Source organism: Mixophyes fleayi, chromosome 8, assembly GCF_038048845.1.
Source record: "Mixophyes fleayi isolate aMixFle1 chromosome 8, aMixFle1.hap1, whole genome shotgun sequence".
NCBI classification, from domain to species: domain Eukaryota; kingdom Metazoa; phylum Chordata; class Amphibia; order Anura; family Limnodynastidae; genus Mixophyes; species Mixophyes fleayi.
The window spans coordinates 69979189-70267546 of NC_134409.1; the positions used below are offsets into that span (position 1 = coordinate 69979189).

Consider the following 288358-nt stretch of genomic DNA (forward strand, 5'->3'; position numbering starts at 1 on the left):
ACCTTAGGCTCACTGATAGCGCAGAGAGAGGCTGTGTGTTCCTTATCATCCGCTGGTGTCGGGGAGGAGCAGGAGAACAGGACCGGAAGTGGGAGTGTCCCGGTGAGTATCATGCTTGATTACCCCTTTTGGTTAGGCCCTCACCGGGAGGTGTGCGAGGTACTTGAGGCGGGACTGTTCCTAGTCTCAAGTGCCTGTAGTCCCCCGCGCCTTGGCAAGAGCAAAGCGAGGAGGCGGCAAGTGAGCTTTGACTAAGAGTGTCTTTGCTCATTGCCGTGGTCTCAGACAGCCCTTTCCTGGTAGGCACGGCCGTAATCTCTGTCTCTTTCTTAGAGGGATGTGGTTGGAGGTGACAAGGGTTGCGGGTGCTGATCTGCTGGGATCGGACAGTGGCTGGGCATCAGAAGCGGACAGGAGGTGACCATCGTTTATAAAGTAAGTTCTTCTATGTGTGTCTGTCCTGTTCCCCGCAGGCTTTTACAGTAGACTTAAAGAAAAACATGTAGGATCAACGGTATTGGTAGCAAATACTGACTAAGAGGCAGGATCCACTGCTGTGACAGTTTGATCTGCTAGAGGGAGAGAGAAAGAACAAGAAGCATTCAGTATTTCTGAGAGTACCATGACTTCTCTTTATCCGTGTAACTTATCTTCTACTGGCTATTTTATCTTGTTTGAAAACATTTATCTTAAACCAATGTTGCAGCGTGTTCTACAGCTATGTGTAAGTATCAGTAGGAGGTGCCCAGTAGGTATTGCTTTAAATAATCTAAGATTACATTTGGGGGTGAAAACTATTTAATTTGCAACCATATTAATCCACTTCTGCATCTCTCTTCAAAAACGCATTCGTTTGACCTTCTGCAAACACAGAAAACAGTTAGTTGGGGTCTATTTATGAAGCCCTAAGCCATGCAGAAACTGATTTTCCCACATGGTTTAAGCATTTGTAAGTAAAATATTACAAACAAATTGAAAGCCTAATGCAGGAGATATCAGAGATATCTCCTGCATTAGACAAATTAGTGCATTAACTGTAGTCCCCATAGTAGTCAATGGGAACTGAGTTCTAGGTAATGAAACATGGCTTACACAATCAGACACTGCCTCCCCTGCAGCCCTTTCCCTTGGTGGCCTCCATTTCTCCCACACCTCGAGACCTGGATGCAGACAATAGGAAATAAACAAGTTAGCGCTCTCTATATTGAAAATAAATGCAGCTCCTATGGTAAAAGATAAAATCAACAAGGACAGGGAGCGCAATTGACCAAAACGGACAAACAAAAAAACATAAAAAGTTTAGACTCTTTTGCAGTGTTAAATGCCAGCATACATTTCCAAAGTAGCTTTCCTCACTTTCCCTATGTCTTACCCTACTCCTTGGTAGTCTCGTGGGTTCGGAGGTAAAGGAAACCAGATGAATCCTCCCGAGATGCTGTCCACACACGTCCCCTGTGTATTCCGGTGGACGCTGTGTAAGCTCCCTCTGACGTTGGTTCCTGTCACTACAGTGAGCTGGATGGGTCAAAAAGCAGACTGATCAACGCGTTTCGTCCAATGTGGACTTTCTCAAGATACTGCTGCACTGTACTGCATGGCTATTTATTAGTATGTCTTGGATTGCTTTATTAATAAAAATGTTTATTGATACTTGATAAATACTGGGAATGTTTCCACAGGCACATATGATATGTGTCCTTCTATATTTTCTCATTCTCCCCTTTGGATATACATACTTATATTTTGTACATCCAGGATAAAGAGAGATGTAAACAAAATTATAAGAACGAAAGATTATAAAAATGTTATAAGGATGTAAAAAAAGGATTTATATATATATATATATATATATATATATATATATATATATATATACATATATATATATATGTGTATCTGTACATAATATATCTGTATATAATACCTCATCCCCATTTCCCCCCTCTCCTCTCCCCCTTTCTTCTGTGCCCTCTGGAATGCCAGATCCGTCCGCAACAAGCTGACTGCTATCCACGACCTCTTTCTATCCAACTCCTTTAACCTTCTTGCCGTTACTGAAACCTGGCTCTCTGATTCTGATACTACTTCCCCCGCTGCCCTCTCCTATGGTGGTGTCACGGGCACTAGGAGTCTTTACCCAGGGATCACCAGGTGATAGGCTTACCAGAGCAGTATAGGTGGTAATATGGTACTCTGGTAGCAGGGTGATCACGGAACAGGAAATAGCAGATGATGAGATGCTCAGGAAAGTCTATGACTAGCAGCACTGGCAATATGGAGGTAGTAATACACGAGGAACTGTATGGACAAAGGACACGTGAAGGTAGTCAGTGGTCTGCGGTAGCAAGTTGTACCACTGCTATAGTGAGGAGGAATGTCCAACAGAAACGAGGGGGTGATGAGAGTCAGCGGTCTGCGGATAGCAAGTTGTACCGCTGTCTGAGTGAAGGAATAGAATCCAAGTGGAGGTATCCGGGGAGTCAGTGGTCTGCGTTAGCAAGTTGTACCACTGCTATGTGAGAGGATACTGGAACAGGTGAAACTGGAAACAGGGGTCAGTGGTCTGCCATTAGCAAGTTGTACCACTGAATATATATGTGAGGAGGTGCACGAGGAGAGACTGCAACACAAGATATACACGGGCACCTTGACTTTGATCCACAGTAATATGCACAATATAAATGTATATATGACTGAACAACACTGCCAATATAGAAAGTCTCTAGAAGTAATCCAGCACGAGATCACACAGTCAATGATGGCAATAGACTCAGCGGATAGCACACTCCAGAGGAGAACCAACACAGTCCAGCAAGGTATGCAATACACAGCACAGTCAATGGGAAGTATGCATACCGTGGTTCAGGAGAAGGCAGTCAGACAGGAGTGCAGAGATACCTGAACGGCAGGAGGCCGGCAGGATGCAAAGTCCCTGGATGGGTGAAGCGGTGGTCTAGCAGGTGCAGCGCACAGGTAGGTAGACCAGCAGGGAACACAGGAAGGCGTGGAGAGCGGATCAGCAGTAGATGGATGAGTAGCGCTGAGGAGTAACAGCAGCGGGTCTCTGCGGGAACACGGAGGTAGCCAATAGCAACCAGCAGGTGCAGTAACGATGGGACACGGGAGCAGAGTTGAACTGGAACTGTTGATCACGGAGAGTAGCGGGTAGCAGTAGTGGCAGCAGACTCAAGGAAACACGGGAGAGTTGACAAGGACTGAAGACTGAAGCGCACAGAGGCAGCGGATAGGAATCAGCCAAACAGTCACGATGAAACACAGACGGGTTGCAGGTTGAAGACTGTAGTGCACGGAGGCAGCGGATAGGAATCAGCTAGCAGTCACGATGATGAAACACAGACGAGTTGCAGGTTGAAGACTGGAGTGCACGGAGGCAGCGGATAGGAATCAGCTAGCAGTCACGATGATGAAACACAGACGAGTTGCAGGTTGAAGCCTGTAGTGCACGGAGGCAGCGGATAGGAATCAGCTGGCAGTCACAATCATGAACAGGTGAGTGGATGTGAATGAAAGACTGTAGTGCACGGAGGCAGCGGATAGGCATCAGCTAACAGTCCCAATGATACATGGTAGAGTTGAAGTGGTTAGAAGACTGTAGTGCACGGAGGCAGCGGATAGGAATCAGCTCACAGTCACGATGATACAGTAGATGGTAGAAGTGGTATGGGAACCACAGTAGTAGAAGTGGTTTGGAAACCACAGAAGTAGAAGTGGTTTGGAAACCACAGGAATCAGCTGGGCTGAATAAACGAGAAAACACAGGAACACCTTCAGAGACTCATGGGGAATGAGACTCCAAGATCAGGCAACGTGGTGTTGACCACAGGTGCTTAATATAGGGAGGTTGCCTGATCTGCCAATTAAGTTAAAGGAACATACACTGAAGGATAGAAAAGGGCTGCGCATGCGCAGACCCTCAGGATGGAGGACGGCCACGGTTCCTAAATGTCCGGGAAGAGGCACTCACGGTCCGGTGAGTGACAGTACCCCCCCTTTTAAAGGTGGGCACAGAACGCCTGGAACCGGGCTTGTCCGGATTTTTGGAATAAAACTTCTTCAAAAGGGCAGGAGCATTAAGATCTTCAGCTTTGATCCAAGAGCGCTCCTCAGGACCAAAGCCCTTCCAATGAACGAGGAAACGGAGGACTCCTCGCGAAATTTTTGCATCCAATACCTCAGTAATCTCGAAATCCTCCTCCTGATGAACTTGAACTGGCTGCGGTGCTGAGGGAGGAGCCGAGAAACGGTTGATAATGAGAGGTTTGAGCAAGGACACATGGAAGGCATTGGAAATCCGAAGATTCTTAGGAAGAAGAAGTTTAACACATACTGGATTGATAACTTGAATGATCCTATATGGACCAATAAAACGAGGGGCGAATTTCATAGATGGAACCTTCAAACGAATATTTTTGGTAGATAACCAGACACGATCTCCAATTTTTAGTGGTGGAATAGCCCGCCTCTTCTTATCTGCGAAAGACTTATATTTGTTAGATGTCTTCTTTAAACAGGTTTTGACCTGAGACCAGATATTTTTGAAGGTCTGACAAGCAGTCTCCACAGCAGGAACTTGGGTGGGCGGGAGGGCAGGAAATTCCGGAAAAGACGGATGGTGACCGTAGACCACAAAGAATGGAGTTTTGGATGATGACTTATGGTACATGTTGTTATGGGCGAATTCAGCCCAAGGGAGCAATTCTACCCAGTTGTCTTGGTTGGCTGAAGAGAACATCCTAATAAAAGTCTCAAGATCTTGATTGACTCGTTCCGTTTGTCCGTTAGATTGCGGATGGTAAGACGATGAGAGTGCTAATCGTATGCCCAAGGTTTTACAAAGGGCCCGCCAGAATCTGGAAACGAATTGTACTCCTCTATCTGACACAATCTCAGACGGACATCCATGGATGCGGAAGATTTCTTTAATGAAATGTTCAGCCAGAGTAGACGAGGAAGGTAAACCGGACAGAGGGACGAAATGAGCCATCTTCGAAAATCTGTCTACCACTACCCAAATAGTATTGTGATTCTTACTTGGTGGCAAATCAGTAACGAAATCCATACTAATATGGGTCCAAGGCTTGGACGGAATGGGTAGTGGTCGCAGCAACCCTGCTGGAGTTCTGCGGGAGGATTTGAACTGAGAACATAAATCACAGGAAGCAATAAACTCTTTGACGTCTCTCCTCATTGAAGGCCACCAGTAACTACGAGAGAGAATCTCAAAGGTCTTGTGTTCACCGGCGTGTCCAGAAAAACGAGAGGCATGGAACCACGAAAGGATTTTCCTCCTCAGAGTAGGAGGCACGAGGGTCTTCCCAAATGGTAGCATTTTGGTGGATGCAGCAGCCAGAGAAATACATTTGGGGTCTAGAATAGCATGGTTGGGAACCTCTTCTACATCAGAGGACGTCACAAAAGCTCGAGATAGAGCGTCAGCTTTCTTGTTCTTAGCGGCTGGTTTGAAGGTTATAATTAATTCAAAACGGGAAAAGAAAAGAGACCATCTTGCTTGACGAGGGTTCAAGCATTGAGCAGATTGCAAATATGACAAGTTCTTATGATCCGTGAAGATCGTCACCGGATGGCGAGCTCCTTCCAACAAGTATCTCCATTCCTCTAATGCAGCTTTGATGGCCAGCAACTCCTTGTCCCCGATAGTATAATTTTTCTCTGCGGGCAGAAGACCCCGAGAGTAGAAGGCACAAGGATGTAATTTTTGTTGCTCCGAGCGTTGGGAGAGAATAGCTCCTAAGCCCACATTAGAGGCATCTACTTCTAGGAAGAAGGGGAGTGTCACATCAGGCTGTCGCAGAATGGGAGCAGACGAGAAGGACTCTTTGAGGATTTGAAAGGCTTGGAGAGCCTCAGATGACCATTGCTTAGTATGAGCCCCTTTCCGAGTTAGGGCCACAATAGGAGATGCAATGGATGAAAAGTCTTGAATGAAGCGTCTATAGTAATTGGCAAAACCTAAAAAACGCTGGATGGCACGAAGAGTAGTTGGCTGAGGCCAATGTAGTACAGCATTTACTTTGTCTGGATCCATCTTCAGGCCAACTCCGGAAACTATATACCCCAAGAATGGAATCTGGGGTAACTCGAATGAACATTTTTCCAATTTACAGAACAATGAGTTTTTCCGTAGTCTGGAGAGGACCTCTGCCACATGTTGGTGATGAGAAGGCAGGTCCTGTGAGAAGATCAATATGTCGTCCAGGTAGACAACGACACATACATATAATAAGTCCCGAAAGATCTCATTGATGAAACCCTGGAAAACAGCGGGGGCATTACACAGCCCGAAGGGCATTACTAAATATTCGTAATGCCCATCTCTGGTGTTAAACGCGGTCTTCCATTCGTCACCGGAACGGATTCTAATTAAATTGTAGGCACCACGAAGATCCAACTTAGTAAATATCCGAGCTCCCTTGATGCGATCAAATAGCTCAGTGATCAGCGGAATGGGATACCGATTCTTGATAGTAATGGCGTTGAGTCCACGAAAATCTATACAAGGGCGTAATGATCCATCCTTCTTTTTGACGAAGAAGAACCCAGCTCCAGCGGGAGAGGTGGAAGGTCGAATGAACCCACGCTGGAGATTCTCCTGTATGTACTCAGATGTGGCTTGAGTTTCGGGTAACGAGAGAGGATAGACCCGACCCCTGGGAGGAGTCTTGCCAGGTAGAAGGTCGATCGGACAATCCCAAGAACGATGAGGAGGAAGACGTTCAGACTGAGCTTTATCAAACACATCGGCAAATGAAGCATACTGAGGAGGGAGTCCCGGGGAGGAAGATGAGATGGAAGATTGCTGTACTTTAAGAGGAATAACTTGAGAGAGACAACGATGGTGACATTCAGACCCCCAAGACATAACTTGAGGGGTGCGCCAGTCAATCTGGGGAGAGTGACACTGAAGCCATGGAAGGCCTAAGACAATCGGACTTGTCGTAACTGGAAGAATTAAAAACGAAATTTCTTCATGGTGTAGTACACCAATCTGAAGGGTTACTGGAGACGTACTCTGGGTGATGAGACCATTGATGAGGCGTGATCCATCTATAGCCGTCACAGTAATGGGTGTTTTTAAAGTGATCACTGGTAGGGACCATTGATTCACTAGTGATTTAGAAATGAAATTTCCTGCTGCTCCGGAATCAATCAATGCCTGTGACTCAAAGGATTTGGTAGCAAAGGAAATCGTAACATCAAAAGCGCAGACTTTAGATTTCATAGACAATGGAGAGGACTCCAGGGACCCTAACTTCACCTCTCCAGAACTAGTTAGGGCCTGGCATTTCCCGATTTCTTAGGGCAAGAGCTGAGCATATGGGTGGAATCAGCACAATAGATGCAGAGTCTATTCTTTACTCTTCGTTTCCTCTCCTCTGAAGATAATTTGGAACGTCCTATCTCCATGGGAATCACAGAGGAGGGAGCTGGACGAAATTGAGGATTTAAACGAAGAGGTGCTTTGACAGCCGTTGTTTTCTCAGACTCTCTTTCACGAAATCTCATATCTACACGATGGCAAAGAGAGATCAAATCTTCTAGTGACGAAGGAAGCTCTTGGGTAGTCAGTGCATCTTTAATTTTATCGGAGAGCCCCTGCCAGAAGGCGGCAACTAATGCTTCAGTGTTCCACTGAAGTTCAGAGGCTAAGATCCTAAATTGAATGACATACTGTCCTACTGTATGGGAGCCTTGTCGCAAACGAAGGATGCTGGAAGCAGCGGAGGTCACACGACCTGGTTCATCGAACACACTTCGGAACGTGGAAATGAATTTGGCACTATCTTGTAGAATTGGATCGTTTCTTTCCCACAGAGGGGAGGCCCAAGCCAGGGCTTGTCCAGAAAACAATGAGATAAGATAGGCCACTCTGGAACGATGGGTAGAAAAATTTTGAGGTTGGAGTTCAAAATGGACTGAACATTGGTTAAGGAAACCTCTACAAGTTTTGGGATCCCCGTCGTATTTTGACGGAGTAGGCAGGTGAAGCGTAGGAACTGTAGACACCTGGGATGGCACTGGGGAAACGGAGGAAAGCACAGGAGCTTCAATATTAGCTGTAACAGTCTGTCCAGATGTTCCTTGGGAGGTTAACGATTGGAAACATTGAAGTAACAGCTGTTGGCGAGCATCCTGTTGCTCCACACGGCTGACCAGATGCTGCAGCATCTCTTTAGCGGTAGGTTCCGTATCTGGGTCTGTCATGGCCTGATCTTACTGTCACGGGCACTAGGAGTCTTTACCCAGGGATCACCAGGTGATAGGCTTACCAGAGCAGTATAGGTGGTAATATGGTACTCTGGTAGCAGGGTGATCACGGAACAGGAAATAGCAGATGATGAGATGCTCAGGAAAGTCTATGACTAGCAGCACTGGCAATATGGAGGTAGTAATACACGAGGAACTGTATGGACAAAGGACACGTGAAGGTAGTCAGTGGTCTGCGGTAGCAAGTTGTACCACTGCTATAGTGAGGAGGAATGTCCAACAGAAACGAGGGGGTGATGAGAGTCAGCGGTCTGCGGATAGCAAGTTGTACCGCTGTCTGAGTGAAGGAATAGAATCCAAGTGGAGGTATCCGGGGAGTCAGTGGTCTGCGTTAGCAAGTTGTACCACTGCTATGTGAGAGGATACTGGAACAGGTGAAACTGGAAACAGGGGTCAGTGGTCTGCCATTAGCAAGTTGTACCACTGAATATATATGTGAGGAGGTGCACGAGGAGAGACTGCAACACAAGATATACACGGGCACCTTGACTTTGATCCACAGTAATATGCACAATATAAATGTATATATGACTGAACAACACTGCCAATATAGAAAGTCTCTAGAAGTAATCCAGCACGAGATCACACAGTCAATGATGGCAATAGACTCAGCGGATAGCACACTCCAGAGGAGAACCAACACAGTCCAGCAAGGTATGCAATACACAGCACAGTCAATGGGAAGTATGCATACCGTGGTTCAGGAGAAGGCAGTCAGACAGGAGTGCAGAGATACCTGAACGGCAGGAGGCCGGCAGGATGCAAAGTCCCTGGATGGGTGAAGCGGTGGTCTAGCAGGTGCAGCGCACAGGTGGGTAGACCAGCAGGGAACACAGGAAGGCGTGGAGAGCGGATCAGCAGTAGATGGATGAGTAGCGCTGAGGAGTAACAGCAGCGGGTCTCTGCGGGAACACGGAGGTAGCCAATAGCAACCAGCAGGTGCAGTAACGATGGGACACGGGAGCAGAGTTGAACTGGAACTGTTGATCACGGAGAGTAGCGGGTAGCAGTAGTGGCAGCAGACTCAAGGAAACACGGGAGAGTTGACAAGGACTGAAGACTGAAGCGCACAGAGGCAGCGGATAGGAATCAGCCAAACAGTCACGATGAAACACAGACGGGTTGCAGGTTGAAGACTGTAGTGCACGGAGGCAGCGGATAGGAATCAGCTAGCAGTCACGATGATGAAACACAGACGAGTTGCAGGTTGAAGACTGGAGTGCACGGAGGCAGCGGATAGGAATCAGCTAGCAGTCACGATGATGAAACACAGACGAGTTGCAGGTTGAAGCCTGTAGTGCACGGAGGCAGCGGATAGGAATCAGCTGGCAGTCACAATCATGAACAGGTGAGTGGATGTGAATGAAAGACTGTAGTGCATGGAGGCAGCGGATAGGCATCAGCTAACAGTCCCAATGATACATGGTAGAGTTGAAGTGGTTAGAAGACTGTAGTGCACGGAGGCAGCGGATAGGAATCAGCTCACAGTCACGATGATACAGTAGATGGTAGAAGTGGTATGGGAACCACAGTAGTAGAAGTGGTTTGGAAACCACAGAAGTAGAAGTGGTTTGGAAACCACAGGAATCAGCTGGGCTGAATAAACGAGAAAACACAGGAACACCTTCAGAGACTCATGGGGAATGAGACTCCAAGATCAGGCAACGTGGTGTTGACCACAGGTGCTTAATATAGGGAGGTTGCCTGATCTGCCAATTAAGTTAAAGGAACATACACTGAAGGATAGAAAAGGGCTGCGCATGCGCAGACCCTCAGGATGGAGGACGGCCACGGTTCCTAAATGTCCGGGAAGAGGCACTCACGGTCCGGTGAGTGACAGGTGGCCTCTCCTTCACCCACTCCGCCAGGCCTGGTGCCCGCCCTGGCGGTGGAGTTGGCCTCCTCCTCTCCTCCACCTGTACTTTTCGTGTCATTCCCCCTGAACCATCCCTCTCCTTCTCCTCTTTTGAAGCTCACTCCATCCGCCTCTTCTACCCCATCCATCTCCGCGTCACTGTCATCTACCGCCCCCCTGGCCCCACCTCCCTCTTCCTTGACAACTTTGCTAGCTGGCTTCCTCACTACCTCTCCTCCGATCTCCCCTCGATCATTCTCGGTGACTTTAATATCCCCATCGACAACCCCACCTACCCTGCTTCCAGCAAACTGCTCACCATCTCTTCCTCCCTTGGTCTCACCCAATGGACCTCCTCCTCTACCCACTGCCTTGGTCACTCCCTTGATCTTGTCTTCTCCTACCTATGTAATCTCTCCGACTTCTCCATCTCTCCCTTTCCTCTATCCGACCACCATCTTCTCTCCTTCTCTCTCTCCTCTTCTCCTGCTCCCCTCCCCCTGCCCAAACCTACTCTGTCCATACGCAACCTCGATGCTCTTGACCCTGCCTCTCTGTCCTCCTCTCTCGATACCCTCCTTTCTCCCCTTTCCTCCCAGGCCTGCCCCAACCAGGCGGTCTCCCTCTACAATCACACCCTCACCTCCGCTCTGGACGCGGTCGCCCCTGCCCACTCCGTCCACCCCCGCTGCTCCAAACCCCAACCCTGGCACTCCAAATTTACCTGCTTCCTCCAAAAATGCTCCCGTTGCGCCGAACGTCACTGGAGAAAATCCCGCTCCCTGGCTGACTTCCTCCACTTTAAATTCATCCTTTCATCCTACAGCTCTGCCCTCTCACTCGCTAAACAATATTTCTTTAAATCCCTCATCTCTTCCCAGTCCTCTAACCCCTGTCGCCTCTTTGCCACCTTCAGCACTCTCTTGGCCCCCTCCCCTCCCCCCACCCCCTCCTCCCTGACTGCCTCTGATTTCGCCTCCTTCTTCTCCTCTAAAATCGAGGCCATCCGACTTGAAATCTCCTCCTCCACTCTCTCTTCCACCCCTCCCACTCTTCTGTCCTCCCCCCCCAACCACCTTCCCCTCCACTCCTTCCGTCCCACCACCGGCGAGGAAGTCCACTCTCTCATTTTATCCTCCCCCCCCACTACCTGCCCCCTGGATCCCATCCCCTCCCACCTTCTTCGCTCCCTTTCCCCCACCACCTGCTCCCACCTCGCTAACCTCTTTAATCTCTCCCTCTCCACTGGCATCTTCCCCTCCTCCTTCAAACATGCTCTCGTATCCCCCATTCTTAAGAAACCTAATCTCGACCCCACTTCTCTCTCGAACTATCGCCCCATATCTCTTCTACCTTTTGCCTCCAAAATTCTCGAGAGGCTCGTCTACAGCCGTCTCACCTCCTACCTTTCTGAATACTCCCTCCTTGATCCTCTCCAGTCTGGTTTCCGCCCCCTCCACTCCACTGAAACTGCCCTGGCTAAAGTCACCAATGACCTCCTCTCTGCAAAAGCCAGGGGCCACTTCTCCCTTCTCATCCTCCTTGACCTCTCTGCAGCCTTTGACACCGTTAACCACCCCCTCCTCCTTCACACCCTCCAGTCTTTCGGCCTCTCCGGCCCAGTCCTGTCCTGGTTCACCTCTTACCTTACTCACCGTTCCTTCTCTGTCACCACCTCTGGGTCTCTCTCCCCCCCATCCACCCTTCCAGTCGGGGTCCCTCAGGGCTCTGTTCTGGGACCCTTTCTCTTCTCTCTATACACCTCCTCCCTGGGTGAACTCATCAGCTCCTTCGGCTTCAGCTACCACCTTTACGCTGACGACACTCAACTATACCTCTCCTCTCCTGATCTCTCTCCCTCCCTCCTCTCTAGGGTGTCCGCCTGCCTCTCTGCCATCTCCTCCTGGATGTCCTCTCGATTCCTCAAACTTAACCTTGCCAAAACTGAGCTCATAGTTTTTCCTCCCTCTCATACCCTATCCCCTTCTGACCTATCCATCACTGTCGACAACACCTCTATCTCCCCTGTCCCCCAACTTCGCTGCCTTGGTGTCATCCTCGACTCCTCTCTCTCCTTTGGCCCCCACATCCTCTCTCTTGCTAAATCCTGCCGCTTCCAGCTGCGCAACATCGCTCGCATCCGGCCCTTCCTCTCCCAAGATGCCACCAAATGCCTTATCCACTCTCTGATCATCTCCCGCCTGGACTACTGCAACCTCCTCCTCACTGGCCTCCCCCACTCTCATCTCGATCCCCTTCGATCCGTCCTTAACGCTGCAGCTAGGCTTATTTTCCTCTCTCGCCGCTCCTCTTTTGTCTCCCCCCTCTACCTAGCCCTTCACTGGCTCCCATTCCCCTTCAGAATCCTCTTTAAGCTCCTCACACTCACCTACAAGGCCCTCGCCAACTCCACTGCGCCCTACATCTCCACCCTCCTCTCTATTCATGCTCCATCCCGCCCTCTCCGTTCTGCCTCTGACCGTCGCCTCTCTTCCCCCCTTATAACCTCCTCCCACGCGCGTATCCAAAACTTCGCCCGCGCTGCCCCCCTCCACTGGAACAAGCTCCCTCCCTCCATCAGAACTTCCCCTAATCTGTCCAGCTTCAAACGGGCCCTAAAAACCCACCTTTTTCTTAAAGCCTTTCTGTCTCCCACTTAACTTCCTACCTTATCTTCTGCCTCTGTCCCCCTACTCTCCCTCTCTCCCCTGTGTCTCTCTGTCTGTCCACCCCTCCCCTTAGATTGTACGCTCCTCTGAGCAGGGCCATCTCTCCTCCTGTTTCCACCACTTCTAACTCTGCTCTCCAGCTACTTAGCCCTCCTCCTCGAGGGTCCTCCACCCCACGTCCACTCTCGCTCCCTCCTCCCCCTGGGGGTCTCCCTGTCTTCCGCGCCCTCCTTCTTGGGCCCCGTCGTTTGCGGATCCTCCCTCCCCCTTCCCCGCCCTCTCTAGCTGTGCATTGAGCGTACTGAGTTGCTGTGTTTACTGTACTGTGCTGTCTCCCATTGTATTGTGTATTGTGATTTTGTTTGTCTCTGTACGGCGCTTAAATATTAATAATAATAATAATAATATAAGTAAAATTAGTAAATTAGAAAAATAAAGTAATAATAAAAATAAATATAAAAATAAAAATAAATATAAAAATAAAAATAAAAATGAACTGAGGATAAAATTAAAAGTCACTACTTTCTGTAATAAATTCCTGCTCCAAAAAATGAATATCATAAAAATTGACTCATAAAAATTGACTCAACTCAAAGTCCAAATTCAGGCCATACGGGGCACGTGTTTTCATATGGAAAATCCATCTGGATTCGGACCTGGCAATTTTTTGCACGTGGTCTCCCCCTTTCCAATCTGGTCTTATATGTTCTATTCCTAAAAATTTAAGGCCCTTGGGGTCTTGATGGTGCACTCTAAAAAAATGATCCGAAACACTGTGGGTTTTAAGTCCCCTTTTGATATTGTAAATATGTTCTGATATCCTTTGCTTCAGCTTTCTTTTTGTCATTCCTATGTACTGGAGGCCACAGGGGCACTCAAGCACGTATATGACTCCTTCGGTGTTATATGATATGTGGGTCTTGATGGAAAAACATTGTGAGTTACTGGTGGACTTAACTTCTTTTATGCTTCTTGTGGTGTTAATATCAAGTTGCTTGCATACATTACAGCCTAAACAAAAGAAGAATCCTTTCGAAGTGTTATTACCACTGCTTCCCATTTGTGGTGGAATGCAACTTGCCGTGAGAATGGATTTGAGATTGTTTGCTTTCTTGTATATTATATTCGGTCTTACTGAAATGATTTTGCTGCACTCTTCGTCCATTTTCAATATGTGCCAATGTTTTTGAATGATGGATCTAAAGACACCTATATTGCTGTTATATTGGGAGATAAATCTAACTTCTTCAACATCCGAGGGAATTTTCTCTTTATATTCCAGTAGACTATATCTGTCAATAGCTTTTACTTCATCTAAACCTCTGTTGACTTTGTTGACATCATAGTTCTGTTCAAGAAATTTCATCTTGAGTGTCTCACTTTGTTCATTAAATATGTCCACGTCTGAACAATTCCGTTTTATACGTCTAAATTGACTGCCTGGAATATTATAGATCCATCTTCCTAGATGGTTACTTGATGGAGGTACAAATTGATCACAATCTACTTCCTTGTGAAAAGTTTTGGTTTTAATTTCTTCATTTTCTATATATATATGGTCAGGTCTAAAAAGCATACTTGTTGTCTACTAGTTTCTACCGTGAACTCCATGTTCAATTGGTTTCTATTCATATATTGAATGAATTCTTCCAGAAGGGATAAATCACCCTCCCAAATGAAGAACAAGTCATCTATGTATCTTTTCCAAATAATAAGATGTTCCTGGTATGGATTGTTCTCCCAGATACAATCATCTTCCCACTTGGATACGAATAGGTTGGCGTAACTGGGCGCAAAATGTGTACCCATAGCGGTGCCAGTTATTTGGTTAAAATAGGATCCATCGTACCAGAAATAGTTGTGCTCTAATATGAATTCTATCCCACTCATAATAAAATTGACCTGGGATGTTTCTAAGTCTGATTGGGAGCATAGGTAATGATGGGTGTGTTCACATCCTTCAGCATGCCTTATACAAGTGTATAGCGATTTTACATCGCATGTTACTAAATAGTAAGAATTCTTCCATTTAATCTTATCTAAACTTTTCAAGATTGCTGTTGTATCTCTAAGATAGCTCCGTTGGGTTTTAACCAGATCTTGTAAATAGTAATCAATATAGCCCGATAGGTTGGCAGTAATACTATTGATGCCAGATACTATCGGGCGGCCAGGGGGGTTATTCTTATCTTTGTGCATTTTCGGTAAGATGCAGACAAGGTGGTGGGGTTGGACTACTTCTCCCCCCACATTGCACATTCACAGACCTACCAAATGTCCCATCACTTAAATTCACATCTTTTGAAGTAGATGCTATCCAGATTTTAAATCCATTCTCTATGCATGTTGCTGTGATCTATCACTCCCCTAGAGCGCACCAACAATTTCTTGAGGATTTCTCTGCATGGCTCCCTCAATTCTTCTCTTCTGATATCCCCACCATCATCATGGGTGATTTCAACATTCCCATTGCTAATCCACCTTTCAATGCTGCTTCCAAACTACTCTCTTTAACCTCCTCACTTGACCTCTCCCAGTGGGTTGAATCCTCTACTCATCAGGATGACCATTGCCTTGATCTTGTTTTCTCTAGACAATGCTCAGTTTCTGATTTCCTTGACATGCCTTTCCCCCTCTTGGATCATCACCTTATCGGCTACATGATCACTCCCAGTACTTTAACTTCTCTGCTGTCAAACTCTACCAAGCCTTGTCATACCTGCAGAAATCTTAACTTTATTAACCTTCAACAGTTTTCCATCTCTCTCCAAAATCTTCTCTCCACAATCTCTACTTTCTCCTCTGCTAATAGGCAGTACCTCATTTTCATCAAAGCATAGCAACAGTCTTTGATCAAGTGGCTCCAGCGAATATTCATACTTCACGTCGACTATGATCTCTAACGTGGCATACTAAAGTAACACAAAACCTTCAATAAATTTCCGGTAAAGCAGAACGTCACTGGCGTAAATCTCGAACCTCTTAGAATTTCCTCACATATACTTCTATCTACCACTGCTATCAAATGCTCTGGACATTGCAAAACAAATATACTACCGATTTCTCATCTATGCTCAGGTGTCCAAATGCCTGTTTAACACATTTAAATCTCTTCTCAACCCTCCCACCTTAAACCCTTCGAGTGCTATTAGTTCCCAGGATCTTGCTTCCTACTTCAAGATTGATAAGATCTGGCTAGAAATGGTACCATATTTCTTGACAAGCAATCAGATCAATTTCTTTCCAGCACCCTCTGACACCCTCTCTTCATTTGATCTCACAAATGAGGATGAAGTTTCTACTCTCTTCTTACTTTACGTCCTGTCCTCTTGTTCCTATACCCTCACAAATTGGTAGATCTCGGTCTCCTTTCCTCATTCAATAACTAAAATCTGTAATCTATCTCTCTCTACTGGTATCTTCCCATCATTATACAAGCATGCAGTGATTACTCCTATTCTGAAAAAATAAAATTCTAACCCAAACTCTCTCAAATTGCTATCCCATCTCTAGGCTCCCATGCCCTTCCAAGCTCACTTCACACACTTCTTTTCCGCAAACTACCTGATTTTGCCAATACCAGCCTAGGCTGGCAGCACTGGGGTTGGTTTGACTTTTTTGGGTGTCAGTTCACCTTTTTTATTTAATTTTTATATATTACAGCCCTTAGTGTGTCATATGCTTTTAACAAGTTTTAAATGTATTTTACTGAAATGTGCATACCATGCAGAAATGCATGTATCTTAATAAACATATCAAGTATATTACATCTTTTAAACGGATGCAATTTACGATTACAGTTAAAGTATAAATTTCGCCCAACTCTATATAAGGCCCTTTATGATTTGTTCAAACAAAAACGCAAATTTGCAAGACAGTGGTTGAATGAGCTGTATAATACATCTCTGGGTCCCAAAAATTATTCAATATCACATCTTAATTCAATATCTTCCACATTATAATATATTTTGAATGCCGCAGTAATTCATTAGATACTAGAGATGGTCACTGACCCCCGTGTTTTGGTTTTGGATTCGGTTTTGGATCTGGATTACCGTTGTGTTTTGGTTTTGGTTTTGCAAAACCGCCATTGCGTGTTTTGGTTTTGGTTTTGTTTGGTTTTGTTTTGCAATTTGTTAAAAAAATTACATTTATTGGTGCTAAAATAACATAATTTAGGTATTATTTTGTAGCTACATTATTATTAACCTCAGTAACACTAATTTCCAGTCATTTTTTATTCAATTTTGAACACCTCATATGTCACAATATGATTTTCATACACTTGAAAAGAAAAATTGTTGCAGTTCTTGCCAGTGATAACAAAAAGGCCATTGTCATGCCTGGGCATAAAACCAAAAATCCACCTCTTAAGTGTGGAATTATTTTTACACGAATCCTGGCAAGACTCGTCTATCCATTTGTAGCATTTTTAAAGCCACACTCAGTAGAGGTAGGGACCTTAACCATCTGGGATCCTCATCCATGTTTCGTCATTTTTCAGCGAGTTATTGGAAAACTGTTGGGAAAATCAGAAACTTCGGTTAAAAAAAATAACAACAAGCATTCAAGCATAATCTACCTCCCTTCTCTCATTTACATCCCAGCACCTGCAATCTTCCCCCCCAACAATTGGCAGTTAAACAATCCTCTGCAAGAGGAAGCAAGAATGAAACCTGTCACCCAGTCGCAAAGCGGATCACAGACGCCCTGGGTACTATGCTAGTGTGTCCAATGTCCACTATTAGTACAGTTGGTTTAAGACATTTAATTGAGGTGTTATGTCCCTGTTAGCAAATGTCATCACTATACCATTTTACTAGAAAAGCTAATTCTCTCCTGTACCGGAAAGTTCCTAAAAATTTCATTATTGGGTGACAAAATGGTATTCTACCCACTCTATACTTAACCACAGATATTTGTACAAGCTTAACTGGGCAAACAAAAGATTATATGACTGTGAAAGCCCACTGGGTTGGTAATTCGCCTTCCCCAGCATGGACAGCAGCAGCATGTACCCAGGTACATCACATTTTTGAGAAGTAGGCTACTCTGTGTATCAGCAGCTTCACTAAGAGGCATACAACTGACAAACTGTTCCAAAAACTAAGGGATGTCATTGAAAGATGGCTAATCCTGCTTGGAGTCTCCTGAGGATATGTCATTTCTGATTACGACCCCAATATTGGTCAAGCATTACAGCGGGGTTGAATTCCATCACATTTCCTGTTTTGCACACACTATCAACTTGGTGTTACAGAACTTTTGAAAAATGACATGCAGGAGATGCTGTTTGTGTCCATAAACATTTAGGGTCAATTTCTGGTTTCTGCAACAGCATGTAGGAGAATGCAGCAGCTGCAAGAAGACTAGCATTTGAGGGGAATATACTTTAGTCCAGAGAAGTAGTTACCTGTGAAGAAAGTGCAGACACGGTTAGCTTGAGTCAAGTGATTGCCTTAATAATAGATTTTGAAAAGGTGCTACATAAAATTATAGTGTGCCATAAAACAAAGTAAATGTGCTAACTATATTTTAATTGTAGATTAAATACTTAATTTTCTTTGCAAGGATCCCAGACTTATCAACATCTTGTTGGGACGTCTTCTCCTTCAGTTTCTCTGGCAACTGCTTGTTGTAAAAGAAATTGCTTTCCCAAGACACCCAGTGGTGATGCAGATTAGTCCGCTAAACATTTTGATATTTGCTGTGCTGTAAAAGAATTGCCCAAAAATCGTGACATCTCTGCCCTAAAATCAACTAGTCATTCCCTTTGGAAGGCCATTATCAGCAATTACATCATACTACACAGACTTCTATGATATTGGGATGAATTAGTATTGTTTGAGGAAGATTATCACTAAACCCTGCCACCTCTCCAGTTTCGCAGTGAGCTATGGTACAATAAAATGTAACTGCAGATTTAGACCAAGACTGTCAGCCCTATTATTTCTATTTCAGCAATTACAATTAGCAATGGAGCAATGGAGCTCTTCTCTTTGGATGTTACCTATATAACACAGCAGAATGTGCCTGCAAATTCTACAGACAAGCCTGCTTGTCTTCCTCTCCATCAATGACTCTTAGCAATTGAGCACTCGTCTTTGGGTGTATATTACACCCAAACATTATTAGTGACAATTATAAAAAATACAGTTTAATCCCTGTTAGGCCCTCCACCATCCTTTGCATGTTAATAGTAGGATTGGTTGCAATTATGGTCAAGGTCACACATTTTTTTGACAAATCCTTCAAACCAGCCCAGATGTCAAACTGTTGTGGTCTGCCACCTGCGTCATCCCTGCTTGTGTTTGGAAAGTGCATATTGGTGCCAGAACCTCACATGCCAGAACTGCTCCCACTGGTGCCACACTGCTGCAGGACTTACACAATCAACCTCATCCTCAACGTCGTATACCAAAATCTCCCCCTCATCCTCTTCTAAAGACAAAGTGTCATCCTCACTTGGTGTATCACCGGCTACACTCGGGCTGTTCAGGCACACATCAGCAGAACTGCTGAAAGGGCCCTTCTTTATGGGTACACTAACAGAATGGTCACGATTAGACATCCCACTGTTGGATGGACTCTCCACAGGGATTAGTGTCATTTCTGATTCAGTGCAAACATTATCCTCTAATGCCTTACTGTTATCTTGCAGCTCGGCTTTGACGCGTAACAGTAGTTGTGCACCAATTTTAGGCTGGGTAACTTTTTGGGATCTGCCACTAATAGCCAAAGGTGAAGGCCTCATTCTCTCTTTGCCACTGCGTGTGTAGAATAACATGCTTGCAATTTTTTTTTTATCGTCACTTAACTTTTGCTCAGTTACACTTCTTTTTCGCTTCAATACAGTAAAAAAAAAATTGTTTTTGTTTTTTGCACTTATTTGGAAACACTCTGTTGTTTGACATCGCTTTGGCCAGATGACGTACTGGGAACACTAACATCAGGACTGGTGACAGAACCTGGTTGCTCATTCTGATCATATGTGGACTGCTTTGAATCCATTCTGAGCGCAAAGCACTGGGGAGTGCTAAAAATTATTTGGTAGATACTGCTGACAGATATGACTTTTGACAGCCAGAAATATTTATGCACAATTAGGGAGGACACCCCAAAAGCACTGAAGAGTGCTAACAATTATTTGGTAGATACTGCTGACAGATATGACTTTTGACAGCCAGAAATATTTATGCACAATTATGGGGGACACCCCAAAAGCACTGAGGAGTGCTAACAATTAGTTGGTAGATACTGCTGACAGATATGACTTTTGACAGCCAGAAATATTTATGCACAATTAGGGAGGACACCCCAAACGCACTGAGGAGTGATAACAATTATTTGGTACATACTGCTGACAGATATGACTTTTGACAGTCAGAAATATTTATGCACAATTAGGGATGACACCCCAAAAGCACTGGGGAGTGCTAAAAATGAATTGGTAGATACTGCTGACAGATATGACTTTTGACAGCCAGAAATATTTATGCACAATTAGGGAGGACACCCCAAAAGCACTGGGGAGTGCTAAAAATTAATTGGTAGATACTGCTGACGAATATGACTTTTGACAGCCAGAATTATTTATGCACAGTTATGGGGGACACCCCAAAAGCACTGGGGAGTGCCAAATATTACATAAATAAAATAAACCTCTATCCTCCTCTCTTCTCTAGCGATTTTTGTTACAGCAATTGGAATAAGAATATTGTATTCTCTGTCCCTGCTCTAATCAGCCTGTGACTACACACTGTTCTCTCCCTCTGTCAAATGGCGATGGATTGCTGTGGAGGCGTGTATTTATAATGTTGAAGTATCGCGAGAACCGAGCCACGAGATCCGACGACGTCACGATGACGTTCGGCTTCGATTTGGATTCGGAACGGACGGGAGAGTACCGAGCTGCTCAGCTCGGTACTCAGATACCCAAAGTTCGGGTGGGTTCGGTTCTCGGGGAACCGGACCCACCCATCTCTATTAGATACACATTAGAAACACTAAGCTACAACAGACTGATACGTCCAAGTAATGATTACAGTAACGGTAAAATGAGACTAGAGTGAAAAAGGATGCCTAAAATGTGTGTGTGACTGAGAACAATTAGACTTCATTCTCTTTAATCATTGTTTAGCTGGTTACCCTGGAAATAGCTGGCCATCATTTCCCAGAATTGATCAACAGAACTGTTCAAACATGTCCAGCACAGACCAGAAAGTTCACTTGTAAAGGTAGCCCTGCATGCAATGCTTCACTACTCTTACAAGTAAACTTTGTATTTGTCTATGAGGAAATGCCATGTGACTACAGGGTAATTAACAAACTACTGCTGTAGCCTCTGAAGATTTGTATTTTGCTTTACATTTTTCTTTAATCAAGTCACTGTGTTTTTGAGTACATTTTGGTTTTTTTTAGTCATTTGTTTTCTCACTTTTATACTGTATGTCTGCTTCTGTAAATACATTTGTTTATTGAGCTATAGTATCTGTGGCATCTCATAAATAAATAATAATAATTTTATTTTATATATTTTTTGGTTACTTTTTAGAGGATAGGAGGGGTCCAGCGCACAGGGCTAAAATAACACCCAACTCCTGATCCCAACATCAGGAGTTGGCTGTCATTTTAGCACCATGGGGTAAATGTATCAAGCTAAAAGTTTTCCGGCGAGTTTGAAAAGTGGAGAATGTACTAATCAGCAACCAATCAGATTCTAGCTGTCATTTTGTAGAATGTACTAAACAAATGATAGCTAGAATCTGATTGGTTTCTCAAACCCGCCGGAAAACTCTCAGCTTGATACATTTACCCCCATGTGTTCAATACCTCATCTGCTTCAGTTAATTTTGTATGAACTCCCTGAAAATGGAAAATGACTTTCATGCACATATATTTTTCATGTTAGACAATATTCTGCACTATGTTGTTTCCAAGGCTTCATTCATTCATTCATTCTTTCATTCATCCATTCATTCATTTATTCTGCTTTGCAAGTTATAGTGAGGCAAGAGAGCTCTCGTACAGGTTGGAAACTGCCTAGAAGAGGGCACAATGCAGTATGCGGCCCAACTAAAGCTGAGCCAGGGCATTTGCATACAACGTACGCTGTTTTCTCTCCAAGTTGAAGTGGGCATAGAGGAGGTTTGTTTTTCTACTAAAATACTGCTCTAGCTAGTCTCATTTATGGCTTAAATTAATAATGGAAAGGAAGGGACATTGAGACTGTCTTTATTACATTCGGTAAGGTTTTTATAGAAATTAGCATCTCTGCTGAAACGTACAATATGCATCCCATTAAAAGTATATCAAGACCCAATCTCCACCTGAACAAAGTATTTTTGTGGAGTGAATTTAGTTGCATGCTCTTTCGCGCAGCAAGGAATGCCAGTGTAAATGTGTCCCCTCCACCCTATTATCTCGTTTGTATAATCTTACTCTACTGCTCCACAGAACAATGTGCCTTCTCTGTACTTAGCAAGGGAAGCCCTCGATGGCCCCCAAATCCTATTATCGGCTGTTTGCTCCTCCGCAAATGCTGCCATCATTATCATTGTTTATTTATAAGTAGTCACAAAAGTCAGTGCTGGATAGTCAATGTAACAAAAAATCATCCAAAAAATAAATCAAATTAAGAAACAGAAAAGGGATGAACAAGGTTGACAGAGAAGGTGCAGACATGAGACAGAGAGAGTCCTGCTAGTGAGAGATTACAATCTACAGGCTTTCTTGCTCCCCTTGTGGTTTGGCAGAAATCTAGGCATACCTGTGCAGTAAATGAGGTATTTATACATACAACACAAAATCCCATTCCTCCACATACATATATGGATGTATATTAAGAGAGAGTATTGATTGTGGCATCATTTTACACATAGTATACAGGTAACAAACAAAACATTGTGAAATTTTCACTGACTATTTGCACATCTTTGTTTCCAGTATGGTAACTATAGAATCTCCAATCAACTAACACCCTCCCTGCATTAACACAGAGAACTGAAAGCAACATTTATTGCGTGGGGTGTTGCTAACTCTGTCAGTAACCAATTGCATTTGGAATGATTAGCATTGAAAACAACTGCCTATCTCCATTTCCATGCACATCTTCCTATTATTCAGCCATTTCACTCTGAAGAGGAGCCTAAGCAAACCAGGAGAATGCTGATTAAGTCTGTATAAATGGAATCCTAGTTTATACAGTAGTATGCAATAAAAATTGAGGTTGTGGATTCTCGTGTTGACAATTTTGAAGAAAGGACGCTATTATTCAAGGAACTCCTCTTGCGGTAAGAACCATTTTCTTTTTAAATTTTACAGATTATGCTCTTTCTGTGAAGAAGTATGTCACTTACTTATACATTTGATATTTCTTGATAGCCAGATTGAAGTAGATGTCACCTACTTCTAAAACCACACTTCACTGTCAAAAAAAAAGATCAGATACAGATTTGTATAGCTAGCACCCTTATTTGCAAATAAAATCAGCACCAGAGCTAATTAAACATATGAAAACATAACATTTCTGAAACAAAGAAAAATTTGGAATGTCTATATCAATGAAAGATGTTACTGGTCAATTATATATATATATATATATATATATATATATATATATATATATATATATATATATTTTATATATATATATATATATATATATATATATATATATATATATATATATATATGTGTGTGTGTGTGTGTGTATATGTGTGTACATGTTATTTTTTTTTTTGATAGAGATCTCAAGTTTACAGCTTAGTATATATGGCTTTATACTGTACTGCCACATTATTGCACTCACCCACTTTATAAGTACAGATTATATAAAAAGTCACTCCTCTGAGATGCTTGCAATTATAAATATGGTTTAATTGTCCATAGCCATGTGTGGCAATGAGTCCATCAAAATATAAAACAAACATTATATTATGCAGGATCCTTGAAATATCCTGGAACTAGGGATCAATACCCTAGACTCAAGCAAAATGCACTGGATGAAATTGTTTTTTTTATTTTTTCATTGATTTATGGCAATCTACTTTTTATATTTTTGGTGGTCACAACTACCTACTTCCTTAGCTAAGGAGGTAGGAGGAAAGTGTTACTGGCAACACTTGCAGCCTGGCTGATCTATCAGCTTCTACTGCAGACAACATTGATTGTTGAAATGGTATAACCAACTGACAAGTCCAGTTTTCAATTTTGTCTGGATTAACATTTATTGCATACTTGCCAACTCTCCCGGAATGTCCGGGAGACTCCCGCATTTTGCGAGAGTCTCCCGGACTCCCGGGCGAGTGTGGCAATATCCCGGATCTGTCCACTTCACTAGGAAGTGCCCACTTCCTAGTGAAGTGGGCAGAATTAGCTACCAAATGCCGCGATTCCTGGTGAATTGTGGCGTTTGGCCCTGCCACCCGCTGTCAAATGACGCATTTGCATCATTACGTCACGGGGGGTGGGTCCAAAAGGACGAGCATTTTGGGGGCCCACCCCCATCACGCCCACCTCTCCTGGAAACCAACTTTGTCAAGTTTGTAAGTATGATTTATTCATCTTGTGCTGAATCATAGCAATTGTATCATGATGTGTGTGTGTTCATGTTTATTGACATGTATTTATAATAGTGTCATATGGAACTATCAGAAAGTTATGTTTCCAGGTCATACTAGGGGGTGCACTACAATACTTTCGACTAGAATGTACCATAGTTAACATTTGAAAATGCACATGGCTTGAAAACCAAAATGTTCATATGAACAAGTATTTTGAGTTTGGCAATTGTGACAATTGAAATGTAGTATTATAAAACAGTTGTGCTTGCTTAGATGTTTTTCAAGAGTTCATTGTCTAAAACTGCTGATTTTTTGCAACACAGGCTGTCGATTTTGATTTTGGAATCAACAACAGTGGACAAAAGTTCAAAAAGAAAATGTAATTATCAGTTTGTTGCACATTATCAGTCTGGCCTGTGAAATATTAAATGTAATTAAACATTTTCTCAAATTTCTCAGAAGAAATACTCTACTTATTAAGTTCATTTATATGTTGATTGATTTTGATCCATTGTGTTTTTATAATTCTTTTAAGTTTTTATTAGTTTTTTACACCCATTAAAATATATTTTTCCAACTTTAAATCCAGCTATATTTTGCTTCTTTTTCTTTCAAACTATTTTTTTCTATTAGTTGCTATACTTTTTTGTAATTACGTATGCCTAGTAATTGCTATTCATGACCTCCTCATCGTCAACTCTCTTAACCTTCTTGCTATCACTGAAACCTGGCTCTTGTCTACTGACACTGTTTCCCCCGTCGTTTTCTCTGATGGAGGCTTCTCCTTCACCCACTCCACCAGACCGGATGACCTTCAATAAGGTGGTGTGAGCCCTCTTTCCCCTAACTGTACTTTTCGGGTCATTCCCACTGTGCCTTTCCTCTTTTTTTTTCTCTTTCAAAGTTTACTCTATCCGTATCTTTCCCCCATCCACCTCCGTATAGCCGTCATTTACCGCCCCCCGGCCTCACTTCCCTTTTCTTGATAACTTTTCAGCCTGTCTTCCCCATTTCCTGTCCTCCGACCTACCTTCCATCAATTTTGTTAAATTTAACATCCCTATTGACAACCCCACTGACCCCGCCTCCATTAAACTTCTTGCCCTTTCCTTCTCCTTTAGTCTCGTTCAGTGGACCTCATCCCCCACCCACTGTCTTGGTCACTCCCTCGACCTTGTTTTCTCTCATCTTTGTCCTCTCTCTGACTTCTCTAATTCCCTCTTTCCTCTCTCTGACAACCACTTCCTCTTCTTTACTCTGTCGTCCTCCCCTGAACCCCCCTACCTAATTCTACCCTCACCAATCCAACCTTGATGCTTTGGACCTAACCTCTTTTTCCTCTTCTCTTGACACTCTTCTCTACCCTCTTCCTACCCTGGTCTGCCCTGACCAGACAAACTCTCTCTACAACCTCTCCCTCACCACTGCTCTGGATGCCCTTGCCCCTGCCTCTTCTGTTAACCGCCTGCATCGGCTGCCCCATCCCTGACACACTAAATTTACCCACTTCCTTCAGATGTGCACTCGCAATGCTGAATGCCTCTGGAGGAAATCTTGCTCCCTGGCTGATTTTCTTCACTTTAAGTTTATCCTCTCCTTCTTCAGTTACGCCCTCTCCCTTGCAAAACAATCCTTCTTTAAGTCTCTTATCTCTTCTCAGTCTTCCAATACCCGTCGCCTCTTTACCACATTTATCTCTCTCCCCAACACACCCATCCCGCTCTCCCTTTCTGCCACTGAATTCGCCTCCTTTTTCTCCTCTAAAACTGAGGCTATCAGACTGGACATCTCCTCGTCTCTCACTCCGGCAACTGCCATTGCTCCAATAACAAACTCTAGTGCTCCTTCCGCCCCATATTGGGTGATGAAGTCTACTCTCTCATTCTCTCTTCTCCCCCATCTACCTGCTAACTGGATCCCATCCCCTCCCACCTCCTTCGCTCACTCTCCCCCACTGCCTGTTCCCACCTTAGATAACTCTTCAATCTGTCTCTCTCTACTGGCATTGTCACCTCCTCCTTCAAACACGCCCCTATCTCCCCTATTCTTAAAAAACCTAATCTGGACACCACCTCTCTAGCTAACTACTGCCCCATATCACTACTCCCCTTTTGCCTCCAAACTACTCGAGCAGATTGTCTGCAACCGCCTCTTCAGTGCCACCTCTGCTAACTCCCTCCTTGACCCCCTCCGATCTGGCTTCTGCCCCCTCCACTCCACTGAAACTGCCCTGGGCAAACTTTCAAATGACCTACTCTTGGCCAAATCCAGGAGTGATATCTCCCTGCTCATTCTCTTGGACCTCTCTGTGGCCTTTGACACCGTGGACCACCTCCTCCTTCTACAGACTCTTCTCTCTCTCTGTCTCTCTGGCACTGTCCTTACTTGGTTCATCTCTTATCTTACCAACCGCCCCTTCTCTGTGTCCACTCCTGACTCATCCTCACCCCCTTCCACCCTCCACATTGGAGTCCCTCAGGGCTCTGTTCTTGGCCCTCTTCTTTTCTCACTGTACACTACCTCCCTGGGCGATCTCATTTCTTCCTTTGGCCTCCAGCACCATCTTTACACCGATGACATTCAACTTTACATCTCTGCCCCCCCTTCTCTCTATTGTTTACGACTGCCTCTCTGCCATCTCCTACTGGATGTCTTCACATTTTCTCCAAATCAACATTGTGAAAACTGAACTCATTGTTTTCCCTCCTTCTAAATCTTCACCCCACTGTAAACTATCCATCATCGTTAAGAACACCACCATCTCTGCTGTATCCCAACTCCGCTGCCTGGGTGTCACCCTCGACTTCTCCCTCTCCTTTGCCCCACACATTTAATCTCTTTCCCAATTCTGTTGCTTCCAACTACAGAATATGTCCCGCATCTGGTCCTTCCTCTCTCAGTATGCTGCCAAAATCATTATCCATGTTCTCATCATTTCCCGTCTCCATTACTGTAACCTTCTCCTCACTGGCCTCCCCCATTCCCATCTCACCCCTCTTCGCTCTATTCGTAATGCGGCTGCTAGACTTATCTTTCTTTCTTTCACACAGATCTTCCTCTGCCTCCCCTCTCTACCTTACCTTGTACTGACTCCCTTTCCCCTACAGAATACTCTTTAGACTCCTCACGGTCACTTACAAGGCCCACACTCCCGCACGTTACCTGCATTCGGCCAAGGACTGTCGCCTTTCCTCTGCACTGATCACCTCATCCCATGCCAGAATTCAAAATTTCTCCCATGGTGCCCCCCCCACTGGAACAACCTCCCTCCCTCCATCTCCTTCAAACAGTCTCTCAAAACCCATCTGTTTCTCAAGGTCTACCAGCTATCCGCTTAATCTTTGCCCTTCTTTTCTCCTCACCGCCCAGCTCCCTGTTTCCTCCTTTGCTTGATCCCCTCTGCTGATTCCTCTTGTACCTGCTGTCTGTTTCCCCTCTCTTTAGTATGTAAGCTCTTATGAGCAAGGCCCTCTTCCCTTCTGTATAAATTCCATTTCTTCTCCTCCTACACCACTGTACTTGCTATGCCTGGAGATATTGAAGTCTTGGTTATACTCGTTTTACTCTGTACTGTTGTACCCTGGTATACTAATTGTATTGTACTTTTGTATTTTGTACGGCGCTGCGGATACCTTGTGGCTCCTAATAAATAATAATAATGATTGATCTTACTATTGCCCTGGCCAATTGCTTTCTATATAAATTGTATATTATTTAGATAGTACAGCATTTGTAAAAGGAAAACTTCTATTCATTGTGTGCCATTGTAAGTATATAACATAATATTGGTTAAGTTAAATATTGATGAAAATTTGCATATTACTTCTTTGGGGAAAAAGGCTATTGTGAGGTAACTAATTAGCTACGAACAAAAATAGAGCTACCATTGGTTATTCATTTGTTTTTTTAATCAAAAACCAAAAGAAAAAAGTACACTGGACTTTTTGTGCCAAATTCTACCAAATACTGACAAGAGATATGATTAGTTAATTTTTCATTATCACTTCATTAATATCTAGATTCACTATTATGGGGCAGATAGTTGGCACACCAATAGTAGTGTAAGATAGGATTCTACAGACCTAGTGGTATGGTAGAGAGACAAAGGTACTCCCAGTAGTGTTGGAATGACACTACTGGGGCACAGTGCTAAAACTGCAGAAACTCGTTGCTTTATTCTCTTTGCTTGTGGTGTAAGATTTTACCATAGTGGCAGATAACTAGTAGTAGTATAGGGAAGTAATACTACAAGACCTTTTATACAAATTGATGCAATATAGACAAACTCTAGTGACAAATGATACTCTCTATGGGCCTGATTCATTAAGGAAAGTAAAGCAAAAAAAATGAGTAACTTTGCATACTGCAATGGGAGGTAAACTTAAAATGTGGGGACAGATTTAGAGTTGGGGAAGGGCATGTATTAGATCATCTTTAATTTTCAGTGTACAAATAAAGCTATCAAGTATTTGTGTGCTACATAGATAAACAGACAGTATTTAACTTATGTACAAAATAATAACTAATTTGCACCCCATGCATTGTAAAATGGTTTTGTCCAGGAGAAAACTTACTCCTTATTTTGCCTTACTTTCCTTAATTAATCAGGCCCTATGTCCCTAGCACTCTGAGTCAGTTTGCAGATAAACTTTGAATACAACAGATAACCTCTCAATAGCAATGTTACAGTTCCAGTCAGAAGTTTTAATAACACAGCTTGATGTCTCACTTGTTTCACTTTAATAACTTGGAACACAGCAAAGCAAACTAAACCATAAACGTATCTGTCTTCATATGAGTCCTGCTGACATCTGATGGGCAGTGGCAAGCTGGGTCTTTTCCTTTACTCCAAAGGTGCTTCCTTCTGGGCTGGCTTTTAACTCTGGAACTTTAGTTGCAAACATCCCTCAAGCAATAGTTCAGCAAAAGCACTCAATAACTCCTTGTGGGTAGATCCTTCATTATCCCAGGCAGCATTAACAGCACAATTCATAGCAACCAACAACCATCCGCTAGCCTTCAGCAGTGCATTTTTGGCCCATCCCCTTTTGCACAAAAATCTCCTGGAGCCTACTAGTACATTCTGGCGCCAAAATGCCCATTTTTCATTGCCTTTTTGTATCTCATTTGAAGACATATCAGACCTTATGCCCCAGCTGTCAGGTGGAGCACAAAGGAGGTGTGGCAAGGATCATTTCATGGAGGAAGATCAACACATGTAGGAGTTGCCTTTTGCAGTGTAACGCCCCCTGCGGGGAAAGACAGGGACAGACGCAACAGAAAAGAACTCACCTTGTAAACGATGGTCACCTCCAGTCCGCTTCCGATTTCCCAGCTGCGATCTAATCCCAGCAGATCCGCAGCCGCAGTCACCTCCAATCACGTCCCTCTAAGATAGAGACAGAGATTACGGCCGTGCCTACCAGGTAAGGGCTGTCCGAGACTACGGCAAAGGACAAGGACACGGTCGGTCCAAGCTCCTTGCCGCCTCCTCAGTTTGTTCTTGCCAAGACGCGGGGGACTACAGGCACTGAAGGCCAAGACTAATCCGAGGACTAATCCCGCCTCAAGTGCCTCACACACCTGCCGGTGAGGGCCTAACCGAAAGGGGGAATCGAGCGTGATACTCACCGGGACACTCCCACTTCCGATCCGGTTCTCCTGCACCTTCCCGACTCCTGCGGATGACAAGAACACACAGCCTCCCTCTACGCTCTCCGTGAAACTAAGATGGCACCCACAAAACTGGACTAACTACAACGGCGACCCGACCCTAACAACGTTCTAATGGTCGGCAACGCAACTAAGTCAACCACTATGACTAACTAAGTGTGGTGCACTAACGGAACTACTCAGTTACACGCTACGGGGAACACCAGCCGGTGTTCACAGCCTAAACCGGAGGGCGGTTCCTAACCCCCTCACCCAGGTCGTACCAAGAAGCTGCCTTCTTGCTATGGAGTCACACACAGGCCCTAAGTACGGGTTCTTTAAGCCCGGCTGAGGCTCAGTAGAACAGCACACTAACCCGCGGGCCGACTGCCGCACGGAACAGCCGATCGAACTGAACCGCCCGACTGCCTGTACTCGGGTATCTCACACGTGTCCCTACGTCCGGAACCACAGGTCCACCTGCACGGAACCGGCCTTGAGGACCCTTGATCAGAACCACGGCCGCCCCTGGAACTGCCTCAAGGTGTGCTGCACTGCCACCAACTCACTCAGCCACCCCCCTTGGGTACCAGTGTGACCCCGGGGACCTAAGGGACAGGAAAACTACGTGTGTTCTCCCCTGACTATGTGTATGCTGTTACTTACACTTATCCCCACAGCACGGGTTAGCACAAGAAAACCACAGGAACAAGAGCCTACCTTTAATGGGGGCCTGACGTCTTGCCCCTGGACAGTTATATAGCACACCAAAATACTGTAATGTAAACTACACTCGCCACACAGACAGAATAAATACAGTCTACAGTACTTTGCCCGCTACTTACCCGAACACACCGCTGCTAGCCAACCAGCAGGTTGCTACAGCACCACAGGAGCCTACGCTCGACCGTACCTCCTAACCACGTGTGCTCACCTCACACAGGACCGCGCCTACTCTCACGAGGCTCCCACGCCTCTACCACACACCACCAGGGCCTTATGCCCTACACACCATGGGTCTCTGCCCAGCTACACACAGAGCCTTGTGCTCTGATTAATGGGCCTCAGCCCCCTCTCTACCTCAGGGCTCTGAGCCCACTCACTAGGGCCTTGTGCCCTACTACCTAGGGGTCCTAGCCCCTGCCTGAGGCCTGTGGCCTCCCTAACTGACTGAGGGCCTTGTGCCCTTAATAGCCTACGGGCTACTAGCCCCTAACCAGGCCCTCTGGCCTTCCTATGGCCTCTAGGCCACTCACTACCTAAGGGCCTTGTGCCCTTGTATACCTGGGGCTCAGAGTCCCCCTCACTAGCTAACAGGGGCTTGTCCCCTTTTATATCAATACAATGGCCTACTGGCCCACTAACACGTTGGGGCCTAGTGCCCAGGTCCCTGGGCCTTGTGCCCCTACTTTAGTGTGCCACGGGCCTTGTGCCCGACTGTGCCCACGGGCCTAGTGCCCGAATTAACGCTGAGTATACTTACCTGCTCTGCGCAGGAGTCTCAGCTTGCCACGCCGTCTTCTTCCGCCTTCTCCGGGTCTTCCAGACCCTCCAGCCGGCGGCGCCTCTTCTCCGGTTCGGCGCTGTTGAGAGCTGCTTGGCGGGGGCGCTCTCAGCCCTTACAAGGGCTCCCCGCCGACGATCTCCGCTCCGGCGGCTTGCTTGAAGTCTTCTGGCGGCAGGGTAGCTCACGGCCCTTACAAGGGCCCCATGCCGCCGCTGCCGCTGGTCTTCTTGCTGGACGTCTTGCAGAGACCTCCTCTCTCTTCTCCGCCGACGGACTTCTGCCAAAATGGCGCCACCCGGCGACTTATATAGTCGCCGGCGTGACGTCATTAGCCGGCGCGAGCGCTGATTGGCTCGCGTCGGCGCCAATCTTTTGAATGGCCCGGCGCGAGCCGCGATTGGCTCGCGCATCCGGCCGCTGATTGGCCAGCGGGGAAAGATGAGCCCTGATTGGCTCATCCTTCCCCCGCGCACAGGACCTGCAAGAAAGAAGTTATACTCACCGCCGCTGGATCGATGGACGGGTAAGTTCTTCTTCTCTTCTTTCTTCCTGCTGGGCACCATCGGGGACCTCTTCAGCCCCTCCAGGGGCACAGCGCTGCCGGACATCTTCGCCCTCTTCACGGGCACCGGCTCCGGCATCTTCTGTCCCTCCACATTTCCGCCGCCTTTTTCCATTGTGGTCCCCACAATCAACGTCTTCTCCTCTACGTCCACCTCCAAGGGTCGCTTACCGGCATCCCTGACTTGCGTCCACCGGATCCTCTGCGGTAAGGTCCTCTCGCGCAGGATCCACCCCATCCTGGCAACCTCCTCGCCCGAAGTCGGTATCCAGGGAGTCTCTTCCTCGGCGCCTGCCGGAACCTCCCATCCGTCCGATACCTCCTCGGTTGTGCGGGAAGCTTCTTCAGAAGGTGACAACATCCACCACTCTCCAGCTGCGCTCTCTAAAGTACAGTCTTCTTCAGGCAGTACTTCTTCAGGCAGTACTTCTTCAGCAGCTCTCTCTTCCGGGGTACTGATGGCTTCCATCCTCTCAGGTACCACCGGGCAGACATCTTCACATGTCTCCGGACACAACGTTGCCCCGTGGAGGGTCTGCTCAGTTCTCCCTTCGTCTTCAGGGACCAACTCTTCCACAGCCACGGACAAGTCGTCTGACGTATCCGACGTCTCCAATACCCCAGCTCCAGCATCCGGCTGTCGTGGGTATTCTTGTCGCGAATCTTGCTTGGACGGGACGATCACCTGCGATCCGACAGTCAGCAGGCTCTGCCGATCCTTCCCTCCAGATTCCGACTTCTCTTGAGACCATGGATGGAAGGCTTCCTCGTCCTTCCACTCGAAGACTTCTACGTCTTCCCATTCATCGGAGACTTCTTCGTCCTCCCATTCACCAAAGAGCTCCTCGGCAACTGGGCACTGGTATGCGAAGTGTCCAGGCAACCCACACTTCCAGCACAGCATTTCTTCCACCGGTTGCCGTTTAGTACCTTTGTTCTTCTTCTTCCTTGTCTCACAACGTTCCAGGATTTGCTTCGTGAACGCTGCCACTTCGTCACGAGAGATGACACAGCTGTATCCCTCGTACAGCGGAATGATCCCCCGATGAGCCATCGTTGATCCTGCCGACTACGCCAAAATGTAACGCCCCCTGCGGGGAAAGACAGGGACAGACGCAACAGAAAAGAACTCACCTTGTAAACGATGGTCACCTCCAGTCCGCTTCCGATTTCCCAGCTGCGATCTAATCCCAGCAGATCCGCAGCTGCAGTCACCTCCAATCACGTCCCTCTAAGATAGAGACAGAGATTACGGCCGTGCCTACCAGGTAAGGGCTGTCCGAGACTACGGCAAAGGACAAGGACACGGTCAGTCCAAGCTCCTTGCCGCCTCCTCAGTTTGTTCTTGCCAAGACGCGGGGGACTACAGGCACTGAAGGCCAAGACTAATCCGAGGACTAATCCCGCCTCAAGTGCCTCACACACCTGCCGGTGAGGGCCTAACCGAAAGGGGGAATCGAGCGTGATACTCACCGGGACACTCCCACTTCCGATCCGGTTCTCCTGCACCTTCCCGACTCCTGCGGATGACAAGAACACACAGCCTCCCTCTACGCTCTCCGTGAAACTAAGATGGCACCCACAAAACTGGACTAACTACAACGGCGACCCGACCCTAACAGCGTTCTAATGGTCGGCAACGCAACTAAGTCAACCACTATGACTAACTAAGTGTGGTGCACTAACGGAACTACTCAGTTACACGCTACGGGGAACACCAGCCGGTGTTCACAGCCTAAACCGGAGGGCGGTTCCTAACCCCCTCACCCAGGTCGTACCAAGAAGCTGCCTTCTTGCTATGGAGTCACACACAGGCCCTAAGTACGGGTTCTTTAAGCCCGGCTGAGGCTCAGTAGAACAGCACACTAACCCGCGGGCCGACTGCCGCACGGAACAGCCGATCGAACTGAACCGCCCGACTGCCTGTACTCGGGTATCTCACACGTGTCCCTACGTCCGGAACCACAGGTCCACCTGCACGGAACCGGCCTTGAGGACCCTTGATCAGAACCACGGCCGCCCCTGGAACTGCCTCAAGGTGTGCTGCACTGCCACCAACTCACTCAGCCACCCCCCTTGGGTACCAGTGTGACCCCGGGGACCTAAGGGACAGGAAAACTACGTGTGTTCTCCCCTGACTATGTGTATGCTGTTACTTACACTTATCCCCACAGCACGGGTTAGCACAAGAAAACCACAGGAACAAGAGCCTACCTTTAATGGGGGCCTGACGTCTTGCCCCTGGACAGTTATATAGCACACCAAAATACTGTAATGTAAACTACACTCGCCACACAGACAGAATAAATACAGTCTACAGTACTTTGCCCGCTACTTACCCGAACACACCGCTGCTAGCCAACCAGCAGGTTGCTACAGCACCACAGGAGCCTACGCTCGACCGTACCTCCTAACCACGTGTGCTCACCTCACACAGGACCGCGCCTACTCTCACGAGGCTCCCACGCCTCTACCACACACCACCAGGGCCTTATGCCCTACACACCATGGGTCTCTGCCCAGCTACACACAGAGCCTTGTGCTCTGATTAATGGGCCTCAGCCCCCTCTCTACCTCAGGGCTCTGAGCCCACTCACTAGGGCCTTGTGCCCTACTACCTAGGGGTCCTAGCCCCTGCCTGAGGCCTGTGGCCTCCCTAACTGACTGAGGGCCTTGTGCCCTTAATAGCCTACGGGCTACTAGCCCCTAACCAGGCCCTCTGGCCTTCCTATGGCCTCTAGGCCACTCACTACCTAAGGGCCTTGTGCCCTTGTATACCTGGGGCTCAGAGTCCCCCTCACTAGCTAACAGGGGCTTGTCCCCTTTTATATCAATACAATGGCCTACTGGCCCACTAACACGTTGGGGCCTAGTGCCCAGGTCCCTGGGCCTTGTGCTCCTACTTTAGTGTGCCACGGGCCTTGTGCCCGACTGTGCCCACGGGCCTAGTGCCCGAATTAACGCTGAGTATACTTACCTGCTCTGCGCAGGAGTCTCAGCTTGCCACGCCGTCTTCTTCCGCCTTCTCCGGGTCTTCCAGACCCTCCAGCCGGCGGCGCCTCTTCTCCGGTTCGGCGCTGTTGAGAGCTGCTTGGCGGGGGCGCTCTCAGCCCTTACAAGGGCTCCCCGCCGACGATCTCCGCTCCGGCGGCTTGCTTGAAGTCTTTTGGCGGCAGGGTAGCTCACGGCCCTTACAAGGGCCCCCTGCCGCCGCTGCCGCTGGTCTTCTTGCTGGACGTCTTGCAGAGACGTCCTCTCTCTTCTCCGCCGACGGACTTCTGCCAAAATGGCGCCACCCGGCGACTTATATAGTCGCCGGCGTGACGTCATTAGCCGGCGCGAGCGCTGATTGGCTCGCGTCGGCGCCAATCTTTTGAATGGCCGGGCGCGAGCTGCGATTGGCTCGCGCATCCGGCCGCTGATTGGCCAGCGGGGAAAGATGAGCCCTGATTGGCTCATCCTTCCCCCGCGCACAGGACCTGCAAGAAAGAAGTTATACTCACCGCCGCTGGATCGATGGACGGGTAAGTTCTTCTTCTCTTCTTTCTTCCTGCTGGGCACCATCGGGGACCTCTTCAGCCCCTCCAGGGGCACAGCGCTGCCGGACATCTTCGCCCTCTTCACGGGCACCGGCTCCGGCATCTTCTGTCCCTCCACATTAGCACCATGTTTTGAACGCCTCAGATGACCCCTGCCCTAATCCTATTGCTGAACGCCGATGAGTGCAGACGTGTGGTTGTGCTCTCCAGCCCCCTGCTGGAGCCCTGCTCAGATAGCCCTAGGTCCCGAATTCCTCACCGGGTAATGCTGCCTTCCACTAACCTCGTCTGCCCCATCCATCCATATGCCCACCACTGACCGCTGCCGCCTCCACTACTACAGGCCGCGGCTTGGGCCTACTACCCCAATAGTTTCTTACCTCCAGTCCTCCAGTGTGACGCCTCCAGCTGCCCCTGGCCTCAGTTGTGTCCCGCTCAAGTCTGTTCCTCCTCTGGCTCCCCTGCTCGGACCCCCGCTCCGTCCAAGCTGCCCCGCTGCGGGCCCCGCTCTGCTTTCTTCTGTGAGGGTGCCTGATATCTGCTAACCGGATCCGCCTGGGTCGCCTCGTGTCTCCTGCTGCCTGGATCCGCCTTCTGTCTCCTGCCGTCTACCCCATCAATCGTCAACATGTGGCTGACCGCCGCCTGCTGACCCCGATCCGCCTAAGCTGTCTGTGTCTCCCTGCCGCCTGGTCTGCCTGGACATCCGCCGCCTGGTCTGCCTGGACATCCGCCGCCTGGTCTGCCTTGACATTCGCTGCCTAGTCTGCCTAGAAACCCGCCGCCTGGTCTTCCTGTCCCTGCTGGTCTCCCGCTGCCTGTCCTAGTGTCTCCCCCGCCTGGTCCGTCGGCCATTTCCTTTGGACACCTGCCGCCTGGTCTGCCGCCATCTCATCTTCTGCTGCCTTGTCTTCGTCCTGCCCCTGCGGGCATGCTGGCCACGTCTCCCGCTGCCTGCTCCTGATCTCTGGTCTACACTACACTGACGACTACAACGACCTGTGGTGATTAGCCCTGCACTCCCCTTCCCCGGTCTCTGGACTCTACAACTGGGACTCTCCCGTTCCTGGACTCTCCCGTTCCTCACACCTGGTACCGGCTCTCTGCAGCCCCCCGTTTAATCCTATTACTTTGATTTATTTTATTTTATGACTTCGATTTATTTTATCGTATTGTAGTGTATTCCATTTTATCTTATGGTTTATCTTATTGCTTTGCATCTTATTTTAATATTGTTTTATTTTAATTTTATTCGCACTGTAATTTTTATTCGCTTTTATTTCATTTCATCCCATTTTTCATTTTCTTATTTCATTTCATGTCATTTCATCTGCACTTTATATTAATTTTACTGCATTGCATTTAACTGCATTTCATATTGTTTTCGCCACTGCCTTTGATCTTGCTCTGTACAATGCCGCCCCGCTCATTTCCCATATCTATCCTCTCCCCCACCCCCCTTCTCTTGCCCAACTCTAACCACCCCACCTCTCACCCCCCCCTCGCTCCTCCAACCCCGACAATCTCATCCGCATCTCCCCTGCTCCCATCCTCCCCTTCTCATGTGCCCTCTGAAATTCCAGGTCCATCCGTAACAAACTATCCTCCGTCCATGACCTCTTCATCTCCAACTTTCTAAACCTTCTTGCCATCACTGAAACCTGGCTTACTTCTTCTGACCCTGCCTCTCCTGCTGCTCTCTCCTACGGGGGTCTTTCCTTCACTCACTCCACCAGACTGGATGAGTGCCCAGGAGGTGGAGTGGGCCTCCTCCTGTCCCCTAACTGTACTTTTCAGGTGATTCCTACTTTTCCTTCCCTCTCCTTCTCCTCCTTCGAAGTTCACTCCATCCGTCTCTTCTCCCCTATCCACCTCCGTGTCTCCGTCATCTACCGTCCCCCACTACCTCGCCTCTGATCTCCCCTCCATCATAATTGGCTACTTTAACATCCCCATTGACAACCGTTCCAACCCTGCCACCATCAAACTTCTCGCCCTTTCCTCCTCTCTTGGCCTCACTCAGTGGACCTCTTCCCCCACCCACTGTCTTGGTCACTCCCTCGACCTTGTCTTCTCTCATCTCTGTGATCTCTCTGACTTCTCTAACTCTCCCTTCCCACTCTCTGACCACCATCTCCTCTCCTTCACTCTGTCCTCCTCCCCTGCTCCCGCCTCGCCTAAAGCCACCCTCACTAGGCGCAACCTTGATGCTATTGACCCTTCTTCTTTCTCCTCCTCTCTTGAAACTCTACTATCACCTCTTCCTTCCCTGGCCTGTCCTGACGAGGCGTCCTCTCTTTACAACCTCTCCCTCACTACTGCCCTTGATGCTGTTGCCCGGCCTCCGCTATCCACAGACACCACCTTATTCCCCAACCCTGGCACTCCAAACTCACCCGCTTCCTCCAAAAGTGCTCTCACACTGCTGAACGCCTCTGGAGGAAATCTCGCTCCCTGGCCGACTTCCTTCACTTTAAACTCATTCTCTACTCTTTCTGCTCCGCCCTCTCCCTTGCTTAACAATCCTTCTTCAAGTCCCTCATTTCTTCTCAGTCCTCCAACCCCCGCCGCCACTTTGCCACCTTCCACTCCCTCCTCTCTCCCCCTCCCCCTCCTGTCCCGCCCTCCCTCTTCGCTTCTGACTTTGCCACCTTTTTCTCTTCCATAATTGAGGCCATCAGACTGAACATCTCCTCCTCCCCTTCTCCCGCCACCCTCATCGCCTCACCTCCCACCAAACAATCAACTCTGGTGCTCCTTTTGCCCCACAACAGGGGAAGACGTTCTCTCACTCATTCTTTCCTCTCCTCCCTTTACCTGTCCTCTCGATCCCATCCCCTCCCACCTCCTTCGCTCTATTTCTCCCACTGTCTGCTCTTACCTTGCTCACCTCATCAACTTATCACTCTCCTCTGGTGTAGTCCCCTCTTCTTTTAAACACGCTCTTATCTCTCCCATCCTCAAAAAACCCAATCTTGACCCCACCTCTCTCGCTAATTATCGACCCCATCTCACTGCTCCCCTATCCCTCCAAATTACTTCAGCGGATTGTCTGCAGCCGCCTAACCAGGCACCTCTCAGTCTTTTCCCTCCTTGACCCCCTCCAATCCGGCTACCGTCCTCTTCACTCCACCGAAACTGCACTGGCCAAGGTTACTTATGACCTCCTATCGACCAAATCCAAGGGTCACTTCTCCCTACTAATCCTCTCCGCAGCCTTCGACACCGTGGACCACCCCCTCCTGCTGCAAACTCTTCTCTCTTTCGGCCTCTCCGGATCTGTCCATGCCTGGTTCACCTCATACCTTGCTAACCGCTCCTTCTCTGTATCCACGTCCGGCTCTTCCTCCTCCCCCTACCCTCTCCCTGTAGGAGTCTCGCAGGGCTCCGTCCTCGGCCCTCTACTCTTCTAGCTCTAGACTTCCTCCCTTGGTGCTCTCATCTCCTCCTTCGGTCTTCAATATCACCTTTATGCTGACGACATTCAACTCTACACCTCTTCTCCTGATCTTTCTTCCACCCTCCTTGTCACGGGCACTAGGAGTCTTTGCCCAGGATATCACCAGATGATGTACTTACCAGAGTAATATAGCTGGTACTATGGTCCTCTGGTAGCAGGGTGACAACGGAACAGGAGAATCAGCAGATGGTGAGAGAATGCTCAAGGAAAGTCTATGACTAGCAGCAGCTGGTAATGACTTAGATGTATGAACACGAGGAACCAGATGGACAAGTAAACGTGAGGAGAGTCAGTGGTCTGCGTACAGCAAGTTGTACCACTGTCTATAATGAAGGAATGGGTTCCAGGTGCAAGTAGGTAACGGGGAAGTCAGTGGTCTGCGTACAGCAAGTTGTACCACTGCTTATGTGAGAGGATACTTGAAACTGGTGCCAATGGGAAACAGGAGTCAGTGGTCTGCGTTCAGCAAGTTGTACCACTGCTATATATATGTGAGGAGGGGCACGAGGAGATGAATGGAATACAGAGGATACACGGGGGGCACACCGAACTTGATCCCACGATGATAAGCACAATACAATAATAACTGACAAGCACTGCTTGAAGTATACAAAGTCACTATAGAGATCCAGGTAATAGGAAACAAAGTCAATAGTAACAATAGCTTCAGTAGATGGAAGACTCCGGAGGTGAACACAACACAGTCCAGACGGATATGCAATACAATAGCAAAGTCAATGGAAAGTATGCATACCGCGGTTCAGGAGAGCAGGCTGTCAAGGAGAAGTGCAGGGATATACAAAAGTGGAAGCTGCTCAAATCAATTTATAGGCCATAACAGGTGCTTGAAAGGGTGGGGTTATCCTGCAAGGAACATACACACAACATTTTTTCCCCCAGCACACTGCTATAGCCAGCAACAGATCTGCCATTTCTACTGTAGATAAAAATGCAAAAGTCTTTGTTGCACACATTTGCAAATGTATGTTTAAGCCATCCGCCACACCAAGGCGCTTTTGCTAATAGGATGGTCCTACTCTAAACAATGAGAGTCCCGTATATTTGGGCCATACATATGTGTTTTTAAATTGAGAGCCAACTTACCAAAGAGGTACCCCAGAAGCCTCCAAACAGCAATTCAGTGCCAGTACCCCCTCTCAACTACTGACACCAACATGCCTCTCAGACAAATACAAAAGTGGAAGCTGCTCAAATCAATTTATAGGCCATAACAGGTGCTTGAAAGGGTGGGGTTATCCTGCAAGGAACATACACACAACATTTTTTCCCCCAGCACACTGCTATAGCCAGCAACAGATCTGCCATTTCTACTGTAGATAAAAATGCAAAAGTCTTTTTAATGCCCGTCTCAGAAGTGCAGGGATACCTGAACGGCTGAACGCCGGCAGGAGGAGAGACCACTGGAGGATGGAAGCGGTAATCAGGTTGGTGCAGCGCACGAAAGGTAACCGGTAATCAAAGGAGCAATACTCAGGAAGCAGTAGTAAGTAAAACTGGAAACATGATGAACACGGGAGAGTTGAGGCTGTCTGGTATCCGGCAGTAGTAGCGAAGGCAGCGGAGGGGAGACACGATGAACACAGGAGAGTTGAGACGGTCTGAGATCCGACAGCAGTAGCAGATAGGAATCAGCTAAGTGCATACACGATGAACACAGGAGAGTTGAAGTGGTCTGGAAACCACAATCGTAGTAGACAGGAATCAGCTGGAGCTGAATACACGAGGAAACACAGGAACACCTTCAGAGGCTCATGGGGAATGAGACTCCAAGATCAGGCAACTAGGTAATGATCACAGGTGGTTTAAATAGGGAGGGTTGCCTGATTATCCAATTAATTAAAAGCAACAGGTACTGAAGGTTTCATAAGGGCTGCACATGCGCAGACCCTCAGGATGGCGGACGGCAACGGTTCCTGAACACAGGAGAAATGGCACTCACAGTCCGGTGAGTGACACTCCTCTCTCGTGTATCTGACTGCCTCTCCACCATCTCCTCCTGGATGTCTGAGCATTTTCTCAAAATCAATATCTCTAAGACGGAACTCATTGTCTTTCCTCCGTCCAGACTCCCATCCCGCCACAACCCCTCTATTGTCGTCAACAACACCACCATCTCCTCTGTCACCTAACTCCGCTGCCTGGGTGTCACCCTCGACTCCTCTCTCTCTTTTGCCCCCCATATTCATGCCCTTGCCCAAGCCTGTCGCTTCCAACTACGCAATATCGCCCGCATCTCTCCCTTTCTCTCTCAGGATGCCACTAAGACTATTATCCACGCCCTCATCATCTCCCGCCTGGATTACTGCAACCTCCTCCTCATCGGCCTCCCCCACTCCCATCTCTCCCCCCTCCGCTCTATACTCAATGCGGCCACGAGACTCATCTTCCTCTCACGCCGCTCCTCCTCTGCCTCCCCTCTCTGCCTTGCCTTACACTGGCTCCCCTTCCCCTACAGAATCCTTTTCAAACTCCTCACCACCACTTACAAGGCTCTCTCCAACTCTACTGCCCCTTATATCTCTAACCTCCTCTCCATTCACACTCCTGCCCGCCCCCTGCGCTCGGTCAATGATCGACGCCTCTCCTCAACTCTTATCACCTCTTCCCACTCCAGAATCCGAGACTTTTCCCGTGCTGCCCCCCTTCACTGGAATGAATTCCCTCGTTCCATCCGCCTCTCTCCTACACTGTGCTCCTTCAAACATGCACTGAAAACCCACCTCTTCCTCAAAGCATACCAACCATCCACATAACCCCGCCACTCGCTCTCAACTCGCTCTCCCCCTTGCCTCATCTGGCTCCCCCTGTGCCTGTTCTGTTTTCCCTCCCTTAGGATGTAATCTCACTTGAGCAGGGCCGTCTTCCCTCATGTCTTCCTACCTGTTCTTCTGCTCCGTTTTTTGCATCAGCCAGCCTGGAGTTTCTGAAGTATTGGTATTGGTCGACTGTTTTGTACTGTGCACGGCGCCGCGGAAACCTTGTGGTGCCTAACAAATAAAGGCTAATAATAAAGGATAATAATAATCTTGCTGCAGTGTCTAACTATCTCTGCATGCTTCTAGTGCAATCTGGGCTCTAAGTTTGTCCACCCCAAAATGGGCGACGCAATTTTCAATGAACTCCCCAGAGGCACTCTAGGAGATGTAGTTTTCTGAATGAATGAATGAATGCATGCAGTAATATACCTGTGATTTGCAGGGTATTACGACTGCAATGCATATAGCGTTACAGATAAGTGGTGATGCAGATAGCCACATCATTGCGAGGAAAGGGGTGTAGCTAGGGCTCCAGATAAATCACAGCAAGGGAAATAAAATTAAACCTCCTTGTACTAAGCACCCCTGAGGGGGGGGGGGATAACAAAGGGGGTTAAATGCCCCAGCTGAGTAAGAGCCCCACAGAGAGGGTTGTTGAACATCAGGGGGAGCCCCTCTGTCAGAGGTTCTCCAGAAGAGGTACCAATTACAGGTGTGTATGCAGGAGTGTAATTTTTGTGAAGAAACAAAAAAGTGGAAAGACAACACTAATGAAGAGTGTCAGCACTCTGGAAGAGGGTTAATGGCCAGATGCCATGGGTGACTGAGATTTATTGTGCCCCTATATAGAAAGAGGTATTGATATACAGCATCACAGTTGGACCTTACTGATAGGTGAGTGATGTGAGATATTGTGAGGCTGAAGTGAAAGAATCCTTGGTCACTGGAATGTAATATTTGAAAGCAGTCCTGATGTTCTCTAAAATATTTGTTGAAGACCAATGGTTTCAGAAGGGAAATGTGGAAAGAATTGTGGATCTTGAGGGATGGAGGAAGTTGGAGCTTATAGGATACAGCATTGATGACCTGAGAAATCGGAAATGGCCGGATGAAACGATCTGGCAAGGTTGGATCTGTTTTTTTGACAGCAGGAACAGGGCACCCAGGAATCTAAGAGAAAGTGGAAATAATAGGATGTCTTCCGAAGACAACAAAGAAGGGGGATTCTCCGGAGCAGCTGTGGAGGTGGTTATTGTTTGTGAATTCAGCACAAGGTAAAAACTCACTCCAAGTTCTTGATTCACGTGTTCTGTTTGCCCGTTTGTCTGGGGACGGTAACCAGAAGAAAATTTAAGTTCAATACCAAGGCTTTTCCAGAAATATTTCCAGAATTTGTAGACAAATTGTACTCCTCTGTCCGAAATGATCTCTTTAGGACGGCCATGGAGGTGAAAAATATTCTGAATGAATAGAGGAGCGAGTTGGGCAGCAGAGGGTAAACCCTTGAGAGGTGTAAAATGGACCATCTTTGAAATATATTCCATCACAACCCAGATTGTATTGAACCCATGACTCTTAAGCAGTTCCGTAATGAAATCCATGGATATACTGACCAGCAATAGGAAGAAGATGGAGCAGCCCTCCAGGAAGACTTCTGGGTGTCTTGTGCCGGACATTAACATGGCAGGCTACAACAAAATCTTGGATATCAGCAGGGAGAAAAGGGCACCAATAACTTGCGTGACAATAAAGCTACTGTACTTTTAACGCCAGCATGACCTGCAAAGTTAGAAACATGAGCCCATTGGAGAACTTTGTGACAGAGATGAGGTTCGACAAAGGAACGACCAACAAGTGGAGTCCTGACCGAGGAGTGGGTGAAAGCAACAATGCTAGTAGGATTGAAGATAACTTTAGGTTCAAATGACATAATGGCATTGGAAATGATCTAGAGAGAACATCGGCTCTGACATTTTTAGATTCAGGACGGAAGGTCAGATTCAGCTGAAAACAGGAAAAGAATAAAGACCAACGAGGTTAAGGCATTGAGCAGTCTGTAAATAAACCAGATTCTTGTGATCCGTAAATATGATAACAGGGTGAAGTGGAAGTCAAGGAGATGTCTCCAATCTTCCAGAGCAGACTTGATGGCTAACAAATCCTTATCACCGATGCCATAATTCCTTTCAAAAGGAGAGAATTTCTTGGACAGGAAGCCACAAGGAAGCAGGGCACCAGAAGAAGATTTTTGGGATAAAACAGCACCAATCCCAACGGCGGAAGCATCGACCTCCAGGAAAAAAGGTTTACTCTGGTCAGGTCGACTGAGGACTGGCGCAGAGAAAAAGGCCTATTTCAATGTGTTGAAAGCGGCAACTGCAGACGGAGACCAGGCACAGGTGAGGGCCATAATAGGAGCGATGATGGTGGAGAAGTTCTTAATAAATTGACAATAATTGGCAAAGCAAATAAAACGTTGAGTGACTTTGAGACCCGAGGGCAGAGGTCAGTAGAGAATTGCATCAACCTTCTTAGGATCCATCTGAAGACCAGAGCTGGAGATTAGATAGCCCAAAAAGGGTACCTGCGGCAATTCAAAGAGACATTTTTCAAGTTTGCAAAAAGATTATTCTCGCGAAGGCGAGAAAGGACTTCACAAATGTGGCTTTGATGGGTAGAGAAATCCTGAGAGAAGATGCGAATGTCATCTAGGTAAATGACAACAAACCGATAGAGCAGGTCCCGAAAGATTTCATTGATAAACTCCTGAAATACAGCTGGAACATTGCAAAGCCCAAAGGGCATGACGAGATTGTCACGGGCACTAGGAGTCTTTACCCAGGGATCACCAGGTGGTAAGCTTACCAGAGCAATATAGATGGTAATAGTATACTCTGGTAGCAGGGTGATCACGGAACAGGCAATAGTAGATGATGAGATGCTCAGGAAAGTCTATGACTAGCAGCACTGGTAATATGGAGGTGATAATACACGAGGAACTGTATGGACAAGGGCAAGTGGAGGTAGTCAGTGGTCTGCGTTAGCAAGTTGTACCACTGCTATAGTGAGGAGGAATGTCCAACAGAAACGAGGAAGTGATGAGAGTCAGCGGTCTGCGGATAGCAAGTGGTACCGCTGTCTGAGTGAAGGAATGGAATCCAAGTGGAGGTATCCGGGAAGTCAGTGGTCTGCGGTAGCAAGTTGTACCACTGCTATGTGAGAGGAATGGAACAGGTGATACTGGAACAGGAATCAGTGGTCTGCCTTCAGCAAGTTGTACCACTGAAAATATATGTGAGGAGGTGTACGGGGAGAGACTGCAACACAGGATGTACACGGGCACATAAACCCGATCCACAGTAATATGCACAATATATATAAATGACTGAACAGGTCTGCAAATGTAGAAAGTCTCTGAAGTAATCCAGCACAAGGTAACACAGTCAATGATGGCAAAAGACTCAGCGGATTGCAAACTCCAGAGGAGAACCAACACAGTCCAGCAAGATATGCAATACACCAGCACAGTCAATGAGAAGTATGCATACCGTGGTTCAGAAGGCAGTCAGACAGGAGTGCAGTGATACCTGGGCGGCAGGAGGCCGACAGGATGAGAAGTCCCTGGATGTAAGAAGCAGGAGTCTAGTAGGTGCAGCGCACAGGTAAGTAGACCAACAGGGACACGAATCCAATGCTGACAGGAGGGTAGCGACCAGGGGAACCAGGAAGGCGTGGAGAGCGGATCAGCAGAAGATGGACGATAGGACTGGCAGCGGCAGCAGGACTCTGCGGACCCACGGGAGAGATGAGATAAGGCTGAGGTGCACCGAAGCAGCGGATAGGAATCAGCTTGCAGTCACGATGATGAACACAGGCGAGTTGCCAGCTGGAGGCTGTAGTGCACGGAGGCAGCGGATAGGAATCAGCTCACGGTCACGATGATGAACACAGGCGAGTTGCCAGCTGGAGGCTGTAGTGCACGGAGGCAGCGGATAGGAATCAGCTCACAGTCACAATGATGAACACAGGCGAGTTGCCAGCTGGAGGCTGTAGTGCACGGAGGCAGCGGATAGGAATCAGCTCACAGTCACAATGATGAACACAGGCGAGTTGCCAGCTGGAGGCTGTAGTGCACGGAGGCAGCGGATAGGAATCAGCTCACAGTCACAATGATGAACACAGGCGAGTTGCCAGCTGGAGGCTGTAGTGCACGGAGGCAGCGGATAGGAATCAGCTCACAGACTTGATGATGAACAGGTGAGTGGATAAGGAGAGAAGGCTGTAGTGCACAGAGGCAGCGGATAGGAATCAGCAAACAGTCACTATGGAATATAATAGCGTTGAAGTGGTATAGGAGACTGTAGTGCACGGAGGCAGCGGATAGGAATCAGCAAACAGTCACTATGGAATATAATAGCGTTGAAGTGGTATAGGAGACTGTAGTGCACGGAGGCAGCGGATAGGAATCAGCAAACAGTCACTATGGAATATAATAGCGTTGAAGTGGTATAGGAGACTGTAGTGCACGGAGGCAGCGGATAGGAATCAGCAAACAGTCACGATGATACAGTTGATGGTAGAAGTGGTATGGGAACCACAGTAGTAGAAGTGGTTAGGAAACCACAGAGGTAGAAGTGGTTTGGAAACCACAGGAATCAGCAGCGCTGAATACACGAGGAAACACCTTCAGAGGCTCATGGGGAATGAGACTCCAAGATCAGGCAACGTGGTGTTGACCACAGGTGCTTAATATAGGGAGTGTTGCCTGATCTGCCAATTGAGTTAAAGGGACATACACTGAAGTATAGGAAAGGGCTGCGCATGCGCAGACCCTCAGGATGGAGGACGACCACGGTTCCTAAATGTCCGGGAAGAGGCACTCACGGTCCGGTGAGTGACAGAGATACTCGTAATGGCCATCGCGAGTATTGAAAACTGTCTTCCACTCATCTTCCTGTCGAATGCGAACCAAATTATATGCTCCTCTGAGATCAAGCTTGGTGAAAATTTGGGCACCATGAATCCTGTCAAATAATTCAGAAATCAGGGGAAGAGGATAGCGATTCTTGATGGTTATAGCATTGAGTTGGCGATAGTCAATCCAAGGTCTCAGTGTTCCATCCTTCTTTTTAACGAAAAAGAATCCCGCCCTCGCAGGAGAAGAGGACTTACGAATAAATCCTTGTCAAAGGTTCTCAGTGATTTAACCCGCCATGGCCTGAGTCTCGGGAAGAGATAACGGACACACTCTGCCTCTAGGAATATTCTTGAAAGGAATAAGGTCAATGGGACAATCCCAAGGCCAATGAGGAGGTAAAACCTTGGAGGCAGATTCTCTAAAAACATCTAGAAAGGCAGAATAAGGCTTGGGTAGACCAGAGATGGTAGCAAGGGAAAGATACGGAATCTTAGGTCTGGCTTGAATGATGCGGGTGAGACAGTGCTTGTTACAAAAGGACCCCCAAGAAACAACTTGGGCAAGATGCCAAACAAACGGGGGGGAATGGGTTCTCAACCATGGTTACCCCAAGATAATGGAGTTGACAGATTGTGATAAAACTAGGAACTTGATCCACTCTGAATGACATATTCCTGCCTGCAGCTGAATGGGACCAGTGATGGATAAGAGAGCCATTAGAGACCCGATTGCCATCAACTGCTGTCAGAGCCAAAGGCTGCGGCAATAGAAACAAAGAAAGATTGAGTTCACTTGTCAGAGAGGAAGAGATAAAGTTCCCGGCGGATCCGGAATCCACAAAGGCAGACAGATGGTGAGAACTCAGGGTGGAGAGGAGGGTAACAGGCATCAAACATTTGGGGTCCCGAGGGAACATTGAGTACAGGATTCGGATCCTGGGGAGACCTTCCTGGTATCATCTAGAAAGGGCGTTTCCCGGTCTCTTTGGACAAGCAGAGAGAACATGTCCAGTATAGACAGAGATGATTCTTGATCCAGCGCACTCTCTCTTCAGGTGTGAGATGAGAATGGCACAGCTGTATAGGTTGCTCCGATGGCATGGTGGAGGGCAGAACAGCAGGTGTCTGGAAGCAAGAAGCTAGCTGGGGAGTAAAGCGACAAGAACAATCCCACTATTGAGAACACTCCCTGTGACGAATGTCTACCTTCACACAGAGGAAGATCAAGTCGTCCAACTTGGTCGGTAAATCCCTGGAAGCAAGGTTGTCCTTAATGCGTTCAGACAAACCCTGCCAGAAGGTGGCAGTTAAGGCTTCAGCATCCCATTTCAGCTCAAAAGTGAGGGTCCGGAACTGGACTAGGTATTGACCAGCGGAAAGAACCCCCTGGCATAAGGCCAACAGACTGGAAGCAGTAGAGGACACCCTACCAGGCTCGTCAAAAACCTTACGAAAGGCCTCAATGAAGGAAGTGGAATTGGAGAGTAGGATGTCATTGCATTCCCACAGAGGAGATGCCCAGGCTAAAGCCTGACCAGAGAGGAAAGAAATGATGAAGGCGACCTTTGCTCTTTCAGAAGAAAAGTTGTCAAGAGCAAGTTCAAAATGGATCAAGCACTGATTCAAATACCCACAGCATTTCTTTGTATCTCCCTCATATTTGTCAGGTGTGGGAATGCGAAGACCCCTGGAACTTGGATTCCTGGAAGCAGAAACCTGGGCAACAGAAACAGTAGAAATTGTGGTGATAGCCTGAAAAGGGAGAGATCCCTACATAGAGTTCAGGCACAAAACTACCCCTTGAATGCACTGCAGCAGTTCAGTCTGGTTATTCTCTTGTTGTTCAACACATTGTGCTAGATGTAACAACAAATCCCAAGCGGGGGGTTCACCTTGTCCATCCATGACCAAAGTATACTGTCACAATAGAAGTGTGATGGAGACTATCTGCTGGTGTTGACGCGACTAAGCAGGGAGGCGCTGAGTATATCGCACCCTTAGTAATCACCAGGGAGACCTGGAGCAAGGAGTTATGGACTTGGCTGCAGAGGGTGCGCATGTTGTGGTTCTCCAAGACAGTCACCAGCGAGATAGGTGAACAGCGGATAGTCAGACAGGCCGAGGTCGTAACCAGGAGGAAGATGCAGTACCAAGTCAGGAACCAAAGACTAGTCAGGGGAGCCAAGTAGTACCAGAAGAGTAGAGTCAGTGCCAAATCAGGATCCAGAGACTAGTCAGTAACAAGCAGAGTCAACAGGATACTATAAACTGAAGGCTGGAGCAAACACTGGAGATCAGGTGTGAGCCTAATACTCTGGCACACTAGTGGTGTCAGAATCAGGTTAAAATAGAGGCAGGGTGCTCTTGATTGGAGTGTATGGAAGCCTGCTCCGGATAGGCAGATGTGTACAGAACAGCCTGCCGATACAGACAGGAAGCGTCCCCGCCGCTAGGCAATGGGGGCAGCCTAGCTTATGCATGAAGACACTGCATCCTATTGCTAGACAACGAGACGCTTGTGGCTGGAAGGAGACGGGGCGTCTGTCCCCAGCAGCAGCAGTACTATGGGGATGGCGCCTGACAAGGGTGATGCGAATGGGATACCACATGACCTCATGGCACCCCAAGTAAATGACCGCACAACACTTGACCAGGTGGGGTTTCACACTAAAATGCATGTTTGATGTTTATTACCTGTAAGGCTATTTAGTGAACAGTGCAATATATAAGTTAACCATTCTCAGACCTGAATAGGAAGTTCACAGGGCAAGAACACTCACTGGACCAAAAGTCTGAAATCTGGGAAAATCATCATATAAGTTGCAGATTTCCATTCTGTGTACTTTAAGGCTTCATATAAAAGTCTATATGTGTTTTTCTAAGAATGTAATTCTTATGGGTCAGACTCAGGGTAGTAAATGGTACAGTTACGGGTTCATTAATGTGCTAGGCTATTTTAGGAGTGCATGTGTATGCACTACAAACATGGGATTATGTGCCTAGTGAAACGAATACTTTTTAAACTGTTATTATAGGGCTTGGTTGATATAAATGAATACATTTTGTATTATTTAGAGTTTTAGAATTTAATAATCTTGATAAATTCATAAATGAATGTAGAGTTTGAATTTTCCGATTTCATTTTGCCCATAATTCTCATATTATATTTCATGTAAGGTGTTATTTAACTACAAAGTGCAAGAGTACATTTGTGCTGTAAACCATAGCAATCACTCAGCAATTAGCTTTGATCATTCTAGTTCAAGTTCGGTAACTAAAGCTAATGTTCTATTAGTTGGAATAGGCTCTTGCTCTTGTACTTTTGCAATTTGTTTATTGTAGTGTGTAATTTATTAATTGTATAGCTTTCTTGTGTCTCTTAATATAGTCTGTTTTCTCTCTTGATTGTGGTTCTGTCTTGTTTGTGCTTTTCTTTCTGTCAACCAGTGCTTTTTGATATCATTTACAATTCATACACTTTTTTAATGTTTGTCAGTTACCCAGATAGTGTTGACTTTTACAAATGTCAGTGTGGTTATACTCCCCATATGTGATATATTTCTAGAGTAGATGTAGGAGCCTGATATCTCAAGCTCTTTGTAAAGATAATCTGTATTGCTTGGTTGACAAAACAAAAGGAATTGTTTTCGTTGTCATGCTAACTTTTACATGCACTGTTTAAACTGCACGTCTTTGTGTTGTGACTTTTCAGGATCCGTGGCATTTAACAAAGCTTCTAACTATGGGAAATATGACCTTCTAGTATATGTGTCTGAGCTTGCCCATAAATTATGTGAATGTTACATTATATTGGATGAAAAGGTTGCTCAATGCAGGTCGGTTTGATGGTTTTGTGTTTATTATGCATAACCATACATGAAAGTTAGTATTTCTGGATGCATGGTTGGGCTTACCTACCGTCCTCTTCTTCTTTCCTTGATCTGATGTAATCCATAGGGAGTAAAACGATCCAGAGCAGCTCCTGTCACATTCAAGTTAATCTCCAGTAAGACTGTCTACTTAATACATTTGCAGCCAATAAGGAGCAATTGTGGGCAACTCCTCGGTAACCAACAAATATGTACATATATATATATATATATATATATATATATATATATATATATATATATGTGTGTGTGTTATGGTGCCTGGCCTTGCTGAAGCTGGGGCTGACTCAGTAGGGGGCATGGGGGGTGGCAGTTGAGGCTATTTCCCCCCTAAGCACACTGCTTCGCTCCCATTGTACAGGAGGCGGCTGTTTTGACTGAACTCCTGAGCAAACTGACATAGAACGGTTGGACCCGGGGACCGCAAGTGACGTCATTCTGAAAACCGTCTATATAACTAATAGAGGTCAGTTATTCAGTTTTATATCACATCTGGGAAGTGACACACTATAGTAAAGCAGACCAATATAGGAATTGATTTTGCAGGAGCACAATAATACACAATACCACCTCCTACGACATGCTGAAGGAATATTAGATGAACAGCTCCCTGCCTGGTGCACACATAGAACAGTGCCCAGCCTGGTGCCCACATATAACATCACCCTGCCTGGTGCCCACACGTAGCATCACTGGGCCTGGTGCCCACACGTAGCATCACATTGCCTGGTGCCCAGACATAGCATCAACCTGCCTGGTGCCCAGACATAGCTGCACCCTGACTGGTTCACACACAAATGATGTAGCACTTAGCCTTGTGTATCAAACTCCTATTGTCCCATAGATTGTAAGCCCTCTTACCTCTTTGTCTGTATGTATTGCACAGTATTGTTTTATTAATGTTTGTTCCCAATTGTAAAGCGCTACGGAATTTGCTGGCACTATATAAATAAATGATGATTATGACGACAACGACGATCAATTAAAGTTACAAAATTATAACACCAGTTATCAGTATGATAATGAAAGTGGCCAGAGGATACTATTCCCTTTCTTTATTGTAAAGGAAACCCTACTACCAAGAAACAAATAGGGGAATTATTATATACGTACTCTATCCAGTCAAAAGATATTACCTTTTTATCTTGTTTCCCTTTGTCTTAATTCTTTTATTGATATACTGGTGTTGGAATACATATGTTAAATTCATCAATATAGTAGCAGTGGAAACAATGTAAATTATCTAATAAATATAATGTCTATTGTTGTTAACAGTAGGCAATACATTTTTGTGAGTGCTTCAACTATAAATATACCAATCTCGTTTAGAAATTAAGTCTCCCCCAGAGGAACCCCATTGGAAAACAATATCAAAAGAATTTTCTTGAAATATAGATTTTCTTTCTCAGTCAATAATGAATATAATACAGCTACAGTGAAATAATGTAATCCATAACTAAGAAGATGAGTTACACTGTATAATACAAAGTGATATTCCATATACAATAAGACCATATACCCACTTAGGGTACACAGAAAAAATATCCCTGGTGCTAAAGGGAGCAGTGTGATGAAGATGGCGTAGTGTGATGAAAATGGGGGCAGCAGTGTGATGTAAATGACAGCAATGTGATGAAAAGGGAGCAGCAGTGTGGTGAAGGGCGAAGCAGTTTGAAGAAGGTGGTGAAGTATGATAAAATGGGAATAGCAGTGTGATGATGGGGCATACCTATCTTTTATTTGTTGTTCTTATTGTTACAATTTTATAGCTATATAGTGGCTTACTTGAAATAAAGCAAAGAACCTGACCGACTTGTATCCTAAGATACACATAGTGTTGGTGGGCACAAGGCTTTTAGGAGTCGGGACTGGAGAAGGGGAGGAGTCTGAGCCTGAGAGGGGAAGGGGTCAGGATTAATCTATAAACCGCCCCCCCCTAAAAAAAAGTCTATATATGCCCCTGTGCTGAAGCCGCCTGTGCTGCTAAAGCTAGGAGAGATGGCTATCATGGTGGGATTGATATGAATCCCATTTCCCCCCACTCCATCCTGAGATGGTGTTAACAGAACCTGGTGGTATAGTCCAGAGCTGGCAATTCCAATGGGGTTATTGATGGCGACAACATGGTTATCAGTAACCCCATTAGTATTTAGGGCAAAACAAGCTCTTTCACCAGTGAAAACGCCCATATTTTGCTAGAAATAATATTTTTATGCTTTTAGAAATAGGCCCCTACGTAACTTTGTGAACTAGTGGGGCAAGTACTACAAACATTATTTTTGCATCTTGGTGCTCAACTAATTAAAATTGTAGTTATTACCATTGAGGTAGGGATAATATGTATTTAAAAAGTACAGGTGAGCCATAGTCACATACGGTGATGAATTCTGCTTGGGCAGTTGAAAGGCATCAGGAATGACATGGAGAAGCACTAAGGGCTAGATTTACTAAGCTGCGGTTTTGAAAAAGAGGGGATGTTGCCTATAGCGACCAATCAGATCCTAGCTTTCTTTTATTTAGTACCTTCTCCAAAATGACAGCTAGAATCTGATTGGTTGCTATAGGCAACATCCCCACTTTTTCAAACCCGCAGCTTAGTAAATCTAGCCCTAAGTCTGCTCATGATGAAGTGTGATATTTGTGAATTTCTGCAGTGCATCCTCATGTCTTTTGAGGGTCTTATTCCTTGTATGGATCAACTGTTCATCCTCCATTAATAGACATATGGTTCCTCTTACATACCTGTTATGCTGAGTACATTTTGCATCCCTGGCATTGTAAGGTTGCTACTTCACACCTGAATGCTCCTGGGTGTATTATATTGCAGTTAGTGCAAACACTTTGTGTCTAGTACTTCATAGAGAATATTTAGCTCTATTCAGGCCCAGATTTGGCTCCCTGAAGTCACTTTTTTATGTGCCATCCCATAAACTCACCATACAGCCATAGCTCTTTGATTCCAATGCTTACTGCACATTATCTGCATATTTTAAATGCATGAGAATAGCTCAATCCTCACAGAGTCTTTGATTAACTGTTTCTAATATGTAAATAATAAATTATTTATATATGCTGTCCATATCCGGTCTATGTGATGTTTCTAGATATCTGGGATTGGCTATTTCATTTTAGAACATAGCTACATTCACCACTGCAATATACTCACTCTTAGTCTTACAAGATTAATAAATCTCATGAGACTTAGAGCTCCTCGGCTTGCTCTGCAGGCTGTGTCCTGTGCGGGACTTGGAGCAACAATCAGATTCCTCCTTCTGACCAGAACTGGATTAAGGCTCCGGGGGCCCAGGGCACTTAAGACAGGGGGGCTCCTATGATGTAATATGGTTATTAGACACATTTTCGACAAATACACTGGCAATACTGTGAGCAATACTGTTAGGTGCACGCAGTTCTGCCTTCACAAGCAGTACAGTGTGAAGCAGGACATATCTCTCAACTGTCCTTGAAGTCAGACCAAATCCTGACTAAGTGGACAGTCACCCACCAAATTCAGGACAGTTGGCAGACTGCCCTGATCTCTCCTACCAGTCTTGTCACTTGTGGCTGCTGGTGTCTTTAGATCAGTTGCTGCTTGTCCTGGAAAGTTGGAGGCCCTATTTGGAAAAAAAAATGAATACATGTAATTTAGAAAACTCCAACCAGCCCTGGTGTTAAATCAATATAGCACCCATGTTTTAAAATTAGGCCTCCCTCCAGCCCCAACATTAAAATAATAGTATTCACATTTGATAAATATATCTATTTCCCTCCAACTAGCCCTGACATTAAATTAATTGTATTCACATTTGATAAATACATCTATTTCACTCGGCCACCAGGAAGTCAGTATAGGGAGGTCCCCATTACTCGGCGCACATACTGTCTTTCACGAGCCGCGGCGTTACGCCGCACCCTTGAGTGAACTAGCAGCCAGGCGCGTGCTTTAGTTTCTATGCTCTGTTATTATCCTTGTGGAATAGATGTAGGAGGGTATAGGGACATCCTCCAACACCAGGGGGAGCTCTTATATGATTTAAACTGGTTCATTTATATTTTTATACATGCTTCCTGGTTTATGTTATTACATATGCTAGTTCTAGCTAGTAATTAATTAGCTGCCTCCTGAGGCTGATTGTCAGCCCTGTCCTCCTCTGTCTTGATTGGCTCTTAGTACTATTTAAGGCGTCCTATCTTTAGTACTGCTGCCTGCTCCTGCTCTATTGTTTGGTGTGGAACCTGTGATTGATTACCCGTGTATGACCTGTACCTGTTCCTGGACTCTGAACCTGTGCTTCTGACTCTGATCTATTGCCTGAACCCGGATTCTGAACCTCTGCTAGTGACCCTGATCTTACGCCTGTCCCTGGATTCTGAACCTGTGCCTGTGACCTTGACCTTCCTGCCTATACCTGACATATCCTCTGGTGCCCTGTCCAGTCCACTGACATCTGGCCTGTCGCTACGCCATGTGCAACCTCCTATACCTGTGCGCTACCGTGTAAGCATAAACTCATACTACTCTGAGCATAAGACCTGGGGCATCTGAGTTCCTGTGAGCACAACCAGTCTCTACGGGAAAGGCGGCTGCTAAAGGTGAAGACCTCTTCTACCTGTTCTATGAGTTTATGCCGCACTGGTGGCCATAACACTGTCATGCCATGTTCCAGCATGACAGTCTGTGCGCCGAGTAATGGGCCCAGCCCATCTAGCAATAGACCCTTCTGGCATTTGCCAGAACTGCCAGATGGCCAGTTCGGCCCTGCACTTGACCCATATGATACAAGATGGAGCTGGCTAGGATCCTCTCTAGGCTTGCAACATTTATAATGCCAACCCACTCTTAATTCCCCCTTAATGCAGCTTGATCCTAATGCACTGGGCTTTTTTGCAGTATTGAAATGTTTTTATTTTTCATGTCACTGTCCATATTCAGCAGCTGATAGCACACACAGCTTAATAAGAGTCTAGAGCGTGCTGAATTCCCATAATGGCAATCCATATTTTCTCATATCTACTGATCATTACCTAACATTGCTGCTCATTGCTGTTATTCACCACTTGATTCAAGGTTGTCAATTGTTTAGTACTCTACCGCTGCAAGAACTGGCAAAGAAGAACACAGTACTTGTGATGCGATAGTGAAAAAACCCACTTGATTAGTATGAGGACACCTAAATCAGCAGACATGGTGGCATAAAAAGGAAGCACCCAGAACATCACAACTCTGGGAACATTAAATACATCTCTGTCATCTTAGGCAGTATTATAGCATTATATTACTATATTCCAACAGTGCTTTATTACAACAAATGTAGGGTATTCCATATTACTGGCATCAAAATGAACACTATATAAGCATGAACTAGTTTTAAGTTATTTATATGTTTAGTTGTTCCTGCTCTTCTATTTTCATTTCATGTGTGATCCTGTCTATCAGTTTTTCCCCACTAGTTCAATTGTTCAAATGTATAAATAAAAGCACATAGTAAGTAACTACAGTGATATTGCACCAGCAAAATATGCTATATAATAAATAAGTAATGTGGAAAGTAATACATCTCTGCTGAGGTTTCTATGCTTTACCACATGTTTGCAAGTATCAATGTAGTCATCTAATTCTCTGATTCATTGATTTCTTGCAATCTGATTTTCCTGAGAAAATTCTTATTACTTGCAACTTCAGGCTGAAACTTCTCACCCAGAGACTTTGCCAGCGTAATAGAGTACTGAACTCTATGAATAACAAGCTCCCAACAATATTTATATGAAAACCAGATAGAACACTTCTTGTGTGAAGCATTGATGACCAAGTGATCTTTTATACAGCCCTCTAACATTTATTTTTACTGCTTTCAAGTAGATTGGGATAGGGTAATTGTTAAAACAATATAGCAGTTAACTTTTACTGTATTCATCTTTCATCAGTTATTTGAAAATACACAGTGTTCTAAATACCTTGGTAACAATATGGATAAGCAGTGGGAAGCTGAGAGGCGTGGGGCTAAAAGAGCAGAGGCTCGGCTCAACAATGGGATTCATGAAATTGAAGAAGCGCAGCATTACCATATGAACAGCATGACCAGAGAACAAAAACGACTGCAAAAAGACCTCATCAGAATAAAGCAAGGTAAGAACTCAATCTCAGTTTTAGTGTTGACCTGTTGAACAAATGGGGTTGTAGTAGTTACCATCTTGTTTGGCAGGTTTCTAGGGTTCTTGTGGCTAGTATTGAGGCAAATACACTTCTTTGTGTGCGCAGTTTACAGGTCCACTTGAAAATGAGCATCATGGAGAGTCTAAAAACATTACTTCAAGGTCCAACCTAATACTATTTAAAGACCACTCCCTTTATTCAATTCAAATTTCTCCTATAATAATCCTTGGTTTAATGTATGTTATAAGAAAAATAATGAGAGTGAGGAGACAACATTACATGTTTCACTTCTGTGTGTAAAAGTGTGCCTATCTTTGAGAGTATAGGAAAAGACCCAGGGGCTCATTCGTTAAGGAGCACAAAGCAAACGTAATGAGCGTATTTTTAAAACATGCATGTAAATCAGGTATACACACATTCGAGTTCCAAAAAGGAGCAGATCTAAAGAAACATTGCTTGATGAATATGGAACTAAGTCACATTCATGACTTAAAAAATGTTGCAGGTAGCAGTGTGTTTTTCTTTGTTCCTCTAGCTAATTCATCGCAGACCTATGTTTGCATACAATATGCATCTGTCTTGCCGATTGACAGTAGAACGCACAGCTGTACAATTCCTTCCTTACACTCATGTTTTGTTATCATAGTTATTATCATAATTTCTTACTAACAGAGCTTATTAACCATTTCTATGATGCTGTATGTATGCTGTTTATATGATATTGCCTGATAAGAAAAATATATGACGATAGTGGGAGAATGGATCTGCTGCCGTATACTGTGTGATTATAATGACCATGCTGCCATATACTGTATGAAGTAAGGAAAAGATTATTACGCAGACAGACTGTATCTCGTTTCTCACACTAATAGGGGACAAGTTACTATACTTTTTATCCCTAGTCCCCTCATCACACAATTCATTATGATAGAAAATATGGTATATATAATGCACAGTCAACAGGGACATATGTATTTCATATATTCAGTTATTTAAGTGAATAAATGTTCAAGTGCTGTTAGCATTAAATACATAGATGGTAATAAGTGAAAAAAGTACTTATGTGATAGGTGAAGATCTGATTCCCTCTTCAGTAAAATATGTTGCATTACAGTGCAATAAACCATGCAAAAAAACAAAAATACAAACACAAACATAGCGTGACACTGTTTACATGTCAGCACAAAAATATGATTTCATATGAACATATGTATATTGATAGTAGATAGTTTCATGAAGATCAATTTGTGGTCATATCCCCTTAGGGAGTGCACTTACTAAAAAAATTAATTAACATGTACCTTATATATAAACATGAATGTATTCTTTCCAATATAGTAATATCTTCTGCATTCACTACACCCTCTTGTGATTGTACTCACAAGCTTTCTATATCAATGAGAGCGTTGTAAACATATTCTTTAGTGATCCTTGTTATCAGAGCCGGATTTAGAACTCATGGGGCCCTAGGCAGGATACTGGTTTGGGGGCCCCCTCCCGGAAACAATCCATAGCACTATATTTTTGTAGCATACCATATACTCCTATAGTTAAGCAGAAGTGAAAGTACGTGCTGCCACTGCGTGGCAGTGTGCTGCCAAAGGAGGTGTGCCCATACCGTTGGAGGCGTGACTTGCATCATTGGGGGCGTATCTAAAATGTGCAAAGATCTAGGCCACCCTCCTACAGAAAAAGGCACCCCTAAATAATTACCAAGCAGTCCCATTTTTTAAGTAGTTTTGTCAAAACAACTTAATAAGTATGTAAGTCAGGGCAGAAATACTTATTAAGTTGTTTGCAAAATAATATGCATAAATCCTGGGAGGGCCCTCTGTGGACCGAAGGCCCTAGGCAGTTGCCTAGGTTGCCTAGTGGTAAATCCGGCCCAGCTTGTTATGATGAGCTGATAAATCCATATCGGTATGTGTATGGAAAACATAACAAATACAACAATATCTAGTGTAATACTGTTTGAAAAATATATATCTTTAATTAATTACAATACAATAATAAAACAATAAGAAATAATAAGTCAAAAATATAAAAGTACCTCTTGGGCAAAATGGGAATATATGGATTCCTACCAGATTACACAGATGTAGTACGTGGTACATATCATTGTAAATCCTAGAAAGTTCACAATCCTTCAGGTGATAGATCTTGGTAGTGAGATTTTCACATGCACACAAGCCTTAACCTCCAACGCATTTCAACCTTTGTGGTCTTTCTCAAGGATATATTCCGTTATATTCCAAATGTCCCTTCATTATAGTACAAATGTACCTTAAATCAAAATTTTGTTATTAAAAATAAAATGCACAAACAATTTTTTAAACAAATAACTTTTTATAAAAAAAAAATGGAGAAAATTTAATTATTATAGGTCCCCCACATTGTAGATTTTTTTGTTATATCTTTTTATTTTTCTAATTTGAACTTGGATGTAAGGGATTTGATCTTGAAGGTGATTAGAACTTAGGTGGGGGGAAAATTTGAACTTGGGTGAGGGGAGGGATTGAACCTACTTCGTATGTTCAGATTCATATTACTATCTTAATATCATAATAATCATACAGACACAAATTAAAATTTGGCAAAAGGTCACAGTGTTATAAAACATAATTAAAATATATATGGTGGCGGCGAGAGCAACGCAGTCATCTAAAACTAAGCGGAAAATCAAACAGAGGAAGGTCAGATTGCCATTACCACAGGTGCTAGGATATAATCCTTTATGATTGGCCGGTGCTAAATCTGGCATCAGAGTGACAATTCAATGGCGTGCCCACACAAAACAGGTCAAGGGGTCCTCCGTACAAAAGGACCAAGAGCCAGGTTGCTTTGAAGGGGCCAGTGACCCACGGCCAATCAGCGGTAGCACCGTATTAATTAGTCGCTGACTGCAATACTCTCCTGCCAACTGTGACTCCTCTGTGACAGGGAAAAAAATATGGTTAACAGTACATCAATACAAAACAATAGTTACAGTAGCACGGTGGGTGGGAGTATTATTCGGTGCAGGAAACAAAAGACCCAGCATCCACTGGGGGTAGGAAAATATATAGGTAAGCCTGGGACCCTCCCTGTGGAACTTATTTGCTGGGGATGCAGGAGACTTAACCCCAGATTGGTTAGTGCATGAAGTTAATCTAAACACATGTTTTTAAGTGTGTTCAGTTTATGGCCTCTATTGTCATGATATCATACTAAAGAAAGAAAAAGTCACATTTTGGATATAAAGGCTTTCTGAGGACTTTTATGCTGTAAAACAAACTTATTAACACTAGACTACATTATATATCAAGATGCTTACATTTTTCTGCAGTGGTCTGGATTAGCTCCATGCCTCCTCCACTTGGGCCTCCTTGTCTTCCGTCACAAGGGCCTCCTCCAAGGCTTTCTGCCTCCTGGATCTCCTCCATTCTCTCCAGGGATTCTGTCCTGTAGTATTCCTCCAGGAGTGGGGAAAGGGCTTGGTAGGGGAGTGGATATTGGGACAGCTCCTTCTGGGCATCCTTCCTTTCATCCTCCTGGGCTTCCTCCCTCACCAGTAGATGTTCCCTGTGTAGGTGGTGGCATTGTTGTAGGTGTTCTGTTGGAAGAAATATGACACATTAGTTTATTTCTAAAAGTTATCTCTGTCTCACACATACATAGAGATATCCAGAAAATGTTAGGTTGCAATGTGAAATATCCAATACCACACATGGATCAACATTGGGCAAAAAACACAGTTCTACACCACTTTCATATGGACTTAAGGAGGGTTTACATTAATCACATACTGATTCTGAAATATCACTAATACATAGCAGGCCTTGTACTTTGTTCAATGAAGGTTATTACAAGCCATATTGCTTTGTAATGGGCCAATTATAATAATAATCTTATATTGAAAAAAAATGTATTTGTTGGGAACTTGCCTCACAATTTCACCCCTCAAATCGGAGAGGAGCTCTGGCTGCTTCCTCCGCAAATCAGTTCACGTGCATTGGAGTTGGACAATGCTGAATCTGCAACTTGTGCTGCAGACACAGCTTTGCTGCCCGGTAGGCATCATAATACTTGCTGCTTATGTTCCAAGCTGTGGGACCAAAGCAACGGTCCATTGCTGCAGTAAGTACCCACAGCTCGACATGAGGGGAACATTGCTTCTCTCACGTTTGCAAGTGAATGAGACTTTACACATTCTCATCACTGACTAGTTGTCAGGCCACATGTGAACGTAAGTATGTCAGTCTCTGATCCCTTCTATACCATATCTAAAATGGCTGACATTGATACCTCAATTAATCTCACTAATGATCCATATTCAGGCAATTAGGGGCATTACAATGCCTAGCCATTCTCACACAGGCAATCACAGAGAACACACGTGCTTAACCTATATAACATTGGAGAGGCAATCATACAACCCTACCATTTTGTGATTTAGAAATTCTATATTGAGAGGTTCTAAATAACACTAATAACTGTTTATGGTTTTTGGTATACAGTTTGGTGAGTTTAAGGACATATGTGAGACAGTTAATAAACCCTTACATGTTTTTTTTTTACTAAGGATTGTGTTTTCCCCATGCTTAGAACACTACACATTCTCCAGCTCACATCATAGCCACCGCCTCCATTTTGGCCTCCAAGCGGAGGCAGCCAAATTTCAATCTAGAAGAGGTGGAAGTGCTGGTACATCTGGTGGCGGAGAGGAACACACTACCAACCAGCAGCTCTCCACCCCAGCTAAAATGAGATCAATGCCATGGCTCCAATTAGAACAAATTAGGTTAAACAATGGTAATTTCATTTTTATTTTCATTGTGTACCTAGTGCAAGTCGTTGTAAATGCTCAAAACCTATAAATAATTATCCAAGGTATGGCAGACCAACATCTTTAATAACTTGAAAATCTAGTACATCATCATTCCTACTTTGCCACCTGTTCTTTAAGTCTTAAAATTAGTTCTAGGTAGCTTTCTCTTATTAGTATATGACCTTTAGGGTCAATACATTTATGTCTATATGTCTACACAAGTTTTTGGAAAATATTTTTGAAAGTACACATTGCAACATTCTTATATTTATACAAATTATACAGGTTGCAGGACTTCAAGTGTCGCCTCAAAGACAAACTGTGTGACCACCGCAGACATGCTAGGGGGATCAGAAGGTGGTCCCCCAACTGTGTTGGACCTCAGTCCCCTGGAGACCACGACATTGGTCCTGCATAGATGAACAATTGGTGCAGGTGGTTGGCAGGATTGACACCGGAGATAGCCCTCCCCCTTAACCATACCAATATCCCACAGAGTGAAAAATACCAATAACTAATGCTTTGTTTACAGAAATATAGACACACCCAACAACAATATCTGCTTTTCCAACAAAAATAGACAATTAAAATGTAACACTTGCCAGTTTGCATGCAAGTAAAACTACTACATCCTTGACACTTATACTGCAACCTGGAATCTGGCCATGGTCTTTAAGACTACTGAGTATTTTCAGATAATATCAATTAGAGATTTCAAAAGGATGCCTAGGTTAAATTCCATTCAAGACACAGATATGCTGATTGTTGTGGTTGTTGACTTTATATGATACAATGATATTGAACTTTTTTTTTTTTTGTACATTTTATTTCTGCAAGGATCAATAGTACATGTCAATCAATGATGCCATGTGTTACAAACAGTGTATGAATATACAGGTAATAAAACAAACAACGTCAATTAGAAAAAATACGGTATAGCTATTGGCTCGATTTTACAATAAGGAGAGAAAGGAGAAACTAAAAAGAAAGAAGTTAGACAAATGAAAGTGAAAAGGGGGGCGGTGTGTCAGGCCACCTAAAGGTGAAAGGAAAGAAGCAGTGGGGTAGAATATTAAAAAGAGGAGGGGAGAGATGGGAAGGGTGAGGTAGAGGGTTAAAGGAAGGATCCAGGTGGATTGATATTGAAGAGTCATTTAACGAAAGGAATTTGAATTTGGAAGTATGAGGTCCACGGTGCCCACACTTTACTAAATGATTTTGAGGTATCACGGATGATACATATCATATATTCCATTTTATACGTGTACCAGATTCTGCCGATAATCGCCTGCAGTGTTGGCGCCATTGGCTGCTTCCAATCAGTGACTATTTGGTACAGAGCAGCAGCAACTATGTGAAGGAACATTTTTATTTAATGTTTGGTAGGAAGGATCCTTCCATTCTGCATCCTCTCCAGCATGTGCTGGACAAGTCTGGGAAGATTTTTTGTAGTTTGGTTGGGACCAAGTACCATCGATAAAGGAGTTTATGAGTGTTTTCCTTCAATTTCACACAGATTGAACTGAAGACTGTGTTACCTCTTATTTCTTCTGAGTTCACATTATCTAGAGGTCCTCCCAGGTCTTTCTCCCAAGTCGGCTATTGAGATTCCAACCTGTCTATATCAGGAACTCTGAGTTCCCAGTATAGTAAAGATATGAGACCCTTGGTAGAGGACGAACGCTGGAGAGAAAGCGACTCAAAAAAGGTCAACGATCTAATACCTAAAGGTAATTTAGTGGTAGAATGAAAATTTCTTAGTTGTAGGTATTGGAAAAAGTATATGTTGAGAATGTTAAGTTTTGTTTTTAAGTCATCAAATGAGGGAAAATAAGTGTCTTTGGTGATATCATTAAGGTAGCAAACATCTTTCTGCTTCCAACCCGGTGGAAATTAGCATTATCAAAGAGTGGAAAGATTGGGCTACGAGCAGGGGCGAGCTTAAATTTTGCATTTGCTCGATCCCAGAGAGATAACGAGTAGGCTACAATTGAATGATGTGAAGTGAGCTGCGGACGATTAGTACGAGAGAGCCACAGGAGAGAGGAGGTGGAGGAAATACCCAAGCTCTTGGCTTCGATCGAAACCCAATTTGTGTAGGAGCTAAGAGAGTTGTGCCGCTAAAAGTCGTGCCGCTAAAAAATAATGTTTAAAAAAAGTTGGAGACTCCTAGGCTGCCACCCCGTGACGATCTCTGTAGGACAAGGAGCCGGACTCTGGGTGATATCTGCCCCATATGAATTGTGATGTGTAATGTTGCAAAAATTTGAAATCATATTGAGGAATGCACATGGGTAGTGCTTAAAACATATATAATAATCTGAGTAAAATGCTCATTTTATCCAAGAAAATGAGATGCTGACTCCAAGTTTCTAGATCAATTTTAATCTGGGAGAATAGTTTTGGGTAAATAGCCTGGAAAAGCTGACTGTATTGCTTAGTGAAGTAGATACCTAAATACTTAATCTTTTTTTGATGCCATGTGAAGGGGAGTTGTTGGATGAGAGAAAATCTCATTTCATCTGTTAGGTAGAAATTAAACATTTCTGTTTTTTGAGGATTTACTTTTTATCCTGAGATGGAGCTGTAGGTTTTAATATCTGCAAGGAGGGGGGTAGAGAGACAGCTGGATCTGAGAGAGTCAGGAGGACATTGTCAGTGTACAACAGCGGTTCCCAAAATGTGCGCCGCGGCTCCCAGGGGTGCCGCGGCGCTGTCACAGGGGTGCCACGGGCAAGCCAGAAAAACAAACAAAAAAAACAAAAAAACAACTGTCAGCTCTCTCCAGCAGCTGACAAGGGCAGAGGAGGCAGCGTGACAAGCGGTAGAGGGGGCAGCATGACAAGGGGCAGAGGAGGCAGCATGACAAGGGGCAGAGGAGGCAGCTTGACAAGGGGCAGAGGAGGCAGCGTGACAAGGGGCAGAGGGGGCAGCGTTACAAGATTCAGAGGGGGCAGCGTGAGTGGATGCAGAGGGGGCAGCGTGAGTGGATGCAGAGAGGGCAGAGTGAGTAGATGCAGAGGGGGCAGAGTGAGAGGGGGCAGCGTGTGTGGAGATGAAGGAGGGCACAGTGTGAGTAAGCTGTCAATTATTCTTTGACAGAAATAGAATTGAAAAAAATATATAAAAATATTCTTTTCCCTTGGATTTATGTATATTATTTTTGCATACAACTAAATAAGAATTTCTGTCCTGACCTACATACTTATTACGTTTTTTGACCCAACTACTTCTAAAACAGGACTGCTCTGTAATTATTTTGGAGGGGTGCCTTGAAAAAATTATGGAGACTCTAAGGTTGTCGCGAACTGCAAAAGTTTGGGGACCACTGGTGTACAAAGATATTTAATGTTCAGATTTCCCTACTTTAATTCCATGAATGGCCTCATTAGATCATATTTTTGCTGGTAATGGTTCAATTAAAAGGGCAAAGATTAAAGGTGAGAGGGGGCAACCTTGCCGAGTCCCATTGGAAATCGAAAAAGGGGAGGATACGACTCCGTTGGCCACCGCCATTGCCCTGGGTGATTGTTAGAGAGCTAACAGACCATCTAAACATTTACCAGTGAAGCCCATTGACCCCAAAACTCAAGACATAAAGGTCCATGAAATACGATCAAATGCTTTTTCAGCATCAAGTACCATGATTAGTGACGATAATTTACCAGAATGAATAAAATGTATGAGGTCAAAAGCATGCCTTGTGTTATCTATGGCTTGATGACCTGGTATAAACCCAACCTGATCCGGCTGGATCAGAGAGGGGAGGAAAGTGTTCAAATGATTAGCTAAAATTTTTGGCATATATCTTAAGGTCCACATTTAGTAACGATATAGGTCTGTAATTAAAACAGGAGGTAGGATCTTTATATGGTTTTGGTATGACAACGATGGAGGCCAAGGTCGTCACCTCATTGAAAGGAGAGCAAGTTAAGATTTTATCAAAGAAGTCTGTCATATGGAGGGCAAGGTCCTTAGCAAAGTTTTGTAATATTGCGGAGTGAGTCCATCAGGACCTGGAGTAGATGATGATTTCATCATTTTAATTGCTGAGATGGTTTCTGTTTGGGAAATATCTGGGTTTAAGAAGGTGAGGTCACTGTCTGAAAGATGTGGAAATGAGATAGATGATAAAAAAGGATGTGATCTCCTCGTCAAGAGAGTCGGCAGAGTGTGAGGCTCCAGGAAGATTATATAGCGCTTTGTAATAATCGTGAAATTCTTGAGTGATTTGCAACGGGTCATACACTGGCTGAGATTTGAATGTTTTTTTAAGTTTAGTGATCAATCCTTGAGTTTTTCTCTGGCACAGTTTGTTTGCTAATATTGAGCCAGCTTTATCTGCCTTATCATAGTGTTTCCGATTTAATTTTTGAGGGTATTTGCAGCCTTGCTGAAGAGGATTTTGTTCAGTTGGCCTCTCACTGCAGTAATTTGTGTTAGAAGAGTCGTAGATGGGTATAGTTTATGTTGGGTAAGCAGAGAGGTTAATTTAGTCTCAAGGAAAAGGATTTCTTGAGAAGCCAATTTTTTGGCTGCGGAAGCTTTTCTTATCAATCTACCTCCAATAGTAGCCTTATGTCACACACCGGCCCCGTGGACGGGTACCGGCATTGTTATCTCTCTCCCATAAGCGGTGACCACGGTATCCTGAACTCAGCTTTGCAATAGTGCTCAATGTCAAGCAGCAGCTGCAAGGGCAAACAAAATTGGCATGCATAAAAAGGGGCATAGATGCAAGGGAAGACATTGTAATTTTGCCACTGTATAAATCGTTGGTAAGACCTCCTCTTGAATATGCGGTACAGTTCTGGGCACCACTCTATAAAAAAGATAATTTGGAACTAGAAAGGGTTCAGAGAAGGGCGACAAAATTGATAAAGTGTATGGAGTCATTAAGTTATGAGGAAAGGTTAGCCAGTTTAGGCATGTTTACTTTAGAAAAGAGGCGTCTAAGGGGAGATATGATCACTATGTACAAATACATTAGGGGTCAATACAGAGAACTTTCATGGGAACTTTTTACCCCAAGAACTATACACAGGACACGTGGTCACTCCCTAAGGTTAGAGGAGAGGAAATTTCACAACCAGCAAAGGAAGGGGTTCTTTACAGTAAGGGCAGTCAAGATATGGAATTCATTGCCAGGGAAGGTTGTGATGGCAGATTTAATAGATATGTTTAAGAAAGGGTTAGACAAATTTTTAGCAAAAAGGTGTATCCAGGGATACGACCGTTAATTAAAATGTAGGATAGTAGTGGATATAGGGTAAAAATAGGACTGCAATATTGAGTCTGGGGGGATTTTCACAATTGAAACAGATTGGCGGTTGCTTACTCTGGATCAATTTCAAATATAAGTGCAGGATTGCAGGAGATCCAAAATAGGTTGAACTTGATGGACTGGTGTCTTTTTTCAACCTCATCAACTATGTTACTATGTTACTATGTATGTATCTATCTGGCAATAACTACCATGTGGAGCTGAGTAATGTGTGAAATCTTTCGCATCATCAGTTTGCCTTTACAAGCCAGCGCCGCTTTAAATTTTAGCTGTGAACTCGCAGATTTCCGGCGAGTTGAAAAAAACGGACCATAATACATTTACCCCTGGGAGTCCTTTGAAGAAATGGATGGGGTTTTTTGACTGGGGGGACCGGAAGATCTTTCTAATGTTGGATATAAAATAGTATTAATGTCCCCAGCGAGAAGTATATGACCCTGAACATGGCGCCGAATACCATTAAATGCCTCTGAAAAAAATGAGCTTTGATTCTGATTAGGTGCATAAAAAGTAATAAGCGTAGTTTGCTCAGAGCGAAGTGTGCCAATCAGAATCATATAATGACCGTCTGGGTCTGAATATGATTTAGATAGAAGAAAGAACCCTATTGTGTACTAAAATTGCCACTACACGCTTCTTGCAGTCCACAGAGGCAAGAAAGTGGGTTTCCTGAAGGAAAACTACATTGGCTCACTCTCTCCTGCAGGCTCCCAGGACCACCGCACATTTAGTAAGTGAGTTCAGGCCGTTTATATGGAAAATATACAGCGCAGAAGGGAGAATACACACGTATATATGTCAACGTCAGTCCCTTGACATTAATCGAGAGTACCTTAAGCGCCATGGGTGTTTTGTTAATATACTTGTAAATCAGTTCATCAGGACACTGAAGCATGGGTGGGCACTGCTGAGCTCTTTATTCAGCCATTTGCAGACTCCGGGTACATTGCACACTGCCCCACACCCACTTCCCAGCATTCCCCATGGTCTTAGGGACCATCACTAAAGATTCAAGCTTAAACATATAAGGGAGTGTCTACAAACATTAAGCATATCTAATGCAATAACATCACATCTTCTTTTCTTTAAAGATAAGCCCTGTATCCTTCAGTATAACAATTCAACGATATAACAATAAGAACATCATCTTACACGTTTCAATGAGTCTCTCAGGTCTGCGTATTTCTCTTATGGGTCTTTCACACAAAGTCTGTGTTTCGTCAACCATGTTGGACCTTTCTTCCATCATGGTTTGTTCACCATTATCAAGTCCATCATACATGTCAGATGAAGAGTATTCTTCAGTCGTGTTGCAATCACTATGGTTGGGTTGAGATCTTAAATCGACCCGATTTCTTCTTACTTCTGTTCCACGATCTGTACGTACAATATAAGATCTTGGTGCTACTTGTGCTTGTACAATACCTTTCTGCATCCAAATGCCTTTCTCATGATCTCGGAGACGGACTTGGTCACCTGATCTTAGATCAGATAAGCTTTTTGCTCGCCTATCATGGTACAGTTTCTGTTTCTCCTGTTGACGTACCTTACTCAGTCTCACCAATGCTGAGTTATGCGTATTAAGCAGTTCATCACTTATCGGAAGATTTGCTCTAATCCTCCTTCCCATCAGCATTTGTGCAGGAGAGAGTCCATTCTGTAGAGGTGTACTGCGGTAGATTAAAAGACTTTTGTAGAAATCTTCTTTGCCGTCTTGTGCTTTTTTCATTAGACTCTTTACAGTTTTTACTGAACTTTCCACCAACCCATTTGACTGTGGATAGTGGGGACTCGATGTTGTATGTACAAATTCCCACTCTTCAGCAAATTGTCTAAATTCAGCGCTGGAAAACTGAGGTCCATTGTCAGTGAACACTTCCATAGGTACACCATGCCTTGCAAAGATTGACTTCCTGCAACTGATTACGGCTTTACTAGTAGTTGTAGGTAGAGTCTGCACCTCAGGGTAATTAGAATAATAATCAGTCACGACAATGTGCGTTTTTCCAATACAATCAAACAAATCTGCGCCTACCTTCTGGTATGGTCTCTCTGGCACTGCATGAGGACTCAGCAGCTCGACTTGTTGCTTTGGTCTGTACATAAGACACAGTTCACATGTAGCTGTTGTCTGTGCTATGTCCTGGTTCATTCTTGGCCAATACATCACTTCACGCGCCCTCCGTTTACATTTCTCTTCTCCTAAGTGGCCTTCATGTATCTTGCACAGCATAATTTTTCTTAGTCGTGCAGGTATAACAATTCTATTGACTTTGTAAATAATACCATTGACAACCGTAAGGTCAGTGCGGTACATCCAATAATCATGAATAGACAGTGGGCACGCATTTTTTTTCTGCTGGCCATCCTTTCAGAATGATGTCTTGTAACACTTTCATTGTGATGTCTGTCTCTGTTTCTTTTCTTATCTGTTCTTGTCTTGCAAGAGACACAGGTAGAGAAGCTACAATCAAATTAACATATGCGTCTATCTCTTTATCCATCAGACTTTCGGAACCTTCACTTTTGTTCACAGCACGGGAAAATGTGTCAGCAATGTACATGTATTTACCAGGACAGTACAGCAATTGGACATCATATTTCTGTAGTCTTATAAGCATTTGTTGAATTCTCATGGGACAGTCATGTAACGATTTAGCCATGATAGCTACCAATGGCTTGTGGTCAGTTTCCACTGTAAACGCTTGACCATACACAAATTGATGAAATCGCTCACATGCATATGTGATTGCTAGAAGTTCTTTTTCTATCTGAGCATATCTTGTTTCAGCACTTGTCAATGCTCTTGATGCATAGATTACCGGTTGCCATGTATCCTCATGTTCTTGTAACAACACTGAGCCTAGGTCAAATTGCGAGGCATCTGCTGAAATTCTTATTCTTTTTGTAGGATCAAAGAATCTTAGTACCGGTTGCTCTGTGATGGTCCGTTTCAAGTTTTGCCAACTTTCTTCTTGTTCATGTGACCACATCCACTCATTATTTTTGTCCAACAACCATCTTAGAGGTGCTGTTTGTTCGGAGAGTTGAGAAATAAACTTTCCTAAGTAAGTAATCATTCCTAGGAATCTTCTCACGTCGTCTTTGTTGTTAGGACGTTCCATGTTTATTATGGCTGATATTTTCCTCGGGTCAGGCTTCACACCTTCCTCCGAGACCACGTCACCCATAAAGGTAAGTGTTTTCACACCAAATTCACATTTGTCCTTGTTCAGCTTTAGATTCACCTTCTTGATAAGTTCCATTACTTGTCTCAGTCTAGAATCATGTTCTTCTTTTGTAGATCCCCAGACAATAATGTCATCCATCATTGTTTTAACACCTGGAATGTGTTCAAAAATCATGTGTATCCTTTTGTGATTTACTTCTGGAGCAGACAATATCCCATATTGTAGTCGAAGGAATCTGTATCGACCTTCTGGGGTATTAAATGTACACAGCATTGAGCTGGCTTCATCTAGCTTCATTTGCCAGAATCCTGAAGATGCATCCAATTTACTGAACCATTTTGCGCCCGCAAATTGTGACATGATTTCATCTCTGGTTGGTAGTTTGAAATGTTCTCTTTTAATAGCCTTATTTAAATCTCTTGGATCCAGACATATTCTGAGTTGTCCATTTTTCTTTTCAACAATTACTAAGGAGCTCACCTATTCAGTAGGCCTAATCAACTTTCTGTATCACACCCAAAGCTTCCATGCGGTTTAACTCCTGTTTTAGTTTTTCTCTCAGCGCAAATGGCACTTTTCTACAGGGGTGTATCACTGGAGGAACTTGCGTGTCTAGATTTATCTTATGCTCGCCAGGCAGACAACCTAAACCTTCAAACATGTCTCTGTATTCTGTAAACACTGATTTGCATTCATCTTCTACTTGTGATGTCACCATGAAAACTTTCTTTATCAAGTTAAGCTTCTCACATGAACTTAATCCTAGAATCGGTTGTACATCTTTATCAGTAGAGATGTTTTGAACTTTTGTCCTTTGTAGCTCAGGGTCACTAGGCATGTACCTTTCACAGGAATTTCCTCCCCAGTGTAGCCTGTAACTTTCACATTGGCTGGATGAATTTTAGGTTTTACTCTAAAAGTCTTATAGTCTTGAAACGATATCAAATTCACCTGCGCACCAGTATCAAGCTTAAAGGGAATGACAATCTCGTTCACTGTTAAAGGAACAATCCATTCTTTCTTGTCTGTACTGCAAAGTTCAATACAATTCACAAAAAAATCTTCAGACGTAGCTTGTTCAACGGCATGTACTTTGTTTGTTTCACTATTGGTTCTACAGCATTTGGCAAAGTGATTAAGTCCACCACATTTCATGCAGGTTTTACCATAAGCAGGGCACATTTTAGGATTGTGAGTATTTCCACATCTACTGCAGATTTTCCTATTAGATTGCATTTTAGACTGCTTCATTTTAGAGAATGGTGGTTTGCTTGGCTCTGTTTTCTTCACCACATGTACAGTAGTATCAGATTCCTTGTGTAACTGTTTGGCTTGCAGTCTGGTCATTTCTGCAGATCTGCACATAGTCATTGCCTTGTCTAGTGTTAGGTCTTGCTCTCTCAGCAATCTTTCTCTGAGTCCATTATCAGGTATTCCACAGACAATACGATCTCTAATCAGTGAGTCCTTTAAATCACTAAACCCACAGGTTTTGCTGAGTGATTGCAGTTCTGTAACATACTGATCAAATCCTTCTCCAGACTTCTGATCACAGGTGAAAAACTTATATCTTTCATATGTCACATTTTTCCTTGGCACAAAGTAATCTTCAAACTTTTGCATTATAGAAGATAGCACCATATTCTGCCCTTAAACAAACTGAAAACTGTTATAAATGTCCAGCACATCCTCTCCTATCACATGGAGGAAGATTGATGACTTTGTTTTATCCTCCATTGCATCAGCTCCACATGCAGCAAGATATATATTAAACCTTTTTTTAAATCTTTTCCAGTTTTCAGACAAGTTGCCAGACATGAGCATGCCTGCTGGAGGAGACAGCCTATCCATAGTTACTCACTGTTTGATGTGACCAGAGCACAAGGCAGATATTCAGACACTGCGTGTCACAGCTTTACAGACTTCTGCAGAATCCTTTCACACTCTGAGCTCTAGCAGTCCAGTTAAAACTTCTTCTGACACCATGTTTTGTTAATATACTTGTAAATCAGTTCATCAGGACACTGAAGCATGGGTGGGCACTGCTGAGCTCTTTATTCAGCCATTTGCAGACTCCAGGTACATTGCACACTGCCCCACACCCACTTCCCAGCATTCCCCATGGTCTTAGGGACCATCACTAAAGATTCAAGCTTAAACATATAAGGGAGTGTCTACAAACATTAAGCATATCTAATGCAATAACATCACAATGGGTGAAGGAGGAAACGTAAATCCTAGATAATATCAGCAAAAAAATTACATGAATAAACAAAAAGAAAACATAAGCACCAATCCATCTGGAAGCTTGGGAGCAGGATGGGGAGCGGGGACGGGTGCCACAGTAAGAGGAATATAGAAAGAAGAAAGAGAAGGAGGCCTAATTTGGCCAATACCCTTGGAGAGGAGAGTCCCAGGTACGGTCATCAATGAAATAATCAAACATTGAAGAAAAACATTACAATACAAGTAAGGGTGTGTGCAGGGGTGATTAGTTTAGTGAGACACTGGTGGGCCACATAAGGAGCCAAGTATGTCCAGCATAACAGACTGGAGTTACCAGAATAAAGTTGGAGTGGATATTTGATCAGAGGGAGGGGTGGTAGGAAAGGCGAAGAGGAAAGTAGAGAGGATGGAGTGGGAAAAAAAGTGATGCATTGAAGGAAGAAGTGATGGAAGAGAGGTTGTGGAGGAAATGCAGGAAGATAAGGGAAAGGTAGAGGAGGAGGGAGAAGAGAAATATAAGCTATGCAATATGATCATTTATGCAACATTAAATTTCTAACATCAACATCATAATTAACAAATAAGCCAAGTCCTTAATAAGGATGCCGGATATACAGTAATTTGGCTACTTTCTTACTCCCATGAGGGGATATAACATATGGACACTAGAATACATGAAGTGTGTAGCGGAAGGCATTTTGGTTGTTAAGTGCCCATGGTAATTATAAAGTGAACAGAAACCGAACAAGAGAACTCCTATAAAATAGGGGGGGTAGGGACACAGGGTGTCCATCATGCGTGAAACTGAGTCAACGAAAAAGTATTGATACTGCTAGGGATGTTTGAAGATTTCCAGTCAGTCTGGTGTCGTGGGAGGTCTTGTAAGTCGACGTTCCACCGTTGTCCAATCAGGAGGAAGTGCCAAATCTCTAGCAGGTCCTGGTGAATTGCTACGAGTTGTGGACGAGGTAGTTTCCGGAAGAATTTCAAGTTTGGAGTGAATGTATTAGCAAATTTCATTTTTGGATTTGCACATGTGGTGTTTGCTTTTTACTTTTTGTTGTTTGCTTGCACTAAAACACAATTTTGTTAAAAAAAACGGTTTTCTTGTGTTTTTGTCCATTTGCTTTAAGCATTACATTTGAAACAAAACCCAAAAGGTACTTACATGTAAAGTATGATGATATTCCATATTCTTTATAGCCGGAATAATCTTAGGGATCCCATAAAGAGTAACAAGAAAGTAATAAAACTATTAGTAATGAGTAACAAAACAGATAAACAATTAGTGATCATCTTTTAACATGATATGGTGCTATTTTAATTCTACAATATTTAACAATTGATTCTACAAGTACATGATATTGTAAAGATTTTTATTTTTAGCAAAGGTGCTAGACCTGCCATTTTATGAATACAGTGTATACCAATGTATGTAGGACAATAAAGGTCTACTTTTACATAATGATGTTATGTGAAAATAGTACCTAATATCCACACATCATCATGTGGCCTTGCACCTCCTTGACTCTGTTGCAACCTCTGTTGCAACCTGCGCCCCATGTCTTGCAGATTTTGTAGTCTCCTTGTACATTATACAGTGTATACATCTTTACAAGTAGCATATTAACGCTCATCCCCAAGTTTCTGTAAAATTGTCCAAAAATATATAAAAGTAAGCATGACATGAAATTTAAGAAACTTGACAGTTTAATAAATTAATAGTAATAATAAAAAATGCAAATGCACTACATAGGCGTACATAGTAGAAACCATAGACAAAATATTTGAAAGCTTACAATGCACATGCAACCATGTAGGAACTATACAACCCGCACATAACATTTAAAAATAGACAAGCATTGTTAATGTTCATGCTCTATTGGAATATTCACCTGGACATAAGAACAACAAAATTGGGAAAGATATGGGCAGCATGGTGGCTAAGTGGTTAGCACTTCTGCCTCACAGCACTGGGGTCATGAGTTCAATTCCTTATTTGTGTGGCGTATGTATGCTCTCCCTGTGTTTGTGTGGGTTTCTCCAGGTGCTCCGGTTTCCTCCCACACTCCAAAAACATACTGGTAGGTTAATTGGCTCCCATTAAAATTTACCCTAGTCTCTCTTTCTCTGTGTGTGTGTGTGTATGTTAGGGCATTTAGACTGTAAGCTCAAATGGGGGCAGGAACTGATCTGAATGAGTTGTCTGTACAGCGTTGCGGAATCAGTGGCGCTATAAAATAAATGATTATGATACTCATGTTATAAAAGACAATTTCAACATTGTCAAGTATGCAGGGCTTGTAAAATATAAAATAGTTCTGTGGTGTATGGTCTGGTTCTGCGCATTATAGGCAAAGTATCGCCATTTGCGCTCCTTAATGAATCAGGCCCCCAATCTCCATCACTTTAGAAAAAAGGAAAAGCATAAACTATGGTAATTCTATGGTTACATCATGTCTTTGCAGGCACTGTCTGACACTGACCTTTACTTGATGAATTGTGTAAAGTTTTGCCGTCTTATTTGAATTTTAACGACCGTCCAACTCACTTTTAATTTTTTGATAAAGAATGAATAAATCTTTGAACATTTTACCCTTATTTTAGCTAGATTTATCATTATCTACAAAAGCACTAAGACATTTATTACTACTATGTTAATTTTAAGTGTCTAGAGTACCCTGGCACTTACAGACTATTCCTTATGGTATGGATCACTATAGTATACAAACTACCCGAGGCAGGAACTCAGACTTTAGCCACTGGGAAAGTATATGTATTGTACACTAGCTGCCACCAAATGGCTATATTTTAGACTAGTCATCGGTACTGGAACTGTATTTTACTTTATTCTCCAAGAAAAGGTTTTTTTTGTGTAAAATATTTTATATGAAACACAATTCCTATATTCAATTTTTTTCCAGTGGCAGTTTGTTTTATTTGAATGAGTCTAACAACTGACATTGGGCAATTGGTGAGGTATTGTAGAGTGTGTGGAAACACCTGTGATGCCCAATTATTAGTAGGCTTGTCAGTAATTTTAGTTGGAAAGCGGCCATTATTGGCTTGTGTGTGTCATCTTCAATCAGCTTGAAAGGCTTCAGTTATAGCTGAAGGGGGTGAGGGACTCGATCATCCACTTTTGGCCAAATTGGACACTGATCCTATCAGTGCTGAGTTAAAGAATCAACCATTGTGTGACCAGATACAGTCACTATAAATTCCTTTTGGTAAGTTTGTCTTGAAAATTATATTTGGCAAAATTGTTATTATGAGACTAATGTGCTTCTTATTTTTCAGCTACAGCTAAGAAACCCACAAATCCCAGAGATGTGAAACAAAATCTTAAAACTGAAAATCCACAGATGCATGGAACAATGACTGGGAAGAGGGGGCAACCATCCAGTCTTCATTTTCAAGGTGTAAGGTGAGAATAAAATTCCTACAGCATTTATCTTAAATAACTGACTTTAAACAAAAACTATTGCAGACTAGAGCAGTTCCAAAAATTTCAAATCTATTTTGTAAGTTGTTATACATGTATATATTTAAAAAACACAAAATTAACATTTACAGGCAAGAACCAGCAATATAAAATACTGATGGATGCATCTCTAAAATGTATTGCAGAAAATAATTTAATAACACAGCATCAGCAAGAATAAGATGAGAGTACCAGGTCTAAGAGAAAATATATGTACATGTGTAGAGAATTTGTTGAAGGATTAAAGACAACCCGTAGTTATAAACAGAATATATTCAAACTAAATGAAAGGTATTAGTGATGTACCACAGTCATTAGTAATTAGCCCTGTTCTTTTAAATTATCAACATGTACAGGTAGTAGAAAGTAAGGTGTCTATATTTGCTGATGGCACATGTACAACAAATAGCGGAGGATTCCCTATCACCTGAAGCAGAGACCTGGCTGGCATTGAAGCTCTTGTTGCTGATGGACTAAGCATGTCCATGACTCACAATAGAGATTTGTGAAAATATGGGATCCCTATGCAAGTGCTTCCACAGAGCTCTACTGTAGAGATACAAGTGGCATGTAATGCACTCATTTTCTAGGTCTGTCACCCAGCTTAAGGTAAACATTGGAATCCTCAGGGGCAGGGCATGAAAGTATTGTCCACTTTCTATCTTTCAATACAGATGGAGAACCAATCCTTCAACTGATGTCTTTTCTAAATGATAAAATGATGACATAATGACATAATGACATAAATGTGCCCACTCACTTAATACTCTAAGTGTGGCTCGGCTGGAGGTGTAAGTTTTGCTTTTGGCAATAGGCACCTATTTTTTTTTGGGTGTCCAATAAACTGATACCCTTTGTGTATATTATGGATGATTCTTTAGTGTTGTCAGTACATACAACATTGTATATGTTCTTCAGAGTAGTAATTATTTCCATTGCATGTTGCTCCTAAGACTTTTTTTTATCTAAATTGCTAACAAATATTTTAGTAATTAAATGATAACTATGTGTTCTTCATAGTAACATACAATATATAAGGCTGGTGTCCTTTCTGCAACATTTCTGCAACATCTGTTACAATGACTACTAAAAAGTCATACCCTGTGGAAGAAAGATTAAAATTAACATTCTGTCCTCACATGTGTCCTAATTTCCTGTTAACCAAAACATTAAAGCTAGGTAAACACTACAGAAAATTTCTCACTATGTGATATCTTTAACAATTTTACCAACGACTGAAAGTCCCAATCAGCATGTCGAGTCATGCATACAAATTTACACAATTTTTACATGATTTACCTTGAGATCTCTGCTCTTTCTGTCATAACCATTTGCTGAAAAGATTGTCACTCTGTAAACTGTAGATCTGCCTACACTGCAGGTCATGTGTGCATATACACTTCAGAATTTGCCCTACATTATTTCATCATTTATTGAGATTTTTAGTCCGGTAATAAAATCAAATGAAATGATACAAAGGTACAATAAAGCATGATCATGGGACCATACGAACTAATGCAATGTCAAACTTAAGAGTCATTTATCATGTGATTGGCATGATAATCAGATGAAAAACCTGTAGTGTGTACCTAGCTTTAGTGTGGTTTAATATTTTTGAAAAGTTCAAGGAGTACTTAGCAGGCCTGTGAAACATGACAGTATATGCTTATAGCTATGATTTATTATGCAGCTAAATTTGTAGATTGTATGCAAAATAGGAAAAAGCAGTGTTAAAGAGTAAATGAGAAAAAAAGAATAATTGTAGAGTAAAATATTGGTGATTATATATAGATATACACGGTATATATAAAGATAGATAGATATAATATATATACATACATTTGTATGCACCATATTGTTCAAAATTAAAATCTGATGCTGTTCTTCTGCCTAAGCACAAGAAAACAACCAATAGCTTCTCCAGAGATACCAGTCATGGCTTCCGGCTCATCTATGGCTCTTCAAATGCGTATAAATGACTTCATGGATGGTGTTAGCAGCAGAAAAGGGAAGACAGAGTCTTCTCCTGTACAAAGAAATGGTACTGAATCCTCAGTTTCTGGTACCAATATAACAGATGCTAAGATTTCTACTGGTAGGAGGTTGAGCATTTCCTCCACGACTGAGGACACAATCTCCAAGAATGATGTGCAGGGCAGATTGACTGGGCTTCAGCCCTATATAAACGATAAAACATTTGGCTCCACCAAAAAATTAGAAGACATGCCTTTGAAACAAACAGTTTTAAACCCACAGTTTGCAAGACAAAGACGAGGTTCTCTTTACAAGGAAAAGCCAGCTTTCGATGAAGAAATCTATGCTCCTGACGGGGCACTTCGCACCCTGCACTCAATGCCTGATTTTATGGATTCCCTGGAGGAAGCCAAAAGTGCAAGATATATTCGGCATAAAATCAAACCAGAATCAGAAAAAGAGCTGAGTATTGGTGAAATATTCCAAAGGGATAATACTGATGATGTCCCTAAAGACAAAACAAATGAAAATGCATTTTAAACAGTGACTGAAAAATCTCATCTAGTGCAAAATTAATCCATGATTTAGCCTCCTATGTAAACATTTTTCTCCATGATAGTTCCAGTCTGGACATTATAATTTTAGAAATGATATTTAACTAGAATTCAGACACCAGATGCATATGTATAACCACATTTTATACTGCATTTTGAATCTGTAGGAAAACAGTGGTTTCTATAGACCTCAATATCTTCATGCCACAAGAATGTCCCATTGTGTTTGTCAAACCAGAAAATGTGGTCAATATCTATGAAAAGTAATAAAATACATAAATGCATATCATAAATGCATATCATATGTATGAATGTCCTAAGTATAGATGCATCTTTTGTATCAGTCTGTAATTGATTGTTTACAATTAACATGCAATTTATGTAACTAAACATATGGACCGGTCATCTTGTATATATGCAGCATGATCTAATACTCGCTTAATTGATATAAATGCACGAGTACACAACTGATGCAAATGCACCCACATTAATCTATCCCAATCGCATATTTTTCTATGAAAGTGTACCATAACTAGAGAGAGCAGCACAATTAGCCCACATTTGGTCACACATCTTGGCTAAAAAAACATTGCTCAATCTGAACCTATGTTTTTTATTTCATTTTAGAACCTTGTTGCATATAAAAGTAAAATTGTGTGCTAACCTACTTTAAAATATTTTAATGAGTTTACTACATACAACCAACATAAAACCACATTAGTGTTGCTAAACAACAAATATATATTGCATTAGTTTTCTTGTTGTACATAACACATAAAACTGTAGTATTAATATAACCTTAGAATCTGATTAATCTTCGAGCACAAGTCCATTCGCGTGCTATATCATGCTCTGTGTATGTGCCAGAACTGGACTCACACCAGTGAATGCAATTGCATGACATTCATGTCTGCACACAACCGACTCTTCTGACTATCTACAACTTGAATGGTGGACTGGTGTGGGAAGGGACGGCCTAACGTAGGCAACGTACAGTAAGGGTGTGCTGTGGTCGAGTGCATGTACAGGAGGCCTATTCATATTAAGGGCATCCCTTAGGTACGTATTTTTTAGCTGTATCACTTGCACCAGCAACAGGCAGGTGTAAATGCCGAATCATGACTACACGTATAAGTTCCAGAACAGTTTGGAAGTAAGAGAACTACTTTTTAAAAAAAACAACATTTTTTTTTAATGTTGAACGTAGAGATTGTGGTCAGATTGTGGTTGTGGTCAATCCAAACTTTAACCCCTGCTCCCAAAAGATCTGTCAATTGCAAATTCGCCCCCAGAAACATAGTACACCATGGGAGAGTCTCAATCCAATGTTGACAGCTTCCACTACAAATGTATTTTTTTTCATACTGCAGTGACCTCTCTGTCACTAAGCAACCCTACTTTAAGTCTTTAATATCCCCCCAGTTTACCAAGTCCCTCATCTCTTTGCCACCTTACACTTACTTCTCTGCCCACAACCACCATCCTTCTTCCCTTACTGCTCTCGCCACCTACTTCAACGGCAAACTTGATACTATCCATCAAGAAAGTTCCTCTTGCCAGATCCATCAACTAAAGTTCTTCTTCGCTCCTCTATTCACTTTCAGTTCTTTATCTCCAGCTACAAAGGACAAGTACCTCACACTGCTTTTTTCCTCTTCCCTTTAACTTGTGCTCCTGACTTTATTCCTTCCCAACTCATTCATTCCCTTTGCTCCAATGTTTAACTCACCTCTTCATTTTGCTCCTCTCCTCTAACACTTCAAACACCACCAAACGTGTGCCAATCTCTCCTATCGTCAAGACGCCACCTCTTTACACCAGCTCTTTCCAATTACCACCCTGTTTACTCCCCTTTTCTTCCATACTACTTTAGTGACTTGTGTTCAACTGCAAAACCCACTATCTCAGCTGCCCTTGTGTAATCCTTGATAACACCCTCATCTTTATTTCACATATCCTGTCACTTTCATTGTCATGTTGCCTCCTCACCTAACATTGTCAGAATATTCCCCTTTCCCACTCAAGATGCTACCAAACCCCTTATCCATTATATCTTTTTCTCCCACCCTGACTACTGCAACATCTTCCTCTCTGGATTATTATTTGCAAAAAAATTTTTTTAAAGAAATATTATGGACAATAACAAAGTGGTGCACATCACTAAACTGAAGGCTAGGGTAACAATAGGACTGCAATATTAGGTCTGGGGGGATTTTCACAATTGAAAGAGATTGGCGGTTGCTTACTCTGGATCAATTTCAAATATAAGTGTAGGATTGCAGGAGATCCAAAATAGGTTGACCTTGATGGACTGGTGTCTTTTTTCAATCTCCTCAACTATGTAAGGCTGCCACTTCCATTAGGCAAATTTAGGTGTGTAGCTAGGGTGCCAATGGTTAGTGGAGCACCAAACACTAAATGAATGACAATATTTAATCATCCACATCAGTTCCTGTCCCATTGGAGCTTACAGTTTAAATTATCTACCACACAAACACATACACACACCAAGGGTCCAGTATTGCCAGTATCCAGTCAGCCTAACAGTGTAGTTTGTGTGTGAGGAAACAAAAGCACCCAGAGGAAATCCATTCAAATACAGGGAGAACAAACAAACAACCCCCCCCCCCCCCCCCTCACACGCCCACTTCGGAATCCAGACATTTGGTTTCTGACTTCATCATTTCAAACAATCCCATGGTACTGCTGGAGACTATTCTAGGTTATCTCTCCAATGATCCGAGCATCTGTACAAGTCTGCTGTTTTAAACTCAGGTTTGTATTCTGTGTTTTTCCATTTAGTTGCCCAGTTCTTTAATAACTTCACCTATTTATATTATTTTCTTGTCACATGTTATAACGTTCATGCCATGCCGACACTGATACTCATACATTAAACGATGTACAGTTGAGGAGATCAAAACTGGAAAATAATAAATGGTAAAGAAGGGGTAACACTAAAAAGAAAGCTTAGACAACCTTTGGAAATCTATCTCAGTGGGGCCCTAATATCTATAAATATATAGAAAGTCACAATGAAGATTATCCTATTATTATTATTATTATTATTATTATTATTATTATTATTATTATATAGAACTGTGCAAGTGACAAGGAAATAACCACGCTAAAGGCAGGTGGAGGGGTTCCAACTACCCAGAAACTCCAGCTTTCACTAATCATGGAACCTCCCAGTTAGTAGGTATATTATCATGGCCGCTGCCACTTTTGTCTCTAGTGTATTATTTTTACAGTTTTATATATAGTTCTCTTGTGTTTCTCTGACATAAATTATACAGAAAGTAAATAACCTGTTATCATCTGCAGTGTGATGTGCAGCACACTGGGTAAGTAATTATAACACTAATTTTAATAGTTTTTATTTTAATTGGGTGTGATAGAAGATTCATATTAGTTTTGTAGAGTAGTATTAATTTGGTTAGATGGCTAGATTTATATAAATAAGTGTTCACATTAATGTACAGCTTACCTTATGCCTCATTCTTTTTTTATATAAGATTGTATTACATTTATTTACATCTTACTGTTCTAATTCTATTTTTCATATCTGTATCATATACAAAACGACTTCCTATTTCTGTCTTCTATGCAATTGTGAATTGTTTGCTATGCTAAATGTATGGATGCTGCACCATACCACTTCCCTTAATGTCATTTGTTTGCTATAGATATGTACACTGCACAGTACCGCTTCTCTTTGTCATGTTCATGCTGTACACATGGATGCTGCATAGCTCCACTTCTCTTTATACAATTTTTATGCTGTATATACGGCCTCTACAGCTCACTTGACTTTCATACACAAATTACAGGGTGAGGGAGATATAAAACAGGATGTCTGTAGTACAAATTGTTTAGTAAAGTCTGGAGACCATAAAATGGAACCCGTCACTAAGGATCCGTTTGAAAGTAACAGAAGCAGCCTGAAACTCAGGAGGATAGGCTACCATATTTGGAGCCAAAATTTTTCAGCTGGTCCGTTAAAGGGGCCTCCAATGTAGAGAACTGGGGAATATAGCAGCTTGCCAGTTTTTAAAAGTAGCGCAACTATCTTTTTTGTACAGGGCAAATATGCACCGATCAGCAACAACAATAAAATCACCTTTTATCAACAATGAAAAACAGCTCTGATCCATCGAGGCACGACTCCAAGTGTCCTGTGGTATCTGGCACCAAGACATTAGCAGCAGATCCTTTAAGTCCTGGAAGTTGCTAAGTGGGGTCTCCATGGCTCTGACTAGTTTTTTGAGCACATCCACAGATGCTAGATCGGAATGAGCCCTTGAACTCTTTGTCATGTTCTTCAAACTGCTCCTGAACAATTTTTGCAGTGTAGACAGGGGCATTATCCTGCTGAAAGAGGCCACTTGCGTCAGTGAATACCGTTCTCATGAAAGGGTGTACTTGGTCTGCAACAATGTTTAGGTAGGTGGTCCTTGTCAAAGTAACATCCACATAAGAGGTGGATTGGGAACTTAAAGTGGCACTGGAAAAAATTCTGAAAGTGGCCTCACATGGCCGGGACCAAACAAACGGTGGGCTGGACCAACACAAAAGTAGGCAGGATTAGCTCAATTATCTGTAACCACATCAGTCATCAGCGACAGGCGAGGCTAATGAAACAAGCAGAGGTAGGCGGAGTCACAGTAAGCAGACACAAAGAAAGGCTATAAAGTATTGTGCTACACCCCAAGTATTTATGAATGTAAAACTGAAAACTGGGATGTAAGAGGAGTGTGACTACATTGTGTAAACAAAAAGACATTTGACACAGTGCACAGACAGGCCATGCAAGCCTCCAATCTTTCAGAAAGTTATTCATTCAGAGATCCCTCTCCTCTTCCTATTCCATCATGCATCGAATTCTGACTTAATTGCTCCTCACGTGTGCGAGTATGCGGTAGGTAAATTATATTGTAATCTACACAGAGACTGATGTGCATGAATAAAATGCTAGTGTTCCATACAGATGTAAAGCATGTTCATAATATTTAAACCATAGATTGTAAGCTCGCGAGCAGGGCCTTCCATATATTGTAAGCTTGCGAGCAGGGCCTTCCATATATTGTAAGCTTGGGAGCATTGCCTTCTCACCTCTTTGTCTGTTTTACCCAGTTTGTTTATTACTGTGTTTGTCCCCAACTGTAAAGCGCTACGGAATATGTTGGCGCTATATAAATAAATGATGATGATGACGATAAAGAGTTATAATAATAAGTAAATGCTCTGCAGAAGAGGAACTGTGAGTTTCCAAATTTGCAGTATAATCCATTCAATTTCTAATGAATTTACTTACAATACCTGCTTAAAAGTGACCAGGTAGAGAAATAAAAGAAAGATGCCAGTGCTGGAATATTGCAAGGACAGCAGCACTGTCAGATGTGAGAGTAATACTGTTCTGCAGTAGAATCAGATCATAAATGTGTAACATGGTCTCATAACAAGAATAAAATCCTTAAATACTACTAAATAATGAGGATGAAATACAATTTAAGATGTTATAAGACATAGGAAGATGAAACAGTAGGCTGGCAAGCAGAATTGCTCCACAAGGAAATTCTGTTGCCAATGATGATCTGATATTAGCTCAGTACTCTCTCAGAGTGTTCAGTTCAGGTCACTTACCCATAGTAGTGCGCAGAACACTTCATTAGGCTGTGCACCCAGGGACACCGAACGAGGGATACTCTGTGCTGCAGCTCGCCGCCGGAAGGGCTTGAACAGCAACGTCTAGGGGGAGCGTGCCTAATAGTGCCCCCAGTTCATATAACACCAAACAATAGTGCCTTCTGTTCATAAAACGTCAAACACCAAACAATAGTTCCCCCAAATCACATTACACAAAACAAGTGCCCCCGCAACATATTATGCCAAAGAATAGTGCCCCCAGATCAGATTCTGCCCATTAGTGGCCCCAGATAATTTTATGTAACATAGTAGTGCCCCAGATAATAATATGCCAAGTTGTGCACCCAGATTAGAAAATGTCACACAGTAGTGCCCACAGATGATAATATGCCACACAGTGGGGCCTCCAGATCATCATCATCATCATCAGGTATTTATATAGTTCTACTAATTCTGCAGTGCGGTACAGAGAATTCACTAACATCAGTCCCTGTTCCATTGGAGCTTACAGTTTAAATTCCCTAACACACACACACAGATACTAGGGTCAATTTGATATCAACCAATTAGCCTACTAGTATGTTTTTAGTGGGAGGAAACTGAAGCAACCCACACAAACACGGGGAGAACATAAAAACTCCACATGATAATATGTAACACAGTAGTGCCCCCAGATGATAATATACCACACAGTAGTGCCTCGAAATGATAATATGCCACTCACCTCCACTGATGTTGTCCATTCCTCATTGGGTAATAGAAGAGCTGTGGGCACGCTTATCTGAGCTTCAGGATGTTGAGCTACATGGGATCTCCCTTCCTCCTGCTTGTGCTGACCCTGCAGCACACCCTCAGTGAAAGGCAGCTAGGTGATTTACTTCCAGGACTGCTTCACTGTCTGGCAGCGGTACTCCCCCTTTTGGTCAGATTAAAGACATCAAGCTAAAAAAAACCTGAATGAATGAAAATAAAAAGATAAGATAGCAGAAGGCCTCAGTAGACAACCGGCCTACCGAGAAAATTCCCAATAAAGCCCATGGCCAATCCGTCTCTGATCCACATGAATTCCAGGACCCAAGGTTTCCCAGCAGAACACTGTGCGGAGCATCATATTGCCTCCGCCGGCTTGCCTTCTTCCCATAGTGCATCTTGGTGCCAACTCTTCCTCAGGTAAACGGTGCACATGAACCGCCATACATATTATGTAAAAGAAAACATGATTCATCAGAATAGGCCATATTCGTCCATTGCTTCATGATCCAGATCTGGTGCTCATTTGTCCATTGTAAACGCTTTCGTGATGGACACGGCTCAGCATGGGTACATGGACCGATCTGCGGCTACCCAGCCCCAAAAGCAGCAAAATGCAAGTTGTGTTATGTGGTCTGATACCTTTCTATCATAGCCAGCATTAACTTTTTCAGCAATTTGTGCTACAGTAGCTCTTCTGTAGTGTCACCTCCTACATCCAAATAAACAAACAGCAAACAATGAAAAAGGATAATAGGCGCCTACTTAAATAAAAGCACAAAGAATAAATATATGGAAGAAAAACATTTTTAGTCTCAGTTTCAATAAGAAAATATCTTTCACATATCCCTCTCCAAGAAAAGGAGAGGGATAGGTGAATCTTGTAGATAGTTTAGTCATATGCAGGGGCAGGCTGGGCTGGAGGGCAGGTGGTTATCTGCCCCCTGGGCTGGTCTCATAGTGGGCTACCTTGGGCTAGGTCATTGGGCCACCTCCATTTTACTTCCTTTAAAATAGGCTGCTGAGTCGAGTCTTGCCCCCTGGGCTGAAATTTGCCAACCCTCCCCTGATCATATGAATATCCCAACGCTACTTACAGTACCGTAAATATATATTTTTCAATCCAAATCAATAGGAAGGTCCTTCAAAGGATAGATACAGACCAAACGGTCTGAAAAAGGAAGAAAATCCACAAACGTATGTGTAAATGTAAACTTGTGCTGCAACTTTTATCCGTATGGCTTCTCACTGCAGTTGTTTAATGGGATAAACTCCACCCGACATGAAAGAGGGTGGAGCTAATCAGGGAGCTCGCGGCTCAGCTCGCAGCTCCCTGAGCCGCAAGCTGAAATCCAGCTACATATTACCATATTAACGGTCATAGTTTTTCCGCGGCACAGAAAAAAAAAATTTGAATATGCCCCATAGTGTAATACCGTTAATAAAAGATAAAAAAACTCTGTGCATTTATTCAACTAACATTTAAAACATTTAAGAATGTATAGGTAATAACAGTTTCATGACAATTCCATACATAGACATACAGAGATCCGTACCAGATGTATAAAGGTATAAGGCATCCACAATAGAAACAGTTCCCTCCCAGAAAAAGAGCTGCTAGATCTGGAGCATAAAGAATACTCTGTAATGCTAATGGAAAGTCTTATATCATTCCCATCAAGGCTCCGACCCGTTTCAAGTCATAAACGAGTCTATATAGCGGAGGTAGAGGAAGGAGAAAATAGCCAATCAAGTTCTACATGGCAATCAACCGGTATAAATAAAAAGAAACATCTTCCAAATTTACAAAAAAAACATGAAAATATAAAGTAACATATTATCTTCACACTTATCATATATCAAGAACAATAAAAATACTTCCACACATACACTGCCGATATTCATGCTCTTGAATTAGGCATCTTCCTGATCATGTGACTTCAACAACCAATCATGGGGCTTCCTGATCAAACTTGCCAAATGCATACCCGATCATGTGATTTATATAGCCCCTTCTGAAACTAATGGCATAATGAATAAATAAAATTCCTTTAAAGAATAAAAATAAAAGCGGGTAAATGTTTTTCTTCTTTCCTTATAATAAGACATCAAAAATGTGTCTTACCGTAAAAAGACCTAATTAGCCGGCTGCCTCTTTGGTCACACGACCGGGAGTGCCAAGCACAAGGCTGACATAACGAGCTGATGTAGTAATCTAGCAACTTCCAAACACATTTCTTTACAAGATTAACCATATAGACTTCATGAATCAATAATTAAATCAACTGTTTTACAAGTCACCTGACCTATAAGACAAAATATGTAACATATTAATCCCTTCTCAAGGAAAGGAAATTAATTTTAGACTACACATGGAAATGCACATGAAAATGGAGAAAATGAAAAATTCATTAAAAACATAACCCTTAATCATCAACAAAGGTGTGTATATTTCCAATATTTTTTTCTTCTTTCCTTATAATGAGCCAGTGTGACTGAATCACTTATAAATAACTTATGGTATAAATTTATTTAAAGGAAAAAGCGCAGGGTGCTTATTTATATAATTGCAAATTACTTATTTTTTATATTGTGTGCATTTTGGTAAAGGAAATATCATTATTTCTGAGACCAGGGCATTTTAACTTTGCTAGGGCAAATGCATTATTTCTGAGGTATATACCTGATGCAATAAGCCTTTGTTGAGGAAGGCTTTTGTGTATTTTGGAGTAGGGAAATTACTTGTTTGGGTTTTTGTAGCTTTTCTTTGGGAATGTGTATTCTGCAACTGTTTGAAGAAAGGAACCATGTAATCTCATGTAAATTAGACCTTTTGATGTGTAAGGGTCCACCACCTAAAGGCACAGGAAGGTTTAAATAGACTTGCAGTTAGATTTCCTGTGTCTAAAACAAGATGCAGGAAATCACAGCAAGTTTTAGGATATCACAGATAAGTGTAAATATTGTTAGCTTTCCATTGCGTGTAAATCCATGTTTGGGTATATATATTGCATCCTGTTTCAGAGGCTTAGCCTTTGAGGCTGTGTCCAAAACTGTATAAAAAGCACTGTTTTGCATTGAAAATTATTCTTCTTATTTCATCTGACCTGCTCACTGGTACCTTCAACCAGGGTGAGCAAATAAACATCACTTCCTTCAAAGACCTGCTTGGAAACTTTTCTATTCCTGTGACCTACAGATTAAACCCAATTCTAATCCGTTCCTGGCTGTTTTGAGATTTGGACCCAGCTTTCCTGTACCACCGCCCTGCCCGCTACCCAGCTGCTCTGTCCAGTGAAAAAGGCCAGGGGGGATCTATTCACAGCAACCCTGATCCATGGGAAGAGGTCAGGGGTATCAGCCCAGGTACACCAGTATGGGGTACACTAGCAGTGTCAGTTACTCAGAAGAAACCCGGTATTGGATGCCAGTAAGGAGTCCAGTGGTGGCAGCATTTGTAAGCCCCTTCTACTGCTGTTAGAGGGCGCATTTGGGATAACAAAAGGCAACGTGGCAAAGTAAGCCCAGCTGGTTCTAAGCAACATCAAACAGGGTGGCATAGGCGGTCCATCCTGCCACAGACACCAAAAGTGTGTCTTGCCGTGAAAGAAGTCATTAGTCGGCTGTCTCTGTGGTCACATGTCTATAAAAGTAAGGAAAAGGGGAGTGGGAATGGTCGCACCAATTGTTCAGGAGTGGCTATACCCTTCTAATAAAGAGTTTTGTTCGGATAGTTATATCCAAACAAAACCTTCCAGTCCCCCACTTAACTGCCCTCCTTCCAGTCTCCCCCCCTCCCACTCCTGCCCCCCTTCTGTCCCCCTCCTACCTCCCTCCTCATCGTTCTTCTCTCCCCCTTTCCTCCTCCCACCTGTCACTCACCGGACTGTGAGTGCTTCTTCCCGGACATTTAGGAACCGTGGCCGTCCTCCATCCGGAGGGACTGCGCATGCGCAGCCCTTTCTAATCCTTCAGTGTATGTTCCTTTAACTTAATTGGCAGATCAGGCAACACTCCCTATATTAAGCACGTGTGGTCAACACCACGTTGCCTGATCTTGGAGTCTCATTCCCCATGAGTCTCTGAAGGTGTTCCTGTGTTTCCTCGTTTATTCAGCGCTGCTGATTCCTGTGGTTTCCAAACCACTTCTACCTCTGTGGTTTCCAAACCACTTCTACTACTGTGGTTCCCATACCACTTCTACCCTTCTGTGTATCATCGTGACTGTTAGCTGATTCCTATCCGCTGCCTCCGGGCACTACAGTCTTCTTACCACTTCAACTCTACCATATATTATTGTGACTGTTAGCTGATTCCTATCGCTGCCTCCGTGCACTACAGTCTTCAATCCACATCCACTCACCTGTTCATCATCGTGACTGTTAGCTGATTCCTATCCGCTGCCTCCGTGCACTACAGTCTTCAACCTCCAACTCGTCTGTGTTTCATCGTGACTGTTAGCTGATTCCTATCCGCTGCCTCTGTGCACTACAGTCTTCAACCTGCAACTCGTCTGTGTTTCATCGTGACTGTTTGGCTGATTCCTATCCGCTGCATCTGTGCGCTTCAGTCTTCAGTTCATCTCAACTCTCCCGTGTTTCCTCGAGACTGCTGCCACTATTGCTATCCGCTACTCTCCATGATCAACAGTTCCAGTTCAACTCTGCTCTCCCGTGTCCCATCGTTACTGCACCTGCTGGTTGCTATTTGCTACCTCCGTGTGTCCGCAGAGACCTGCTGCTGCTACTCCTCAGCTCTACTCATCCATCTACTGCTGATCCGCTCTCCACGCTTTCCTGTGTTCCCGCTGGTCTCTACCCGCCTGTCAGCATTGGATTCGTGTCTCTCTACTTACCCCTCTGCTAGACCATCGCCATTCTCCAGGGTCCTCCAGGAGTCCAGTTCCACGCTCTACTGATTCCTGTATATTTGTTTCCCTGCTGGTCTACCTACCTGTGCGCTGCACCTACTAGACCACCGCTTCACCCATCCAGGGACTTTGCATCCTGCCGGCCTCCGGCCGTTCAGGTATCTCTGCACTCCTGTCTGACTGCCTGCTTCTGAACCACGGTATGCATACTTCTCATTGACTGTGCTGGTGTATTGCATATCTTGCTGGACTGTGTTGGTTCTCCTCTGGAGTTTGCTATCCGCTGAGTCTATTGCCATCATTGACTGTGTTATCTTGTGCCGGATTACTTCAAGAGACTTTCTATTATGGCAGTGCTGTTCAGTCATATATATATATATATTGTGCATATTACTGTGGATCAAGTTTAAGGTGCCCGTGTCTATCTTGTGTTGCAGTCTCTCCCCGTGCACCTCCTCACATATATATTCAGTGGTACAACTTGCTAGTGGCAGACCACTGATCCCTGTTTCCAGTATCACCTGTTCCAGTATCCTCTCACATAGCAGTGGTACAACTTGCTAAACGCAGACCACTGACTCCCCGGATACCTCCACTTGGATTCCATTCCTTCACTCAGACAGCGGTACAACTTGCTATCCGCAGACCGCTGACTCTCATCACCTCCTCGTTTCTGTTGGACATTCCTCCTCACTATAGCAGTGGTACAACTTGCTACCGCAGACCACTGACTACCTTCACGTGTCCTTTGTCCATACAGTTCCTCGTGTATTATTACCTTCATATTGCCAGTGCTGCTAGTCATAGACTTTCCTGAGCATCTCATCATCTGCTATTTCCTGTTCCGTGATCACCCTGCTACCAGAGTACCATATTACCACCTATACTGCTCTGGTAAGCCTATCACCTGGTGATCCCTGGGTAAAGACTCCTAGTGCCCGTGACACCACCCTTGCGTCTGTCTGTCCCACCCTCCCCTTAAATTGTACGCTCCCTCGAGCAGGGCCTCCTCTCCTCCTGTTCTCCACCACCTTAACTCTGCTCTCCAGCTCCTTGTCTCTTCCGTGAGGTCCTTCTGCTCCTCTTCGTCTCTCGCTACCCCGATGGGGGCCCTCACCTTTCATCTAGCTGTACTTTGAGCTCTGAGTTACTGTGCTTCTTGTTAACTGTACCGTGCTGTCTCACCCTGTATCGTATTTCTATCTGTCCCTGTACGGTGCTACGGATACCTAGTGGCGCCTGTTGAAGTCATATAATTGGATGAACGAAAGTATATTGGTTTAATATTGGTTTGCCGTGCGTGTTGCGAAGCGTACGCCACGTAACACGTGGCGTGATGCGATCGCACAGTAAAATACGCACGCACACACTCGCATTACAACATTTAGTTATTTATACAATTCATATCGGTTCCGTTACACTGTAGTTTATGAGCAGATAGCATTTGGTTTATTATTAGTTTATATAATATGATTATATGTACATTTTAGTGTTATTAAAGGTTTAGGTTGTAGGAAAGGTGTCATGCCTGATATCATATTGAAGCCCTAATCATCAGCAGCTGTCCGGTGCAGTCGGCGAAGAGATCGCACGTTGCATACTTTAGTTATTGATATTAGGGAATAAACCTTTGTATGATGCTGGCTATGAAAGGAGCAGACCCCCTGGAGAAACGACCCCCTCCTTTGGATTCCTTAGATTGAATCAGCCTATGAACTGTTTACCCTGAAGCCACCCTGTGCCTGGACCTATGGAAGCAAGCTACGTCATCTCTATTGTTCACAATGAAACACTGACTGTATATATTAGCTGCATCCCCCATCATTGTCAGTCAACTCTGACCACAGTTATCTAACAGATACACTGTTCCATTGGGACCCATAGAAGCGCAGCGATTGCAGCGGTATGTATGTATGTAACTTTTGGTATTGGCTGTGCTGTACTGTACTGTATTATAATATGTTAACATATTGAATTGTTGACTATTTACATCTGCTAAAATAAACCACCATGTGCTTTGGACACACATACAATTGATTGAGCAATGCTTATTTTAAAACGATAGAATTACTTTAATACGCCTTATAAATAAAAATTAATAATAATAATCCTTATTATCTCATTTTATGGGGTGCATCAAAACCTCTGATAATATAAAAGGCTAAAAGGTTAGCCTCAAAGGGTAAGCCTATCAAACAATGATCAATGAGATGTGACCAGCGAAACCGACGCACGTTTCGCTGGTAATCTGCTTGTTCACGGCCGTGAACAACCCTTTATTGGGGTTTCACCTTATTCACCTTATCTTGCTACAGTCGATATTATAGTATCAGCATTATAAGAGTTCCATTCAACAATCTTCTAGCTCAATACACTGTGCTCTCAGCAATATACAGATTAGATCAAGTCTGATATGATAAGCTGCAGTGTTATATGAGCTATATTTAATCCATAATCAACTCACTAGTATTAGATTCCTTACAAGTCTGTCCACACCAATTGGTATATTATGTAGAATACCTGAACTGCTCCTATATTCCGTAGAGGGATTATTATAATAGTCATTATATATTGAGACTGTATCTTATCAGATTACCCTATATGATTGATGAATGAGAGATTTATGAGATGTGACCAGCTTTTAAATTCACAATTTCATTAATCTATTTTATTCTGTTGGATATTTCGCTGTTTTAGTAGATTTTAATTTTAACCTAATAAACGTTAAGTTTTACAATGGAGAATCCCTAACTAGGAAGAATTATTCAATTAAGTGGAGTGTTTAGTGCATCTTATTAAACCAATTTTCTCTCTTCTCTGTGGTCACATGGCCAGGAGTATCAATCACAAGGATTTCAGATCGGGCTGATATAATAACCTAGCAACTCCCAAATACATGTCTACAAAAATAAGCATATGGACTTAATGAATCAATAATAGAGTTATCTGTCTTACAAATCACCTGACCTATAAGACAATATATGTAACTTAAAATTCCTTCTCAAAGAGAGGAAATGGTTTTAAAACTTCACATGGAAATCCATATAAAAATATAGAAAATGAAAAACATAACCCATAATCGTCCATACAAATGTGTATATTGCCAATATTAAACCTGTAAAATGTCTAACATCTATGATCACATGACTAAGAAAACCCAAACACAAAATATGATCTTAAACCAGTTTTCACAAAAGCAAATAACCAGCACACTGATATTGAGCACATTATAAAATGGAGAAGTGGATAGCAGAGTGGAAAAATATATTGATCTAAATGTCTTCCAGAAACCATTTCAATTCGAAATCTGAGTTAAGACCAGGAGGTTACAGAGTGTTTAACTGATAAATCCACTTCAGTTCCTTCTTTGCCAAACATACCTGAGTGTCCCTCCTACGCCAATTATTCTCGACTATATCTATAGCCCAGAAATTAGCTAAATCGGAAATGGAACTTCCATGGCACAATTTAATATGTAAAGGGATAGAATGTTTTTCAAAATCATTCCTGATATTGCGGATATGTTCCTCCAATCTTACTTTTAGGGGCCATGATGTGCGCCCTACATAGAACATCCCGCACTTGAACTCCAATAAGTGTAATACATTCTTGGAGTTACAACTCAGGAAATGATTAATCTTGTAACATCGGCCATCAGCCTCAAAAGAGGCGATTTTATTCCTCTGATTACGAAAAGTGGTCTTGCACCCTATACATAACTGCACCTAAAGAATCCCCTAGATGAGATTCCCTTATTGGTACTTTCCATTAAAACACGTTAAACCAATAAATCCCTCAAATTGGGGGCATGTCTATATACGAATTTAGGTTTCTCTGTTAAGATATTACACAACGTAGGATCTTCCTTTAAAACACCCTAACCTTTCACTACCATTTTTTCGATAACTTTATGGCTGGAATTATATTGGGTTATAAATGGCACACAGTCCCCACTCAATTTATCTTTACGATTTTCACTGGATCGGTTCACCAAAAGAGAATCTCTATCTATTTGGGAGACTATGTTCAAAGGCGGTTCTAGGGTACTCATTTTATACCATTTTGATAGAAATTGTTGTTTCATTTGTAAAGTTTGTAAAATGTAGATATCTAATTAAAGTAAGTAGAAAAAAAGAAAGAGAACAAAAAAAGAAAAACCTAGTACTGTCGCACCAGTGAAAGAGAGTATAACCTCTACAATTGGATTGATGATGGCTTAATGATATTGATCATTGCCTAGGGGGTGCACCTAACATAGTAGTTTACATGGATGAAAAAAAAAAAAAAATGTAGATGATGCACAATACTTTCTATTGTGGTATATAGATATTTAGCAGGAGTCCAGAGGAATAATTAAAACTTAACTTTTATTTAATACATGCAGCGAAATAAAACGAAAACCATAACCCAATAAAAACAAATATGTGTTTTAAAATCCGCTGGTGGAGTTATAAGTCTCGTGTGTCATGATATAAGGAATATAGTATAAGGTAGCTAGTATGATCAAAATTTGGTGGTATTTAATAATTCCACATAAAGATTGGCTAATTCGCATACAAAGATCAATTTGAGCGTGATAGCTACTGCTTGTACCAAAGTAATAAACTGTGCTAATAGCTGATCTAAAGTCACTTGGTATTGCTACTAGATGGTAGGAGCGTGGTTGCTAACTACCTAGCTATGCTCCTTCTATCTAGAATCTGAAGGAGCAATAGCCAATGCTAAATAATACTGGAGTAGCAAGAGTATTCTATTGATTAGATCGTGACTTGCTAGCTACCTAACTAATTCTCCTTCTATCTTGGATCTAATGGAGCGATTATCATGGCAAATTTCCCTATTCTAATGCGAGATAACTGATTCCAGCAGCGGAACGCCGACGCGCGTTTCGCTCAGTGTGCTTAATCGTGGCAAACGAGGGTCTGATTTGACAGGTATTAAATACCATTAGTGTGGGACTTCCAATTGTGACGTCAATACTTTGTGGCCAATCAAACGGGCAATAATTTAATTGATAGCGCCATTGATCAATAGTAGTGGAATAAGGTTACGCCCTTAATTTTCTATTGGTTTTGTGTGCCCATAGTTATTGTCATGGCAACAAGAGGTAAACCGCAATGAATATTGAATCAAATTAATATAGATCGGTAACAATAAAGCTATTCAATTAATAAATTAATTGAAAGCCTACCAACTGCATAATGATCCTGTATTAAGGTGAGACATATTATATTATACAAATCATCCATGCAGATAGCCTCTGCAACGGACGTCAGATAATAATTGCAATTAGGGCTGTAAGGGAATGCATCAATTTATTTCGTAATTCGGCAGACTTTAAGTTGACAATAACTTCACTGATAGATTATATTATGCATTTAACAGAGTGATCAGACTACAATGTGATATAAGAAAACCCCCTCCCTCCATTCTGTTTATATTTAAATTAAGGTTATGTAAGCTCGCCATGTCCGATGTTCTAATATTTTTAGATAATCCTGTATGGTACCTAACTCCATAGGTGATTTGGCAGCGATCAAAACTATAAGATAATTAATATAATAAAAGTAATAGTTGTTAAGGGTTAAATAATCGTTGATCTTCACTTTAAATATAATACACATTAATACACGTTAATGGTTTGTGGCCAATCAAGCAGACATCAGTCTGATTGATAGCGCTATTCACCAATTGAGAAGAAATAAAGTTACTCCTTCGGTTTTCTATTGGTTCTCTGTGGCCATGACAATCGTCATGGCAACAAGAGATAGAACACACTGGATGTTAGTCCAAATTGGTATGGAATAGTAACAGTCAAACTATTCAGTTAATAAATTTGTGGAAGGCCGGCTAAACTACATAATGATCCTGTAATCAGGTAAGATATTTTATAACAGACAATTCAACAGTGCAGAAAACCTCTGCAACATACGCCGGATAAAAATATCAAATAGACCTCTTAAAAAGTGAATAAATTTGTCCCCTAGTTTAACAAACTAGTAGTTAATATTAGCCCACAGCTAAAAAAAAAAAATTTGTTATGCATATAACGGATTGCTCAGGCTGCAATATAATATGGGATAATATTCTCCCTCGATGCTATTTATACAAATTAGCCATGTCCAATATCCCAATGTCGCTGAGTAACACTTAATAGTATCTAACTCCATAGATGATTTAGCAACCCTCTAAATTAAAGGCAAACAGCCTAATAAAGGTGGTGGAGGCTAATTTATTATTGATCTTTTCTCGAGTGTAATACATATCAATTGATAATGGTTTAGGATTAGATAAACCATATACAAACTGAATATGAAATATAATCCTAAAATTAATTTATATAAATAGAAAGGGGGTATGACCACCTCCTTATAAATCCCAAACTAGGATCAATAGCCTGTACATTGCCTATAAAGTTGACACACGGTTGAATATTCTAAATAAAACTAGTGATCCCATATATAAATTGGCTGTAAATGAGATGAAGATGTTGTTTTACTTGTCATAACCAATTAGTATAATAAATCCAGGGTTGGACCATGAAAATTAAAAATAATTTAATATGAATGTAATAACAATAAATGTGTAAGGACCCGTGAGGGTCTAGAAAAAAGTGATAAAGTGATAACTAGGCTCATATGAGCTTGCAAATTGAAAAAACACTAACATAAACTAAAATTACTATTATTAAGTGTATAAAAGTGAAAAAAATGAAGATTTATCTTTGGTCTACTGTCCAAAAGAATAAGTAGATAATGTGATGAATATATCTGATCATATGACCAAAAAAATAATAAATGAATGAAGTGCTATATATGATGTGATTCATGTTTACAAATAAAAGTATAAAAAAGATGCATAGAATTTAATTATAACGGTGACATGTCTAAATATTTAGGATCACTGTTGTGTGCTTTATTTTTACCGATCTATATTAATTTGATTCAATATTCAGTGCGGTTTACCTCTTGTTGCCATGACAATAACTATGGGCACACAAAACCAATAGAAAATTGAGGGCGTAACCTTATTCCACTACTATTGGTCAATGGCGCTATCAATTAAATTATTGCCCGTTTGATTGGCCACAAAGTATTGACGTCACAATTGGAAGTCCCATACTAATGGTATTTAATACCTGTCAAATCAGTCCCTCGTTTGCCACGATTAAGCACACTGAGCGAAATGCACGTCGGCGTTCCGCTGCTGGAATCAGTTATCTCGCATTAGAATAGGGAAATTTGTCATGATAATCGCTCCATTAGATCCAAGATAGAAGGAGCATTAGTTAGATAGCTAGCAAGTCACGATATAATCAATAGAATACTCTTGCTACTCCAGTATTATTTAGCATTGGCTATTGCTCCTTCAGATTCTAGATAGAAGGAGCATAGCTAGGTAGTTAGCAACCACTCTCCTACCATCTAGTAGCAATACCAAGTGACTTTAGATCAGCTATTAGCACAGTTTATTACTTTGGTACAAGCAGTAGCTATCAAGCTCAAATTGATCTTTGTATGCGAATTAGCCAATCTTTATGTGGAATAATTAAATACCACCAAATTTTGATCATACTAGCTACCTTATACTATATTCCTTATATCATGACACACGAGACTTATAATTCCACCAGCGGATTTTAACACACATATTTGTTTTAATCATCTAAACTAGGGCGATTCCCCCACCAAATATAAAGGACATCATCTATATAGCTTATCTAGGTCACCAGATTCGGCCCAAGCCCATACCCACTCCAGACACCTTGGTCCTCCCAACATGCCAGAAATAGATTGACATAGCCCTGGGCAAATCTAGTGCCCTTTGCCGTACCGACCTGTTGAAGGTAGTGAGGTCCTTCGAAATGAAAATAGTTACTGGTGAGTATAAATTCAATGCCTTCCAACAGGATATTTTTTAGCGGTACCAGATACTTTACTTTGCCCAAAAGATATCACAGGTCTGCGATGAAAAAGCTTTTCTAACAAGTTTATGTGATACTTATAGATTTTTGGCTTCTGAACACAAAATTGACTCCCAATTTTGCATATCACATCACGTTTTTCTGCAAAACGTGTATTTATGAATAAGTCATTTTTTTCATTTTCTTTAAAATAATAAATGTATTCTTCCGACATTTATTATAAAACATTGTCTTAAATGAATTCAGTCGGTAGTATAGAACATTGCAATTCAGTTATCGTCATAAAACTTCCCCCCGCCCAGTGCCAGATTAAGGTCCACATGGGCTTGGAGCTGAAATTTACAATGGGCCTAAACCCCATACTGTCAAAAGGAACATTGCACACACACACAACTACAACTACAACTACAAGGTGAGCTGGCGAAGGTGGAACTAAATACAACAGATGTAACACAGATTTGCCTTGTGCCGGCTCATTTTAACCCTTGCCTACCACCACATAAACAAACACAGTACACACTACACACACAGTAAATATACATTCATAGATTCTTCAAAAATAAGTTTAAAAGCTGTTTTATTGCACAATGGCAACACATACGCATCAATACCATTAGCACATTCAGTCTATCTTAAAGAAACATATGAAAATGTGAAAACTGTTTTGGAACTGATTGGATATGCAAGACACGATTGGTTAATATGTGGAGATCTTAAAATATTATGCATTGTACTTGGCCAGCAACAAGGTTACACCAAATGCTTATGTTTTCTCTGTGAATGGAATAGCAGAGCTAAAAATTTACATTGGCAAAAAAACAATTGGCCAGCTCGAAAAAGTTTAGAAATTGGAAAAAATAATGTCATCAAATCCAGTTTAGTAGATCCAAATAAAGTTTTACTTCCACCTCTACATATAAAATTAGGACTGATGAAACAATTTGTAAAAGCACTGCCTAAAGTTGGAGAAACTTTCAAATATCTTTGCACCAAATTCCCTAACATATCTGATGCTAAACTAAAGGAAGGCATTTTTACAGGCCCTGACATTAGAAAGTTAATAAAAGATGAACATTTCGGGCGTGTAATGAATATTGTTGAACTTTCGGCATGGACTTTCTTCAAACAAGTGATTTAAAAATTTTTAGGCAATGTCATGGATCCAAACTACAAAGAAATTGTCAGGGAAATGCTCAATAGTTACAGAAACCTTGGCTGCAATATGAGTTTAAAGGTACATTTTTTGAATTCCCATATTGAGCATTTCCCGAATAATCTCGAAGACTACAGTGAAGAACAGGCTGAATAGTTCCACAGTTCCACCAAGACATTAAAAATGTAGAAAGAAGATACCAGGGTCGTTGGGACGTCGGCATGATAGCTGACTACTGCTGGATGATACACAGAGATGACACAGAAAAAACATATAAGCGAAAAGTGACAAACCGAAGTTTGAAGACAAAAAAACAAGATATTAATGATTTTTTCAATAATTATGGTTTTGCGTCTATTATTGTCTGATTTTATTGTTATTTTATAATGTAATTAAGACAAAAACACAGTGATATCATCTACACTTGTTCGTATTTCACAATAAATATGTCAAGAACAATTAAACTTCTTGTTTTTTTAAAAAAATATATGTAACCCCCTTATAGGTAAATGTGATGTGGTAATTTTTTTTATATACTATTTCTTGATGTACACAGGAGTATAATTAAGAATGTAAAAGTATTATTAAAAAAGCTTTTAATACCTTAAATTCCGCAGACCTGTGTATTCAATGGATCTAAGGCCATCTTTATGTGCTATACAGGTATAGAGGGACTTAACATCCACAGTGATTACAAAAAAATGTTCTTCCCATTTAATGTCCTTAAGTTTGTTCAAAATGTCTCTAGTGTCCTTAACATAACATCTATTTTGGACAACTAAAGGATGGAGGTGGTGGTCAATCAATACTGAAAGATTAGAAGCTTATGATTTAGTTCTCGCTATTATACGGCGTTCGGGGTGGTTACTGATATCCTATTGAATGGTAATGTATTCGATTTCCTCTTTCATTAGAGATCCATTTTTACCATGCTTCCCTAATAAAGATGCTAAATGGGAATCAATTTTATTTGTAGGATCTTGAATCAAAGATATGTATTCCAATCTTCCAATTGCCTGTTTACCTCATGTATATATATATATATATATATATATATATATATATATATATATTTATATATAATATATATATATATGTCCTTATCCATGAGGACTATTCTTCCCCCCTTATCAGCAGGCTTAATAACCAGACTTGGATAACCCTGTAGGGATCTTAACGCTTTTCTTTCTTCTTTTTTGAGGTTTTGTTGTCTAATATTCCTTCCTTCTAATTTTTTAATATCTGCCTGTATCATTTGTCCGAAACTTTCAATAAAACAACCTCTATTATGTTGAGGATCAAATGTAGGTTTTTTGTTAAATTTCGTTTTAACCTCCAAATCTTCCCCTGTCGATGTGTGGATTTTAGGATCATCTACTTACTTGGTTCTTTTTTCTTTCTCAAGAAAAAGCTTTTAAAGTGAACGTTTGATTAAAAATTTTTGTAGGTCCACAAATAGGTCAAAAGAATTAATCCTACTGGTCGGGGCAAATTTTAGTCCCTTCCTTAATACCATCTCTTTCTCTGTAGGGAGTACATGTTGACTATGATAAAAAATCTTTACCTCATCTTCCAGTAACATCTATTCTGGACAACTAAAGGCTGGAGGTGGTGGTCAATCAATACTGAAAGATTAGAAGTTTATGATTTAGTTCCCGCTATTATAGGGTGCCCGGGGGAGATTACTGATATCCTTGTGGACTTTAGGGAGAATGTATAATACAGGCGTAGTCAGATATTGAATGGTAATGTATTTGATTTCCTCCTTCGTTAAAGCTCTATTTTTACCATGCTTCTCTAATAAAGCTGCTAAATGGGAATTAATTTTATTTGTAGGATCTTGACTCAAAGCAATATATGTAATCCCATCTTCCAATTGCCTGTTTATCTATTTTATATAGAAGTCCTTATTCATGAGGACTATCCCCCCCCCCTCTCCCTTATCTATTTTTAGGACACTAGAGACATTTTGAACAAACTTAAGGACATTAAATGGGAAGAACATTTTTTCTTGATCACTGCAGATGTTAAGTCCCTCTGTACCTGTATAGCACATAAAGATGGCCTTAGATCTATTGAATATTTTTTTGACAAATCAAAGTTTCCACTACCGTTAAGAAATTTCCTGTTGGAACCCATTTATACTCACCAATAACTATTTTCATTTCAAAGGACGTTACTACCTCCAACAGGTTGGTGCGGTGAAGGCTACCAAATTTGCCAATCTCTTCCTGGCATGTTGGGGGGATCAAGGTGTCTGGAGTGGGCATGGATTTGGGCCGAATCTGGTATCCTGGAGAAGGTATATAGATGATGTCCTTTTAATTTGGCGGGAGAATCGCCCTAGTTTAGATGATTTTTGTGTATCTTAATTCCAATGAAGTTAATGTTGAATTTTCCTACAAAGTCAGTCATGATCAGATCAATTTCTTGGATTCAACGATTTTTACTTCTAATGGTGAGATTTGTACGAAAACATATAAAAAAAAACAATGCATTACAACTCTTATATTATGCTTATAAGTGAGCACCTTCACAGATGGATATTGAATGTATCTACAGGACAGTTCTTACGGCTCAAAAGGAACAGCAATAAGTCTGACATTTTACATGAACAAACTTTACAAATGAAACAATCATTTCTATCGAAAGGGTATAAAATGAGCACTCTAGAAGAATTTTTGAACAAAATCTCCCAGATAGATAGAGATTCTCACTTGGTGAACTAATCCAGTGAAAATCGGCAAGATAAATTGAGTGGGGACTGTGTGCCCTTTATAACCCAATATAATTTCATCCATAAAGTTATTGAAAAATGGTAGGGAAACATTGGGGTGTTTTAAAGGAAGATACCACGTTAATATCTTAACAGAGAAACCTAAATTTGTATATTGACATGCCCCCAACTTGAGGGATTTATCGGTTAGAAGTGCTTTAAAGGAAAGTACCCATAAGGGAATCTCATCTAGCGGATTCTTTAGGTGCGGTTTATGTATAGGGTGCAGGACCACTTTTCGTAATTAGAAGAATAAAGTCGCCTCTTTTGAGGCTAATGGCCGATGTTACAAGGTTAATAATTTCCTGAATTGTAACTCCAAGAATGTAATACACCTGTCACGGCAATAGAGTTTCTGGGATCCGTCTTGGGACCCCAGGGACTAGCTGTGGCTGGAGTGTAGTGGAAAATGTGGGGGGCTGGATGAATGTCTTGCTTATAGAGCTTGCTTGCAGGTACAAAGAAGGTGAATCCACATGAGGAATAACAAACCAAGGTATTTATTTCAGCGGTAGAATGAAGCTGAATTTTCACAATTGGTTAATACTTGATATTCAGGTAACAACAGATGAAGTTGAATTCACACAAATGGTTAATGTTTGCAGTTCATATAATGGCAGCATAGATGAAGTTGAATTCACACAAATGGTTAATCTTTGCAGTTCATATAATGGCAGCAGAAGAAGTTGAACTTACTGAGAGATGTCCATAACATAGCAGAAGGTTGAGGCTGAATACACTCAGAGGTAACGATGAAGATCTGTACAAAGCGGGAGGAGAAGCAGTAAACAGAATGAGGCTGAATACACATGAAGGGTAGAGCTCTGTATACAGCAGATAGTCTGGAGCAGCCAAAACAGCAATTTGTAGATCTGGAACTAGGAAGTGTTGCACTGGCAACTTGCTGAGTGAAGGAGGGGACTCTTATAGTCTGCAGAGGAAGCCAATTGGGGAATGGGATCAGGTGTTCAGACTCAGCAGGAAGCTTAACAAATGTCTCACGCAAGATGGCAGCCTTCAGTGCTGCAGACAGAAGTAACACTTGTCTCAGGATAACATGCTGCATACGACCAGGAAGAAGATGTACGGTAATATGGTACCGCCGAGTGGTGTAAACAGGGCTAAGACCCCGATTCGTGACAACACCTATTGGAGTGCAAGTGCAGGAAGTTCTATGTGGGGCACACATCATGGCCCGTAAAAGTAAGACTGGCAAAATATATCTGCAATATCAGGAATGGTTTTGAAAAACATTCTGTCTCCTTACATTTTAAATTGTGCCTAAATTGTGCCATAGAAGTTCCCTTTCCGATTTAACAAATTTCTGGGCTATAGATATAGTTGAGAATAATTGGCATATGAGGGACACTATGGTATGTTTGGCAAAAAAGAAAATGAAGTGGATCTATCCAGGGTCGGACTGGCCCACCGGTGGACCGGACTATCCACTGGTAGGCCCCGACCCTGAATTGCTCCCCTCTTCATTGGTGGGGGGAGCTAGAAACTTTAATAGTAAAAAAAACAAAAAACTCACGTGACTGCAGCGCCGGCTCCGTTCGCACTGAATGCCGGGCGTGACGTCATCACGCCCGACGTTCAGTGAGGAGCGCCGGCAAGACAGAGGAGAAGAAAAGGAAGAAGCAGATAGAAAAGGTAAGTGATAGGGGAGCATGGAACAGAAATAGGAGTATGGAACAGAAATAGGAGTATGGAACAGAGAAGGGGGAACATGGAACAGAGAAGGGGGAGCATGGAACAGAAACAGAAATAGAAGTATGGAACAGAGAAGGGGGAGCATGGAACAGAGAAGGGGAGCATGGAACAGAGAAGGGGGAGCATGGAACAGAAATAGAAGTATGGAACAGAGAAGGGGGAACATGGAACAGAGAAGGGGGAGCATGGAACAGAGAAGGGGGAGCATGGAACAGAAATAGAAGTATGGAACAGAGAAGGGGGAACATGGAACAGAGAAGGGGGAGCATGGAACAGAGAAGGGGGAGCATGGAACAGAAATAGAAGTATGGAACAGAGAAGGGGGAGCATGGAACAGAGAAGGGGGAGCATGGAACAGAAATAGAAGTATGGAACAGAGAAGGGGAACATGGAACAGAGAAGGGGGAGCATGGAACAGAAATAGGAGTATGGAACAGAGAAGGGGGAACATGGAACAGAGAAGGGGGAGCATGGAACAGAGAAGGGGGAGCATGGCAGAGTGAAGGGGGAGCATGGCAGAGTGAAGGGGGAGCATGGCAGAGTGAAGGGGGAGCACAGACAGTATGGCAGTGTGTGAAGGGGAGCCAGGAGAAGGGTGGAGAAAAAGCAGCATGGAGGGTGCAGTGTGATTATAAGGAGGCACATCATGGTGATGAAGGGGCGCAGTAATGTGTGTGTGATGGCACAACGGGCTTGTGGCAATGTAATGTGTGTGTGGTAGGTGGTGGCTAAATAATGGGTGACGGTTGCAGGAAATAGGTATATTTATTATATGTAAATGTGATTAATTTATTGCAGGGGCTGTCTGTTGGGAGGGAAATAGGTTTATTAAATGGGAATACTATTACTTTTATGTTGGGGCTGGAGGAAGTCCTAAGAATTAAATGTGGGTCCTATTGATTTAACACCGGGGCTGGTTGGAATTTTCTAAATGTACCCATTATTTTTTCCAAATAGGACCCCTCAACATTCCAGGATCCAGACAAGCCGCAGCTAAAGAAACCAGCAACCACAGGTGGTTAAAGTGACAAGAACAGGTAGGACAGTCTGTCAAATGTTCTGAGTCTAGTGCAGGCTTGGCTAACCTGTGGCACTCCAGGTTTTGTGAAACTACAAGTCCCAGCATACCCTTCCAGCAATAGGCTGCTATATATTGGTAAAGCATGCTGAGGCTTGTAGTTTCACAACACCTGGAGGGCCACAGGTTAGTCAAGCCTGGTCTAGTGGGATAATCCCGATTTTTTGTGACTGTTCTGCCCAATCTAAGGTGCAGATCAAGACTGTACTCTTTATACACACTGCATTCTTTATATACTACACTATTGTACTAGCTGTCCTTTGTGGGCTGACCACTCCCCCTCTAGTGTCTGGTCTCGCCTCTTTGATGGTTGGCCACATCCCCTCTAGTGGGCCCCTAGCGTTGCTGTCCCCTGGTGAGCCCTTCATGCCCCAGTCCGACACTGGATCTATCAGTTAAACACTTCATGGCCTTAATTCTGGTTTCAAATTGAAATGGTTTCTGGAAGACATTTAGATCAATATATTCTTCAACACTGCTATCCACTTCTCCGTTCTATGATGTGCTCAATATCAGTGTGCTGGTTACTTGCTTTTGTGAATACTGGTTTAAGATATTATTTTGTGTTTGAGTATTCTTAGTCATGTGATCATAGAGGTTAGACATTACACAGGTTTAATATTGGCAATATACACATTTGTATGGACAAATGTTATGTTTTTTATTTTTTATATTTTTATATGGATTTGAATGTGAAGTTTTAAAACCATTTCCTCTCTTTGAGAAGGAATTTTATGTTACATATATTGTCTTATAGGTCAGGTGATTTGTAAGACAGATAACTCTATTATTGATTCATTAATTGCATATGTTTATTTTTGTAGGCATGTATTTGGGAGTTGCTAGGTTATTATATCAGCCCGATCTCTAATCCTTGTGATTGATACTCCTGGCTATGTGACCAGAGAGGCAGCTGACTAATGAGGTCTTTTTTTTATGCAAGACACACTTTTGGTATCTCATTATAAGGAAAGAAGAAAAAGAATATTGGAAATATACACATATTGATGATTAAGGATTAAGTTTTTAATTTATTTTTCATTTTCTGCATTTCCATGTGTAGTCTAAAAGTAATTTCCTTTTCTTGAGAAGGGATTAATATGTTACATATTTGTCTTATAGGTCAGGTGTAAGACAGTTAATTTAATTATTGATTCATCATGTCTATATGGTTAATCTTGTAAAGAAATGTTTTTGAAAATGCTAGGTTACTACATCAGCTTGATTGTAAGACTTGTAATTGGCATTCCTGGTCATGTGACCAGAGAGGCAGCCAACTAATTAGGTCTTTTTACGATAAGACACATTTTTAATGGCTTATTATAAGTAGAGATGCTCTGGCTCGGTTTTCTAAAAGCCGAACCCACCCGAACTTAGGGGATCCGAGAAGGCTCGCAAGCTGGCTCGGTACTTTCGCGCATCCTCGGATCTGCATTGAGGCAAAACGTCATTGTTGCATTGTCGGAACTTGCGGGTTTTGGATTCCATAAGTACCTCCCTCCCCAGGAGATCCAGCACCATTGCTCACACAGAAACAGGGGTAGCATTGTTCTTGTCACTCTCCATTCTCCAGTGACATTGCTCAGTGCCAATGCTCACACAGAAACAGGGGTAGCATTGTTCTTGTCACTCTCCAGTCTCCAGTGCCATTGCTCTGTGCCATTGTTCATACAGAAATAGGAGGGGTAGCAGTGTTCTTGTTACTTGACAAAAATTGACTAGAAATGACTGAAAATTAATGTTATTGAGGTTAATAATAATGTAGGAACAAAAAAGTGCCAAATCATGTGATTTTAGAAGAAAAAATAGGGATTTTAGAAAAAAATCGGTCTCCAAAAACAAAACAAAACATGTGAGGGCGTTTTTTTTATAAGCAAAGAAGAAAAACATTTACCCGCTTTTGCTTTTATTCTTTAAAGGAATTTTATTTGTTCATTATGTCATTAGTTTCTAAAAGGGTTATATAAATCACATGATCGGGTAGGCATCTGGTAAGTCCGATTAGGAAGCCATATGATTGGCTATTGAAGTCACATGATCGGGAAGATCCCTATTTCAAGAGTATGAATCTCGGCAGTGTATATGTGGAAGTATTTTTATTGTTGTTGATATTACGATAAGTGTGAAGATAATATGTTATTTTCTATTTTTCATGTTTTTTATTGTAAATTTGGAGATGTTTCTTTGTATTTATACCGGTTGATTGCTATGTAGAACTTGATTGGCTGGAGACATCTTTAAATATTTTCTCCTTCCCCTCCATCTGCTACCTTGAGAAAGACTCATTAATGAGCTGAAACACGTTAGAGCGTTGATGGGGATGATATATGACTTTCCATTAGCATTACAGAGTATTCTTTAAGCACCAGATCTAGCAGCTCTTTTTCCAGGCGGCACTGTTTATATTATGAATGCCTTATACCTTTATACATCTAATATGGATCTCTGTATGTCTAAGTATGGAATTGTCATGGAATTGTTATTGCCTGTACATTCTTAATGTTTTAAATGTTGGCTGAATAAATGCACAGTGCTTTTTAACTTCTTAAATGGTATTACACTATGTGTGTGTTTGTTTTTTCCTCTTTTCATGTTGGGTGGAGCTTATCTCATTAAACACTGCAGTGATAAGCCATACGTGTAAAAGTTTCAGCATGAGTGTACATATACACATACATTTGCAAGAAAATGGATTTTCTTCCTTTTTCACACTGTTTAGTCTGTAGCTATCATTTAAAGGACCTTCCTATCGATTTAGATTGAAAAATATATATCTATGGTACTGTGAGTAACGTTGGGATATTTATATGAACTATCTACAAGATTCACCTATGCCCCTCCTATTTCTTGGAATTGAGAAAAAGAAAGATATTTTCTTATTGAAATGGAGACTAAAAATGTTTTTCTTCCATATATTTATTTATTTTTATAACGCCACTAATTCCGCAGCGCTGTACAGAGAACTCACTCACATCAGTCCCTTTCCCATTGGAGCTTACAATCTAAATTCCCTAACACACACACACACACACAGACACATAGACTAGTGTCAATTTTCTTAACAGTCATTTAACCTGTCAGTATGTTTTTGGAGTGTGGGAGGAAATCGGAGCACCCGGAGGAAACCCACGCAAACACGGGGAGAACATACAAACTCTTCATAGAAAAGGCCATGGTCAGGAATTGAACTCATGACCCCAGTGCTGTAAGGCAGAAGTGCTAACCACTTAGCCACCGTGAGTAGGTCTTTTTACATAAAATTCAAGAACCGACTGTTCACTTGCTGCCGAATATATCCTTCCCCTTGTCAGGTGCCATTGTAATGAGATAATCAATGTTGTTCACTTCACTTGTCGATAAGTATTTTTATACATATATACTAGTTCAAATACCCGGCTCTTGGAATTGGAGCACTCAGGAACTTCAGTGAGTTTTAGAAACAATTTCATTCTTATAATAACAAATTATTATTATTATTATTATTATTATTATTATTATTCATTTTTATTTATAGGGCGCCACAAAGTATCCGTAGCGCCGTACAAGGACAAACAATGGCACAGTACAAGGTGAAACAGCACAGTACAAGTAACAGTAAGCACTATAACTCTGGGGGCTCAGGTACAGCATGAAAGAGAGGGAGGGAGGGGAAAAGTGAGTATAGGCAGGTAACTATGGCCCAAGAGGGTGGGCACAGATGACAGGTTGAGAGTCACTGAGAGGAGCGGAGAGAAGCGAGAGGAGACAGAGGGCAGAGGGACCGAGAGGAGGTGAGCAGAGTAGCTGGAGAGCGCAGTTAAAAGTGATGGAAACAGGAGGTAGGAGAGCCCTGCTCAAAGGAGCGAACAATCTAAAGGGAGGGGAAGACAGACAGACACATGGATGAGACGGAGAGACGGGAGAAACGGAGACAGAGCCGAGGAAGGGGGAGAAGGGAAGAAGGGATGAGAAAGAGAGGTAGCCGACCGGTGCGAGTTTAGGCATGAGACTGGAGGGCTTTAAGGAAAAGGTGGGTTTTTAATGTTCGTTTGAAAGAGGACAGATTAGGGGAAGTTCTGATGGAGCGGGGGAGCTTGTTCCAATGGAGGGGAGCGGCGCGGGAGAAGTCTTGGATACGTGCGTGAGAGGAGGTAATCAGAGGGGAATAGAGGCGACGATCGCAGAGGGCGGGAGGGAGTGTGAATAGAGATAAGGTTAGAGATGTAGGGAGCAGTGGAGTTGGCGAGGGCCTTGTAAGTCAGAGTGAGGAGCTTGAAAAGGATTCTGTAGGGGAAGGGGAGCCAGTGAAGGGCTTGGTAGAGTGGGGAGACAGAGGTGGAACGGCGAGAGAGGAAAATAAGCCTAGCAGCGGTGTTAAGTACAGATCTAAGGGGAGCGAGATTAGAGAGGGGGAGGCCGATAAGGAGAAGGTTGCAGTAGTCCAAGCGGGAGATGATCAGAGAGTGGACGAGAGATTTAGTGGCATCCAGGGAGAGGAAGGGCCGAATGCGGGCAATGTTCGAAGCTGGAAACGTCAGGATTTGGCGAGAGAGTGAATGTGAGGGGCAAAGGAGAGAGAGGAATCGAGGATGACACCTAGGTAGCGGAGTTGGGGAACAGGGGAGATAGATGAGTTGTCAACATTGATAGAGAGGTCAGAGGGGAAGGAGGTACGAGAGGGAGGAAAGAAAATTAGTTCAGTTTTAGCAAGATTGAGTTTAAGAAATCTAGAGGACATCCAGGAGGAGATGGCAGAGAGGCATGCGGATACCCTGGAGAGAAGGGAGGGAGAGAGATCAGGAGAGGAAAGGTAGAGTTGAGTGTCATCAGCATAAAGGTGGTACTTGAGGCCGAAGGAGCTTATGAGTGCACCCAGAGAAGAGGTGTATAGTGAGAATAGTAAGGGTCCAAGGACAGAGCCCTGAGGAACCCCGACTGGAAGGGAGGAAGATGGGGAGAGAGAATCAGAGGTGGAAACAGAGAAGGAACGGTCGGCAAGGTAAGAGGTGAACCAGGAGAGGACGGTACCGGAGAGGCCAATTGACTGAAGGGTGTGAAGCAGAAGGGGGTGGTCAACGGTGTCAAAGGCCGCTGAGAGGTTGAGGAGAATCAGGAGGGAGTAGTGGCCCAGGGCTTTAGCCGAGAGGAGATCATTCGTAACTTGAGCCAGGGCAGTTTCAGTGGAATGGAGGGGGCGGAAGCCTGATTGGAGAGGGTCAAGGAGGGAGTGTTCAGAGAGGTAGGTGGAGAGACGGTTGCAGACAAGTCTCTCGAGTATTTTGGAGGCAAATGGGAGAAGGGAAATGGGGCGGTAATTAGAGAGTGAGGTGGGGTCAAGGTTGGGTTTCTTGAGAATGGGTGAGACGAGAGCATGTTTAAAGGCGGAGGGGAAGATGCCGGAGGAGAAGGACAGATTAAAGAGGTGAGCGAGGTGGGAGCAGGTGGAGGCGGAAAGGGAGCGAAGAAGGTGAGAAGGGATGGGGTCCTGGGGGCAGGTAGAAGGGGGGGAAGAAGAAATGAGAGAGTGGACTTCCTCACCCGAGGTGGGGCGGAAGGAGAGAAGGAGTTGGTGGCTGAGGGGAGAGGGGGGAGAGTGGAGGAGGGAGGAAGGGCGAGAGAGGGGGTGGCGTAAGAGTGGGTGGAGGAGGAGATTTCAAGTCTGATGGCCGCGATTTTAGAGGAGAAAAAGGTGGTGAAGTCAGTGGCAGATAAGGAGGAAGGGAGGGGGGGAGGGGGGGAGACAGGAGAGTGTTAAAGGTAGCGAAGAGGCGGCGGGGGTTGGAGGACTGGGAGGAGATGAGGGAATTAAAGAAGGATTGCTTAGAGAGCGAGAGGGCAGAGCTGTAGGAGGAGAGGATAAACTTGAAGTGGAGGAAATCAGCCAGGGAGCGAGATTTTCTCCAGTGCCGTTCATGTAGTGTAAAAACCATTTAAAAACACAAAGTTACAAAATATATTGCATTCACTGGTGTAACAGATATTGAAGTTCCTGAGTACTTCCATTCCAAGAGTGGAAAATTTTATGAAGGAGTAAAAGAGGATATATGTTAAATGATCCTTGGTATCTCACCATCAGGTGAGTACATTTATATCATTGCATTAGATTGGATTGAAAAATAATACACACTTTTGGTGTTTTTCTTTATTCCATGTCCTGACCTGTGCTGGGGATCTTTATGATCCTTTTCTCAGATGTGGTAGTTTCAAACCCTGTATTAAAGTAATTCTATCGTTTTCAAATAAGCATTGCATAGGCGATTGTATTGTGTTTATAACGCACAAAGTGATTTATTTTAGCAGATGTAAATAGTCAACAATTCAATACATTATTATATTATGATACAGTACAGTACAGCCAATACCAAAAGTTACATACATATCGCATGCGCTCGCTGCGCTAACCACGGCCCCCCTGGACAGTGATTCACCTTTGAATACTGTGATCAGTGAAGACTGAGAGCTGGGTGCACAGCTATGATCATATATACACAGTCAGTGTTACAGAGAACAATGCAAATGACGTGGCTTGCTTCTATAGGTCAGACATTAGATGGGTCTAGGCTGAACAGGTCATATGCTGATTCAATCTAAGGAATCCAAAGGTGGGGGTCGTCTCTCCAGGGGATGAGCTCCTTTCTTCCCGCCAATGCTCCAGTTACAATTAGCATTTCATAGCCAGCATCATACAAAGGTTTATTCCCTAATATCAATAACTAGAGTATGCAATATGCGATCTCTTCGGCGATGGAACCGGACAGCTGCTGATGATTAGGGTTTTAATATGATACTAGGCATGATACCTTTCCTATAACCTGAACCTTGAATATCACTGAAGTGTACATATAATCATTATATATATATATATATATATATATATATATATATATAGACTAATAATAAACCAAATACTATGAACCAATATGAACATGAATTATATAAATAACTAAATGTTGTAATGCGAGTGTGTGCGTGCGTATTTTACCGTGCGATCGCACCATGCCACGTGTTACGTGGCGTACGGATCTTTGTTACGTGGTGTACGGATCGCAATCGCACGGCAAAACAATATTAACCAATATACTTTCGTTCATCCAATTATACGACTTCGACAGTCCGCCCTTTGATAGTATAATAAACTATCACCTTAAAGATGTTATATGCAGGATCTGAGTACCACGTTTCATTGCTATGTAATGCAAATCCCCCTTGGGGTATGACCACGCTATTTGTAGATCTAAACAAGTTATCATAAGAGAGAGTCTTAATCCTCAAAACGATTTCTTCTTTTACTATAGACCGTACATTTCTGGAGCTTGGAGATAACCTTTTGTATGCCCTTCAAGGGTGCAATAAAACACTTAATACATTATTTGGAAAGGTACAAGGTACAATAGAACATGTATCAGCTATACAGAATACTCTACTACAGTTCTTCAAGTTTAACAGGTTCTTCTGTCCAACGCATGTCTTTAAGCTCAGAATAGATTTACACACTTCATGTTCATCAATAGCATCATCCTATGTTTATCAATAATGTCATATACAATCTCCTACACCTTGCGTTAATATACACAATTCTAATAATGTCATCAGTTCTTTTTATCAACACTTGTGGGCGGGCTATTGTCTGTTCGTTCTTCTCAGTCTCCCAATACTCAGATTTAACAGTGATTGGCTTGCAAAGCATTGGGAGACTTCAGACTAAGGGACCTAGGTGTCGTACTTTTTCCCCTAGTGACCTCCCAACCATAGTTCGGGTATCTCAAGAATATTTAGTGGGAAGAGAACTAGTCCTACTTGATATAATCACTGAGGTATGTGAGAGCACGCCCAGCACTTTGTTTGGTCTAAAACCTTACCCTCCCAAGAATGATAATCATTCTCAAGGATGCCTGCTCAAGTCCGAATATTACTGGACTGGTATCGCTGGGTGTATCTCTTTTTTTTTAACTATGGGGTATGGACGTAATGCTACTCAGACAATAGCCTCTCGCACTTTCTCCAAGCTCCAGGGTTTCCAAATTTTCCTTTACCTCTGAATTGAATAGAGTAATTGGCTGGACTGATTATGCTACTAACTTCTCCTTCATCCCAAATTCCTCAACATCATTACCTGATCCAGCCTCTGTCCCCTGCTAATAATTAAAAGAATTGACCGTCCCGAGAAGAGAATGAAATGAAAGAGCACAAAACAGGAAAAACTACAACTTCATGCTGGACAACTGTCTTAGCCTTTGGCTCAGGTGCTACTAACTGCATTAGAGGCCTTCCAGAACATACTCATGAGTGCCCTTGGACCCTTCTCTGAGTGTTGGCCCCTCTGCAGTGGGTGGAATGGGCACCAGTGTGTTTCTGCTACCCTTGAAGCCGTGATGCTGGTAGCCTACACCTGGTAACTGTCTGTCAAATAACCTGAGCCTAAGAAATTACTGCTCCACAACTTACTCTCCTGATCCAACATCCTGACAGTTAGTGTGACTTTTCAGGAAACGGTGTTTTGGACGTTCTTGGTTGCTGTCTCACTATTTACCTTCTCTCAAGGTCTAACCTAGTTTTTTCAGTTACAATCTCATCCCAAAAGGGGTCAAGAAAATCTCAAAAATCGTCAGGTTGAGAGGCTACCCAGGAGTGATCTTTTGGTAGCGGGGAAGGACTAGTGGCCAAAGCTTTCAGTCACTTCAATCAAGTTCCAACTCTTATTCTATTCAATTCGTTCTACCTAGTACCACTACTTTATGTTCACACTGGTTTGTGGCTAATTGAAAGTATGTGATCTGTTACCACTACTCATGCATTATACCTCTATTATCAATAACATGAATACCCCTATCATCTATTATAACTCTAGGACTATCACATTGAATAACAAAAGCTTTGAGTATGACACAGTAATACATTAGACACATTTCAATACACCTTTACCCAGACATATTTCATTGGTACACCACTGTATAATTGAGAATCCTGCATGGTGGTAATTGGATGACGTGGATTTGTTTCACCTGGAGAAATTCTTCAGGTAACCCAAATCTTCATATATGTCACGGTTCTCAAACAGAAGTACAGCTAGGAGTCATGAATTCGGTGAAAACACTCTGTTTATTTGCAGAGAGGTGATAACAACAGGTAATAAGGAGCAGTGATAAATACCAGGTTCCAGCTGATGCAGCAAGTAGCATGAATGTCCAGAAACAATCAGGTAAGGACAACAGGAAATGACATAACAGGATGGGACAACAATAACCAGCAATGACTGCTGGGAGGATCAGGTATATATAAGGGGAATGAGACACACCCAGGTGCATGAGATAATTAGTGAACATACAGGTTAACTCCTTAAGCACAAGAATAATGCACAATAGCAGCACCTCTGGGGAAAAGAGGTACTGCTGGAACACAAAATAGAAATACAAATAATAGAATGACAAAAAGGCAGGAGCTGCCATGCAAAGCAGCATGTAATGCATACGCTGTAGGCAGATCATGACAGTACCCCCTCCCTTAAGGGCGGATTCCAGACGCCCAATTACCAAAAATGTCTGAATTCATCGGAATCATAGTCCAGAATTGGGGGCCCGGCAGAAAAGTCCTCGTCCATGGGTGGATGGGCAAAGGAGACTATGCCAGCTGCCAGTTCAAGCTCTGTAGACCTTGCTCTCTTCTTTCGCTTTTTCTTTTTGCGAGAATTCCCTGGAACAGCAGTTTGAACCAATTGGGTGGAGCACAAAGAAATCTCTAGGCCAGGTGAGATGGGTGGACCTGCTGACAATACAGAGGCCCCGTAACAAGGCATAGCGGGAGGTGTTGGTGAAAACTTGTTGATCACTGCCTCGACAAATAGTTGTAAGTCAGAAAGAATGGGGTGATCAGACTCAACAAAAGGGTTTGCCCATTCCATAGCCTCTCCTCTAAAATGTGTTAACAAAAACAAAACTTGCCTCTTTGGGTCACTGGCAAGGCTAGGTACTGAGGGGAAATAAGAAGCACAAAACCTCAGTAGAGCACTAAATTGAGAAAGGTGCCCCTCAAAGGTAGATGACAGCTCACACTTGGCACCCTTGGCAACGGATGGTTCGGACTTGGCAGCAGGCTTGACAGGAGACCCGGACTGGGTGGCAGGCTTGACAGCAGGCCCGGACTGGGCGGCAGACTTGGGAGCAGGCCCGGACTGGGCGGCAGACTTGCCAGCAGGCCCGGACTGGGCGGCAGACTTGCCAGCAGGCCCGGACTGGGCGGCAGACTTGCCAGCAGGCCCGGACTGGGCGGCAGACTTGCCAGCAGGCCCGGACTGGGCGGCAGACTTGCCAGCAGGCCCGGACTGGGCAGAAGGCTTGCCAGGGACAGCGCTTTGAGAAGCCTGAGGGCAGACAGCACTTTGAGAAGCCTGAGGGCAGACAGCACTTTGAGAAGCCTTAGGGCAGACAGCACTTTGAGAAGCCTTAGGGCAGACAGCACTTTGAGAAGCCTGAGGGCAGACAGCACCAAGTGGTAACTCGGGCTGGACCGCATGGACTGGCAACTCGGGCTGGACCGCATGGACTGGCAACTCGGGCTGGACCGCATGGACTGGCAACTCGGGCTGGACCGCATGGACTGGCAACTCGGGCTGGACCGCATGGACTGGCAACTCGGGCTGGACCGCATGGACTGGCAACTCGGGCTGGACCGCATGGACTGGCAACTCGGGCTGGAGGGACAGAACCCCCTCTGGAGCAGACTGTAAGAGCAGCGCCCCCTCTGGAACAGTCGGTAAGGGCAGCGCCCCCTCTGGAGCAGACTGGAAGGGCAGCGCCCCCTCTGGAGCAGACTGGAAGGGCAGCGCCCCCTCTGGAGCAGACTGGAAGGGTAGCGCCCCCTCTGGAGCAGACTGGAAGGGCAGCGCCCCCTCTGGAGCAGACTGGAAGGGCAGCGCCCCCTCTGGAGCAGACTGGAAGGGCAGCGCCCCCTCTGGAGCAGACTGGAAGGGCAGCGCCCCATCTGGAGCAGACTGGAAGGGCAGCGCCCCCTCTGGAGCAGACTGGAAGGTCAGCGCCCCCTCTGGAGCAGACTGGAAGGGCAGCGCCCCCTCTGGAGCAGACTGGAAGGGCAGCGCCCCCTCTGGAGCAGACTGGAGCTCAGGAACAGAGACAGCGGCTGAAGACTCAAAACTGGACACAGTGGCAGGAGACTCGGAACCGGACACAGTGGCAGGAGACTCGGAACCGGACACAGTGGCAGGAGACTCGGAACTGGACACAGTGGCAGCAGGCTCCAAGCTGGAGGCAGATGATGTGACCTCAGAGCTGGAGGCAGATGATGTGACCTCAGAGCTGGAGGCAGATGATGTGACCTCGGCACAGGAGACAGAGGCTGGCACCTCGGCACAGGAGACAGAGGCTGGCACCTCGGCACAGGAGACAGAGGCTGGCACCTCGGCACAGGAGACAGAGGCTGGCACCTCGGCACAGGAGACAGAGGCTGGCACCTCGGCACAGGAGACAGAGGCTGGCACCTCGGCACAGGAGACAGAGGCTGGCACCTCGGCACAGGAGACAGAGGGAATGGGTGCCTCAGGACAGGCGGCTGGAGCTGGCAGATTGGGTCTCTTCGCAGAGAACAGGAATGCTGGAGCATAAACAGATTTGGAGTGCCGAGAGGAAACAACAGGAGATGGTTCAGTAAGCTGACGTGGTCTACGGACAGGGCAGTCCTGCAAGAAATGTGCATTGCTGGCACAGTAGAGACACAGTTTGTTGGTTACTCTGCGCTGTCGCTCCACTTCGGTCAGATGGGGGCGTGGCCCACTTGTGAACCGGGCATTAGTTAAACTGCAGTTGTTAGTTAAATGCAAATTTGACATGGTATTATTGCAAGGTGTTGGCGGCACGGATTCAGCAGCAGACAGAGTTGGCTGTGTCAAATCAACAGCATTAGATTTCAGTGAAACCGTCTCTGATAGTCTCCTGAGTGGGTCCAAAAGCAAAGCGGAAAATCCGGCCAGCTGGGAGCGCAACAATATAATGTCCATTTGTAAGGTTTGTAGCAGGGGTAATTCCATGATAGGTAAAACAGACATGTTGCAAAAGACAAATGAAAACTTGATTGCAGCAAAAAAGTCCCAGAATAAAACAAAACTTTCACCTGACTCCAAAGCTGTTTTTGGGGCTGGTTATACTGTCACGGTTCTCAAACAGAAGTACAGCTAGGAGTCATGAATTCGGTGAAAACACTCTGTTTATTTGCAGAGAGGTGATAACAACAGGTAATAAGGAGCAGTGATAAATACCAGGTTCCAGCTGATGCAGCAAGTAGCATGAATGTCCAGAAACAATCAGGTAAGGACAACAGGAAATGACATAACAGGATGGGACAACAATAACCAGCAATGACTGCTGGGAGGATCAGGTATATATAAGGGGAATGAGACACACCCAGGTGCATGAGATAATTAGTGAACATACAGGTTAACTCCTTAAGCACAAGAATAATGCACAATAGCAGCACCTCTGGGGAAAAGAGGTACTGCTGGAACACAAAATAGAAATACAAATAATAGAATGACAAAAAGGCAGGAGCTGCCATGCAAAGCAGCATGTAATGCATACGCTGTAGGCAGATCATGACAATATATTAACCAATACCTGTATGTGTGCATGTGTGTGTGAGTATGTGTTCTCATTTTAAAACTAAAACAATACAACGAAAAACAAAACAAAACATAGATTTTTTTTAGCTGTCACATAAAACCCTGCTGTCTATTTGACAGCTATGTTCACCCTGGTGTGACAGCCATGTATGGTCGTGTGTGTAAGTGTGGACTTTACTAGCAGTTACTTCAGTTGGTAACTGTGTCACTGTATAAAGTCCTCTATGTAGTGTCCTACTCATGTGCTGGTACTGTTATAAAAAGATTTTTCCGTTAACTCAACATCGCCCCCTAGACTAGCAAAAATGCTGAAGACCAATATATATCAATCGATTTTTCCCTCTGCCAACTCACATGTCATTCTCAGTACCTCACATTCAGCTACTTGACTATGTGAGAAAGACAAAGGGGTCTATTTCTATAACACTTTCTTCAAATATAACAGTATCCAGTACATGTCTGTCTAACAGTGAAAATTATAAAATACGAAAATTCTTCATTTTCTAGGGTTTCACATTATGTTGTATCTTGTCGTAAAAATCCTACTCCAATGTTCTATACAGAGATGCATATCTGTATGCCTATCCTCTAGCAATCTCCTGTCCCCACCCTTTGTGCATCCATATAAAGGCACATTTTTGTACAGGAGGCACGAACCAAAACAAAAACAAAAAAAAACAAAAACGAAAAAACAAAACAGATATGCAATCTATAAACCATGAATCGTACTTCCACAACAGAACCTTTCTGCTTAAAATCAGAAGTTTATATACACATGAAAACAAAACCCCTGACTGTTTCTGTGACTCATGTCAATCTAGTGTGTGTATCCCTGAATTTGTCTTATGTAAAAAATAAAATTATGTCTTAGCCCCATTGATGAGACTGTGTCTGTTTTTATCTCTACCAGAGCAGAGAGAGCGAGAGAGAGAAAGAGAGAAAAAGAGAGAGAGAGAGAGAGAAAGAGAGAAAAATAAAGATAGAGGGGTACTAGCATTTGTGTAAAGAATGAGAAATAAGAAAGCAATGAATAATGGGAATACAAAATTTGAATACAAACATACATGTAGAAAGGGAGATTTTACAACACAAATGACAGCTGGATTGGACTCTATGGGAAAATGGCTGTATTCATTCCACTAATCCCCTTAGCTATTTGCTAACTATGACCCCTCCCCATACTTGACTAGGGGGTCTTAACCGTGCAATCCAGTGTCGTCAGTCATTTGTTCATTAAGAACTCGGTATCATATTGACTTCATACCTTTTCAACGGACTTTCCTAACTTATGATAGAGAAATGTAAAAATTAACTGTTGATGACTCATCTGAGATACATAAAATGATGAGCAAAGCATGTACATACTTCATTGTTGGATAATGATTCTCAGCCAAACAAATTATCATGAGACACTGCAGCTTAAAACAAAGAGTGTTCCAATTGTCTATTGTTAATTTGTCTTTCAAGAGTGATTTTTTTTTCTATTTCTCTATCCCACCCTTGTAAACACTAAGTCTATATTTCTTTTGTGTACCCTTTATCTGTAAGAGGGAAACAAGATAGTTATCTCAAAACAGCAAACAAAACAAACATTTCCATTCTTTACCATCGGCCAGCGATTAGGAAAACAAGCATTTGACAACATAAAACAAACAAACAAAATCAATAAAGATTACCTTTTAAATCAGTTTTTTTTCTTTCTAAACCTGCTCACCAAAACTTACCACAGATTAACTTTAGAATCGGCTATAGTTCTCCCCCAAAGTATTAGTTGCTATGGGGTGTGCAATCAATAGTTGGGGAACCTCTGAGACTTGTGTACGCCTCCTTTGTGGGTGTCTATATGATTTCCAACCCAAGTATCCCTTTTTCTCTCTACACAGTTCCTACTCATGTGTCCCTTCTTAAGGCAGTAAAAACACGTCCTTGTCATGTCTGCACAATCTTTTGCTAGGTGTCCTATTTTATTGCATTGAAAACACTTTCTCAACTCATGTTGTTTCTTTTCCTTAACCCAGGTGTTATTACACTGTGGTCGTGTGTGCAATCCCTCTAATGCTGGGATACTTACCATCATTACCCTATGACTTAGTGCTTTTTCCTCTTTACATATATTTTTATCATGTCCTGTAGCTGACTCCCTGAGAACACTTACAGTACTTCCTCCCCAGTATGGTAATGAAGTTTGTATCCTTCTTTTCAAGTTTTCCCTGAGGCCATCCATTAGAACTTTAACAGCAACCTCTCTGTAGCGTACATTATCCTTTATGTCTGATTTCCCAGTATATTTGGCCATTGCTATCAGAGCCCTGCAAAAATAGTCTGTTGCATTTTCACTATCCTTTTGCTTGATAGTGAAAATTTTACTCCAGTCCACTATCACTGGAAAATATATGGCCAACTGTGTGATTATATATCTAATATTGTCCTGATTATCATCCTCGGTTAAGGATTCATCCTACTCCAACATACAACCCTTAATGAACTTTTGTATATCAGTATTGAGAGGAAGACTGGTCTTCAAAAATACTCGCCAATCGTTATTAGTTGGGTTGTACACATTACCATAATATCTAATAAACTTCTGACATTTGGTCAAATCCTTCCTAGGGTCTGGGAACTCAGATATAATTGCACACAGTTCAGATCTAGTCCATGGACAATGCATTTCTACATGTCTTATGGGAACTACGCCATCTCTGTCTGCCTTCCCATTGGGAACTGCTATTGTGTGGGCAGGATGCAAACCTACTAAATCACTACATTCTGAACTAGTTGCTGGAATTGCTGTTGCAGTATAATGGATGTCTCCCCTTCTATTAATCTCTACATTATTCTCACCGATTTCAGCCGCTGCCCCTGCTGGTGGAACCGTTTTTGTTGATTTAATTAACTGCACTTTATTTCTAACAATATTTAACACCTCTGACTCAAAACTACCCATGTTTGGGAAAGGTCTTTCACAATCCTTGGTCATTTTTTTTGACCCACTTGTCGCAATATGCAGTTGCGTATGCACCATATTTATTAAACATGAGAAATCTTGCTGAACTAACCGGCCATTCATTAGGCAGCACAACACGAACTATCTCTAGCGTTTGCTTCGCATCCATTCTGAAAACAACCTATTTCTCAAACAGAACCTACTAGAGATTTTTATCCGTGGATGGTTTCACAGGCTACGCCCACACACCTCTCAACACAGAAATATCATTGCGGACTAAGGGGCTATCAGCTCCTCGATACCCTTGACTCTACCACAAAATCTGTTTTCACCGTATACCCTGTATACTACTTATTCAAATCACGTGCTTCTTCAATACACCGTATGCTACATAAAAAATCCACATACTACCAATATCACTGCACCGTATGTTACATAAAAAAAATCCACATACTACCTATTCCCACACCATATACAGCTTAGAATACTGTATATTACCTATAACACCGTATGCTACATAAAAATCCACATACTACCTGAACCCACACCATATACAGCTATGAATACTGTATATTACCTATAACACCGTATGCTTCATAAAATTCCACATACTACCTGAACCCACACCATATACAGCTTAGAATACTGTATATTACCTATAACACTGTATGCTACATAAAATTCCACATACTACCTGAACCCACACCATATACAGCTTAGAATACTGTATATTACCTATAACACTGTATGCTACATAAAAATCCACATACTACCATATCACCGTATACCTTGTATACTACTTATAACACCGTATGTTACATAAAAATCCACATACTACCATATTAAACTGCACCGTATGTTACATAAAAAATCCACATACTACCTATAATAGTGTTCTTATTTCAAACACAACCATCCAGTCCCCCTGGTCAGGCAGCAACCGATATCTCTGTCTTTTCAATAGTAAATCACCTCTTTGTCTGTCTTCAGCAGTATGCAAATTCTTCCCTTATCTATCTCTTTTCAACAGTATGCAAACTCTTCTCTTATCTTTATGCATACCATTCACATACAACCTTTTGTTTTCTGCACAGAAAATAGATTTCCCAAACAATGGTAGTTTTACAGAGGTTTTAACAAATGCTTATATAACAGACTATGAACATATTAACACATATGTAGACTATGTTACATATATAACAGACTATGATCATGATTGTTTAAACACGTGGTAACAATACCGGAAGTTCATACACGCTAAACAGGAAGCACACATACACTAGGCAATGCAATACCCTTTAAAACGCAAAACGACAATAAAAAGAAACATTTTTCTTTCTTGTCCCTAGATTCTAGTTAGCATTCCTTCAGATTACGCAACTGCGGACATTCGGCTTCTCAACACAAAATGGACAACGGGTTTTGAACACATTGCATTCTTTCCCATATGAGACGCGTCCGTCAATATCCACCCTTTGTTGAGGAACCGAATTCCGTCAGCGTTGCATACCTTCCGGCAACGTAACCTCCTAACTCAAGAGCCCCCAAATTATTAAAGTAATTCTATCGTTTTCAAATAAGCATTGCATAGGCGATTGTATTGTGTTTCTAACGCACAAAGTGATTTATTTTAGCAGATGTAAATAGTCAACAATTCAATACATTATTATATTATGATACAGTACAGTACAGCCATTACCAAAAGTTACATACATACCGCGCTCTTATCGCATGCGCTCGCTGCACTAACCACGGGCACCCCTGGACAGTGATTCACCTTTGAATACTGTGATCAGTGAAGACTGAGAGCTGGGTGCACAGCTATGATCATATATACACAGTCAGTGTTACAGAGAACAATGTAAATGACGTGGCTTGCTTCTAAAGGTCCAGACATCAGATGGGTCTAGGCTGAACAGGTCATAGGCTGATTCAATCTAAGGAATCCAAAGGTGGGGGTCATCTCTCCAGGGGATGAGCTCCTTTCTTCCCGACAATGCTCCAGTTACAATTAGCATTTCATAGCCAGCATCATACAAATGTTTATTCCCTAACATCAATAACTAGAGTATGTAATATGTGATCTCTTCGTCGATGGACCCGGACAGCTGCTGATGATTAGGGTTTTAATATGATACTAGGCATGATACCTTTCCTATAACCTGAACCTTGAATATCACTGAAGTGTACATATAATCATTATATATATATATATATATATATATATAGACTAATAATAAACCAAATACTATCTGCTCATAAATTACAGTGTAACGGAACCAATATGAATATGAATTATATAAATAACTAAATGTTATAATGCGAGTGTGTGCGTGCGTATTTTACCGTGCGATCGCACCATGCCACGTGTTACGTGGCATACGGATCTTTGTTACGTGGCGTACGGATCGCAATCGCACGGCAAAACCATATTAACCAATATACTTTCGTTCATCCAATTATACGACTTCGACACCTGCCACAGTCATGTTAAGAAAAATAGCACATAGACCAATAATGTTTCACACAACATCCAGTACATTCATGAGGTCTTCTCCAGACAGGTCAAAGCAATGAAAACAGGCTTTGAGAAGGCAAACTGTTTGTTCAATGACCAATCTGGTGAAAGCATGTACAGAACTGTATGCAACTTGTTGATCTGTGACTGGATATGAAATCGGAGTGATGTGCCACAATCAGGAAGAGTGGGTGGTGTTTCCTGCAAGTTGAACAAACACACTTTAACCATGTGTGGTTCAGTGGTATCTTACGACAGACACTTGCCTCCGAAATGTGTATCTTTAGAGAGTGACAAAAATATCTACATTATTTTTTAAAATGAATATTATTAGAAACAGGTTAGCTGCATTGTGAAAATGATATTAAAATACAAGGATCAGTTTGTGAACTATAGTGTAAATTCACTCATTCCTAATGCATAAAATATTCCCCAATAGCCACATGTATTCACGTTCCTTCTGTGATAATCTGTGATATATTACTTATTATCTTATAATGAAAGAGTCATGGGAACTCCCTGAAATTTGTAAATAATGCTACAGATGAGTAGCCAGGACATTGATGGAATAAAATTATTTTAGATTTTGAAAATGTATTAATTTCCTTCTAGTGGTACCAGGGCTACATAAGTAGCATCTGCTGCCCCTATGCAGAAATTGAGCTTAGGGTAAAATTGCTGCTTTATCTGCTAAAGGAATTCCACATCCAAATGGAAATTAATAAACTGATGTGTAACATGAATGCCCAAAGCACCCATTTCAGTACCTGACGTAAAGCAGTCTGTGATATTCCTGACACCTCAGCTACTATGGTCTGGCAAGAGATAGATGCACTGAAATATAACAAAGCCAAAAGTTTAGTCACAGTGATATTGCTGTGCGGAATTCCGATCAAAATCTCTATGTCACATTGTACAATCTGCAAAGTTTCTAGAATGAGAAGAGGTATGAAACCGAAGATTCCTCTCACTGCTTTAACAGGCATCCCAAATAGGCTTACAAGTGACCTGTACACATGTTCCCTGCACTTTTGGTGCTGTTGTGCTGCAGCTGCTGCTGGCGCCGTCTTTAAATGATAACACTGAATGCCATTTGATAAGAAACATGCTATAAGTAAGAAAAAGGAGATAAAATAATAAATTATTACTAATAAATTTGGCAGAAATTTAAAAAATGTCTTGCATAATGTTTATTAAAACTTAAAAATGTACAAAGGTATTTCAGCACAAAAACATATATACATATGATAGATTTACAAAATATATTTTACAAAGGGTTTCCATGGCTCTCATAATCAGATAAAAATGTTTAAAAAAATACTGGTAGGAATTTAAGACAGTAAGAGAGTATTGTGTTTACATTGCTAATTTTAAGCATATACCTAGCCAAACATAATTGTAATATAAAAGTTCTAAGCAGAAACGTTTGCTGACAATCCTTTTGATAGTGTGACACATATTCACTATTCACTATATAAAATAAATAATATAGCTCTATGGAGTTCCAGTGCTGTATTGGTAGCAATAAAATAAATCTTACATTAACAATGGCCACTCAATAGATTAATATTGCCATGAATGCAACACTATCAGCTGAAGAGGTGAATCCGCAATCATCCAATCAGAAGAAACTAGCTAGTGTTGAGGGCAAATTCACTCTTTATTGTCTGAGGTTCCCAAAATCTTATGTCAACCTCCTCCCTTGTGCTGACCCCATCCTATCCTATTCTACATGTTTTTGCCAATCTGTCACCCCAGGGCTCCAACTGACCTCACTATGGCTTGTAATCTAGATTCTCATCAGCCACAATAACAACTGCTCTGGCCCTTTACTTGAACCATTGTCCTCCCTTCCAGAATTTTCCAAGGGGACATGGGCTTCCAGTTTCAGATTCTTAAAAAATAAAAATAAAGTTGAAAAATAAAATAAAAAACAGAGAAAAAGAAAATTAATTAAAAAAAGCAGTAATGCTGAGTTGACTTTAGCAATCAGTAGACAGCAGCAGTACTTGTACCGCTGCTGCCTTTGGTATATTAGCTAATTTCCAAAGCATGAGTAATTTTTAAATTGTTTAATTTTTTTTAGTTTTTTTTAAATAGGGAGAAGCTCTAAATTATTAGAAAAATCCTCTTTTTGCAAGATTTAAGCATTATCGTCTCCTTAGATTTATAATACTTTAACCACGATGGCTTAGTGGTTTGCACTTTTGTCTCACAGCACTGGTATCATGAGTTCAATTCCCATACAGGGCCTTATCTGTGTGGCGTTTGTATGTTCTCCCCGTGTTTGCATGGGTTTCATACAGATGCTCCATTTTTCTCCCATACTCCAAAAACATACGAGGAGGTTAATTGACTATTGACAAAATTAACCCTAGTATGTCTGTGTTTTTGTTAGGGAATTTAGATTGTAAGCTCCAATGGCGCAGGGCCTGATGCGAATGACAAAATATTCTCTGTACAGCCCTGCAGAATTGGTGGCGCTATATAAATAAATGATGATGATTATACATGCCAGCGAAGATTTGCTATTTTGCTGCCGCATATCTACAATGACTAGATGTGCTGTCTGTTGGCTCCAGAATTGGCTTGCACATCTGGAGCTGAACTGCTATTGTAAAAACCAATAAAATGTTGAAAAAACTTCACTAACAAATAAGAAAACTTCACTAACAAATAAGAAAAAAACTATTCCTGTTTAAGGTTGATGTGGTCATAAAAAAAAAGCACTGAGCGTTAAGGGGTTAATTTACTTTAAGTAATAATACTAATGAGAATATAAAATGGGGAAATGGAGCACAAAATGCCCCTTTTCCTAAAATTTTAAAGCATATATACAAAAAAAAAAGAAAAATTCTGCATACCACATAGTCAATTTTTAAATGAAAAAACAAATACCTTGAGTTATGAAGACATAGTATGTTTTGTTAAAATAAATGTCTTTCAAACCAGTCAAAAAATGTTAAAAGGACAGTAAGCAGCTAGTTTTCATTATCTTCACAGAGCCGTCAAGTAGTTAAATGAGAAGGCTTAATCAAATATTAACGTGAAACACACACATGGAGACTGCAGGCTATGGAAACCGCAAGGAAAACAGAATATTGTGCTACATTTTTAACAACAGGTTTAAATATAGAAACCATGGAAGGGCATGGAATGCTTTAAAATGATGTATGCAAAAAATAACCAGGTAGCTCCACTTGTAAACAGTATATGTCACCAAGCAGCTCATAGAAATGTAACTTTTGATGAAGGACATATTAGCAAATCATCATGTCAAGGTATCCTAAAGAAGTAGTGTCACCAGCAGGAAAAAGCCATAACATGTCTGGAAAGAAATGAGTCATTGCAGATTAAAGATTGTTCTCTCAATGGATATAATGATGGAACGAGGAGTCATTTGCACATCCCACATGTAGGACTACAAGGAATCTACCATCCTTGTACAACAAATGGAAATGTTGGTGCTTTTGAAACAATTTCTGAGTCAATAGAAATTAAACCAATGAAGTTTCCGAACAAGAGTGTATCTACGGTACTCAGGAGTGCATTGAAACTTCCAGAACACACACCAGCTTTAACTCAAGAAGGTAAGATACATAATAGCTATTCTCACTTAAAGTGGAGGGGGGATGAATAATATATATATATATATATATATATATATATATATATATCTATGGAAAAAAGCAGGCAGCACTCGTGAAATGCATAACATATGTAAAAATATTTACTCTATGATGGCAGCGACGTTTTGAGACCATTGGGGTCTCTTTTTTCACTGTGGTCTCTTGGAAAAGAGATTTAAGTATATATATATATATATATATATATATACATACACACACACACACACACACACACAGACAAATGCACAATTGTTTCAAAGTACAAAGCAATGTTCTTTTTACAGATTGATATGAAACAAACAAGCACTCACAAGATTTGCAATGAACCACAGCAAACAATCAGCAATTATTTTTTATCTGTATAGTCAAGTTAGATAATGAAAATAAGGGTCTAATTGGTTGCTGTGGCTTAGTTCAAATTTCCTCAGTTGCTACAATATTCACTGAAAGGAGTAGATATATTGAATTAGCTGGGAATAATAAAGCAAACCAGAATGCAGAAATACACATTTATTTGTGCTTGAGAAAAGGTTAGGAATCCCTCTTTTTCATGACAGTCAATACAGTATTTGACCAACAATACACTTACATAGCATGTTAACAGGACTGGATTTACTGCTAGGCAACTTATGCAACTGCCTAGGGCCCAGCAGTCCCCAGAGGTGAGTGGGGAGGGCAAGGCCCGGAGGCCACCTCCCATAAACCTGCCATGAAAAAAAATTTCAGCCAACAGAAAAAAATAAATCAACTGACTGACCGTGGAGGCTCAGAGCAAACTGTTACGTCTCACGGGAGAGTCCTATTAGTCAAAGTTGACACAGGCCGACCCAGGGTGCAGAGTCTAATGGTCTTCACCAAGAACGGCCACAAGGTGGGATGGATTTTGCTGCCAGAGGCCCGCAGGTCGCGGCCCCTAGGTTAGTTCCCTGACATAATAGGTGAAAGACTAGTAGATGAGGGATCCGGAGCAGACTCTGAAGCGGTAAAGCAGGGCAGGGTAATGAGCTGAGATAGATCAGCACAGACTGAAGATTCCTGACACGTTTCAGTCGAGCACCGGGTCGGATACACTGAAACAATATCACAGTAGGAGAGTCGCAGGGTCTGGAAAGGAGCACAGGAGCACAGCCGGGTTGGTCAAACAAGGCAGAGGTTATACACGGAAAAAACACCAGGAGTAGCACAGGATACACAGCGAGAACCACACCCCAAGATATAACTTTTTGCTTTGACACAGGCAGTGTGTCAGAGCAAGCAAGATATAGGGGAAAGGATTTCAAATTCCCCGCCTGCATGTCACATGACCGCAGCAGCAGCGCTGCCTGGAAGAATTGAGAAGCAGCTGCGATCGAGAACAGGAACGAGGAGAGGTAAGTTCCTTACACTCAACTATAGTTATATAAGCTATCCTGAAGTAATATAGCACTATGGTTTGTTTCAGGGTGGGTTCCCCAAACCAGTCTCTTGCCTAGGACCCCATGAGGTCTATATCCATCTCTGCATGTTAGACATTCCAACCTCAATGTCGAAGAAGGTATAGTGATTAGGTCCCGACATATTTTCCAAACTTTCCAATGTACTTATAAAAAAGATGAGGTTTTAACAAGATGTGGCATATCCCTTTTTGACATGTGAATAACTTGGAACTTGCACAATAATTAGGTTAACACTATATCAAACAGCAGAGATTTCATGATTTCAGAATCCATTTTACAATACATCTAGTTAAAACTGCCTGATTAAAAGCTTTCAGGTTCAATAGCTTATGTACAGACATCACCCAGCAGCTTCACTAAAGATATTTTGGGGCAATTATTTCTCCTCAGGAGTTTTGAAATATAAGAGAACAAATGAGTGAGCCCCCCCACAGGCTAACAGGGCACATACACTATATGGACAAAAGTATTTAGACGCCAGGTCATTACTCCAACAGGGACTGTAATGACATTATATTCAAATACATATACTTTAATATGGAGTTGGTCCCTCTTTTGCAGCGATAACATAGCCACTCTTTATGGAAGGCTTTCCACAAGATGTTGGCGTGTTTCTGTGGGAATTTGTGCCCATTCATTCTGTAGAGCATCTAGGAGGTCAGGCACTGATGTTGGACAAGAAGGCCTAGCTTGCAATTTTTATTCCAGTTCATCCCAAAGGTGTTCGATGGGGTTAAGGTCAGGGCTCTGTGCAGGGCAGCCAAGTTCTTCCACACCAAACTCATCAAACCATGTCTTTGTAGTCCTTACTTTGCTCATGTTGGAATAGAAAAGCGCCTTCCCCAAACTGTTGACACAAAGTTGGAAGCATACCATTGTCCAAAATGACTTGGTATGCTGAAGCATTAAGATTGCCCTTCACTGGAGATAAGGTGCCTAGCCCAAACCCTGAAAATTAGCCCCATACCATTATACCTCCTCCACTAAACTACACAGCTGGCATAATGCATTCAGGCAAGTAACGTTGTTTCGGCATCCATCAAACTCATCTGACTGTCAAAAAGAGAAGCGTGATTTGTCACTCCAAAGAACACGTTTCTACTGCTCCACAGTCCAGTGTTGGTGTGCTTTACACCACTCCATCCGACGCTTAGCATTGGTCTTGGTGATGTGAAGTTTGCATGCAGCTGCTTGGCCATGGAAACCCATTCCATTAAGCTCCCGCCGCACAGTTTGTGTGCTTACATTAATACCAGTGGATGTTTGGAACTCTTCAGCTATGGATTCAGCAGAGCGTTGGCGACTTTTACGCACCATGTGTCTTAGCAGACATTGAACCCGCTCTGTGATTTTATGTGGTCTTCCGCTTTGTGGCTGAGTTGCTGTTGTTCCTAAACGTTTCCACTTTCTAATGATATCACTTACAGTTGATTGTGGAATATTCAGCAAGGATGGACTTTCACGAGCAGTCTTATTGGAAAGGTGGCATCCTATCACAGTACCGTGCTTGAAGCCACTGAGCTCTTCAGAACGACCCATTTTGTATCACAAAAGTTTGCAAATGGAGAATGCATGGTTAGGTGCTTGATTTTATACACCTCTGGCAACGGGTCTGATTGAAACACCTCAATTCAGTAATTAACAGGTGTGGCCAAATACTTTTGTCCACATAGTTTGTGTATGTGTATATATATATAAATATGTATATATATATATATATATATATATATATATATATATACACATAAATATATAAATAAATATATATATATAAGATACAAAGAGACAGGGGGCGCCAAACATAGTGTATTACAAGTGATATATAACACTCTCCACAATTATGTAGTGCTCGTACCAAATAATCAGTAAATCTAGGCCAGAAATAGCAGTCACTCTGATGGTACCGAATAGGATAGAATTCCTCTCAGCAAGCCTTTTGTTCAGATGGTAAATCCAGTATAAAAAAGGTTAAAAACACGCTTATCTGTCCTCTAGCACATGCGCAGATGAAAGGAGTACCAGCCGGCACCGTCCCATACACATCCCACAATGGTCACAGGATACAGACAAGACACAGCTCTCCGACGCGTTTCGTCTTATATACATATATATATATATATATATATATATATATATATATATATATGTGTGTGTGTGTGTATACATGTATATATATATATATATATATATGTGTAAACATATAATATTATATACGTGTGTGTGTATACAGAGCCACTGGAAGGTGGCTAAATGGGAGAGGTATGTGTCCCAGGCTTCCTGCATTGTATACTTTAAAACACCAAAGAGAATGTAGATGTGTGTGAAAAGTTTCCCCCAGAGTGTTTCCATGTGGTAACAAACAATGGTAAGGGTCCCTGTGATGTATGGAGAAAGAGAAGAGTGGGCTCCGTACATAAGGCCCAATCCGGGTCTTCTGGTCTGCCAGTCTCAAAAGAGACTGATCAAGAGATGCACCTGTGAAGTGCCTGTGAAAAAGCAGCTAGAATATGCAGTCAGTGTCTCAGACCTGGGGAGGAGGTGAGTTGCCTCCTGAGACACTCTGCTGTAGTGAGCAATAATATGTTGTAGTTCTGAGAGAGGGTCTTGCTAAATGTATTAGCTAGTAGCCAGAAGGCTAGGATTATGTTTATATTTTGTTTTGTTTACAAGCTGGTGTAAAAACTAACTGTGGCTGTTATCCTGAAACCTCTGGACTTGTGTGGTTACTGCTGCTGCTCACCAAGGAGATAGTACCTATTCCCCTGATTATACTAATATATATATATATATATATATATATACATAACAATTATGAAAATAGAACATCCATGGACAGTGGAGAAGTGGAAACATGTTCTGTGGAGTGATGAATCACGCTTAGGACAAATTCATCTATAGGATAAAAGTTTGCACCTCGACAAGGCATGTTGTGATGCAACTGGTGCATATGCATTTTTTTTTATGCAGGGAAAATACTGCCTGCTCTTGAAGGTAGCACACAATCACAAGACAGCTTTATTCTAACACTGTATTTTAGAGCGGAGGTAGGACATACGTAACACTAAATCTGTCCATACATTTTAAATTTGCTCCCCGTCAGTGAAACATGGTTTTGCCAAAGTATAGATTTGCACATTCTGGCTTGATTTATTACTATATTGAGTGCACTATTGCGCTCGGCTGGTGTGGGTGTTGGTGTGTGTGCACTGCTTATGTGGGTTACTCCTAGTAGAAGTAGAAAAAAGTTATACTTATCTGTACATAGTAGTGGAGCGCAGGTTGTTGTGGGTTGCCATAGTCTAGTGTTTTTTCAGTAATCCATGGAGTATAGTTTGGTGGTGAGGTTGTGGTCCGTAGAACTGGATAGTTCCATATATGCCAAGCTAAAGTTAAGTTGGGTAGAAGTGTTAATAGAGGTAGATATTATGGAGGTACAGATAGTCAGGGTTAGTGGTGGGGAAGGTGGTTAGGTAATACAGGAAAGAACCAAGGAGTGGAGGAAAGCTGTAAATTAGGCTATTAGTGTTAAAAACATCCAACACTAGCTGCATTTTTCACTAATAACAATTACCCAGAGATTCCTGAACAGTTATCCCTCAGTAGTGAAATGTATCTACCCGCTATAGTGATATTTAGAGAATTGACATTCTCTAGAAAGAATCCAATAGAAAATCTCAAGACTTCGTTAAGTCTATTTCCCACCCAAGTATCAGTCTAAAAAGGGGAACTGGAGAACAGTCTCACAAGTTTTTAAGGGACCATAAAATCAGGATGGTAATTGCACATAATGGCTAGTCATAAAACTCCTTAAGGAGAATACTTATCTGAAAGGAGAAGCATATCCACTGTAAGTCATGTTAAAAAGACAATCCAGTGGATTGCCTTATTTCATTAAAATGTGGTGGCTTTGCTGTCTTGTACCAGAATTCTGAAACTGAAGAAATTTTTGCAGGCCTTGGGCAAAACAAGATCCCAGTCTCCTTAGTTCAGAAACTTTAGTCAGAAGGGCCACTGAGACGTATCAAGGTTGGGATGAGTTGTTTCTACAGCGTAACAGGAGAATAAATATGTAAGGCCCAGTACCTCTTTCAGGCAGTTTTTTGCAAACCATTCATGAGAGCCCTTAGCCCTTTACTAGTAGGCCAGTATGTGCATATTGTTGTGTCACATTCTATATTCAGCATCAATTGCGCTTTCAGTAAGATCTAAAGCTGGGTATACACTACAGAAAATTACTGCAGATGCAATTTCTGTAAAAATTTTACCAAAGTCGGAAAGTCCTGATAAGCATCTAGATTTATGTGTACACACCTACAGGATTTACTTTCAGATCTTCCAGTTGCTAATCAATGGAACGCTCCTACTGACGATTTCGACGGTCAGTGACGTCACTTTCCACCAGACCCCCAATCAGTCCCATCAGTCATCTATAAATAGAAGTCTCTGGCACTACTAGGGTGCCAAAGTTTTAGGTCTATCCTAGCTCCAGCAAACTTACCTGTTCCTGTTCCCAAACTCCTGATTCCTGCTTGGCTAGCTTTCCTGTTGAAAAGTCCTGTCGGCCTGGCTTTTGACATCCCCTTTTGGATCCTCAATTTTGTCTGCACTATCTAACAAGCTCCTAGCCTTTGACTTCATGACCATTCTCATTCATTCCGATCTTGCATTACACTCCTGCCTGGTTTGACTTCGGATAATCTGTCTATGCTTTTCACCTATTTGTTTCACCAGTATTAAAGTAATTCTATCGTTTTCAAATAAGCATTGCCCAAGCGATTGTATTGTGTTTCCAATGCACAAAGTAATTTATTTTAGCAGATGTAAAAAGTTAAAAAGTTAACAGTTCAATACATTATTATTATATAATACAGTACAGTACAGTACAGCCAATACAAAAAGATACATACATACCGCTGTGTTCGCATGCACTTCGCTGCGCTCCCACGGGTACCACTATATCACTCTAGAATACTGTGGTCAGAGTAGACTGAAGCTAGTGGGAGCACAGCTATGATTATATATATTCAGTGTTACAGAGAGAACAATGAAGATGATGTGGCTTGCTTCTATAGGTCCAGGCTTGAGATGGGGTAAATGTAAACAGGTCATAGGCTAGTTCAAACAACCCCCTCAAAGGCTGAGGGTCAACATTCCAGATGATTCTCCTGCCCAGAAACCAGTTACAACTAGTCCATTAGCATTTTACAGTTTGGTATCACTCTGACTATTTATTCCCTAACATCAATAACTAGAGTATGCAATATGCGATCTCTTCGACGAATGACCCGGACAGCTGCTGATGAATAGGGGATTAAAATGATATCAGACATGACACATTTCCTATAACCTGAACCTTAAATAACACTGAAGTGTACATATAACTGCTCATAAATCACTGTATAAAGGAACCAATATGAATATGAATTATATAAATAACTAAATGTTGTAAGGCGAATGTGTGCGTGCGTATTTTACCGTGCGATCGCAGTATGCCACGTGAAAATAGATTTTTAGTAAAGCATATATTCACAAATGCCATATACATTTGACTATATATCTGACTACTATATATTTATTTTGCATATAAGGTGAGCAATGGACCTCCGGATACCTGCCACATGAAAATCGAGAACTCTACAGAAAGGTACAATCAATTATTTAAAACCACAATGCTTACAAAAAGAAACAGCAGTAAGCAATAATATAGCTATGTATTAAAGATGGATAACATAACAATGTTCTGCTACATATAATTGCAGTATTTCTAGAAAGGTTGCTCATGATATTTAGGAGCTTGGGACCGTATCTGGCTGAAACCTGAGGGAGCATAGTAAGCTAAGAACTTTTGAAATCTCTATTTGTGGCTGCATCTGCTTCCTTTCTGTTGCCAGAGCTTACTGTATTCAGTCCTTGTTTGTTCCGAATGATCAAAATGCTCATTGGGTAACATATATTAATCATTTTAGTACAAATATGTTGTTCTTGTTTTAGTGGAATTTTTTTAATGTCTAGACAGAAGCAGAAAGTAATGTTACAGGGAAGGGTGGTACCAATAGATCTGCTGTATGATTTAAGAAGTCCCTGCATGTAAAGTGAAATTAGTTATAATTGTTGACCAAATGTGAGGCTGTATTGGAAATTGGTCTCTATATAACATTGGGACAACATGAATGACTTCACTTATTTGTGCAAATTGATCATAAGGGTCCATTCTTAGCTCACGAACCAGTGTGTGTGAATACAGCTAGAATTGGAAACTATGTGTAGCTGTTCAGAATCCCACTAATGTGGCAAAACTCTGAATGCAAGGACAAATAGTAGGCGTCAGGGATTGAAGAGCAGGAATTCTGGCCTGACCTAGCCTTGAGTTTGAAAGCTCACAGTTCTTTCGTTTTCCACACTATAAGCATCATTAGAGACTGCAGTACCATGAGGTAAAATATGTCTTTCAGACTGAGTAACTCATTTGGGATGTCCCTTATCTTTTGTATTAAAACCCTGTGTAAATTGAATTAGGAAAATGGCTGCTAGTAAATGTAATTTCTGGACCCTGTGACACCAGCCTCAGACATACATACAGTGGGGCACGTGTCTGCTGATTTTGAGTGTATCATACTCAAAATCACTCTGTGCATTTGCAGAACGGGCAGATACAGACGGCAAAACAGCCCTTGCCTGTGCTTTAGCGCACAGAAAGGAAACTTACTACAGCCTACGTCAAAGGGGAATGATTAAAATGGTGAAGGGTTGTGTGGCCGTAGGCAATGTACAGTGTGGACCTGCCAAAATCAAGTGAACGTAACCACGGTCGTAGCAAGCTCTATGGCTGTGAAAGTAACCTTGTATTTCTGCCATATCTCTTGCTCCAGCTCTGGGGCTAGTCTAAGTTGTCCGACAGGTTGGTCGACCCACCAACTCTATAAAGTGTTAAAATATAATTATTTAATTTAAAAAAAAAAGCTTGGGATTCCCCCCTCCAAATGCTATTAACCCTAGTGCTGTCAGAGGAAAGAAATGTGTGGGGTCAGGGTGGGTAGCACTATAGCAGAGGGACATGCAGCAGGGGTCCCCCTGCCATAGTGACAAACACATCCCAGGCTGTTCAGCACAGGGCTGGATACCCTAGAAAGTGGGGTCCACAAAAATGTGTAGGATCCCCGTCTAGGAAGACTCAGCCCATGCTAAAAGCACTAGGACTCTTCCTACACCCAAAAAAGGAAAGAGAAAGAGAAAATATGTATAGAGGGGCACTCAAAGGGTTTAAATTGTTAAATGTAGACTATCAGATTGAGAAAAATTCATATATATATAAAACATAACATTATTGGTATTCATTAAAATACTAGAGTTCCCCATGTATTATTTGGGGTTAATGACAAATCACAAAATTAGCGAAAATATTAAAAAATGTAAATGAGTAATAGTGACCAGAATTGAGGATACTGTTAATAAGCAGTGTTACCTGCTATTCTGTGTTGCTGTCTGTAATATTAATTGTGGGTGAAATACCCTATATAGTATAAGTCAAACTACCTGTAGTCTAAACCTTACAGTGATAAGAGTATAATCCTTTTAGTAATATGTAACGATATAAAGACCGCGTTTATACGTGTAGTCACTCTAGATAGAGTTGAAAGGACAGGTCAAGATATACAGTTTCCTATAATCAGCTGTGCCGTGTTTACATAAAGATTATGCTAATAGGATTATCCATAACACCTATACAGTACTGTTGTATATAGTAAAATCAAAAGCCCATAATGAGTGGCTCTGCATAGCAGAGCCACTCATTATGGGCTTTTGATTTTACTATTGTTGGATAATGAAACTAGACTCATATTATCAATAAAGTCTCTATACATATAGACAACAACGATTAATACAATAGTACTGCATAGGTGTTATGGATAATCCTATTAGCATAATCCTTATGTAAATACGGCACAGCTGATTACAATGAATAGACAACAATGAATAATACAACAGTACTGTATAGGTGTTATGGATAATCCTATTAGCATAATCTTTATGTAAACACGGCACAGCTGATTATAGGAAACTGTATATCTTGACCTGTCCTTTCAACCCTATCTAGAGTGACTACACGTATAAACGCGGTCTTTATATCGTTACATATTACTAAAAGGATTATACTCTTATCACTGTAAGGTTTAGACTACAGGTAGTTTGACTTATACTATATAGGGTATTTCACCCACAATTAATATTACAGACAGCAACACAGAATAGCAGGTAACACTGCTTATTAACAGTATCCTCAATTCTGGTCACTATTACTCATTTACATTTTTTAATATTTTTGCTAATTTTGTGATTTGTCATTAACCCCAAATAATACATGGGGAACTCTAGTATTTTAATGAATACCAATAAAGTTATGTTTTATATATATATGAATTTTTCTCAATCTGATAGTCTACATTTAACAATTTAAACCCTTTCTCTTTCCTTTTTTGGACATACATGGTATAGTATGTGAGGGTGCACCACAAATCAGTAATAGATTATTTATATAGGTCACATTTGTGTTGACTTTATTAAATATTTTTTGTATGGGTTTACCCAGTGCGGTCTACAATTTTTTAGCTCTTCCTACACCCCTTGGGGCAGTGGGTGTAGGGTTGTAAGTAAAAAGAAAGTAAAAGAATTTTTAAACACCTTTTTACTTTATGGAACTACAAGTCCCAGCCATCCTGGGCTGCCATTAACAGTCTGGGCATGCTGGTGTTTGTAGAACTACAAGCACCAGCATATCCATGGCAGATAGGGCATGCTGGCACTTGGAGAACCACAAGTGCCACCATGCCCTGACACTCAGGGCCCGCTGTGACCTGTAGTCCAACAAAATTGAAATCAATCACAAAACTCTCTTTTTAACCACATTACTTTAAAAAAATAATATAACCCCTAAAATAAAACACACAACCCTTGTTTAAACCATATATTTATTTAAAGTAATGAATCCCATATACTTACCATCTGATGTCTTCATCTGTATGGGATCCAATCTTTTAAGCTTTCAACCCAATAAGGTTTGAAACCATAACCAAAACCAAACCAAATATTCCAAAGGTCCTTTTGCTGTCCAAAAAATAACATTCCAGGGCCTCAAGTAGGCCAAAAAAATTACCCACCCAAAAAAAATTAAAAATATTCCACAAGTCCATGTAAACTATCTTCTCATCTTTGGTCAAAATAACCCCATAATATTCCAAAATAAAGTGTCTGTATTCCATCTTCTTTCTTCAGTCACAATCTCCCCATAATGATTCCACAGGACCAGGCTTGGCAACAAAAACATATGGAACAAACACAGTTGTGTTCCTCTATGGAAGAACACACAATGCTGAATGGAATATAAACAGATGTGAGGAAATTTTTTGCTTCCACTTTCCCCAGAATGCAAATTGTGAACTGTATTCTAACTTTTCAGTTCCAGTTCGTTTGTTAAACTTACCCATACCAAGTGTTGCTAGTCATTTATATAAATATGAAAGATCTGGAATTGCATCAAGGGTTCTTACGCAACACCATGGTGATAAAAATACACCTCCTGCACATTACAGTTCCCCTCAATTCTATAGCATCTAAAACTGTAGACGCTGCAGCTATAGTAGTTGAACTGTCAGCTATTTAAGTTTTAGGTTCCCCCTCATATTGACAGTTCCACATGCAGTAGCAACATTATTTCTCAAGATCAAAACCCAACATCTGTCTAATGCTTGGTTCACCAAGTATGAAATTATTTTTATTCCACCAGAAAATGTTTAAGATTATTACCAGATGTCCTGTGTTTAAGCCTACATCTCTGTTACCCATCTCTGATTAATGTGAACACCATAATAGTTTGCATGTTACTGCCCAGGTTACTATGAATTAAATAATTTACAAATCATTTCTTTATACAATCCAGATTTAGGGCTAGATTTACTAAACTGTGGGTTTGAAAAAGTGGGGATGTTGCCTATAGCAACCAATCAGATTCTAGCTGTCATTTTGTAGAATGTACTAAATAAATGAAAGCTAGAATCTGATTGGTTGCTATAGGCAACATCCCCACTTTTTCAAACCGGCAGCTTAGTAAATCTAGCCCTTGGTATTTTATGTTAGTAGGTCTGAGCACAAAAATTAGAAAGTGAATTTGGTTTCAGGCTATGCTTTATGTTCTCAATATGAGGTCATTGCCAACATATTGTATTCAGTATATTCTTTCAAGGGTGCTAAACTAATTGATTCCTTGGCAAAAGCAAAGTCACTATTTTTACATATTCTTGTAAACTGATTTTACATGAGTAATAATGGGACAGTTTTGGAAACAAAGAGGATTTCTTAACTGTGAAAGCATACAAATGAAAAATGGACTTTATATAGCATGACTACACAATGTTTTAATGTTAATTTTAAAAGAGTTTTCCTTACTTCATTTCTAAATTATCACTATCCTATGGCTTTCCAAGCCCCAGAATAAAAAAAAATCTAACTGGATTGTCAGGATGTTTACTGCATCCTATTCAATTGACATCTCCTGATGTTCACCTAGAAGCACCTATTGTCCTCCCACAGCTGCTTTCATTCACCATGTTATGCCACATGTGAGCAAAAGGGGAGTAAAAAGGGGGGACTATTAAATGATATGCTTCTCATTTCACCTTTATAGTGCAACAATATTGTTAAGCTTGCCCCATCTGTCAATACAATATTAGAAAACCTAAAAAGAACAAAAAGTTGCATACCTACCTTTTGCACACTTTTGCAAATAAAGAAATGTACTTTTGAGTATGTGCTTATAATTGTATGCATATATTCAGTAATGGTATCTCCCTTTGCACCTGGGTATGCATCAACCCAGTTGCTAATAAATTATATACTTTTGTTTCTGCAAGTTTAAAGGCACATTTTGTTATAGTGTCTATTTAAGAACAGTGAAATGCTAGAAATATCAGAAAAGTCTCTAACATTCGCTAAATTATCAATAAGTATCACAATTCCCATATATTGTATGGGAACTGTATACCTGGCCTATTTGCATGCATACACATAAAGCAATCCAGGTACAAACCTGGATATATACACACTTTTGCTGCTGTGACTAGAGTGTGCTTTTTACCATTCGCCAGGACCAGGCCTAACAACTGTCCAGATTTTAGGACTCTTTCCTGCTGTCCTAACTGGGGACCTGTCTGTCCTGCAGTGGGAATGTTGGAGGAAGGGAGATATGTAATGGGCAGCCTAGTGCATTACTGTGCTAGACAGCCCTCTAGGGCTGTGTTCACACGCCAGTTAACCAGTGGCCATGATCCCATTGTGACATGACAACAGTCTGACCCCTTGTCCTGCTGCCGGGGACAGACAGTTCCTGACCTCCCTTCTGAATGTCACTTGGAACTGCTACTTTTTCTATTTTTTTGTTGAGCGGTGGTGCAGAGTCTAAGTTACTATCAGTTTTCACCAGAGCCCTATGCATAATAGGATGGATTTGACTGTGTGTAGCAACCATGTCATGGTCCACTGAACTGACCCTTAGTGTGGTGAGCGGAACACTACGGGTATGTAGCTCTGGAGGTAGAATAGACAGACAACCTGAGGTCGGCAGGATGTAGGTAACCGAACAGAATCAACAAGCAGAGGAATAGTCAGAAAAACGTTGAAACCAATCTGTCAGCCCAGAACAGTCAGGATCCAAATTTCATGACAGGGCAGATTGGTCATAGGTCTCACTGGAGGCAACCTTGTGTATCACTGCAGGTGAAGATACCGGGTTTTCTGGCCCAATTCTACCCACTACCCTCTACGCTGGCTGGCCACCTAGGCCTTACTATGCCAGGGAAGCCTACCCCAGTACCTTCTAAGGTTCGTATAGTGACTCAGGCAAATGCAGCTAGAAAGTAAAACAATACATTTAATGTAAAAAACAACACTAGAATATTATATACACACAGTAAATAAATGTCAGGCAAGTTCACCACATTATTAGTCCCTTACAACACTAGCTTATGGAGTTACAGTCACCTGGCTGTCCTGATTTGACAGGCCATGGATTCGCCGATGTATTTCACTGGTAGAGAACGACAACTCAATACCAAATCTTGCACCTTCCAGGAATCAAATCACAGAATGAACATCACTTCCCCCCCCTGGAATGGCTCTTTATATCTAGGTTCAAATTTCCACAGTGGTTTCCTCTCCCTGGGCAAACCCCTGGGTCTTTTCTTCTTAAACATTGGAGAGTGCTGGACTAGGAGTTTGGAGGGGGAGTGGAGATGAGCTGTTATTCCACAGAAGATCCCCCTGCGGTTTCGTAGACAGAATGTCTCCGGAAGTCCTTTGTAGGACAGTGGGTACTAATTGGCCTTCCCCAAATCCAAATATCAGATAACAGTTAACCCTTTCTGAAATTAACCCCTTATATTTCTTTGTGATGTCACAGGGTCTCCAGCTGTTCCATGCTTCCTGTAGAGAAAGGAGGGGGGAGAATGAATGCAGCTCCAGCCCCCTCGCCTGTATCCTGGACACCACGTGATCCTTACCCATAACACCCCCTGGCTTCACTTTAAGGACAATTAATAACAGCTTCACTGCAATATCAACAATATACACTAAACAATATACATATTTACAATGAGCAACAATGTCCATTTATCCACATGTAATTAGACACTGTAGTTGTACTCTGTTGAGCTGGGAAACAAAAGCAAGGGCTATAAAAAGTACATGCTATAATCCACATTTTGTGAGAAATGAGGGACAGGCTGGTTAAGGTATTATCAATCTCGTTTCGTCACACTGCATTTTTTTTTTTTGTGGACACCAGGTGAAGGGGTTTAAGGTGATGAGCGGTGGTGGGGTGGTGTCGCTGTCCACTTCTTTGATTGCCAGGCCATGGTCCTATCAGTGAAGAGCAACAGACAGTGAATCACGAGGCTGCCTGTTGCCGAATGGGGTTATACAACACAGTACACTTAGACAGGAAGTAAAATAGACCAATTGTATTAATTTGAACTATATTGTCGAGCAGTGTCGGAATTGCAAGGTAACAGTTTCTCCTTTCCCTATCTCATTGGGCATTCAAGTGGTGTGGAGGCAGCTACAAGTAGCTATAAGTATAAATAGCTTTACTCCTGTCAATCATGGACCAGTCTATAGTTCAGGAGGATCCCAGTAATAATAGTAGTACTTTTGGAATAGTAGTACATTTTGAACTTCTACCAGTATAAAAAATGGTCATCAGTGTGTACGACATCATCACAGACTATCAATTCATCGCCGCTTGAATCCGCCATTAGAGAACAGTCAGTGCTTGGATGTCTTTGATGGTGAAGGCCTTTCTCGTGGAAGATGCAGTTCATTTTTAAAAAAAATCATTTTCTCCACATTTTTAGGAAGTAACCTTCGACGGCGATCACTGACTAAGTTCCCGGCTGCACTGAATAATCGTTCAGAGTACACACTGGAGGTTTGGCAGCTTAGGTATTGCAAAGCAAGTTTGTACATGGGTTTCCAAATGGTCTGCTTTTGCTCCCAGTAAGGAAAGGGACTGTCTGACATTTCCATATCAATTACCTCTTGAAAATAATCCTCCACCATCCTTTGCATGTTTATACTCGTATTGGATGGAGTTATGGGCAAGGTCACAAATTATTTTGAAAAATCCTTCAAACCAGCCCAGATGTTAAATTGTTCTGGTCTGAACCCTGCGTCTTCCCTGCTTCTTTTTGGGAAATTTAATTTTTTACGAGAAGCAGCAGCTTGAGAAAGTGAAGGAGGACACGTCGTCAAGCCGAGGCCCAGTTCAGCGGCCAACTTGCTGAGCAATAGCTCCTTGCAAAAGTTCACATCTCGCTCATTTACAAGTAAAGACTCAATATAGGTCTTAAACCTTGGATCAAGCACAGTGGCCAAAACGTACTGATCCGAGTTCAAGATCTTAATAACTCGAGGATCATTGTGAAGCGAATGAAGTCAATTATCGACAAGGCCAACATACTTTACTGAATTGCTTGCTTTCAGCTCCTCCTTCAGTTTCTCAAGCTGCTTTTCCAATAGTCTAATTAAAGGAATGACTTGGCTCAAACTAGCAGAGTCTGCACTCACCTCACACGTCACAACTTCAAATGGTTTCAGCACCTTGCACAGCACTGAAAGGATTCCCCACTGTGCAAGAGTGAAATACATGCCCCCCTCCTTTCCCAATGTCATAGCTTGTGCAATATGCTTGGATGGCTTTGCACTGTTCCTCCATCCTCTGAAGCATGTACAGGGTGGAATTCCACCTAGTTACCACCTCTTACTTAAGTCGGTGGCAGGGCAAGTTAAACTGCTCTTGTAGCTGCTGTAATCTCCTACATGCTGTGGCTGAATCCCTGAAATGGCCTGAAATTTTACGGGCCACTGAAAGGTCCCTTCTTTATGGGTACACTAACAGAATGCTCACGATTAGACATCCCACTGTTGGATGGACTCTCCACAGGGATTGGTGTCATTTGTGAATCAGAGCAAACATTATCCTCTAATGCCTTACTGTTATCTTGCAGCTCGGCTTTGACGCGTAACAGTAGTTGTGCACCAATTGTAGGCTCGGTAACTTTTTTGGATCTGCCACTAATAGAGAAAGGTGAAGGCCTCATTCTCTCTTTGCCACTGCGTGTGTAGAATGGCATGTTGGCAATTTTTTTTTTTTATCGGCAGTTAACTTTTCTTCAGTTACACTTCTTTTTCGCTTCAACACAGTAAAAAAAATTTTGGTGTGTGTTTATTGGACTGATTTCGAAACACTGTGTAGTTTGACATCGCCTTGCCCAGATGACGTACTGGGAACACTACCATCAGGACTGGAGACAGAACCTGGTTGCTCATTCTGCTCATATGTGGACTGCTTTGAATCCATTCTGAGCCCAAAGCACTTGTAGTGCTAAAAATTATTTGGTAGATACTGCTGACAAATATGACTTTTGACAGCCAGAAATATTTATGCACAATTATGGGGGACACCCCAAAAGCACTTGGGAGTGCTAAAAATTATTTGGTAGATACTGCTGACAAATATGACTTTTGACAGCCAGAAATATTTATGCACAATTATGGGGGACACCCCAAAAGCACTGGGGAGTGCTAAAAATTATTTGGTAGATACTGCTGACAAATATGAAATTTTGACAGCCAGAAATATTTATGCACAATTATGGGGCACACCCCAAAAGCACTGGGGAGTGCTAAAAATTATTTGGTTAATCTGCTGACAGATAGTAATTTTGACAGCCAGAAATATTTAGGCAAAATAATGGGGGACACCCAAAAAGCACTTTGAGTGCCAAATATTGAAAAAAAAAAAGACTTCTCTATCCTCCTCTCTTCTCTAGCGATTTTTGTTAGCACAATTGGAATCAGAATATTGTATTCTCTGTCCCTGCTCTAATCAGCCTGTGACTACACCCTGCTCTCTCCTTCTGTCAAATGGCGATGGATTGCAGTGGAGGCTTGTATTTATAATCTTCAAGTATCGCGAGAACCGAGCCCCGAGATCCGACGATGTCACGATGACGTTCGGCCTCTATTTGGATTCCGAGCGGGCGGGAGAGTACCGAGCCTACGCGGCTCGGTACTCGGATAGCCAAAGTTCGGGTGGGTTCGGTTCTCTGGGAACCGAGCCCGCCCATCTCTAGTTTTCAGTGAGCAATGTTTGCCATTTCATTCTTTTACAAGCCCTAAGCTAACTTTTAAGGATGCATAAAGCCAACAAGACTTTATCGGAAAATATTTTTGCAAACTGCACAATAGTGTAATCCAAATGGACAGAGAGATTATCTGCAGGGATCTGTCAGCTGCAGGAACCATATTTGGTGAGGAGGCATGTATTGCAGGTATCAATATTGAAGGGAGGATTGCTCTACAAGGATCCGTCAGGAGGGGTTAGTATGTTGAGTGGAGAAAGGCTCTGCAGGGGTCTGTCAGCTGCAGGGAGTGTTGTGAGTGAAGGCAGGGGCGGATCTAGAGAATATTTGTACCCGGGGCGATGTAGGGGGGGGCGATTTAGGCCCCGTCCCCTTTTTGACATCTGAGGCCGTCGGCGGCTGCACACTATGTGCAGGTCCGTTCAGCAGTGACAGGCAGGGACAGTGTGCTCCCCGGATGCTCTGATTGTGTTTAAAACACAATCAGAGCAGCCGAGCAGCACACTGTCCCTGCCTGTCACTGCAAACGGACCTGCACATAGTGTGCAGCCGCCGGCAGCAAGCCCATTTTAGGGGGGGCGATCGCCCCCCCCCCCTCCCCCCTGGATCCGCCACTGAGTGAAGGAATGCTCTGCAGGATTTTTTTCGGTAGCAGATACTGTTTGGTAATGAGCTATGTTCTGCAGGTATCTTCTTGGTGCAGGCACAGTCTTGAAGGGAGGAATGCTCTGCAGGGGTATGTCAGGAGCAAGTATTGTGTTTTGGGAGGAGGGATATGCTGCAGGGATCTGTTGGGAGCAGGTACAGTGTTGGTGGGAGGAATGTTTTGCAGGGGTCTGTCAGCTGCAGGGAGTGTTGTGGATGGAGGAATGCTCTGCAGGGATCTTTTGGGAGCAAATACTGTTTGGTGATGAGCTATGTTCTGCAGGTATGTTTTATGAACAGGCACAGTCTTGGAGGGAGGAATTTTTATAGTTCTACTTTCTAAAGAAGTTGCTGTAATGTCTCTAAGACACGCAGGCCCTAAACTACGATACAGCTAAACTAAGAAAATGTATTAGTACTGCATGTGTGTATTCCAGTGAACACACAAATCTGTGAATTAGCAGCTCCACCATTTTGTGAGGGACAGCAATCTCATTCCATGATAGTGCTGAATCTACAGCTAACCACAGGATGTGATGGCAAATCATGTCTGTTTTGAGCAAGTAACACGCCCAATAAGGTTCCTGCCTTAATTGTCGCAATTTCATTGCTTTTTGGAGTTTGAGTGGGACCGTTTCAATAGTTTTGTTACATTTTAGCTGGTGTGTAAGGAACCTTAATCGGACATGTTAAACCGTAAGTTTTTTTTGTCTATGGAACAGAACATTGCAGCAGCTGCAAAAAAAAAATACCTTCTGCCATGCCTCCAACTGAAGCAAGATGGAGATGGAATTCCACACTTTAAATGCTTCAGCGACTGGAGCAACAGCAACAAGCCATCAAGCCATGAGATAGAGAAAGGGGGACATGTTATTCTACTTCAGCATACTGGAAAATTAATTTTGTTTTCTGCTAGCTACTCAAACCATTTAAAATTGTAACATCTTTTCTAAAATGAACTTTTATTACTGCCACTGCGATCCCTTTTCATGTCACACATTCTGTATAACATTAAGGGGCGTATTCAATTGTTAGCGGTAACGCTGATAAACGAGCGCTCAAAAAATCTTACCGTTAATACGGTATTTACTCGCGGAATTTCAGCTCGCCGCCCCCTGAGCGGCGAGCTGAAATTTCGCGAGTAAACTACCGTATTAACGCTTTTCGCGCGCAATATTACCGTATAAACGGTAATATTTTTTGAGCGCTCGTTTATCAGCGTTACCGCTAACAATTGAATACGCCCCTAAGAATGAAATAAAAACATTTTCTTTCTCAGACCATTTCACTTCTGGGTGATAACCACCTTGGTGTATCTTTTTTCTAAAATGACAATTTATTACTGCCGCTGCTCTCCCTCTCCAATGTGTTAGACATGTTGCATAATATTGGAAATGAAATAGTACCATTGTTTTTCTCCCACTCTTATAAATTTTCTGAAACTTTGATATATTCAAATAATATAAATATGCTTATGATTTAAAAGTTAATAGAAGTTAATAATCTGCAGATGAATAGTCTGCTCAAGCTGCTACCTAACAAAGAGGGAGATAAGGCACATTCCTGTACCTGGTTGTACCAAATAGCAAGAGAAACCAGATGTAGTGTGGACCCCAGCAAAGTCAAACACTGTATGGGGTGAGTCCAGACAGGGTGTGTAATTAAAATCTGCCCATGATAGATGCTGCACCCATTCTTGCATGCCTGAATTGAGAAGCTTACATTTGGATCTCTGGCTTCATACTGCCTGGTAAAATCCTAGCTATAACACCAGCCATTGCTCTGCCTGTATGGTTAAAGGTGTCCTCTACTTTATTAAACTGGCATCCTATCTGGCACTGCTGTGCATTTAAGTTTCATAGGTACTGTATATTTTGCTAAACTGTCATGTATTTGTGCCACTGCTCTGTCACTGGTTTTTGCCAACCAGCTCGCAGCAGCGTTTGACCAATATTGATGAAAATATTCTGTTGTAAGATTGTCATTAGAAAATAGACTGTAAATGAATGTTAATTATATAAATACTAATGTATGAACAAAACATCTAAATATCAGATGATTTTACCTGTTTTTGACCATTTTTAATGAAAGCCAGATCCAATACCAAAACCCATGAAACTGGTTTTGTCAAAACTAGAACATAAAGATTTTTTTAGAAGCAAAACAAAGGCCAAAACACTGGTCTCAAAACATCTCTATGAATTACAGGCTGATTGGTGCTGTCAGTATTTATAGATGCATAAACAATTTAATTATGTACATAATTAAATTATTACATAGAGATTAGGGGATGGACCTAGGTTGCTCAGTACTAGAGATGTTAACTGACCCTCGTGTTTTGGTTTTGGATCTGTATTTTTTCAAAACTTTTGTAAAATATACTAAAATCACATAATTTTGCTCTTTTTTTGTTCCTACATTATTACTAACCTCAATAACACTAATTTCCAGTTATTTCCAGTCAATTTTGTCCAATTCACAGGTCACAATATTATTTTCATCCACTTTCGGCCAAAGACTGCAGCGAGTTTGGTGGATGCTAAGTGACAGAGCAACGACACAAACACACGGCAGTTCATAGCACATCTAGGAAACATTGCCATATACCAGTGGCAGAAAAGAAAAGTGGTGCAAGATGGAAGTGCCCTTGTGACCTCCCACTCACCCATATGTTAAAAAGGAATAACAAACTTACACAGAAACAGGAGGGGTAGCATGTTCAGTTTAACATAGCAAGCACTTCAGCAACAAGGAGTGCCACTTTTGTGGCTGAAGTGCTTGGCTTGTAGGGGCCCCCACAAAACAAGCTAACAACGGGCTTAAGGCAGCTAAGCTAACAGTGTTGTCAATGAACTGCAATACGGCAGCAAGAGGCTGGTTAGAGCAATGGCACAATCACACAGCAGTTTATATCACATTTAGGAAACGTTGCCAGTGCCACACAGCAATGTTAGGAAAGAAAAGTGGTGCAACATATAATTGTTTTTGGGCCCTCCAACTCACCCTTATGTTGAATCTTAAAAATGACATGAATAGTTTAAAAAACCAAGCACTTCAGCGACAAGCAGTGCCACTTTTGTGGCTGAAGTGCTTGGTTTGTTTAGGCCCCCCACAAAACAAGCCTGAGACAAGTAAGCTAACAGTGCTGGCAATGAACTCTACAGTGGCAAGATGTTGTTGTCATCATCATCACCGGCCTTATCCTCACCCTCATCAGTGTGTACGTCATTTCCACACAATATTAATTCATCCCTACTGGAATCCACCAATACAGAAGTCTCTGTACTTTGATGTAATTGCCGGTGAAGGCCTTCCTCGTGGAATTTGTAGTTCATTTTGATGAACATCATCTTTTCCACATTTTTAGGAAGTGGCCTCCTATGCCGATCGGTGACAAGGTTCCCGGCTGTGCTGAAAACTCTTTCGGAGTACACACTGGAGGTAGGGCAGCTTAGGTATTGCAAAGTGAGTTTGTACATGGTTCTCCAAATTTTTCTCCCAGTATGTAAAGGTACTCTCTGACGTATCTATTTGTACGCTGTTGTTAATATAATCCTCCACCATTATTTGGATGAAACTGAAGGAAGAGACATCATGTCAAGTATCATTGAGCTGTCAACTTGCTCACCAGGAGCTGATTGCATCTTTTGTGATCTGGGTCAGTTGGAAATAAAGAGAAGACATAGCTATTAAATCTAGGATCAAGCAGTCGCCAAAATGTAGTGATTTCAAGATGTAGATAACCCTTTGATCCTGGCAAAGGGAATAAAGTACTTGATCTACAAGTCCGACATACTTAGCATAATTGCTTTGTTTCATCTCCTCCCTCAATTTCTCAAGCTGCTTTTCCAAAAGTCTAATTAAGGGAATCACTTGGCTCAAACTAGCCATGTCTGAACTCACTTCCCAGGTGACTACTTTAAATGGTTTCAGCACCTTGCACAACATGAGTACGAACTGGCGCTGCTTGGTTCAGTACTCGGATTGCCTAAGTTCGGGGGACTCAGTTTTCAGAAAAACGAGTCTGAGCATCGCTACTCAGTAGCCTAACATTGGCTCTGCCTGTGAGACACTAAAAAAGCCTTTGAGGTGTAATTTTTCACATTTTTCATCTTGAAGCTGTTTCAAGAGATTGGAAATTCATACGTATATATCTACAAGTTTCTACTATAGAATATTAATGTTTTATAAAATGAGTCCGTTTTTAAAAACTCATAATTTCACAGTATTTCATTTTGTAAGTTGTTTCTAGACATTGTTTATAAAATCTTAGTCTACATAACATTATCCCTGCTTTTGAAAACAAGACAAAACTAAAATGACTATTTTCTCTCTTCCTTTAGCCTGAAAAGAAGACTGCAGCCCCTCTCTGTCCTTCTTGTGAAAAATTAACTGTTCAAGCATTTTTGGTCCCATACCAAAACACAGTTTGCAAAAAAAGTCAAGGTGAGAATTCCTCTACAGTGCCAAGACATCAAATACCTAACAAAAATGCCTTACTGATAAAACAGTCATCAACAATATCCCCCTTGCGGACATGGACAGAGTATCTTAAGTGTTTTACATGCACTTGTCCTATCATTGAGGAAAGAACATTCTGTAAACACTACTATGCCCTGTCTGTAATATGCTGGTTGGCAGTTATCCTTACTATACTTATAGTTATTGCTGCTACTATGCCATATAGCTAAAGATGATGGTTCCAACTCAAATCATCTAAAAATAGGCATTCCTTCCTGATTTTTCAAGCAAGTATATTTCGTGACCGGGAGATTTATTTAGAAAGAGCATATGAGAACAAAGCACACAGCATGATGTGCAATGTGTTTTTTTTCTCGCATGTTTTAGATGCACTGGGGTTGCATCTATTAATGTTTAATTAAGATTTCTCAAATCAGTGTAACTAGAGGATTAATAAAGAGCATTCAATGGAGTCATACGTAAAGCCATTTAAATTACCTTTTCAAGATTTAGTATTGCTTATTTCAGAATTTAAGAACATCACTCTCTGCTACTGGAATGTGGAAAATAAACAGTACATGCTTTCTGAATGCATTTTTTAACTGCCTGTAACATATTTCATGGGGAAGTATACTTATAAAATGATGTACTTTTATATAAAAATAAACATTTATTTAATGTGCAAAAAAATCACATACAAATGCATGAAATTCTCCACGCTATTAAAAATAATGCCCGTACCACAATTACAAGGGAAAAATGCATAAATAGTAAAAACTGACTGCAGCTCGATTAACCACTCTGCAATCACCACTGGTCACTCGTTGTTCCGGGTCCTACAAGCCAGCCAACGCGTTTCAACCCAGTTCTCCCAGGGTCTTTATCAAGGCATACTAAACTCAGAGTACTTGTCCCGCTTTAAGTAATCCTCGGTATTAGATTTTAGCCAGCCTTTACTAGATGTAAACCCCTATACCTGGGAGATATTGTGAACCAGCCCTCGTTTTGAATTTCAAGAGGGGCGGGTGGAGAACTCACAGCTGACATCATTATCATTCCATCAAATCTAATTTGGCTGGCTTGTAGGACCCAGAACAACGAGTGACCAGTGGTGATTGCGGAGTGGTGAATCGAGCTGCAGTCGGTTTTTACTATTTATGCATTTTTCACTTGTACTTGTGGTACGGGCATTATTTTTAATAGCGTGGAGAATTCATGCATTCGTATGTGATTTTATTGCCCATTAAATTATAAAGTTAATGCACTAGATGGTTGTTATACTGCTTCCTTTTATGATCACATGTGGAGGGGAGTCTGAAGGAGGACGCGCTATACTCATGAGAAAGGGACAACAGTGCTTTCCTTCTACACACATGCATTGAGGAGTGTCCTTTTGTAAGCATATATCTTAAGGGGCGACTTTGAAATAAGAACCACAGGTGTTTTAATCATATTTCCTGTGTCTGCAGTTCACCTATATCATACAAGTGGTGGTGGATTGATCATTCATTTACGGCTTAAACGTAAGGATGAGCGGGTTCGGATTCCGCTAATCCGAGCCCACCCGAACAGTGCGGATCCGACGGGATCCGAGCACTGTTCGGGTATTTCTGGCGCCCAAAAAAATGAAACTTAGGCTCTGACATCCAAGTCTCGCGTTGGATCTCGCGAGACTCGGATTGCATAAATTCCCCGCTAGCGGCCGTCATTTTCATTTGGGCTGTGATCAGGGTAGAGGGAGGTTGTAGGGTAGTGGTACTCCTGCGTGATCAGTCCAGTTGTGCTTTATGCTTGTGTCCAGTGCTCTGTCCTTGCTGAGTCCAGTGGTGTTTTATGCTTGTGTCCAGTGCTCTGTCCTTGCTGAGTCCAGTGGTCCTTTTGTCTTGTGCTCTGTCCTGCTGAGTCCTGTGGTGCTTTGGCCAGTGTCTGTCCTGCTGAGCCCAGTGGTGCTTTAGTCCTGTGCATTTTTGTGCTAAGTCCATAGTAATTGTCTAATTATTAAAAACTAAAAAAAAAAAAAAAAAAAAAATTAAAAAAAAATGATACAAAAAAAAGTAAAAAAAAATATTAAAAAATTATTTAAAAAGTATAAAAAAATTCTAGAGCAATATATTATTGCAGTCCTAAAATATTAGTACTGCAATACCTACATTCACTGTTTCTGCAGTCCAAAAAATAGGAACTGCAATCTATATTACTACGTTCACTGTTTCAGCAGTCCAAAAAATAGGAACTGCAATCTATTATACATTTACTACATTCATTCTTTAAGCAGTTCCAGAGAAAAGGTACTGCAATCTATATTACATTTACTACATTCATTCTTTAAGCAGTTCCAGAGAAAAGGTACTGCAATCTATATTACATTTAATACGTTCAATTTTTAAGCAGTTCCAGAGAATAGGTACTGCAATCTATATTACATTTATTACGTTCAATTTTTAAGCAGTGCAAGAGAATAGGTACTGCAATCTATATTACATTTACTACGTTCATTCTTTAAGCAGTTCCAGAGAATAGGTACTGCAATCTATATTCCATTTACTACGTTCATTCTTTAAGCAGTTCCAGAGAATAGGTACTGCAATCTATATTACATTTACTACGTTCAATTTTTAAGCATTTCCAAAGTGTGTGTGGTTTAGGGGTACACTCATTAGTGCTGCATATAATGGAGTAAAGGTAAATAAAGCTCCAGGTCCAGATGGCATACACCCAAGGGTCCTTATGGAGTTAAACTCGGAAATAGCTAGACCGCTATTCTTAATTTTCAGAGATTTAATCTCATCAGGCTCAGTACCAACGGATTGGCGAATAGCAGATGTGGCGCCGTTGTTTAAAAAGGGGACGAGATCACAACCAGAGAATTATAGACCTGTAAGCCTGACATCAATAGTGGGGAAACTACTGGAAGGTATTTTAAGGGACAGTATTCAGGATTACTTGGTACGCAATAAAATTATTAGTGGGAATCAACATGGATTTGTGAGGGATAGGTCATGTCAAACTAATCTAATTAGTTTCTACGAGGAAGTTAGTGGGAACTTAGACCAGGGCAGGACAGTAGATGTGGTCTACTTAGATTTTGCAAAGGCCTTTGGTACAGTGCCACACAAGAGGTTGGTTTACAAAATAAGGGAACTGGGTCTAGGAATCAAAATTTGTACTTGGATCGAAAACTGGTTAGAGAATAGGGAACAGAGAGTTGTGATAAATGGAACATTTTCTAATTGGTCAAAAGTCTTAAGTGGAGTACCTCAAGGTTCCGTGCTGGGACCACTCCTTTTTAATATATTTATTAATGACCTTGGTGATGGTTTAGAGAGTAAAGTTTCTATTTTTGCAGATGACACTAAACTCTGTAAGGTAATAAAATCAGAGCAAGATGTAGCTTCTCTACAGAGGGACTTAAATAAACTGGAGGATTGGGCGGCTCAAATGGAATATGAGGTTTAATACAGATAAATGTAAGGTTATGCATTCAGGGATTAAAAACAAGAACGCAATGTATAAATTAAATGGAATTAATTTAGGAGAATCTATAATGGAAAAGGATTTGGGAGTGCTCGTAGACAGTAGCCTTAGCAATAGTGCTCGATGTCAAGCAGCAGCTGCAAGGGCAAACAAGTATTGGCATGCATAAAAAGGGGCATAGATGCAAGGGAAGACAGTGTAATTTTGCCACTGTATAAATCGTTGGTAAGACCTCATCTTGAATATGCAGTACAGTTCTCGGCACCACTCTATAAAAAAGATAATTTGGAACTAGAAAGGGTTCAGAGAAGGGCGACAAAATTAATAAAGGGTATGGAGTCATTAAGTTATGAGGAAAGGTTAGCCAGTTTAGGCATGTTTACTTTAGAAAAGAGGCGTCTAAGGGGAGATATGATTACTATGTACAAATACATTAGGGGTCAATACAGAGAGCTTTCATGGAAACTTTTTACCCCAAGGACCATACACAGGACACGTGGTCATCCCCTAAGGCTAGAGGAGAGGAAATTTCACAACCAGCAAAGGAAGGGGTTCTTTACAGTAAGGGCAGTCAAGATATGGAATTCATTGCCAGGGAAGGTTGTGATGGCAGATTCAATAGATATGTTTAAGAAAGGGTTAGACAAATTTTTAGCGGAAAGGTGTATCCAGGGATACGACCGATAATTTAAAATGAAGGATAGTAGTGGATATAGGGTAAAAATAGGACTGCAAGATTGAGTTGGGGGGATTTTCAAAATTGAAACGGATTGGCGGTTGCTTACTCTGGATTAATTTCAAATATAAGTGCAGGATCGCAGGAGATCCAAAATAGGTTGAACTTGATGGACTGGTGTCTTTTTTCAACCTCATCAACTATGTTACTATGTTACAAAAATTTGAAGGATAAAGTAGGGAAAGTGCAAGACCTACTTCCTCCTAATGCTGAAGCTGCTGCCACTAGTCATGACATAGATGATGAAATGCCATCAACGTCGTCTGCCAAGGCCGATGCCCAATCTCCTAGTACAGGGCATGTAAAATACAAAAACCCAAAGTTGACTAAAATTACCTAAAAAAGAAAATTAAAAACATCTGAGGAGAAACGAAAACTTGCCAATATGCCATTTACGACACGGCTTAGGCCCTGGCCCGTGTTCATGACTAGTGGTTCAGCTTCACCCAAGGATCTAAGCCCTCCTCCTCCTCCCCCCCCTCTAAAAAATTGAAGAGACTTAAGCTGTCATCAATAACACAGCAAACAACTCTGCCTTATAAACAGATGACATCACAAATCCCCAAGGCGAGTCCAAGGGTGTTGGTGGTTGCGAAGCCTGACCTTCCCATCTCTGTACGGGAAGAGGTGGCTCCTTCCACCATTTGCAGCACGCCCTCTGCATATGCTGGAAGGATCACCCACAGTCCAGTTACAAATTTGGCTAATGAAGGTGTGAATGTTGTACACCGGGAGGAGGATATTGATGTAGCTGGCACTGAGGAACTTGACGAGGAGGATGCTTATGTGGTTATCATAAATGAGCCACCAGGGGGGGAAACAGTTGTTGTCCATGGGATGAAAAAGCCCATCTTCATGCCTGGTCAGAAGACCAAAAAATCCACCTCTTCTGTCTGGAGTTATTTTTATCCGAATCCGGACAACAAATGTATGGCCATATGTAGCTTATGTAAAACTCAAATAAGCAGGGGTAAGGATCTTGGCCACCTAGGGACATCCTCACTTATACGTCACCTGAAGAACCTTCATAATTCAGTGTTTAGTTCAGGACCTGTGGCTAGGACCATCAGCAGTCCAGGGACACCTAAATTCCTTGGTCCTGTTGGATACATACCACCAACACCCTCCTCGTCAATTTCCTCCACGATCTCGATCAGAGATAGTCCTGCAGTCCAGAAATATTAGTACCAGAGATTAAACTACGTTCACTGTTCCTGCAGTCCAGAAATATTAGTACCAGAGATTAAACTACGTTTACTGTTCCTGCAGTCCAGAAATATTAGTACCAGAGATTAAACTACGTTCACTGTTCCTGATTGGTTTGTTAAAGTGCGAATGTCCTATTTCAACAACATCAGGGTGGGTGGGAGGGCCCAAGGACAATTCCATCTTGCATCTCTAGCAAACTGCCATCCTGTCTGCCACTGCAGTGCCACTCCTAGATGGGCCACATGTTTGTGCCGCCCACTTGTGTCGCTTAGCTTAGACATCCAGCTACCTCGGTGCAACGTTTTGGACTAAAAACAATATTGTGAGGTGTGAGGTGTTCAGAATAGACTGGAAATTAGTGGAAATGATTGTTATTGAATGTTATTGAGGTTAATAATAGCGTAGGAGTGGAAAAAACAAAAAAACTGGATTTTAGTGCTTTTTATGCTTTTTTAAATATAAATCAGAACCCAAAACCCGAAATCAGAACCAAAACCTTTCGTCGGGTGTTTTGGCAAAACAAATCAGAACCCAAAACCTCAAGCTAATCAGAACCCAAAACCCAAAACACTAAAAGTGCCCGGTGCACACCCTTACTTAAACGTTATTATGCCATATTGCTCTGACTTTTATGTTTTATATGACATCTTGTAAACCATTTGATGAGGCGTTTGGGAGAATTACATCTCTGTATAATTAAGAATTTTGACGTCACCCTCTTTAGATTCTTACGGGAGCGCAAGTGTATGTACCCCTTTTTACTCTTTTTATCATTCCTGTTCAGGAAGACTGTCACTTTGCAGTGGCTCTCCCCCACACAGACACACACATGGTCAACAGTTCAGGGTCCCCGTATGCAGTCTTATACACACTTGGTAAATTATCAAAATTGCTAATTAAACCACACTTCTGACAACCTTCATTTAAAATATCAACCATATTCTGGTACACTTGCACTATGCACTTAGCCTAGAGAAATTTATTTTAATGAGTTTTACGCTGGCACTTGTAGTGTCACATGTATGCAATATAAATGGTGCCCCCAACATGAAATTCTAAGTGGGGAATGTTTTCTTGGCACACATTAGGCCCCTTAATACCAATTGAGCATTCTTTAAATGCCACAGCTTGTCTGGGTATTGTTGTTGACCATGGACACTCCTTTATAGCATATATAGCACATTCCTCCCATCTTCTAATGGCTACTTACAACAGTACTACGCACCCTGTCACAAAGCAAACGTCATCTCAAGCAGGTTCCACTAACATGATAATGAGTTCACTGTATTCCAATAGCTTTCAGTCACCAGATCTTAATCCAAAAAAGCACCTTTTGAGAGGTGGTAGAATGGGAAATTACAGCATGAATATGCAGCCGATAATTCTGCAGTAACTGCATGATGCTACCTTGTCAACATGGACCAGAATCTATAAGGAATGTTTTTAGCAACGTATTGAATTCAACAGGCTATACTGGGGGCAAAATGGAGGCCTACCCAATACTAGAAAGGTGTACCTAATAAAGCAGCTTCTGAATGTACAGGTTTATTATATATTTTAGCTATTTACAAAGAAATCGCAATAGGAGCTGCCATGAATATGTAAAAGTGGGCATCTAAAATAAATAAATATTTATCACTAAAAAGCAAGATTTAAATGAGGAACGTGATGCTGTTTAAGATAAACAGACAGAAGTTCTGCTGTATTTTGGAAGAGAAAAAAAATACTTTTACTATACTTTACTGTATGGTGGTACATAGTATGGCAGTGTCTAGGAGTATATTATTCTAAAATTGCAAAGAATGACTTCACATATTTATTAGCAAGGTCAGGTGTGGCTATCTGGGTCTCACAAGTGGCAATCAGTTGGTACTACTGTTTTTCTCTACAAAAAGGGGAGCCGAAATATAGTATTAAACCAGTAATACAGGATATCTCACTTGTGAGTAGAGACATAGACAGGCATGCAGGAATGGGAAACAAGAACATAGGGCAAGATTTAGTAGGCTTTTAGAGCATTGATTTATCTGTGCAGTATGCGGGCATGGTGGAATAAAAAAAAATTGTTTAAATTGAGGTGGTCTTTGTGTTATTCGAACGGCAGCCAGTTGGTGTGTGGAAGTGATGGACAAGATCTGGTTTGTAGCCCTGTGTCATCCATAAATCATAATTCTGGTCATAGTGTAAAGATATTTCAGCACATGTGATTTTTAGAGGGAAAACACACAGGAAATATAAATTGCACTCAAACCATTTGTAAAGCTTTATTCCAATAATGTGATCATATAAATCAAATAATTTGTGTTACCATGAAAGAGAAAACTGGACATTTTTACTTATTGCTTCAAATGTGAATCTGTTTCCTCCATAAGCAACCAGTGGCTTGTCTCTTGTTAGAACCTCCATGGTATACAACAGGTCAGTCCGTATATCAGTAGAACTGTTGCTTGCACTTTAATAGAGTACAATAAATAACGAACAATAGGTTGCAGCACCTGCTGTAGAATCAATGGGAAATTGAGATGCAATAATTTATTATCATTAGCATACTACTGCAGCGGCGCACGCAGGGGAGGTTTCTGGTTCTCCATAAACCCCTCCCCTCCGCGAACCAACGGTACTGTACAGCAGCCGCGGTGCTGTCAAAGAAATGTCCGCGGCAGTTCAATACAGCACTGCTGCGGACGCTTCTTTGACAGCGCCGCGGCTGCTGTACAAGTCACACGCCGAAATGGAGCTGCTGCGCATGCTCTCTCTCGCTCTATTTTTTCCCCCCTTCTAAATCCTGCGTTCGCCCCTGTACTGACTTGTAGTGTAGGAACTACAGACATATAGCAAATATGTGGTACTCTTGCCTTAGGCATAATGATCATTTTAGCTGTTAATCACATAATTTGATAACCTGAGATTCAGACAAATTATTTAAAAAAATCTAGATAATTTAAGAGGTGGTAGTCCTTGTTCTTCCTCGTCCCTACTGATTTCCAAGGATAATTTTCTTTCGAACCTGTTTTTCCAGTTCCTGCAACTTTTCATAAAACAAGTCACTGCTTGCCTCATCAACATCCATCTGAATTGGAAAGGAAAAAAAAGCAATTGTCAGAATCAGAAGTAGTGTTAAAGTCCCTTACCCAAACTAACACGTATGAGGAAATTTAAACAAAGTTCATGTACACAGCTTTTTCAAAGAACATTACACCTTTCATGTCTAATGAAAGCAAACCCTTATTAAACAAATTTTCTTGACCAGTAGCACATTGTTGAAGTTGACATCAGTCAAGAAGGAAAATTATTTTGTTGCACTTTAGAGGTATGTGTAGTCATTACAATGTAGCAGATAGTCAGGGTTCCACGATAATCTTATCATAGCTGCCTGCAAAGGCCACTTCTTTTAAGATTTCAATTTAATTATGTAAATATATCATAAATATAGGAATATAACAGGCTGCCATCACTCTACGAAAGGATAGTGTAGGAAAGATCTTTATGAGAGTCCAGGATCCCTGGATCCATTGACTTCTAATAAACAAGCATTTCGCTGGGTTATTGCTTAAAGAACAGGGTATTTGGTTTAAGGGTTGTTAAAATGGAATGCAGCTTAGTACAATGTCGCACAAACAATATTTGGAGAGTCTAAAAATATATTTCTTTCTGAAGTATAAAGGCAGTTGAACCTCGCTATTCTTTGCTTTGTCTAAAGGAGGAGTACATATGTTAGACATAGTTTTAGGATATCCCTTTGTGCAGACTGAGTAAACTTAAGAGGTGTACATGTTTCAGATGCCTGTTATCTAAAATTTCACAACTGGCCAACCTGAACAGGAGAGAGGAACTCTTCATCTGAAATATTTTCAGCTTTGGGGCAAACACCAAATATGGGTATTGTTAGAGCAAAAGTTAAGTTTGTATTTTATCTTACCTTGTTCCTCACGAAACTAAAAGTTTATGTTTAAACGGAATTAGCATATGTCGGGATGAGAGCATAAATCTGATATGATGAAATATAATATTAAATGCCAGGGCCAAAATAAAATATTGCATTGATACATAGAAGTATCAGATAAATGTTTGACCAAACGTTTTTTTAAAAAAGGAAACAATTAGCCCAGTATGAGGTAATTAGTTTGAGCAAACCCTTTTGTGAGGAGACCTGCTTAAAATATGCAGATCACAGACATCCATTGTCTTTGATCATGTATTCCACTTCCTAATTGACTTCCTTTCAACAGGTCGTGTAAACAAAAAGAACCACTAAGTGTAAACAAGAGAGCCATATGCCTATGTGAGAATCTTGAAGACAAAGGCCACATTTGAAAGCCTATACAGGTATATAGAAATATGGGCTTCAAAAGGAAAATGTCTTTATAGTTCACATTTTGGGAAATCGGGGGGCCACTCCATACCAAGGCGCAGAAATCGCACCAGGGTTATGAATGACAGGTACTGGCGGTATTCGGGTACAGTTATAATCACAAATCTTTGGAAAAGGTATGTCACATTGCCATAATTCCATCTTGTTTTGCATTAAAAGATGGACAAATTCATAGGGGTTTTATTAATACTCTAACGAATCCATTAGCTTGTTAAGAAGAATATAGCTCGGCCCTTTGAATGCCAGTGTGTGATCTGTTGATACGTTTGATTAACAAGCTGTGTGTGCGTGCATTTGAATTTGTCTAACAGTCTGGAGGTGTGAAGAATTAACCCTTTGCTTGTTTGTGTGGGTCCTGCTAGTCTGTGGATAGCTAGAAAACTTGTGTGCCAGTGTGGGACAGTATATTGGGGTCCTATTGCCCGTATTCAATAGGTGGAGGCAACCATGAAATATATGGGGGTGTGAGCGCTGTTTGGCGCGATTCAGTAGGTCTATAACATGTGTGATAAGTAAAGAGAGACTGCGGGCTGGAATCGTGTGACCTCAAAGGCACGGCAACTGGGAGCGTGTTCGTGACAACATATAACTTGTTTTTGTACACTAAGGGCCTGAGTCATTAAGGAAAGCAAGAAAAAAAAAAAGAAGTAAATGATCTCCGGTACAAATCATGTTACAATTCAAAGGGTGCAAATTAATTTATTATTTTGAGCATAAGTTAAATACTGGTTGTTTTTTCATTTAGCACACAAATAATTGATAGCTTTATTTTTACACCAAAAAATTAAAAGTTGATCTAGGGCATGCCCTCCCCCACAACTATAAATCTGTTCACACATTGTAAATTTACCACCCCATCCAATGCAACATGGTTTTGCTCAGGTGCAAAGTTACTCCTTTTTTTATACTTTGCTCTTCTTAATGACTGAGCCCCTAAATGTCAGAAAGCCCCCAACAACAGATATAATATCAGAATGCATTTCCTAGTGCCTCACTAACTACTGGTGCAAGGCCAGACATTTCAATGTTTGTTGTTCTTTAAATTTTATATAAAGAAAATGAAAAATACTAACCTTTATGGGTTTAACATAATTATTGCCCAATCCTGACGTGCTGCTGTGATATTTCGCCAATGGGTTGAGAGATTCCAGTCTTTGACTAAACAACCACAACTAGAAATAATAATAGTAATCATTAAACTGCTAATAAACAATACCTTTTTTTCAAATTTCAATTAAAATTAAACTTTGCTGTTTGGTCACTGCAAGAAAATAAAAATGTATACAAAAAATAATCATGCCATATCATAGTTTATCATTCAGTTCCCCCACTTAGATATAATTCATATATTATTAAGGAACATGTTGTCCACTCCCTTTCAAACAAACAGCTTCCATTCTGACAATTAGTCACAAACATACATATATGCCAAAACAAATTGGTATCTGAGCTTTAGTTTAGACATTAAAATGATTAGAATGCTAGTGACTGAAGAGAAGGAAAGTCTTATGCAAGAGACAAGAGAAAATCCTCCTCCTTCACTGCTCTGTATATTAGTGGAAATGACACAAATTTCACACTTTGGTAGTACTAAACTTTCGTGTACTTGTATATTAAAACAATAGCAAAACTGACCACACTTGTTCAGCTATACAACTTACCAATGCCTCTGCTCCATTATATGGTGAAATGGTGAAAGAGTTTGTAAACACACGGATCTGCATAATTAAGAAGAAAATATGTTTGTAAAGAGCTTATTGTTTGCAAAGTGTCATGCTCCAAATTTCATTAATATAGTTATTGCACATAATATGTAATATACAGTATGCAACCACAGTTATCCCAAATGAGCTCACTTTATCTGGAGCTATCTTAAGCCAATTAACAAATGATATTTATATTAATGGACCATTAAATGATAAAGAGTGATAATTAATTGTAGACATTAAAGATTATCTTTTAAATATTTTTTTTCTCTGTATTCACAAAGGAGGAAAAAAATGTCAGGAAATGTTTTAGAGCTATAACCTATGCACAGAAATAAATGTTACTCGTCTATCACAGGTTAATGTGCAGTTTCCCCTAAGCAAAATTACGATACATAAAGTACCTGGCCCTAATAGCCAAGTGTAGGACACATGTTTAGTTTCTAGGTTCAGTAACTGATTGACCACTATTTCTTAGATTTATAGATTATCTCATAATTGGTTCAGTACACAATTACCATAAAGCAGTTGGGGTAACAATGTTTAAAAGGAATGTAGAACCAGGAAATGATTGACCTGTGGGTCTGACTAATTTATTAACAGTGTCGGTATGGTTTCACGATCAAACCAAACACTTATTAGGTCACTTTAAAGCTAGATTTTGGTAGTGCAACTAATGTGATAAATTTGGATTTGGAGAAAGCAATATTCGATACTTTTCCACATCACAGTCTGGTACATATAACAAGAGCACAATGAAAAAGTATGTACATGGGTAGAAAACTAGGTGAAGGACAAAGGCTAACGGTCTTCAAACTGCAACTATAATAGGAACATTTTCAGACTGGGCTAGTTATTAGTGGTGTATCAAAAGGGATCAGTATTTGGACATTTTTATTCTTTTGTATTAATGACCTTAGTGCCCATAATTAATTCCCTTTAACAATGAAAAGCATCAGGGCAATCATGAATATCAACTGCATCAATCACAGAGGGATCTAAAAAATTTCGTAGACCCGGAAGGAACATCTGCATTTCAGTTTCATTCAAGTGGGGATGCTGAACACGTTTCTTGAACCCCAAAATTATGCATTTACACCGGACCAGCGGCCAGATATATAGAGCTTTCTAAACGCCAGGAACAAAAGAAATTTGCAAACTTTATTACATTGACATTCATTCTGTGGTTCAATAATATAATCCTGTTTGGACAGGATTTAAGAGTAAGTGACAAATAAAGGACTTTAACAGTATGACCTAAACACTGGAGTATAAATATAAACTTTGCCACTTAACAACACCGTAACATTGGAATATATGCATCAAAGGAGTGCTTTTATTTGAAATTGTTTATTGGAATTACTTGACTTGGACAGAGTGGCATGAAAGAGTAGTGACCACAGGATGACATTTTGTGCATTGGAACGGTTATAATAGGATCCGGTTGTGCATCACCTATGTATTTTTTCTTTATAGGATACAACACTTTTATTTTCAAGTTGAATACATTTAGATTATATATGGTTTGGATATATTTCCATAATGATGGTTAGTGAGGGATAAGGTTTGGACTTGAGGTCACGTGTATATTTTACTTAATTTAGACTAAACTAATCAGTTTTTGTTGTAGGAGAATTTTTTTTTTTTAAAAAGAAAGCTTAATTTAATGAAAGCTAGGTCCAGTGTGCTATACAATTTTATTCTAATAAATAGTCCTGAAGCAAGGTTTAAGTATATATGTAGCTATGCAGGTTTGTATTGACATCCTGTTTAATATTATGGGCTAGATTTACTAAGCTGCAGGTTTGAAAAAGTGGGGATGTTGCCTATAGCAACCAATCAGATACTAGCTTTTATTTATTTAGTACCTTCTACAAAATGACAGCTAGAATCTGATTGGTTGCTATAGGCAACATCCCCACTTTTTCAAACTCGCAGCTTAGTAAATCTAGCCCTATGTCTGTTATAAAGTCAATTTGAAGACGGTTAACATGTGCTAGGCCTCATTTACAAGATGAGCTGGATGTGCACCACAAATCGCCTTCACACTTGTCTGGTTAGATGGTCCAGCACATTTCAAAGGGCAGCCTGCTCCACTAGAATTGCAGCTTTGAGTTAATTGCATAACGGATTGTGGAATTATACATTATCCACCCAGTAGGAAAAGTTTTTGAAAAGAAAGTAGTGATTCCACTGCATAATTAAGTTCCTTAATGAATGAGGCCCCAAGTCCTGTTGCGTGCGCTATTTTGTATGAAATTGTTCTGCGCATGCTCAGAACAGGACTATACACCAGTGAACGCAAGTGCATGCAATTCAAGTTTTAACGCAAATAACACTTCAGACTGCCTACGATTTGAAGGGCAAAACAGGGGAGGGAATGGGCGTGTTAGCACTGTACAGTTACAACGTGACAAGATTGAGCACACGAACATTTGTTCGATTCCAGATCTGGGCATCTCTCAGGTACGTGATGATTTATAGCCGTCTCATTTGCAGCAGCTACAGGGCAGGTATAAGTGCCAATTGATAGTGATTACTGATGCAAATGCATGCCAGAACATGTGTTTGCAATTCAGACAAACTGTAAAAATAGATTTTATGTAAAATAGGCATTAATTACATCCTGATATTTATTTATATCTAAAAAAAAAATGATAAAACATTTTTGTGTGCGGGAAATTTTATTGCACATATGTATTGTACGTACCCTGCAGTGTGTTCTGTATTTCTGCATGCAAAACGTACTTACACCCGTTTTCAAATGGAAAGGTTTCTTCAGATCAGCTTGTACTTGATTTCGGGCGTACGTGCGTGCAATTTCTGTCCATTTAAAAAAAAAGAAAAAGAAAAGGCAAAATGCGTTCACATTGTGCTCCTTGATTAATCAGGCCCTGAGCCTGAGAGGCTATAGTAAAGATCACCACCACATTTGCAAATGTAAAAGAGGATTTTATACTCGCGTTAAATTCATTTCTTTGAGTCCATCTAGGGAACACTGCTTACCATAGGGTTGTATGAGGGAACTTGGAGTAGGCTCTCAAATAGTTAAATTTCCTGCTGACCGGCTATATCCCATCTGCAACCTCGTGTGAACTTCAGTGTGTAATACAAAAGCCTGAAGATTACACCAAAAGAATAACCACAGAAGAGCAGAAGGGAGGGAACGCAGTGTCCCCCAGATGGACTCAGAGAAATAGATTTTACGCGGGTATAAAATCCTCTTTTCTCTTAACTCCACCTGGGGGATCCTGCTTACCATAGGGGTGTACCAAAGCAGCACCCTAAGGGAGGGACCGCTACAGTCTGGTCTGCAACACCATGCGGCCGAAACTGGCGTCCGGGGACGCAAACACATTACGTTGATAAAACCTAGTGAAGTTATGGACAGAGGACCAGGTGGCCAACCAGCAGAGCTGATCTGCTGAGACCCCGTAATGTGCAGCCCAAGAAGCCCCCACTGAGAGGGTGGAATGGGCAGCAATACGATTAATTGCAGGCCGATTGGAACTGATGTAAGCCTGCTTAAATGTGGACGTAATCCACCTACCGATGGTGTGCTTCGAAGCCAGCTAACCCCGCTCCGTTGAACCCATTGGTTCAAAGGGGGACCTCTGAAGCATGGTCAGAACCAAGTTTAGGTACCAGGGTGTAACATAAGGGGCTGTATATGCAGGAAGGTTCTTAATTCCGGAATATCATCTATTTTCAGCTTGAAAAAGATAAGACCATAACCTGGACCTTTAGGGACCCAAGTCGCAGACCTGTGTCCAAGCCATCGTGGAGAAAGGATAGGATATGGGAATGATGAAAATTAGTCGAGTGGCAGAGTCTTCAGTCGCACCACTTAATCTAGGTATGCCACACTGCGGGCTGAGGTTGGTTTCTTAGCTCGCAACATGGTGTCTACGACTCTGGAGTAAAGTCCTCTGGACTGCCAGAGTTTGGCCTCAAAGACCATACCATCAAAACCCACAGAGATAGGTGCTGGTAAAGAACCGTGCCCTGTCATAACAGGTCACCTCAACAAAGCAGAAACCTTCTTGGAACTGCTACACTGCTTTGCATGTCTGTGGACACGATGTGTCAGGGCCAATCGGGAAACCTCAGGCTCACCAGAAGCTGTTCTGAAGAGGCCAGCAACTTCTGGAGCTCTGTGAGGGATGGAAAGTCCTTCTGCCTGGTCAAGGAGCCATACAGGAAGTAGCGAGACAGGGGCCCACCCACGGAATTTGTTTCTGAAGAGTGTAAACTTTCATGCCCAGCCAACTCTTGAGAAGTGTGAGGGGCTAAGGGAGTGAAAGGAAACTTCTCCCGGTCATATTCCAGCAGATGACTTCTGCTGAAGGAAGCAAAGTGAAAGCCTGGCTTAAATTTAGTGTCGTTATGTGAAAGGAACAAAGGACGACGACGACGACCCTAGAATAACAGCTATGCTGTCCCCCTGAATTATCACCCCTCTCCAAGTTCTGGGAGGACGCCGCTCCAAAAATTCTGACCTACAACAGGTGTCCCCCTGTCTCTGCAGTCACAGAGAGGGGAAGGGTCCAGTCAGGCTGCCGGTTTGTCCGGGAGCCTGGGTTCTGGATGAATTGTAGAAAATAGGGCTCTACCTCTCTGGGAATGACCTCTGGCCACAGAGGACCTACCCCTAATGGTATGGCCTCTCACCAATGGACACCTTCGAAGGGATTGGTGAAAAGGTCTAAACCACGGACCCTAGGTTTAGGGATATTCACCAGAAGGAAGGTACTTTTACCTCCAGTAGCCTGAGAGATAATATCTAATTCTGGGCAAAAACGGCTGAGCCCAAGTAGGGAAGAGCCTCCAGAGATTTCTTTGACTGTGCATTGACATCTCAGGACCTGAGCCAGAGAGTCCCACGGGCCACTATGGCCGATGCTGCGATAGATGAAGAAACTGAGGCTGCATTTTGAGCAGCCTCATACAGGTAACCCGAAGCCTCCCCTAAATGTAGAGCCAGGGGAAGAAGGTCTGAGACTTGAACCCTGCTACCAGCTGGTCAGCCCAGGTCTCCAATGTCCGGCCAACTCACGCTGAAGACAGCATAAGTCTTAGTGAGGTGCCTGCCGCCAGAAAGATGGAATTAAGAAAACCCTCCAAACTGCGGTCAGTGGCGTCAAGAAGTGCCGCAGAACCCAGCACTGGAAGAGTAGTATGGTGGGCCAGCTTAGCCATTGGTATATCCACCTTTGGAACCTGTTCCCAGTGGGTCGTTTTTAACACCTGCAGGGAATAAAGGACTGTAAATCTGCCTGGTATAACAAATTTACGATCTGACTGCTTCCAAGCTGACTCAGCTATCTGTAAGGTCCACTGTTGCCGGAAAACAGACAACATGATGTTTCCTGCACTTAAAGTGGCCTAGATCTGACAGAGTTTCCTCTAGATCCAATAGATTCAATGTCTGGCAAACTGCCAGTATCAGATCTTCAATGCCCTGACTTCCTGAGGGTTCAGCAATATCACCCACCAGGGGTTCCTGCAACTGCTGTTGAGCAGAACCCTGGGCCTGTTCACCCCAGTCCGCACAAACCGCCCCTGTGTCCGACTGTCCACTAGGAAGCTTTACCTTACATTTGGAGCAGGTGACATTGTTATATAACAAGGAAATACTTTCTCCCTATTACCAGCCATCTGTCTAGTATAGAAGCAGAAGGTAACAACTCAAATAGAAGAGAAAACCTTTTTTTTTTTAGAAAAGGAAAGAAAAATAACTTTCCAGAGGATACTGTTTTTTTTCTGTGCACTAAACCACAGTACCTCCCAAAAACATTATATATATCTATACATATAACAAAAAAAGGAAAAGATGGATGAATTTCAATACCTTTTATGAAGCGAGGTGAACAAAGAATGGGTAGGAGTTTTTTACCCCAGCATTTAAAAGTTGGGAATAGATACTCCCCTCGAGAAAGAGAAAATTCTGGAGTGTGGAGGAGGATTTTTTATTCCTTACTCCAACACCAAAGGAAGACACCATCTTCAAAAAATTTTCACTAATGGAAAACATAAAGATAGCTTCCCCAATGATAAGGAGATACTTAGGCGAAGAAGCAAACAAGAGGGAGATAAGGGAAAGAAAAAGAAGAAATTATTAGAAAATCCGGGCTCCCTTACAGGGTATCTTTAATCTGTCTGATTATCAACTTACAAATGGCGAATATAAACCTTTACGTAAAGGATTATCTTTTGCTCTGACTAATAACTCTTTCTGGTTCTAAATAGATTCATTAGAAAGTTCACACTAAAAAGGTATTTTTTAAAGAAAAGCGAGAATGAGCAGACATCCACTAATCCCATGGATCCGAATACTTCCAAATCAGGTTTAAAATCGCCTTCAAAATTTTTCCCATTAGTGACTAAAGGGAGTAATGTAGAGGTTTATTATCAATTAGTTAAAAGTGACTTGTGTAAAGAGGATGTGAGTAAAAATTATAAAAGAAACACCTCCTACTTGGAAAAGAGGGCACTTGATAATCTAATCAATAATGACAAGATTGTCATTAAGCAGGCCGATAAGGGGGGTGCAATTGTTATATTAAATAGAACTGATTATATTTCAGAAGCTGAAAGACTGCTGGGAGATAAGTCATGTAGAATGCTAATGATCCTACTAATGATTTTGTATATGAATTAAAAGGCTTAGTTCAGCAGGCCTTTAGAAATGGGATGCTTAGTCTTGATGAGCATCTTTACATATTACAGGAACTCCCCATTATTCCTATTTTTTATTACTTTCCAAAGGTCCATAAATCTTTTTTTTAAAAAAATCCCAGGGCCCTATAATATCAGGGATAAACCTCTTAACTTCTAATGCCTCTAACTATGTGGATTTTTAAAAAATATGTTTCAGAACTGCCAGCATATTTAAAAGACACCACATCCTTATTGCAACTCTTAGAGAATATTCAATGGAAATCTGGTTATAAATGAGTAATGATAGATGTAGAGGCTCTTTATACATCCATTGATAACGATAAGGGTATAGAAACCACTAGACATTATCTTGAGCTTGATGATGAGCTTAGTATTAGTTATAGGGAATTTATTTGTGAACTTAGTAAATTCATCATCACAGTTAATTATTTTACATTTCTGGAAAGTTTTTTCCTCCAAATATGTGGAACAGCGATGGGTACAGCTTTCGCACCTAGTTTCGCCAACTTGTATATGGGGAAACGGGAAACAGAATTCCTATATTATGGTAATAATTCATTTCAGGGGTATGTTGTTTTTTTTATCGGAGGTATATAGATGACATTTTATTATTTTGGAAAGGTCCATTGGATATTTTAGGAACATAATTTCAATGTTAGGTTTACTTCTAAAGCTCGTGATACCTGTTAAGGCTCACGCCCCAGGTATCAACTCCTAGAACCGCTTCAGAGGTCTTTGCCTTTAGCAACCGCCTTTCCCATAGAGCTGAACTTGCTCACAGGTACTCGAAAGCTCCCAGGTCTTGTTCTCTAGTAGTAGGAGCTGAGATTGTAGCACAGGTGATTACAGAGAGGAGGAACTCCTGGAGGAAGGTGGTATGCAGTATTGAGACTTCCCGCAGCACTACAAGGCCCAGGCTTGATGGACTGAACACACAGGAGATCTGTGTCTGGATCCAGGCAAAGGACCTGGGTAACTGATGAAATAACAATGTCAAGTATCCAGGCAAAGGTTTCATGGTTACAGGCAATCAGCGGTGTCAGTATTCAAGCAAAAGATCAGGGTCACAGGCAAACAGCAGCGTCAGTATCCGAGCAAGGGGTCAGGGTCAAAGGCAAATCAGCAAGGTCAAATTCTAGGTCAAGAGTCAGCAACAGTTATACAGAAAACAGCAGGAATGCAACAGCAGGAGAAGTATGCTTGGGAGCAGGGGCTAAACCAGCAGTGAGGCCCAGTCCTCACTGCATTAAATACTTTGATGGACAAATGAGAAAGGAGGAGGACAGGGCTACAATCAGCCTCAGGAGGCTGCTAATTAATTACTAGCTTAGAACTAGCATAGGTCATATCATAAACCAGGAACATGTATAAATATATAAATTAACAATTTAGAATCATGCCAGAGCTCCCCCTGGAGTTGGAGGATGTCCCTACACACTCCTACTCTATGCCACAAAGATAACAGTGCATTGTAACAAATGCACGTGCTCGGCTGCTACATCACGCCAGGATGCAACGTACCGCCGCGGCTCGTGACATTACCAGTATAGAATATTTGGGTTTGTCACTTGAAATCAAGGAAGAGTAGAGACTAAAACTTATATTAAGGAAGTTGACATTTATAGTTATTTACATTATAACAGCTGTCATCTCACAAAATGGAAAAATAATATTCCTAAGTCCCAGTTTAATCATATAAATAGAAATTGCTCAGATAGAGGTATTACTGAACAATTGTAGACTTATGCAGATAGATTCAGGGTAAGGTGTTATTCTGAGGAAATAATAACTAAAGCATTGGAAGAAACTAATAATATGGAGAGGGAAGCAATGTTGACCTATAAAGCCAAAAAGGTTAGGCATGAAATGATTCTTTTTATTACGGAATTTAGAAACTATGAGAAAAAGATTAAATATATCCTTAAAAAACATTGGAAGACCATTCATATGGATCCGATTTTGGGTCCCTTAGTGGCGGAAAAGCCTGATATATTTAAAAGGACTAAAATCGGAAATTGTTTTTGGCACCGATTCTGTTAAGAAATACAAATATCGGTGAGACATTTTTGAAGAAAAATACTAAGAGTTTCTTTAAGTGTTCAAATTGCAATATTTGTAAATTGGTGACAATAATAAGTCTTTTTTGATTCTACTAATACAAAAGAATTTAAAATACAGAAATTAATTAATTGTTTAACTTCTTCAGTCATTTATCTGTTAGAGTGTTCCTGTAAACTCAAATACGTGGGGAAGACAAATAGGTGTCTAAAATTACGAATACAGAAGCATGTGAGAGCGATCAAGAATAAATCAGAACTACATTTAGTATCTAGACATTTTAAAAAACATCACAATACTGACTGTAGTGGTCTTAGATTTAAGGGTATTGAGCATGTCACATTAGGTTCACGTGATGGTGATTTGGCTAATAAGCTTACTTGTAGAGAAATGTTCGGGATATTTAGACTTAACACCCTTGCACCTAATGGACTAATGGGCTAAATGAAGCATATAACCTGGCTTCTTTTATTCATTGATTGTTCCTTTTTTTTATAGGTCCTTATATATCATATTTTGTATCTTTTGTGTATCTTATGTAATTGTTGGATTACTTTTTATTAATCCATTGTATTAGCAATGTATTATATTTCTGCTATATTGTCAATTGGATACCTTATATTGGTTTGCTAGAAAATGGGACCCGTATTTCGGGCTTACTGGCAACATGTATACATGCTCAAGCGATTTTTTTTTTACCACACTGTAGTTTTTTAACATACTGTAGTTTTATATTTTTAATATTATATAAGTATTGTAATGTTAGTCTGAGATGTTTCAATAATGATTGTGGGTAGGTGTGTAAGCAATATTTATGAAGAACCGGAAGTGACATCTCAGAATTACTGTAAGTACGCAATTGAAGCGCTCCAGATGCGTTTCAACAATCGTTTTGAAAGCCATGATGGCGGGAGATTGTTCCGGAATCGATTTGTCTGACAAGATGGACTTTACTATTTAAACCCTCTAAATTGTTATGGATGTACTTGACCCCTTGAGAAAGTCTTTGTGAAGACGAAACGCATTGGGGCCTGTTGCATTTTAACTACATTTAGCCGTGACTACACTTTGGTTTCATAAAGAGGACAGATAAGCCTTTGCTGTTATATTTAATGTACGACATATTATTGTTCCTATCCTATGTTTATCATCTTTATATTAAATATTCTAGAAATTATCTGCTTGAGCATTCCTCGAGATGTATATTTACTATTAATAAGGCTATCCTTTTGTATGGAAGTTATCGCTCAACGTTCCTGTTCTCGATCGCAACTGCTGCTCTGTTCTTCCAGGCGGCACGCGGCTACGGTCATGTGACATGCAGGAGGGGAATTTGAAATCCTTTCCCTTACATCTTGCTCGCTCTGACACACTGCCTGTGTCAGAGCAACAAGTTACAGCTTGGTGTCTGTCTCTCTCCCTCTGTGTATCCTGTGCTACTCCTGGTGTTTTCTCCGTATATGACCTGCCTTGTTTGACCACTGCTTCTGAATTATCCTGCTGACATCCTGTGTATTTGACCCAGCTATTCATATTCGAACACTCTGCTGTCTGTGCCCTGTGTATCGACCCGGCTGACATTCTGTGTTTCCGACCGGGCTATTCCTATTCACCTCTCTGCTGCCCCTGCTCCAGTGTATCCAACCTGGCTGTGCTCCTGTGTATCTGACCTTGCAACTCTCCTACTGTGGGATCGCTTCAGTGTATCCGACCCGGTGCTCCAACTGAAACTTGTCAGAAATCTTTGGTCTGTGCTAATATATCTCAGCTAATTACCCTGCCCTGCTTTACTGCATCAGAGTATGCTCCGGTTTCCTCATCTACTAGTCTCTCACCTCAGGGGGCTAACCTAGGGGCCGCGACCTGCGGGCCTGTGTCAGCAAAACCCATCCCACCTTGCGGCGGTTCTTGGTGAAGACCGGAGGGTCCATTAGACTTTGCGCCCTGGAAAAGCCTGTGTCAACTCTGACTAATAGGAGTCTCCCGTGAGACGTAACATCTTTTGAGTTCTAGTATACTTGGACTTGCTTCCTGAGGAAAAAAAGAAGGTTCCATTTACCAGATAAGCTGTTGTATGATTGATTCTTGGTATGGGTCCTAATTGGCACTTTTCACATCTCTATCTAAATCGATATACATCTATCTATATATAACATTATATATATATATATACACACATACATATATACATGCATACATTTATTGTGACATAATCAGGTGAATGGGTACCATCTCCCCATCTCCTGGGGAAGATGGCGATGAACTGCAGCAGTAAACCACACAAGTCCAAAGGTTTCAGGTTAAAAGCCGCAGCTAATTTTATTCACCAGCTTGCAAACAAACAGAACAAACAAAATCCTAGCGATCTGGCTAGAAACTAGTACATTTGTGGAGGCCCTCTCTCCTGTGCAGGACCTTATGTCCAACACACAAATCAACGTGTATTGTTGCCCACCACAGCAGAGTGCCTCAGGAGGCAACTCACCTCCTCTCTAGATCTGAGACACTGATTTCATATTCTAGCTGCCTTCTCACAGGCACCTCACAGGTGCATCTCCTGATCAGTCTATTTAGAGACTGGCAGACCAGAAGACCCAGACTGAGCCTTATGTATGGAGCCCACCCTTCTCTTTCTCCATACATAACACGAGGGACCTTTGCCATGTATAGTAGTAATGAGCAGTCTAATGAGCTTATTAATATTTTTGTCCAAGCCCAGACCAAACATACACAATCCTGGCGTAATGGCAGACACTCCCACTCCCAATCGATCTATACAAACACTTACCTCCCTCCAGAAGCAGCAAACCAATGGACACTCCCAAAGCATATGCCAAAAGTCCCCCCTCTCACTCCCACAGGTAGGACATAAAACCAACTGACCTCCACTGAATTTAAAGCTGAAGGGGAGTGAAATACAGTCTATGTAAAGGAAAACCTGGACCTGCCGAAATTTGACAGAAGCAATGACCCAATTCGGACTGTTCAACATAATACCCCAGGTCTTATCATCAATTTCCCCAAGATCAATTTCCCACAGGCGTCGCAATCTCTGCAAGCCACCCTCACCAGATCCTTCCAACAGATTACAAGGATGAAATTTACGGCTTCGGGCACAGCCTCGACAACTGCACCCACAAAGCTTCTGCACTAAGACTCTAGGCGGCCCCCCGAAACTGCGAGGCCAAATCATGCTTTAGCTGTAAATACCTGAAAAAATAACCCCTAGCCAGTTCATATAATCTCCGCAACTGTTCAAAGGATCACAGTATCCCTTCCACATACAATTGCCCTATATGCACGATATTATATGTACACCAGGCTCCCGCTCCTCCCATCTTCACAAGTTCACAAAATTCAGATTATCCCAAAGTGGAGTACACGGATCACAGGCTGACTCTTCTCCAAAGATTAGAGCCGCCACACCCTCAGGACCTGCGTCAATCGGGAGGGGGGGGGGGGAAGGGAACAGCCCTTAACTTTCTACCAGCTAAAAGGAACTGCGTCCGAGTATGTCTAGACCCTGTCGTAGGGACTAGGGAGTCATGGAGATCAGAGCCCTCCCGAGATCGCAGCCATACTTCAACGTGTGCCAATTGGGAAGCAATATAATAAAGCCACAGATTTGGCAGAGCCAGACCCCCGACCCCCGAGATGGACACAAAGTAGTAAACTTAACCCTGGCTCTCTTGTCCGCCCACACCAGTGAGGATAAGAGACGATCAACAGAGCGGAATATATTGTGGGGAATGTAAACTGTAGACATGAACCCTTAGTAGACTGAGGTATCTGCAGTTCAGACGCAGGGGTTCCTCCCAAGGCTATAGAGGAGTTAGAATGGGCATATTGCTCCAACCTGCTAGCAGCAGTAGTACCTGCAGTGTGCTTACCCATAATGGCACCTTTTATGTAAAGATGTTGATAGATGCACTATGATATTCAAGCAGCTTGTACTGCCAGAGAGGTCCACAGGCCTCAGCTAGAGTTTAGAGGTCTCAAAGGAGGATATGGCCACTGCAATGCAGAATCAATGAAATGCATGCAACCCAGATAGCACCTGCACACAAAAGATTCAGAGAGGGAAGGCCCCCAGGCAAAGTTGGATGACACACTATATACTCACTTCACTGTGCCAAAGAGGGAATTCCTAATGCTGTAAGCAGATTCCAGTATATAGCAAGATTATTGCAGTTGCACCTCCAGTGATACGGGACTGCATACAAGCCTGTTCTCCGCCGTCATTCAATTTCAATATGGCGCGAACACCCGGACACAGACACTCCACTCTCCACTAGCAGCCAACTGACCGCTCTCCACACGTACAGGACAGGTAAGTGGCCGATCACAGCAGTCCAGAAGATTCAAAAACCGACAGGGAAATGAGTCGCCTCCTCCCCGCCACTGCGAGTTCAGCTTCAGCACAACTCCGGATACCAGCGTTAGGTACAGCCACCCTGATCTGCCCGCACACACAAAACTTGAACCAGAAGTAGCAGGGGCAGTTCCAGCACAGAACCGGACAGGTTGAAAGCAGGAGGATAGCTAGATCAGATATTTAGGCTGGGGGAGCTCCGGTACACACAACCTACTCCATACTCTACCAGGCCACGCCCCCCGGACTTGTGTGGTTTACTGCTGCTGTTCATTGCCATCTTCCCCAGGAGATGGTACCTATTCCCCTGTTTATGTCACATATGGTGGAGAATTGGCTTGCAAAGATATGCGCATATCAAGAATAGCAGCAGTTTTGGAGATACTTGCAGGAACCAGCTCTGTGTGTGTGCTTTAAAGTTTAAAAACAACAGACATCGTGGAGCAATACGTGCATGTCTTGTCATGTGGATAAAAGCAGCTAAAAATTTGAGTGTTTATGCACAGCAACAGTGGGAAACAGAGAACCAAGTGGATGTGAGTAATAAATCCTGCTGTGCAATATTGTTTAAACAGATTTGCTGTGTGTATGTAGATTTGAGAGGAGTTCAATGTTGTCAGTGAAAACTGGCTATTTGTGTTTGAAAAACAGAAGTGTATGCAAAGACCAGTGAGCCACAGATAAAAGGCAGAGAAATCAAGTGTTTTCATGGACTGAGTCTGTTAATTGCTCTAAAGCAGGTGTGTTCATTAGGACTAACTTGAATACCCAAGTATATGTAGCTAAAGTCTAGGAAATGTGTATTTCTGCAAAGCACAAGTTGGGTGTGGCCTGGTTCTGTGCATAAGCAAAGAGCAAGAGACTTTAAAGAAGAAAAGTTTGAGTATTTTTTGTCAGTGTAAAGTAGATGTTTCTGTGTTGAAACAACAGAAACAAGCAGCAGTTTAAAGAAGAAAACAAAACAAAAAAAAACCTTTTGCTCTGCAAGGAAAAGTTTGAGACATGCTGGGTGTTGTAGTGCCATACATCTTAAGTCAAGTGAGGTGCTCCTTCTATAAAGAAAGTGCTTTGTCCGTATAAAGATAAAATTGGCTGCGTCTTAAGCTATAATGGGCAAGAAAAAGCAGAAACCTACTGTGTCAAACCAGAAAGAGTGCATATAGGTGTGTCAAAGTGTCGATATGGAGAGACAAAAATCAAAACTTGGAGCACATTTGTGTAGTGGTAGTTTATGAACATTATTATTGTGCTAGGTTTAAAGAGGAGGATCTTTATGATAAAAACTTACTACAAACTGTTATGGCCCAGCAGACAGCCGTTAGGCAAACGCTGTTACAAGATGCTGCAGCTATGTCTGATAAAGCACTAGATGCACATTTGTCTGGACTCTGGGAAAACGCCGTGATGCAGTACCCTGAAAAGGAGGACATGATTAAAGACTTTCTACAAGCTGCTATGGCCCAGTAATCCACCATAAGTCAACAGCAGTTACAAGATGCCGTGGCTCGGACGAAGAAGCCGTTAGGGTGAAACTGTTAGCCCTTGAGAGGACCCAGAGGCAACAACAGGTGGCTAACGCGATTCAGCAGACAGCCTTTGAGGAGTCCTGGAGGCAACTATGGGAGTCCCAGCAACAAAACCTTGAAGCCCTCCATAAAAACGTGAGCTCTATTAAAGCGAAAGAAAAGTCTCAGGAACAAGTCATAGAAATACTGCAACAAGAAAAAGAAATTGCGGAAACAAGGTTTGAAGCCGCACAAGTAGAATGTTTGATATACCAGCAGCGTATGGGGCAAATGGGAAGAGAAATAAATGAGCTACAAGATAATCTGATACAAAGTGAGGAACAGCTCTGGTAACTGCAAATACAGTGGCCCAGCATATAGAAAATGTGAACAGTGAAATACCACAACTTCAAGCTATGATACAGAAGCTTGAAGCAAATATGTTACTGTTGCAAGAATACAACTCTGAACTCAGTGAGAAAAGAGAGATGTTGCTGGCGGAAAAGAAGTTTCTTGAGGAAGATGTAAAAAGTTGCAGGGCCCAAATTCAGCAGCTCACTGAAGAGAATGGAAAGTTGAAAACTGATGTTGCAAGGGTAAATGCAGCATAGAATATAAGTCAAGGTCAATGTCAGAGTGCAAAATAAGAAGCAGTAAAACTGAGGAATCAGAAAGAAAATCTGCAGAAAGAACTTGATTCCAAAGTCAGAGATATACAAGAGAAAACTAAGATCATAACCCAGGTTGGAAATGTTGGAAAGCAATATAAGACTCAATATGAAGAATTAAAAATTCAGCATGATAAGCTGGATGCCGAAACCCTCCTAGCTCATGCAGCACCATTAGAAGAGCGAGCTTCTCAAACAGAAGTAAAAGAGTTAACAAGTAGGCCAACAAAGGTCAATAACTGGAAATTATACTGAAGTTAAAGGTCAACGGGAGCAAACCCAAAAATTTCTAGCAGAGTTGTCCACAGTTCAAAAAGAACTACAGTATGCTAGTAAAGCTATTCAAGAAAATGTCATTAGAATACAAATTGTTAAGGATAACTGGAAGAGGTTTGCCTATGGCTAAGAGATACCTTCCACTAGGGCTTCAGGAAAAGAAAAGCAGCTAAGCGATCCAGGATTGTCCAAGACTTTACTGGAGCCTCAAGTCACAAGAACTCAGGAAATTAGTATGCTGCGAAAGGTGCCGCAAACCGCAAATATTACTGTCTTACCTCTGCATCAGTTAAGTGGGCTGAAAAATCTGCCACGCCAGGAAGCTGAGTTCCTGTCCTCGTCTATGGCTCTGTTGAAAGGGGTACAGACCAAGTATGTTGCAAAAGAAATAAAGAATACAACCCGCCTGCCTCTTGTTCGGAAACAGTGATCTCCAGTGGATTCTGGTAAGACTGTTCCAGGGGAAAAGGATGCTGGGCAGTGGAATGAACTGAAATGTACAGAGACTGTAGGCTCAGAACCTGGAGATTGGCCAGTTATGCCAAGAAGGTTCCGGCCTCGTAAGAAATGTGATAAAAACGTAATTACCTGTTTTAGATGTGGTGTCTTAGGCCATATTGCTGCTAATTGATCACATACCTTTGAATCTATGCATTATAATAATGCTTATGTACCTCGTAGAGTGTCTTTATGTGCACAGCTAGCCTGCACTGCAGACCGACAGGCTGATACACTAATGTGTAACATTAGTGTAGAAGGTAAAACGGTAAAAGCTCTGCTAGATTCTGGCAGTATGGTTTCTCTTGTAAAAGCAGAGTTGGTGAGCCCCTGTTAGGGTAACCTGCATACATGGGGATACTCTGCATTATATTTCTACTGAGACTCACATAGAAACACAGTGTGGTCACATGGTAATCACTGTGGGATTGATTCCAGGTTTGAGGTTTGATGTGATATTAGGGAGAGATTGTTCTCACTTCTGGAAGCTATGGGAAACCCAGTTGGTTCCAAAAATAAGTAGACAAGTCCAATGTGATAATGTTTGAATAATGAAAAGTTGCCAGGCGCTAGTGTAATGAAAAACTAAGATAATGGAAAACGGCTGTAGGCCAGATTTAATTGACAAAGGTAAGATGACCAGTATAGGTATGCAGGAAATTGCAGATTAGACAAACACAAATTGAGGGGGAACTCCTCTTCACTGTATCACAGGTTCCTGGGAAAGCTATTCCGCAGCACGTGGAGCCCTGAATACCGGACCAGGATCACTCTGGGAATTTACTCCGGATTTAGGTCAGTAAACCCTGCTGTTTTAAGTGTACTGTTGATCGGCAACTACCGATACTGCAATATGTGTATGAACTCACTTCTTACTTGACCACACATAGCGGTATAAGGTACTGGACTTTACCTCCATGGGACAATAACATATCTATACCCAGTGGTTGTAGTTTCATTTCCAGCATCCATTTGGGAAAACAGACTCAGAGAACAGATAGCATTCGGTGCATCTTGGATTCCGGTGCACACGGAGTTATCCACTATTGCTCAAGTTTATATTTCAGCTACAGGTGCTGAGTGTTTGATAAGCATAATCTGCATAATTTACTCATTGTTTTATAAATGCACTATTATTTCAATTTGCATTTGTGTTTGCCTAATCTGCAATTTCCTGCATTTGTTTTTACATGTGCTAATCTATCGCATACCTATACTGGTCATCTTACCTTTGTCAATTAAATCTGGCCTACAGCCGATTTCCATTATCTTAGTTTTTCATTACACTAGCGCCTGGGAACTTTTCATTATTCAACTATCAATCTGGGGAGTAGGACGGGCCCCTTCCACCTCCCATTGGCTGCATTTATATATAGGTAAAGAAGCGCAGACCCCACTATCTTCTACAATGTGATAATGTCACTGATACAGTGGTAGCGGGAGTTTTACCCAAGTCCAATATGTTCCCTTTTTCAAATGTGATTTGTGAATCAGAAAATGATTATGGCAGCAGTGAAGTGCAGGGTAGTGTACATATTGAAGTAGGAAATGTTGTTAAACTGCTGTGTACCTGGTATTAAAGTAAGGAAAGATATTTTTGCCTTAAAGCAGTTAAAAGACCCCACCCTGGTAAGATCCAGAGAAAGTGTGAGAATTATCAATGGGAAGCCACTAGAACCTGGTAATAGGTTGTCATGCCCTTATATGGCAATAACCCAGGGTTTATTGTGTCAGCTATTTAAAAGCGGAAAAAACATTTTGGAGCCGTTGGTAGTTCCAAAACTGTATAGAAGAGTAGTGTTAGACTGGGCTCATGGTTCCACAACTGCCAAGCATCTAGGAGTAGGAAAAAATTTAGATAAAATTTTACAGCAGTTGATATGGCCAGGGGTTCGAAAAGATGCATTTGATTTTTGGTTATCCTGAGTGTCAATGCCATGTTTCCAGGCCTCAGTATAAAAGTCCACTGGCAACTACCCCAGTTTACCCACTAACCTCTATTTCTTTAGGTCTAAGGGGAACTATAGCCAATACCCTCGCACCCAGTCCACGACATGAGTTGTTAGTAAGAAATGGAGGTGCATTTGAGGAATGTAGGTGTGAGAGATATCCATTTAATCAATTTCTGAAGAATAATACATTTTGTATAATTAATGTCTGAGCAACAATCTGCAGGGCTCTGCAGATTGTTACCACGTAACCGATACCTAAACCTTTTTGTTTTTCTGCTTGCTTCACATATTCTGAGAATTCTGCACAACTGACAGTTTCCTGTAGAAGCCTCGCACCTTTGAAACCTCAGCCATTTCCGCCTCAGGTTTGCGCGACTGAAACAAGAACATCTGCTGATCCTAAATGTCAAACTGCTGTTTTGTTGTGTAACCATATATTTTTTTATGTCATCTTCTGTGTATAAATAAAACTACTCTGACTGGGGGCTGGTCAGAACCAGATTGAGTTTTCAGCCTTACAACTGAACTTTGTCTGTCTCTCTATCGATCGATACCCACTTAAGACAGGTGCCAGGGCTCGAGAGAAAGGACCCAATAGAGGCTATCTCTGACAGTTTCAGTGGGGGCTCGTTTGCCGGGATCTCCAATACATCAGACCTCTCGACGCCTTTGGGACCTCTTCTTTGTACACAGACAGACATCAACAAAATCCAGCTGGTGAGTAAAAAGCTTTATTTTTACTCTTTTACAGTGCTGTCTCTGTATAAGGAGGTAGTGTCTTAGTTCGAGGGTACCTAAGTCTGATTGACGGGGATCTCTGAGCTCTGGCAACAGATACTATTAAGGGTATCAAGGTAGATTAAAAGGTTGAATTTTTTTGTTTAACAAAATTACTGTATTACATCTATATGATAAATGTCTAATGTGACCACATCTGAAATAGGAGAAGTGAGTGAAATCACTTTAGAAATTGTTACAGTATTGTTTATAATTGTCTTTTTCTGTTGGATTTTATTGAAAGTTGTGAGAAATATTAAAAAAGGCAGAAGTCCTGCAAATTTGTTATAAAAATCCTCATTCAAATAAAGGGACCATAAGGTAATTCCTAATGGGAAATAAAGGGTCCATAAAGGGACCATAAGGTAATTCCTAATGGGAAATAAAGGGTCCATAAAGGGACAACAAAGACCCGAAATATATGACGGTCTGAGTCCAATACAGTACGTGTCTAAACGTGGAGGTAAAGACCTCACTAAGGGAATGAGGAAATTATTTAAAGTAGTAGGACTGTCTGAAGAGGGCACATTAAAAGTTGCATTCTGGAAACAGTTTGTGAAAGACAATGAGAAAGTTTTAAAGGAAAAAGGATATTTTAAAAGGTGTCAGATGTGGTGCAAATTGGCAGAACAGTTAGAAGATGATGATATCCCCAGTAATATGTTACAACTGACAAATTTAAGTGATACAGAAGAAGAAACACCAGTGGTGGGGGTCCCTGGTGTTCCATATAATAATAATAATACATTTCTACCCCCATATCCACCCTCCCCATCAGGACCCATCATGTACCCTGATTTAAGACCCCTCTCTAATAACCAATCAGGCTTGAATTTAAGACAAAGACCCACGAAACAGCCCGATTTCTATGGACAATGGGCGTTTCCTCTGGTCACCGGACCACCGCCATATAATCCTAATACTAAACCTTTCAACAATAAAGTCAAAAGTGATCTCCCTTACGGAACCACTTGTAAAAAATGTTTTAGATGTGTCCCCCCATATTCAGAAGTCTGTCCATTCTGTGGCCGTCCCCAGGAATCCACTGATGAGAAGTGTGATCCCCCACAGTTAACCATGGATATGTTCCCCTTGGGAACTTCCACCACATTAGATAATGCAGACCCCCCTGCAGTAATACGCAGAACTGTCCAACACAGACCATGGACCCCGAGTGAGTCAAGGGATATCTGTGATAAGAGTCCCGATCCCAGAAAACATCCCACCCAGTGTCTTGCCTACTTTAGAAGAATGAATAGAATTTACACTTGTACATGGTCAGACTTGGAAGAATTAGCCAATATTATAATCGGCCCGAGTGGAACTGCAGTCCTTAAAAACTCAGATAATGTAGAATGTCCCGTAGATAATATCTGAATCTGCAACTACCTTTTTAGCCAAAATGAATGTACGGGCAGCTGCAGAACAACATAAAGTCCCGGTAGGCACTCCCTTAAAGCAAGATAACGGGGAAGACTGCCGTAAGTGGTATGATCGGTGCCTAATCAATCACACGGACGGAGGATTCGGCACTGCTGAACTCCGTGAAGTACAATTACTAAAAAATACCTTTCTCATGGGTCTTAAACAAGAAATGAGAGAATCTCTATTCAGAAACAGACCAGAGGCAGGTAGTATGGACATGGAAGTCCTACTTGATATATTACGGGTAATGGAAGATAGGGAAGAGCAGAAAAAGAAAAAAAACCCTATTTATATTATCCAAACTACCAGTGATAAAAGAGGGGCAAGAGACCCTAGTGGCACAACCCTCGGAGCATGTTTCTTTTACAAACAGACAGGACACATGAAAAGAGATTGTCCCAAATCCCCATGTATTACTCAATGACATTCCAGCATCATCTACCAGGTTTTCTGTAATTGATTTAGCAAATGCATTTTTCTCTGTACCACTACACCCAGATAGTCAGAAATGCACTGCGTTTACAGTAGATGATGCACAATATTGTTGGACTAGATTGCCCCAGGGAGCGGCCATTTCCCCATCGGCCTTCTCTGAAGCCCTGCATACAGTCCTAACTGCATGGGCACCAGAACATGAAAATACACGTCTAATACAGTATGTAGATGATTTGCTGCTCTGTGCAGACACTGAAACAATTTGCTTAAAGGAAACAAAAAGTTTGCTAAAATTTCTAGCACAAGAGAAATGTAAAGTCTCAAAAGAAAAATTACAGTGTGCTTTACCTCAAGTACAATTTTTGGGTCACTGCATATCAGCAGGCGCTAAACATCTGTTAAGCTCTAGAGTAACTGCCATACAAAAGTTCCCGCCCCCCACCACAGTGAGACAGTTACGTGCCTTTTTAGGACTTGCTGGCTACTGCCGGGAGTGGTTAATGAATGCTTCAGAACTCTTAGACCCTCTTTACACTGTAACCAAGGGAAACGCCACAGGCCCAATCACTCTAACAAGTGAACAACTAATAGCCTTTGAAATAATAAAGGAATTGATTGCAAGTGCCCCGGCTCTTGGCCTCCCTAACTATGAACTACCGTTCAATATGTTTTGCCACGAACAAAATGGTCATGCACACGGGGTACTGACACAAGAACATGGGGGTAAACAGAGACCACTAGCATACTACTCTCAAAAGCTAGACCCTGTTATAACAGCAGCTCCCACGTGTATAAAAGCAGTAGCTGCGGCTGCGTTACTGCTACAAAAAGTTGCAGACATAGTGTTGGACCACCCACTCACCATTCAGGTTCCACACTCAGTAATGGAAATACTTAATCAAGCCAGAACAAAACACATTTCTGCAGCCAGACTAACCAAATATGAAGTGGCACTTCTCACACCCTCGAATGTCACACTAAAAAGATGTACAGTTTTAAATCCAGCAACATTGCTCCCAAGTTGCATGGATATAAAAGAGGGGAGTAGCAGTAAGAAAGACGGTGACATCCGCCCGGGCACTAATGACAGTGGCATCTGCCTAAGCACTGATGTAAGCGCAAACAGCGCACACAGTGACAGCGCAGAGAGTGCACAATCTGTGACAGGGCAGGAAATGCAACTCAAAATTTTTCACAGTTTTAATGATCATGACTGCTTAGCCCTAATGGACTTGGAAACCACACCTCCAGGCAATGTAAAAGAAACACCACTAGCAAATCCTGACCTACTACTATTCGTAGACGGGTCCAGGTACTACGAGGAGGGTTCCCCTAAAACGGGGTATGCAGTCACAACTGAAACTGAAATATTGATTCAGCAACCCCTTCCACCCAGCTTTTCAGCACAGCAGGCTGAACTAGAAGCACTAATCAGTGCATGCCAATATGCAGAAGGGAAAACAGCTAATATTTACACAGATTCCAGGTATGCTTTTGGGGTAGCACATGATTATCAAAGCATCTGGAAAAACAGACATTTTATGGCCTCCAATGGGAAACCAATAAAAAATGCAGACATCATTTTGAGATTGTTCACAGCTTTAGAACTGCCTGAAGAAGTGGCAGTCATAAAAATAAAAGCGCACACAAGGGAACAAACCTTAGAGGTAAAAGGAAACAGACTGGCAGACCAAGCTGCTAAGGCAGCAGCAGATTTACCATTGGTCAAACATTATCTACTGACCGCTGCCACTATCACATTCCCTGTAGACCTAGATATGCTTAAAATTCTACAGAAACAGGCTACAGAGTCAGAAAAAGAGGAGTGGAAAAAGAGAGGAGCAGAACCTGAAAAGGAATTATGGGCATCAGCAGACAAACACTGTCTTCCCAGAGCCCTTTTTCCCACACTGGCCACACTAGAACATGGCCCCACACATGTCTCAAAAGATGGGATAATTAACTCTGTGTTTAAACACTGGATTGCACCAGGCTTCAGCACTGCTGCCAGTAATCTGGTAAAGGCCTGTGCCATCTGTAACACAAACAATCCTGGTCACACAGTGACCGTACCCCTCAGAGTAACCCCAAAACCTCTCTACCCATTCCAACGTATACAAATAGACTATATACAGTTACCTAAATGTGGGATATATGAATACGTCCTAGTGGTCATTGACCTATTCTCAAACTGGCCGGAGGGCTGGCCAGTAGCTAAAGCTACAGCAAAAAATACAGCAAAGAAACTACTGTCAGAAGTAGTATGCAGATATGGTGTCCCAGAAGTGATAGAATCAGACAGGGGCACCACCTTTACGGGTGAAGTAATGACAACTATCATGTCAGATTTGGGGATCAGTCAGGCATTCCATACCCCCTACCATCCACAGAGTAGTGGCAAGGTGGAAAGATTAAATGGCACTCTGAAACTTAAAATACAGAAAGCCATGAAAAGCACAGGAATGCCATGGTTACAGTGCCTCCCCCTTGCCCTATACTCAGTCAGGACGACACCAAACAAAAAACACAGGCTAAGCCCCTATGAGATATTATTTGGGGGGCCGCCAAAAACAGGGTGTTATTTTCCCCAATCTATGGTAAAACACCAAGGTGAACTGACTAATTATGTGAAAGAATTGCAGAAGTCCCTCACTAATACACATTCTCGAGTTTTCTCTTCTATCCCAGATCCAGAGGATTGTGTTGGAACACATGTCTTAGTACCGGGAGACTACGTTGTTGTGAAGAGACACGTCAGGAGGGCTCTGGAACCACGATTTGAAGGACCATACCAAGTCCTGCTGACCACACCCACTTCAGTGAAACTAGAGGGGAAAGATCCTTGGATCCACGCCAGCCACTGTAAAAAGGCCACGGTGGCTCAGGATCAATCATGAAGGGTGTGTTCATTCTGTGTTTTGCAATAACTATAAATGTATGTTTCAATATGGATAGCCAAGATATGCATTTCAATATTGATACTATATGTTGCTTTTAAACTAAGCTTATGTTTTTTCCAATGCTGTTTGAAAAGATGCAAAAAAGACATCAAGATAAAAAGGTCACTTAAGAAACATCTAAAGTCCGATCCAGAAACCCAGGTCCAACTCGCTCTCACTAGACTCTGAATAAGTTACATACTTAAAAAGGTTCTCCCTTATGTTTTATTATTTTCAAGAACCCAGGTGTACATAAACTATAGACCTGGCTGAATGTACATTTACCATCCTCTAAGGGCCTGCTAGGGGTTCCATTGAATTGAATGAAGTAGGTCAGGTGCAGGAATACTTTGTGCACACCAAAAGGATAGGCAGGATAATTATAAAAATGATAAAAAGAGGGGTTTATGTGAGAGATATCCATTTAATCAATTTCTGAAGAATAATACATTTTGTATAATTAATGTCTGAGCAACAATCTGCAGGGCTCTGCAGATTGTTACCACGTAACCGATACCTAAACCTTTTTGTTTTTCTGCTTGCTTCACATATTCTGAGAATTCTGCACAACTGACAGTTTCCTGTAGAAGCCTCGCACCTTTGAAACCTCAGCCATTTCCGCCTCAGGTTTGCGCGACTGAAACAAGAACATCTGCTGATCCTAAATGTCAAACTGCTGTTTTGTTGTGTAACCATATATTTTTTTATGTCATCTTCTGTGTATAAATAAAACTACTCTGACTGGGGGCTGGTCAGAACCAGATTGAGTTTTCAGCCTTACAACTGAACTTTGTCTGTCTCTCTATCGATCGATACCCACTTAAGACAGGTGCCAGGGCTCGAGAGAAAGGACCCAATAGAGGCTATCTCTGACATAGGTGTCCTGTCCATGGGTCGAAACAAAAGGGGGGTATGTGACAGAGTCACTGGAATGAGACTAAATGGCAGAGGTATGTGTCCCAGGCTTCCTACATTGTGTATGTTAAAACACCAGGAAGAATGTGTAGATGTGTGGGAAAAGCTTCCCAAAGAGTATTTCCATGTGGTAACAAAACATGGTAAGGGTCCCTGGTGTTATGTATGGAGAAAGAGAAGGGTGGGCTCCATACATAAGGCTCAGTCTGGGTCTTCTGGTCTGCCAGTCTCTAAATAGACTGATCAGGAGATGCACCTGTGAGGTGCCTGTGAAAAGGCAGCTAGAATATGCAATCATTGTCTCAGACCTTGGGAGGAGGCAAGCTGCCTCCTGATACATTCTGCTGTGGTGAGCAACAATACACATTGATTTGTGTGTCAGACATAAGGTCCTGCACAGGAGAGAGGGCCTCCACAAATTAATTAGTTAGTAGCCAGACAGCTAGGATTTTGTCTGTTATGTTTTGTTTGCAAGCTGGTGAATAAAGCTGCGGCTTTTAACCTGAAACCTTTGGACTTGTGTGGTTTACCGCTGCTGTTCATCGCCATCTTCCCCAGGAGATGGTACCTATTCCCCTGATTATGTCACATCTAGCCTTTACATTAATACGCCTACATTTGTCATTTACTCTGAACATTAACACTACATATACAGTATTAAAGCGCAACACATTACCATATGTTCCCCACCCTCTATAGTAATAGCCTTTGATAAAGCACTGATCACCCACTAATTACACTGTGTACCCATGGTACACTAAAATAAACCAGTAAATCCCTCACTTTACATTAAGCCTCCCACACACATCACACTTTGCTGCTTTATTTAGCATGCATATTACTCATGCCCATTCCCTGCAAACTCCTTTCTCAAACATTATATTTCTCTTCCCCCATGTTTGATTGAAGCTTTTCTCTATGCCCTTTTACTATGCACAGCAAAACATCAATACTTTTACAGATCTCCAATACTTTTGCCTGCTGTTTATCTTGGTGATATGCTGAACTTCACCACTGCACTTTATAACTATTCAATAACTTTAATAAAAAGCATATATTTTTATGTTCAACTATATATTATAATAATGAATATTAATTGAAACTAAACCTATATGATTGATGTTTGCTGCAGTACAAATGCATTTGATAATCAGTTTCAGTAATTAGCAACAGGTGTCAAGAGAAGCCACACAGTCCAATACAGATCCCCAACAGGCTGTCATCAAAGTTTATATGGCAACTTGCTATAGACATGAACAAATGTTTATGCATGTGGCTTTCGCAGACATCGCAGTAATTCGGCCCACATACCTCACATAGGACATAGTTTAACACGCAATACGCCTAAAGTGACCCTTAGAAATAAATTACATGTGAAGTTCAGAGCGTGAAGTAAAAACTATCACAAAGTTCGTGAAACATTTCTGCAAAGGTGAAAAAGTAAAATTTGCATCTAACTGAATCGCCACATAGATTTTGAACCTAAAAATGAACAGACATATACACCTAGTTTTGCACCCACATGCAAAAAAAAAGATCATTTAAATGTGATACAAGCAATAGAGAAGGCACTTATACAAGAGCTGTTCCTTTTAAGCAGGGGGGAATAAAATACACCTATATAGGCCAGTATAGTGGTTAGCATTGCTGCCTCTACACTGGGATCAGGTGTTCAAGTCCTACCATGGCTCTATCTCTGTGGAGTTTGCATGTCCTCCTAGTGTTTCCGTGGGTTTCCACTGGGTACTCCGATTTCCTCCCACGCTCCAAAAACATATTGGTAATTTAATTGGCTTCTGAAAAAAGTGTGTGTGTTAGGGAATTTAGACTGTAAGCTCCAGTGTGGCAGGGACTGATTTGATGATTCCATAGAATAGCAGATGAACACATCCAAGATGGCTGACTAACCCTCAGCAACAATGTAAAGTGCTTTGAGTCCAGTTGGGAGAATATATAAATAAAAAATCATTATATTCACCAGACATCCTGGCAATGTCTAACAAACGCTATTTGATAAGCCAGATCCTTTTTTAACTTACATGAATATAAAAAGATACAAATATTTATAGAAAATGAAAGAATTATTTCTTGGCAGTTCATTTCCAGAATTTACTCACAAATGTGCAAAATACATGTTAGACAGGTGTGCACAGTGCAATCTTTCACTCTAATTCACTGGCCTAAATAAGGCTTCCTAGTTCCATAATATGCTGTATACATCAGGCTAGAAGAGTTCAGAAAACAATATTTTTTATCTAACAGAAGCTTCCCACTTACATTCTATTTATACAGATATATAATTAAACTTTAAAATGTTTTTACATTTACTCACCAACCACATAACGGGCATAATTAATGTCCAGAAGAAAGATGGCAATATTCCATATGTAAGATTTGTCATAACAAGCCCTGGACATACCACACTGGAATACATTCCCTGTGCATACAAATGAATTAGTGTTTATACCGATACAGTCAGAAGACATCATACAAAGAAACAATAATGAAGTTAAGCACATACGAGGGAAGTAAATATCATAAAAAATAGTTTTGGATTTTATTTTAACCAACAAGGAAGTGATTTTAGAAAACATCGAAAGATTACATGAAAGTTCTTTTAAATGTAAGCGAAACTGCTAACATTCACTAAAATATATGTACCAGAATGGTTTCAGGAAAGTCTCAAAACTAAAATGCTGCTATGCATGAAAATAGAATTATTCTTATGTTTTAAAGTTCTGTTTTTGCCAACCACTAGCATTCAATAAACATACAATACAGACTGCCACTCCCAACAAAAAGCAGCATCGATAAAAAATCATAATACACTTTGTATCCTCAATTATTCTTTTGGCATTGCAGTAATATAATCCATATAAAGAAAATTAAATAGCTATAGAATTATTGTAACTATAAGACAAATTGAATGATCAAAGCAGTTTGGAATTAAACTAAACACAAACAGACAATTTAGTCACTATAATGTTAATGTGACAGTATCAGTATAGTGGACTTTCCCAAAGACAGACCTGCACCATTAACACAAGAGTAGACTAAGGGCTAGATTTACTAAGCTGCGGGTTTGAAAAAGTGGGGATGTTGCCTATAGCAACCAATCAGATTCTAACTTTCATTTATTTAGTACCTTCTACAAAATGATAGCTAGAATCTGATTGGTTGCTATAGGCAACATCCCCACTTTTCCAAACCCGCATCTTAGTAAATCTAGCCCTATGTATAAACTAAATGACCAGGTACCTTCAATTTCAGTAGGTCATCAATGGATATAATTAAAGATTTTTGGTTAGGTCTACACAAATGGGTTAGTAAATAAACATAGCGTTGCTATGACAGGACTTTGATAAGTGGCTTGCAGGTTTCCTTGGAACCTTGCCACACTTGGACAGAGTGGGTCACATGTTATTCGTCAGGAGCCAATAAGAGCGGTTTCTGGCCACAGTATCACTATGACTATGGTCCTTATAAAAAAGTTACAGTGCAGATCAGTCTTTGTGCATCTTAACACGAGAGGATCTTTTACAGGATGACTAAATTCAATATTCAAAATAGTTTTACAAACCTCCTTGTTGTAATGCTTATTTAAAGCAACACTAAGCAAATCAGTGGCATATTTAGAGGAGCTGTAGGATTCCTGGCCTAGACTGTGCTGATAGTCTGAGAGATTGAAAGCAGACCTCCTCGCATTGCTAGATGATGTCCAAATAAGTTGAGAAGGACTATCCATGTGACACAAAAGAGGTTCAAGGTCTTTAATCTATGACAGATAAAAAGATGTTTAATTACACAAAGCAATTCAATAATGTGTAACAAAGCTGGATTAAGGAAAGTGGGTCCCCATATCTCAGTGACCCCCCTGGACACTTTCTACTTTATAGCACTTTATAGTTATTGGTTGCTAGGCCCTTCACCAGGACCAGCCACCTTCATGCGGCCACGGATTGTATATCCATTCTTCCCTCCCCACCCACTGTGTGTCTATTAATTTAAGATGGGGTGATGGGGCATTTAATTTAATGCTAGGGTTGTTTGGGGGCTATTAATTAAATGTGGGATGAGTTTGAGGAGTGCTATGTATTAAATGTGCTCCGGAAGAGACTTACATAAGGAAAATAGCATTTATATGCTTATGTTGATTTTGGACACATCCTGAGAAGTGTCCAGTTATACAGAAGCATTTGCGCAAAAGATATGTGAGACACACAAGTGTGTCTATTTATGCCTCATAATGTTGATATGTGGCTTGACAGTGTTAGTAGTAAATGCTAAAGTTGCAGAATTTGTTCACAATATAATAATATAACGAGAAGCAGGGCCTCACTGGCCATCTGGCAAATGGCAGAAGGGCCCCGACGGCCAGTCCGCATGCCCGCCGAGCAGCAGCACTCTGCACGCTGCTCGGCAGACGGAGAATCAATGACTGCTGCCTATGTGAGCAATCACATGGGATGTTGCTGGATGTACAAAGGTAAGTGTCTGTGTGTGTGTAATATGTCTGTGTGCCAAATAGTGTGTGTAGCTAATAGTGTGGTAAATAGGGTGTGTGGCTAATAGTGTGGCTGTGTGGCTAATAGTGTGGCTGTGTGGCTAATAGTGTGTGTGGCAAATAGTGTGTGTGGCAAATAGTGTGTCTGTGTGGCTAATAGTGTTTCTGTGTCGCCCTATGTTGCTATAGTGTGTGTGCGCGTGTGTGCAGTATTTTGATAGAATATGTAAGGGAAGGGAGGATCTTAATATAGTGTGGGAGGTAGGTTATTTAATGGTGGAGTGTAGGTGGGGGCTAATTATTTAAGGTGAGGTGAAGGAACCTTTAATTTAATGCTGGGGTGGCTTAGGGCTATCAATTGAATATGGGGCTAATTTTGGGGAGGATGACTATTTATTAAATGTGAATATGAATTATTTATTGTCGGGATGGTTGTGGAAAATGGCTATATTTATTAAACTTTAATGCTATTTAATTTATTGCTGGGACTGTTTGGAGGGAGGGAAATATGTTTTGAGTAAATGTGTATACTGTTAATTTAATGTTGGGGCTGATTGGAGGGAAATAGGTCTACTTATTAAATGTGAATATTATTATTGTGGGGACTGGAGGGAGGCCTAATTATAAAACGTGAGTGCTATTGTTTTAACAACGGGGCTGGCTGGAGTTTTCTAAATCTCATGTACCCATTTTTTTTTTCAAAATAGGGCATCCAATATTCCAGGATCAAGACAAGAATGAACTGAGCTAAAGAAACCAGCTGCTACAAGAGGTGAAATTGACCAAAATAGGTAGGAGAGAGCAGGACAGTCTGCCAACTGTCCTGAATCTGGTGGGGCAGTCCTGAATTTGGGTGACTGTCTCTCTTAGTCAGGATTTGGTCCGACTGCAAGAATAGTTGGAAGGTATGTCCCGCTTCACAACATACTGCTAGTGAAGGCAAAGCTGTGTGCTTCTAACAGTAGTGCCTGTGTATTTGTCTAAAATGATAAATGTAATGTATTATTATAATGTATGTATCAATGCCCCATGTTGGCCAAACCCACAACACAATGAGGCCACCCCCTGTTCGGTGCCGCTGCTACGCGGGGGCACATATTTTCTTTCCTACTGGAACTGAGGTGGGCCTGTGTACTTTAAATGCCAGGGCTGATTTATAGTCCCAGTCCGGCCCTGATGACAAGCATAGCTGTGTCCATTTCTACTTGAGTCACAATTATGCAAACATACCTTACTCTACTTTACCTACGCTCGCCCGCCATTTCCCACCTCCTTTCACCTCTACAGTTCTAAGGTGACAAAATCTGAATATGGATGTATGCATGCTTTTTTTGGTACGAATGTGCAGTACGAAAATGGGTATACTAACTTGTATACTACGCAAACAAAACACATACGTCCAACTCTAATTAAACCCAAAAGGGAATATTTTGTAAATAATGCCTATTTCACTTTTTATCCTTTGTAAAATGCACAGCAGTAAGTTTGAAATATCTAATGTGAATAGTTAGTGAGATCTGCATGTACAGGCTGCATACTCCCTGCCTTGTTAAGATACAAACTAATATAACAGGTCCATGTTAGATGCACTCTCCAGTTGATTGTATCTAACCAACAAAAAAGATATGGTGGCCATTTTATTTAAAAATGGATCATTCCAGTCTAGTAGTGCAGACAAGGATAGCTCAACATGCGTATAACATTTATAGGCCAAGACATACATGAAAAAATGAAAATTTGACAAAAGAGTGACCTGTATGTATTTGTTACAACGATATTAAAACATTTATTCGGTGATTCTGCGCAACTCTCTATTTTTCTTTGTTATATATGTATGGGGATCTAGCACTATCTACTTTCTGAGTTGCTGCAATTGATACCGAGGTTTTTTACTTTATCTGTATACGCATCCTATTAGCGCCAGAGATTAAGTTGTTTGTTTGCCTTTTTAAATAAAAAAAACCCTCTCTAATAAAGGTGAAACTTTACTATAGAATAGCATAAAATTGCCAACATGCCATTCTATGCAAAATATTACCAAGCATACCAGCATCAGGTAGCTAGCTCCCTTCTCTCAGCTAGATCCCAACACCTGCAATCTACACTGTCATCATCCTCATCAGTGTGTATATCATCCTCACAAAGTACTACTTCATCTCCGCTGGAATCCACCATTACAGAAGTCTTTGTACTTTGATGTAATTGCTGGTAATGGTCTTCCTCGTGGAATTTGTAGTTCATTTTACGACAGAGGTGCCAAGATTTTTGGACAATTCTTTTAGACCAGACTAAAATGTCAGAATGTTGTGCTGACTTATCTGCATCACCACTGCGTGTCTTGGAAAAGCTAAGTTTTTGCCTAGCAGCAGTTGTCAAAGAAACAGAGAGGCGACATCGTCATGTCATGCACCACTTGAGCTGTCAGCTTGCTGACCAGGAGCTCATTGCATCTCTTGAGATCTGGGTCAGTTGGAAGGAAAGAGAAGAAATAGCTCTTAAACCTAGGATCATGCACAGTTGCCAAAATGTAATGATCCGATTAGAAGATGTTGGTAATGCTTGGATCCTGGGGATGCAAATAAAGTACTTGTTCTACAAGCCTAATTAGAAGAACCAATTGACTCAAGCTAACAGTGACTGAACTGACTTCATAGATGACTACTTTGAGTGGCTTCAGCACCTTGCACAACACGGAAAGTTTTCTACACTGTACAATTTCCCCCCTCAAATTCTATTCTTCTCCTACATTGCAGAATGCCAAAAATGAGCAGAAATATTTCAGGACACAGACAGCATCTCCTGCATGTCACTGTTTTTTTTTTTTTTTTAAAAAACTCTATACCACCAAGTTGATTGTGTGAGCAAAATAGTTAATGTGATGGAATTCTCCTCACTGTAATGCTCTCACAATATTGGTGACATTATCAGAAATTAAATATCCTCAAGAGAGTCCAAGCGGGATAAGCCATGTTGCAATGACATCCATTAGTTTTTCAAACAGGTTGTCAGTGGTATTCCTCTTAGTGAAGCCGGTGATACACAGAGTAGTCTACCTACTGTGCTTGATCCTAGGTTTAAAAACTATGTATTCTGTTTATTTCCAACTGCCCAGATCACAAGAGATACAATGTGCCACTGGTGAGCAAGTTGACAGTGGAAGTGGTACCTGACACGACGGTGTTCCCTCGTTCAGCTTCTCAGGCTACTGCAACTATGAAAAAACGAAGCTTCTCCAAGAGACCCAGGGATGATGCAGATAAGTCAACAGAATATTTTGACATCTGGTCTGGCCTAACAGAATTGCCCAAAAATCGTGGCACCTCTGCCATAACTCTACCTGATCCTACTATCAACATCCAAAGAATGGTGTTGGAAAATTTTAAGGACAGCATAGAAATAGACACTTCAGATAGTCGCTTTACATACTGGGAGGAAAAAATGGAGACCCATGTAAAAACTGGTTTTGCAACACCATATCTGTACTCAGAAAGAGTTTTCAGCACAGCCAGGAACCTTCTCAGCAATCGGTGTAGGAGGCTACTTTCTAAAAATGAGGAAAAGTTGATGTTCATCTAAATGAACTACAAATTCCACGAGGAAGGCCTTTACTGGCAATTAAATCAAAGTACAGAGACTTCTGTAATGGTGGATTCCTGCGGGGATAAATTAGTATTGTATGAGGATAATGTACATACTGATGAAGGTGCGAATGAGGGTGAGGATGATGACAGTGTAGATTGCAGGTGATGGGATCTAGCTGAGAGAAGAAAGCTAGCTAATGTTGGAATGTTTATTAATATTTTGGGTAGAATGGCATGTTGGCAATTTTATGTTTTTCTACAGTAAAGTTTCACCTTTATTATAGAGGGGTTTTTTTTTTTGTTACAAAGACTTCAGTAATCGTGAATTAATATTGTGTGAGGATGATGATGACAACAACATCTCGCCACTGTAGAGTTCATTGACAGCACTGCTAGCTTAGCTGCCTTAAGCCTATTGTTAACTTGCTTTGTGGGGGGCCCAAACAAACCAATCACTTCAGCCACAAAAGTGACACTCCTTGTCGATAAAGTACTTGCTTTACTAAACTGTACCTGCTACCCCTCCTGTTTCTGTGTGAGTTTGTTAAAGCTTTTTAACATATGGGTGGGTAGGAGGTCACAAGGACAATTCAATCTTGCACCACTTTTCTTTTCTGCCACTACTGTGTGGCAATGTTTCATAGATGTGCTATGGACTGCCGTGTGTTTGTGCCATTGCTCTGTTGTATAGCATCCAGTCAACTCGCTGCAGTCTTTGTCCGAGAGTGTATGAAAATAATATTTTGACCTGTGAGGTGTTAAAATTGACTGGAAATGACTGGACATTAGTGTTATTGAGGTTAACAATAAAGTAGGAAAAAAAAAAAAAAAAAAGAGCAAAATGATGTGATTTTAGCATATTTTTCTAAAAAAAATACATTTCCAAAACCAATATCAAAACACGCAAGGACGGTTTTGCCAAAACCAAAACATGAACTTAATACAGATCCAAAACCAAAACACGGGAGTCAGTGAACATCTCTAGTTAAAATATATAGTAATACATGATACATGCCAAAAAGTCTATTGTTACCAGTACAAAATGGCCAAAAACGTTGGTCTCGAAAACTTCCTGCAATCCATCCTCTGTTACCCTGTCTTTCTGGGTCAGAAGTCCTTCTCCTGTTGCAAACATGCTGATGGCTTTCCTGTGGTGAAACAATATTCACTTTATGTATATAATGTTACAGGCTCACAGAAAAAAAAAACCAAAAAAACATCCTCTGTTGGTCAGTAAGGACCAAAGTAGTAAAATAATGATAAGATTGTCAAAAAAATAAATGTATAGTAATATATAATCAATATTTCCAAGCTGGTTTTCTGACACTACAGTACATTTGGAAGATGAGAGAAAACACCCATTGTCACGGGCACTAGGAGTCTTTGCCCAGGATATCACCAGATGATGGACTTACCAGAGTAATATAGCTGGTATTATGGTTCTCTGGTAGCAGGGTGACAACGGAACAGGAGAAACAGCAGATGGTGAGAGAATGCTCAAGGAAAGTCTATGACTAGCAGCAACTGGTAATGAGTAGATGAATGTACACGAGGATCCAGATGGACAAGGAAACATGAGGAGAGTCAGTGGTCTGCGTATAGCAAGTTGTACCACTGCTATAGTGAGGAGGAATGTCCAGGAGTAGCGAGGAGGTAGTGAGAGTCAGCGGTCTGCGTATAGCAAGTTGTACCGCTGTCTATAGTGAAGGAATGGAATCCAGGTGAAGGTAGGTAACGGGGAAGTCAGTGGTCTGCGTGTAGCAAGTTGTACCACTGCTATGTGAGAGGATACTTGAAACTGGTGTCACAGGGAACAGGAGTCAGTGGTCTGCGTCAGCAAGTTGTACCACTGCTATATATATGTGAGGAGGGGCACGAGGAGATGAATGTAAAGCAGAGTATACACGGGGCACACAGAACTTGATCCCACGATGATATCCACAATACAACAATAACTGACCAGCCCTGCTTGAAGTATACAAAGTCTCAATAGCAATCCAGACAATAGAAAACAAAGTCAATGGTAACAATAGCTTCAGTGGATAGGAGGCTCCGGAGAAGAACACAACTCAGTCCAGATGGATATGCAATACAATAGCAAAGTCAATGGAAAGTATGCATACCGCGGTTCAGGAGAGCAGGCTGTCAGAGCGACGCGCAGGGATACCTGAAGGCTGAAGGCCGGCAGGAGGAGAGACCACTGGAGAGTGGAAGCGGTAATCAGGTTGGTGCAGCGCACGGCAGGTAATCCAGAATCAAAGAAGCAATACTCAGGAAGCAGTAGTAAGTGGAACTGGAAACATGATGAACATGGGAGAGTTGAGGCGGTCTGGTATCCAGTAGTAGTGGTAACGGAGGCAGCGGAGAGCTGACACGATAAACACAGGAGAGTTGAGACAATCAGAAACTCTGTAGTAGTAACGGAGGCAGCGGATAGGAATCAGCTGAGTGCAGGCACGATGAACACAGGAGAGTTGAAGTGAGCAGGAACTCTGTAGTAGTAACGGAGGCAGCGGATAGGAATCAGCTGAGTGCAGGCACGATGAACACAGGAGAGTTGAAGTAGTCTGGCAACCACAATAGCAGTAAACAGGAATCAGCAGAAGCTGAATACACGAGGAACACAGGAACACCTTCAGAGGCTCATGGGGAATGAGACTCCAAGATCAGGCAACCAGGTAATGATCACAGGTGGTTTAAATAGGGAGGGTTGCCTGATCATCCAATCAATTAAAAGCAACAGGTATTGAAGGCTTGATAAGGGCTGCACATGCGCAGACCCTCAGGATGGCGGACGGCCAAGGTTCCTGAACACACGGGAAATGGCACTCACAGTCCGGTGAGTGACAGTACCCCCCCCATTTAAAGGTGGGCACAGAACACCTGGAACCGGGTTTGTCCGGAAACTTGGAATAAAACTTCTTAAGAAGAGCTGGAGCGTTGAGATCTTCTGCTTTGATCCATGACCGCTCTTCAGGACCAAAGCCCTTCCAATGAGCGAGGAAATGAAGAACTCCTCGCGAAATTTTTGCATCCAATATGTGAGTAATCTCAAAGTCCTCCTCTTGATGAATTTGAACTGGCCGAGGTGCTGAAGGAGGGACCGAGAAACGGTTCATGATAAGAGGTTTGAGCAAAGACACATGGAAGGCATTGGAAATACGAAGGTTTTTAGGTAGTAGAAGTTTGAAACAAACTGGATTTATCACTTGAATGATCTTATACGGACCAATAAAACGAGGAGCGAACTTCATAGATGGGACCTTCAAACGAATATTTTTGGTTGATAACCACACACGATCTCCGATTTTCAGTGGTGGAATAGCCCGTCTCTTTTTATCTGCAAAAGACTTATATCTGGCAGATGTTTTCTTTAAACAGGTTTTGACCTGAGACCAAATATTTTTGAAGGTCTGACAAACAGTCTCTACAGCAGGAACTTGGGTAGGAGGGAGGGCAGGAAATTTCGGAAAAGACGGATGGTGACCGTAAACCACAAAGAATGGAGTTTTAGAAGATGACTCATGATACATGTTGTTATGAGCGAATTCAGCCCATGGAAGGAAATCTACCCAGTTGTCTTGGTTGGCTGAAGAGAACATCCTTATAAAAGTCTCAATATCTTGTTTGACCCTTTCGGTTTGTCCGTTTGATTGAGGATGGTAGGAGGATGAGAGTGATAATCGGATACCCAAGGTCTTACAGAGGGCCCGCCAGAATCTGGAAACAAATTGTACTCCTCTATCTGAAACAATCTCGGAAGGACATCCATGAATACGGAAGATTTCTTTGATGAAATAATCAGCCAGAGTAGATGAAGAAGGTAAACCGGTCAAAGGAACGAAATGTGCCATCTTCGAAAATCTGTCCACCACTACCCAAATAGTATTGCAGTTTTTACTAGGAGGAAGATCAGTAACAAAGTCCATACTAATATGGGTCCACGGCTTGGAAGGAATGGGTAGTGGTTGAAGCAAACCCGCTGGAGTTCTGCGGGGAGTCTTAAACTGGGAACACAAATCACACGCAGCCACAAAATCTTTGACATCTTTCCTCATAGAAGGCCACCAGTAACTTCAAGAAAGAATTTCAAAGGTCTTGCGTTCACCAGAGTGTCCAGAAAAACGAGAAGAGTGAAACCACGAAAGGATTTTCTTCCTAAGAGCAGGAGGCACGAGGGTTCTCCCAAATGGTAGCACCTTAGTGGAAGAAGCAGCCAGAGAAACACATTTGGGGTCTAATATAGAGTGGTTGGGACCATCTTCAACGTCTGAGGACGTCACAAAAGCTCGAGATAGGGCATCTGCTTTTTTATTTTTTGCAGCTGGTTTGAAGGTTATGATTAGTTCAAAACGAGAAAAGAAAAGAGACCATCTTGCTTGACGAGGATTCAAACATTGAGCAGACTGTAAATATGACAAATTTTTATGATCAGTAAAAATTGTCACAGGATGACGAGCTCCCTCCAATAAATATCTCCATTCCTCTAATGCTACTTTTATAGCCAGCAACTCCTTGTCCCCGATGGTATAATTCTTCTCCGCAGGCAGAAGACCCCGAGAGTAAAAGGCACAAGGATGGAATTTTTGTTGCTCCGATCTTTGGGAGAGAATGGCTCCTAAACCAACATTAGAGGCATCTACCTCTAGGAAGAAGGGAAGCGTCACATCAGGCTGTCGAATAACAGGAGCAGAGGAGAAGGACTCTTTGAGAAACTGGAAAGCTTGAAGAGCCTCAGAGGACCATTGTTTAGTATTGGCCCCTTTACGAGTTAGGGCCACAATAGGAGATGCAATCGAGGAAAAATCTTGAATGAAGCGTCTATAGTAATTGGCAAAACCTAAAAAAACGCTGAATTGCACGAAGAGTAGTTGGCTGAGGCCAATGTAACACAGCATTCACCTTTCTGGATCCATCTGAAGACCAACTCCGGAGACAATATATCCCAGAAATGGAATCTGGGGCAACTCGAATGAACATTTTTCTAACTTGCAGAATAATTAATTTTTCCGGAGTCTGGAAAGGACCTCTGCCACATGTTGATGATGACAAGGCAGGTCCTGCGAAAAGATCAATATGTCGTCCAGATAGACGACGACACAAACATATAACAAGTCCCGGAAGATCTCATTAATGAAACCCTGGAAAACAGCGGGGGCATTACATAACCCGAAGGGCATTACTAAATATTCATAATGCCCGTCTCTGGTGTTGAAAGCTGTCTTCCATTCGTCACCGGACCTGATTCGAATTAAATTGTAGGTACCACTAAGATCCAACTTGGTAAAGATCCGGGCTCCCTTGATACGATCAAATAACTCAGTAATTAATGGAATGGGATACCGATTTTTGATAGTTATGGCGTTAAGTCCACGAAAATCTATGCAGGGGCGTAATGACCCATCCTTCTTTTTTACGAAGAAAAACCCTGCTCCAGTGGGAGAGGTAGAAGGTCGAATAAATCCTCGCTGGAGATTCTCTTGGATGTATTCAGATGTAGCTTGAGTTTCAGGTAACGAAAGTGGATACACACGTCCCCTGGGAGGAGTCTTGCCAGGTTGAAGATCAATCGGACAGTCCCATGAACGATGAGGAGGAAGACGTTCAGACTGAGTTTTATCAAATACATCGGCAAAAGAAGCATACTGAGGAGGAAGTCCCGGTGAACAAGGTGAAATGGAGGATTGCTGTATTTTGAGAGGAACGACTTGAGAGAGGCAACGATGATGACATTCAGGCCCCCAAGACGTAACTTGAGGAGTGTGCCAGTCAAACTGAGGAGATTGACGTTGAAGCCATGGAAGGCCTAATACAATCGGACTGGTAGTAACAGGGAGAATTAAAAATGAAATTTCTTCCTGGTGTAATACACCAATTTGAAGGGTTACAGGAGACGTACTTTGGGTGATGACCATTAATAATGCGTGATCCATCGATAGCAGTCACAGTAATAGGTATTTTTCAAATACTTCAAAGTAATCACTGGTAGGGACCATTGATTCACGAGGGATTTAGAAATAAAGTTTCCTGCAGCTCCAGAGTCAATAAGTGCTTGGGACTTAAAGGATTTGGTAGCAAAGGAAACTGTAACATCAAAAGCACAAACTTTTAATTTCGTAGAACATGGAGAGGACTCCAGGGACCCTAACTTCACCTCTCCAGAACTGGTTAGGGCCTGGCATTTCCCGATTTTTTAGGGCATGAATTGAGCATATGAGTAGAATCAGCACAATAGATACAAAGTCTATTTTTTACTCTTCGGTCCCTCTCCTCTGAAGTTAATTTGGAGCGACCTATCTCCATGGGTATCGCCGGAGATGAAACTGTGCGAACTTGAGGGCTTGAACGAAGAGGTGCTTTAAATGAAGTTGTTTTTTCAGACTCTCTTTCACGAAATCTCATGTCTACACGGTGGCAAAGAGAAATCAAATCTTCTAGAGAAGTAGGTAATTCTTGAGTAGTCAGTGCATCTTTAATTTTATCAGAAAGCCCCTGCCAGAAGGCGGCAATTAACGCTTCAGTGTTCCACTGAAGTTCAGAGGCTAATAGCCGAAATTGAATGACGTACTGGCCTACAGTACGAGAACCCTGACGTAGACGGAGGATGCTGGATGCAGCGGAAATAACACGACCAGGTTCATCAAATACACTTCGAAACGTGGAAATAAATTTGGCACTATCCTGTAATAATGGATCATTTCTTTCCCACAGAGGGGAAGCCCATGCGAGAGCTTGTCCGGAAAACAAGGAAATGAGATAGGCCACTCTGGAACGATGAGTAGAGAAATTGTGAGGTTGAAGCTCAAAATGAACTGAGCATTGATTTAGAAAACCCCTGCATGTTTTGGGGTCTCCATCATATTTTGAGGGAGTAGGCAGGTGTAGCGTGGAAGCAGTAGACACCTGGGATGGCACTGGGGAAACGGAGGAAGGCACACGAGCATCAACAGTAGCTGTGATATTTTGCACAGATGTCCTTTGGGAGGCTAACGCCTGGCAACATTGCAGCAAATGTTGTTGGCGAACATCCTGTTGTTCAATACGGGTAACCAGATACTGCAGCATCTCTTTAGCTGTAGGTTCCGCACCTGGGTCTGCCATGGCCTGATCTTACTGTTACGGGCACTAGGAGTCTTTGCCCAGGATATCACCAGATGATGGACTTACCAGAGTAATATAGCTGGTATTATGGTTCTCTGGTAGCAGGGTGACAACGGAACAGGAGAAACAGCAGATGGTGAGAGAATGCTCAAGGAAAGTCTATGACTAGCAGCAACTAGTAATGAGTAGATGAATGTACACGAGGATCCAGATGGACAAGGAAACGTGAGGAGAGTCAGTGGTCTGCGTATAGCAAGTTGTACCACTGCTATAGTGAGGAGGAATGTCCAGGAGTAGCGAGGAGGTAGTGAGAGTCAGCGGTCTGCGCATAGCAAGTTGTACCGCTGTCTATAGTGAAGGAATGGAATCCAGGTGAAGGTAGGTAACGGGGAAGTCAGTGGTCTGCGTGTAGCAAGTTGTACCACTGCTATGTGAGGATACTTGAAACTGGTGTCACAGGGAACAGGAGTCAGTGGTCTGTGTCAGCAAGTTGTACCACTGCTATATATATATGTGAGGAGGGGCACGAGGAGATGAATGTAAAGCAGAGTATACACGGGGCACACAGAACTTGATCCCACGATGATATCCACAATACAACAATAACTGACCAGCGCTGCTTGAAGTATACAAAGTCTCAATAGCAATCCAGACAATAGAAAACAAAGTCAATGGTAACAATAGCTTCAGTGAATAGGAGGCTCCGGAGAAGAACACAACTCAGTCCAGATGGATATGCAATACAAAAGCAAAGTCAATGGAAAGTATGCATACCGCGGTTCAGGAGAGCAGGCTGTCAGAGCGACGTGCAGGGATACCTGAAGGCTGAAGGCCGGCAGGAGGAGAGACCACTGGAGAGTGGAAGCGGTAATCAGGTTGGTGCAGCGCACGGCAGGTAATCCAGAATCAAAGAAGCAATACTCAGGAAGCAGTAGTAAGTGGAACTGGAAACATGATGAACATGGGAGAGTTGAGGCGGTCTGGTATCCAGTAGTAGTGGTAACAGAGGCAGCGGAGAGCTGACACGATAAACACAGGAGAGTTGAGACAATCAGGAACTCTGAAGTAGTAACGGGGGCAGCGGATAGGAATCAGCTGAGTGCAGGCACGATGAACACAGGAGAGTTGAAGTGAGCAGGAACTCTGTAGTAGTAACGGAGGCAGCGGATAGGAATCAGCTGAGTGCAGGCACGATGAACACAGGAGAGTTGAAGTGGTCTGGCAACCACAATAGCAGTAAACAGGAATCAGCAGAAGCTGAATACACGAGGAACACAGGAACACCTTCAGAGACTCATGGGGAATGAGACTCCAAGATCAGGCAACCAGGTAATGATCACAGGTGGTTTAAATAGGGAGGGTTGCCTGATCATCCAATCAATTAAAAGCAACAGGTATTGAAGGCTTAATAAGGGCTGCACATGCGCAGACCCTCAGGATGGCGGACGGCCACGGTTCCTGAACACACGGGAAATGGCACTCACAGTCCGGTGAGTGACACACATATGAATGAGCCTTCTCTATAGAAATCAGCTGAGTTTTTGGTAGAATAATGCCGAGAAGTAAATTGTTCAAGAAAATGGTAGACATCTATACTTACATATACTTTGGAACCAAGATGCTATATAAAACCTATATAAATCATTTTAAAAGGAAAGTGAACCAGCTATTGTGAACATAGAAAAAAAACCTAAAGAAGTTGTCCCCTTTACAGCAACCTCCCATCTGTAGGTTCCTGTTCCCCATGTAACAATTAGGTAAGGACCACTACCCTGGAATTCTCTCAGTTGCATGATACAAGCAGTAAGAATATGCTGTTTGGCAGGAGTTAGAGTATCAATGGTAGAGTGGGCAACTCAAATCCATAGGGAGGTATACTGGAAACTTTAGTCCCTGATATTGTAGTTTTAAAATGCAAGATATAACTAACAATCTTAGAATGTATAAATTATCTCATCCAGATTAATCTCTGTTACTGTAGGTAAAATAAGGAAAGTTGAAAACCCAACAGGATATACAAACAATTATTTCACACTTTGTTAAGAAATAAAAGTTTAGCAACCCCATATTAAGGTCAAGTACAACCAGCAAAAGTTTGTATGTTATGTAGAGAATATGAACGAGTGGTGCTTATTGCCTCAAGTATCGGAGCAAAACGTTTCACCAGGCAATAGGGCTTGTCCTCATGGGACAGATAGAAGAGGAGCTGGGAGGTAGAACGCTGAGGAAAGCAAAAGAAAACTAGAGATAACGGATGTGGAAAGAAGAATTAGGAGTTATTATGGAGGTATCATTGTTATAACTGTTGATTTGGGAAAATATGAAGAGAATTAGACTTGAAGTGGGAGGAAGCATGGGGTGTTACTGTGGAGATGACATGGTGTAAAATGGCTGCCAAATTCTGTAATTTACTTCAGCGAGAGTTGATTTACTGAAGCTAATGCTCTAGCATGACATGCTTATGGAGTTTTTGCTTTTCTGAACAAGTTCTGGAATGCCAAATCAGAGCTGCACATTAGCATTGCAATAATGCAGGAAAAATTAATTATGGGAAGCTTGTGTATTAATGAAAAAGTGACTATTAGTATTATTATATATAAAAATAGAGTAAAAAAAAAGACCTACGCACCCCCATATTTGTGTGCGTATCTATGAAAGAAAGTAATGTCATGCTGGATCAGTGTATACTGTATATTTGTTTCATGGTCTTTTAATGGAAAAGAATCCTAAAACTCCTGGGGGTAAATTTATGAAGCTGCAAGTTTGAAAAGTGGAGATGTTGCCTATTGGCTATAGCAACCAATCAGATTCTAGCTATCATTTTGCAGAATGTACTAAATAAATGCTAACTAGAATCTGATTAGTTGCTATAGGCAACATCTCCACTTTTCAAACCCACCGGAAAATCACAGCTTGATAAATTTACCCCCTGGACTTTAAATTATATACATTTGTACCTCTGCTTTTAAATATATTCTTCTCTAGCGAGTACTAGAACAGTTGCAAGGGAATTCAGTGCCATCTAGTGAACATCATGTCTACATCTGAGAGATTGTAAGAGTTAAGCTGGGTGCATACTATAGAAAATTACTGCAGATGCAAATTCTGTAATGATTTTACCAACAACTGCAGGTCCCCATGAGCAGGCAGATTTATGTGTACACACCTACACGATTTACCTTGAGATCTGTGCTCTTCATCTGTCATAACCATCTGCTGAAAAAATTGTGACTCTGCACACTCTAGGAGATCTGTCTACACTGCTGGTCATAAGAGCTTACGCACTTCCACATTTGCCCACCATCATTCCATTATTGATAGTGATTGTTAGTCAGTTTATAGAATCAAATGATAGGATGTGCTTTAAAACATGATAAAACATACGATAAAACACGATTGTGGGAACATACACACTAATGAGATATGGGACCTAACAGTCGTTTATCTCGTGATTGGCGTGATAATTGCTTGAAAAACCTGTAGCGTGACCTTTATAAACTGGAGGCACTATTCAACATGGTAACGAGCAAATCTATACTGATAAAAACAAGGAAACATAAATTGAGAAAAAGTGCAAATGAAAATGCAAAAAAAAAAAAACAACAAAAACCAAAACTTATTTTACCTGGAAAAAAGCCCCTTGATGAAAGCTTTAATGCTTATTTGTGGATGAGGCATTATTCCAGCATTCAGATACAAAGAGTCTATGCGCTCATATCTGTCAAGGAAGAAAAAAAAAACATCAATGCATTTACTATTTACTTTACTTACTGAAATATAGTAGTAATGTGGCATCCCAACATAACACCAGATTGTAACCAGTGGAGTTTTAATTCAGTAAAGTGATGCAGCTGTGGCACTAATAACAACACTCTGCATTCTAGACACAAAAACAAAACAAAACAACATACACACATCATTTAAAAAGGAATGCACACCTTTTTCTCTTTTCAGATACAAAGAACACCATTGTTTGACTAAGAAGGGTATCCATATTCTGGGGTGGCACCTTGGTGCCCAGAAAAATGTATTTATTTCTCTCAAGCATTTAAAAGGTCTGCACATATTCAAGCTAAATCCCAGCTCTCTCTAGCTCATGTTCCAGCTTTAATCGAGAATCCACATATATGTGACTGCCAGAACTGAACCAACACACTTTTTGTTTGGGACCTATAAATATAGCTGTTAGATAATTACTTGCCTTTGTCGCAGTGTCTTAGCTCCACGTACCACAGACTTAAGGTTGCCTACGTCTACTTGTACGATGCTGATATCAGATGACGGGTGAGAAGACAGAAGAGTTGAACGTGCAACTTCAGCCCTCTGTAGATTTCTACAGGCCAAGCATAAGCGTATCTGGTCATCTTGGGAGAGAAGCCTCTCACAGAGAGCCAATCCAATACCACTGAAAATGTAAAAAACAATGCGAAAGTCATTACCAACATAAACATTTCCTCCTCTAAGAAAAACATCCAAACAAGAGTCAGAGGGTTAGTAAAGATAAGGTCTCCCTATATTTCTAACAAACCCACTTTGGTAATTACATGGCTAAGTAAGACAAAACTGCAATCAATATTGTGAGAATTTAATCCACAAATCCAAAGTGTTGACCTCTTTCTGAAGCACTTTGTTAGAAGAAAATGGCCTAAAACAAAAATTAACACAGACAGAGATCATAAGGATGAAGGAAGATGGATTGATGGAGATGGATATGAGAGATGAATAGCAGGGATCTGAAGGTAAATTGTGTAGGTGTGTACACATAAATGTGAACTTTCAATCGTTGGTAAAATCGTTACAGAAATCGCATCTGCATAAACTTTCTGTAATGTGTACTCAGCTTTTTTTGTGACATAAATAAAGTATGTTCAATAAAGTAAAGTAAAGTAAATTCAATTTGTCTGTATATTTAAGTTAACTTTTCAATAGCATCTGCCAATCCATAAATGCACAACATGCCTAATTTGCTGCTAGTTGAAAGAATCAGCAATCAATTGCTGCACTTGTAGCCTACATGGTTGGTTAGCTTTTAATTAATGGAAAACTATACTCACTTGCCTATTAGGTAGATATGTACACCTGCTAAGGGTGATCTATGAATCACAACTGCATGCCCATACTGCTTTATTTTAATTTTCATACCTACTTGTCCATTTCACACATTTCAATGTTTATGCTCATGTTATGGTGCTTAGAATTGCGTCTTAAAAATGGAAATGAGCATATTATTGTTGATCAGCAGGTCCACATGAAATGCACATGGTGGAAAGAATGAAAATATCAATTCAAAGTTTTCCTTACTATCACTTTATGAACACCCGCCTTTATTACTGTTTACCCAGAATACTGCTTGGTTAGCTTCATTTATGTCTTAAAATAATAAGTGTGCAGAAACACTGAGACTGTCTTTATAAGGTGCCACTATTTTACATATTTTTTAAATATTTTACTACATTGGTTGAAGCATGTCTAAAATTGCAGAGATCGCCATCCTAAATGCACTCTCTCCACACCTTGAAGCTTTTAAAAATTCCAGAAATGTCCTCATCTGCGCAACAGCTCACATTTAAAAGATGCAAAATATTGTTGCTCTATAGAAGATACCATCTTCATCTGTAAAAGCCATGCACGGTGCTCAAAATATGAAGAAATTGTTCAAAAGCAGGCCAAATAATTTTTGCTCTGCAAGATCCATACTTTTGTTAGACCCAGGCTGTGCAGTAAGGCATCAGTTACTATCAAAAATACCACTAACTCCCACTTACAAACCTAACCCTAGCCCTATCTTTACCCAATATTTACCCAGTTGTCACAACCCAAGACTGCTGAAGTAGAAGACCTTTTCTGACACATTATTTAGTATTGTGTAAACAAAAATCTTCATTTTTATATTATTTCTATTTATTGGAAAACTTGGTACAAACAACTTTTAGGCTATTGCTGAGTTATGCTATATAGGCTACTGCTTGCTTTTTTCCCAAAGCTGGGGAAATCTCTGGATGCACAAGGTTGCTGTCAGGTGCCGTGTCCGCAGTAACATTAAGTGCAGGAGACGGCCGCCTGTCTTCTTTGGATCGCCACAATCCTTGTTCCTGCTCGGAGCACACTGCGCACACATGCGCAGGAGACATTGTGTCCCATTGTTAGCAAGCGGGATGCTTTCTGCCCTACCTGTCGGCGGTCAGCAAACCTGACCGCCAGCCAATTACCTTGCTCACCTATCAGGGCTCACCATTTTATATATATATATATATATATATATATATATATATATATACACACACACAAGTTAACCCGTGCATGATACTCATGCATTCTAGTCAAATCAAGCTACTTAAGGTGTTAAAAAGGTTCTTGTCATGCATTTGGGCCTAGCCCAGGCCTCCTCAGGGTAAGAGCGTTACTTCCCGACGCAAGCGCCCTTTTTAATGTGTGTTCATGAGGTAAAATTACCTCACAAAAATGAGTTTGACCCCTCAACTCGTAAATTTAGCCTTTACTAGGAAGGGGGGGATGATGGAAGTTAACTGACTTCACTATTAAATAATGTCAGTATACCAAATCTCGGGTCAATTGGATGAGTCCTTTCTGAGAAAATAGTTTTTACCACACACACACACTAACACATGCCGCTAGGCTTTTACTTTTATATATTAGATAATGCTAAGAATTTAGTAGGTCAGTGTATAACTTCGCCCAGCAGGTGGCGCTGCAGCTTGTTTTTTGTTTTTTTTCACACACAGACTAACACACGCCGCTAGGCTTATATATATATTAGGTATATATATATATATATATATATATATATATATATATATATATATATATATATATATATATATATATATATATATATATATATATAAATAAAGCAGCCCTCTGGCACCACTAGGGTGCCAGAGTATTGGTTCACTCATCTGCTCCAGCAGATTGTTCTATATCTTGAATCTGCTCCTGTTGTGACCCAGTTATCTCCTTTGACTTGCCTTTTGGATTACATTTTGGTACCTTGCTGCTAGTTCCGGTTTATTACTTTTGGTCCGCTCTGGCTCTTCTTCGGATTTCCCCTTTGTACCTCGCTACTTGGCTGGTTCTGACCCGGATTGTTCGACTAGCCAGTCCACTCCTGTCGCTATGCTGGTGGCGACCTGCGCACCCTCTTGCAGCAAAGCCCAAACTCCCTTGCAGCAGTCCCTGGTGAACACCGGGGATGCGTAGACTCCGCGCCTCCATGTTCAGCAGCGCAAATACCGGCAAGTGACTACTCAGTAGCCCGTGACAGTATACTCTGGCCAAAAGAGGAGTGGACAGGAAGAACCCTCCACTCAAGATCTTCTGCTCCATCATGTCCAGAGAGTGGACCAGCAAGAGACTAATCAAGTGCAGCTTTTACAGTGTCTCCAGGGGGTTGTATCTCCCTTGGACACCCTTCAGGTAGTTGTGGCGGTCACAGTATCCACTACTTTCGCTGCGTCTACAGTCAGTACATCTACCTCCATAGGGTTACGCAATCCTTTACCTGAAAAATATGACAGTTAACCAAAGAGATGCCGGAGGTTTCTTAAACGGTATGCCATTAAATTTGAACTTGCTCCTGAGAATTTTCTGAATGCACCAAGGTGGCGCATATTACTTCTCTCCTCACTGGTCAAGCTCTGGGCTGGGCCTCCCCTCTCTGGGAGAGGGATGATTCTATGCTCCAGAACTCTTCTATATTCATAGAGAATTTCCAGAAGGTCTTTGATGAGCCGGGTCTCTTTGAGTCTCTTCCGCTGCTTCGCGGTTGCTGGCCCCTTGTCAAGGATCCTTAACTGCTGCCCAATATGCTGTACAGTTTCTGACTGTAATCTCTGAGCTTCGTTGGAATAATGAGCTTCAGTGGCCACCTTTTGGCAAGGACTTAATAAACGTATCAAGGACGAACTAGCCTCGCGTGACCTCCTATTCAGCCTAGATGAGCTAATCTCCATCTGCATCAAGGTGGATATCCGTATACAGGAACGGGATCAGTCTCGTCGCTCCTTGACTTGTCTGGCCCCTCAGTTTCAATCTCCCATATCCACTTCTGAGGGACCCATGCAACTAGGCCGCTCTCGCTTTTCTCAGGAGGAATGTGACAGACGCATCAGAAACCGCTTCTGTCTCTATTGTGGGGAACCTTGTCACCTCCTCTCTTCATGTTCCAAAATGACTGGGAAACGTCCTATGCTAGGTGATGTTAGGGGGGGTTGCTGAATTTCTTATGCCTGTAGCGTTTTCACCAGATGGCCCCCAGCAGTTATCAGCCTTTGTGGATTCTGGATCCGCAGGAAACTTCATATCCGCCAACTTGGCCTCCAAGCTCCATCTCTCCATTCATCCTTCGCCACAGCCTTTGGCACTGACTGTGATAGATGGAAACCATGTCACTAACGGTTCTATCGACCGCATTACCAGTCCATTACGGCTGACGGTAGGAGCTCTCCACTCCGAATTGATAAGTTTCCTAATTTTTTCCACAGTCCATCAACCCGGTGATTTTGGGTCTACCCTGACTCAGGGCTCATTATATGCAGTTCGACTTGCTCCTTGCTCAGGTCATCTCCTGGGGCCCTACCTGCAAGCATCAATGTTTGTCTTCGGTACTTCTCTCTAGGATTTCGACTCTTTGTCTTGTTTCCTCTTCTCAGCCAATTCTTCCTGAGGTCTATGCGGATTATCTGGATGTCTTGAGCAAGGCTGAGTCCTTGCCACCTGACCGACCCTGGGACTGCCCCATAGACCTTATACCGGAAGATTCTTAGGGGCAGAGTATTTCCTCTATCCTTACCGGAGACTCAGGCTATGGCCGATTACATTTCCCAAAATCATGAATGCGGTTTTATCCATAAATCTACTTCTCCCGCTGGTGCAGGATTCTTTTCTGTTAAAAAAAAAAAAGTGAGGTCTCTCAGGCCTTGTATTGATTATTGTAAATTGAATGCCATAACGATTAAGAATCTCTATCTTCTTCCTCTCATATCGGAGCTCTTTGACCGCATCCATGGAGCCAAGATCTTTACTAAATTGGACCTCAGGAGAGTCTACAACAGTGTTGGGTAACCTGTGACACTCCAGGTGTTGTGAAACTATAAGTCCCAGCATGCTTTGCCAATATATAGCAGCTTATTGCTGGAAGGGTATGCTGGGACTTGTAGTTTCACAACACCTGGAGTGTCACATGTTAGCCAACACTGGTCTACAACCTGATTCGGATTTCTCAAGGCGACGAATGTAAGACTGCCTTCAACACCAGGAATGGGGACTACGACTACCTTGTGAAGCCGGCGGTCTTCCAGGAATTTATTAACGAGATTTTTTGAGACCTGTTGTATCTATCCGTAGTTGGTCTACCTCAATGACACACTGATCTTTTCTCAAGATCTTTCCTCGCACCGAAAAAGCAAATCAAGGTAGTTCTGTCTCACCTCCGATAGAACAACCTGTACTGCAAGTTATAAAAGTGCCTATTTGAACAATCACCGGTACCCTTTCTTGGATACTTGATTTCTAGCAAGGGATGACAGATGGACCCCAAGAAAATGGGGGTTATTCTCGATTGGCCTCAATCTTCTGGACTTAAAGCCACTCAGCATTTTCGTCGGTTACTGTAATTATTATCGACAGTTCATCAAAGAGTTTTTCTCCTTCATTGCACCTATTACTTCTCTCACTCGCAAAAGGGAACAAGCAAAAAACTGGCCTCTGGAGGCAATTTTAGTCTTTGCGGATTCCTCTCCAGGAAGTTTTCACCCTGTGAAGCTAACTATGGCAACGGAGATAAGGAACTCCTCGCCATCAAGGTAGCTCTGGATGGATGGCGGTATCTCCATCCTATTACTGTATTCACGGATCATAAGAATCTTACCTATCTACAGTCGGGCCAATGTCTGAAACCTCGACAGCCCCGTTGGTCATTTTTTTTCCCAAATTCCAACTAATCTTAACCTTTCGTGCTGGCTCCAAGAATACTAGGGCTGATGCTAAACCTGTTATTAGTCTGCTCAAGATTCTGGCCCTGACCAAGTCTTCTCTAAAGACACCTCCTGTTGGACATTCTTTCGTGGAAGTGCACCTTCGCCCCAAACTTTCAACTTGGGCTCATGACTCCACACATTGGTGTCAGAAAAACCATTGCTCTCTTATCCCACAATTATTGGTGGCCTTCTCTAAGTTTTGATGTCCACAAATTAGTGGCGGCCTGTGATTTATGTGCCCACCACAAGACTCCCCCAGGAGATCTCCGGTTGGTCTTCTTCTCCCACTTCCTGTTCCAGCGTCTCCATGGACCAGCATTTGCATGGAAGTCATTACGGACCTCCCCAATAGTCATGGTTTCAACACCATTTGGGTGGTGGTTGATCGTTTCTCTAAATTGGCACACTTCGTCCTTCTTAAGAAGTTACCTTCTGTCACTGAGCTTGCCATTCTTTTTATCAGGAATACCTTTGTATTCATGGTTGCCTTCAGGAAATAATTTCCAAATGGGGGGGGGACAATTTATTTCCAGATTTTGGAGATCTTTTTGCAGACAACTTGGGATCAAGTTAAAATTCTCCTTGGGCTACCATCCCCAGACCAATGGTCAAACTGAGCAGGTTAACCAGAATTTTGAGACCTTTCTCTGGTGTTATTGTTCCAATCATCAAGCATCCTGGAGTGACCATCTTCCTTGGGCGGAGTTCTCTCATAACAACCATCAGCATGAATCCACCGGAGCATCTCCTTTCTTTACTATTTTTGGCAGACACTCTGTTTTACGTACCTTCTGACGAAACTAGTGTACCTGTACCGCTGTCCAAGGAATGGTTCATGACTTCTCCAGGATCTGGACCCAAGTACAAGACAAACTGCACAAGCACTTTGCGGATCGCTATCACAGAAATCATCCGGTTCTTCATGTTGGGGACAAGGTGTGGCTATCCACCCGTAATTTCAAGCTCAAAGTACAATCAATGAAGTTTGCACCTCGTTATCTTGGTCCCTTCCGCATCTCGCATGTCATCACCTACATGCTCCGGTTGCTTCCCTCTCTCCATGTACATAATTCTTTTCATGTATCCCTACTAAAACCTTTAATTCCTAATGAATTTTCTAACAATCATCTTCCACCTCCTCCCATCAAGTCTGTCCTGGGTGATGAGTATGGAAGGCATCTTGGACTTGCGTACCATTCGAGGCTAAATATAGTTTCTAGCTCATTGGAAAGGCCACAGACTGGAAGAGAGTTCCTGGGTCGATAAAAAGGATCTACAATCTCCCCATTTTCTCTCCGGTTTTCTTAGGGGCCAGTCTGCTATTCGTTCTGTTTCGGAGAGAGGGGTACTGTCAGGCGCTGTCTCCGCACTGACATTAAGTGCAGGAGACTGCCACCTGTCTTCTTCTGATCACCACATCCTGTTGTCTAGCAACGGGATGCTTCCTTGTACCTGCTCGGGGCACTCTGCACGAGCATACGCAGAAGACATCACGTCCCATTGCTAGGCAGTGGGACACTTCTCTGCCCCACCTGTCAGCAGTCAGCATACCTGACCGACAATTATCTTGCCCACCTATCGGGGCTCACAATTATATATATATATATATATATTATATATATATATATATATAGATAGATAGATAGATATAAAATATATATAAAGCAGCCTCTGGCTCCACTAGGGTGCCAGAGTATTGGTTCACCTGCTTCAGCACCTTGTTCTATATCCTGAATTTGCTCCTGTTGTGACCCATTTATCTCCTTTGACTTCCCTTTGGATTACGTTTTGGTACCTTGCTGCTAGTTCCAGTTTCTGACTTTTGGTTCGCTTTGACTATTTTTTGGATCTTCCATTGGTACATCGCTACTTGGCTGGTTCTTACCCGGATTGTTCGACTACGCCAGTCCACTCCTGTCGCTACATTGGTGGCTGTCTCGGAGAACCGCAACCTGCACACCCTCTTGCAACGAAGCCCAAACTCACTTGCGGAAGTTTCCTGGTGAACACCTGGGGTGCATTAGACTCTGCACCTTCCTGCTCAGCAGCGCATATACCGGCTAGTGACTACTCCGTCACAGTTGCAGGGTTATCTGGAATTGGTTCCTAAAATTGTTTTACTGCATGTCACTCTGTTGGAATGGCATGCGAGAGAAAAGCTTGTGTGCTCATAGAATAATGTGAGAAAACGTGGTGGGCATGAGGGGACATGTGGAAAAAATATGGTGGACATATTAGAGAAAAGCTGGAGGGCATATGGGGTGACATCTCAGAGAAAAGCTATTGTGCAGAGGGTGACTTTTGAAAGAAACGCTGGTGCAAAGGGGGTGGTGACATGTGAAAGAAAAGTTGGTACGCAAGGGGTTATGTGAAAAAGCTGGTGCGTAGGGGGGAGTCATGTGTGAAAATGCTGGTTCACGGAGGTGATGTGTGAGAACTGCTGGTGCACAAGGTTGATATTTGTGAGAAAAGCTGGAGTGCATGCAGTGACTTGTGAGGGAAAAGTTAGCGCATAGGGGGTGGCATGTCTGAAAAAAATCTGGTGCGCATGTGTGCAAGAGAAAAGCTGCTGCATGGCACATGACATGTGAGAAAAAAAATTGTGCACAGTGGAGGACATGTTTTAGAAAAGCTAGTGCACATGGGGTTGTTACGAGAGTAAATCTGGTGAATAGGGGCTTGTATGTATGAGAAAAGCTGGTGAGCTGGGGACATGTGTAAAAAATTCTTGTGTGCAGGCTTTGACATGGGAGAAAAGAGTGTACACAGGGATTCGCATGTTTGAGTAAAGCAGATGCTCAGGGGGTGACATTTGAAAGAAACAGGGTAATGTGAGAAAAGCTAATGTGCAGTGGGTGACGAGCGAGTAATGCTGGTGTGTATGGGGTGATGTGTGAGAAATGCTAGTGCACAGGAGTGATATATGAGAGTATAGCTGGTGCTCAGGTGATGACATTTCTGAAAAGGTTAGTGTGCAGGGGTGATACTTATGAGAAAAGGTGGTGCGCAGGCAGTGACATGTGAGAAAAATTCAGGTTCTCACATGTGAAAGAAAACTTGGTGCATGGGGGTAGCGTGAGAAGAGCTGGAGCACAGTGGTTACATGTGCGATACACACTGGTCGGCAGGGGAAGAATCCAAAAGAAAATACATTGGGGGGGTATTAGTATAGAAATCGAAAAGCTGGTGGACAGGAGAGATGTGCGAGAAATAACATGCACTGGAAATGAAGGGTACTAGGTTTAGAGGAAAGCTGAGAAAAAATCAATTTGCCAAAACGGTAGTGGATAGGTGGAATAGGCATCCAATAGAGGTGGTATGAGGCTAATATAATCAAACAATTTAAACAAGCTTAGTTGTTAGGGTTTAAAATAAATAGTGGAAACTAGATGGGCCAAGTTGTTCATATTTGCCGTCAAATTCTATTTTTCTGAATTTGTTATCATAACGGCAGAATTATTTACGGGTTAACATGACCGATTGAGATTTCTTATACACAATCTAACATTTAAGAAAACTATTGAAACTCTTCCACTCAAACTCCAAAAAGCAATGAAATTACGACGATTAAGGCAAAAGCCTTAATGGACGTGTTCCTTGCGCTATACAGACATTGTATGCCATCACATCCTGTGGTTAGTTGCAGATTCAGCACTATCATAGAATGAGATTGCTGTCATTCACAAAATGGTAGAGCTGCTAATTCACAGATTTGTGTGTTCACTGGGATACACACAAGCAATTTATCTAGCTACAAAATTCAGAGCTTGACCCTGACAGCTAACACCATCTGAAGAGATGCTTAACTATTAACAGTTATATTTGCTGGAGTTTGGCATTTCCTATATTTGTGTAAGTTTATGTATAGGCGGAGAAGCCATTTGATATTAAATGTACGTTTATTTTCTTTGAAATAGTCTAGTGCCCAACATTTAACTTTGCACTGCATAGCGTGGGCTGAGCAGGTAGAGTATGTCAAAGTCATATAATTAGATGAAGGAAAGTATATTGATTAATATTGTTTTACTGTGCGATTGCGATCAGTATGCCACATGTTTCGTGTCATGGCGCAATCTAACGATAAAGCATGCACGCATACTCTCGCACTTTCACATTCATTTATATATATATATCATATTTATAATGGTTACATTCCACAGTCGTTTATGAGCAGATGTTATTTGGTTTATATTTATATAATATAAGGTTATATGTACACTTTAGTGATATTTTAAGTTCAGGTCGCGTGAAACATGTTTGGTATCATTCTAATCCCCTATTTATCCGCAGTTGTCCGGTTTATTCACCGAAAGGATCGCATATTGCGTTCGCTAGTTATCGATGATAGGGAATAAATGATCAGAATGATATTGTCTGTGTAATGCTAATAGACCAGTTTGAACCAGTTCTTGGCAGGAAAACAAAGTATGCATCATCTGGAGAGCTGACCCCCACCTTTGGAATGCAAATCCCCACCCTTGGAGGGGGTTGCTTGAACTGACCTATGCACTGTAATACACTGGACCTTCCTGCAGCCTGAACCTATGGAAACTTGACAAGTCATCTGTATTGTCTTCACTATATCACTAAATGTATATATACAGCTCCCTGAGACCAGCTAATACCACTTTCATACTGCCGCCCCGGCAATATCCCGGGTTGTTAACCCGGGATATTGCCGGGGCACAGGGCAGTATAGATAAGAAGATTCCCGGGTCGGGCGGGTTCATACTGCACCTGCCCGACCCGGGTTTTAGAAAAAAAAAGTGTAAAAAAAGATTTTAATTAAAAAAAAATACATAACAAATGTTTACTTAACTTATTTTCAGCCAGCGGTGTCTCCGGTGCGTTGCCGGCTGTCAGGGGAACCTCTGGGTACTAAAATGACGTAATTTCTAGTCCATTAGACTTCTAACGTGTGACCAACACCCACTTTTCCCTGATATTGCCTGCAATAACCCTGGTGGCAGCGATAACATTTGCCTGGCTTCAACTGAAGATTTCACCAAGCGAATTGCATTAGTGTTATGGCGGTACTAGTACTGACGTTTCCTATTCTGTTAACAGATTAAAACTATTTAATCATGTAAAAATGCTTTATCCCTTGCATAAAACATTTTTTTTAAAAAAAAATTATATCTATATTCTATTCACGGAGACACCTTGTGTCAGAGATTTTACAGGAATCTCCGCTCATTTATTCTCGCACACCATAGAGGTGCACAAAAAAATGAGCGTTGATACCTACTGTACTGGCCGGCAACATTGCTGTGACGTCTACGTGCCACATTGGCAACAATTGAATCTTCCCTAATGACTGGCGAATCGGCAAGTTAACCCATAGCGCTTCAGGCCAGTATCACTTTGACAGCTGTGCATCGCAGAGCTGGGCCAGTGAAATATATATATATATATTTTTATTTTTTTTAAACGTGATTTTATTTTTAACAAAATTACTATGAAAACAGAAATAATTGATACATTTATTTATTTTTAAGTGTAGTTCTTGTCACGTATCTATTAGTATAATAAGAGCCCTTAAAATCTGTCCTGCGTTTACATAGCATTTTTACTTTGTATAGCAGTTGACGCTTCCCACACTTTATGAACTCCGCTGCCCTGCACTGCATTTTTGTCAAACACCTGAGTAGTCACCGTCTGGTCGCGGATGCCACATCCACACCATAGCCAGAGCAGAAGAAGGAGGCAACAGCGAATGGGGTAACCCACTACAAGTGATCACTCAAAAGACCAGCAAATATTTCGCACAACAACAAAAGTCTAAATAATTTTGTGCAACATGTTTCCCTCTGGTTACATATGTAATCATTTGATTTAATACGTAATCCTGTGAATCTTTAGTAACGGTTCCAAAAGCAGACCATTTGTTCATATATACCGCAATAATACACACCTGCCAACAGTTTTACCCCTCACCTGTTAGCTCCGGTAATTACCACGACCTTTCGCATACCTGTGGTAGTTCGGATCAGTGCCAGGTAGGGATGTCACACGTCTTGTTAGCTATGACAATAGCAAGAGCAAACGAGAATGGGCTGAGATACAACCACGAGAACCCGCACAAGATATGCAGTAAAGGGGTGGTACCAGCTCCAAGCTTAACTGTATGCAAAAGGGGCCGACTTCTAAATCTGATCATGAATGAAAGTGTGGAACTTCAAAAGAACTGTAAAGATAAGGAGGCGTGTCCTCGTCCTAGACCGTGCGTCTGTGTGAGGTGATGATCACACGATGGGTGGGGTTTACGATCGTAACTACCAATGAGCGGCGTCCTTCTCGATATGGGGCGTATCTTCACATGGGGAGGGTTTGGGGTTTCTGAATTTCAGCTGCTTCTAGAGAGAAATACAAATGATATTAGCCTTTGTGGTGCATGTCATATTATGTGATCTTCTAGTATATTTTCAAGCTACAAACGCCGGATTTCTGGTTGAATTTAGTTATTCGTTTTGGCTCCATGTTCACCTGTGCTCTGTTTTATAGGGGTATTTGCTAAAGAGTATTATTATTATTTTATTATTAATTTTTATTTATAAGGCACCACTAGGTATCCGTAGCGCTGTAGAGGGACAGACAGAAACACAATACAGGGCGAGACAGCACGGTACAGTTAACAAAAAGCACAGTAACTCGGAAGCTCAATGTACAGCTAGATGAGAGGTGAGAGCCCCCAGCGGGGTAGCTAGAAGGGTAGAAGGGCGGGAGGACCTCACAGAGGAGACAAGGAGCTGGAGAGAAGAGTTAAGGTGGTGGAGAACAGGAGGAAAGAAGGCCCTGCTCAAAGGAGCGTACAATCTAAGGGGAGGGTAGGACGGACGGAGTAGAGACTAGAATGGACAGGTGTAGGAAACCCAATTTGCATAGGATGAACAGGGAGTAGTGATTTAAGGACAAGGGTAAAAGTAGATGGGTGGGATAGGGGAAGGAGGAATATATACAGCTATGTCAATGAAGGCAGCAGAGGAAGGAGCAGAGGTGCTCTTAAACCCACCGGGCCTGATTCATTAAGGATCTTAAATGAAGAGGATTCTTATTTCAGTCTCCTAGACAAAACCATGGTACATTGCAAGGGGTGCAAATGAGTGTTCTGTTTTGCACATAAGTTAAATACTGCCTGTTTTTTCATGTAGCACACAAATACTTGATAGCTTCTTTGTACACTGAAATTTAAAGTTGATATGTGTGTGCTACATGAAAAAACAGTCAGTATTTAACTTATGTACAAAACAGAACACTCATTTGCACCCCTTGCAATGGTTTTGTCCAGGAGACGGAAATAAGAATCCTCTTCATTTAAGATCCTTAATGAATCAGGCCCGGTGTCTCTGAAAAGTGTATAATCTAGCCTGCCTTATGCATACCACGCTAAATCTACAATCAAACAGAGGGTGTACTTATGTATTATTTATAAAATTATTTGAAAATAATGACATTTTACATTACGTGTATTTAAATTATTAAAATAATATGCATTATTATACATATTACTATATTTTGTAATCTATTGGATGCAATTCAACCTATATACTGTCGTTTTTCCAACCCCATTCTCCCCAAATAATTGCCAGACATTTCAAAATCACTGCAATGGCTGTTTTCTCTTATGTTAAGTATATACAATTGGAGATCAATGAGGGATCAATTTAATAAATCACTGGAAGTCAGTAAGGGCCTGATTCATTAGCTGACTTAAACTGTTCGAAAGTTCCATAGCAAATTTTAAGTAAAATCAGGGAGACAGGTAATGAGCGATTCAACAGGGAACAAATATCTAGATACGTACGAAGATGAATCCGTTATTAAATTACTTACGTAGCGGGAAAAAATACGTAACTTTACACAAGTCCTCAGCAGTCCAATCCCTGTACCTTTTGCAGAATATCAGTCTGTCCCTGATGTTTTTCCTCGAGAGAAGTGACTTCTTTGCTGGCCTTCTTGACACCAGGCCATCTTTCAAAAGTCTTTGCCTCACTGTGCATGCAGATGAACTCACACCTGCCTGCTGCCATTCCTGAGCCAGCTTTGCACTGGTGGTGCCCTGATCCCGCAGCTGAATCAACTTTAGGAGACGTCCTGGCGCTTGCTGGACATTCTTGGGCGCCTTCAAGCCTTCTTCACAACTATTGAACTTCTCTCCTTCAAGTTTTTGATGATCCGATAAATGGTTGACTTAGGTACAATCTTACTAGCAGTAATATCTTTGCCTGTCAAGCCCTTTTTGTGCAAAGCAATGATGACTGCACATGTTTCCTTGCAGCTAACCATGGTTAATAGAGGAAGAACAATGATGTTGAACACCACACCCCTTTTAAAGCTTCCAGTCTTTTATTCTAACTCAATCAGCATGACAGAGTGATCTCCAGACTTGTCCTCATCAACATTCTCACCTGTGTTAATGAGAGAATCACTGACCTGATGTCAGCTGGTCCTTTTGTGGCATGGCTGAAATGCAGTGGAAATGTTGTTTTCGGGATAAAGTTCATTGCCATGGCAAAGAGGGACTTTGAAATGAATTGCAATTCATCTGATCACTCTTCATGACATTCTGGAGTATATGCAAATTTCCATCATAAAAACTGAGGCAGCAGACTTTGTGAAAAATAACATTTGTCTCATTCTCAAAACTTTTTGCCAAGACTGTATTATGCAGAACTGTTGTAACCTATTTATTCTGATTAACATTTATATGATTATATCACCTGGGACAAATGTCTTTAATGTTTTAATGCTAATATTAAATCGCACACACACATCGGTCGGGGAAAAGCTAGAGTGCTTGTGAGGATACCACCTTTAGCTGGGATGGCAGTTACCCTCTGTGGGATTCAACTCACTCGGGCAGACCAGAATATATCCAAAATAAGACTTTACTACGACAGCACAACACCACAAGACGTTCACAAGTTACAGGGTAAATGGTAGCATGTATCCTCCAGCAGCCTTTTGCAGTCAGCATTCCAAAGTAATAATCTCTGTCTCTTTCAGGGTCTTACCCTCCCGCAATATTACCACTACCAATTAGCAAAACAGTTATGGTGTCCCCCAGCCTGGGTTACTGGCTCACACCGTCCCTGTCCTGGTAGGGTTTCCTCTAGCGGCACCACAATGCCTGGCCCAGAGTCCTTTTCACTGATGTCTTGTACACCAGGATCCTCCAAACTAGAATAGCTCCTTTGACATTCTGCTCTCCCTATATTCTTCCCTGTATACCCAGGAAGTAGGGTCAAATGTCTCAAACCACCTCCCCCTTACAGCAGAAACACTTTAGCTGCTAGACATACTGTCCCTGTTACCTTGATTATACAATAGAATGGCTAAATTCAATTAGCTATTTTGGCTGTATACACTAAACATGAGGTTACAATATTACACTAGGGAATGACACTGCATGCTTACATGAAACAATAGGACTTTTGACACATTGCATCAGCATTGTATTACGCCATCTGAATCTGTGATACATTTTGATACAATCATCATCATCATCATCATCATCAGTTATTTATATAGCGCCACTAATTCCGCAGCGCTGTACAGAGAACTCATTCACACCAGTCCCTGCCCCATTGGAGCTTACAGTCTAAATTCCCTAACATACATACAGACATACACATGCACACACAGACAGACAGACTAGGGTCAATTTAATATCAGCCAATTAATCTACCAGTATGTTTTTGGAGTGTGGGAGGAAGCCGGAGCACCCGGAGGAAACCCACGCAAACACAGGGAGAACATACAAACTCCACACAGATAAGGCCATGGTCGGGAATCGAACTCATGACCCCAGTGCTGTGAGGCAGAAGTGCTAGCCACTAAGCCACTGTGCAGCCCACACTAACATTTATAGTGATACATATTGATACATTTCCCAATGCTATTTCACCCAATATATTACTGTGGAGGCACATTGCATATCTTTTACAAGTTCTAACCTCATTACCTCTCAGATTACCTGTTAACCTAGCTAATTAACATGGGCTGCCAGCTGGTTAACTCAGACATTGTTCTGATTACAAACCAAATCTCAGCTGCACCTCATACAATAGACATTTGAGACAAATGGTAATTACATTAGCTAACACAAGCAAACTTACTGATTTTGTCCTGTTATTTTCACACAGTATGGCAATATTCTTTATATTTATACTACACACAATATTGCAGGTAATAGCAAGGGCAAAATATACCTAATAACATGAAATAATAATATACACAATACACCGATGCTCTGGTGTATATACTTAGACTGGGCCAAGGATTAAAAAGTACATTAAACTGTGAGAAACGGGTGATGAATACAAAGTTCTCAGTCCAGTGGCAACCCGTTTCCTCACATTCCTCCCCTACTTTTTAAACTTGAGCCCCAGTCTCTACTGCAGGTTTTATGTGGTCTTCCACAAGATGAACCAATTTCCTGCTGGGCTGTGCGCAGCCTCCAGCGTTCACTTGCTGCATCTTGTTATATTCTTGCAGCCGCCAGCACCTATCAATTCCTAGAGCCGCTGCGGGAAGTCTCCGTCTCCTGCTCCAGTAGCTACTCTGAGCCCTGCTGTCTAAGAGCCCTACAGACTGCCTTTCCCTGGTTGTCTGGGGTCCTGTCTGGCGACGCCTCCCCCTTTCCCAGTTCCCTTCTGCGCTGGGATTACTCATTTCCCCAGCCTGCGTCCGCTTATGGACTGGCTTCTTGCAGGAATCCTGCTGCACACTATCTTCTACAGGGACTACTGAGAGTAACATCACGCAGTCATCAATGTCCTGCTTTCTATGCTGCCTTCTCCCCTCCTGTGTCCGACTGTCCCTGTTGCAGCCCTGCCCTAACATATTCTTGCAATCTGCCCAGTTGGCTATGTAGCGGTCTATATCCCTCGCTAAACCTAACCACATGAACTGCTGTCTGAACCTGGCTCGTGTTCTCCTTTTTTCCTCAGTGTTTGGTACCCCCTTCCCCATGGGCCTGAGCTATAAACCGATCCCGATATTCGGGTGGGACTACCAACCTGTACTTATGATTTGGGCTGGACACCGTATACAGCAACCCGTCCAACCAAGCACAATCCTCTACCACCCCAGTCTTATATGACATATCTGCTAATGCCCGCATCCCTTCTAGATCTGGATCTAGTAACTGGGCTTCTTGCAGTCTAGATTTATCCTCCTCCCCCAGGACTAACCCCCCCTCAGGATGGTCTTGGCTACTCACCCTCAGAGGTCCGGAGATGGTAAAGAGACGTTGCTGATACCCGTTAGTTACTGGCGTGTAGAAGTGGTTGTTCTTCCTCTGCCTGGGGCTCGCCTTTCTATGGGCATCTTTTCCAACAAAATCATTCTCGATGTCTTGCCCCAAATCATTGCCCAAAATCACCTCATTGAACATTCCCGCCATAACTCCAACTTCCACCAGGTTGTTACAATGGCCCCAATGCAACTGGACTTGGGCTGTTGGAATCTCTGCCCATTTTCCATCCTCCATCCTAACTTTAAAGTACTTGTTGGGGATAATACTTCTGAAATCCACCAACTCGGGCCGTACCAGGGTGATGGCTGCCACACAGTCCCTAAATCCTTGGGCTTTTCTGCCATCCACCCATACAGATTTCAAGTGCCTGTAAAGGCGTCCTCCTGTTGTTTGCTTCATATCAGCCACAGCATTGCAAGTGGCACTTACCCCCTTCGCCTCTGGGGCATCAGGGTGGTAGTGTTTGTTTTTCCGGGGGTGGCTCCTGCCAACAGCTCCCGTGGGTGGTAAATGGTCTAATTGACCTCCTTTCCTGGGACACTGCTGTCGAAGATGCCTCTGGTATCCACATCGATGGCACCGCTTACAGATTTGTCCGGAGTGTGGTATCGCTTGTCCTCGTTTGCTGGGTCGCCTTGGGCCTTCACTTTGCCCCGTGTCTGTTTTTTTCCCAGGACTGAGGGTTACACTTTTCCACCCAATCCTGAAGGCTGGGAAATATCTCAGTCAGCCCTGCTTTTACCAGCTCGAGTCCTTCTCTCCGGATCCAATGACCGAGGACGTGCTGCAGCTCTTGACGAAGCTGACCATAGTCATAGCTTCCACTGTGCACTGCTACTGGCCTGGGGTGGGGGATGTCTGTATGGTAGCTGCAATCTCCGGAATCCTTACTGGTTGATCCTGAAAGAGTAGGGCAAGGTCTGAGGGTTCCAGTCGCGCCTGCTCCTTGGGCAGTGAAGTAGTATAGTAGCTCTCCCCAGTCTCATTGGACCATTACCCCACCACATCTGGAAAGTTCTCCTGACTTTCCTTAATAAAGTTCACCTCAGACAGTTTTGCACATATGAATCCCCCATCACTCAGCACCAATATACGAGGTTGCTCCTGGTCCTTACCCAACTTCTTGGCTTCCAGGATTTCTGCAACATAAGTTCCAACTTGGGTGGCTTCCACTACTGGGACGTCTGCTACTTCCTGCCCGCATCATCGATTAGGCACAGGTCCCATTTGTGTAGTTTTTCCACTAGTTGTGGCCTGAAGTCATCCTGGGTGGTGGTAATTTCCCTTGCCCGGCATAATCCCCGGAGTTCATCCAGTTTTAGGGAGTTATACTTGATCATGTCTCACGTTTCTTGCAACTCCTCTGATAGGCTTCCTTTGGGTGCTGTGTAGCCCGTGCTGTGCTGTACCTACAAGGATCTTGGACTGCAACCACTTGCATCCCTTGCAGCCTTCCCTGTTCTTGCTACGCTGGGCCGAGTGTCCCCACTGCTTGCCACCAAATGTGAGGATACCACCCTTAGCTGGGATGGCAGATACCTTCTGAGGGATTCAACTCACTCGGGCAGACCAGAATATATCTAAAATAAGACTTTATTACGACAGCACAACACTACAAGACGTTCACAAGTTACAGGGTAAATGGTAGCATGTATCCTCCAGCAGCCTCTTGCAGTCAGCATTCCAAAGTAATAATCTCTGTCTCTTTCAGGGTCTTACCCTCCCGCAATATTACCACTACCAGTTAGCAAAACAGTTATGGTGTCCCCCAGCATGGGTTACTGGCTCACACCGTCCCTATCCTGGTAGGGTTTCCTCTAGCGGCACCACAATGCCTGGCCCAGAGTCCTTTTCACTGATGTCTTGTACACCAGGATTCTCCAAACTAGAATAGCTCCTTTGAAATTCTGCTCTCCCTATATTCTTCCCTGTATACCCAGGAAGTAGGGTCAAATGTCTCAAACCATCTCCCCTTTACAGTAGGAACACTTTAGCTGCTAGACATACTGTCCCTGTTACCTTGATTATACAATAGAATGGCTAAACTCAATTAGCTATTTTGGCTGGATACCTTAAATATGAGGTTACAATATTACACCAGGGAATGACACTGCACGCTTACATGAAACAATAGGACTTTTGACACATTGTATCAGCATTGTATTACGCCATCTGAATCTGTGATACATTTTGATACAATAACATTTATAGTGATACATATTGATACATTTCCCAATGCTATTTCACCCAATATATTACTGTGGAGGCACATTGCATATCTTTTACAAGTTCTAACCTCATTACCTCTCAGATTACCTGTTAACCTAGCTAATTAACATGGGCAGCCAGCTGGTTAACTCAGACATTGTTCTGATTACAAACCAAATCTCAGCTGCACCTCATACAATAGACATTTGAGACAAATGGTAATTACATTAGCTAACACAAGCAAACTTACTTATTTTAATAGCAAGGGCAAAATGTACGTAATAACCAGGGCCAGACTGGGACTAAAAATCAGCCCTGGCATTTAAAGCACACAAGCCCACGTGTTGTGGGCTCCATGCACTATATTGTTGCAAACTGATGCTGGCGCAGTACAACATAATGTAGTATGAGTGTGTGTGTGTGTGTGTGGGGGGGGGGGGGGTATTTATTTCTCCTAATGACCCTCAACATTACATTATTAGCACCCCAATTACATCAATAAATACCATGACAATACATTATTAGTACCCAAATTACAGCAATAAATAACCCCCCACAAACACTCATACTACATCAATCACCCCCACATTACAGCAACCGGCATCACCCCACACATTACAGCAACCGGCATCACCCCCCACATTACAGCATCCAGCATCACCCCCCACATTACAGCGTCCAGCATCACCTCCCACATTACAGCATCCAGCATCACCCCCCACATTACAGCGTCCAGCATCACCCCTCACATTACAGCGTCCAGCATCACCCCCCACATTACAGCATCCAGCGTCACCCCCCACATTATAGCAATACCCTCTCCTACTTATTAGCAATACTAAGCACCAAACACACTACAACATTGCCACCAGCACACCACCCCATACTACAGCAATACCACCAATTATACAGACGCCACTGTAGGAAACAATGTTTTGCTTTTTTCAAATCTCCCACAAAATAGCAACAACGAACAGAGTACTTACACACACATAGAGGTAACAGATACCCTTTTCCCTCAATTAAATAGTAATGGCAGAATTTTCATGAATCATTCCACATGAAATAAAACTAACATATATCTAAAAAAAACATAACTATTGAATGATCAGTTGAACCCACACGGCTGCATTAAAAGTATATCCATCTACAGTAAAATGTCAGAGAAAAATATTTTTGTTTTACTACAGTAATTGGATATGCGCCTTTTCTATTCATTTTAAATAACACAGTATATAAATTAAGGGGGATAGAGGAGGGGGGTGAGAAATAATTGGATGTGATCCATCAGTTTGATTAGATAGGAAACATTTAGATTATTTACCTGGAGACGTCTACCCCCTTGACTCACAGGCAGGGCTGACAAGAGGAATTTTGGGCCCCGATACAGCAACTTTTTTGGGCTCCCATCATATTCAACAATTAAAGACTTGGCTTTGGCAGAAGTTCATATGATGCCACACCGTAGTGTGCCCAGTTCATATTATGCCACATCGTAGTGCCCCAAGGTCATATTATGCCACATAGTATTACCCTCAATTCATATTTGGTCATGCAGAAGTGCCCACAAATCATATTATGGCATAGTAGTGCCCCCAAAACATATACCATACAGTAGTGCCCACAAATCCTATTATGTCACAACAGTGCCTTCAAATCATATTATGCTACAATAGTGACCCCAAATAACATTATGCCATAGTAGTGCCCCCAAATCATTAGTAAAGCTCAGACAAAAACTCATTCACAAATAAAAATTGGTACAGCATATCAGATACTGAGTGTGAGTCCCAAGAGCAGCTTAATACATCATTTACAATGCAAACAAAAATAGATATATTGACACAATTACAGATAAAATTTATGACAAGCAATGTTTTTTCCTCTTAATTAAAAATCTCTGTACAGATAAATATGCAAAAAACATTACAGCGCAATAATGAGCAATACATAGTGTTAAACATTATTGGATACGCTGTAGTGTCCCCAGTTCAAGAAAGGATGGTTAAAAACATATTGCACACGAGAAAATATATGAACTTACCTGATTATGGCATCGTGTGTTCTGTTCTTCTACTGGGCGCGCTGGGCGAGGTGTCAGCTCACACAGGCAGTCGGGAGCAGGAATAGAGGGCAGTGGTCGAAGCAGAAATTTAGGAGTGGGGGTATAGAAAATACAAGTAAATGGAGTATGAAGGCTTGATTTTTTATTTTTTTTTAACACTTGTCCCCTCTGTGCATTTCCATTCTTCATTATTACTTGTGTTTTATGATAGCTGCATCCCTGACATTTGAATTCTTAAGATGTCTCTCCCTTTACACTTTCTTTTACCTATGCCCCTGCACCATCTTCTCCTTTGTCCCTCTCTCCTTTCTCCGCTGGCTCTCTCACATCTTCCTGTACCACCTACTCCCCTGGCTCTCTCACACGTCTTCCTGCACCCTCTACCCCCTGGCTCTCTCACTCCTCTTCCTGCACCCCCTACCTCCCTGGCACTCTCACCCTCTCTCCCACCACCCTCTTCCCCCTGGCTCTCTCACCCCCTCTCCCAGCACCCCCTTCCCCTTTGGTTCTCTCACCCCCTTCCCCTTTGGCTCTCTCACCCCCTCTCCTAGCGCCCCCTTCCCCTTTGGCTCTCTTAACCCCTCTCCCAGCACCCCCTTCCCCTTTAGCTCTCTCACCCCTCTCCCAGCACCCCCTTCCCCTTTGGCTCTCTCACCCCCTCTCCCAGAACCCCCTTCCCCTTTGGCTCTCACCCCCTTTCCCAGCACCCCCTTTGGCTCTCTCACACCCTCTCCCAGCACCACCTGGCTATCTCACCCCATTTCCCAGCATCCCATGGCTCTCACCCCTTCTCCCAGCACCCCCTGGCTCTCACCCCCTCTCCCAGCACCCCCTGGCTATCTCACCCCCTTTCCCAGCACCCCATGGCTCTTCCACACTCTTGACCCCCCCCCCCCCCGCACGAGAATGAGGACACCCACGTGACCCCACCCCCAAAAATCGCGGCACCCCCCAACCCCCCGAAAATCGCGGAAACCCCGCCCCTCTTCAGTAAAAAACCCCCCAAAAAACCCAGGAAACTAACCAGTGTAACAGTACACCAGTGCACAGCATAACGGGGGAGGGACCTGAGGAGCGCGCAGCAGAGGTGGCTGGCTCCTGGGGAGGAACCAGCCACCAAGAAGACGGGAGGAGTCGGGCCGGCCCATCCAGCCATCGGCCCTTCTGGCATTTGCCAGAAGTGCCAGATGGCCAGTCCGGCCCTGCTAATAACATGAAATAATAATACACATAATACACCGATGCTCTGGTGTATATACTTAGACTGGGCCAAGGATTAAAAAGTACATTAAACTGTGAGAAACGGGTGATGAATACAAAGTTCTCAGTCCAGTAGCAACCCGTTTCCTCACAGTGCTTTTGTCACAGGGGTGGGTACCCCTAGGGAGGAGGGGGCACATCTTCCTAGGGAATGTGTGGAACATCTTTCCCTCATTCATTACACTCATAAGTAAGGATGAACGGACTCGGATTCCTGAAATCCGAGCCCCCCCGAACAGCGCGGATCCGAGTCAGATCCGAGCACTGTCCGGGTATTCCCGCCGATTCCGAAACTTAAAACGAGGCTCTGAGTCATAATCCCGCTGTTGGATCCCGCGATACTCGGATTCTTTAAATTCCCCGCTTGCCGCCGCCATCTTCACTCGGGCATTGATCAGGGAAGAGGGAGGGTGTGTTAGGTGGTCCTCTGTCCTGCTATTTCTCGTGCTGTGCTGTGCTGTGATGTGCTGTGCTGTGCTCTGTCCTGCTGAGTCCAGTGGTGCTTTTGCCAGTGCTCTGTCCTGCTGAGTCCAGTGGTGCATCAGTCCAGTGCTCTGTCCTTGCTGAGTCCAGTGGTGCATCAGTCCAGTGCTCTGTCCTTGCTGAGTCCAGTGGTGCATCAGTCCAGTGCTCTGTCCTTGCTGAGTCCAGTGGTGCATCAGTCCAGTGCTCTGTCCTTGCTGAGTCCAGTGGTGCATCAGTCCAGTGCTCTGTCCTTGCTGAGTCCAGTGGTGCATCAGTCCAGTGCTCTGTCCTTGCTGAGTCCAGTGGTGCATCAGTCCAGTGCTCTGTCCTTCCTGAGTCCAGTGGTGCATCAGTCCAGTGCTCTGTCCTTGCTGAGTCCAGTGGTGCATCGGTCCAGTGCTCTGTCCTTGCTGAGTTCAGTGGTGCATCAGTCCAGTGCTTTGTCCTTGCTGAGTACAGTGGTGCATCAGTCCAGTGCTTTGTCCTTGCTGAGTACAGTGGTGCATCAGTCCAGTGCTCTGTCCTTGCTGAGTCCAGTGGTGCATCAGTCCAGTGCTCTGTCCTTGCTGAGTCCAGCGGTGTTTTTGTCCTGTGATTTGTTTTGCAAAGTGCATCTTTATTTTAAAAGTATTAAAAAATCTTCCCAAAATATTATAATTCGACAAAAATCCTTTAAAAAAAATATTAAAAAATAATCTAAAAAGTCTAAAAAAAATTATTGCAGTCCATTAACATTAATACTGCAATCTATTAAAAATTGTTCACTGTTCTTGCAGTATTTAAAAAATAGTACTGTAATACAACGTGTGCTGCATATAATGGAGTACCAAAATTTGGAGGATAAAGTAGGGAAAGATCAAGACCCACTTCCTCCTAATGCTGAAGCTGCTGCCACTAGTCATGGCATAGACGATGAAATGCCATCAACGTTGTCTGCCAATGCCGATGCCCAATCTCCTAGTAGAGGGCATGTAAAATCCAAAAAGCAAAAGTTCACTACAATTAGTAAAAAAAGAAAATTGAAAACATCTGAGGAGAAACGTAAACTTGCCAATATGACCTTTACGACACGGAGTGGCAAGGAACGGCTTAGGCCCTGGCCCGTGTTCAGGACTAGTGGTTCAGCTTCACCCAAGGATCTAAGCCCTCCTCTTTCCCCCCCCCCTCCAAAAAATTTAAAAGAGTTATGCTGTCAGCAACAAAACAGCAAACAACTCTGCCTTCTAAACAGATGACATCACAAATCCCCAAGGCGAGTCCAAGGGTGTTGGGGGTTGCGAAGCCTGACCTTCCCATCACTGTACGGGAAGAGGTGACTCCATCCACCATTTGCAGCACACCCTCTGCATATGCTGGTAGGATGACCCACAGTGTAGATCCAGATTTGGATAATCAATGTGTCAAGGAGGCTATTGATGTAGCTGGCGTTGTGGAGGAACTTGATGAGGAGGATGCTGATGTGGTTATTTTAAATGAGGCACCAGGGGGGAAAAAAGTGGATGTCCATGGGATGAAAAAGCCCATCTTCATGCCTGGTCAGAAGACCAAGAAATGCACCTCTTCTGTCTGGAGTTATTTTTACCCCAATCTGGATAACAAATGTATGGCCATATGTAGCTTATGTAAAGCTCAAATAAGCAGTGGTAAGGATCTTGCCCACCTAGGGACATCCTCCCTTATACGTCACCTGAATAACTTTCATAGTTCAGTGATTAGTTCAGGAACTGGGGCTAGGACTGTCATCAGTCCAGGGACACCTAAATCCCTTGGTCCTGTTGGATACACACCACCAACACCCTCCTCGTCAACTTCCTCCACGATCTCCATCAGATTTAGTCCTGCAGGCCATGTCACCAGCCAGACTGAGTCCTCTTCAATACGGGATTCATCTGAGGAATCCTGCAGCGGTACGCCTACTACTGCCGCTGCTGCTGTTGCTGCTGGTAGTCGGTCATCTTCCCAGAGGGGAAGTCGCAAGAACGCTACGTCTTTCACCAAACAGTGGACCGTCCAACAATCGTTTGCCATGAGCACCAAGTACGACACTAGTCATCCTATGGCAAAGCGGATAACTGCGTCAATAACAGCAATGTTGGTGTTAGACGTGCGTCCAGTGTCCACCATCAGTGGAGTGGGATTTAGACGGTTGATGGAGGTATTGTGTCCCCGGTACCAAATCCCGTTGAGATTCCACTTCACTAGGCAGACGATACCAAAGATGTACAGAGAAGTACGAACAAGTGTCCTCAGTGCTCTTAAAAATGCGGTTGTACCCACTGTCCACTTAACCACGGACATGTGGACAAGTGGTTCAGGGCAAACGAAGGACTATATGACTGTGACAGCCCACTGGGTAGATGCATCGCCATCCGCAGCAACAGCAGCAGCTGCATCAGTAGCAGCATCTCCACAACGGCTGCTCGTGCCAAGGCAGGCAACATTGTGTATCACAGGTTTTAATAAGAGGCACAATGCTGAGAACCTCTTAGAGAAACTGAGGGAAATCATCTCACAGTGGCTTACCCCACTTAGACTCTCCTGGGGATTTGTGGTGCCAACGCCAGTAACATTGTGTGGGCATTACATATGGGCAATTTCCAGCACGTCCCATGTTTTGCCCACACCGTTAATTTGGTGGTGCAGCATTACCTCAAGAGTGACAGGGGTGTGCAGGAGATGCTTGCGGTGGCGCGCAAAATTGCTGGACACTTTCGGCATTAAGCCAGTGCCTACCGCAGACTAGAGGCACATCAAAAAACCATGAACCTGCCCTGCCATCACCTCAAACAAGAGGTTGTGACGCGCTGGAACTCCACCCTCTATATGCTTCAGAGGATGGAGGAGCAGCAAAAGGCCATTCAGGCCTACACAGCCACCTACGACATAGGCAAAGGAGTGGGGATGCGCCTGAGTGAAGCGCAGTGAAGACTGATTTCCGTGTTGTGCAAGGTTCTCCAGCCGTTTAAACTTGCCACACGAGAAGTCAGTTCCGACACTGCCAGCTTGAGTCAGGTCATTCCCTGATCAGGCTGTTGCAGAAGCAGCTGGAGAAAGTGAGGGAGGAGCTGGTAAACCATTGCGATTCAACAAAGCATGTAGCTCTTGTTGATGAAACCCTTCGTACCCTTTGCCAGGATCCGAGGGTGGTCACTCTTTTAAAGTCAGAGGAATACATTCTGGCCACCGTGCTGGATCCTCGGTTTAAAGCGTATGTTGTGTCTCTGTTTCCGGCGGACATAAGTCTACAGCGGTGCAAAGACCTGCTGGTCAGGAGATTGTCCTCTGAAGAGGACCGTGACATGCCACCAGCTCCTCCATCAGTTTCTTCCACACCTGTGGCTGCGAGGAAAAAGCTCAGTTTTCCTCAAAGACCCGCTGGCGGGGATGCTGAGAACATCTGGTCCAGACTGAAGGAACTGCCAACCATTGCAGACATGTCTACTCTCGCTGCATTTGATGCTGTCACAATTGAAAAAATGGTGGAGGATTACTTTGCTGACACCATCCAAATAGACATGTCAGACAGTCCATATTGTTACTAGAAGGAAAAAAAGGCAGTTTGGAAGGCCCTGTACAAACTGGCTCTATTTTACCTGAGTTCTCCCCCCTCCAGTGTTTACTCCGAAAGAGTTTTTAGTGCAGCGGGGAACCTGGTCAGTGAGCAGCGAAGGAGGTTGCTTCCTCAGAACGTTGAAAAAATGATGTTCATAAAAATGAATTATCAAGTCCTCAATCAAGCACAGCAGTGCCCTCCAGATAATACAGAGGGACCTGTGGTTGTGGAGTCCAGCGGGGACGAATTGATAATGTGTGAGGATGAGGAAGTACACACTGAAGGGGGCCAGGAATCAGAGGATGAGGATGAGGATGACATCTTGCCTCAGTAGAGCCAGTTTAGTTTGTACAGGGAGAGATGAATAGCTTTTTTTGTGTGGGGGCCCAAACAAACCAATCACTTCAGCCACAATTTTTAATACTTTAATTGTATATCTAGTTCCCAAAAAGAGGAACTGCCACTTCTAATGAATACTTTAATTGTATATGTAGTTCCTAAAAAGAGGAACTGCCACTTCTATTTAATACTTTAATTGTATATGTAGTTCCCAAAATAAGGAACTGCCACTTCTATTTATATTTTCATTCTATATGTGAACTACCATTTCTATTACTACTTTCTTTCTTTCTTTCTGTATTTCAAAAAAAGAGGAACTGCCATTTCTATTACTACTTTCTTTCTTTCTTTCTGTATTTCCAAAAAAGAGGAACTGCCATTTCTATTGCTACGTTTTTTTTTTGTAGCTCCAAAAAAAAATAACTGCGGCCTTAACTGCTATGTTGGTGTTAGACGTGCATCCGGTGTCCGCCATCTGTGCAGTGGTATTCAGACCAGTTGAGGGTTTTATATTGTGGCCCCGGTACCAGTCCAGATAGATGCGTATCAGATATTAAACTACATTCAATGTTGGGGCCAAATCCAAAATTAATTAAAATGACCTGTCATCGTCAAAAACAAGAGGTTTTGACGCGTTAGAACTACACCCTGTATATGCTGCAGAGGATGTATAATATTATATTGAGAGGTATTAATTAGTCGCTGACTGCAATACTCTCCTGCCAACTGTGACTCCTCTGTGACAGGGAAAAAAATATGGTTAACAGTACATCAATACAAAACAATAGTTACAGTAGCACGGTGGGTGGGAGCATTATTCGGTGCAGGAAACAAAAGACCCAGCATCCACTGGGGGTAGGAAAATATATAGGTAAGCCTGGGACCCTCCCTGTGGAACTTATTTGCTGGGGATGCAGGAGACTTAACCCCAGATTGGTGAGTGCATGAAGTTAACCTAAACACATGTTTTTAAGTGTGTTCAGTTTATGGCCTCTATTGTCATGATGTCATACTAAAGAAAGAAAAAGTCACATTTTGGATATAAAGGCTTTCTGAGGACTTTTATGCTGCAAAACAAACTTATTAACACTAGACTACATTATATATCAAGATGCTTACATTCTTCTGCAGTGGTCTGGATTAGCTCCATGCCTCCACCACAAGGGCCTCCTCCATGGCTTCTTCCTCCTGGATCTCCTCCATTCTCTCCAGGGATTCTGTCCTGTAGTATTCCTCCAGGAGTGGGGAAAGGGCTTGGTAGGGGAGTGGATATTGGGACAGCTCCTTCCAAAATATTATAATTCGACAAAAATCCTTTTAAAAAAATATTAAAAAATATTCTAAAAAGTCTAAAAAAAATTATTGCAGTCCATTAACATTAATACTGCAATCTATTAAAAATTGTTCACTGTTCTTGCAGTATTTAAAAAATAGTACTGTAATACAACGTGTGCTGCATATAATGGAGTACCAAAATTTGGAGGATAAAGTAGGGAAAGATCAAGACCCACTTCCTCCTAATGCTGAAGCTGCTGCCACTAGTCATGACATAGACGATGAAATGCCATCAACGTTGTCTGCCAAGGCCGATGCCCAATCTCCTAGTAGAGGGCATGTAAAATCCAAAAAGCAAAAGTTCACTACAATTAGTAAAAAAAGAAAATTGAAAACATCTGAGGAGAAACGTAAACTTGCCAATATGACCTTTACGACACGGAGTGGCAAGGAACGGCTTAGGCCCTGGCCCGTGTTCAGGACTAGTGGTTCAGCTTCACCCAAGGATCTAAGCCCTCCTCTTTCCCCCCCCTCCAAAAAATTTAAAAGAGTTATGCTGTCAGCAACAAAACAGCAAACAACTCTGCCTTCTAAACAGATGACATCACAAATCCCCAAGGCGAGTCCAAGGGTGTTGGGGGTTGCGAAGCCTGACCTTCCCATCACTGTACGGGAAGAGGTGACTCCATCCACCATTTGCAGCACACCCTCTGCATATGCTGGTAGGATGACCCACAGTGTAGATCCAGATTTGGATAATCAATGTGTCAAGGAGGCTATTGATGTAGCTGGCGTTGTGGAGGAACTTGATGAGGAGGATGCTGATGTGGTTATTTTAAATGAGTCACCAGGGGGGAAAAAAGTGGATGTCCATGGGATGAAAAAGCCCATCTTCATGCCTGGTCAGAAGACCAAGAAATGCACCTCTTCTGTCTGGAGTTATTTTTACCCCAATCTGGATAACAAATGTATGGCCATATGTAGCTTATGTAAAGCTCAAATAAGCAGGGGTAAGGATCTTGCCCACCTAGGGACATCCTCCCTTATACGTCACCTGAATAACTTTCATAGTTCAGTGATTAGTTCAGGAACTGGGGCTAGGAATGTCATCAGTCCAGGGACACCTAAATCCCTTGGTCCTGTTGGATACACACCACCAACACCCTCCTCGTCAACTTCCTCCACGATCTCCATCAGATTTAGTCCTGCAGGCCATGTCACCAGCCAGACTGAGTCCTCTTCAATACGGGATTCATCTGAGGAATCCTGCAGCGGTACGCCTACTACTGCCGCTGCTGCTGTTACTGCTGGTAGTCGGTCATCTTCCCAGAGGGGAAGTCGCAAGAACGCTACGTCTTTCACCAAACAGTTGACCGTCCAACAATCATTTGCCATGAGCACCAAGTACGACACTAGTCATCCTATGGCAAAGCGGATAACTGCGTCAATAACAGCAATGTTGGTGTTAGACGTGCGTCCGGTGTCCACCATCAGTGGAGTGGGATTTAGACGGTTGATGGAGGTATTGTGTCCCCGGTACCAAATCCCGTTGAGATTCCACTTCACTAGGCAGGCGATACCAAAGATGTACAGAGAAGTACGAACAAGTGTCCTCAGTGCTCTTAAAAATGCGGTTGTACCCACTGTCCACTTAACCACGGACATGTGGACAAGTGGTTCAGGGCAAACGAAGGACTATATGACTGTGACAGCCCACTGGGTAGATGCATCGCCATCCGCAGCAACAGCAGCAGCTGCATCAGTAGCAGCATCTCCACAACGGCTGCTCGTGTCAAGGCAGGCAACATTGTGTATCACAGGTTTTAATAAGAGGCACAATGCTGAGAACCTCTTAGAGAAACTGAGGGAAATCATCTCACAGTGGCTTACCCCACTTAGACTCTCCTGGGGATTTGTGGTGTCAACGCCAGTAACATTGTGTGGGCATTACATATGGGCAATTTCCAGCACGTCCCATGTTTTGCCCACACGGTTAATTTGGTGGTGCAGCATTACCTCAAGAGTGACAGGGGTGTGCAGGAGATGCTTGCGGTGGCGTGCAAATTTGCTGGACACTTACGGCATTCAGCCATTGCCTACCGCAGACTAGAGGCACATCAAAAAACCATGAACCTGCCCTGCCATCACCTCAAACAAGAGGTTGTGACGCGCTGGAACTCTACCCTCTATATGCTTCAGAGGATGGAGGAGCAGCAAAAGGCCATTCAGGCCTACACAGCCACCTACGACATAGGCAAAGGTGTGGGGATGCGCCTGAGTGAAGCGCAGTGAAGACTGATTTCCGTGTTGTGCAAGGTTCTCCAGCCGTTTAAACTTGCCACACGAGAAGTCAGTTCCGACACTGCCAGCTTGAGTCAGGTCATTCCCTGATCAGGCTGTTGCAGAAGCAGCTGGAGAAAGTGAGGGAGGAGCTGGTAAACCATTGCGATTCAACAAAGCATGTAGCTCTTGTTGATGAAACCCTTCGTACCCTTTGCCAGGATCCGAGGGTGGTCACTCTTTTAAAGTCAGAGGAATACATTCTGGCCACCGTGCTGGATCCTCGGTTTAAAGCGTATGTTGTGTCTCTGTTTCCGGCGGACATAAGTCTACAGCGGTGCAAAGACCTGCTGGTCAGGAGATTGTCCTCTGAAGAGGACCGTGACATGCCACCAGCTCCTCCATCAGTTTCTTCCACACCTGTGGCTGCGAGGAAAAAGCTCAGTTTTCCTCAAAGACCCGCTGGCGGGGATGCTGAGAACATCTGGTCCAGACTGAAGGAACTGCCAACCATTGCAGACATGTCTACTCTCGCTGCATTTGATGCTGTCACAATTGAAAAAATGGTGGAGGATTACTTTGCTGACACCATCCAAATAGACATGTCAGACAGTCCATATTGTTACTAGAAGGAAAAAAAGGCAGTTTGGAAGGCCCTGTACAAACTGGCTCTATTTTACCTGAGTTCTCCCCCCTCCAGTGTTTACTCCGAAAGAGTTTTTAGTGCAGCGGGGAACCTGGTCAGTGAGCAGCGAAGGAGGTTGCTTCCTCAGAACGTTGAAAAAATGATGTTCATAAAAATGAATTATCAAGTCCTCAATCAAGCACAGCAGTGCCCTCCAGATAATACAGAGGGACCTGTGGTTGTGGAGTCCAGCGGGGACGAATTGATAATGTGTGAGGATGAGGAAGTACACACTGAAGGGGGCCAGGAATCAGAGGATGAGGATGAGGATGACATCTTGCCTCAGTAGAGCCAGTTTAGTTTGTACAGGGAGAGATGAATAGCTTTTTTTGTGTGGGGGCCCAAACAAACCAATCACTTCAGCCACAATTTTTAATACTTTAATTGTATATGTAGTTCCCAAAAAGAGGAACTGCCACTTCTATTGAATACTTTAATTGTATATGTAGTTCCCAAAAAGAGGAACTGCCACTTCTAATGAATACTTTAATTGTATATGTAGTTCCTAAAAAGAGGAACTGCCACTTCTATTTAATACTTTAATTGTATATGTAGTTCCCAAAAAGAGGAACTGCCACTTCTATATTCATTCTATATGTGAACTACCATTTCTATTACTACTTTCTTTCTTTCTTTCTGTATTTCCAAAAAAGAGGAACTGCCATTTCTATTGCTACGTTTTTTTTTTGTAGCTCCAAAAAAAAATAACTGCGGCCTTAACTGCTATGTTGGTGTTAGACGTGCATCCGGTGTCCGCCATCTGTGCAGTGGTATTCAGACCAGTTGAGGGTTTTATATTGTGGCCCCGGTACCAGTCCAGATAGATGCGTATCAGATATTAAACTACATTCAATGTTGGGGCCAAATCCAAAATTAATTAAAATGACCTGTCATCGTCAAAAACAAGAGGTTTTGACGCGTTAGAACTACACCCTGTATATGCTGCAGAGGATGTAGGATCAGCCATCTCTAGAGTGAAATTCTGACCAGTTAAGTTTTTTTTATTGTGGCCCCGGTACCAAATTGTGTACCGGGGCCACTACACTATGCAGTCCAGATAGCTGTGCAGTGGAATTGAGACCAGTTAAGGTTTTTTTATTGTGGCCCCGGTACCAAATTGGGTACCGGGCCACTCCACTACGCAGTCCAGAAAGCTACCTCGGTCCAACGATTTGGACTAAAAACAATATTATGAAGTGTGAGGTGTTCCAAATACACTGGAAATTAGTGGAAATGATTGTTATTGAATGTTATTGAGGTTAATAATAGTGTAGGAGTGAAAAACAAACAAAAAACTAGATTTTAGCACTTTTTATGCTTTTTTAAAAATAAATCAGAACCCAAAACCCTAAATCAGAACCAAAACCTTTCGTCAGGTGTTTTGGCAAAACAAATCAGAACCCAAAACCTCAAGCTAATCAGAACCCAAAACACTAAAAGTGCCCGGTGCACACCCTTACTCATAAGGGGAGGATGTTCAAGTCTGGGGATACCTGCTACCCTCCTCAGAAATTTCCTTATAACTAAAAATATATGGGAGTCAATATCAGCACGTTGCCTTAGTGGTTAGCACTTCTGTCCCACAGCACTAGCGTCATTATTTGGACTCCCGAACATGGCCTTATCATCTGTGTGCAGTTTGTGGGCCTGATTCATTAAGGAAAGGAACAAAAGAGTAACTTTGCCCAAACCAGGTGTTTTTAGCAAGGGGTGAACTTTGGAATAGTATTTAGTACATGGGGAAAATAATGGATATTTTTTCATGTAACACACAAACACTTGATAGCTTTTATTTTTACTGTGACATTCAAAGTTGATCTACGAATTGCTCTACACCAATTATAAATCTGTCCTCATAATTTAAATTTACCTCCCTCTCAAATGCAACTTTGTTAGGCCAAGGTGCATTTTTTATTTAGTACAATGTTTTACTTTCCAAAATTAATTTGGCCCACAGGGCACATTCACATTATGTGCATGCTGTCATCTATTACTATGAATGCCCTAAGACTTGGAGGGAGGGGGGTTGATTTTGAGGGGACAGGCTCCTCTGCAAACCTTGTTTTTTCTTTATCTACTGCTTTATATGTTATGTACTCAGCTTCCCTAAAAATCAATGCAAACAACACTTGGGCAACACGGTGGCTTAGTAGGTAGCACTTCTGCCTTGCATCAGTGGGGTCATGAGTTTGATTCCCAACCATGGCCTTATTTGCGTGAAGTTTGTGGGCCTAATTCATAAAGTAAAGGTAAAAAATTAGGAACTTTTAACCTTAAAAAGCAGTGAAAAATAGTTTTGTTTTTTGCACCTGCTATATCCCAAAACCTTCTGTGTGCTTTATTCAGACTGGATCTGAAATGCATGAGAGAAGTAAGGGTGTGCACCGGGCACTTTTAGGGTTTTGGGTTTTGGGTTCTGATTAGCTTGAGGTTTTGGGTTCTGATTTGTTTTGCCAAAACACCTGACGAAAGGTTTTGGTTCTGATTTAGGGTTTTGGGTTCTGATTTATTTTTAAAAAAGCATAAAAAGTGCTAAAATCTAGTTTTTTGTTTGTTTTTCACTCCTACGCTATTATTAACCTCAATAACATTCAATAACAATCATTTCCACTAATTTCCAGTGTATTTGGAACACCTCACACCTCACAATATTGTTTTTAGTCCAAAACGTTGGACCGAGGTAGCTTTCTGGACTGCGTAGTGGAGTGTCCCCGGTACCCATTTTGGTACCGGGGCCACAATAAAAAAACCTTAACTGGTCTCAATTCCACTGCACAGCTATCTGGACTGCATAGTGTAGTGTCCCCGGTACCCAATTTGGTACCGGGGCCACAATAAAAAAAACCTTAACTGGTCTCAATTCCACTGCACAGCTATCTGGGCTGCGTAGTGTAGTGGCCCCAGTACCCAATTTGGTACAGGGGCCACAATAAAATAACCTTAACTGGTCTCAATTCCACTCTACAGATGGCTGATCCTACATCCTCTGCAGCATATACAGGATGTAGTTCTAACGCATCAATACCTCTTGTTTTTGACGATGACAGGTCATTTTAATTAATTTTGGATTTGGCCCCAACATTGAATGTAGTTTAATAACTGATACGCATCTATCTGGACTGCGTAGTGGAGTGGCCCCGGTACCCAATTTGGTACCGGGGCCACAATATAAAACCCTCGACTGGTCTGAATACCACTGCACAGATGGTGGACACCGGATGCACGTCTAACACCAACATAGCAGTTAAGGCCGCAGTTTTTTTTTTTTGGAACTACAAAAAAAACAAACATAGCAATAGAAATGGCAGTTCCTCTTTTTTGGAAATACAGAAAGAAAGAAAGAAAGTAGTAATAGAAATGGTAGTTCCTCTTTTTTGGAAATACAGAAAGAAAGAAAGAAAGTAGTAATAGAAATGGCAGTTCCTCTTTTTTGGAAATACAGAAAGAAAGAAAGAAAGAAAGTAGTAATAGAAATGGCAGTTCCTCTTTTTGGGAACTTAACAAGAATTGGAGCTTTTTTTTATTCAGAAATGATGAGTCTCTCTATTAGAGTGTAATGCCCCTTAAAACACCTTTAAATAAAATAGTACGTATTCTAGGAGACTCTGTTTATATATTTAAATTGGTTCTGCAAAAATATGCATGATGATCACTGTACAGAGATCTGTAATAGAGCAGCGATTAAAGTGGCCTGATTAAAGGTCATGTAAGATCTTAAAGCACTCACAATTATATAGAAACTGTATTCTCGTTAAAGACGCTGCCTAACGTGTATAAAAGTTTGCACTTATATAGTGCTTGCTTCACTGGGTGATGTGAGCAAGCGGAGTGTGTTAATATGTAGATACCCTATCTAAACATTAATATGATAGAACAAATAGCAGTGCTGTATACGCTGTGTGTAGGTAAGGTAGGGATCTCAAATACCATGACACTCTGTTTAGCCTAATCCCTGACAATGTAATATCACGGAAAGACTATTTGATTATCAAGGCCAATGGCTAGCTTCTGCTAAATCAGACAGAGTATGCAGCGCACGTCTAACACCAACATAGCTGTGCCGGTGACATGGGCTGCAGGAATATCTCTGATGGAGATAGAACTAGGCCCCAAAGAGCACATAATGCCAAAAAAAGAGTTGCAAAATGGTATTGTCCTTGGGCCCTCCCACCCACCCTGATGTTGTTGAAATAGGACATGCACACTTTAACAAACATATCATTTCAGCGACAGGGCCTACCAAACTACTGTGGCTGAAATGATAAGATGTGCCTAGGTGGCCAAGATCCTTACCCCTGCTTATTTGAGCTTTACATAAGCTACATATGGCCATACATTTGTTGTCCGGATTCGGATAAAAATAACTCCAGACAGAAGAGGTGGATTTTTTGGGCTTCTGACCAGGCATGATGATGGGCTTTTTCATCCCATGGGCAGCAACTGTTTCCCCCCCTGGTGCCTCATTTATGATAACCACATCAGCATCCTCCTCGTCAAGTTCCTCCACAACGCCAGCTACATCAATAGCCTCCTTGACACCTCGATTATCCAAATCTGGATCTACACTGTGGGTCATCCTTCCAGCATATGCAGAGGGTGTGCTGCAAATGGTGGATGGAGTCACCTCTTCCCGTACAGTGATGGGAAGGTCAGGCTTCGCAACCACCAACACCCTTGGACTCGTCTTGGGGATTTGTGATGTCATCTGTTTAGAAGGCAGAGTTGTTTGCTGTGTTGTTGCTGACAGCATAACTCTTTTAAATTTTTGGGAGGGGGGGGAGGAGGAAGGCTTAGATCCTTGGGTGAAGCTGAACCACTAGTCCTAAACACGGGCCAGGGCCTAAGCCGTTCCTTGCCACTCCGTGTCGTAAATGGCATATTGGCAAGTTTATGTTTCTCCTCAGATGTTTTCAATTTTCTTTTTTTGCTAATTATAGTGAACTTTGGTTTTTTGAATTTTACATGCCCTCTAGGAGATTGGGCATTGCCCTTGCCAGACGACGTTGATGGCATTTCATCGTCTATGTCAGGACTAGTAGCAGCAGCTTCAGCATTAGGAGGAGGAAATGGGTGTTGATCTTTCCCTACTTTATCCTCCAAATTTTTGTACACCATTATATGCATCACAAGAGAGCGTACCCCTAAACCACACACACTCGGCAAAGCCTTTACAAATTATCTGCGGCACAGGAGACTACCACTGTACTGGAGTTATACAGAAGTACCTAGTATTTTAAAAATAATTTTTTTATATTTTTTTACAATTATTTTTGCATAATTTTTTTTTATAATTTCTTAATTCATTTTCTTATTTTTCTTTTTATAATTTTTGTATAACTTTTTTATTTAGTTTTTAGCAGAACAGAGCACAGGACACAGGCAGCACCACTGGACTCAGCAGGACAGAGCACAGGACACAGGCAGCACCACTGGACTCAGCAGGACAGAGCACAGGACACAGCACCACTGGACTCAGCAGGACAGAGCACTGGACAAAGCACCACTAGACTCAGCAGAACAGAGCACTGGACAAAGCACAAAAGTACCACTAAGATTAAAACAAGGACAGGAGCTCCCTAACTGCAACCTCTCTCACGAGTGATCGCAGCCAGAATGAAGATGGCGGCCGCTAGCGCTGAATTTATGACATCCGAGTCTCGCGAGATCCGACGCGAGACTTGGATGTCATAGCCTCGGTTTGGCTCCGTTTGGCGCCCAGAAGTTCCCGAACAGTGCTCGGATCCCGTCGGATCCGCACTGTTCGGGTGGGAATCCGAGCCCGCTCATCCCTAGAGAGAAGCCACACAGACATAGAGGTAGTGGCCCCCCCTGTTGTGTATACAGGCGGAACAAACGTGTTGGCCACTGAGATAAAAAAATCTAATTAACATGAGGCACTTTCTTTAGAAAAGTTATTCTAATCCAATCATTACATCCTGTCTCAGATGATACAAATCAATACCTCAGAAATTAAGGCATTTTATATACAAAGTGCCACACAATATAATAAAATAAGCACATTTCCAATACACAATATCAGGAATTGGTATATTTGCAATGATATAAATTTGCACACTGTGCTAATAATTTAAATATATTATTACAATAAGTTATTTATAAGTGATTCAGCCACACCTGTTCTTTTTGGCTCTTTGTCATATTGATGGTTTATATCAAAAAGTTATATATACATCAATGTACTTTACGTGCTAAAATACATTTAACTGTCACTAACTGGGATATTACAACACACTGCTTAGGTTAGTTTGAGTGGAGAAGATGACTTTCAATATGACTTGCATATATTATAGGATACATTATTTGATATATAGCATGACAAAGATGACACTGAATTACTGAACTATTTTTACAGATGTTCAGTCTGTGACCACTTATTAACTCGGAAGTACAATGTGTTTTTGAGGTCAAATTAAATAAATGAGCATATGTATGAGATGAACATAGTCTGACATTTTATGCGTTTATCAGTATCTTTTGAAAGATGAATAAATACAACAGTTCAATAACACACAGTTAACCAATCTCTGAACAATTAATGATAAACATTTTGAAGTGCTATAAGTGCTGTTAGCACTATCCTCACATTAATTCAGACTTCTGGGCACAGCTCCACCTAGGGGTTGATGAGAGAATTTATTAGCACAATTTTCTTTCTAACCGCATTTCTTATCTATAATATATATATATATATATATATATATATATATATATATATATATATATATATACATATATATATATATATAAGACTGATTACCCAGTTTTGTTTTGTTTTTACAATAATGGTTTTATTAAAGTTTTTTTCCTTTTAGTTACATAGTACATAAAAAAAAACAGAACAACGTACATTGTAAAGTACACGGGGGAAGAGGGGGGAAAGAAGGGGAGGCAATACACATCAATACGAAGCAAAAACATGAAACAGTACCACTCTGAGCATTTTACAGATTTTACAAGTCATTCAAGAGGCAACATAGGTAGTAGCCCCTTGATTTTACTGAGGGGAGTTACCCGGAGTTCCACCAGAGACAGGTAGGGCTGAGGACTTGGCTACATATCGATTCCATTCAAACCAAATGATATGGGGACAGGAGGCAGAGGAAGAGTAAGGAACACCCAGGGTTTCCATGTCACAACTTAACTGAACCTTAGAAATTATCTTGCCTATGGAAGGCAGCGTGACTGATTTCCAGGCTTGGGCAATCACCGCCCGGGTGGCTATAAAAATGTGGCCTATGACTTATCGATCCCCGGATAACACTTGTGAGGGAAAGAAATGTAAAAGAGCGACTTCTGGTGAATTAGGGATCGGGGTTCGGATAACTTTAGAAATTAAGGCGTACACCTTTGCCCAAAGATCTCTAACCACTGGACAAGTCCAAAAGACATGGAAAATATCCCCAATTTCTCCACATCCACGCCAACAGGTCCTGGTCTGATATGGCCATATCTTGTGCAACCTATCGGGGGTCATATAAAGTCTGTAAAGTAGCTTATAAAGCATCTCCGAGTGGTTCAAACACCTCGACAACTTATGGACATTTTGATAGATTTTGTCCCACTGACCTGAGTCAAATTCCCTTCCAATATCCCTCTCCCAGGCTAGTTGGGAAGAGGCCTTAATCGGATATTGACTTGAGTTGAGGTGGGAGTACCAGAAGGAGATAGCCGCTTTATTGCTTCCAGTAGAAAGTCTAGATAAAAAGATAGCTGGAGGGTGTTGAAGGGAGGAGCCCCGTGGGTACACAGACTGTAGCCAGTGCCTAACCTGGAGGTACTTGTAAAAATCCTGATTAGGAATGTGGAATTTATCCCTCAATTCAGAGAAGGATAATAGCCCTGAGTCAGAGTAGAGTTGTTTGAGATTAGTGATGCCCCTTATATACCACAGAGAGAGATTTAGGTTGGGAATAAGTTTCAATACTGCAAGTAGGGAGAGATTAGAGGTAGGGAGGGTAACAGGGATAGAGGTCTTTAGGAACTTGTCCCAGGTTGTCAATGCATCACACGTGAGACGTGGAAGGGTAGTCTGAGGGGGTCTCCAGGACCTAGGAATCCAGAGAAGGTCAGCCAGTGGAAATGTACTATTGAGGCCTCTCTCCAGGTCGACCCAGGATTTAAGGGAACCCTGGAGAGACCAGTCCCGGAGCTGAGCTAAGATAGCCGCTTCCTGGTATTTGGCCAAATCCAGCAAGGCTAAGCCCCCAGTCTTTTTTGAGCGTGCCATTACTGAGTGAGCTAATTTAGGAGGTTTCCTTTTCCATACATAAGAGATAAGTAAATTACGTAGTTTATCCATATAAAATTTGGGTAACTTAAGAGGCAAATAAATACATCATTTTGGGCAGAAGAGACATTTTGAACGCAGCTATCCTGCCTAACCAGGAGACCTCATAGTGTTGCCACGCTTTTGCCAGGGTGTTTAGCTGAATCAGCAGAGGACCATAATTGGCCTCCAAGAGGGAGTCTAAATGTGAGGTTATCATGATTCCGAGATAAGGCATGGAAAGGGACCTCCACGAATACGGGAAGGCCACCTTGAGGCGACACAGAAGGGGTTCTGACAAATTAATAGGTAGAGCGTCCGTTTTAGTTGTGTTTAATTTGTAATAGGAGGCCCTTCCAAATTCCTGTAGTATATCATGTAAGAGTGGAAGTGAGGCCTCCGGGCTAGTGATGTACAACAAAATGTCGTCCGCGAAAAGACATAGTTTGTGAGTAGTGGCGGCTAGAGTGATGCCAGGGAGTTGCAAATGTTGCCGAATTTGCTCGGCCAAGGGTTCAATTGCTAAGAGGAAAATGAGGAGTGAGAGGGGACAGCCTTGTCTGGTACCATTTGAAAGTGTAAATTTGGCTGATGAGAAGCCGTTGCTGTAGGCCGATGCGGAAGGGCCCTTATACAAGGCCAGTATAGACTGCAGTATTCCCCCACTAAAACCAAACCGGGCGAGGACTCGCGCCATATAGCCCCAGTGAAGCCTATCGAAGGCTTTCTCCGTGTCAAGCCACATAATTAGTAGTTCGTGGTGATGTTTATTGGCTTGCTCTAGTATATTAATCGTTCTACGTGTATTGTCGGATGCTTGTCTTCCGAGGACAAAGCCCACCTGATCTGGGTGAATCAAGGCCGGGATAAGGGGATTAAGTCTATTGGCAATCAATTTGGCATAAATTTTGATATCCGTATTAAGAAGGGTGATTGGTCTATAGTTCTGACATTTAGTTGGGTCCTTGCCCGGCTTAGGTATCGTGACAATACGGGGCTCCAGCATCTCCGCAGGGAAATTCCCCAGGTGTGTACCTGCATTAAATAACTGTTCTAGAAGTGGGGTAAGTTCGAACTGGAATGTAGCATAAAAGATATTAATAAATCCGTCAGGTCCCAGGGCTTTGTCTTTAGGTAGGGATTTAATAACGTGTGCAATCGCAGCCTGAGACCATGGGGCATTCAAGGAAATTAGAGAGTCAGGGTCCAAAGATGGTAAATTTAGTTGTCTCAAAAAATTCTCAATCAACTTTGGGGTCGGTTGGGGAGAGATATCACATTCAGAGAGATTATATAGTTTAGAGTAGTAAGCTGCGAACTTATTGGCTATATCTCGTGGATTAAATGTTCTGACACCGGATTCATCTACTAGAAATTTAATACAATTTTGGGCCCTTTGTCCTCTCATCTTTCTAGCAAGCAACCTCCCTGCTCTATTCCCTGAAACATAATATTTCTGTCGCAGTCTACTCAAGGCTTGTTGAGTACGAAAAAGTAATAATTTTTGTAATTGATCTTTTATTAGAGATATGCGTTCCTTAAGATCTTGTGAGGGATGGGCTTTATTCAAAGACTCAAGGGAGAACAACTCCGCTTCCAATCTCCTTTGGTTGCTGAGGTATGCACGCTTAAGTCGGGATCCAGTCTGAATGGCTTTGCCTTGCATTACAGCTTTGAGTGCGCACCAGAAATTAAAGACGGAGGTATCCCCCGGAGAGTTAGTGTCAATGTATACATCAAGCGTTTCTTTAAGGGCAAGCTTTGCCTCGAGAGAGGTCAAAAGGTATGGGGCCATGCGCCAAGCACCAGGGGTAATCAGTTGTTGCGGGTATCGCCAGGTCCAAATCACTGGGGCATGATCAGACCACGATATCGGGAGGGTCTTAGTTGACTTGGTATTCTGCAGGGACCATTTGTTTGACAGGATAAGGTCTATTCTAGAATAGGAGTTATGGACTGCAGAGTAGTATGTGTAATCTCGCTCCAAGGGAGCGTGTGTCCTCCAGATATCGTAGAGTCCATACTCCGCCAGTGATTACCCAGTTTTTAATCATTAATTGATAAACTTGTAATAATAAAAACAATGTTTAATTAATATAGATAATTATAAACCTTTTTCTGGAATAGAGTGTCTCTTTAGCTATGAGTTATTCTAAAATCCTATTACCCTATATTAGCAGACCTAGAGCAAACATCACATTAATGGGTCCATATTACTGTGTAATTTACAAGCGTATGCAAAGCAGAGTTGCAGCTTGTAGTTCAGATTCAGGAGTAATGCCAGATAAGAAAACAATAGCTTTTTAGGTTTTTTGTTTTTTTTTACTTTGACTCTGGAGTTCTTAAAATCATCTTGGTTATATAAATTATTTGAGGCAGTTTCCTCTTTTTGTCACAATTGGTCTCATGTGTTTGTGGTACACCTAGGTGCTTAGATAGAAGTTCATGTAGGGTCTCTTCTATACAGACTTATTGTACTAGGATATCTAAAGATAGTCCCTTAAGTTTGTTGGGTTCTAGCATCTGTTCTCTTTTCTTGACCATTACCTGTCCCCCTGTCCTTCCACTGTCATGATCTATTCCTAAGGCCTGGCCATCCTATTGCTCTCTAAGAGATGTGAAACTACAAATGGACTGTCAAGGCATGCGGGGACTTGTAGTTTCACAACATCTGAAGTGCCACAGATTGGCCAGGCCTGCTCTATGGGTAAAAGAGTAGTTATTTTGGGTGCTACTTACTGTGCTAATCTGAAAGCACTAAAATGCATAGCGGGGAAGTTTTCCCCAAATAACACACACTGTGACATAACATTTTACCAAAGCCAATAACGACACAGACACCAAAGTAAAGTTGGAATGAATGACGGTATTTATTAATCGGAATGAGAACTTTAAACTAAGAGGACTGTAAGGCGGACGAGACCAGGGCAGTCAGGAACGCAAAACCAATAGAGGTGGAAAGGTCAGACCATAGTACCACCAACCCAGTATCATACCTTATCTATTGGCCGGTGCTAAAATCAAGTCCAACGGCAAGACTACGCCCCCTATTATAACTGCCAGTATAAACCATACAATACCGGCCCAAAGGTCCTAATCACAGTCGGACCAACCATGGTATGACACCATAACCACAGAGGGGTAGTGACCTATGACAAGATCAACCGAGCACCATATGCACAGTTACCAATCAGAACAGTGTGCATGTTATCAGATTGTGCTACAGTATGTGTGTAAGAATTGTGTGTGTGCAATCGGTTGTAAGGCAGTGTGTGCATGCAATCGGATTGTAAGACAATGTGTGTGTAAGATTGTATTGTAGGACAGTGTGTCTGTGTGTGAACAGGATTTGGTGTGTGTGTGTGAAAACAAAGTAAGAAGTGTGTATGAGACTGATAAAATGGTGGACAGACCAAGGCCATCTTTTCCATTGGGCACGATGGGCAGCTGCCCGGGGGCCCCACGGGCAAGGGGGCCCCATAGGCACGGCTCTTAATGAGAATAAATAATCCTGCAAAAGAAAATAACCTGCAAAAAAAACCTACAAGGGTCACTGAGCAAGTACTTCTATCTATCTCTATCTCTATATATCTATATCTATATCTGTATCTGTATACATTTATATATATCTATATCTATATCTATATCTAGGGGCCCTGGTGCACTGCTTTGCCCGGGGGCCCATAATGCTGTTAAGATAGCCCTGGGACAGACCGTGTGTGTGTGTGAGACTATAACAAAATGGTGGACAGACTGTGGGTGTGTATGAGACTATGACAAAATGGTGGACATACCGTGTGTGTGTGTGTGTGTGTGTGTGTGAGACTATTACAAAATGGTGGACAGACTGTGTGTGTGTGTGTGACTATGACAAAATGGTTGACAGACCGTGTGTATGAGACTATGACAAAATGGTGGACAGACCGTGTGTGTGTGTTAGACTATGACAAAATGGAGGACACCATGTGTGTATGAGACTGACAATCTAACAATATCTCATACAAATAACTGTAACAAACATCACAATTTCGCAATGTTTTTCTATGAAAAAACAGTGGAAACAACACAATGTTTTTAATGTTTATCTTCCAAGTCACTTTCTAAATACACTAACAATCTCCCTTGTAGCCTTTTCAATCAACTCAAAACAGCTCACAGAGTAAACACTGAGTCTAAAATCAACCATTTTAATCCATTTTAATTCAGAATATTTAGAATTTTTAGTCAAGTAGCACAATCACCAGTAATTGGTTCACAATGTTTGTTCATTGATATTAATATATACCATACTTGCCAACTCTCCCGGAAATTCTGGCATTTCTCCCGCATCCCGGATTTCACAGAGAATCGCGTTATTTGACGCGATTCTCGGTGAATCACGCCATTTTGGAGGGCGGGGGACAAAATGACGTGATTGGCCTCGCCCCGCCCCCTCCCGCCCTCCAGTCACAAGTTTCCGGGAGTTGGCAAGCATGATATATACACATACAGGTAGTATAAACTTCTAGAAAACTATATCTGGCTTAACAGCAGTCATTGCTGGGAAAATTTACGAGTAGCAATAATATGTAAAATAGTGTTAGTGCCCATTAAAATGTTATAAAAAAAATTAATTTCCCCCATGGTAACAAAATGCAGGATAGTTGAGATTAAAATGCACAGTGTGGAAGTTCTTAGTGTTTACCATAATACCTTACATAAAACCAATAAAGACACGGACACCAGATTAACGTTGGAATAAAATATTATTTATTAACTGACTAATTTTAAACTAAAGGGGCTGAAAGGCGGACGAGAGCAGGGCAGTCAGCAAACACAAAACCAATAACGGTGGAAAGGTCAGACCATTGTACCACCAACCCAGGATAATACCTTATCTATTGGCAGGTGCGAAATATCTGTCCAACGGCAAGACTACACCCCCCCTTTTAACCACCAGTAAAACCTTAAACATACTGGCCCAGAGTCCCATTCACTGGACCCAACACACGTGATGACAACACAATACAAAGAGGAAGTAGTGACGTATGACAAGATAACTCAAGCACCATATGCAAACTTACCGACTGCACTGCTCTCCCACCTAAAAGAAACCCAATACAAAAAACCCAATAATTGCCGGATGGACGGGGGGAATCCGGAAGCAGAGAGGGGGAAATGGTGGAGAACTTTCACCTATATCAAACCAGACCACCACCCTCCTCTGCCCTATTGGTTGACAGATAGAAGAAGCCCATAGGCTAAACACCTAATCACTCACCCACGTGATTTTAACTGCGTTTAGGCTGATAGCCCCACTTCCCTTACCAGCTCTGACTAGGCTGATCATGTGACTGACCTACATCAAATATAGCTTCTGTGATGTCACTCAGCTTGGGTATAACAGTTAGTGCTGGTCACTGAATAGTCAGTTAGGAGCTGCCTGTGAGTGAGTATGTCCTAGATTCAAAACAGTCTAAGGTAAGCTTAATATTTATTTTAAACAAATTTTATTGATGCGCAATCAACTTAAAAACAAAATATATGGAAATATTTTTTGAAATAGAAGTGATCATCCCTACCATATTTTAGATATATATAAAACAGTGATGGGCAATATGAGGCCCTAGGGAAGCATGCAGCCCTCTGAGCCTTCACTTGTAGTATCCAGCTCCTTCCTGCTTTATTGGTAGTTTTGTTTGTAATAGCTTGTAATACTTGTTTAAAATGCCTGCTGATATATTATTATAGATATGTGTCTCTCTCCTTGATGAAATGTATTGTTTTAACTTTTAAGTGATATTAAGGTTAATGTGCGGCCCTATGAACTTTAGAGGGCAGCATCATACAGCCCCTGAAGTGTATCGGGTTGCCCATGACTCATTTAAAATGATAGCTTAATGCCATATTCCTAAAGTAAAATTCCCAAAATGCTGAATAAATTTCATAACATATTCTGAAGTTTTCAGTTGATGAATCTTATTATCAAGCTGACTGAAAAAGTCTGATAGAATGTGAACTTTTTTGAACAAACACATTATTAGCAATCAGGGCCATTTAATGAAAGAGCAAGTAAACCAACTATTTGGATTGAATATATAACAAGGACTGTGTGTTACGAAGATTATTAATATTATCTTTTATTTATAAAGTGCTGACATATTACATAGCAATGTACATTGACGGTACCATAATACAAACAGATTACATACAATAACCTGAAACTGAAGGTAATGATCACCAAAGGAGAAATAGAGATGGCAACAGCAATGACAGTTGACAATTGAACTCACTGGGTCCATCATTTCAAAATAAATACTCTGCAATTTCCCACTGCTTCACACATTTTTAAGTGTTATGTATTTGTGAGATGATCATGCGGGATGTATAACTGATCTACTGTGCTGCGATCTCTAACTGCCGTCCGCATGCCATTCTGAACTAAGGAAAGGAAAGCATAAACAAGGAGTAACTTTGCACCTTGGCAAAACCATGTTGTATTGGAGGGCAGGTATATTTATAATGTGGGGACAGATTTATAGTTGGGGTAGACCATGTCCTAGATCAACTTTAAATTTCAGTGTAAAAATGAAGCTAAACACACACAAGCTATGTGTATGCTAGATGAAAAATACAGCCAGTATTTTGTGCAAGTCCCCATGTTAGGCGGAAGGTGCTTTTCTAACAGGGTATCTGCAGGGGCGCCGAGGGGGGTGTGGTACTATTTACTAGAGAAGAGCAGGCTCGGATATCTGAAATCCGAGCCCACCCGAATGTTGCCGATCCGAGCCGGATCCGAGACAGATCCGGGTATTCCCGCCAATTGCAAAACTGAAACCGAGGCTCTGAGTCATAATCCCGCTGTCGGATCTCGCGATACTCATATTCTATAAATTCCCCGCTAGCCGCCGCCATCTTCACTCGGGCATTGATCAGGGTAGAGGGAGGTTGTGTTAGGTGGTCCTCTGTCCTGCTATATCTCGTGCTGTGCTGTGCTGTGCTGTATTTTTCAAAAAAAATCCAAAACCTTAAATCCGAACCAAAAACTTTCGTCAGGTGTTTTGCGAAACAAATCCGAACCCAAAACCTCAAGCAAATCCGAATCCCAAACACAAAACACGAGACACCAAAAGTGGCCCGGTGCACATCCCTACTATTTACTGGGGTCTGGACAAGCCAGGGGGCCCAGGCCCGCATTACAGACCACCATGTTGTTTTTTGCTGCTAATTCACCTTCCCAAACCACACTCACCGGGTTGGAGTAGGCAGAGCTAATCGGGGGATGGGGCGGAGCTAACCTTCCAGCCATGTCAGTGGTCTGATGAAAGTAGGCAGCCGGGGAACAAATCAGGCTGCTGCCAGGCTGCCTGTCATCACAGAGCACAGCCGCAGAGCTATTAGCCGCTGCAGAACATGTCTCCAACTGAAAGTACAAGGAGGTATGTATATGGCATTGGGTATAGCATTATTTATGAATATGGCATTATGTCAGGGCCGGTGCAAGGTTTCTGGGCACCCTAGGCAAAGCCCAAGCCTGGCGCCCCTGCCCCCCCCCCCCCCAACACCCTCGACCCATACTCAAACTCATCAAGAAGAGAACTGAATGCTTTAAGTCAGATTAAAGGGAATTTAAAATGCAATTGATTTACTAGTAGAGGAACATTCACATTTCCATAGTGCCTAAATGAACAAATATTCACTATATTGTAAAATGAGGTAAATGATAAGTGACTGAATTCCACACAATTATTGACATATAACACAAGAATACTGAACATGAGGTAGAAAAGCAATATACCCCAAACCTTATTTAATCAATAATATCATATCATTTTTAATATTTTGCTATTTAGCGTATTTATGTTTTATGGAAATAGAATAAAGGTTATTTTTTAAGTGTGCACTTATTGTGAGTATAACATCCTTCTAGATCATTTCCACATTTCTGATGAGTATAAGTGGGCATTTATTGGTTATTGTTTATTTTATTTAAGTCACTATCTAACCTAAAAACGAATGTATACTGCCTGTCAGGGTGTAGCAAAGCTGGTGGCTCAACTGCTGCTGCTGTTCTTCAAGGGCTACGTAACATAGGCACCATCAGAGCAGACTTAGGTCTTTAGGGAGCCCAGAGAACACTCAGACGGGAGGGGTGGGTCCCTATTGTCTAGTCAGTGTTGTACACATTCAAAGTGGGGGAGGGCACGGGCAAGGGAACACGGGCGCACATGGGCAGGGGGACATGGGCACACATGGGCAGGGGGACACGGGGACACATGGGCAGGGGGACACGGGGACACATGGGCAGGGGGACACGGGCACACATGGGCAGGGAGACACAGGCACAAATGGGCAGGGGGACACAGGCACACATGGGCAGGGAGACACATGGGCAGGGGGACACAGGCACACATGTGGAGTGGGACACATGGGCAGGGCGACACGGGGACACATGAGCAGGGGGACACGGGGACACATGGGCAGGGGGACACGGGGACACATGCACACATGTGGAGGGGGACACATGGGCAGGGGGACACGGGGACACATGGGCAGGGGGACACAGGGACACATGGGCAGGGGGACACAGGAACCTGAGGGTGTCATGGTGTTGTCATCATTCTGCATTGCTATCAGTGGATCACATAGACATCTCTCTTTACCTTGCTCACCAACACAACGCTGCTCCTTCTCACAGTGATTCTAAGCAGCGCTGCCACAGCACCTCCCCTGCCGGACTCTCAGCTCTCTGCTGCATCTGAATGTACCAAGCCCGGGGATCAATGGTGTGCACTGGCTGCACAGACAATCAAGCTTCCCGCCGGAATCTACTCCTGCAGCATCCGACATTGAAACGGCACCCACGCAGCGATAACACCCGGAGTAGTTGCATGTCACCCTGGCTGTGACCTGCGAGTAGCCATCCGGGGTTGAGGATTTGGGCGCCATGGCTCCTTCAGTACCTCCTCCATGGGCGGAGAATAGCTGTGAAGGGGAGGGCGCCTTGCTGCACAGCTGTGCAATGAGTCATTGAATGACTCCATTGCAGATCCTGGTCAAATAATAAGATGCGCGGCGGCTAATGGCATTGTAGGTCAGTTAATCATGCCCGCGGCTGCCGCTAGTATTACAGACATTATTAGCTATTCCATGGCTTCAGTGGCGCCCCCCAGAGCACGGCGCCCTAGGCAGCTGCCTAACTCTGCCTAGTGGAAGCGCCGGCCCTGCATTATGTATATATGTATATGGCATTGTGTATGTATAGTATATAGCATAATGTATGTATGTGGCATTGTGTATGTGTATGGCTGCGTGTGTGTGTGTGTATGTATATATATATATATGGCATTATGTATGTAGGTATATGGCATTGTGTGTCAGAGCCGTAACTAGGGTGGTGCGGGCGGTGCCGTCGCCCCGAGCGCAAGCCCGAGGGGGCGCAGCAGCCGCCCGCTACCTTCCCCTCTGTGGCACAAAGTAAAAAAATAAAATATAAAAAAAATAAAATAAAAAAATATTGGGGCCCCCCCCGCCCGCGACTCATGCGGAGGGGGGGGGGGGGGGTGCCGCGAGTCGGGGGAGGGGGGTCGGTTGCCGCGAGTCGGGGGAGGGGGGTCGGGTGCCGCGAGTCGGGGGAGGGGCTAGTGTGGTGGCTGGTCAAACAATGATCACACTGTCTGTCAGACAGTGTGTATAAAGTTATTTGTCAGGACCCGCCCCCTCCCTTTCCAGGATGCTGTGCTCCGCTCCACCCCCCCCTCTGAAAAGAAAGTGAGGAGCAGCCATTGCTGAGCAGAGAGAGTGAGTCCCCTGCATCTACTGCTGACTGCTATGCTGACCATCCAGGAGGGAAGAAAAATAGGTAAGTAAATGTTATATTGTAATTAAAATATATATTTAAAAAAAAAAATAGGAAATAGGGTGCTCCATCCAGGAGCAAAAACTGAGGGAGTATAGTGGGGAAGCAAAAGCTATGGGGGCAGGGGACATGAAAATGTATAATGATTATTTTTTGGTATTGTATTTTTTTGTATTTTGCATTTATGTATTCTCCCCTGTCCCTCTCATCTACCCCACCTGTGCCACCTTCTCCCCAGTCCCTCTCATCTACCCCCTTGTGCCACCTTCTCCCCAGTCCCTCTCATCTACCCCCCTGTCCCACCTTCTCCACAGTCCCTCTCATCTACCCCCCTGTGCCACCTTCTCCCCAGTTCCTTTCATCTACTCCCCCCCCCATGTGCCACTTTGTCCCCAGGCCCTCTCATCTACTACCCCCTCTGTGCCACCTTGTCCCCAGGCCCTCTCATCTACTACCCCCTCTGTGCCACCTTGTCTCCAGGCCCTCTCATCTACTACCCCCTCTGTGCCACCTTGTCCCCAGGCCCTCTCATCTACTACCCCCTCTGTGCCACCTTGTCCCCAGGCCCTCTCATCTACTATCCCCTCTGTGCCACCTTGTCCCAAGGCCCTCTCATCTACTACCCCCTCTGTGCCACGTTGTCCCCAGGCCCACCTTCTCCCCTGTCCCTCTCATCTACCCCCTTGCACCATCTTCTCCCCTATTCCTCTTACTTGTCATCCTGCAGCCCACTTCCAGCACTGGGTTTATATGTATTTAAAAATCCAAATTTATATAGTGTATGTCGTGTAAAGTACAGGAAATAGAAAATTTGTCGTTTTCATATTCATAATCTAGGATTTCTATTTTCCTCCACATAGTGTCTATTGCAAAAAATACAGGTGTAGCCAAGGGCTCTTATATTTCTTCCCTATAGTGAGAGAAATTTGTATAGGTTACACCTGTATTTTTGAGGCTACCAACTACACAGCAATACAAAAGAATTCATTCAGTAAAGTGCTAGCCACACCCCCTCATTAGGTAGGCCACACCCTCTTGGCAAATGTCACTCCCACTGGGGGGCGCCGATGCCCTGTCTCGCCCAGGGCACTGTGTGTGTGTATATATGGCAGTCTGTATGTATATGGCATTAATTATGTATGTATGTATGTATGTAAGTATATGGCATTGTGCTTGTGTGTGTATATGGCATTGTGCGTGTGTGTGTATATAGCATTATGTATGTATATATGTATTTATGTGCTTTTGTCTATGTATATGGAATTGTATGTGTGTGTGTGTGTGTGTGTATATATGGCAGTGTGTATGTATATGGCATTGTGCTTGTGTGTTTATATGGCATTGTGCATCTATATATGTATTTATATGCCAGTGTGTGTGTGTGTGTATATGGCATTGTGTGTGTATATGGCATTATCTATGTATGTATGTAGGCATATGGCATTGTGTGTGTGTGTGTGTATATTAGGGATGCATATGCTCAGTTTTTTGAAAACGGCCCCTCCGATCTTCATCAATCCGAGTACTGAGCTGAGCTGGCTTAGTATTTTCCCGTGTTCTCTAAACTGAAATCGAAGCAAAGCGTCATTGGCGCATCATTCTATCTCGTGAGATTTGAATTCCATAATTACCTCCCTCCACGTAGAGATCTGGTGCCATTTCTCAGACAGACACAGGAGGGGTAGCAATGTTTTTGGCAGTCTCCAGTGTCATTGCTCACACAAAAACAGGAGGGGTGGCAGTGTTCTTATCAGTCTCCAGTGATATTGCACTATGCCACTGGTAACACAAAAACAGGGGTAGCAGACAGTGTTCTTGTCACTTTCCAGTCTCCAGTTACATTCCTCAGTGCCATTGCTCACACAGAAACAGAATAGGTAGCAGTGTTCTTGTCACTCTCCAGTCTCAGTGCCATTGCTCACACAGAAACAGAAGTGGTGGCAGTGTTCTTGTCAGTCTCCAGTCCCTAGTTCCATTGTACAGTACCATTGCTCACACAGAAACAGAAGGGCTAGCAGTGTAGCAGTGTTCTTGTCAGTCTCCAATGCCATCGATATGGCAACCTGCTGCTGGCACCAGTCATGATTAGAGATGCTCACTGACCCCGGTGAAGTGGTTTTTGTTTTGGATCTGGATTAGTTTTGTGTTTTGGTTTTGGCAAAACCATCCTCGTGTGCTTTGGTTTTGGATCTGTATATATTAACCTTAATAACACAAATTTCTAGTCATTTGCCATCAATTTTGACCACCTCACAGGTCACAATATTATTTTCATACACTCTTGGACAAATACTGCAGCGATCTGGCTGAATGGTAAGTGACAGAGCAAACACACGGCAGTTCCTACCACATCTAGGACACATTGGCACACAGCAGTGGCAGAAAAGAAAAGTGGGGCAAGATGGAATTGTCTTTGGATCATGAAACCAATTATGATTCATTTGATCGCTTCACCTGTTTCTTGTATGATTGAGGTAATTCTACAGCTAATACATGGCAACGAGCTCTGACCCCCTGAGATGCGTGCCTTTATCAGACGCACATCAATCCAGGGTGCCAGACAATGCACTAAAAAGAGCCATTGTAATTCCCAGCAAAAAGCCAGTTCATAAGTGAGCTTCGAATCAGCCCCAATTCCCATGAAATTATAATCTAGTTAGGTACCTTTCATGTAAAGTACAGATTACAAACCCTTGAAACAGCAGCAAAGTGGAAGGTAATACAAATACTTCTGCAAGCAACGTTGTTCTTTGTTAATAAAACTGTTGCATTTATACGGATCAAAAAAATTAAAAATAATCCTCCACCATTCTTTGGATGTTGATAGTTGATAATAGGATCAGGTGCAGTTACAGCAGAGGTGTCACTAATTCTGGTCAATTCTTTTACAGTAGACAAGACCTGATGAGTCATCTGCATCATCAATGGGTGTCTAAGATTTTTGCTAAGAACACAACAATATATAGCACATGTAGGTAACATTGGCACACAGAAAGGAAAAATGGTGCAAGATGGAATTGTCCTTGGGCCCTCCCACTCACCCTTATGTTGGATCTTAAAAAGGACATGCACACTTTAACTTTGGGAGGATTAAGATTGACCAGCAAAGGGTGTGGAGTCCGATTCCATTTTTGTTACATCTTTGAATTCCTATTAATGGCTGTGAAGTGAAATTGACATCCCGGAAGAATTTTCCATCTCACTGTTTCATTACACGCACTGTTAATTTCGTCTTCTGGTAGGAGCATTCTTACATACCCCTGTTTGCTGCTGATTATGCTTATCTATGTTTGATGTGTTTTTTATCATCTTTGGTGATTTTTTATTAAATTTGTAAATTAAGCCAATATCACGCTAGATTTGTCTAGTTTTTCTTGCTTTTACGACCATTTCATTATCTCTGCTGGACGAGGGAGGAAGGATCTAAAGATATCTCTGAATGCCTACAAATATTTACTATCTGGTAGGAATCCAACTTTTATCATAACACGGAGGTGATAGTGAGGTGTTCGTCACTTTGAATCAGAGATCCATTGAGATTAAGTGTTACCCCAATCACCATCTATGGAATTTCAGTGTGATCACTTTACATAAAGAACTGTGATATATGGACTTATATTCTCATTTTTTATGTGTTCATCATATATTGTATTTTGGTTGTTATTTTATTGTTTTATGTTCTCCAGATCCTTGAGTACAATTCAGCACTGAATGTCTTAGATTTTTTTTTCTATATCTACATTTATTATTTAGGTTTGTATACCCTAATTATGTAAGAATTTTGGCAGATTTTTTCTTTACTGAGCGCTGATAGTGGTGGTTATTCTTTTATCCACTTTAACAAACCAAGCACTTCAGCCACAAAAGTACCACTCCTTGTGGCTGAAATGGTTGGTTTGTTTGGGCCCCCACAAAACAAGGTAACAATGTCCTTAAGGCACCTAAGGTAACAGTGCTGTTAATTAACTCTAATGTGGCAAGATGTTGTTGTCATCATCCTCAGCCTCAGCATCATTAGCGCCCTTGTTGGCTACACAAATATCCCTCTCATCTTGTTCCAATTCCAAAGTGGCATCCTCAATTGGTGTATCACCGGCTACACTCTGGCTGTTCAGGCACACATCTGCAAAACTGCTGAAAGGGGCCTTCTTTATGGGTACACTATCAGAATGGTCACGGTTACATATAGCACTCGTGGATGGACTCTCCTCAGGAATTGGTGTCATTTCTGAATCTGAACATACATTTTCCTCTAATGCCTTACTGTCTTCTTCCAGCTCGGCTTTTAAACATAAAAGTATTTGGGCACCACTTTTGGAGTCTGAATGACAAGGTCTTGCTTGGTCACAACTGACCTTACAAGAAGATGGCTCAGTAACAGTTTCAGATCTTGCACTCATGGAGAAAGACGAAGGCCTCATTCTTTCTTTGCCACTGCGTGTCTAGAATGGCATATTGGCAATTTTAGTTTTTTCTGCAGATAACTTTGCCTGGACTAGAGCTATTTTTTTCTTGACCAAGGTAAAATGTGTTTTTCTACATTTTTGTTTGCCTGACTTAAATACACTATGTACTTTTACATAGGCTTTACCAGATGGCGTACAGGGATTCCTATCATCATGACTGGTGGCAGTAGCTGTGAAGAGAGGTGTTTGTTTCAGCTCTGACTTCCAGAAGCCTGCAGGGTAGAGTTTTTTTGCCTAACCCAGCCTTAATGGAGCCTCCTGGGGCAGCATTCCAAAAGAGTCCCCTGCCTACTGGGCCTGGCCTGGGCTTAGGCCCAGTTTCATCCAGGATCCAAGATAATCAGCTTCCCAGGATGAGTGGTGCTACTGCTGATGGAAATGCAGGAAAGACCCCGGCTTCAACATCTCCGGGTGACAAAACAACAGACCGTGATCAGGATAAATCTGAAGTTAAAGCTCCTGGCTCCGTGCAGCCTGTGGAAGAAAAGAAACCTGCACCAAAGGTAACCCCCTGTTTTCAACTTACCACATTAGAGGGAGAAAGTGGTTTAAGGGGTGGGCTGGATCCTGGGGTGGAAGCGCCTGTTTCATCCAGTCAGGGTGGTCAGGAGGCTGAAGCCTTGGGGGATGCCCGGTCAGTGCCTGACTCCAGAGAGTATCTATCCTGGGGAGACAGAGTGGAAATAGAGGATCTGCAGGAAGAAGTGCAAAGGGCAGAGACCTCAGTTGCTAGATTGCAACAGAGAATTGCTAAAAAGAAGCTTAAGAAAAATAAGTTGTTTACCCGTGACAAAGTGGAAATGCAGAGGGCTATTGATGAATTGGCGGATAACCTAAAGTATAAAGAATCTCACATGGAGGAGTTGCATAAGAGATTGGTATATTACCAGCAACATGCCAGCAATCCGAGGGAGTGTAGTCAGCTATTAACATCTGCCGATGCTTTTACTACTGATCTGTCCCAAGGTATGATACAGCGAACTGCGGGTCCTGCATGTGAAGCTGTAAAATGTGTGGATCCTGTCTCTGTAAATACAACCTCACAATCTGCATCAGTCCCTCTGCCTGTTAATATCCCTGTGGCAGAGATGGAAAATATGGAAGGAGAAAATGCCCTTTATTCTAGGGATGAGCGCACTCGGATTTATGAAATCCGAGCCCACCCGAACGTTGCCGATCCGAGTCGGATCCGAGACAGATCCGGGTATTGGCGCCAAATTCAAATCTGAAACTGAGGCTCTGACTCATAATCCCGTTGTCGGATCTCGCGATACTCGGATCCTATAAATTCCCCGCTAGTCGCCGCCATCTTCACTCGGGCATTGATCAGGGTAGAGGGAGGGTGTGTTAGGTGGTCCTCTGTCCTGGTAGATCTCGTGCTGTGCTGTTTAGTTCTGTGCTGTGCTGTTTAGTTCTGTGCTGTGCTGTGTTCTGCAGTATCAGTCCAGTGGTGCTGTGTGCTGTGCTCTGTCCTTCTGAGGTCAGTGGTGCTGCTGGGTCCTGTGCTGTGTCCTGTTCAGTCCAGTGGTGCTGTGTCCTGTGCTCTGTGCTTCTAAGGGCATAGTTATTTCCCCAATATTCCCCTGTGTTTAAAAAAATAAAAAAAAGTAAAAAAAAATTAAAAATTAAAAATTAAAAAAAATATATATAATTATAACCAAATTTGCAAAACCAATCCAGCAGTATAAGTCCATTGGTACTGCAATATTACAAAGTTCACACATTCTGCAGTATCAGTCCATTGGTGCTGTGTCCTGTGCTCTGTCCTGCTGAGTTCCGTAGTGCTGCTGGGTCCTGTGCCGTGTCCTGTTCAGTCCAGTGGTGCTGTGTCCTGTGCTCTGTGCTTCTAAGGGCATAGTTATTTCCCCATTATTCCCAAGTTTTTAAAAAATAAAAAAAAAGTAAAAAAAAATAAAAAATAAAAAATTAAAAAATTAAAAAAAAAATATATAATTATAACCAAATTTGCAAAACCAATCCAGCAGTATAAGTCCATTGGTACTGCAATATTACCAAGTTCACACATTCTGCAGTATCTTGTGCTACATATAATGGAGACCAAAAATTTGGAGGATAAAGTAGGGAAAGATCAAGACCCACTTCCTCCTAATGCTGAAGCTGCTGCCACTAGTCATGACATAGACGATGAAATGCCATCAACGTCGTCTGGCAAGCACGATGCCCAATCTCCTAGTACAGGGCATGTAAAATCCAAAAAGCCCAAGTTCTCAAAAAACAGCAAAAAAAGAAACTTAAAATCATCTGAGGAGAAACGTAAAGTTGGCAATATGCCAATTACGACAAGTAGTGGCAAGGAACGGCTTAGGCCCTGTCCCGTGTTCATGACTAGTGGTCCAGCTTCACCCAAGGATCTAAGCCCTCCTCCCCCCCTACAAAAAATTTAAGAGAGTTATGCTGTCAGCAACAACAACAAAACAGCAAAGAACTCTGCCTTCTAAACAGATGACATCACAAATCCCCAAGGCGAGTCCAAGGGTGTTGTTGGTTGTGAACCCTGACCTTCCCATCACTGTACGGGAAGAGGTGACTCCATCCAGCATTTGCAGCACGCCCTCTGCATATGCTGGAAGGATCACCCACAGTCCAGTTACAGATTTGGCTAATGAAGGTGTGAATGTTGTACACTGGGAGGAGGATATTGATGTAGCTGGCGCTGAGGAGGATGTTGATGATTATGATGCAGACAGATACCAAATTGCATTTCTCAATTTCTATTTATATTCTAGATTATATAACGGCTGAAAAGTTTTCTGTTTTACTCCTAGTGGAGAGGGGATCTGATGCAGACAGATACCAAACTGCCTTTGTCCATTTCTTTGTATATTTGAATTGCTAGTTCTACAGTCTATGCAGGCTGCTTTATTTATATTCAACTACAAGTGTAGGGCGGGGGGGGGGGGGGGCATAGATAGCCACCAAAGTAACGTGGTCCATTTAATTTCACTTTCTAGCTCCACAGTCTGTGCAGCCTGCTTTTTTTTATCTTCAAAGTATTTATATTTACAAGCCTTGCAATCTAAATTAACTAGAGGTAGTGACGTGGTAGAACTCCAAAAGGCAGTTTGGAAGCCCCTGTACAAACTGGCTCTATTTTTTAACTGAGTTGTCCCCCCTCCAGTGTGTACTCGGAAAGAGTTTTTAGTGCAGCGGGGAACCTGGTCAGTGAGCGGCGAAGGAGGTTGCTTCCTCACAACGTTGAAAAAATGATGTTTATAAAAATGAATAATCAATTCCTCAATGAAGTACAGCACTGCCCTCCAGACAGTACAGAGGGACTGTGGTTGTGGAGTCCAGCGGGGACGAATTGATAATGTGTGAGGAGGAGGAAGTACACACTGTAGGGGGAGAGGAATCAGAGGTTGAGGATAAGGACGACATCTTTCCTCAGTAGAGCCTGTTTAGTTTGTACAGGGAGAGATGAATTGTTTTATTGGTGTGGGGGCCCAAACAAACCAATCATTTCAGCCACAGTTGTTTGGTAGGCCCTGTCGCTGAAATGATTGGTTTGTTAAAGTGTGCATGTCCTATTTCAACAACATAAGGGTGGGTGGGAGGGCCCAAGGACAATTCCATCTTGCAACTTTTTTTTGGCATTATGTGACCATTCAACAGTCGTTTGCCATGTTCAAAAAGTAAAAGAAAATGCCAACAAATTCAATAAATTAAATCAAAAGTTAAATGCCCTGTCATTATTTAAAACAAGAGGTTTTGACGGGCTAGAATTAGTGTAGTGTTAAGATGTTATAAACACTACACTTGGAAATTGGAGGAGGTAATGTGGCCCCGGTATCAAATTGGGTACCGGGGCCACCCCACTACGCAGTCCAGATACTTGTTTGGTGGAATTCAGACCAGTTGAGGGTGTATTTATTTTATTGTGGCCCCGGTATCAAAATGGGTACCAGGGCCACCCCACTACGCAGTCCAGATACTTGTTTGGTGGAATTCAGACCAGTTGAGGGTTTTATTATTATATTGTGGGGACCACTCTATCTATACCACACTACAACTCTATACCACTCTATTTAATACTTTAATTCTATTTAATACTTTAATTCTATTTAATACTTTAATTCTATTTAATACTTTAATTCTATTACTAATTACCATAAAGAGGAACTGCCGCTTCTATTTAATACTTTAATTCTATTAGTAGTTACCATAAAGAGGAACAAAATAAACCAATTTTACCAAAAGTATAATATGACTTAGACTTACAAACACTACACTTGAAAGATGGTGCCTTTAAATGAAAAAGTCAGTCTTCATTGCACGACTATGTGCAACAGGGACAGTTTTTTGGTTTACAAAGTCAACCAATAACACTTCGACCCTGTCTGTCTTTAACATACTTGATGGGATCTCAATGACGAATTGTCTGTACCATGTTTGGAGGAGGTATTGTGGCCCCGGTATCAAATTGGGTACCGGGGCCACCCCACTACTCAGTCCAGATACTTGTTTGGTGGAATTCAGACCAGTTGAGGGTTTATTTATTTTATTGTGGCCCCGGTATCAAATTGGGTACCGGGGCCACCCCACTACGCAGTCCAGATACTTGTTTGGTGGAATTCTGACACGTGGAGGGTTTTTTAATTATATTGTGGCCTCGGTACCAAATTGTGTACCGGGGCCACCACACTACGCAGTCAAGATAGATAGATGCGTATCATAGATAAAGTACATTCAGTGGTGTGGGGCAAATTGAAAAATATTCAAAATGCACTGACATTATCAAAAACAAGAGGTTGTCACACGCTAAAACTCCAACATGTATATGATGGAGAGGATGGAGGAGCAGCCGTATGTGTAGTGTAATGCAGACCTGTTGAAGGTTTTTTATATATTTTATTGTGGTGCCCAGTGCCCACTCCTCTACGCAGTCCAGGTACATTTATTGGTGCGATTCATAAAAGTTCAGGGTTTTTAATATATTGTGGTGACCCACTCCTCTACGCAGTCCAGGTACATTTATTGGTGCGATTCATAAAAGTTCAGGGTTTTTAATATATTGTGGTGACCCACTCCTCTACGCAGTCCAGGTACATTTATTGGTGCGATTCATAAAAGTTCAGGGTTTTTAATATATATTGTGGTGACCCACTCCTCTACGCAGTCCAGGTACATTTATTGGTGCGATTCATAAAAGTTCAGGGTTTTTAATATATATTGTGGTGACCCACTCCTCTACGCAGTCCAGGTACATTTATTGGTGCGAATCATAAAAGTTCAGGGTTTTTAATATATATTGTGGTGACCCACTCCTCTACGCAGTCCAGGTACATTTATTGGTGCGAATCATAAAAGTTCAGGGTTTTTAATATATATTGTGGTGACCCACTCCTCTACGCAGTCCAGAAAGATACCTTGTTGCAACGTTTTGGACTAATAACTATATTGTGAGGTGTTCAGAATACACTGTAAATTAGTGGAAATGCTTGTTATTGAATGTTATTGAGGTTAATAATAGCGTAGGAGTGAAAATAAGCCCAAAAACTTGATTTTTAAACTTTTTATGTTTTTTTCAAAAAAAATCCGAATCCAAAACCTTAAATCCGAACCGAGACCTTTCGTCAAGTGTTTTGCGAGACAAATCCGAACCCCAAAAATAACGAAAATCCGGATCCAAAACACAAAACACGAGACCTCAAAAGTCGCCAGTGCACATCCCTACTTTATTCATCCATAAGGGCATTGGAAGAAGGCGTGACATCGCAGTGTCTGGTCATGAGTGCAGTAGGGTCTGTAGCGGGCCTTACAGTGTCTAAAGCAAAAGAGTCACCTGAAGTCCAAGATGGTGCTCTCAGCGGCAGCTGAGAGCCCTGAAGGGTCTGTAGTTGGCCCTGTTGTACCTCAGTCAGTGGTCACTCCTCTCCCTGGTGGTCCAGTGGTAAAATTCAAAACCCAAGATGGCGGCTTTGGTTCGAGTGCTGTGACCGGAAGTATGGCGCAGTCTGTAATGGACTCTGTTGCATCTGTGTCAGCAGCTAACTGTGTTGTGCAGCAGGAAGAGGCTCAGATTGATCTTGCAATGAGTGAGTCTCTTGCAGAACTAATGTCTGCAGCAGCCAGCGTTACCACATGTGTAAATAAAGTTCAGAGACTGAGGCACCAAGTGCTTTGGACACTGAGATAAGTGGTGAGAGACTTGCATTTGCTAGTTCACCTAGTGCTGGTACTGTGTATGTGCCTGTCAGTATTGGAAAATTACTCAGTGGGGCTCAGTGTGTAAAAGATATTGCAATTAGTGTGGCTGAATCTGTTTTGGCTCCTGCTATGTCTGTGGCTGCTGCTATGCCTAGGGGTGGGGGTGGAGAGATCCCTGATCCTCCAGTTACTTCTTTAGAGCCTCAACCTGGGACTTCAGGTGCTGTGGGTAGGCCGGCCCTTGTGTCATATGCTGGGGTATTAACAGGGAAGCGAGTGATGACTCCACAGCCTGTGTTAGGAGGAGTGCCACCAAAACGGCGAAATGTGGTTCAATTAAAATGGATAATTAAAGAGACCCCCCTCCCTCTAGGCCTGATTTTCTTAATCAATTTTTGACACTGGGCTTTGCAGCTAGTGATCTTTTTTCTTGCATACACCCTGTAGGCTCCCCTGAGTATGACATTAGCTTTTCCACCTAAGGGGGTCTTCAGGCATTCTGGAATATATGGGGTTCTGTTAAAGGGCAGAGTCCCTGGCTAAGATATATAGCTTACGCAGTTACTAGACAAGAGCAGGTTCGGATTACAATATTGGCAGATCAGTCCTTTTGGGTTAAACGTTACGCAGACCTACTTTCACCCTTAAGTAAGGTGCCGGATCCAGATCGCCACATCTGGGGTGGGGCCTGGTCGACGACTGTATGGCTGCAGCAGAGTGAGGGGCGTACTCTGCATCTTCCATCTGCAGCCTAGATAGGTCGGGATAGGATCCATTGTTTCTACCCCGGGTAGCCACCGGTGTGGGTCTTTTAGCAATAATTGTATGGAATTGAAGTGTTCTCTGTGTCAGGGGCAAGGGCACACCGCAAGGGATTGTACTGCAATTAAGTGCAACCTTTGTGGCGAGGATGGCCACCCATATAGTAGATGCCCACTGGCAGAGCATAATAAAGTTTCTTCAATTGTGGTTCCCACTGTGACCCCCTCAGTAGTGAGCCCTATGGTTGAAGAGGGAATAGTCTTGCAACAAAGTATGGAGGGTACTCTGGAGCGTGTGAGGGAGGAGGCTGTGCAAGGCAGATCTCAGATTAAGGCACATACGGCTCCTGATCATGTCTTAGAGTCCGAAATGGAGATGGAGAATGAGGAATGGAAGCAGAAAGCAGGTGTCCAGCAAATCAGGGGCCATTGTGGTTGTAAATCGGTTTCTGGTTATTTCCAGTGAAGAGGAGGAAGAGGGAGAGGTGGTTAGGGACATCATCATCATTCTCACCATTTATTTATATAGCGCCACTAATTCCGCAGTGCTGTACAGAAAACTCATTCACATCAGTCCCTGCCCCATTGGAGCTTACAGTCTAAATTTCCTAACACACACACACACACACACAAGCACACACACGCGCAGACAGACAGACTATGGTCAATTTTGATAGCAGCCAATTAACCTACCAGTATGTTTTTGGAGTGTGAGAGGAAACCGGAGTACCCGGAGGAAACCCACACAAACACAGGGAGAACATACAAACTCCACACAGATAAGGCCATGCCTAAGCGTCAGAGGAAGAAGGTGAAGAAGTTACCTAGGAACCCCCCTCAGTTACAGGTAGAGGAACTCCCTGTTGGTGTAGGGGTTGGGTTAGTGGTAGGAGGAGGCAAGGGGAAGGGTAGGGGGAAGAGGCAGCCAGATTACTCAGTGGTCCCTTCGACATCTAGGATGGATCCTGTTCTTGGAGTTGCTCCAGTTCCCTTGACCCTTAACACTATAATGCCAGGGGAAGTACCCACCCATGTAGAGACTCCAGAGGTTTGTACTCATTTAGGCATTTCCCTGGGTACAATTGCTGTTCCTAAGCCCCTTAAGGGCTCTGCTGAAAAGGTAGTCATAACTAAATCCATCCCCCCTGATAAGGAACAGTGTGATGGTGGGTCAGGTATGGTTGACATCTCCAAAAAGAGTGTTGGAGGGAGGACTCAGGTTTCAAAGCCTCCTTCAAAGGAACCAAGGAAAGAGCTGGTATATATATACACAGTGGTGGGATTCAAATAAATTATCAACCGGATCTCTGCCCTAATGACCATTTAAAGTATGCAAAAATATATACCGAGAGGTATTCTAATGTTTCAAGCACTTAATACTCAAATAAGAACAGTAAAAGAGATACACAAAACTAAATTGTTATAAGAAAGAGTTTTAAAATGTTAAAGAAAAACTATTAAAGAATACCTTACATGACAAAATTCTGGTATTTAATATTATATTCATAATATGGCACAGTAATGCCCCCAGTTCATATTATGTCACAGTAATGGCTCTCTTCATCACACTCTGCCATGCAGCCTTCCTTTGCCCCTCAAAACACTGCGATGCAGCTTCCTTTGCCCCTCAAAACACTGCGATGCAGCTTTCTTTGCCCCACAAAACACTCTGCCATGCTGCCTTCCTTTGCTCCCCCTTGCTCCGTTTCTTCACTTACCTTTTGTATCGGCTTCTTTCTTCTGTTTTCATCCCTTCTTGTCGCCGACTCCTGTCTGCGCCGCTCCTCACTGACTTCACGCCTGACATTCAGTGCGGGTGGTGCAGGTGCTGACACCGCAGAGAGGTGATTGGTTTTTTTTCTCAAGGAGGCTTGAAAGAACCAATGTAATAGAGGAGAGAGAGAGAGAGACTCTCTGACAGTCTCTCTCCCTCTCCCTCACACACAGTGTGAGATTTATACTGGGGCAATGGAGAGGGAGAGAGAGAGACTGTGATGGGGAAAGCTGCAAAGGGAAAGTAAAGCAAAAATGATATGGGGGAGAACAATAAAAAATGGTGAAGAGGAAGAGGTTGCAGCCTATGCAGACATAGAGAAACACAAGGCTGTGAAATCCAATATAGGTTTGCAAAACTGTATATAGCACCACAGGACAGCATATGGTATCAAAGCTCAGTATTCAGTGTGGAAAGATATGGAAGCAATACAAGTTTAATAATCACAACTTGGACAGGGCTGGGCCTATAAATCCCATGGGTCTGCAGCAGTTACATCCTCTGCATCTCTTTTGTACAGGAAAGAAAAAAGCCAAGACACTTTGGGGAGACACAGCTCCATGCATACCTTTCAGAGGGGGTAACGGTGTCAGTTCCTGCTGCTTATTCTGGTATCGGAAGTGAGAAGAGCTGTGTGATCTGCTGCGTTGTCAGAAGCGACGGAGAGACTGTCGAGAAAATCCATCCACCTTATCAGCTGCCAGGACAGGGGAGAGAGATTTTCTCCATCCCTTCAGTTCCACAGTGGAACGCAAGTTTGCGTTCCAAATGCAGGTACGGAAGGTACAGAGGCAGGTAGCGGGCGGATTCTGTGCCCCTTTGGCCTTGCGCCCTGGGCGACGGCACCTGCCCCGTTACAGCTCTGTGTATCACTCTCTCAAATGGCGCTAGATCGCCGTGAAGGGCGGTATTTCTAGATTCCAAAACTCGCGAGATCCGAGTTCCGCTGACGTTTTGCCTTGTTTTCGAATCAGAAAAAGCGCAAAAGCGGCTCGGCTCGGTACTCGGGTCCCCTAAGTTTGGATGTGTTCGGTTTCCGAGGAACTGAGCCTGAGCATCTCTAGTCATGATGACACTAGTCCTTCTATGTCATCTACTAAAGCCTATGCTCAAGGGCATAGTGGGTTTAAGTCAGGGTAAGTGAAATCCAAACAAACAAGCTTTTACATTGGTAAAGAAAAAAAAACACCTCTGATAAAGGGAAAGTTTACTGTAGAAAAACATAAAATTGCCAACATGCCATTCTACCCAAAATATTAACAAACATGCTGTTAGGCTGATGGACTGATAACAAACTTACAGAACTGAGGAGGAGGCTGAGTAGATGGTAGCGGATGGTCAGAGATAAGTCGAGGTCAGGTGTCACAAGCAAGTAGAATAGTCAAATAACATGCCAAAGGGTCAGGGTCACCAGCACGACAGCACAATCCAAGAACAGAGCAAAAGGGTCACAACAGGAGGTCCAATAGTAAATGGGCAGAGTATCCACAGGAAAACTGGGACAAAGCAAGAACAGGACAGGAGCAGGTCAGCAAACAGACAGAGTCCATGCTATAACCGGCAGGGAGGCTAAGCCCTCACTGCCTTAAATACTGATGGTAGCTAATCACGGCTTTGTCCTGAAATCACCCCCAGGCCGTGATAATTAATTAATGGACAGCTTAATTAGCTCTGCTCTGTGTTGCCGGGGCACGATAGCTGTCAATTCGGCGTCCGGCCATTGCCCTGGCAACGGTTGGGCAGAATACAGGAGTTAACGTCCCAGTCGTCATGGAGATGGCCGGGACGCTAGGAGGAGACTGAAGTCGCGCCGGCGCCCGCGGCTCATAACACATACCAGCATCAGCTAGCTTCCTTCTCTCAGCTAGATCCCAGCACCTGCAATCTACACTGTCATCATCCTCACACAATATTAATTCATCCCTGCTGGAATCCACCATTACAGAAGTCTCTGTACTTTGATGTAGTTGCCGGCAATGGCCTTCCTCGTGGAATTTGTAGTTCATTTTGCAGCAGAGCTGGCACGATTTTTGGGCAATTATTTTGGACCAGACCAGATGTCAAAGTGTTGTGCTGACCAATGTCTAAATGCCTTAATCATACCAATGTCTAAATGCCTTAATCATACTGAAATGTTGGTGAAGCTTCTGAATAGATTGTACATGACCCCTGAGAATCTGCACAAAATTTGCCCCTCAGTACCCCCGACATGTTGGCGTAATTGCACTGAGAGATGGGATATATTCCATATTTTTTGGGCATGCCCAGTCATACAACCCCTGTGGTTAGAGGTTTTCCAGTTGTTGGTTAGGGTTTTTAGATATCCTACAACTCTTTCCCCAGAGCTTGCTTTGTTGCATCATTATCCCCCATCCGTACCCTCCTGGGACAGGTACGTGATGGGCCAAGTGCTCATTGCAACCAGAGCTGCTATAGCTCAGGCCTGGAAACAACCGTCTCCCCCGTCTTTGGCTAAGGTGATATCTAAAGTGAACTTCAGCTTTGAGATGGAGACCCAAGGAGTTCCGTATTTCAGCTTCTTCCCCATTAGTGAAATGGCGTAGCTGGCATAATTACATCACAGACGGAGGTGGGGCCCCATCCCAGTCCCCCCATAGGCTGGATATCTCCGACTCAGGGGTAAATGTATCAAAGTGCGAGTTTGCCAGCGTGTTTAAATCGCGGCAAATCGCGGGTGTTTACCTGCGAGTTTTAAAAAAAAATGGAAATGTATCAAGCTGCGATTTTGAGACTCATGTTCAAAATCGCTGGTCATCTCTGGCGATTTTGAGCGATGTAAACACTCACGAGTTTCAAACTCTCCTGTGTTTGGCAAACTCGCCTGTGTTGTAACAGTGAGTTGTCAACACATCACTGTTACACTCGCCCTGGTTAAAAGTTAAAGAATAGATAAAAGTAAAAAAAAAAAAGCATTGGGTCCCCCGCCATTTATGCTTAACCCTAGTGCTGCCTGACTATTGCTGGTCCCGTGAAAATCGGGGGAAAATTTTGCGTGGGGTTCCCCCGATTTTCACTTTACCAGCACTAGGCAAACCAGCCAGGGTTGGCGGCACTATAGCAGGGGGACGCGCGGCAGGGGTCCCCCTGCCATAATGACTAACCAACCCTAGACTGTTCAGTGCTGGGCTGGATTCCCTAGGGAGTGGGGTCCGCTGAAAAAAACGAGCGGGCCCCCCCCAGTAAGAACCAAGTAACGTAGCTCATAGCGCATGCGCAATGAGTTACGTTACTTGCGTAAGCTCTAGGTACAGTATTATGTGATTTCCCCACTAGCGTGGGAAAATCACATTATACTGTAGTTTTAACTTACGCAACCAACGTAAGGGCATTGCGATTCGGACCTCCTACTAGGTAGGAGGTGTTTGCGGCGGTGAAAGTTTTTTTTTATTTTTCTGCAATCAAGTACACAGAGTCGGGATCTTACAAATATGGGCCCCTTCTGGGCGAAGTGTTCCTGCTTTTCTTCAATCGTTTTTTTGGAAGTACAAAATGGCTGGGACTGGGGCAAGCCTGGAAGTTTGGATGAAGAAAGAAATCATCATTGGTGAGTATTTGTTTTTTTTTAATTTTTATTAAATAGATGTGTTTAAAAAGAGTGTGGTTAGTGTATTTATTGTGGGGTTTTTATTTTTAATAAATGTTTGTGGTTTTTATGAGGGAGTTGTTGTTTTGTAAACTTTTTTTTGTGGAACTACAGGTCCCAGCAAGCCAGGGATGTCAGGGCATGTTGGCACTTGTGGTTCTCCAAGTGCCAACATGCCCTGGCTGCCGTGGGTATGCTGGTGCTTGTAGTTATACAAGCAACAGCATGGCCACAGTTTTTAGGGCAACCTGGCTGGCTGGGACTTGTAGTTCCACAAAAAAAATTGGTGTCAGTTTCTTTTTTTTAACACTTTTTCGCCGTATTACCCTACTACCCACAGCTCAGGGGTAGTAGGAAGAGCCCTAGTGCTATCAGCACTAGTCAGGCAGCAGTTAAGCATAAATAGCAGAGAGACCCCACGCTTTTTTTTTAAAAAAACTTTTATCTACTCTTTAACTTTTTAACACTGCCAGGGCAGTGTAACAGTGATGTGTTGATACAACACGCTGCTATCAAGCAGCGTGTTGTATCTGGCGTGTTTAGAAGCAAACTCTCCTGAGTTTGCTAACTCGCAGCTTCATACATTGGAGACTTGTATACCTGCAGTGGCAAACAGTGGTGAGTTTGATCTCTGGTGATTTTGCAAGTAGCGATTTTGACAGAAGCAGAACTCTGGTGATTTTGTATGAAAACTCAGCTTCATACATCGGCGAGTTTCAACTCTCCCGAGAAAATCGCTGGAGTTGCAAACTCGCACTTTGATACATTTACCCCTCAGTGTCTTGTACCTTGATCTAAGAAATATTTGTTTTTGGGCCTAGGTACAAGGATGGAATGGACTAGTCTCCGTATTGTAAAGTTAAAGTGACTTATGTTTAGAGTGCCAATCTTTGGTTTTACTAGTCAACTGGCTATAATTATATTTAAATACTACAAAGTGATAAATGTCTAGATTGCTGGTGTTTTATGACATATTGTGTTTCGTTCCCACTATGTACCCCTTTCCCCTTTTATGTCCTACCCTTTCCCTGTTTCTTTTTTTTTTTGTATCCTTTGCAATTATCTTAGAAAATTCAATAAACTTTACTTCAGTTAAAAAAAATGTTGTGCGGACTCATCTGCATCACGACTGCGTGTCTTTGGGAAGCTAGGTTTTTTCTTAACAGCAGTTGCCAGAGAAACGTCGTCATGTCATGTACCACTTGAGCTGTCAGCTTGCTGACCAGAAGCTTATTACATCTTTTGTGATCTAGCTCAGTTGGAAATAAAGAGAAGACATGGGGCTTGATTCATTAAGGAACTTAAATTAAAAAGATTCTTATTTAAGTCTCCTGGACAAAACCATGTTACATATGCAAGGGGTGAAAATTAGTTTTATGTTTTGCACATAAGTTAAATACTGACTGTTTTTTCATGTAGCACGTGTAGTTCATTAGCAGCACTGAGCTTAGCTGCCTTAAGCCCATTGGTATCTTCTTTTGTAGGGGCCCAAGCAAACCAAGCACTTCAGCCACATAAGTGGCACTCTTTGTCGCTGAAGTGCTTGGTTTGTTGAAGTGTGCATGTCCTTTTTCAGATCCAACATAAGGGTTGATGGGAGGGCCCAAGGACAATTCCATCTTGCACCACTTTTCCTTTCAGCTGTTATGTGCGTATTGTCGCTAACCAATAACGATTGTCGAACCTCGATTTGTGTTTCCAACGCACAAAGATTTATTCGCAATAAGTGGAAAAAAATATGCTCAAGCGAAGTAATAGTAAATACAGTCGTTACTTATCGCAGGCGCTCTGGATCCAGTACAGTCATTCAATCCTGAAGTCTGGGGACAAGATGTCTGCCCTCTGGATCACAAGCTGCTGCTTATATACACAATCAAATACAGTAATACAATGAAGATGGTATGGCTTGCATCTATTGGTCCGGGTCTCAGGAATGTCCAAGGGGTCGTCAATCATTGGCTGGTTCATCCTAAGGAATCCAAAGGAGGGGGTCCTCTCTGCAGGGGGTATGCTCTGCTCTTCCCGCCAGAATTCCTTAGTCTTAAGTAGTTCATAATTCTCTATCATTCATAACTTGCGTATGCACTCTGCGATTCCCTCGCAGAGTGAACCAAACAGTAGGATATGTAACAAGGTTCATTATGATACCACTCATGATGTTATTCCTTTAACCCGTTCTGTGTATTTCACTAATATGCATGTAACTCTGATATAACATATAAATACTACTATATTTCGACATAACTGACTATGTGTTGCAACTACCAATAATGTGTACTATTTTATAAGTATGCGTGTTAGTGCGAATTTATGGTAAAAGACCAATTACTGTTGCTGCCACGTGTAGTGGATGCGTACGCCCTTTCACGCCGTAGCGTGCCCTTGTACGTCGATGCGTACCGTATGCATCTTTTCAGACAAAGACAACCAAGTTTGCTAGACTTTAATTGAAATGACTTTATCCAATTTGCTGACTTCGACAGTTCCACCCTTTGATAGTGTAATAAACTATCACCCAATCACCGTTTCAAGTTCAGGATTATACAATACTTCTTCACAGACCATGATCTCGGTATCTGGTACCACCCTTTCCGTCTCTTTCTTAGTGTTACTCCCATGAGACCGTTTTCCACACTTCAACACAGTAGGAACACATTTGACAACTAAACCAATTGCTAAGATGACACCCAGTATAAGGAGAAGGAGCTTACCTACACTAGCAACCATTTCCTGTACCCACTCCCCCAGACCGGAGAACCATTTTGCTGGGTTCAACCATGAGAACCAACCCGCCACCTTTTCCCCGACCTCATATAACGAAGAATTATGGCTCTTTCGAAATTCCCATTTCAGCTGCAAAATTTCATCCATCTTCCGGTCTATAACCTCTTTAGGGTCTTCCGTATTATTAGTAATGTACGTGCAACATTTGACACCGAACTGGGTGGCCAGTGTCACACAGTACCCACCAGTAATAGAGGTGAGATAATTTAGTACCAGTCTATGTTGCACCAACTCCTTCTTGTACGCTTGTAGCTCCCTTCCAGTATACCTGAAAGTGTCATCATACATCTCGGTGATATTATCTATTAATTTAGCTAGGTCTTGGATATATTTAAAGTTTAATGTTCCCCGAGCGGTCCTGGTGAGATCTAGAGCAACCATAACTTGGAAACCAGCAGTTTCACTAATCAATTTTGTAGCTATGGGTTCCTCACCAGGAATCATATTTCTCTTGCCACGGTGTTCATACTGTGTGTGTATGTATGGTGGTGATGTAGTCTTGTGAATATCTACCATTTCTTCATGAGTAATAGTCATGATTTCAGGAACCAGTTTAGCTAAGAAACACAAGCCCTTGGAACTCGGAGTCACCCAGGAATAAGCTTTCCTCCCACAAACAAAATACACATCATCAGGGAGAACATAAGGAACAGTATGCCCATGAATTATATCACACAGAGTTTTGATAAAACTACCCATGCCTAGTGTCTCCATCTGCTCTAGACACGTGTCGGCATTAATGATATTTTCACATTTATCTGTAGAGACTTTTCCAATAGATACCTTCTTATGTTTGGTTATACGCCCTAACTTGTGACTTCCATCAGCATTCCTGCCTAGTAGTGACCTTGTGAGTCTCTCTCTAAAATGAGTGTGGCGAGCCATTGTCTGATCTGATAGGTCAGCCTCCCAATTCTCCAGGCGCTTTGCATGAGATATGTTTAGGCACAGCAACGATCTGCCTATGGAGTATTGTCGAAGCGTCAGACTAGGGGACCTAGTGTTATTGTACCTCCCTTCTATGGGCCTCCCACCCCTTAATTCGAGTACTTCGGATATGTTTAGCGGGAATGGCACTAGTCCTATGTTATGCTGCCCTTGAGGCACGTGAGAGCACACCCAACACTCAGTTTGGTTTAGCACCTTACCCACCAGGGAGTGATAATCCTCCAAAGGATGCCCGCCTATATTCAGAGTACTGGGGGACTGGCATCGTTGGATGCATTTCTCGTCAACTAGGGAGTTGCAGAACTTGCAGATACAATACTCATCAGACAATAGCCCCTCACACTGCCTCCGAGTTCCTGAGCTAGCAGACCTTTTCATAACCCCTGGACCAAGTTTGATAATGGGCTGCTCAGGATATCCTATTAACTTTTCTTCGGCCTCTATTTCATCCGTATCACTCCCAGAACTCTCCTCCGTCCTCCATCCTCCTTCACAAAAATAGAATGTCCTAGAAAAAGTAAAAACAAGGAAAATCCTGGAACAAAAGAAAAACAAAAACCGCCACTCCATCGCTGGAAAGATAGTTCTGAGGCAACGTCTCTGGTTCAGGTGTCTCAACTGCAGGCTTTAGGTCTCCCGGAACAGGCTCACAAGTGACAGCTCTATGTCGTCGGTCTGAGTCTTGTCTTGCACTTTCTCCGGATTATGGACTCTCCTGCAGTGGGTGGAATGGACCCAAGTGTCTCTCTCTGCAACCTTCAGTGATGTAGTACTGGTCAGCAGCACTTGGTACGGGCCTTCCCAACGGTCTGTTAAACAACCTGAACGTAAGAAATTGCGGATCATAACATAGTGTCCAGGTTCAACATCATGACAGTTCGTCTCTGGCATACCAGGTGACAGCATTTTTAGTTTTTGTTGTTGTTGTTTCAGCTGTCTACTCATTCTTATAAGATATTGTACAGTCACTTCATTATTACACTTTAAGTCGTCTTGTGGACTCACGATCAAATGAGGTTGTCGTCCGAACAGTATCTCAAAGGGGGACAGATTAAGAGGAGGTCTAGGAGTGGTTCGAATGCTGTGGAGGACCAACGGCAAAGCCTCAGGCCATGCCAACCCAGTTTCAGCCATTATCTTACCTAGTTTGTTCTTGATAGTACCGTTTACTCTCTCCACCTTACCACTGGCTTGTGGTCGGTAAGGGGTGTGAAGTCTGCTACTGATTCCCATGAGTTTACACATATTTTGGAAGACATCACCAGTAAAATGGGTACCCCTATCACTTTCAATGATTCTAGGGATACCGAACCTACACACAAAGTCTTGTACAATTTTCTTTGCAGTGAACACAGCAGTATTAGTGGCTGTCGGATATGCTTCTACCCAACCTGAAAACACATCAATACACACTAACACATATTTTAGATTCCTGCACGGTGGTAGTTGGATATAGTCGATTTGTATTACCTGAAAAGGTCCGTCTGTAGGAGGGATGTGGGATGGCTCAGTTGGAATAGTTTTCCCAACATTTTTCCTCAAACAAGTAAGACATGACATTGCTTTCTTACCAGCTTGAGAGGAAAATCCGGGAGCACACCAGTATGCTCTCACCAGTTTGCACATACCTTCTTTACCCAGGTGAGTCAGGCCGTGTGCTGCTTCAGCCAGGCTTGGATAGTATGTTCGGGGAGCTACAGGCTTACCTTGTCCATCCCTCCAGAGTCCTGAGGACTCTTGACCACATCCCTTCGCCTTCCAGACCGCCTTCTCCTGCAGGGAACACAAATCTTGCATTTCAATTAATTTCTGCGTGTCTAATGTCTGAAAAACCATCATAGTCTCGGTCGATACAGTCATAGGTTGCCCTGCTGCCCATTTAGCAGCTTCGTCTGCCCTGTTGTTGCCCAATGACACTGGGTCTTCTTCAAAGGTATGGGCTTTGCACTTTATGACGGCTACTGTTCTGGGTAACTGTATCGCTGTCAGAAGTCCTTTTATGTGTTGTGAGTGTGCCACTGGTGTACCTGCTGCTGTCGTAAAGTTTCTAAGACGCCAAAGGGCCCCAAAATCGTGCACTACCCCGAAGGCGTACCTAGAGTCAGTATATATATTGGCTGATTTACCCTCTGCCAGTTCACATGCTCTCTTTAGTGCTACTAGTTCCGCCACCTGGGCTGAGTGAGGTGGACCAAGGGGTTCAGCTTCTACCACATCCTGATCGTCTACAACAGCGTAACCAGTACATAGCTCTCCTGTCTCTGTCTGTCTATGGCAACTTCCGTCTGTATAAAACGTAAAATCTACATTTTCTAAGGGGGTGTCACGTATGTCGGGCCTTGCAGTAAAGGTCTGATTCAGGTGTTCCATACAGTCATGCGTGTCAGTATTCTTGCCTAACTCATCTTCAACCAGGGTCTCCTCACCTCCCACCCTTTGTGTCTCTTGAGACACATACGGAAGGTATGTAGCTGGATTTAGGGTGCTACATCGTTTGATGGTGATGTTTGAGGGTGCCATCAGGGCTAGTTCCCACTTTGTGAATCTAGCTGAAGAAACATGTCTGGTTTGGGCTGAATTTAACAGAGCTGATACAGCATGGGGTGTATAGATGGTTGAATTATGTCCTAATACTACATCCTCGCTCTTACTTACTAGAAGGGCCGTTGCTGCTACACTTCTGAGACATGTTGGGAGTGATCTTGCCACATTGTCTAATTGTGCACTGTAGTATGCTACCGGTCTGCTAGCGTCACCATGTTTCTGTGCGAGGACACCTGCTGCACAGCCATCAGCTTCTGTACAATATAGCTCAAAAGGCTTTTCATAATCAGGTATTCCCAATGCAGGTGCTCTTGTCAGACTATCTTTAAGATTAAAGAACGCTTGCTCTGACTCTTCTGTGTGTACGACACGTTCTGGTTTTGAGGAAGAGACTAGCTCCTGCAATGGTAATGCCAGAATAGAAAAACCTGGGATCCAGGACCTACAGTATCCACACATCCCCAAGAAAGTACGAATCTGCTTCTGGCTCTGCGGCAGGGTCATGTGTTGAATGGCCTCAATTCTGTCGGTTGTCAGGTGTCTTAGCCCCTTAGTGAGGCAGTGTCCTAAGTATTTGACCTTAGTCTGACATGGCTGTAATTTATCCTTTGCCACCTTGTGCCCTGTTTGTGAAAGATGAAGCAACAACAATTTAGTATCATGTAAACATGACATAAAAGAATCAGAGCACAACAACAAATCGTCCACATATTGAATTAGAACAGACCCATTGTGGGGTTGAAAGGATTGCAAACAGTCATGTAAGGCTTGGGAGAAAATACTGGGGCTGTCAATGAACCCCTGGGGTAGTCTGGTCCATGTGTATTGCACTCCCCTGTAGGAGAATGCAAAAAGGTATTGGCAGTCAGGGTGAAGAGGGACTGAAAAGAAAGCAGAACATAGATCAATGACAGTAAAATGACTGGCAGACGGTGGAATCTGCATGAGGATGACAGCTGGATTCGGCACTACGGGGAATTGGCTCTCACCAACTTTGTTAATTCCCCTTAAGTCCTGGACTAATCTATAGCCCCTCCCCCCACTCTTCTTCACAGGGAAAATGGGACTATTTGCTGTACTGGCTGTACGAATTAAAATCCCTTGTTGTAACAGCCTCTCAATAACAGGATATACCCCTAGTTCCACCTCCGGTTTTAATGGATACTGTGGGATTTTTGGAGCTATCCTACCACTTTTTAGATTGACCATGACAGGGGCTACGTTTGCCATCAGTCCAGTGTCCTGTCCATCTCTGGTCCATAGGGAACCTGGTATTTCCAGCAACATCCCCTTTACTTGAGATGGACTTTGTTCTATAACAGGAGAGTGTAACATTAACCTTGGAGGGGTGTCCAATATGTCCTGTACCTCATGTGCAACCTTCTCGGGTATATCTAGGAACACACCATCTGAAGTACAGTATATGACACATCCCATTTTACATAACAAGTCTCTCCCTAGCAAGTTAGTAGGAGCCGCTGCAGCCAAGAGAAACGAATGCTTAGTATGCAGAGGCCCGATAGTAACTTCGGCGGGTTTAGTTAGAGGATAATGTAACACTTTTCCCGTCACCCCCATAGCTGGAATAGTTTTGCTGGTCACCTGTAGATTGAAAGGAGAGGTTATCACAGATCGGGCCGCCCCTGTATCTACAAGAAAAGTTTGTTTCCTGCCAGCTATGTCAACTATCATTGTTGGTTCTTCACTCTGACTCTCAGTTAACCTCACTGGCTGTAGACTACAGGTATGACCTGACCCCTAGCGCTGACTATTGATTTCCCGCGCAGCATTTGCTGCCGTAATATGCGCGGGTAGATGTGAGTCTTCTAGTCTATGTGAATCCTTTCTTGGAGGATATCTATGTGACCCACCCCTATGTGTATTGAGTCTTTCTTTATTACAATCTCTCCTGTAATGTCCTTCCTCGTTACAGTTGAAACACCTGATCACTTTAGGTTTCCTGTTATATGGGTTGTATGCTGGTGGTCGTGTATGCACCCCTTCTAGAGCCTGTATACTTACCGTCATTAACCTATCACTTTTCTCTTCCCTTTTTCTAAAAAGGTTCTTGTCATGCTCCACAGCAGACTCCCTAAGGAAGTCTACCGTGACGCCTCTCCAATTAGGTAATGTGGTTTGTACTCTCGTCTTTAAATTTTCCCTAAGGCCATCCATCAGTACCCCTACAGCTACCTCTCTGTGATGTGGGTCCTCACTTATGTTGGATATCCCAGTAAATCGTGCAATCGCTGTTATAGCTCTAGCAAAGTAATCTGAGGCAGTTTCACTATCCTTTTGTTTAATGGTGAAAATCTTACTCCAATTTACTACTACTGGAAAACAGATGGCTAAGTGTTTGACAATTTGTTCTATATTCCGTTGGTTAATCTCATCAGTCAGGGTGTCATCTTCCTCCAACAAACAATCTCCAATAAATTTTTGTATGTTAGTATTGGGAGGAAGACACGCCCTCAACACTACCCGCCAATCCTTACTGGTTGGTTCATGAGCATTCCCTAAGTCTTTAACAAATTTCTGACATTTAGCTAACTCTTTTCTAGGATCTGGGAATTCAGTCATAATGGAACGTAATTCTGATCTAGTCCAGGGACAATGCATTGTAACATTTCTTAAAGGAACTACACCATCCTTATCCGGTTTCCCATTGGGAACTGATATTGTGCGGACCGGGAACACACCCTCTGGTACACTAACTTCAGGGGACGCTACAGGATTTACAGGCCCTAGATTTAGAACACTTTCACTCCTAGTGATCACGCTACTCTCACCTATCTCAGCCATTTTCTCATACTTGCGCTGAGCCTCTAGTACATTAACAGCATGGGCAATGGCTGAAATCACAGTGGGTTCATCTTCGTTTTCAGATACACTTGATTGAAACTGATTTAAAACAGGGTACAACTTAGTAATTTTTCTATTTTCAGTTTTAACAACGGCTGTACTTACCCCTCCCGCCACATAAGGTGGCGGGGGCGCGCTTGCGCTGAGTTCGCCACGCTTCTCAATGGTTACATCCGCCTTGCGCGCGCTTTTCGCCACGCCTATTTCCGGTTTGCATTCGCTGCTCTGCCACGTGTTACCTTCCATTTGCCACAATTTTAAACAATCATTATGTCTATTTCTCTTTTTCGTTGACTTGATCAACCATATTTTATCTTTTACAGTATTCAGTACCTCTGCATTAAAACTCCCTATTGTTGGGAAAGGCCTATCACAAGCTTTGGTCATCCCGACCCACGTGTCACAATACACAGTTGCATATGCACCATACTTCTTACACATGAGAAACCTCGCTGAACCAATAGGGCCTTCCTTAGGCAGTACACTGACCATCTCTAGCGTATGCTTAGCACCCATGTTGAACAATATACCTTCTACCCGGAACACAGACACACCGCAATGCTCTGTTCCTTCCGGCCAAATGTGAAATACAGACACACCGCAATGCTCTGTTCTTTCCACCTAATAATTTCAACTCTGTTGCTATACTCACCGCTAGAGATCTATAATCCTCGGTGAACGTATTTCCTTTAGCCGCGCTCACTCGCTTTTCCCTAATACAGAAATATCACTGTGGGCCCCAAGGGCTATCAGCTCCTCGATACCCTGGCTAAACCACAAAATCTGCTGAGTTTATTATCGCTGGGAGCGCAAAGTCGATACAATCAACCTGCCTTTCCAGTATAATTCCTCCTAGCTGCTTCACCAATTCGCACTAACGGTGCGACCGGATCGCACTGCCTACCAATACTAATTATTAGCAAACCTTGCGATCTATTGGTAGCGCTTTGCGAAAACCCAGTTTTCGCATTCGGTATACCTGCCCTGTATACCGTCCTTCAGTTGGGCAATCCGCCTCGTCAGACAGCAACTGAGCACCTCAACAATAAAACAGTGTATCTACGTTACAACATCACACACTATACACCTTTTCTGCGCAGAAAATCAAAAGTTCCCAACAATAGTAATAATGTCTCAGAGGCTTTCACAAGTAATTATACTATGCATGTATAATAACTATCAAAACGATTGTTTAACCACGTGGAAAGTTTACGGAAGTTCGCGTACGCACAGCAGGAAGTACACATACGCTAAACAATGCAATACAGTTAAAACGCACAATGACAGAAAAAAGAAACAGTTTTCTCTTTTGTCCCTAGGTTCTAGTTAGCGTGCCCTAGATAATGCAAAACGGACATTCGGTTTCGCAACACAGAGTAACATTCAGGTTTTGAACACCATGCGTTCTTACCCGTTTATGACGCGTCTCCACCCTTTGTTGAGGAACCGAAATCCGTTGGTCTTGCGTATCATCGGCAACGAAACCTCCAAAGCTCACGAGCCCCCAATTGTTATGTGCGTATTGTCGCTAACCAATAACGATTGTCGAACCTCGATTTGTGTTTCCAACGCACAAAGATTTATTCGCAATAAGTGGAAAAAAATATGCTCAAGCGAAGTAATAGTAAATACAGTCGTTACTTATCGCAGGCGCTCTGGATCCAGTACAGTCATTCAATCCTGAAGTCTGGGGACAAGATGTCTGCCCTCTGGATCACAAGCTGCTGCTTATATACACAATCAAATACAGTAATACAATGAAGATGGTATGGCTTGCATCTATTGGTCCGGGTCTCAGGAATGTCCAAGGGGTCGTCAATCATTGGCTGGTTCATCCTAAGGAATCCAAAGGAGGGGGTCCTCTCTGCAGGGGGTATGCTCTGCTCTTCCCGCCAGAATTCCTTAGTCTTAAGTAGTTCATAATTCTCTATCATTCATAACTTGCGTATGCACTCTGTGATTCCCTCGCAGAGTGAACCAAACAGTAGGATATGTAACAAGGTTCATTATGATACCACTCATGATGTTATTCCTTTAACCCGTTCTGTGTATTTCACTAATATGCATGTAACTCTGATATAACATATAAATACTACTATATTTCGACATAACTGACTATGTGTTGCAACTACCAATAATGTGTACTATTTTATAAGTATGCGTGTTAGTGCGAATTTATGGTAAAAGACCAATTACTGTTGCTGCCACGTGTAGTGGATGCGTACGCCCTTTCACGCCGTAGCGTGCCCTTGTACGTCGATGCGTACCGTATGCATCTTTTCAGACAAAGACAACCAAGTTTGCTAGACTTTAATTGAAATGACTTTATCCAATTTGCTGACTTCGACACAGCTACCACTGTGTAGCAATGTTTCCTAGATGTGCTATAAACTGTTGTGTGCTTTGCAAAACTTAGCTTTCCCAAAAGACACATTGGTGGTGCAGATGAGTTAGCACAAAATTTTGACATCTTGTCTGGTCTAAAAGAATTGCCCAAAATCGTGACACATCTGCTGTAACTCCACCTGATCCTACTATCAACATACAAAGAATGGTGGAGGATTATTTTAAGGACAGCGTTCAAATAGACATGTCAAACAGTCCCCTTACATACTGGGAGGAAAAAAAGGGCAATTTGGAGACCCATGTACAAAATCGCTTTGCAATACCTAAGCTTCCCTCCCTCCAGTGTGTAGTTTTCAGCACCGCAAGGAACCTTGTCGGCGATTGGCGTAGGAGGCTACTTCCTCAAAATATGGAAATGATAATGTTCATCAAAATCAACTACAAATTCCACTAGAAAGGCCTTTACCGCCAATTACATCAAAGTACAGAGACTACTGTAATGGTGGATTCCAGCGGGGATGAATTAGTATTGTGTGAGGATATTGTACAAACTGATGAAGGTGAGGATGAGGGTGAGGATGATGAGAGTGTAGATTGCAGGTAGTGGGATCTAGCTGAGAGAAGAAAGCTAACTGACACTGGAAAGCTAATTAATATTTTGGGTAGAATGGCATGTTGGCAATTTTATGTTTTTCTACAGTAAAGTTTCTCCTTTATTAGAGAGGGTTTTTGTCACGGGCACTAGGAGTTTTACCCAGAATTCACCAGGTGTAGCTACACTTACCAGAAGTGCGGACCTCTGGGTAGTGTGGTGAATCAGTGGAACCATACAGTAGAATAGAGGAAAGGAATGTCAATAGTATAAATGCTGAGTCTTGGCACCGTGGAACTGTGATGGTACAGCAGTTTAGTAAACAGGATAAAATGAGGAAAGAGTCCTAGTGCCTTAGCACGCAGGTAGCATATAGCAGGCCAGTACTTGATAACTGGATAACATTAGGCAAAGACCAATCCACAATATAGTAGAAGAGTCAGCGACTTGCAGCTACAATACAGAGGCACTTGTAGACTTTAGTCCAGCTAATAGGTACCATACAGAGTAGTAGCTATATCACAAGGAAACATGAATGGTCTACAGCTGGTAAGTTTCACCACGGATATGTAGAGAAGACTTGTCCAGCGCAGGTGTGTAACAGAATAGCGTGAGTGGTCTGCAATTGGCAAGTTGTACCACTGATGTGAAGGGAAGACTTGTCCAGGCGCAGGCATGGAACGGAGTAACGTGAGTGGTCTGCAATAGGCAAGTTTTACCACTGATGTGTAGAGAAGACTTGTCCAGGTGCAGGCGTGGAACGGAGTAACGTGAGTGGTCTGCAATAAGCAAGTTGTACCCCTGATGTGAAGGGAAGACTTGTCCAGGTGCAGGCATGTAATGGAGCAACGTGAGTGGTCTGCAATAGGCAAGTTGTACCACTGATGTATAGAGGAGACTTGTCCAGGAGCAGGCAGGTAACGGAGGTAGCGAGAGTAGTCTGCAGCGGGTAAGTTCTACTACCGATGTGGAGAGACTTGTCCAGGAGCAGGCAGGTAACGGAGGTAGCGAGAGTAGTCTGCTGCGGGTAAGTTCTACTACCGATGTTGAGAGGAGACTTGTCCAGAGCAAACGGATAACACGAGCAGAAACAGGAAACACCTCAGAGTCTCAAGGAATGAGAACCAAGAACAGGCAAAGGTAATAGGGCAACAGGTGCCTTAAGTACTGAGAGGTGATTAATTAACCAATGAGACTAGAGGCGAGGTATTAACAGTTCAGGGTTTCTGCACATGCGCAATCTTTGTCAAGATGGCGGACGGCCGCGGCTCAGGAGAGGCGCCGGCAGGAGCGAGAGAGACCCATGTCCCAACCTAGAGGCACTAACACTCCGTTGAGTGACAGTTTTTTTTATTTAAAAGAGTAAAAGTTGATTTTTTTTGCCGTTTTGTTTTTAACATTTTTGTTACAAAGACTTCTGTAATGGTGGATTCCAGCAGGGATGAATTAATATTGTGTGAGGATGATGTACACACAGATGAGGATGATGACAACAACATCTTGCCACTGTTGATTTAATTGACAGCACTGTTCGGCTTTAGGCAGCTAAGCTATTGGTAGCTTGTTTTGTGGGGGCCCAAACAAACCAAGCATTTCAGCCACAAAAGTGGCACTCCTTGCCACTGGAGTGCTTGGTTTGTTAAACTGTACATGTCCTTTTAAATATCTAACAAAAGGGTGGACAATTCCAATTCCATCTTGCACCCCTTTTCGTTTCTGCCACTGCTGTGTACATGTGCTATGAATGTTTGTGCCATTGCTCTGTCACTTATACCGCTTTCATACTGCTGCCCCGGCAATATCCCGGGTTTTTCAAGCCGGGTTTTTGCCGGGGCTCGGAGCGTCCCAGCTCAGAAACACCATTCATACTGTACCTCGGACCCGGGAATTTCCCGGGTAGACCCCATTCATACTGCACAAGTCTGTGCCCTGGCAATTTGTGGGAGTCATCACCAGAGCAGTTTTCATTGGCTGAAAACATTTTTTTTTTTGTAATAGTCTGCTTTTCTGCTGTTTTGTCCATAAAGATGTGTGAGTGTATCTTATAAGATATTTTAATTTTTATTGTTCCATTGTATCATTTGTAAACAATCAGACATTTCTTCAGTGTTTCCACCAATTCCGTTCTGTACTGCTCACCGCTCCGTACTTTACTTTAGTCACCTATGTAAAGTATGTGCGACCTTTCTCTTTCGTTTGCTTCTTATAGTGTGGATGATAGAAGTATTTGTTTCAGTCCATACTGTTGTTTTTCTCTCAAGTTTTTTTTTCCTGGTTTTTTGTATGCAGTTAATGTAAATATTGTGAGCATTACAGGTCAGACAGCCAATCAGCTTGTTTTCTGTGCAACCCGGGTTGAAAAACCCGGGTTGCACCATTCATAGTGCAGGCAACCCGGGTCCGACCCGGGAATTACCCCTCGATAAATCCCGGGTTGAAGACCCGGGTTTTTAGACCCGGGATTTTTGACTTGTACCATTCATACTGCACCAAGACCCGGGTCGTTTGAGCTCGCCCCGGCAAAAACCCGGGATTTTGGTGCAGTATGAATGGGGTATTATTATCCAGCCAGCTCGCTGGAGTCTTTGGGCGAAAGTGGATGATAATAATATTGTGACCTTGTGAGGTGTTCAAAATTGATTTGATATGACTGGAGATTAGTGTTATTGAAGTTAATAATAATGTAGGAACAAAAAAAGAGCCAAATTATGTGATTTTAGCATCTTTTAAAAAAAATTACAGATCCAAAACCAAAGCCAAAATACACAAGGGCAGTTTTGTCAAAACCAAAACACGAAGTTAATACAAATCCAAAAGCAAAACCAAAATACGAGGGTCAATGAACAGCTCTAATGTGTAAATGGCATTGATCATGTGTGTGTGTATATGGCATTATGTATGTATGTTTTTATATGCCATTGAGTGTGTATGTATGTGTGTATGTATATTGTAGTGTGTGTATGTGTACGTATATGCCATTATGTATGTATGTATTTATGTATGCATTAGGCATTGTGTGTCTATGGCATTTTGCGTATGTGTGTGTATGTAGGTATATGGCATTGTGTGTGTGTGTCTGTTATGGCATTATGTATGTATTTATATGCCATTGTGTGTGTGTATATGGCATTTTGTATGTATGTATTTATATGACAGTTGTTAAAGGACCTGTGGTCGTGCCTTATATGCGCACACTATCCTCTTATTCTGTTCTTAGATACACTCGCTCTAAAACTGGCAGTTTTATGCACTTTTCCTTACACAGTGTTGCCTTACTCAGTCTTTTGACCACACTAAATAACACAAGCTTTACAGAACTATTTATCCAATAATCACTGTATCTCAGCAGTATTTCACAGTATATATTCGTTATAAATAACCAATACTCACAACATATATATGTATGTATTTAAATCAAAGTATTTTACTGTTAACACAGAAAAGCTTGTATTCACAGTTCACACATATATCATAACGTTGTTAAACATAGCATAGTATATCAATATAAAATTAACCCTAGGTTCACCACTTTTTTCCTTACACTATCCTTGATTTACATATGTATCCTTGATAAGAATCAGTATTTATAATATTGATTTACCTATCGCAGATATCAGACAATAGCTACACAGTTATATGTATATAAATAGTTAAATCTACATTACAAATACACATATAGCTTTATGGATTGTTATGTATCCCAGTGCATTCACAAAGAGCAACGGAAGTGTAAGGCAAAGTGTCTTTATTCAGGTAAATATAATAACAAAGATAACTCAAATCCATGGATAACAGGTTCCAAAAGAGACTGTATAGTAAAATGGCAGGAACAAGTATAATAAGTTTACCCCAGTCCAGAAGGCACAAGGCTGTCCAGGAAAGCAGACAGATTCCAGGGATCAAATAGAGACCAGACAAACAAATCCAAATAGCCAGGCAGAGATCAAGCAAATAGGCAAGGTCCAGAAGTCTGTCCAAAAGGTCAGGGCAACAGGCAAAACAGCATGGTCCAAGGTACAGGCAAACAATTCAGGGTCTCAGGCAAGCAGGCAAGGTCCAAGGTACAGGCAGGGGTCATACATAGAAATACAATCCAGCAGGTATATACCAAACAGAACAGGAGCAGGTTAGCAGCAGCCAGGAACAACGGATGAACTGCTCAGAACACAGCTAGAGGCAGGTACTTAAAGCAGTGCAAGAGGTGCAGTTCTAATTAACATCAGACAAGGAGATTAACTCCTTCAAGCATGTTGCAGAGTTCAGGAGCAGGACAGCAGCACCTCTGATGGATTATAGGTACTGCTGCCAAATACAAAACAAAGGCAGTTATAACATAGCCCCCCCTTTAAGGAGCGGATTCCAGAAGCTCCATACATGTTCCCTTCAGGTTTTTCTCCTCTTCTTTTTCTTTTTATAAGATCTCCCTGGAGACACAATTGGGCTCTTCTCCAATGGAGTACAGAGAAGACCCAATTCTTCAGAAGCAGAAGAATTGGCAAGTTCGTCCACTAACTCTCTAGTATCCTCCACAAATTCACTTTCAGAGTCTGAGTCCCAGCCTAGAGTCGGGATAGGACCTTTTATTTTATCACCAGATGATGATATGCCCAAAAAGCCAGTCACCAAGGTTGGTGTTTGTTGTGACTGAAGTGGCAAAGCAAGGGTTTTTCCGTTCTTGTTAACCTTCTCCCTAGATGACCTAGACTGTCTGATGGAAGACACATTCATAGAGGTCTTATGGACAAGTGCAGGAACTGACACACAGGCTGGAATGGGCACAGAAAAATTGTGATCAGATGACTTGACTGTGGATGGAGTGTACTTCTGACAAACAGCATTAACAAAGTCCATGGTATTATGAATAATGGGGTCATCGGAATTTAGTAATGAGAAAACCCAGGTTTGTGGCTCCCCTCTAAAACACATAATAATTGAACCCACTTGGGTAAATTGGTCAACGAAATAATCCGGACATTCTTGAAACTGTTTCATGGAAAGTTCGAGTACTGTAACAAACTATTTGATGTCTCCATCAAAGAAGACTGGAGGAGGATCTGATGACTCTGAAGAGGCTTTTGGGCATTCAGGCTCAATAGCAGTCTCTGGAGAGTACCCAGCTTGTGCAGCAGTCTCTGGAGAGTCCTCAACTGGAATGGCCGAGAAGGAGTCCCCAGCTGGGACAGCAAGTTGGGCACACGTGACGGGAAGTCCGGGCTGGACACAGCACTCTGACTTGATAGCACTGTGAGATGCCTCAGAGCAGACAGCACTCTGAGATGCTTCAGAGCAGACAGCACCAAGTGGTAACTCTGGCTGAACTGCATGGACAGGCAACTCGGGCTGAACCGCATGGACAGGCAACTCGGGCTGAACCGCATGGACAGGCAACTCGGGAGGGGACTGGAGGGACAGGACCCTCTCTGGAACGGGCTGGAGGGAGAGGGCCCTCTCTGGAAAGGGCTGGAGGGAGAGGGCCCTCTCTGGAAAGGGCTGGAGGGAGAGGGCCCTCTCTGGAAAGGGCTGGAGGGAGAGGGCCCTCTCTGGAAAGGGCTGGAGGGAGAAGGCCCTCTCTGGAAAGGGCTGGAGGAAGAGGGCCCTCTCTGGAAAGGGCTGGAGGAAGAGGGCCCTCTCTGGAAAGGGCTGGAGGGAGAGGGCCCTCTCTGGAAAGGGCTGGAGGGAGAGGGCCCTCTCTGGAAAGGGCTGGAGGGAGAGGGCCCTCTCTGGAAAGGGCTGGAGGGAGAGGGCCCTCTCTGGAAAGGGCTGGAGGGAGAGGGCCCTCTCTGGAAAGGGCTGGAGAGAGAGGGCCCTCTCTGGAAAGGGCTGGAGGGAGAGGGCCCTCTCTGGAATGGGCTGGAGGGAGAGGGCCCTCTCTGGAGGAGACTGTAAGGGCAGCACCCTCTCTGGAGCAGATTGTAAGGGCAGCGCCACCTCTGGAGCAGACTGTAAGGGCAGCGCCACCTCTGGAGCAGACTGTAAGGGCAGCGCCACCTCTGGAGCAGACTGTAAGGGCAGCGTCACCTCTGGAGCAGACTGTAAGGGCAGTGCCCCCTTTGGAGCAGACTGTAAGGGCAGCGCCCCCTCTGGAGCTGAAGACTAGGGAGTAGAGGCAGCGGCTGAAGACCCGGGAGTAGAGGCAGCGGCTGAAGACCCGGGAGTAGAGGCAGCGGCTGAAGACCCGGGAGTAGAGGCAGCGGCTGAAGACCCGGGAGTAGAGGCAGCGGCTGAAGACCAAGGAGTAGAGGCAGCGGCTGAAGACCAAGGAGTAGAGGCAGCGGCTGAAGACCAAGGAGTAGAGGCAGCGGACTCAGGACCGGACACAGCGGACTCAGGACCGGACACAGCGGACTCAGGACCGGACACAGCGGACTCAGGACCGGACACAGCGGACTCAGGACCGGACACAGCGGACTCAGGACCGGACACAGCGGACTCAGGACCGGACACAGCGGACTCAGGACCAGACACAGCGGACTCAGGACCGGACACAGCGGACTCAGGACCGGACACAGCGGACTCAGGACAAGCAGTAGCTGGAACTGGCACCACAGGACAGGCGGCAACTGGAACTGGCACCGCAGGACAGGCGGCAACTGGAACTGGCAC

At 42.6% G+C, this 288358-nt stretch overlaps 3 protein-coding genes across 6 annotated transcripts; 2 read left to right on the top strand and 1 right to left on the bottom strand.

Annotated features, from left to right (window-relative positions):
• Nucleotides 1-22538: 22538 nt before the first annotated feature.
• CCDC190 (coiled-coil domain containing 190) lies at nt 22539-148829 on the top strand. 3 transcript variants are annotated; one of them, XM_075184082.1, is made up of 5 exons: nt 22539-22616; nt 22777-23123; nt 56625-56826; nt 75662-75788; nt 148095-148829. In XM_075184082.1, the coding sequence occupies exons 3-5, from the start codon at nt 56667-56669 to the stop codon at nt 148141-148143; spliced, it is 336 nt and encodes a 111-aa protein (XP_075040183.1). In that variant the 5' UTR covers nt 22539-22616; nt 22777-23123; nt 56625-56666; the 3' UTR covers nt 148144-148829. The 3 variants fall into 3 exon arrangements, with proteins under 3 accessions (XP_075040183.1, XP_075040181.1, XP_075040182.1); XM_075184080.1 differs by lacking the exon at nt 148095-148829 and adding an exon at nt 77741-78677; XM_075184081.1 differs by lacking the exons at nt 22539-22616; nt 22777-23123; nt 148095-148829 and adding exons at nt 51124-51165; nt 77741-78677.
• Nucleotides 148830-156385: 7556 nt separating this feature from the next.
• On the bottom strand, nt 156386-215600 carry HSD17B7 (hydroxysteroid 17-beta dehydrogenase 7). Of its 2 annotated transcripts, none has more exons than XM_075184083.1 (9): nt 215329-215592; nt 203598-203801; nt 203022-203114; nt 193329-193443; nt 187791-187985; nt 186543-186647; nt 159665-159721; nt 159077-159175; nt 156386-156701 (listed from the first exon to the last, which is right to left on the bottom strand). In XM_075184083.1, exons 1-9 carry the CDS (start codon nt 215361-215363, stop codon nt 156606-156608), a joined length of 999 nt encoding a protein of 332 aa, XP_075040184.1. In that variant the 5' UTR covers nt 215364-215592; the 3' UTR covers nt 156386-156605. The 2 variants fall into 2 exon arrangements, 1 of the variants encoding a protein (XP_075040184.1); XR_012678698.1 differs by lacking the exon at nt 156386-156701 and adding an exon at nt 185894-186006 and having other exon boundaries at nt 159161-159175; nt 215329-215600.
• Nucleotides 180752-184036, top strand: LOC142099342 (uncharacterized). The gene is made up of 2 exons (XM_075182694.1): nt 180752-183457; nt 183542-184036. Exon 1 carries the CDS (start codon nt 180857-180859, stop codon nt 183251-183253), a length of 2397 nt encoding a protein of 798 aa, XP_075038795.1. The 5' UTR covers nt 180752-180856; the 3' UTR covers nt 183254-183457; nt 183542-184036.
• Nucleotides 215601-288358: the final 72758 nt, after the last annotated feature.

Coding starts and splice junctions, on each gene's coding strand:
- CCDC190 (XM_075184080.1), top strand. CDS start 56,667: ATGGATAAGCAGTGGGAAGCTGAGAGGCGTGGGGCTAAAAGAGCAGAG. Junction 56,827..75,661: donor CCTCATCAGAATAAAGCAAG/GTAAGAACTCAA, acceptor CTTATTTTTCAG/CTACAGCTAAGAAACCCACA. Junction 75,789..77,740: donor CTTCATTTTCAAGGTGTAAG/GTGAGAATAAAA, acceptor CTTCTGCCTAAG/CACAAGAAAACAACCAATAG.
- LOC142099342 (XM_075182694.1), top strand. CDS start 180,857: ATGAATGCTTCAGAACTCTTAGACCCTCTTTACACTGTAACCAAGGGA.
- HSD17B7 (XM_075184083.1), bottom strand. CDS start 215,363: ATGCGAAAGGTCGTGGTAATTACCGGAGCTAACAG. Junction 186,648..187,790: donor ATAAGCATTACAACAAGGAG/GTTTGTAAAACT, acceptor TTGTATGCACAG/GGAATGTATTCCAGTGTGGT. Junction 156,702..159,076: donor ATTATGTTAAACCCATAAAG/GTTAGTATTTTT, acceptor TTTCCAATTCAG/ATGGATGTTGATGAGGCAAG.